The 222423-nt window shown below is 53.1% G+C and overlaps 17 protein-coding genes, 2 long non-coding RNA genes and 2 other non-coding genes across 48 annotated transcripts; 13 read left to right on the top strand and 8 right to left on the bottom strand.

The window, feature by feature from the left end:
- The first annotated feature begins 6523 nt into the window (after positions 1-6523).
- Positions 6524-14773, top strand: AP1M2 (adaptor related protein complex 1 subunit mu 2). Of its 3 annotated transcripts, XM_072947686.1 has the most exons (13): positions 6524-6674; positions 7989-8145; positions 8334-8401; positions 9830-9960; positions 10067-10214; positions 10309-10435; positions 10941-11083; positions 11162-11233; positions 12610-12768; positions 13332-13457; positions 13889-13964; positions 14389-14449; positions 14557-14773. In XM_072947686.1, exons 1-12 carry the CDS (start codon positions 6633-6635, stop codon positions 14409-14411), a joined length of 1272 nt encoding a protein of 423 aa, XP_072803787.1. In that variant the 5' UTR covers positions 6524-6632; the 3' UTR covers positions 14412-14449; positions 14557-14773. The 3 variants fall into 3 exon arrangements, with proteins under 3 accessions (XP_072803787.1, XP_072803786.1, XP_072803788.1); XM_072947685.1 differs by having other exon boundaries at positions 14389-14773; XM_072947687.1 differs by having other exon boundaries at positions 6577-6709; positions 14389-14773.
- A 1386-nt stretch (positions 14774-16159) lies between these two features.
- Positions 16160-18709, top strand: CDKN2D (cyclin dependent kinase inhibitor 2D). Of its 3 annotated transcripts, none has more exons than XM_072947682.1 (3): positions 16160-16296; positions 16571-16726; positions 17754-18709. In XM_072947682.1, exons 2-3 carry the CDS (start codon positions 16586-16588, stop codon positions 18111-18113), a joined length of 501 nt encoding a protein of 166 aa, XP_072803783.1. In that variant the 5' UTR covers positions 16160-16296; positions 16571-16585; the 3' UTR covers positions 18114-18709. The 3 variants fall into 3 exon arrangements, with proteins under 3 accessions (XP_072803783.1, XP_072803784.1, XP_072803782.1); XM_072947683.1 differs by lacking the exon at positions 16160-16296 and adding an exon at positions 16317-16362; XM_072947681.1 differs by lacking the exon at positions 16160-16296 and having other exon boundaries at positions 16369-16726.
- A 422-nt stretch (positions 18710-19131) lies between these two features.
- Positions 19132-26861, top strand: KRI1 (KRI1 homolog). Of its 3 annotated transcripts, none has more exons than XM_072947679.1 (19): positions 19132-19278; positions 19391-19464; positions 20125-20230; positions 20579-20687; positions 20902-20956; positions 21035-21081; positions 21377-21473; positions 21563-21640; positions 21929-22062; positions 22358-22484; positions 22561-22656; positions 22749-22919; positions 23719-23794; positions 23888-23976; positions 24067-24193; positions 24281-24411; positions 25097-25161; positions 25277-25372; positions 25969-26861. In XM_072947679.1, exons 1-19 carry the CDS (start codon positions 19185-19187, stop codon positions 26306-26308), a joined length of 2112 nt encoding a protein of 703 aa, XP_072803780.1. In that variant the 5' UTR covers positions 19132-19184; the 3' UTR covers positions 26309-26861. The 3 variants fall into 3 exon arrangements, with proteins under 3 accessions (XP_072803780.1, XP_006220255.3, XP_072803781.1); XM_006220193.4 differs by having other exon boundaries at positions 21032-21081; XM_072947680.1 differs by lacking the exons at positions 19132-19278; positions 19391-19464; positions 21035-21081.
- Positions 26538-32897, bottom strand: ATG4D (autophagy related 4D cysteine peptidase). The gene is made up of 10 exons (XM_006206279.4): positions 32316-32897; positions 31500-31583; positions 31245-31418; positions 30682-30958; positions 30544-30608; positions 29014-29144; positions 28013-28091; positions 27860-27936; positions 27660-27779; positions 26538-27072 (listed from the first exon to the last, which is right to left on the bottom strand). Exons 1-10 carry the CDS (start codon positions 32545-32547, stop codon positions 26890-26892), a joined length of 1422 nt encoding a protein of 473 aa, XP_006206341.3. The 5' UTR covers positions 32548-32897; the 3' UTR covers positions 26538-26889.
- LOC140688467 (uncharacterized) lies at positions 32826-34413 on the top strand. The gene is made up of 2 exons (XR_012063191.1): positions 32826-32913; positions 34153-34413. It is a non-coding gene; the product is annotated as an uncharacterized lncRNA (long non-coding RNA).
- An 11898-nt stretch (positions 34414-46311) lies between these two features.
- S1PR5 (sphingosine-1-phosphate receptor 5) lies at positions 46312-50135 on the top strand. 3 transcript variants are annotated; one of them, XM_072947674.1, is made up of 2 exons: positions 46312-47040; positions 48915-50135. In XM_072947674.1, the coding sequence occupies exon 2, from the start codon at positions 48933-48935 to the stop codon at positions 50133-50135; it is 1203 nt and encodes a 400-aa protein (XP_072803775.1). In that variant the 5' UTR covers positions 46312-47040; positions 48915-48932. The 3 variants fall into 3 exon arrangements, with proteins under 3 accessions (XP_072803775.1, XP_006220423.3, XP_072803776.1); XM_006220361.4 differs by having other exon boundaries at positions 46317-47471; XM_072947675.1 differs by lacking the exon at positions 46312-47040 and adding an exon at positions 47553-48068.
- Positions 50136-52852: 2717 nt separating this feature from the next.
- On the top strand, positions 52853-61322 carry KEAP1 (kelch like ECH associated protein 1). Of its 3 annotated transcripts, none has more exons than XM_072947678.1 (6): positions 52853-52978; positions 55587-56272; positions 57799-58484; positions 59767-59972; positions 60241-60417; positions 60577-61322. In XM_072947678.1, exons 2-6 carry the CDS (start codon positions 55634-55636, stop codon positions 60741-60743), a joined length of 1875 nt encoding a protein of 624 aa, XP_072803779.1. In that variant the 5' UTR covers positions 52853-52978; positions 55587-55633; the 3' UTR covers positions 60744-61322. The 3 variants fall into 3 exon arrangements, with proteins under 3 accessions (XP_072803779.1, XP_072803778.1, XP_072803777.1); XM_072947677.1 differs by lacking the exon at positions 52853-52978 and adding an exon at positions 53137-53526; XM_072947676.1 differs by lacking the exon at positions 52853-52978 and adding an exon at positions 53545-53938.
- A 13719-nt stretch (positions 61323-75041) lies between these two features.
- Positions 75042-117005, bottom strand: PDE4A (phosphodiesterase 4A). Of its 5 annotated transcripts, XM_072947669.1 has the most exons (18): positions 116929-117005; positions 116103-116254; positions 111161-111255; positions 110299-110498; positions 88655-88846; positions 87691-87727; positions 87499-87569; positions 86632-86681; positions 86363-86475; positions 82693-82786; positions 80942-81165; positions 79729-79827; positions 79470-79634; positions 79129-79228; positions 78854-79008; positions 78493-78615; positions 77930-78112; positions 75042-75849 (listed from the first exon to the last, which is right to left on the bottom strand). In XM_072947669.1, the coding sequence occupies exons 4-18, from the start codon at positions 110460-110462 to the stop codon at positions 75160-75162; spliced, it is 2460 nt and encodes an 819-aa protein (XP_072803770.1). In that variant the 5' UTR covers positions 110463-110498; positions 111161-111255; positions 116103-116254; positions 116929-117005; the 3' UTR covers positions 75042-75159. The 5 variants fall into 5 exon arrangements, with proteins under 5 accessions (XP_072803770.1, XP_072803773.1, XP_015096523.2 ...); XM_072947672.1 differs by lacking the exons at positions 111161-111255; positions 116103-116254; positions 116929-117005 and adding an exon at positions 89737-90055 and having other exon boundaries at positions 110299-110385; XM_015241037.3 differs by lacking the exons at positions 110299-110498; positions 111161-111255; positions 116103-116254; positions 116929-117005 and adding an exon at positions 99738-100089.
- A 1185-nt stretch (positions 117006-118190) lies between these two features.
- Positions 118191-127831, top strand: CDC37 (cell division cycle 37, HSP90 cochaperone). Its single transcript, XM_006206275.4, has 9 exons — positions 118191-118277; positions 118370-118612; positions 124004-124285; positions 124624-124732; positions 124843-124958; positions 125044-125166; positions 125802-125984; positions 126079-126150; positions 127265-127831. The coding sequence occupies exons 2-9, from the start codon at positions 118382-118384 to the stop codon at positions 127418-127420; spliced, it is 1272 nt and encodes a 423-aa protein (XP_006206337.2). The 5' UTR covers positions 118191-118277; positions 118370-118381; the 3' UTR covers positions 127421-127831.
- Positions 127832-130400: 2569 nt separating this feature from the next.
- On the bottom strand, positions 130401-130507 carry LOC116285124 (U6 spliceosomal RNA). The gene has a single exon (XR_004194807.1). It is a non-coding gene; the product is annotated as a U6 spliceosomal RNA (small nuclear RNA).
- Positions 130508-137748: 7241 nt separating this feature from the next.
- TYK2 (tyrosine kinase 2) lies at positions 137749-157115 on the top strand. Of its 12 annotated transcripts, none has more exons than XM_072947664.1 (27): positions 137749-137839; positions 138406-138540; positions 138960-139077; positions 139315-139421; positions 139699-139914; positions 142829-142952; positions 143061-143208; positions 143542-143705; positions 145313-145673; positions 146119-146328; positions 146410-146567; positions 148376-148484; positions 148567-148756; positions 148839-148942; positions 149040-149222; positions 149330-149417; positions 150251-150378; positions 151210-151345; positions 151433-151587; positions 152345-152495; positions 152963-153060; positions 153291-153486; positions 153848-153966; positions 154325-154497; positions 154717-154834; positions 155677-155787; positions 155871-157115. In XM_072947664.1, the coding sequence occupies exons 5-27, from the start codon at positions 139719-139721 to the stop codon at positions 156003-156005; spliced, it is 3555 nt and encodes a 1184-aa protein (XP_072803765.1). In that variant the 5' UTR covers positions 137749-137839; positions 138406-138540; positions 138960-139077; positions 139315-139421; positions 139699-139718; the 3' UTR covers positions 156006-157115. The 12 variants fall into 12 exon arrangements, with proteins under 12 accessions (XP_072803765.1, XP_072803764.1, XP_072803767.1 ...); XM_072947663.1 differs by having other exon boundaries at positions 137756-137839; positions 138382-138540; XM_072947666.1 differs by having other exon boundaries at positions 137762-137935; positions 138382-138540; positions 139315-139380; positions 139704-139914.
- A 4127-nt stretch (positions 157116-161242) lies between these two features.
- ICAM3 (intercellular adhesion molecule 3) lies at positions 161243-167107 on the top strand. Its single transcript, XM_015241031.3, has 8 exons — positions 161243-161364; positions 161449-161569; positions 162183-162449; positions 164943-165251; positions 165579-165860; positions 166118-166372; positions 166491-166739; positions 166827-167107. Exons 2-8 carry the CDS (start codon positions 161488-161490, stop codon positions 167018-167020), a joined length of 1638 nt encoding a protein of 545 aa, XP_015096517.1. The 5' UTR covers positions 161243-161364; positions 161449-161487; the 3' UTR covers positions 167021-167107.
- TRNAI-AAU (transfer RNA isoleucine (anticodon AAU)) lies at positions 163175-163247 on the top strand. Its single transcript has one exon. It is a non-coding gene; the product is annotated as a tRNA-Ile (tRNA).
- Positions 164807-167384, bottom strand: LOC140688466 (uncharacterized). Its single transcript, XR_012063188.1, has 2 exons — positions 167251-167384; positions 164807-165813 (listed from the first exon to the last, which is right to left on the bottom strand). It is a non-coding gene; the product is annotated as an uncharacterized lncRNA (long non-coding RNA).
- On the top strand, positions 167338-181289 carry RAVER1 (ribonucleoprotein, PTB binding 1). 2 transcript variants are annotated; one of them, XM_072947657.1, is made up of 14 exons: positions 167338-167596; positions 169148-169214; positions 171212-171681; positions 175168-175359; positions 175493-175622; positions 175974-176068; positions 176869-176956; positions 177299-177510; positions 177607-177700; positions 177776-177900; positions 178675-178749; positions 179211-179351; positions 179742-179825; positions 179918-181289. In XM_072947657.1, exons 1-14 carry the CDS (start codon positions 167378-167380, stop codon positions 180062-180064), a joined length of 2139 nt encoding a protein of 712 aa, XP_072803758.1. In that variant the 5' UTR covers positions 167338-167377; the 3' UTR covers positions 180065-181289. The 2 variants fall into 2 exon arrangements, with proteins under 2 accessions (XP_072803758.1, XP_072803757.1); XM_072947656.1 differs by having other exon boundaries at positions 177607-177900.
- Positions 181290-181512: 223 nt separating this feature from the next.
- On the top strand, positions 181513-185233 carry FDX2 (ferredoxin 2). Its single transcript, XM_006206272.3, has 5 exons — positions 181513-181672; positions 181759-181813; positions 182010-182116; positions 184507-184594; positions 184799-185233. The coding sequence occupies exons 1-5, from the start codon at positions 181519-181521 to the stop codon at positions 184953-184955; spliced, it is 561 nt and encodes a 186-aa protein (XP_006206334.1). The 5' UTR covers positions 181513-181518; the 3' UTR covers positions 184956-185233.
- A 275-nt stretch (positions 185234-185508) lies between these two features.
- On the top strand, positions 185509-188212 carry ZGLP1 (zinc finger GATA like protein 1). Its single transcript, XM_015240894.3, has 6 exons — positions 185509-185853; positions 186108-186473; positions 187117-187202; positions 187545-187638; positions 187796-187921; positions 188059-188212. Exons 1-6 carry the CDS (start codon positions 185720-185722, stop codon positions 188147-188149), a joined length of 897 nt encoding a protein of 298 aa, XP_015096380.2. The 5' UTR covers positions 185509-185719; the 3' UTR covers positions 188150-188212.
- Positions 188213-190808: 2596 nt separating this feature from the next.
- Positions 190809-197365, bottom strand: ICAM5 (intercellular adhesion molecule 5). Its single transcript, XM_072947655.1, has 11 exons — positions 197284-197365; positions 196096-196365; positions 195581-195901; positions 195096-195383; positions 194444-194698; positions 194049-194297; positions 193377-193622; positions 193011-193289; positions 192676-192915; positions 192005-192271; positions 190809-191241 (listed from the first exon to the last, which is right to left on the bottom strand). The coding sequence occupies exons 1-11, from the start codon at positions 197363-197365 to the stop codon at positions 190967-190969; spliced, it is 2772 nt and encodes a 923-aa protein (XP_072803756.1). The 3' UTR covers positions 190809-190966.
- Positions 197366-198908: 1543 nt separating this feature from the next.
- ICAM4 (intercellular adhesion molecule 4 (Landsteiner-Wiener blood group)) lies at positions 198909-200095 on the bottom strand. Its single transcript, XM_006206483.4, has 3 exons — positions 199702-200095; positions 199280-199585; positions 198909-199142 (listed from the first exon to the last, which is right to left on the bottom strand). Exons 1-3 carry the CDS (start codon positions 200093-200095, stop codon positions 199024-199026), a joined length of 819 nt encoding a protein of 272 aa, XP_006206545.1. The 3' UTR covers positions 198909-199023.
- Positions 200096-201012: 917 nt separating this feature from the next.
- Positions 201013-210885, bottom strand: ICAM1 (intercellular adhesion molecule 1). The gene is made up of 7 exons (XM_006206271.4): positions 209215-210885; positions 207386-207646; positions 203275-203583; positions 202623-202907; positions 202284-202538; positions 201872-202120; positions 201013-201789 (listed from the first exon to the last, which is right to left on the bottom strand). The coding sequence occupies exons 1-7, from the start codon at positions 209279-209281 to the stop codon at positions 201608-201610; spliced, it is 1608 nt and encodes a 535-aa protein (XP_006206333.1). The 5' UTR covers positions 209282-210885; the 3' UTR covers positions 201013-201607.
- A 3468-nt stretch (positions 210886-214353) lies between these two features.
- On the bottom strand, positions 214354-221599 carry MRPL4 (mitochondrial ribosomal protein L4). Of its 2 annotated transcripts, none has more exons than XM_072947653.1 (9): positions 221282-221599; positions 221124-221196; positions 220892-221042; positions 219244-219295; positions 218186-218303; positions 217231-217337; positions 217008-217117; positions 216854-216930; positions 214354-215908 (listed from the first exon to the last, which is right to left on the bottom strand). In XM_072947653.1, exons 1-9 carry the CDS (start codon positions 221336-221338, stop codon positions 215763-215765), a joined length of 891 nt encoding a protein of 296 aa, XP_072803754.1. In that variant the 5' UTR covers positions 221339-221599; the 3' UTR covers positions 214354-215762. The 2 variants fall into 2 exon arrangements, with proteins under 2 accessions (XP_072803754.1, XP_006206332.2); XM_006206270.4 differs by having other exon boundaries at positions 221130-221196.
- Between the last annotated feature and the right edge of the window lie 824 nt (positions 221600-222423).

Genomic DNA, 222423 nt, shown 5'->3' with positions numbered 1-222423 from the left:
TTAACCCCCCACCAAAATTTTAAAAATAATATTTTTTTAAAATGGGGAAGAACTTGTACATTCATCAATAGAGGGGTGTATGCAACACAATAGACACAATGGTATCATCACCATGCAACAGATAAAAAGAATGAAGTCATCGGGGGAATGCAAATTAAAACCTAATAATACACCACTACACACCTACTAGAATAGTTAAAACTCAAAAGATTGAGGTGTTGGTGACGATCTGGAGTAAATGGGGCTCTTCCACACTGCTGGTGGGAATGTGAAATGGCACAACCACTTGGAAAAAGATCTGGTAGTTTCTTATAAATGGGTACCTACCATATGACCCAGCCATTCTACTCCTGGGTATTTATGGGTATTTACCCAAGAAAAATAAAACCACAAAACCACTAAAAAAAAAAAAAGAGAGAGAGAAAAGAAAGAAACCTTGCAAATCTATGCAAATGTTCAAAGTAGCTTTATTCATAACGGCCCCAAACTGGAAGCAACTCAAATGTCCATCAGCTGGTGAATGGCTGGTTCATCAAACTACGATTCATCCATACCAAGGACCACTCCTCATCAATTAAAAGGAGAGGACTATTGGTACTGCTAAGCGCAATAGCTTGGATGAATCTCCAGAAAAAAGAAAGAAAGAAAGAAAGAAAGATAGAAAAGAAAAAAGAAAAGAGCATTATGCAAAAGGAAAAAGAGCATTATACCAAAGGAAACTTTGGTATCAAATTCTAGGACAGGCATAGTTAATCAGTCTATGGTAACAGAACATCGATCATCGGGGTAAAGGGGAGGTGTAGGGATAAATTGGGAGTTGGGAATTTGCAGATACTAACACTATGTATACAATAGATAAACAGCAAGGTCTTACTGATAGCATAGGGAATTCTAGTCAATACTTTGTAATAGCCTATAATAAAAAAGACTATGAAAAGGAATATATACATATATGTATAACTGAATCACTATGCTGTACACCAGAAATTAACACAACATTGTAAACCGACTACACTTAAATAAAACTAAAAATTAATAATAATAATAATAATAATAATAAACAACTTTGGAGGGAGGGTATAGCTCAAGTGGTAGAGTGCATGCTTAGCATGCACGAGGTCCTGGGTTCAATCTCCAGTACCTCCTTCAAAAAAACATAAATAAATAAGTAAACCTAATTACCTCCCCACCTAAAAATTTTAAAAATAATAAATTTCCATTGCAAAGCTAGAAAAAGAGAAAAGAACATAGATCAGAGGCAGCCTTTGTAGTTGGTTGGTAGTGACTGGCAGGGCCATAGGGTGGCTTCCGGAGGCGGTAGGGGCGGAAACAGATCTGTGGTTAAACAGGTGGGTTCGTTTTCTCACGCTTACTTGACATCTGCTCTTTCTTAATGTATGTTACATTTTAAAAGTGGGTACGTTTTTTAACAGTTTAAGAAAGGAGAAGGTGACCCTACAGGTTAGAACAAGAGTAAATGTTTATAGGAAGCTTAATCAGCATCAAATGAGGTGTTAAGTCCTTTACATTAAATCTTTCGAACAATTTTCCAATTTGGGAAAGAGAGGTTAAGCAATTTATTGTCTTTTGTATTACTTCTTGTAACCATTTTCTACTTGTGGAAAGTGACACAGAGAGGTTAAGTCATTTACCTAAAATCACACAGTTAATAAGCTTGGTGTTGTATAAGAAGTTGAACCCACAGAGCCTGACTTCACAACCCACACAGGCACCACACCCCTCAACCATAACCCTGCAAAGTAGCTCTGCTGGGCTCTCAGGTCCTATCAGTGAGTAAAAATAGCACGTTTTATCTAGTCAGTTATGCATGGCATGCACAGGAGAAACAGCTAGAGATATATCACATAGAAACATGCATCTGCAGGTAACAACAGATCTGAACACGTCAGCAAATGTCAGAGGGATCAGGGTTGGGGGAGGGGAGAAAGGGGAATTTTTTCTGATCTATAATGTTCTATCTTTCTCCTTGTCTCTTAAGTGGGAGAGAAAGTAGTCCTAAGGTTTTTGGGTGATTGAAACTCCATTTCAAACAATAGATTTAAGCAAGCCGGTCTCATAAGGAGGTCCCACTTATAGGGTGTCCCTAGAGGAGTCAAAATCATAGACAGAAACTAGAATGGTGGGTGCCAGGGCCTGGGGGAGGGTAAGTTATTGCTTATTGGGGATAGAGTTTCTGTTTCAGAAGAGGAAGAGTTCTTGAGACAGATGGTGGTGCTGGTTGTGCAACAATGTGGAGGTACTTTATGCCACTGGACTGGACACTTAAAATGGATAAAATGGAGTAAGGGTATAGCTCAGTGGTGCAGTGCATGCTTAGCATGAATGAGGTCCTGGGTTCAATCTCCTAGTACCTCCATATACATAAATAAATAAACCTAATTACCCTCCTCCCCCCCAAAAACAAAAATAAAGAATAAAAAAAAATGGATAAAATGGCCAATTTTTATGTGAGATATATATATATAACACCACAATAAACATTTAAAATAGATTTTTTAAAACACAGTGCAACATGGGGGAGGTGAGGAATAAATTAGGAGTATGGAATTAACAGATACACCCTACCATATATAAAAGAGCTAAAGAACTAGGATGTCCTGTATAGCACAGAGAACGATATACTCATTATCTTGCAATAACCTATAATTGGAAAGAATCAAGAAAAAGAATATATGTATACATATAACTGAATCACTTTGCTGTACATCTGAAACTAACGCAATATTGAAATCAACTACACTTCAATTAAATAAATAAACCAGAACATGCACACAAACAATTCCAACTAGCTTTGGCATTTACAGCTTGAGAAATAAAACATATGAATTGAAAAAAATATGGTGCAACACAGCTGTGTTGGGGGTCACGGAAGACTTAGGAAAGTCTAGAGGAGGGATCTGACCTAGATCCTTAGTGGGTGGGAGGTCAGAGGGTGCTTCAGAAGAGGAGACATGGGAACTAAGTAAGGAGGAGGCAGAGAAAGCAAAAGGGCAGACATCATGCACTGAGGGAGTCAAGCGGCAGAGGAAGGAGAGAAAGAGAGAGAGGAACTGAAATTAGGGATGTCATTGTGTCTGAGTCTATGGTTTCAAGCCACACATCGTGGGAGAGGTCAGCAGGGGTCAGACTGCTAAGCAGGGCAGCTTGAGGGTAATGGGGAGCCATGGGCGATGTGAGGGGGAGGGAGGGCTGTAGGAGCGGTGAGTTTCAGGGAGATCCTGTTAGTGATGTGAGAGAGGGTTGAAGGGGGTGCCTAGAGGCAGGGTCCCTGTAGGCATCTGGGAGGAACTGAGGCAGGGCCCCAGCTTCTGCGGATGGGGGAGGTTGCAGCTGCAGTGGGGCCACCGTGTACACAGAGCTGCTCTGTTCTCTGACCCCAAAGAAGATTTTGGGCTCATGAAATTTTCAGCCAAACAGGCTCTGAGTTTCAGATTCCAGGGCGCTCAGCCCAGGCTTTTGGGTCCTGTTTACTGCTTGAAAACTTCTGGGGCCCCAGGAGAAGGGCCCTTGCAAAGTTCAACAATGCTTCAGCTGGGGCAAGGGCCTGGCAGTGTCCGCAATCCATCTGGGTCACCTTCTGAGCAAGGGGCTGATAGGAGCATGGAGGACCTCCCTTTTTGGGCAGAGAAAGCATAAAACCTCAGGCTTTGTGGGGCTAGAATTCCAGGTCTACCTCTGCTGGCTCAGTGATTTTTGTATGAGTCATTCTCTCTTTCTCAGCCTCAGTTTTCTTATCTGTCAAATGGAAAGAACAGGGCCCCTAACTCAGAGAAACAATTGCTCCAGGAAGATTCCCACATGGGAGACTTTTAAGGCAGCACCTGAATATAGAGAGCACCAAATTGGGGTTAGCTATTGTTCTTAATAGTAATACTTGTATCCTGAAAGGTAACAGATAAGTTGGAAGAGGGCTGGGACCCAGTTCTCAGACTCCACAATTCAGGTTCAGGGGGAAGGGTATAGCTCAGTGTTAGAGTGTGTGCTTAGCATGCACAAGGTCCTGGGTTCAATCCCCAGTACCTCCATTATAAAAAAAAAAAAACCTAATTACCTCCCTCCTAAAAAAAAGAAAAGAAAAGAAAACAAACACAATTCAGTTTCAAATTCTGGCTCAACTGCTGTGTGGCCTTGGGCAAGTGGCTTCACCTCTTTGTGCCTCTGCTTCTTTCTCCATAAGACATGAAAGTAAGTGCTCAGAGAATGATGTTAGAAGCAACTGAGAGGTGAGTGGGTGGTTCTGATAGCTGCTGTCCTCTCTTCTCCCTCCCTTGAGTCTCCTGCCCATCTCACCGTCAGGGGCTGATAAAGGACTGGGGCTGAATTTGGGGAAAGAGAGAGGATGCCTGGAAGAGCTGAGTGCCTCCCCCCAACCCCAGGCCCTGCAGGACCCTCCCTCCCTCTGGAGCAGATCCTTCCCAGCCAGGCTGAGATTCATTTTCCGATTCCTTCACCCCACTACCAAACTTCCCGGCGAACAGTCCCGGGATGGAACCCAGGGTCTAACATAGCTTTTGAGTGGGGAGTGTAAGTCCTGTGCCAGGCATTGAGTTGTGCCCAGTAACTCAGTGATGCAGCCTGAGGAGACAGCACCATAGCTGTCATACCCATTTAACAGAAGGAGAGATTGAGGTACGAGCAGGGCCATCCCTAGCCCAATGCCTCACAGCCAATGGTGGAGTCAGGATTCAGACCCAGCTCCTGCACTCTTAACTGCCATACAGTAAATAACAATCATAGCAAATAATAGTAACATCACTGAGCACTGGCTCCATCCCAGGCACAGTTCCAAGCATCAGGTTGTGTATCATAACACAGACGAGTTGGGAGGGTAGAGCTCAGTGGTAGAGCACATGCCTAGCATGCCCAAGGTCCTGAGTTCAATCCCCAGTGCCTTCACTAAAATAAATAAATAAACCTAATTACTTCCCCCCAAACAACAAACAAACATAATGCAGTGGACCTGGACTAGAACCTAATTAGGAAAGTGCAGTATGAACCGTATTTCACAGATGTGCAAACCGAGAGCCAGGGAGGGGAGACCAGGTGCCTGAGGCCACCCAGCTGGCTGCTTGCAGACCCAGGACTTGAGCCCAGTCGGTAGGATTCAGAACCCTGGCACTCAACCAGCACACACATAAACACAACAAAAGCGATATTAGTACCAGTTTTGTGCCAGGCTCTGCACTGGGATTCTTTCTCTTGGATCATCTCTGCTCCTAAGGTTGTGGTGGAAATTTAGAAAGCCCTGATGCTCTCAACGCACTTAAAGGGCTGGGCAAATAGTCACTGGGATTAATGTGGTCTTATTGTGTGTCCATTTACAGGTACCCTCAGGCCTTTCTCAAATGTCAGCACCTTTTCTGATTTCCCTGCCTCACAGGCAGCCCCATTCATTCTCCAACTCTGGCACCCCAGCCTCCTGCCACCAAGTCAGCTGCCTTTGGGGCTCCCATTCACCAGGGATAACCATGTTTTTGGTTTTCTCTATTTGGGGGGAGAGGTAACTAGGTTTGTTTGTTTACTTATTTATTTAAATGGAGGTACTGGGGCTTGAACCCAGGACCTCGTGCGTACTAGGCATGTACTCTACCACTGAGCTATCCCCTCCCCCCGTTTTTTTGGTTCCCAGTTGTGTGCCTCTCACCCTCCCTAGGACAGCAGAGGAATGGCTTTTCTGTGTCTCCATCCACAGTGTCACAGTGGGGTGCTCAAAAAAATTCACTCCCTGAGAACAATCATCAAGTTTCATCACTGTCACCCTAATGAAAGCAGCTTCCATATGTCCAGTAGGTGCTCAATGAATGTTGGTTGATGAATAACACGATCACAATTATAGTCATCATAATAATGACCATTTATGTTTTCAACATTTTATCAGCATCTTCAATGTCACATAGTAGGCACATCCTTTGATAGCTCAGCTGGCGGAGCGGGGAACTGCAGAGATAATGTCATATAGTAGGAGCTTATAAATATTTTTGGAAGGAATGAGTGGCATTAGGAATAATCATAAAAGCAGCTGCATTTGTCCTACTCAGAGTGCAATCCACAATTCCTGTCACTGCGTGAAATTATTTGCTTAAGTAAATATTTGAGTGAAAGAATTAATTAATTCATAAATATGTATTGTATTAATTAGTTAATTAATTGGACAAATATTATTGAACACCCAGGGCTGGGCACTGGGGGACACAGTCATGAAAAGGACAAAGTCCCTGCTCTATTGGGGCTGACAAGCGTGTAGGAGTGACAGGAGAAACAAGATGAACGGAGGAGTGGATGGATGAATGGATGGATGGTTAGTTGGACGCGTGGATGGATGGATGGATGGATGGATGATGGATGGGTAGGTGATTGGTCTGGAGTCTCTGCCCATCAGCACTCCAGGGCTCAGAGGGAAAGTGAGGCAGGACAGCTGTCACATCCGAAGCTCCGCCCCTCCCAGCCGACGCAGCGTTGGCCGACTGCGCCACTCACCTGGTGGCCTCCCCTTTAAGACGGCTCACCTGGGTGCTCACCTGCGCGCGGGCGCTTCCGCAGGAAGAAGGAAGCGGCACCGCTGTCGCCTCCCGGCGCTCCCTCCCCACCGCCCAGGTCCGCCGGTCGCCACCATGTCTGCCTCGGCTGTCTTCATCCTCGACGTCAAGGGCAAGGTGAGGCCGGGCGCTGGGCAGCGGGGGACGCACAGGTGAGGCTGCGCGCTCCCGGACCCAGCGGCGGCCCCTCCCCGCGCGGCGCGCGGCCCCAGGGAGCTGCGGGGACGCGGGAGCGCCCCCTCCCCCAACCCCTGGGAGGCCCGCGTCCATTCCCTCCTCCACTGTTTACCGGCCGCGTGTCCGGGACAGTGAACTCCACCTTTCTGGGCCTCAGTCTCCCTGTCCGTACAAATGGGAATAACAGAAGGGCCCACTCAGGAAGAATTCACATAACCTTACGCGTGTACACGACCTAACACCGGAGCTCTGTTGTAAACATCAGGCATTCAATCAATTGAAAGTATTTCTATCACCACCATCATCCGCTGTATTAACATTTGGGAAATACTAATTCTGGGGCAGGGGCAGGAGATGCTAATTCCCCTTTGGGGCTGTCTTGTCCCCTTCGACTTGTCATTCAATAGCAATGATAATAGTGGTGATGAGAACAATATTCCTGATGGTAACAGTAGTGAGAGCTACAGGGTGTGAGGACCTGCGGGGTGCCGTCCTGGTTCTAAACACCGGACTAAACAACCTCGCCACGTAGGTATCATTGTTAGTGACTGCTTTCTGCCTGCCAGGCAGAGCTACGTGAGTTAGGAGAGTCGTGTGGATAGAATCATTTCAATTCTTTCCCTCTTTCATCCTCTCAGTTCTTTTTCTTCTTCTTTTTTTTTTCCCCTGGAGGGGAAAGGTAATTAGGTAAACAAACATAATTGTTTACCTAATTGCCTTATTTAAGGTTTTTTTTTTTTTAATAGAGGTACTGGGAATTGAACTCAGGCCTCATGCATGCTACGCACACGCTCTACCACGGACCTATACACCTGCCCCACTCTCATCATTTCTACCTCACTGATTCGGTGAATTTGAATTGAAGCCTTAGGAGGAGGAATCCTGGAGCAAGGGCACCTTGATTCAACTCCCAGCGTCCCCACTTCTTTGGACATGGTTCATAGCTCAGTTTCCCCATCTGTAAAATGGAGATGATGATACCACCTACCTTATGGGGTTGTGGTGACAACTGAACAAATCAGCAAGTATCCAGGCTTTAGTAGAACCCAACCTAGATGTCAGCCGGGGCTTGAATCACTCCAGCTGTTGTTTTCACGTGCCCATTTTGCAGAGGAGGAAACTGAGATGCGGAGAGGCAGAGCCTTATCCAAGCCCCTCAGCCAGCAAGTAGGGTCAGAGCCCTGCCCTCTGATGCCCCCAGGGAGAGGGTCCCTGGATCCCAGCGTTGACTGGACATTCTCTGCCCACCCTCAGCCCCTGATCAGCCGCAACTACAAGGGCGATGTGGCCATGAGCGAGATCGAACACTTCATGCCTCTGCTCATGCAGCGGGAGGAGGAGGGCGCCCTCACCCCGCTGCTGAGCCATGGCCGAGTCCACTTCCTGTGGATCAAATACAGCAACCTCTACTGTATCCAGCCACAGGCGGGTCCCTGCGAGCCTGGGGTGGTGGCCCAGAGATGGCGGGGTGGGAGAGGAAGTGCACAGCACATCAGTGGCGCAGGCTGGAAGGTAAAGGTGGACAGGGTGGGGGTTCCAGTTCTGTGCTCCATTCAAACCCTCCAAAATGACACCTTTTCCTTGACTCGCTGCCTGCAGTGGTGGCCACCACACTGAAGAATGCCAACGCCTCCCTCGTGTACTCCTTCCTCTACAAGACAGTGGAGGTAGGTCCTTGCCTTCCACTGGCCAGCTGGTCTGTCTACCTGTCTTGCCCCCCTCTTTCAGTATCCATCTCTCCTAGAAAGCTTTCCATGATCTCCCTGGGGGTGCCCCCAGTCAAACCCCCATCACTCCATGCTCTCTTTGGCTGCTGTAGGTTCATCTCTCCCTAGAGCAGAGACCAAGAAGGTCTCCAAGAGGGTGTACTGCTCAAATCTGAACTGGAGGGAACTGAGTTCCAAACCCAGCTCCCTCCCGGCCTGACTATATGACCTTGGACGAGTCATTTCTCTCTGTGCCTCTAAACTAGGGGTTACAATAAGTACTGCCTCAGGGCTGTTGTACAAATTAATGAGATCCGTACCTCTGAAGTGCCTAAAACAGTGCTCAGCATACAGTAAGTGCTCAATAAAGATTGAGTATTATTATTAACATTATGACTAATGTCACATCGCACAATCAAATAGGGATTGGGTGCTTAGTATAGGCCATCCTTGATGACTGAGAAAGTGCTCAGTAAATACTTTTCAACAAACAAGAGATCTGTATTTGATTTGTCTCCTCTGCGCCAGGCAGAGGAGGGACCCAGTGGTACATGAGACAGGCATGCTCCCTGCCTGTGCTGAGGAGTTAAAGGGCATGAAGGAGATTCATTGTGACAACCAGTGACTGGGTACTAGTCTCACTGTGATACTCACAGGGGTTGAGGGATAGCGGTGGCTTCACTGAGGAGGTAACATTGGAGCTGAGGACTGTAACAAGGAGCCTGCTATGAGGAGAGTGTCCTAGGCAGAGGGGATAGCATGTGCAAAGGCCCTGAGGTGGGAATAGAAAGAAGGCCGGAGAGGCCAGAGCAGATGTTCGATGGCTGACAGGTTCTCTGCTGTGGTCATGTGTACTAAGTCTCAGGGGCTCTTATCTTGGGTTCCCTCAAGCCCCAAGGGCCCCTGGATATAATTCAGGAAGTCCATGAACTTAGACATCTTTCTGTTTACTAGTTTTCCTTTGCCATCCTGTGTATTTTATTTTTTGCTTTTACAGGCCTTATTCTGAGGTGGGTCCATTAACATCACCAGATACACAGGGATCCATAGCCCATAAAACAAAAAACAAAAACATTCTGAGCTCTTCCAATCCCTCCTCCAGGAAATCTTCCTGGACCTCCCTGCCTCTGGGCTCCTACTTTGCTTGTATTTTTCTCATTATTGCACCCAACATGTTGGATGATATTGTTCTCACTACCAGTCCATTTACCCCACTAGACTGTACCATGAGGGCAGAGACCCTGTTGGCAGTGCCATTATTGTCCTGGCACTGGTATACAGCGGGCACTCAATAGTTACTTGTTGGATTGCTGGATCAGTGGGGACCCAGCCCTGGCCTGGGCTACACCAGCCACATCTCCATGGGTGTCGGTCTCCCCACACCCCCAGGTATTCACTGAATACTTCAAGGAGCTGGAGGAGGAGAGCATCCGAGACAACTTCGTCATCATCTACGAGCTGCTGGATGAGCTCATGGACTTCGGCTTCCCGCAGACCACCGACAGCAAGATCCTGCAGGAGTGAGTGGGCCTTGGGTTTAGCCGCAGAGTGGGCCACGGGTGGAAGTTGGAGAGGGCCGGTGAGTGTCCCTAGGCCCACCTGCTTGTTCCCCTGCCCTCCTGCCAGGTACATCACGCAGCAGGGCAACAAACTGGAGACAGGCAAGTCGCGGGTGCCACCCACCGTCACCAATGCTGTGTCCTGGCGCTCTGAGGGCATCAAGTACAAGAAGAACGAGGTCTTCATTGATGTCATAGAGTCGGTCAATCTGCTGGTGAGCCTTCACACCTCCGCCCCAGCCCCACTACGGTCTGGGGGCAAGAGAGGGGACCCTATACCTGTTGACCCCTCCATGTGTGCATCCTCAGGTCAATGCCAATGGCAGTGTCCTGCTGAGCGAGATCGTGGGCACCATCAAGCTCAAGGTGTTTCTGTCGGGAATGCCCGAGCTGCGGCTGGGCCTCAACGACCGCGTGCTCTTCGAGCTCACTGGCCGTAAGCTTATGGAAGAGGGCCCACAGGGGACCCCTCTCGCCCCATCTGGGAACCCACAGAATCGCAGTCAGTTCTGAAATAGCACTTGCGCGCCCTCTGCTGGTTATGATCAGTACTGCAACTTCTGGTTCCCTGGCAAACAACGCTGCTTCATTGAGAGCCAGGCCCAGGGACACCATAGTGAAACAAACAAACAATCAAACAAACAAACAAAACAAAACAAACCCCTGCCCTCATGGAGCTGACATTTCACTTGGAGGAGGAGACAGAATAGCATTATATGTAACAATTATGTGTATGGCAGCAAGAGCCAGATTCCTTGAATTGGCATCCTAGCTTTGCCCCTGGCCAGCTGGGTGACCCTGGAAAAGTTACTCAGCCACTCTGGGCCTCAGTTTCCTCATCTGTAAAGTGGGGGTGATAGTAACAGTAGACAGGAAAGGTAGGGGTAGGGACTCTGCCCCGGGTTTCAGGGTCACTCTGCTAACTCGGCTCTGAGTTTCAGGGAGCAAGAACAAGTCCGTGGAACTGGAGGATGTGAAATTCCACCAGTGTGTGCGGCTCTCCCGCTTCGACAACGACCGAACAATCTCCTTCATCCCACCTGACGGTGACTTCGAGCTCATGTCCTACCGCCTCAGCACCCAGGTGAGGCAGGGTCAAGCCCATAGCAAGGGGCAAGAGGTGGCCCCAGAGCCTCGGAGAAACTCCCTCTTCTGTCTATAGGTCAAGCCACTGATCTGGATTGAATCTGTCATTGAGAAATTCTCCCACAGCCGCGTGGAGATCATGGTCAAGGTGGGCCCTGGGGAATAACTACTCTCAATGCTTAATCTGCCCCTTCCATCACTGCCAACAATCTAACCTCATCTCCCACCTCCCTACTTCCTTCCAGCCACGCTGGTCTCCTGGCTGGTTCTGAGACATGTCAGACATGGTCCCCTGCTGTCCTCTCTCCCTGGATCACTCTGCCCCCAGCCACCCAGATATCTACATGGGGCTCCTTCCTTCACCTCCTTCAGTTATTTGCTTAAATGTCACCTCCTCAGAGGAGCCTCCCCTGATTTCCTCACCTCCCTTCTTTGTTCTATTTTTTTCCTTATCATTTACCATCATCTGACACATGATACGTTTTACTTACTTACTTTCATATATGTATACACACCGCATAGTGTATTTATATGATTTAAAGATTAATAATAAGCCACCCAGCTTATCTGACCATGCTTGGCTTGGCCAGAGCCTCTGAACCCCCACTTGTCTCTCCCTCATTTACACTCCTCCCTTACCCACAGGCAATTGCTATCTTGAATTTCACATAGATTATTTCTTTGCTTTTCTTTGTAATTTTGCCACCCGTATTTGTAACCATAAATATTTCATTCTGCCAGTTTCTGACCTTCATATCTACGGATTCTGGCCATATGACTTTTTGTGTAACTTGCTTTGCACATGTGATGTTAATTTTTAAGAGGAATCTCAGGAGCCATAGCTTAGAGCACCCATTTCTGTGGCTGTAGAATATTTCACCATGAGAATCTTTCATCCCTTCTCTTTCTCTCTCTCTCTCTTTTTTTATTGCATTTTTTTATTGAAGTATAGTCAATTTACAATGTTGTGTCAATTTCTGGTGCACAGCATAATGTTTCAGTCATACATATACAGACACATATGTGTTTTCATATTCTTTTCCATTATAGGTTATTACAAGATATTGAATATAGTTCCATGTGTTTCATCCTTTCCCTTGCCTGGGTTGTTTTCAGTTCTTGGCTATTTGGGGTCACATGGCCATGAACAGCTTTGTGCACATCTCCCAGTGCCCCCATTATGAGCTTCTCCAGACCATATAGTTAGTTCTCTTTTACAGGTGGGGATTCTGAGGCCCAGATGGATGGAGATGTCACTTATCTGCCTGCTCAGATGAGGGGTCCTTTTGAAGCAGGCAAAGGCGTTTCTCGTGGGTGTGGACCCCAGGTCTGCCACTTGTAGGCTGTGTGTCTCCAGGCAAATGCCTTAACTTCTCTGTGCCTTTGTTCCATCATCTGAAAATGGGAAGGATTATGATCCCCACTTCAGGCTGTGGATGCTTTTGATGAGATGGTGCATGGAAAGACATTGGTGAACATTTGCATGAGTGAATTCTGTGTGTCCTGTGCTGTCTCCACTGACAGGCCAAGGGGCAATTTAAGAAGCAGTCGGTGGCCAACAGCGTGGAGATATCTGTGCCTGTACCCAGTGACGCTGACTCCCCACGCTTCAAGACCAGCGTGGGCAGTGCCAAGTATGTGCCGGAAAAGAATGTTGTTATTTGGAGTATCAAGTCTTTCCCGGTGAGCACTGGAGATGGACGGGGGATTGGGGGACCTGCCCATGTAGCTTGAGGGCAAGGCAGAGAATAAATTGGAGAACCATGTTCACAGGCACATGGCTAGCTTTTGATAGGTGATAGAGGTGGAAACCAGGCCAGCATGGTGGTTAAACTCTCCATGTCCCAGGTCTTGAGGAGACCGACCCTGGGTTCAGATTCCTCTCCCTTGTCTCTGTGAGCTAGACAGCCTTGGGACACCCACTTCCCCTCATGGAGCCTTGGTTGCTCATCTGTGAAATGGGCAGGATCCTGTTCACCATGTCTTGGGCTGCTAGAGGATCTGGTCTGTCCCTGGGATCTGGGGTGGGGGTGTTCATAGGGGTCTGGAAAATGGGGGACGATCATTAGAAGGCCCCTGATCAGGTTTTGCAGTCAGAGGCTTCAGCAGTGAGTCTTGGCCAGGAGCCTTTACTTTCTTGTCCATGAAATGGGCTGAGAGCAGAGCCAGCCCTGGGGGGTGTTGTGAATATGTTCTGGGGTATATAGGGCCCCCTCAGTGTGTCTGATACCCCCATGTGCCCTCAGGGGGGCAAGGAGTACCTGATGCGAGCCCATTTTGGCCTCCCCAGCGTGGAGAAGGAGGAGGTAGAGGGCCGGCCCCCCATTGGGGTCAAGTTTGAGATTCCCTATTTCACTGTCTCCGGGATCCAGGTGAGGGAAGTGGGAAGGGTGACCCCTCTCCTTGACCTCAGTGTGTTCCCCTCTCTCTCATCTCTTGGCTGGGATCACTTACATTCCCTGGGCTGGGTCATCTCTCCTTTGCAATCATCCTTACCTTTTCCTGGAACAATGTTGATTTTTCTGCTCTCAGCCTGGGTCCCCTCTCCCTTCACCTCTCACTATGCCCTGTGCCCAAACTGTGCTGTGTCTATTCCCTTATACAGTGGCATCTTTCCCACTGTCCTGGACCACCTCCCCCCAACCCCCCACCATGGCCCTTACCACATCTCTGCCCTGAGCCATGTTACTTCATTACTCCCAGCTGTGCCACCTTATTCCCCCAAGTCATGGTGCATGTATTCCCCTGGCCCCAGCCAGCTCTCTCCCCCTAGCTTGGGCCACCTCCTTTCATCCCCTTCCAGGTCCGATACATGAAGATCATCGAGAAGAGTGGTTACCAGGCCCTGCCGTGGGTCCGCTATATCACTCAGAGTGGTGGTAAGGCAGCCTGGCTCCCTGGAACAATGGGGGCAAAAAGATGAGAGGGGTGGTCCTGGGGCTTTGATACATCCTGTCTCAGAGGGCTCCAAGACTCATCAGGCCTTGCCCCAGGCCTAATCCATCTTTGTCTGTATGCCACCCTGGGCCTCAGTTTCCTTATCTTTAAAATGGGGACAGTTGCCAGTTCCATGGTAGTGGTGGTGGGTTTGGATGAAGGGCTGAACATATAGTCCCCTCCGTCTACTGCCTGGAAACAGGCTTGTTGCTATGGTTACAGTCCCTGTGTTTGACCCCATCCTTCCCCTTGTTACATACTTGTGGGGTTGATGATGAGCCCTGGGGAAAGGGATGGATTTGGGGGAGGCACTGCCCTTCTGTCTCCCCAGTTCTGAGATTGTCCCTGCTCCTTGTTTCCCTGCAGATTATCAGCTTCGTACCAGCTAGAAGGAAGAAGAGGTGAACCCGGGCTGTCCTCTCCCCAGGTCTCCACTGCAGACTCTAGAGAGGGATGGAATATGGGGGCTGTGTGTGTGAGGGTAGACCCTGAGTTAGCAGAGTCTTGCTCCCTGAGTTTTTCCTTTACCCATAGGCTGGGAAGAATGTTTTCCAGGCTCCCGCCCTTCCCCTCCTCCTCCAATTTTATATGAAGAAATAGAAGAGGGGCTTGAAGTCCCCCTCATGAGTGCCTTCGTGCAGTGACCTGCCTTAGGAGGTGTGGAGGGGGTCCCTCCTCATCCACAGCTGCTGAGCCCAGAGGCCCCGCTGGCCCATTCTGTTTTAGTATGGCATTAAAAAGATTAATCATGCTGCTGTGTATGTGCTTTTTGGCTGGGGACTGGGGATGCCAGGGATGTCCCTAAAGTGCTGGGATAAGAGAGGGCAATGCATATTCGTTTCTCAGCCCTGGTCATCCCTCCTCTGGGCCCTCGCAGTTGCCTCCGCCTTTGTCCCCCTGGCTCCTGGCTTTCCTCCCCAACGACAGCCAGTTCCACTTATGGCCGCCAGGGGGCGCCTGTTAACGCCTAAGACCATGGCTTTTCTGCTCTGAACCCTCCCAGGGTTCCATTCTTTATAAAAAAGTGAAAGTCTAGTGCTCACCGCAGCCCACAAGCCTGATCTGCATTACCCCATCTCGCCTCACCTATCGATTCTCACCTCCCTCCTCTCCCTCTGTACCTCACTCTTCCTGGATTTATCAGACACGCTCTGGATTTACCAGGCACGCTCCCACCTCAGGGCCTTTGCATCTGTAGCGCCTCCACCTGGCATGCTTTCCCCCAAATATCCACATTGCTCCATCCCTCGCTTTCAGGTCTCAAATGAAATGTCACCTCCTCAGGGTGGCCCTCCCTGACCTCTCTATTTCAGAGGTCTTCCTTTCCCAAGAGACTATCACTTATCCCGTTTTATGAGCTCCTTAGTGTATACCGCTCTGAAGATACTTAATTATCTTCTCTAGCCCCAGTCAGCGCCCTGCAGCAAGAGGCACCCTGCTTGCTCTCCACGTGAGCGCCTAGTACACATAAGGTACTCCGGAATTGTTTGAAGTCCTCTGTTAAGAGCCGCCTCCGACCGCTACCTTCACCTCCCAGGCTCACCCATGTGGCAGCTGCAGCGTGGAACTTTCCTCCACGCCCTTGCACTTGCTGTGCCAGGGCTGGCTCAATCTGAGCCAGAACGTGATTCCTTCCGCACCCACCCCATTTCCACATTTTATTTTCTTCACGGTGCTTAACGCTATCTAAAATTATTTAGTTGTGCGCTCCAGCGCCGGGAACCGTTCCTGCACACAAAGATTGAATGAAATAAAGCGCTCAGCGAATAGTAAGAGTTAATAAATGCTTATCGCACGCCGGAACGGTAGAACCCCGAACTGGGCGTCCTCAGCCCTGCCTCCCTCTCCCCCAGCGGTGCCGAGGTGCCGGAGCAGCCCGCGCTACACTGCCCCTGCCCTTTATCCCCCGAGTCGGTTAAAACGGCCCTCTTTCCCGCCCGCCAGGCGCGTTTGAAAAACCGAAAACCCCGCCATTGCCGGCGGTCCACCGGTCGCCACTGTTAGTCCAATCAGCAACGGCCCCGCCCACGCCAGGGCGCAAAGCCTCCCTGGCGACGAGTGGCCATTGGCTGCGCTGGCCGCGTGGGCGCGGCACTACAAGGTCGCGAGCCGGGCAACGCGGCGGGGCTACAACGTAGCTAGTTCGTAAGAAAACAAATCCGTGGCGTTAGGGGGCGGGGCCTCGAGCGCGCTGGCTCCGCCCTCTGGCGGACGGCTCGGCTGCGGCGACTGAGTCTGCTCAGAATAGACCCCGCCCGTCGAGGAGGAGGGAGGGTGAGTTGAGGGGAGACCCGGCCCATAAGGGGCGGGCGCCGGGCAGGGCCCTGCGGGTGGCGGAGGGTAGGGCCCGACTCCCAGCCCCTGGCTACCCACCGGCTGACAGTGGGAGGAGCCACCCGGGAGGGCGGGGGTCGCGCCGGAGCCCGGGACTGGGGAGTCGGACCGGGAGCCTCGCGCAGGCCGGGGACGCCACGAGAGGGCTGTTCGGGCCACCGCTGGCAGGCTCCCCGGCACTGACCGCGCCGGGGTGGGGCGGGGGGCTTCACAGGTCACCAGTGTCGACATGCTGCTGGAGGAGGTCCGCGCCGGCGACCGGCTTAGTGGGGCCGCGGCCCGAGGCGACGTGTTGGAGGTGCGCCGCCTTCTGCACCGCGAGCTGGTGCACCCCGACGCCCTGAACCGCTTTGGCAAGACTGCGCTGCAGGTGAGGCCCGGCAGGCCAGTAGCGAGGGCAAGGCGAGGAGCGGGGCGGGGACTGGGACCCCAAACCCCTTCCCTCTCGTCTCCCGTCCAGGGTGGTGGCCGACTGGGGTCTATTCCTCCATCTCCGGGCTGACGTTCCTCCCTGATGTCCCCTTTCTTAGGTGGGTGGTTGGATGGGTTTAAGTTGGGGGAGGGGAGGGCTTTCCACCTTTGGAGGATTCCTTGTTCTCTGATTTCGGAGGATTCAGTTTCCCTGGAGAAGCTCTTATTCCGTAGGTGAGGGTTCAGCTTCTTTGGATCCCAGTTTCATGGGGATGGCTGTGGTTTCTTGGAGCTTCCACTGACGGATCCAATCCTGGAAGGATTCATGTTTCCAGGGCCCATTTTCTGGGGGTTCTCTGAGAGATGTAGTTTCTTGAGGATGAATCTCCATTCCGGGGGGATTTTCAGATTGCTATATCATGGAAGGTCCCAATAAGAGAATAGTTACAGATTGAATGGGCATCTTTATTGCCTTGGGAGTATTTACAACAGGGGAACCACATTTCTTGAGGGGGTCAGGTACTCTGGGGAGCATCTACATTATATGGGAGGAGGAATTTCCTTGGATAAGGGGTTTCAAATTCCCTACGCATCTCCTTTCCCTTGAGGGGGCTGTTTTCATTCTCTGAGGTCTATTTCCTGGTGGGGGTTTCATATTTCCTGATGATTTCCCGTATGTGGAAAGTGGTATCAACTGGTTCCTTGGGGGGAGGGTCTTAGATTTCTTGACAATTTCCTTTGGTGTTATTCTCTAGGGAGGTGTATTGTCCTTAGGGGTAACCAATTTTTTGAGGGTCCCTATTCCCAGGAGACCTTGTTCTCTGGTGTCTCAACAGCTGCCTGGGAGTTTATGTTCCCTGGGGTTTCTCATTCTCTAGAGGACCTCATCTCTTGTATTCTCTACTCTTGAATGACCCCTCTCTCCAATCACCCCTTTTCCTGGGCCTCCACTTTTGAGAACCCCCTGACCCTCTGCCCTCAAACAGGTCATGATGTTTGGCAGCCCCACCATCGCGCTGGAGCTCCTGAAGCAAGGTGCCAGCCCCAATGTCCAGGATGCCTCCGGCACCACTCCGGCCCATGATGCAGCCCGCACTGGATTTCTTGACACCCTGAAAGTGTTGGTAGAGCATGGAGCTGATGTCAACGTACCTGATGGCACCGGGGCACTCCCCATCCACCTGGCAGTGCGAGAGGGCCACACAGCTGTGGTCAGTTTCCTGGCTGCTGAGTCAGATCTCCATCACAGGGATGCCAGGGGACTCACACCCCTGGAGCTGGCTCGGGGGAGAGGTGCTCAGGATCTCATGGACATACTGCAGGGGCACCCAGTGGCACCGCTGTGACCTGGGGCCACCCACTCCAGCCACAGGACCCAGCTGGGTTCTGTGTCAGAAGAGGAGGAAAGAAACACTTTCTCCCCTTGCTCCTCCTGTGTACTGCCGAGGGGCACCAGTTTGTGGCTTGTTGGTGTTGATTTCTGGGGTGTGTGTGTTTGAGGTGCATTTCTCATTTGTTTTTCTCACCCCTTTTGGTGTGTTGGGCAGAAGAGGGCTCCGGCAGGCAACAGCCACCTAAACGGTTCAGTTTCCTCCACGCCCCAGACTGCTGGGGCTATAGACGAGTCCCAAGGGCAGAGCGTTTAAAGCCCCAGCCCCAGAGTGAGGTCATCACTTCCAAGGCTCCTGGAACTTGTCGACCTTGGCTGGCTGTACCCAGAGAGAGACCTCAACTGTACACACTGCTTTCGGGCATGGGGGAGGGGGGAGTGTTCCAAATCAATTTGAGGGTAGTATGAGTTCATTCATATTTTGTTGAAAGCTTGTTTTCCAATCCCTTGTACAGCGTTAAAAAAAAGATTCTATTTATTAAGCTTTATGGAAAAAATTGTTGTGTGTGATAATTTAATGTTTTTACCCATTAAATTAAGACTTGTGCATGATCACAGCGCCCGTAGCTTCTGATTTTTGTGGCTGCGATGGAGAGTCTAGAGTCCAGGATGTTTGTTGGGGTGGGCACCGGGGTCGAAGATCGTGGATATTTTGGGGGAGGGGAGTGGTAATTCCCAGGGCGCCAGGGATGAGTGAGCTGGGTGGGGCAGCGGTTTACGCTGTCGGAACGGAAGGGAGGCAGGAAACCGCGAGTGGAGAAAGGGCCCCCAGATGTCAGCTGGGTGCCGGGAGCCCCGGGGGTGGGGGAGTGGGGTGGGCGGTGGCTGCAGCCTTCCCCGCAGAGGCGTGGCCCATGGGCGGGGACTTGGTTCACAGGGCTAGAGATCCCGGAAGGACCGAGGGCGGGGTTAGGCGCGGCCCACAAGGCTCCGCCCCATTTAAAGCTAGCGGTCAGCAGGGCCGTGAGCAGCCCCGCCTCCTTAGGGGCTCTCTCCACACGCGTGCGCAGTGGGCTGCAGAGCCGCCATGCCTGAGCCGCGCGGGTCGTCACCCCTGCGGGTGAACGCCGCGTTTGCCGCGCGGTACGGCCGCTACCGGGAGCGCGAGGAGCTGCAGCGGTGTGAGTGCGGGGCGCATGCGCGCGGGGCACCGGGGCGTGCAAGGCAGTCAGGAAGTGGGGGTTGATCTGGTCCCCCAGGCTGACCTAGGGGACTCCCATCTATGCTCCACAGTGAAAGATCGCTACGGGGACCGGGACAGCGGCGGCGACTCCAGTTCCGAGTCTGACTCCAGCGAGGAGCGGGTGGTGAGCTTCCCTGCTCTCATCCTGGACCTGCGGGAGGCGACCAAGCCCCCCATCGCAGTCCAGACCTATAGTGGGCGGCTGACCCCCAACCCCATCGCGCCCCACGGGAGCGTCCAACTCCCGCCCCCCATTCTCACGAGGGACAGACACAGCGCCCTCCCCATCCCCAGGGGGTGGCCAAATCCTCCCTACTTCTCCTTCCCCACCTCAGTTCTATCTGCCCATCTTGATCTGTCTGGTGCGAATCCTTTGTTTACCTTTTCATCCCTGAGAGTCTAACCATTTCTCAGTGCCCGACTCTCCCCAAAGTGGGGCTTCTCTCTACCACATGGGGCACTCAGCTTCTCCCCACAACAGCCCTGATCTTCCCCGCCAGGAAGTTACCCTCCCCTTGCCTTCTACCTTCCTCTGTCTCATATCCGGTACTTATGTGGCCCACCCCCAAGAGGGCCCCTCCCCCCTCCACCTGTTTGACCTCCCCTCCCACTCAGACCCAGCCACCCACCTGCCTCTACTCAGCCGGATTCCCCCTGCTTCCTCCTAAAGACTACCCCTCCCTCCACCCTAATTCCCACACCTGGTCAGCCCACCTGCCCCTGTTCCTTACTGCTCCATCACAGCTCCTTTCTGAAGTCTGTCCCCACCCTTTTCCTGCTCTAGGAATTTGACCACCAGCAGGAGCGTGACTTTTACAGGACTCTCTCCTTGTTGAAGAAGAAGGATCCCCGCATTTATCAGAAAGATGCCACCTTCTATCAGAGAAAAGGTCTGGGGCTGCTCTTCCTGGGGCCCAGGTGCCTCCTTGTCTTATAGGCTGTTGTGACTATTTAATGAATATTTATGAGTCAAAACTAGTTAGCAGAGTATCTTAGGTTATTACCTGTGGTCATTAATAAGGGCTGTGTGCTGAACACTGTTCTGACTTACTAAATGGTTACTGGCAGGAACTACCAGCGAGTAGCAAGTGTGATACCTGTTTGATAGCTGGGATCTGGTGGCTCAGGGATTTGAAACTTTGGTCTGACTCTGGCCCAGCCCAGTATTGTTCTCTGCCTGGGGATGGAAGTGGGGTGTGGGTGTGAGTGATGGCTGATGTCTTCTGGTGGCCCCACAGCATCGTCCTCGGAGAGCGAGGAGGAGCTGTCAGCTGAGGAGAAACCAAAGAAGGTGCAGCCCATGTACCTGAAGGACTATGAGAGGAAGGTTATCTTGGAGAAAGAAGGGTGAGGAGAGAGCCTGGGTGACCCCTCCCCGCCCCTGCTTTCCCAGGGCAGGGGGACACATGGGGGACTTAGGGGCAGGGATGGGAAGGAGCCTTGGTGACCCACCTGCACCCCATCAGCCCCCTCCAGCTGTGGCTCCTAACAGCTCCCCACCCCATGGGGACCAACTGGCCACGGGGAGTCTGTTCTGAAGCCCTCATCCTTCCTTTCACAGCAAATATGTCGATGAGGAGAATTCCGATGGGGAGACCTCCAATCAGAGACTCCAGGTGGGTGGGGTGGAGGTTGAGTTGGGGTGGAGGGGCCCAGCACTGGGCCTGAGGCCCACGTCACTTTCTCTGCAGCAGATCTCGTCGAAAAGTTATGTGGAAGAACAGAAACAGCTGAAGGAAAGGTGAGCCCAGGCTGGCTGAGTGACCAAATGGAAAGGAGTTGAGGCCCAGAGGTTGGATGGGCTGGGGTTCCAGTCCAGCTCAGTCACTTCATGGCTGTGTGCTCCTGGGCACGTCACTTGCCCTCTCTGTGCCTCAGTTTCTGCATCTGTTACATAGAGTTGATCATGGCCTCTATGGCGCAGCACCACTTGGGGCTTGTCAGGAAGAGCTCAGGACTTAGTCACCAGGGTTCATCTTGGGGCAGCGGGCAGGGCCAGCCTGCCTGTCCTGAGGCTGGTTCTCTTGCGTGGGCAGCTTCCGGGAGTTCGTGGAGGATAGTGAGGATGAGGACAGCGCCGGGGAAGGTGGCTCTGGGTTGCTGCAGAAACGAGCTAAAAGCAGAGAGGAGAAGGTGGGTACTGGGGCCTAGCTGGCAGGGGGCTGGTGGTGGAGGCAGGGTGCTGGGGTCCCTGCAGACCCTCAGCGCTGGCCTTTCCCCAGGCCCAGGAGGATGCCGACTATGTCGAATGGCTAAAGGGGCAGAAGGAAATTGAGAACACTGACACCCTGAAAGAACTGGTGAGTTCCCACACAGTGTCGCTGAACTACCACCCTGCCTGGTCCGCCTCCATCTGACCTTTTCATGGAAATAGGCCCTTGAGAAGGTAGCCAGGAGCAGGTGCTCTGAAGATGGGGTGGGCGCCTTTCTGACCCTCAGCTTCTACATCTATGAAATGCGGGTTATCCTACCTACTGTATGGGGTGGCTGTGGAGCTGTAGTCACTTAAATCTACTTGGTGCCTACATCCGCCCTCCTCCCCTGTCCCCGAGTTCCTGACCAGGGTCCCTTCCCCTTTTCAACCCTAGACTCACCTCAAGGAATACTGGAACAACCCAGAGCTGGATGAGGGGGAGTGCTTCCTTCGGGATTACATCCTTAACAAACGCTACGAGGAGGATGGAGAGGAGGAGGAGGAGGAAGAGGAGGAGGAGGAAGAAGGGTGAGTAGCCAGGCCCCCAGGGGCCTGGAGCCAACGCTGGCCAGAATGGAAAAGACCCTGGGTGTTTACTTGTTCACACAGTGGTAGCAGAGTTAGCCTTTCGTGAGGAAGAGCCACAGAGGGTGGGCTCTGGAGCCAGGTGGCCCTGCCAATGGATTTCCATACCTCAGTTTCCCCATCTGTAAAATGGGGGGGAATGGTAGCCCTCACCAGACGGTTCTGGTGAGGATTGAGTGAGTTAGTGTGCTGGTGCACAGGAGTGCAGGGGCTCAGCTGACCCCCAGCCCATCCTCAGGGTCCCCGGTCCCCGGGTCCAGCTGGCCGTGGAAGACTCCTCTGACGAGGGGGAGCTGTTTCTGAAGAAACAGGAGGACTTTGAGCACAAGTACAACTTTCGCTTCGAAGAGCCGGACTCTGCCTTGGTGGGTGGCCCGGGGCAGGGCCGGGGCTGGGGAGGACCAGGCTGGGAGAGCCCGGAATCATCTCCGCTGCCCACAGGTCAAGACCTACCCCCGGAGCATTGCATCCTCTGTGCGCCGGAAGGACGATCGCAGAAAGGAGAGGAGGGAGGAGACGCGGGAGCGAAAGAGGAGGGTGCGTGTGGGGCGGTGTGGGTGGGGTTGGGGGGCTGACTGGCTTGCAGGGAGAGCCCACACCCTCCCTTGACCCTGGCCCGCTGCCCCCAGGAAAAAGCGAAGAAGCAGGAGGAGCTCAAGCAACTGAAGAACCTGAAGAGGAAGGAGATTCTGGCCAAGCTGGAGAAGCTGCGGCAGGTCACGGGCAACGAGACACTGGGCTTTGAGGAGCGGGACCTCGAGGACGACTTCGACCCCGCGCAGCATGACCAGCTCATGCAGGTGCGACCCCCAGGCCCCACCCTGGCCAGGCAGCCAGGTGCGTGGCTCAGGAATCAGCAGTCCTTTCATTGCTGTGTGGCCTCAGAGAGTGACTTGACCTCTCTGAGCTTGTTTTTGTCTGTGAAGGCAGCCCAACCAGCCATAGCATCTAGCTCAGGGCTGTTCTAAAGATAGCCTGAGAGGAATACTAAACGTTAAGTTGGTAAATGCTTAAGGAACAGTGGGTCGCTGTGTTTCCTTTAAGCCCATTTACTAAGAAGTCAGTGTTTATTGTCGTATTTGGGGGAACACTGCATCAGGCCCTGAAAACAGGCAGGGAGGGCTGGATGGGAAAAGCAGTGGGGGCCAGGGGCACTGCAGAGCTGCCCCAGAGTAAACCTGGGGGGTCAGGGTAGGAAACTAAGGATGCATAGGTGGGCAGGTGGAAACTGGAGTGGGTGGGTGCTATGTGGTCAGAGTTCAGCCTTCACTTTCTAGAAGCTTCTCAATCCTAAGCTTCAGTTTCTCAATAGAATGGAGGTAGTGTCTGTCTCTTGGGGTGCTTGTGAAAAATGCAGTGAGATGCAGACCAGAGTCGGGCACATAGTAGGTGCTTCACAAGTGACACGGTTAGCAGTAACTGCCTTTGCCAGCCAGTAACAAGGGGCAGAGAGCAGGAAGTAGAGGGGCCCAGACACACAGGGTTTCCCCCACATCAGGAGCTGGGTCCTGCGGGGGTGCCGGGGAGCCATGTATGGTGCGGGAGTAAGGCTGTCGGGGGGAGTGGGCCCTGCTGACCCTCCCCGCCCCAACCCTGCAGAAGTACTTTGGGGACGAATATTATGGCACCATGGAGGAGGAAAAGCCGCAATTTGAGGAAGAGGAAGGCCTTGAAGGTGAGGTCACCTGGGGCACTGGGCTGTGGGTGCGGGCACTTGGTCCAACCTGACCCCGCAGCCCATCCCTGCCTGTCTGTTCCCCGGCACCAGATGACTGGAATTGGGACACATGGGCTGGGCCGGAGCAGGGTGGAGCGTGGAGCCAGCAGGATCTGCACTGCGAGGACCCCGACTTCAATGTAGGTACCACAGGCACAGGGATCGGGGTGGGGGGTACTCAGAGGGTCCCGAGGATCCCAAGGGCAGGCCTGACCTACATGTCCTGGCAGATGGATGCCGACTATGACCCCAGCCAGCCTCAGAAGAAGCGGCGTGAGGCCCCCGCGATGGGCAAGAAGAAGCGAAAGTCTCCCTTTGCGGCGGCTGTGGGGCAGGAGAAGCCTGTGTTTGACCCCGGTGAGGCCCGGGCAGGCGGCCGTGGGCGGGCAGGGGCTGCGAGGGGCCCGGCACACCCTGGCAGCCTGGCTCTCTCCCCCCGCACAGGGGACAAGACGTTCGAGCAGTACCTGGACGAGTATTACCGGCTGGACTACGAGGACATCATCGATGACCTGCCCTGTCGCTTCAAGTACCGCACGGTGGTGCCCTGCGACTTTGGGCTCAGCACCGAGGAGGTGGGAGCCTGGAGCGAGCAAGTGCTGGGACACAGCTTGTTTCTTCGTCTTACAAACAATAGGAATGGAAGTGCTAATGACCGTACTAATAATAGCACCTGCCTCAAAGGATTTCTGTGAGGCGGGGGCTTCAGTCAGTGCTTTGCCCACAGCAGGCCCCAGAAATATTACTTCTGTTACTGTATATTGGCAGCAGGGTGGCTATTAAGAGTGGGCACAGGTTCAAACCCTGGCTCAGCTGCTCACCAGCTATGTAACCTTAGACATGTGACTTACGGCTCTGTGCCTCGGTTTCCCCATCTGTAAAATGGGCCTAATTACATCCCCACCTCGTGGGCCTCATCTGGAATTAGGAAACCCAGTCACTGGCATGGAGACCCCTGCCCTCAAGCTGCTGGTGCCATGGTGCATGGGTCAGGGCTCCAGGGCCCAAACCATAATCTGAAATTAGCTACTTCCCGTGCCATATGACTAGGGGCAAGTATCCCCTCTCTGAACCTTAGTTTCCCTATCTGATGCCCCCAACAAAAAACATCAGGCAGCCTCCACAGAGATCAGTTCTTTCTGGCCATGGTGACGTGGGTGGTACTAGCATTACCCTGCCTTGACTGATGAGGTGACTAAGGCTTAGAGTCAGGGCTCTCCAGGGCTCAGGTGCAGGATCCCACCCTCCCTTTCCTTGCAGATCCTCACTGCCGATGACAAGGAGCTCAACCGGTGGTGCTCCCTGAAGAAGACCTGCATGTACAGGTGATGGGGTGTGGCTGGGCCAGGTGCCCCAGGAGGAGGGGTGGGCTGGCTGGCAGGCAAGCATGGGCATCACCCAGAACACCCAGTGACAGGTGTGTCCGCCTGGCGCCCGCAGGTCGGAGCAGGAGGAGCTGCGGGACAAGAGGGCCTACAGCCAGAAGGCCCAGAACACATGGAAAAAGAGGCAGATCTTCAAATCACTCTGCCCAGAGTGAGTGTTACTGGTTTGGGGGTGGGATCACCAGGCCCCAGTTTGAGTCATTGTTGCATGACCCTGGGAGAGGGGCTTCCCTTCTCTGATACTTGGGTTCTAATCCTGGCTGGGCCATAGCTGTGTGACCTTGAGCAAGTCACTTTCCCTCTCTGGGCCTATTTCCTCATTTATAAATAGGGATAAAGATAGTCTATTTTTTGTCAGGTTTTTTTGAGGATTAAGTGAATTAATTCAGGTAGAGTGCTTAAAACAGTAAATGCCAGATAGATATAAGCTCTTGTTATAACATCAGAGGTGACAGCAGCTCACAGAATTGATGTAAAGCTAAAATGAGTTAATTTGTGTAAATAACTGAGTATAGGCCGAGGCTCAACTATCAAAATTATCAGTGACCCAGTCCTGCCTCAGGGTTCAGGAGAAAAATCCCCGTTTTGGCATCAGACCCACCTTTGAGTCCCAGGCAGGCCCCTGAATTGCTGTGTCGCCGCCTCTCTGAGCCTCTCCTTTCCTCATCTGTAAAAATGAGGGATGTGTGTCCTGGAACAGGCCTAATCATGATCAGCCTGGACTGAGCCACTACTTTCCTCCTCCAGGACAGAGATGCCCACGGAAGCCACAGGGAAGCCACAGAGAGACAAAGCCAGCCCACAGGGGCAGCTGCCAGCACCTGATGGGGCCTGCGGGAAGCGGCCCCAGCCTGAGAGCCCCCCGGCACAGGAAGAGGCGGCCCCTGTGACACCCACGGAGAAACCGGCCCCCCGGAGGCAGAGGAGGGGCAAGAAGGCTCGTCTCTTGGGCCCTACAGTAACACTCGGTGGACGTGAGTTCAGCCGCCAGAGACTGCAGGCCTTTGGCCTCAACCCCAAACGGCTGCACTTCCGCCAGCTGGGCCGGCAACGGAGGAAGCAGCAGGGGCCCAAGAGCGGCCCCTAGGCTGAGGGAGCCTACAGGGTTCCTGGGGCTCCTCTCCTTCAGTCAGGCCCCTGGGTGCCCCCACCCACCTCTTGTTGACACAACAGACTCTCACTTTGGGCAAGGGAGTTTTCCCCTCTTGTAGATGTGGAAGCTGAGGCCCACTTAAGCTTCCTGGATGACTTGGAACCTCACCTTGAGACACACCCTGAGCCCCATCCCTCAAATGCTGGGCCTAGCCATAGCCAAGTTCTAGTCAAACGGCTTTATTAGCCCCCAGCGGCCACAGCCCTCCCGCCAACTCCCACCAGCCACTGGCGCTCTGGGACCAGAGAGGGGCGTGGGCGGTCCAGTGCAAACTACAGTACGGAGTCAGGCCCTGAGTGGGTGCCCGGGGGCCCTCCCTCCCTCTCTGCCCTGCGACGAGGGCGCAGCTGGTGGGAGGCAGGTGTGCGGGCTGTTCCTGGCTGCATGGCCCCAGCCCGGAGGTCTCCTGGACTGGTCTCAGCTGCACTTGTCAAGGGGAGTTCAAGCTCCCACACCCAGCGTGACATAAATAAAAAAATAAATAGGGTCGCATCTTCTCCCCCACCCCCTCCCCTTTATAAAAACACAAAGTCCTCAGAGCTCGGGCGTTTGGCCTTGAGAAGCCGCCCCGTTCGAGGGAGCCGCAGTGTCGGCTGGGAGGGCTGGGAGCAGAGGTCGTCCAGGCTGTGGTCCTGAGCGTGGCCTTCGACCAGGGTGAACATGGGGTACCGCTCTGTGGCTGAGGAGGAGCTGAGGACCTGGTGGGAGGAGAGAGAGCAGCTCAGTCCCCAGACGGTGTTAATGATCCCAGTAGGTATAATTAACAGGTATATTTTATCAAGTGCTTGCTGAACTTAACTCCCATCCCTCCAGGGCAGTGATGCTGGCCAGCCAATCAGTGCCTTCCACACCCCCCCCCCCCCCCCCCCGGCCAGAGCAATTGGCTCAGTGATGAGCGTGTGGCCCTGTGCAGCCAATGAACAGCAGCCCTGGGGTTTTCTCTATCTGCTGGGAAGCTGGGGCTCCCTTTCCACTGAAAGTGCCCAGAGAGGCTGGTGGCCACTCTTGCCGCCATGAGGGTAAAGCTCTGATAGGACAACAGAGTCAAAGAACAGCATAAGGTCCTGCCACTTGAGCCTCTGGAAGCAGCTGTCCCCTTAAAATTTTCATTTCATGCCTTTTTTTGCTCTAATCACAGCTGGGCTTGTAGCTTGTGGGCAGGATAACAATCTTGACAACATAGCCTGGAAGTGGCCTCCCCAGGTCTGCTGGCCTCAAGGCCTTTGTCCCTCCGTCTACCCTAGCCCTGCCCTTTGCCTCCTGGCCTCCAGCATGCATTGCTCACCCTGGTCAGCTCTGAGCAGAGGGTCTCAAACTCCTTCCTGTCTCCAGCGTAGAACCCCACGGTACAGCTTGGGTCCATCTTGGTGAAGGCCATCTTGCGGGGTGAGGTGCAATGGAAGGACTGGGGCAGACAAACAAGGGAGGCTCAGGGAGCTCCTACATGTCTCCAACCTCCCCCTCTCCCCTCGGAGCCCAGCTCACCTCGAGGGGGAAGTCAGCCTGGCTGACATCCACAGCAGGCTGGCAGTAGTGAGGGTCCAGGTAGAGCAGGAAGTCATCTGCAGGGGAGGAGGCGTGAGCAGGGGTAGAAAAGGGTAAGGTGGGCTGGGAGGAAGCAGGATGGGGCAGGCCTACCCTGGTAGCCGATGAAGTACAGCGAGTGGCGTGGCTTGCCCCCCATGATGCCCAGGCACAGCTCGGAACGCAGGAGTTCCTGCAGGGAAGAAAGTGGGCAAAAGTGACGACTCAGGGCAGGTGCTGTCATGCACTCAGCAAACTCTTAGCAGAGGCTCAGAGTGTACAAACCCAGGCCTGTGCTGGGCTCTGGGGGGCAGCAGTGACCAAGACAGACAAAACCCTGCCCTTATGGAGCTAATGTTCTAATGTGGGAGAACAAGGAACACGATGAATGAGCTATGTCAGAAGGTGGTAACACCCTGGAGAAGAACAGAGGGGAAAAGGCTTTGCAATTTTAAATAGGGGTCAGGAAACGCCTCATTGAGAGATGAGGTTTCAGCAGGCAGGGAGTTGAGTACATCTTGGGAAAGAGCACTCTAAGCAGAGGAAACAGCAAGTGCAAAGGCCCTGTGGCAGGTGTCTTCTGAGAACAGTGAGGAGGCCTGTGTGAATGGAACAATGTGAAGTGAGGCAGAGAGGGGACAGATAAGGTTAAGGAAGAGACAGGGATGTGGTGTGAGGTCTTGTGGGAGAGATCTTTGGCCTTTATTCTGAGTGTAAACATACTAGGGTCTTTCCAGCCTTGCTGTTCCCTTTGCCTGAAGCACCCTCTGGCTTCTCATTTGGTTCTGACTGGAGAGGGGCTTTCCTAGGCTGTGTAGCCACCCCCATTTGCCCTTCATCGTGTTAGTTTTGGTTCCTTTAGAGCCTGAGTTATAATGCCACATCTGTCAAATTGGTTCCACATCCACTGTCATTCCCCCATTGGAATGTCCACTGTCAGAGGGCACGGGTTGTAGCCTGTTCACCTCTGAATCCCCAGCAGTTGGGACAGTTCTTGGCACATAAGGTGTTCCATAACTACTGGAAAAACTGATGCAGGAAGCATAAACACATAACCCAAGATGAAGTGTGGAGGGATCCTGGGAGGAAGTGTGATGGAATCTGGCTGAACCTACCTTCACACAGGGCACGTACACAGGGTTGAGAGTCTCGCCACCCAGCCGCACGGGCACCAGGATGACCACAGACTTCCACTCAGCTGTGGGGTCTGACCTGGCCACCAGGCGGGCCACATCTGCCTTGTACACTGGAAAGACAGGGCAGCAGGTCACATTCATGCCCACCCTTCAAGCCTCAGAGTGTGGCCCTCCATCCCCAGCGGCCCAGCCTTGCCTGAGCAACCTCTTGGGATGACACTCCTGTCATCGATGGAAAAGGAGGTCTTTCCAGTGCTCTCCCGATCAACTCCCCCAGACAATCCCAGGGCCTCCAGGCAGGTGTGGACATCCCCACTTTATACAGATAGGGCAAGAGAGGCCTGAGATTTTGACAAAGAACATAAACCAGGAAGAGGTGGAGAGTCTTCCCGCAGCCTGGAGAGCCTCTCCAGTCCCAGGCCTGACACTCAGCACCTAGGTTTGCCCAGGTGGTAATGGGAGCATGGAGCAGTCTGCCAGTCAGCCAAATGTCCCCGTGTCCCTCCTCAAGTCCTGTCTGCTGGCCTCCACCCGCCCGCCTTCCCCTTGTGGCCACATAAGCCCCTTCCTGGCTCCCAGAAGAGTAAATTCAACCTTTTCTGGAAACACAGCTGCTGTGGTCTGAATGCTTGTGTCCCTCTCAAATTCATGCACTGAAATCCTAACCCCCAAGGTGATGGAATTTGGCAGTGGGGCCTTTGGGAGGTGATGAGGTCATGAGAGTGGGAACCTCATGAATGAAATCACTGCCCTTATAAAAGAAACCCCAGAGAGCTCACCTGCCCTTTCACTACCTGAGGACACAGCAAAATGAACCAGGAAGTGGGCGGGCCCCCACTAGACACCGAAACTGCCATTGCCTTGATCTTGGACTTTCTAGCCTCCAGAATTGTGAAAAATAAATTCTTGTTGCTTACAAGTCACCCAGTCTATGATATTTTTGTTACAGCAGTCCTGACAGACTAAAACAACGGTTCTCTAATCAAACCTTGCCCCAAACTCCTATATTTTTTCATGAAAATGTACAGGTTTTGTAGATTTCCTGACACCAATCCACGGAGGCTCCTTTTAAGACCCTTTCTAAACTGATTTGGGGGGTGACAGGGAATAATGACAATCATAGCTAATATTTAGTGAATACTTACTATATGACAAGCACTGTTTTAAGGGTTTTACTGTATTATTGACTCACTTAATCCTCACGACAGCCCTATGAGGCAGAGGAGGCCTGACTTTCATACATGTTAAAATTGTTCACAGAGTAAGAGTGAGTTGAGAGGAACTCCCTGAGAGGGGGGTTCCTTATGTTCTTTACTCTGTTACTCAGGGAGAAGCCTCTGAATTCTCTCCTGGTTCCAGAGGGAGCAAGGGGTCCTGAGCACCTCCCAGTGTGGGTCCCTCTGCCGCAGAACTTGTTTTAGCCTCTGAGGAAGGTGGGTCACAAGAGGCAGCTGAGGTAGTGGCTGGTTCAGGGTGAGAACCCTGTGATCTTGGCTCCCAGCCCCTTACCTGTGCAGTCCTGAGAAACATACACCACCAGGCGGGTGACCTCTGAGCAGCTCTCCACAGCTTTCCTGGGGATGGGAGGAGAGGCCTGAGTTCCTGGGGGTACCCAGTGGCTCCCATGTCTTCAGCAGCGGCCCTCACCTGAGTATGTGTGCCACCAGTGATGGCCCATACCAGTCACCCGCCTTCTTGCCTGAGCTCTGCCCAAGCTCCACCAGCCGGTGTAGGCCGAAGGGGGCCCGGGGATGGTCAGCGAACCAGGACACGATCTGCCGGTGCCGACGTTCCTGCTCCAGCTCAGGGGCAGCCTGGGCCCAGCGCGGAGGCATCCAGTGGGCAGGCCCACGGTACCGGTTGGGAGAGGCCAACCCTGACGGCTCAGGGGGGCCCAGGCCCACACCCTGGGACCATGTCCAGTCTGGTAGGGATGGAGTCAATAGTCATACAGTGCCAGTGTGTGTGGGGACACAATTCCCATTATTCATGATGTACACATGACTGTAACGCTCCAGAGACCCCACATTTAACTACAACTTTCACATTCCTTAAACTTATTTTATAAACAATTTTCACTTCCCCCCAAACTTACTTTATACTCAATTCTAACACGACTTTAAACACTTAGTTGACAAACTGTTCTAACACGGCTGGTCCGCGTGGCTGGTGCTATACTCCTCCTGTGCCCTTCCCCCTTCACTGCTCACCTCTGGGCAGGAAATGCAGCAGCAGGCCCTGGGCCAGCATCATCTGTCCACTTCGTAACATGCATCCCCAGCCACAGTCTGAGGTTAGGCAGCCTCCAGCCAGGGGTGGGAAGTCCCGGCGGTAGGTGAGCCATAGGCGCGACACGAAGTCCCGCTGGAAACGCTGGATGTCACCTACAAGAGGGGGCTTGTCAGGTGCCACCAGGAACACCCCTGGGGGCCTCTTCCAACCCTAGCCACGGGCCACCAGCTCACCCTCGCCCTCAAAGCGGTAGCGGCGGCCGCAGAGGTGGACGCTGGAAATCTTGCTAAAGCTGGTCCGGCTTTTAACCACCCAACCTGGGGAGACAAGGGGCAGCGCTCAGCAAGATGAAGCACTTGCTTGACAGACAGGCTACATAAGAGTTAGGAAGGGGGGGGAAGGTTATGGCAAGAGGGGAGGATATAGCTTAGTGATAGAGCGTGTGCTTAACATGCAAGAAGTCCTGGGTTCAAATCCCAATACCTCCATATAAAAAATTTGATTGACGGTAAATAAACAAATAAACCTAATTACCTCCCTCGCAAGAAAAAAAATTTTTTTTAATGAAAAAAAGAGAGAGACGACAGCGACAGCGCTTCCATTCCCCGATGTGCGAGATGGGGACATCCCGGCCCCTTATCTCAGGGAAGGTTCTGGGGAATCCGCTAGTCCTCTTAGACGGAGGCGGGGCCCCTAATAACAGCCACATGAGTGTCTGCAATTAATTCAGGATGTATTGAAGCTGTTCTGATGACTGTACCCATTTGACAGAAGGGAAAATTGGAGACACAGGGAAGCAAAAAACCTTGCCCAGGGTCACATGGGGAATTGCCTGAGACTTGAAAATACATTCTCCTTTGGACCCGCCAGCCAGCGGCCCGCCCTGGGCAGGGCAGGGCGAGGGACCGACCCACAGGTGACTCACAGGAGAACAAACAGTGGAACTTGGCAGGGGCAGGGTCTGGTTCTCCTAGACTCCCACCGACCTCGAGGCCCCCTGCCCGCCTGAACACCTGGCTCGCTCCCACCTCAGAACCCCACCTCCTCACCGTACTTGACGTTGTTCCAGGCGGTCAGGAACTTCGCCTTAAACTTGTCCACTTCGTCCGGCTCCCCGGGGGCGGCCCCGGGCGACGCAAGAGCGGGGCCGCTGGCTCCCGAGGGCCCCAGGCCGTTGGGGTCCGGGGTTCGGGGGCCCCGCGGCCTGCGGCCCTCGGGGCGGCGCGCGTCCTCCGGGCTCCCGCTCCGGTACTGCGCGGCGGCCGGCGACACGGAGTTCATGGGCGCGCCGGGAGGGCGGACCCAGGGCCCGGGGGGCCGCGCGCGAGCGCCCCAGGGGGCCAGGACGCGGCCAGGAAGCGGGCGCCCAGGAAGGCGCTAGTGGGCCCCCGGCGCGGCGGCCAGGCCCCCAGACCCGGCGCGGGACGCTGTCACCGCCGCCGCCATTTTAGCGGCCCTGGCCCCGGGAGGGAGGCGGGCGTGACACGGCCGGACTCCCCGCCCCGGCCCGGCCCCCAGCCTGGGTCCCCGGCCGCGGTCTCGGGTGGCCGCGCTAGGGCCTCCGGACGCGGGCCTCCCCGCGGCGCGCCGTGACCCGCACCCCCACCCGCCTTATCGCATCGCCCAGGCGCTCCCGAGCCCCTCCAGGTCCTTATCGGAGGCCCCAGAGCCGGGAAGCCCCGCCCCGGCCCCGCCCCCGGCCGCGCCCCCTCTTGGGCGCTGGGAACTGACCGCCAGGCGGGGCCCCTGCGCGGTTTGCACCTGCCCGCTTCGGATCGGGGATCAGAGCGCCCCTCTGCGGGCTGCGCACCCAGACCCAGCCTCAGCCTGGGGCGGGGAGGGGGCCGAAACGTGTGTGGTGACACCCACTCCCCTAAACTCCCCCTTCAAGCCACACCTCTATGTGCTTCAGTTTCCCCTTGAGCAAAAAGGGGCTCAAATACACGTAATAATATAAATGAAGGGGTAGCAGGAGTATAAGTCAGCGGTAGAGTCCGTGCTTAGCATGCACGAGATGCTGGGTTCAACCCCCAGTACCTCCATTAAAAAAATAATAAACGAACCTAGTTAAAAAATTAAATAAAACTAATTACCACCCCTCCAAAAAAAAAGCCAAAAATATTTTTTTAAACATAAACGAATCTTCATAATTTTGCTGAGGGAAAGAAGTCAGACCAAAAAAGAAGAGTATACACTTTCTGGTCTCATTTATTTAAACTCTAGAAAATGCAACCTCATCTTTAGTAATAGAAAGCACATCAGAGGTTACCTGGGGGTGGAGTAGGGAGAGGTGGGAGGAAGGGATAAAAGGGGCTCGGATGTGTTTAGTACCTTGACTCTGGTGATGGTTTCCAGCTTTTGAAAACTCATCACATGGTACACGTTAAATGTGTGCGGTTTGTTTTACGTCAATCACACCTCAATAAAACTGAAAAAAATTTCAGTGCACCTAACTCAGAGGACTATTAGGAGGACGAGCTGAATTCATCCTGGTAAAGCGCTTAGCATGGCATTTGAGGCAGGGCTCAGTGAAAGCCAACCATGACCTCAAAGGCAGGATGAGTATAGTGACCCTGGGAACCGCAGAGAGAGTGGCCTCTAGTGGCTGGCCCAAGGGCTCTGTCCTCAGCTGGCAGAAGGAAGTTGGATGACGATTTGGAGGAGGGAGTGCCACCTGCAGAAGGCAAGAAAGTGAGAGAGGTGATTAGGCAAGTTTACTGACTCTGGCTAATTAACAGCGAGGGAAAGGAAGTGCCTGATGAAAAGCTGATGAAAAGGCAGGACATTTCTCTTATCCCACAGCTGGCTCCCTAAAATCCAAGAAAACACCTCAGTATTGCTTCCTTTGTTCCCACCGAAGTTTCTGCTAATTGCTTTTTGTTTCAGGGCTGCACTCTGGAGGTGGAAGGAGCCAGTAGCCGAAAATAATTACCACCACCACTGGAATGAAGACAATGATGGCTGAGCCTTCTAATAAAAGACCCCGCGGCCCGATGGGGAGCTGGAGCTGTCTCTACCGGCCACCTTGGCTGATAGCTCCCGGCTCGAGTGCTTCCTTTCCCCAGTTGAGTGTTTTTCTTTCCTTTTCCCTGTTTAAACACTATCCTTCAAGTTCCCTTTCTGAGCAATAAATCAACTGTTCACTAGGTCCCTCTGCCTCTGCTGCAAGAATTCTTTGACAGCCAGCAACAAGGACCCACACTTTAGTGGGCTTCCTAATTTAGGGGTCCCTCTATCTGCTAACAAAAGCACAGTCACCTCCCTGACTTTCCCTTCTTCAGCTCTCCCCTCATGCACTTCCCTTCAGCCACTCCTGCCTCCTTTCTCAAATTCAACAGGTACCCTCCCACCTCAGGACCTTTGCACTAGCTGTTCCCTCTGCCTAGACCTCTCTTCCCTGAGATATCTGCATGGCTCTCCCTCAGCCTCCTTCAGGACTTTGTTCAAATGTCATTCCTGCAGTGTGACTGCCTTCAAAATTCTACCCTTCCCTGCTCTATTTTTTTTTTCCAGAGAAGTTTTCGCAACTTGATTGTCTAAGTCAGCTTGGCCTCCTATAACTAATACCTCACGTGGAGTGGCTTCCACAACAGACATTAATCCTTATCCTTCTGGAGGGTGGAAGTCCAAGATCAGGGTGCTAGCATGGCTGGGATCTTGGGGAGGCCCCTGTTCTTGGCTATGTCCTCACAGGGCCTTTCCTTGGTGCATTGTACATGGAAATATCTTGTGTCTCTTCATTTTTATAAGGGCATTAATCCCATTAGAGGCTCCACCCTCGTGACCTCATTTCACCCTAATCACCTCCCAAAGGCCCCACCTCCTAATACCGTCACCTTAGGGAGTTGGATTTCAACAAATGAATTCTGGGAAAGGTTCAGACCATAGTGCTGATCTTACATTTATATATAAATTTTATGTTGTCTTTCTTATTTAAAAAAAAATCTGGAGGGGGGGTAGGTAACTAGGTTCATTTATTTATTTCCTTTTTTAACGGAGGTACTGAGGATTGGACCCAGGACCTTTTGCATGCCAAGTACGTGCTCTACTACTGAGCTATATCCTCCCCCGTATAATTTTTTGTTTGTTTTTATGAGGGGGAAGTAATTGGGTTTATTTATTTATAGTTGGAGGAGGTACTGGGGATTGAACCCATGACCTCGTACATGCTAAGTATGTGCTCTACCATGGAGCTATACCCTCCCTACCCTATAATTTTTATGTTGATCACCTCTGTCTCCACCACATCATGAGGGCAGGCATCTCTGTCCGTCTTGGTCACTGTTGGCTCCTCAACACTCAATATGGCATACAGTAGGTGCTCAGACAACTTGCGGAAAAGGAGAGCTTACAGCCTCACAGGGGACAGGTGGGCTGGGGTGGCCATAGGTGATCCTTTCTGTTTGGCTTGATGGCTGAAGCTCCCCGCCCCCCACCATGACCACAGCTGGTTCCTCCCTAGAGGAGGAGGATGATTCACAGTGTGACCCTCAGTTCCTTCCCTTCACCCCTCTTCCTTACAAGTAAAGCCACAACATCTGCATCCCCCATCTCTGTCCCCACCCAGGGTCCAGCTGCCACCTGTCCCCCCCCAGAGATGTCCCTCAGGCTCCTCAGGTTCAGGCACCCCACTTGATCCTGCATTTCAGCCCACTGGCATTTCGTCCCATGCCCTTGGCTCCCCCAGCCCAGCCTTCATTGCCACCCTTCCCGGGATCTGTCAGTCCACTTACTGTCTGTCTCTGGTTGTCGTCATGCCCCTAAAGCAGCATTAACAGTCATGGACAGACACTGGCAGCCAGGCGGCTCTGTCTCGGTTTCCTCATCTGCCAAATGGGGTAGTAATAGTAGTACCCGTCAAGCTAACAGACATCCTTCAAAGTCCAACGACCCCCATTTCTGGGTTCTCAGATGTCTGCCTGTGATCCCTCAACAGATAAAGTATATTCTTTACTGAGCGTGTTTCCCCTAACAAACTAATAGCCCCAGGTAGTGCCTAATATCACAGTAGCCCAGGCTAGTTCATTTCCGCCTACCTTATCAGAGTCAAACCCCACCACCCTTCACCGACCCCAAACCTCTTACCTCACCTACAACCAATTAGAGACTTGCACACAAGCCGATCAGCACCTTGTGACCCTGCCTTATAAAAGACCCCACAACTGGCCCTTGGGGCTCACACAGGCACCTCTTGTCTGTGTGACCTGCTGTTGTCTATGACAGTGAAACCTAATAAACTCCTTTTCTATTCTCACACTTTATCTCTGGTAAATTCCTTTACCAACCCATGTATCACCATGCCATTGTGTCCCACAAGAATACCTACTTCCTAGGATTTGGGAGAAGTAAGAAATGAATATGCAAAATGCTTAAAACACTGTCTGGCACACAGCAACCACAACTTTACTGGGAATTGTTACTGTCAAAGTCTTTTTGTTACCTGAAAACTGAGTTTGCCTTTTGGTGGGTGTCCAGCCAAAAGACACAGCCAAGCCAAAGATTGGAAGCACAGAAACTATTTGTTAAATGACTAAATGAATGATTATGGAGCTTAGCTATCCTAAAAGCTTCCTCCCAGCTCTTTCTGAGTCTCCACAGCTGGCTTCTCCAGGGATCCGAATTGATTCCCTCAAGCCTGGTCCCACTGGCTTTCTCTGTCTTAAGTCATTTAACCCTCAGCGTAACCCTATAAGTTAGGTATAATTATTATACCCATCTTACTTGTGAAGTAAAGGATCACAAATAGAGTTCATACAGCAGGAGAGCTACTGTTATTCTCAGGGGTAATCTTCTTAGCTATCATGCATTTAAAACTCAAAAAGTAACCCAATAGAAACACAGGCAAAAGATTTGAACAGACTGTTCACAAGAGATAAATAAATGCCAAATAAGCCCATGAAAAGATTCTCATCACCAGCCATCTAGAACATGCAAAACAGCAGGACAATCAGATACAACCACCAACCCACCAGAACAGCTCAGATGAAAAACCTGACCAAGTGCTGGTGAAGATGCAGAGAAACTGGAACATTTGAAGCGTGTGCAGTTGGTTGTATGTCAAGGATGCCCCCAATAAAGTTGAAAACATAAATCAGTACGATAACACCAGGGTGCAGACACAAAATTGCACTTGAGTGGAATCCAACAGGATTGTCTTCTGGTGGTTGTATCTTGGCATCAGTGCATGAATTTTACTGTGGGTCTCTCAGGCATTCCAGGAATGTTTCTGTGCCTCTCCACCTGGTTCTCAAGCCCCTGAGTGAAATAATCTCCCCCAGGCTGAGCAGTTGCTAGAATAAATTACACTCTCTTGAAGGAAACATATAGATGTGTAAAGATGTTTTCCACTTTCCTAATCAAACTTCCTTGCTCCCTTGGACCCATCTATCTTGTCCTGCCTCTCATGTCACTATCACACCAATAGTTGTGTGAGAGAATGCTCTAGAAACGAGCTGTGCTCGTGGCTGCCTGTTTGGCTGAAAGGATGGCAAACTCTTTTTTCATTCAACAAATGTATCCTGAGCACCTACTATGTGCCATGCTCTGTGCTGGGCACTGAGCTACAGCAAGAACACAAACACTGTTGTCTCCTCTTGGGGTCTTGGAGGTGGGATACAGGAGACAGATGTTGAACTCATCACACAAATAATTACATAGTTATGATGGGGACAAGGGTCATATAGGAAAATTCATGCTTACAATAGTGGGAAGTAATCTAGTTTGGGAGCTGTGATCCAGGACTTCTCAGGAAGTCCATATTTAAGTTGGGCTCTGTATTAGTTAGAATAGGTCAAGTTTCCCTGCAATAACAAACAAGTTCAAAGTTCAGGAGTTTAACACAAGCAAAGTTTACTTCTCTCTTGAGTTACTCATCCTACATGGGCTGAGCTCAGCTCCACACAGTCATGCAGGGGTCCAGGCTGAAGAGGCACCCTCCATCTTGTGGCTGCATCATCTTGGAACTCAGTGCCTCAGTCACCACAGTAGGACAAGAGAGACTGGAGAAGTATGCGTGGGCTTTTTGATGCCTCCTCAGAAGTAACTGACATACAGAAGTGATGTATGTCATCTCCACTCACATTTCAATGGCCAGAATTAGTCAAGGGAGTCACCTAATTGAATGTAGTTTTTCATTCAATAGGTATTGGTCTGCCCTAGAAATATCTATCATGGGAGCTAAAGGATGAGTAGCAATTAGCCAGAAAAAAAAAAAGGAAGAATGTTCAATCCCAGTAGAATAAAGAGTACATTTAAAGACACTAGAAGGAAAGAGGTAAAGGGTTTAAGGACTCGAAATTCTGTCAGAAAAGGATTTTCAATCCAGACCACTATTTCCAGCTAAAATACTGATCAAGTGTGAGGAGCAAGTAAAGACATTTCAAAACATGAAATGAAGGGCTCAAAAATGTTATATTGCATGCTCCTGTATTCTCAGAAAGTTATTGCAGGATGCACTCCACAAAAGCAGAGGGCTAAATAAAGAAAAAAAGAAGACATGAGATTGAGAAAACAGGGGTCCCAACATAGGAAAGAGATGAAGAGAATTCCTGGGAGGGTGGCAGGAGGAATTCCTCAGCAAAAAAGAACCCAGGAGGAAAACAGAATGCTACCTACAGATTATCTGGCGGATTTTATCACTTGGAAAGTTGAATTGAGATGAATTGCCAGAACTTCTAAGAAAGACACCTAAAGAAAAAAAAGAAGGAAATTAACTCCAGGTGGAGAAACTATACATCATAATAATTACACTTCTCCATAGCATCCTTCAAAAGGAAATGAAATTATATTTCCATAAAATCAATAAAAAAGAATGTGAGCCACCGAGACACCAAGCAAACACGTCTCATATCCAGTTGATGACTCAGTGGCACCACTTGATGACTGGCAGGCATTTCAAACTCAACTGACCCTAAACTGAACCTCCCAAATTTAATTTCTGAGCTTTCTGTTGTCCCGTGGCCTTCCCATCTCAGGTACCTGAAATGAAACTTAACAGGATTTGGGGACTCCTAATGGCCCATGTGAAGATGTTCAGGTCATTTTGGGTTGACTCCTCCCACATTCTCCAACTTGGCCAATCAGAGCAGTCCACGCCCCCAAGCCAAGAGACTGGGTTGGTTATGCATGATCCTAGCTGGGCCAATGAAATTCAGTAGTGGGACTTCTGGTGAAACCCTGGTGTGGTTGGGTAGCTTTCCAAGTTGCTACTGAGTGGGAATAATAGATCCATAGCGCCAGGAAGAGTTTCTGCCACCCAAAAGAGAGCTTGATGAGATGAAAACCTAGCTGAGCCAAGAGAGAGAGTTAGATTCTTGGCGACATTGGAGCTTCTTGATCCAGCTATGCCCAAAGTTAACCCAACTCCTAGATCCCTAGATTTTCAGTTGCATGAGACAATTCATTTCTAACCACCGCCTCCATGCCAGTTTGAGGTGTTTTTCAGTTGAACTTAATTTTTTTTTCTGGAACTTTCAACTAAACAAACCCTGATGAATACAGCCCCTGCTCAATGCGAGGCATTGCACGAAAGAGTTCACGTCACTTGTCTCAGTGAACCCTATGACAGGGGGAATAATTATGATTTCCATTTAACTGATGAGGAAACTGAGGCTCACAGAAGTGAATCTACCTGCCTGAGATCATCAGAGCCAGGATTCCAACCCACATCTGTCTGACCCCAAAGCCTGCCTCTCTCTGACCATGAGGAGCAGATGCTAGATTTGGAGATTCAGAGAAGAGGTATGATAGGGGGTGGAGGGGGCATTGCAAGAGCCAGATGCCAATGTCCTGGGCTGCTTAAACTTTCTTCAGAGGGCACCAAGGAGTTCTGGGAGGATCATGAGGAGGGGACGGACAAGAGGAAGGATGAACTGCAGTGTGGGCATTGGGATCAATAAAAATGGTAACAGAAAGTAATCACTATCAAAGCCACAATGAGATGCCTCTTCACTTCCAAAAGGATGGCTGTAAAAAAAAAGAAAGGATGAGAAATAATAAGTATGAGCAAGGATGTGAGGAAATTGGAACCCCTGTATATTGCTGGTGGGAATGTAAAATAGTGCAATGACTTTGGAAAAGTCTGGCAGTTCAGTCTGGCAATTCCTTGAGATGTTAAATGTAAGTTACCACATGACCCACAGTTCCAGTCCTAGGTACATTCCTAACAGAAATGAACATATATGATATCGTGTATATGTGAAATCTAAAAAAAAAAAGATAAAAATTCTGTTTACAGACCAAAAACAGACTGATGGACATAGAAAACAAACTATGGTTACCAAAGGGAAAAGGCTAGGAGGTACAACTTAGGGGTTGGGGATTAACAGATACACACTACTATATATAAAATAGATAAACAACAAAGACCTACTGTGTAGCACAGGGAACTATATTCAATTTCTTGTAATAACCTATAATGGAAAAGAAACTGAAAAGAAAAAAATATATGTAGGTATATGTTTAACTGAATCATTTTACACCTGAAATTAACATTATAAACCAACTACACTTCAATTAAAATTTTTTTAAAAAAGACAATATGTGTATACACACACACACACACACAAACCTATACACAAAATTTCCTAGCAGCAATTTTTAAGGTAGCCAAAAAAAGGAGAAACAACTCAAGTGTCCATCAGCTGATAAATGGATAAACACAATGAAATATTATTCAGCCATAAAAAAGAATGACATACTGAGTGAAAGAAGCCCAGACACACACAAAAACCACATAGTGTAAAATTCCAATCACATGAAATACCCAAAATAGGCAAATCTATAGGGGCAGAAAATAGATTAATGGTTTCTAGAGGTTGGAGGGAAGGAAGAAATGTGAGTGACTGCTAATGGGTACAGAATTTCTTTTTAGAGTGATGAAATGTTCTAAAATTGATTGTGGTGGTGGTTACACAACTTTGCGAACACACTAAGAATCATAGAATTGCATACTTTAAATGAGCAAGGTGTGTGCTATGTGAATTGTATCTCAATAAAGCTGTTAAAAAATAATGCCAGAAATTTATCAAGTGGTTAGCTCTGGGCCAGACAATGTGTTAGCTCTTTCTACCGATGATTGCATTCATACTCACGAGATCACCGGGAGAACAAAAAAGATTTTCATGACTCCATTTTACAGATGAGGAGACTGCAGTCAGAGAGGTTAAGCGAGATGGTGGTTAGACTTCAGAGGCTTGGCATTTGAGGTCCATCAGACTTGACTCTTACCCTACCCACACTCAATGTTACCTCCCACCCCTGCTTGTTCCTCCCCCTCAGCCACACTCCTGCCCAACTGACTTGATTTCCGTTCCTTTTACTCATGCATTCTTTCCATTCTCCAGGCTTCTGCATTTTGCTGATTCAACACCTCTGCCCAGCTGTTCTTTCTACTTCACTCCCTATCAAGTCTGTGAAATTAATGTCTAAGTGTGAGGGAGAGAGAGAAAGAGAGAAGGTTCTGACTCCAAGTTTCCAAGCCTCACTTGGAAGTGAAGGGTGCAGGGAGGGGCACCAACAGGGCTTCTTGTGGAAAAGATCAGGGCTTGCCTCCTCTGTCTCCTGAGGACTTGGCCCTCTACACATGTCTACAGCTTTAGGAGCCCTTGGCCTGGGTTTAACCCAAGCTATAACTCAGGACATGTGTGCTGGAGAATGAGGTCAGATTTTCCCCTGGCAGTTCGCCAGGCCTGGGGTGAGCAGGTGAGAAGAGCAGGGCTCTGTCCAGTTTCTGACCCACCACCAGTTGCCTTCTCCTCCCCTCCACCTCCCAATTCAGAGCCTTTTCCCAGAGCCTTTTAGAATCTTTAATAAGTATACTAATACAATAGAACACTATTCAACCTTAAAAAGAAACAAAATTCTGGGTGAGGATACAGCTTAGCGGTGTTACAGAAATGACAGGCCAGTCAAGAAACAAGCACCACTCGGAGGGTTGGAGTACTCAGATGTATTACGCCGTCGGGCTCAGAGGGGCTTCTGCTCCAAAGCTCTGAGCACCTCCAAGACGTGCGCATGAGGTTTTATAGGGTAAAGTACAAGCTTGGGGTATTCGGCCAATAGGCATGGAACAGCTTTAGCAGCATTATCATCACATAAGTGGAGGCGGGGAGGCAGCAAACCAACATTCCAAAGCCAGATATGTATCTTTGAAAATCCAGCTGGCTAGCAAAAAAACATAAACAGCAAACCAACACTAATTAACTTAGATTTACAAGTTAGTCCAGCAGAACTCAGATCAGTATTCCAATACTTAGAATTGTGAGTTATCTTGTTAGCCCAGCCCAGCCTCTCCTTCACATCCCTAGACCTGCGAGTTATCTTGTTAGACCAGCCCAGCTTTTCCTTCACAGTGGTAGAGTGTGTGCTTAGCATGCAGGAAGTCCTGAGTTCAATCCCCAGCACCTCCATTAAGATAATAATAATAATAAGTAAATGAATCTATATAGCACAGAGAACTGTACTCAATATCTTGTAATAACCTTTAATGAAAAAGAATGTGAAAACAAATATATGTATATATATGCATGAGTGGGACATAATGTTATACACCAGAAATTGACACATTGTAACTGACTATACTTCAATTAAAATAAATAAATAAATAAATTTAGTTCCCCCCAGCAAAAAGAAGTCCTGATGCCTTCCCCCAACCTCTCCCACTACGGCCGCCCCCTACCACAGGGGTATACTTGGTACACTGATGAACCTACATGAACACATCACTATCACTTGAAGTCCATAGTTTTTCACTTTAGGGTTCATGGTGGTGTAGTCTATGGATTTGGCAAATGGAAGATGCCATGTATCCATCACTACTGTATTGTGCATAATAGTTTCATTGCCCTAAATATTCCCTGTACTCTGTCTATTTATCCTCCCTACCCCCTATCCCCTGTCAACCATTGATCTTTTTACTAGCCCCATAGTTTTGCCTTTTCCAGAATGTCACATGGTTGAAACTCTACATCATGTAGCCTTTTCACATTGGCTTCTTCCACTTAGTCACATGCATTTAAGTTTTCTCTATGTCTTTCATGGATTTTTAGAGCTGACTAATATTCAATTGTCTGAACGTACCACAGTTTATTTATCCATTCACCTGCGGAAGGACACCTTGGTTGCTTCCAAGTTTTGGCAATTTTGAACAAAGTTGCTAGTAACGTCCATGTTCAGGGTTTTGAGTGGACCATACTCTATTCTTTAGAAGTAAGGTACCAAGTCCAGCGCCACTTCAAGGGGAGGGGAACTTAGCTTCCCCACTGAGGGAGAAGAGTTACCAATAAACTTTGGACAAAGATTAAGACCACCAAGGTGATTACTAAACACTCAGCAGGGGAGTGTATAGCTCAGTGGTAGAGTGTGTGCCTAGCATGCAGGAGGTCCTGGGTTTGATCCTCAGTACCTCCATTAAATAAATAAATAAATAAATAAATAAATAAATAAATAAATAAATAAATAAACAAACCTAATTACCTAAACCCAGGAGAAAAAAAATATTCAGAGGGAGAAACTTTGAGGCTTAAAGTTTTGCCCAGTAATTTTCTCATCAATCAGTGGATTCTACCTGCACCAGTTGTCATAGTGGTATTCTAATGGTGACCTTCTCTTTTCATCATTGTTTCACTTTTGTTAATTGGAATTCTTCTGTGAAGGTTTGTTCCTTCTCCCTCATTTTAAAATTGATTTAATTATGCATTTAAATCAGTATGGACTTGTGGACCTTTATTTTATTCTTTTGGCTATAATGCCAATGCTACTGCTATTTATCTTGTTCAAATTGTTCCAGCTTTGGCCAGTGGGAGTTCTTTCGGGCTGGCTCCTGTGTCCTTTTGCCGTTATTTTGGGGTTTTTTTGCCCTTCCTGGTGCTGGAAGATGCTCCAGGATCATTGTGCGTTTTTCTCTGTCCCAGCCCTAGAAGCAGCCATTTCTCCAAGGAACCCTGGCTTCTTGTACTGGAAAATGGTATTTAGAAACCAAGATCTGGGTGCTGAGTGTTCTCTGGGTACTGGGGTGTTAGAGCAGACAGAGCTAGGAAATATGTGTGTGTACCCTCATATCTCTATTTATTTTCTTATCTATTAAAATAAACATTCCCTAGTGATAACCCCATTCCAGCACAAAATTCCTTATTTGTAACTTCCTTCTCTGACAGCATAGAAACTGGCTGTCAGTATCTACAACATACGTACTTACTTGTTCAATGCTAGTACATAGCAGAATTAACCTGTACCCCTGTGAGAAACAAATGTACCGACTGGAGTACAGAGTGTCTGTAGAGTTCAGACTGATGTTTGAATGAGAAACCTCTGAGCCAAGCAAACAAACCCTGTGGCTGTGAGCCAGAGTTGGCCCTGGGACTTCCAGTTTGAGACCCTCCAAACCATGACTGCTCTGGTCTCTGGCCATGGGAAAGTCATCAGTTTGCACCTCCCAGCAGTCTTATTCATGCCTCAGGACTGGTCTGAGGGAGACAGACAGCAGAGAATGGGAAGTCCTGCTGCACTCTTCTGGTTCTCTGGATTGGTGGGGGTCTGAGGGAGACATTTTGCAATTTCAGAGGCAAGGACATGGCTCAGTGAGAGTGGGTGCAGGTTGGGTGGGGCGGCCCCTGTGGGTGAGGGTTCTGGCAGCAGAACCTGCCAGGCAGGTGTGCCGGCCCAGGCATGCATCAGGCAGACAGGCTGTGGCAGGAGCATGGAGGCCAGGAGTGCCCTTCCCCTGGAAAGAGACCGGGCTTGGCTGGGAGGGGTGGGGGCGGGAGGGCAGGGGCTCATGGGGCCTGAGCTGCACCCTCTCCTAATTCCTCCTCAGGGATACAGCGGTGACCAACAGCACCTGAGCAAACACGTATTGACCTCTCATCTCTGTGTTCCAGCTCTGTCCCATTCATTCCTCCTCAACAACATCCCTCAGAGTGGGAACTGTCATTATCCAGTTTATAAATGGGGGCACCAAGGCCCAGGGCAGGGTGTCAGTTGCCAGAATCCATGATTACAAAAGACTGACTCCAGACTCCAAGCCCTTAACATTTATTTACTCAATGACTGTACAGACAGACAGATAGACAAGGTCCTTGCCTTCCTGAAGCTGGGAGTCCAGGACAGAGACACACAATAAGCCAGATGAATAAATTATCAAGGTAATTTCAGATGCTGCCATGTGAGACTGGCAAGGATGGGGGACACATCATGGAAGACCTCTCGGCAGAGGTGACCAACTGGCAAGGGCTGATGGAAGGGTGTTCTAGGCAGGCTGATTCCCAAGTGCCAAGGTCTTGAAGTATGTGAGGAACTGGGGAGAGGCCAGTGGGGCTAGAAGGGAGCAAAGCAGAGGGAGAGCAGAGAAATAAGAAGGAGAGACTGTGCAGGGCCTTGTGGACCTTCTGGTTAGAATTTGGGCCACATATAGAGCCATGGAGGTTCTGGAGCAGGAGAGGGACATGATCTTGGGATATCTGGTGCATGCGGTGGCATGAGTTGAGGGTGCTGGGACCCATGGCCGGAAGAGTCACCCTCAGCCTTGTAGGGCCCGTGGGAGGTGAGACTGCTGCCTGGGAGGTGTGAAGCAGCCACTTTCCCACTGTGGGGTGCGGCTTCCCCTTTGCAAAAGGAGGTCATTTATCCAACGCACGCTATGTGCCAGTCATGGCTCTGCCACCTTCGGGAAATCTTCAGGGCTCATCCCAGTGGGCTTGGTGGGTGAAGGGGTCGAGCCCCGAGCCCCAGCACCTAACCCTTAATGAGCCCCCCACCTGGCCTATGCTGACCCCACTGACTGTGCTGTTTCTGCGTGTAAGCCGTCAAATAGACAGGAGCAGTTCTGTCTGGAGCCACAGGAATCCCCAAATCGCTACATGAGAATGCGACCCAGCCAGGGTGCCCCACACAGTCCCTCTCCCAGGGGCACCCCTCCATGCAACCCCATCCCCAGCCTCCGGCTCATCCTGGGACGCCCTCACTTGCCCTGTGGCCTGCAGAGCCTGAGACTGGCGGCTGGTGCAGAGGGCACAGTCCTGGTGAAGGATGCAGCAGCCAGGCCCAGCCCCACTTCCTGGCTGTGGCAAGCAGTCTGAGGAGGTTCCCAGCCTGGAAGCTCCTGGGAACTAGGGGCACAGGGTGCGGGACCAGCTGGGACTGGCCCGTAGGAGGAGTACAGGCCTGGGAGAGGCGTGGGAGAGAGAATAGACAGAGAAAGACAAAGAGCGACTGAGAGAGGCATACACTCAGAGACCGGGAGAAACAGAGATGGAGAGACCCCGAGAAACCAGAGGAGAGATGCACACAGAAAATGATGGAGCTATTCATTCATTCATTCATTCACTCACTTAGCGGCTACTTATTGGGCACCAGCTGTGTCCTGGCAGTGCCCACAACAGACGCAAATCCCTGCTCCCATGGGGCTGACAGTCTGGTGGGGGACACAGTCCAGAAACATGATAAAAGAGTAAATGACATTGTTGGGAGCGATAAGGGTAAGAGAGATGAGGTGGGGGAAGCGGGAGAACAAGGAGGACTTACGAGCAGGATTCTTCTTATCTGGGGAGGGGAAGGTTCCCACCAGAATCTTGCCTGCGCCTGCCCCTCCCCTACTAGCCCCGAAAGAGGGTTGGGAGCGGGGAAATGGGGTGGGACCTGCGCCCGGAAGCCGCCAGGACCAATCTGCTAGGGGTAGGGGATTGAGGCTTGCCGAAGACCCCCTCCTAATCCGGGGTGCTGGAGTCCATCCACCGACGGGGCGTCCAGGGGGTGCAGCCCAGGACGTTCAGTTGGAAGGTAGGCTGAAAATGGGGAAGCACCAGTGCCCAGGGCAGGAGGACAGACCGGACTCCTCTACTCGAGGAGATGGGGGGAAGTGGCTCAGGTTGTGGCTGCCCCAGCAGAAGAACCCTCCCCTTCTCGTGTCTTTGGGTCCTCCTACCGAGACGGAGCGTCCCTGGGAGGCCAGCCTGGAGGGGGGAGTCCAGGGCTCGCCGGTGCCAGTCGCCGCCGGGGCGCGCTCCGGTACCGCTGTGGGTGGCACAGGCTGGCAGACACGGGCTGGGTGCCCAGGCCCTAAGGGGAGGGGGCAACTGCTTGCGACCGCCAGGGCCGGCGTTGCGGGTCCGCACCCCAGCCTGTTAGCTCCAGCCCCGCCCCCCGAACAGCAGCCGATCACTCCGCTCCGGTCAGCGCGACTGCTGAGGGAGCACCACCTGGGCGCAGAGGTGAGTGTACAGCACTGGGACCTTTCGGGCGCGGGGCTTGGCCTGGCCCGGAGGGGTTGCCCTAGCCACTACCCTTGTCCCCTTGCTTGGGTTTCCCGGGCCTTTACCGAAGGCCTCTCAGGAGGGGAAAACCGGCGACTCCGGAACTCGATGCGGGACCTGGGATGGGGGTGGGGGACACCCGGAATCCCCCGGCCTCGCCCTCTCCCAACCACGCCACTGCAAGTTTCGCTACCTCACTCCTGCCTCCAGGCAAGCCACGGCGAGGCGGCCGGTGCACAGGCTGTGAGCCTCTGCGCAGTGTCCCCAACCGAGAAGGAGCGCGTGTAACATGTATCTGGGTGTATCTGATGCCCCCTCTCCCCAGCATGGCTGAGTCTGTGACTCCCTGTGGATCTGTATTTGCGCCTGGCTCCCAGTGTGCAGCTGACGCCATCTGGGATGCATTTGTTTCTGCCATGTCCAAATAAGTCCGTTCCCCTCCCCAGGCCTCGGTTTTCTCATCTGTTAACTGGGACTCCAGCAACTGTGTAACTGTTTCTGTGTGGATGTGCTTGTGTGGGAGCATGAAAACCTTTGTGCCTGCTGCTATGTGAGGTACTTCTTCTGAGCCTCAGCTTCCTAGCCTGTAAATTGGGGCCAAGGGGGGAATTGTGGAGGGGATTAAAGGGCACATTCGTAGGTGGGAGGTATTATTATACTTTAAAGACATGTCTGACCCGCAAGAGTCTGTCTCTGAGACAGACAGTCTGTGGATCCTGTCTGCTGCCCTCAGGCTCTGCCTCTGCAAAATGGCTGGATGGGTTCAGCTTTCTCACTGGGGGTTTTGCGGTGGTTGAAGGGGGTTTCACAGGAAAACGCCCTGGGTGCAGTGAGGCCTGCAGATTGTGGGACTCTGGGTCCCAGGCTGGGTGTGGGTGGAGGCTGTGAAATTCTGGCCTGTGAAACTAGGCACTAGGTCCCGTTTGTGCGTGGTGGAATTTGTATATCTCTGCCTGTGGCACTCTGTCCACGTGTAAATGTATTTTCTTATTTCCATAATGGGGTGTAACTGAGCATTTTGCTCTAGTTTGTGACTATGTGTGTCCATGTCCTTGTCCGTTTGTCGCTGTCTTTGTGTGTACATTTCTGTGTGTGGCTGTTTCTGGCTGTGATTAATGTGTCTCTGGATATCCCTGCTTATGTGTGAATTATTGGTGTCCCTTTCCCTATGGGACTGTGTGTTATCTTGTCCCCTCGTGGTATTATTTGTGTGTCTTTGTATCGGTCTGTCTCCATGGACATCCCCTTCCACCCCGAATTCCCTACGGGTCAGGGCGTGCGTGTTGGGTGGGGAGTAGAGGGTTAGGATCCCCTTCCCAGGTGAGGCCCCGCGGGTGTCCGCCTCCGCAGCCGCGGGGATGGCGCGCGCCAGGCCTGACATTGCCCCCAATCTCTCCTCAGCTTTGGGGCTGGCGGCCCATGGAGCCGGGGCTGCTCCGGCCAGCACCGGTGAGCGAGGTCATCGTCTTGCATTACAACTACACTGGCAAGCTCCGCGGTGCGCGCTACCAGCCTGGCGCTGGGCTGCGCGCCGACGCTGTCGTGTGCCTGGCCGTGTGCGCGTTCATCGTGCTCGAGAACTTGGCCGTGCTGGTTGTGCTCGGACGCCACCCGCGATTCCACGCGCCTATGTTCCTACTCCTGGGCAGCCTCACGCTGTCTGACCTGCTGGCGGGCGCCGCCTATGCGGCCAACATCCTGCTATCGGGACCGCTCACGCTGCGCCTGTCGCCCGCGCTCTGGTTCGCGCGAGAGGGCGGCGTCTTCGTGGCGCTGGCCGCATCGGTGCTGAGTCTCCTGGCCATCGCGCTCGAGCGCCTCCTCACCATGGAGCGCCGGGGACCCGCGCCCGCCACGCGTCGAGGGCGCACGCTGGCGCTGGCGGCCGCCGCCTGGGGCGTGTCGCTGCTCCTCGGGCTACTGCCTGCTCTCGGCTGGAATTGTCTGGGCCGTCTGGACGCCTGCTCCACTGTCCTGCCGCTCTACGCCAAGGCCTACGTCCTCTTCTGCGTACTCGCCTTCGTTGGCATCCTGGCTGCCATCTGTGCACTCTACGGACGCATCTACTGCCTAGTCCGCTCTAAAGCGCCGCGCCTACGCGCGCGTCCCGGGGCTGGCGAGGGCGCCTCGACCCCCGCACGCCGCACACCGCGCTCCTTGGCGCTGTTGCGCACGCTCAGCGTGGTGCTCCTGGCCTTCGTGGCGTGTTGGGGCCCCCTCTTCCTGCTACTCTTGCTGGATGTGGCGTGCCCGGCGCGGGCCTGCCCCGTGCTCCTGCAGGCGGACCCCTTCCTGGGCCTGGCCATGGCGAACTCGCTTCTGAACCCCATCATCTACACGTTCACCAACCGCGACCTGCGTCAGGCGCTCCTGAACCTCATCTGTTGCAGCTGCCTCCCCTGCGGCCGAGGCTCAGTCTCGGGTGCCTCTCAGCGGTCGGGGAGCGGCCCTGAGGCTTCGGGCGGCCTGCACCGCTGGCTGCCTCCTGGCCTGGGCGGCAGCTCCAGCCACTCCGAACGCTCGTCCCCCCAGCAGGATGGGCTGGACACCAGCGGCTCCACTGGCAGCCCTGGCGCTCCCATAGCAGCCGGGACTCTTGTACCCCCGCCCGCCGCAGACTGATGCCTTTTGGCCTGCTATTGCCTTCCCTAAGAGTTCTTTTGCAGACTTTCTTTTTAAATAAATGAATTTGTAGGAAAAGCAGCCGAAGGTGGTGAAGGTAGAAAAGACGCAGAAAAATGTATTTTCTTGACGCTAAACCCCGCAGGAATGGACAAAATAGACAAAAATTCCTGCCCTTGTGGAATTGATGTTCTGGTGGCAGACATGGACAATAACGGAGTAAAGAGGTATGGAGATAATTCCAATGACAATACAGTGATGTGATGGTGGTCAGGTGATGCCTCTCTGCCGAGGTGGTGACGTGTGATGTGAGCTGAGACGGTCACTGTCCTGGGAAATTCTGAAAGAAGAGCATTTCAGGGTGGAGGGAACAGCAGGTGCAAAGGCCCTGAGGCTAGAATAAGCCTGTGTATTCTCTGAAAAGCAAGGATTTCAGTGTGGCTGGAGCAGCGATGGAGAGGGAGAGTGGAAGGAAACAAAGGCAGGGAAATAATGGGGCAGGTGGTGCAGGGCCCTGTGGGCCCAGGAGAGGACTTTGCTTTTGCTCTGAGTAAGGCGGGATTCATGGAGGGTTTTAGGCAGAGGAGGGACTTAATCTGGTTTAGATGTTTCCAGGTGCCTCTGGTTTTGTTGGGGGCAAACCTAGGAGAATAAGATGACGGTGACTGCACTGGCCTAAGGAAGCGATGATAAGGACTCAGACCACATGGACTTATTGTGCCTGGTTAGTTACCCCCACAGTGCTAGGCGCAGGACACACCTTTTTCTCACCCGGACTGCAACCTTGCAAAGTAGGTTTCCTCACCTCCATTTGACAGGTGAGGAAACTCCAAGAACTGAGTACCTTGTCACAATGTCCGCTAAGGCAGGATACTAGCCTAGGCTGTCAGGCTGTGAGGCCCAAGGAGGTACAGGCCTAATGTCCTGCTTCTCCTGGGGGGCGGGGGGTCTGTCAAGGCCAGGCTGACAATCCCTCCTTCAAGGGTCTGCATTCTTGGCCGGGGGCGGTACCAGGGCCACGTTTGTGCCCATAAAAGCCTCCAGGCGCGCTGGCCACAGCCCCAGCTGTCCTCTGGCGCATTCCTAACCCTTGCGGAGGGGCCGGCGGGAGAGGGGCGGGGCGAAAGTGGGGAAAGGACCGGGGGTCCCGGTCTCAGACTGCAGCGGGCCACCTGCCGGGAGACAGCGGAACTGCAGGCAGTCGTGAGCCAGGTGGTGTTTTGGGGGAGGCTCTGACCCAGCCTAGGGGACTGAGTCTCCGTGGGCCGTCCCTGCAGACCTCATGCACAGGAAACCAACGAATTTCCTGGAACACAAACACACCCAAGCTTGGAGTTATATCCCAGGCCACTTCCAGAACTGGGCCCAATTTCCCACCTGGCCTGGCTCCCCTACACCAGGCTCCGGTAATCTTCCAGGGCAACCTGAGATATCCCACCCCACTGTTCAGTTGTTTGATGGTGTGATGATAGATTTCACTTGCTCACATTTTACAAAATTCAAAAAGCACCGGTTTCCCTTCCTGGATGCATACACTGTTCAGAAACTTCCAGAGCTATCCTGTGAATACCTGAGCTAAAATGTAAATACATTTCCTCTCTTTTTACACAACTTGAGCATTGCTCTCCACCTTGCTTTGTTAACTTAATAGTGTATCTTGGAAATTGTTGCACATTTAGATTCTCTACTGTGTTAATCAGCTCTGGGTCTCTGGTGTCTCTTCTTATAAGGGCACTAATGCCATTATGAAGGCCCCACCTTCATGACCTCATCTAAACCTAATTACCTCCCCAAATCCCCATCTCCAAATACCATCAAACTGGGGGTTAGGGCTTCAATATATGATGTGGGTGCGGTGGGGGGTGATGGTGTCACCATTCAGTCCATAACACATCTTTTTTTTTTTTCATGTTAAGAAAAATCGAGGTAAACATTCATACAGCAACTGTCTTTGCTTCGTTTCACTGGCTGCATGGTATTTCACAGCATAGACATATCATCACTTATTACACCAGGGCCCTAGGGAGGGACAAGTGTGTAGAGTCCAACACTTTGCATTTACACAGTGTTGCAATAAACATCTGATGTACACACATCCTCCTGCAGGTTTGCAAGTGTAAAACTTGGATAAATTTCTACACGTGGCACCGCTGGGTCACAGGGCTTGTAGATACTATTTTGAGAGATATGGGAGGTTTCCTTCGGCGGGTCGAGGAGGGTGAGCGTTTCCCCACAGCCCTGGCCACTCCGTGTACGGTATTAGACGGCTATGCTATGGCGCCCCCTCTGGAGAGATCCAGAACCACAGTTTCACGCAACAGGAATGGGCGTAGGGGCGAGGAACCCTCCATCCAGCCTCGCGCGCGGAATTAATCCCAGGCCCTGAGCAAGGACTCTTAAATCTTCCAAGTTTACCTCGGAGGCGGGCGGAGTCTTTTCTTTGACCAACATCTAAGAAACGTTTCCTTCTATTCACTTAGTTTTCATATAAATGGACTCTCAAAAAAACCCCACAAAACACCCTTAAATATATTTATTTAAAAGTTAACTTTAACTTTATAACACAAACAGCATAAATGGCAAATAAATATCACTTACCATGAAAAATAATCATCCTTCATATTTATTAGGCGCTAGCATTTACATTTAGTCCTTTCCGTAACCTAGCAGGTAGGTGCCTTTATTATTAACATTTTACAGGGAGAAAACCGAAGCCTGGAGAGGTTAAGTTACCGGCCCACTGGTACAGAGCTAGAGTGGCAGAGCCAGAGTTCGAATCCCGCGAGCTCCACCCGCCTTCCAGATGGGAGATAACTAAAAAAATGAAGACAACGAAACTCCAAGTAGGTAGACAATTCTAGCTGGATCCTGCGCCCGCCTTATTGTGAGGCCTGCGCTGTTTGGAGTTAAAGGGAAAAGAGCAGCTCGTGGAGAGCAGGCTCGCGCTGAGACGACGAAACCCTGCAGACCGAAGGGACTGCTAAGGGGGAACGGGCCGGGTCGACTTGGCCGTGCGCCCTCGCCCGACGCCTCGGTCCTCGCCCATGGGCTCCGGGCACCTGCGGGAAGGGCGGGGAATCGCGGCTCCTTCCCCGCCGCGCCCTCTCCGCCCTCTCCCCGCCTCCTTCCCGGGCGTCCCGAAGCTGCCCCCCACCCGACGGCCTCGACCCCACAGGCCGCGCCACCCCAGGGCCGAGGTTCCCCGACGGGGGAAAGGCCCGCAGGTCCGCGACAACGAAAGTTAGGCGGGAGACGCCTCCGGCCGGGCCGTGGCCCCTCGGGCTTCCGGGAAGCTCGGCGCGCGGGTGGCACCACCGTGCCCTGAGCCGCCGCCGCGCCCCGGGCATCCCCAACCCGTGGCGAGAGCAGCGGAGGCTACGCGGGGACCCAGGTGAGCACGGCGGCGGCGGCAGCGGCGGAGAGGGGTGTCCACTGATCCCTGGAGCGGGGGAGCGCAGGGCCTCGAACCTAGGGCGCTTACTCTCCGCGCCTCTGACCACGCGGCTGGCTGCGCCGAGGGCTGCGGTGCTTGGCCCCGCCGCAAAGACCCATGCTGCGGTCGCCGCGCAGGGGTTGCGCAGCTGGGCGACTGCGAGCGTGGGCGGGGGAGTGGGGAGCGGCCCCTCTGTCGTCCCGGCTGCCGGAGGCCTGCGGCCGCGGGGACTTTTATTCTGATACGGCCGGCGCCCGGCTCTGCTTAGTCATGGTGACCTGCGCGCGTTCCGCGCCTCCCCCCGGCGCGCTGCGATGGAGGCGCCCGGGCCTGGGCGACGGAGGCGGAGCCCGAGCGCGGCCATGGCGGGGTGAGTGAGGCGGCCTGGGCCCGGGCTGCGGGCACTGCGGGCGGTGAGCGCCCCTGCGGCGGTGCCCGGGGGTCGGAGAACTGGGCGCCTCGGGCCGGGTCTCTTCGGGGTTCCTGCGTCTCCGCGGAGGACCAGGAGGGCGCGGCTCGAATCCTATCCTTTTGTTGGACGGCGCGACTCGCGGGGTGGCCCGAGAGCGACGCAAACCGAGCGAGAGGCCCAGGGAGCGCCGCTTGGACGGAGGCCCGGGGACCCCGGGGCGTTGGGGGGTTTGGTCTTCGCCCTGGGGCTGACAGTGGAGAGGCCGCGGCGGGGTCACTTCCTCCCTTCTCCAGGCCTTGGCCGCTCAGGCGGGACATGCGCAGTCCCCCACTTACCGCTTCGTTGGGGGAAGTGCCCAATGCCCAGGGGGTACCGTTGACCGATTGGCCAAAGACCAAGAGGCAGGCCCGGGCCTCAGCTGGGGAGAGGCGGCCAAGCGGCGCCCAGGGCCCGGGGAGGAGGGTGCTCTGGCAGACACAGTGGAGTGGGCAGTCAGCCAGCCACAGCTTGCTGACCCCAGCGCAGTGCCAGGCCCCGGACAGGACGTGGGGGAGGTACATGAGAGGGTGGGCACAACCCTGACCTACACAGGGCTACCTGTCCTCTAAAGCCTGGGGCTCAGGGCCAGAGAGACAGCTCATCCCTCAACAAGCAAGCAAAGGAGCTCATTTCAATTCCTGATGAGTGCTGTGATGGAAATAAAACAGGGAGGAGGTGACTCTGAGCTGAGCCCAGGGAAAGTAAGATGAAGAACCTGGGGAGCCTCTTGCCCCCTTCTCCCTGCAGGATTTTTAAAAACATAAGTTATGCTCTGGCACTCCAGACTCCACAGATTTCATGGAAGCCCTCCCTTCAGTAATCGTAATCTCTCATTACACTCCTCCCTGATTCTCCAGATTGTCTCATTCTGCCTCTGAGCCTTTGCACTGTTCCTTCTGCCTGGAAAACTAAGTCCTACCCACACCTCCTTCATATGTTCCTCCTTCTTGTCTCAGCTCTAACAGAGGCCTGGACTACCTGATTTAAAGTAACTGCCCCCAAGTCACACTGTCACAATGCTGTTGTCATTTTCTTCATAACACCCATTTCTGCTCAAGTCTTGCTTATTTTACTTATGGCCCTTCCCTCCCCAGTGTCCACTCCAGAGACAGAGTGTATGTCTGTCTTGCTCACTGCTGTGTCCCCAGTGCCCAGAACTGTGCCTGGCACACAGTAGATGCCCCATAAATGTTGGTGAGGTGAATGGAAGAATGAGCTGGACATGATCTAAGAAGGGAAGGGCCACCAGGCAGCTGAAACAGAATGAACAAAGGTATGAGGTGGACAGGAGCTGACTGTGAAGGACTTTGCAGGCCATTAAAGAGTTCAGTTTTACTCTTTCTGCCACTGGGAGTTGTGGGTGATTATGAGCAGGGGAGGGACATCATGTGACCTGTGATTTAAGATGGACCCTTGGGCTGGTGAGGCTATGGGGTGGCTGGTGGGCACAAATGGACACTGCTTTGCCTGGGCTTGGGAGGGAAAACTGATCTCGGAGTTGCTTTATTTTAGAAAAGAAGGCCTGGCCCCAGGCCCTGCCCCCAGCCCTATGCTCTCCCTCCTCCAGGCCTCTGAGTGCCAGTGGTGGTGTTGTCCCTTGTCATCTGGAACCCTATGCAGCCGGAACCCAGGCCTAGCGGGGCTGGGGCCCACACTCATTTCCTGCCCCTGAGTTCACAGCGCCCTGAGGGGGCAGGGGACACGGTGATGTACGCCTCCACCGAGTGCAAGGCTGAGGTGACGCCCTCCCAGCATGGCAACCGCACCTTTAGCTACACGCTGGAGGACCACACAAAGCAGGCCTTTGGCATCATGAACGAACTGCGACTCAGCCAGCAGCTATGCGATGTCACGCTGCAAGTCAAGTACGAGGATGCACCAGCTGCCCAGTTCATGGCCCACAAGGTGGTGCTGGCCTCATCCAGCCCCGTCTTCAAGGCCATGTTCACCAACGGGCTGCGGGAGCAAGGCATGGAGGTGGTGTCCATTGAGGGCATCCACCCCAAGGTCATGGAGCGCCTCATTGAGTTTGCCTACACAGCCTCCATCTCCATGGGTGAGAAGTGTGTGCTCCACGTCATGAATGGCGCCGTCATGTACCAGATCGACAGTGTCGTCCGTGCCTGCAGCGACTTCCTGGTGCAGCAGCTGGACCCCAGCAACGCCATTGGCATTGCCAACTTCGCCGAGCAGATTGGCTGTGCTGAGCTGCACCAGCGTGCCCGGGAGTACATCTACATGCACTTTGGGGAGGTGAGCGAGGGGAGGGGACATGGAGTTAGGACTTGGGAGCAGTATTAGAAGAACCAGGGACAGACGGGTGGCCATCTCCATCTCCCCTTGAGATGTGAAGGGTCAAGGCAAAGAACTGGAGAAAAAGGGGGTTCTGAGTTCCTACTCTACACGTCTGGGGCAACTCTGGGAAACAGCTGAGGAAAGAGAGGCCTTCATGGGTCTCTGGGTTCCCTGGTTTCTCTGAGGTTAAAGGTAGGGCCAGGGTGTGGTGAATACGACAGCAATGTGCTGAGCAGGGCCTGACATCTAGGCAGCAAATATTTATTGAACACCCATGACGTGCTGCCTGCTGCAAGTATGACCGTCACACGTGTTTTCTTTGGTCCACGCAGTGTTGTCCTTACACTGTTCTTTGTTTCATTTTCGTTTTTAAGCAGAGGAAATGGTGAGCAGAAAAAATAAGTGCTTGGTGAGCACTGGCTGTGGGCCAGCCCTTGTTCTAAGTGGTTTCCATCCTTTATGTCACTGAATCTTCCCAGCTATCCTAGGAGGAGGTATGCTTTGGAGTGCCTTCCTGAAAATTTTCAGTCTTCCTTCAGTGGCTGGAACCAGCTGGGGTGGACACTCCCCTGGTCTCTGTTTCTCTCCTTCCCTCTACACCACCTTTGGGGTTGACCAGATGCCCCAAGGAGCTCTGGCGTTAGTCCTGGGGCCTATTAACTTCCAGGAAAGTGGGCCAAGAGCAGGGCTCCCCCACTGGCCTGCACAACATTGGTTTGAAGGGATTGCATGGGTTTGGGGGTACCAGAAAGGCGGGGACCTGTTGATGTGGGGTGACTGAAATTATTTACACAGATCGGTGCCTGAGAGGTATTCTAGGAGGCATCCTGCTGTGTGAGAGCTGCTAATATAATCCCCTTTCACAGAGGAAAACCGAGGCATGAAGTGTTCCAGTTTGCACAGTTAGAAACTGGGGAACCAAACCCAGCAACTCAGGCTGCTTTCTTGGAGCCTGAACTTTTTTTCCCCTAGAATATTCTATTGCTATTTCCTTTCTGGTCAGTCTGTTCTTCTTCTTTTTTTTTTTTTTTTTTTTTAACGAGGGGGAGGTAATTAGGTTTCTTCATTGATTTCCGCTTGGAGGAGGTACTGGGGATTGAACCCAGGACCTCATGGGTGCCAAGCATATGCCCTACCACTTGAGCTATACCTTTCCCCCCAAGTCTGCTCTTTTGAAAAAAAAAATCATTAAAAAAAAAAAGTAACATTCTTATTGTTCAAACATGAAGTGATAACAAAAATGTACATGGTACACATTGTGTCTTTTCCCATTAACCTGAGTGCTTAAGTACTACATACCTGGCATGTAGTATTAATTCATTTAATCCCCACAAACTGTGAGGTTCACACTATTCAAATTCCCTTTGTACACATGAGGAAACAGATTGTCAGAGGAAACAGATTGGCCAAGGTCACAGCACTGTTGAGGGGCTGGCGGGGAGAGGGACTCATAAGTCAGTCCGTCACACGAATGCCTTCTGCAGGTGGCCAAGCAAGAGGAGTTCTTCAACCTGTCCCACTGCCAGCTGGTGACCCTCATCAGCCGGGACGATCTGAATGTGCGCTGCGAGTCCGAGGTCTTCCATGCCTGTATCAACTGGGTCAAGTACGACTGCGAGCAGCGGCGCTTCTACGTGCAGGCGCTGCTGCGGGCTGTGCGCTGCCACTCGCTCACGCCCCACTTCCTGCAGATGCAGCTGCAGAAGTGCGAGATCCTGCAGTCAGACTCCCGCTGCAAGGACTACCTGGCCAAGATCTTCCAGGAGCTCACCCTGCACAAGCCCACGCAGATGATGCCCTGCCGGGCCCCCAAGGTGGGCCGGCTTATCTACACTGCTGGCGGCTACTTCCGCCAGTCACTCAGCTACCTGGAGGCCTACAACCCCAGTGATGGCACCTGGCTCCGGCTGGCGGACCTGCAGGTGCCGCGCAGCGGCCTGGCGGGCTGTGTGGTGGGCGGGCTGCTGTATGCCGTGGGTGGCCGGAACAACTCACCAGACGGCAACACTGACTCCAACGCCCTGGACTGCTACAACCCCATGACCAACCAGTGGTCGCCCTGCGCTTCCATGAGCGTACCACGAAACCGAATCGGGGTCGGCGTCATTGATGGGCACATCTATGCCGTGGGCGGCTCCCACGGCTGCATCCACCACAACAGTGTGGAGAGGTGAGTGGCAGGGTCAGGAGGGGTGGGCTACCAGGATTCTGACCCTGAGGATCCCAAGTCCCTGGGATCGGGGGATCCTGCCTGTTGTTGAGTGCTTTTCCCTGTGCCTTTGCCTTCAGGGAGTGGAAGCCTCAAGGGTGAAGCTAAACTCCTGGGAGATTTATGGTCATGACCTTGGATGATGCGTCTGGGCCTGGGAACCGTTTATAGGGCTATCACAAACACAAATGGCAACTTTGTGCAGATTTGGGAAAAGTTCCATCAGTTTGAAATTGTTGCAATATGTTAATTTTGTTAAAACATGACACCTCCTGCTATCTGTTCAAAAATTGTGGTAATAAACACGCATGAGGCGTCTCATGTGGAAGGTGTCCCCTTAGATGTGGTGCTCTTGTGCAGTGCACAGTCTGCACAACTGTGCATGGTGACACTCTGTTTAGAGGCTGAGCATTTGGGGCTTTTGACTCTTGTGTAGCCTAGTCCTCTGCCTTCTTTTCCAGAAGTGTGAGCCAAGGTATAGTTCTCACCTAGAACTTGTTAAAACAAACTCCCCAGCCCACCACAGGAGGTGCTGGAGATCTGGCATTGGTGCGTTTGGAGTGAGGCTGGGAAGTGGGAATTTTAAATACGCACCCCAGAGGCTTCTGATATATATGGTCTGTGAACAAGACAATGGGCTATGCATCACCCTCAGCAGACCACTTTCGAGGGAAAAAAGGGCCCTATGAATTATTCCAGGAGCACAGGCCCAAACTGGAAGTGCCCAGGCCAACTGGGACGTCTGGTCACTGCATCTTCGAGCATCATAGTTCGAGAAGAACCATGCCAGGCTGTAGCCTCGTTGTTAGAACTGGGGTTCTGGTGTCTGAGAGGGCTGGATCAGACCCCAACTCAGCCACTTCCTTGTAACCCTGGATCTACCACTTCATCTCTCTGTGCCTCCATCTTGTCATCTGCAAAGAGGGGTTAGTAACGAGGACTGCCTTTCCCACCAGGCTGGGTGGGGCTTTGCTGAGATAACACATAACACTCAGTGCAGGGCCTGGCAGAGGTATGATGGAGCCCTTGGGGTCCAAGAGATGTGCATGTGATCTTGAGCAGATGACGCTGTGAACCTCAGTTTCCTCATCTGGTAAATGGACCTACTGATAACTTTGCACCTTACTGAATTCTTGTGAGGATTGAAGAGTTCCAGTGCAAAAAGACCTAGCAGAGTGTGGGTGGGGGTAAGTGTTCCAGGCCAGCTCTGGTTGCTGTTGTCATTATTATTATGCCTTTGCAGATATGAGCCGGAGCGGGATGAGTGGCACTTGGTGGCCCCAATGCTGACTCGAAGGATCGGGGTGGGAGTGGCTGTCCTCAACCGTCTGCTCTATGCGGTTGGTGGCTTCGACGGGACGAACCGCCTCAACTCAGCCGAGTGTTACTACCCAGAGAGAAACGAGTGGCGAATGATCACACCCATGAATACCATCCGAAGTGGGGCAGGTGGGTGGGGAGCGAAGCAGAACACCCTACCACCCCTGGGAGTGAAACACGCGGCTAGGCCTCCTGTTTCAACCTTGAACCCTGTGGTACACACAGGAGAATGGGATTCTGACAGAGTCCCAGCTCCTCTCTGCCAGTTTTGTTTCTGAAGGGTCCCTTGGGAGAAGGGGAAGGGGAAGGCTCCCCACCTCTACCCCGGCAAGAAGGTGGTGGCTGGGGCCCCCGAGGCCAGGCCCCGGAGTCACCCTCTCTGCATGGTACGGTTTAGGAGTCTGTGTCCTGCACAACTGCATCTATGCTGCGGGGGGCTACGATGGCCAGGACCAGCTGAACAGTGTGGAACGCTACGACGTGGAGACAGAAACGTGGACTTTCGTAGCCCCTATGAAGCATCGGCGAAGTGCCCTGGGAATTACTGTGCACCAGGGAAAAATCTACGTGCTCGGTGAGGCCCTGGGGGTGGGGGCCTGGGTGGAGAAGCCTGCTTAGCCCTACCGTTTCAGGACAGGCACAGATCCTGGTAGGAAGGCTTCTTGTGGTTTCCTCCTCTGATTTCTCCCCCTGTCCTCGGAGGGCGTGACCGGCCCTTCTGCTCTCCCTGCAGGAGGCTATGACGGTCACACATTCTTGGACAGCGTGGAGAGTTACGACCCAGACACAGACACCTGGAATGAGGTGACCCGCATGACATCTGGCCGGAGCGGGGTCGGCGTCGCCGTCACCATGGAACCCTGCCGGAAGCAGATCGACCAGCAGAACTGTACCTGCTGAGCCACTTCTGTTTCTTGGGTGAAAAAAAAAAAGAGAGATCCGATCAAGAATATTGTCACTTTTGTACAAAAACAGGGACAAAAGAAAAGGCTACAGAGCAAATGCTTGTTCTCCACGACGGGAGGCTATGATGCCTCAGTGTTAAAATGACAACTCGAAAGAAAAGGAGGCCAGAGTTGGGAACCCATGAGCCCGTCAGAGTAGTCCCAGGAATGTCCAAGAGGGCCTTCCTGGGAGGTGGGTGCGGGAAGGGGTACTCCTGGGAGAGAGGCCCCCGCACCTGCTACCCTGAGGCTGGGCCTGGGCCCCACACCAGCAACCACCACCTCCCTTTGGGATGAAAGCAGGAGCTGAGAACAGGCTGGTTTTTGTTCCCTGCCTCTTTGTGATTGGTTCCTGGAGGCCTGGGAAGGAGCCAACTGAGGCCTTAGGGGCTGAGGCCCCTCCAGAGGTGTGGACCCGGGGATGGGCCTGTACATAGAAACCACTCGCTATCGCTGCCCTGGACAGTCACTTTGTTGATAAGTAACTCTGTAACTTTCCAATGAAAATAAAGAACAAACTAACTAGCATCTTCCACCCAGGCTCTCAGCTGGAGGTGTTGAACTGCCGCCCAGGACAGAAAGGACTCTTCTCCTGAAATGCACCCAAGTCGTGGATTGAGGGCTTGTATTTGAAACCAGTTTGTTATCTCTGCCCATTGAATTTTAATAAGTAGGGCATCTTTCTCCCCACAGGCAAGCCACAAAAGATTCGCTTTGTCCATCACTTTCAGCTGCTTTGAAGACAATGCCCTAACTCCTCGAAGCATCTCCTAGGGCTCCCTGAAGTTAATTTCACACGTGCATGGTTTATATTTTCACAGTAAACTGTGAAATAGGTGCCTTAAAATATAAATTTTAAGGCAAACCATCCCCAGCATGCCTTCCAAATTTGGTGGAAGTCTATCTGGCATCTTTATTTACTTCAGTAACATAGACTGAGCCTTTTATTTTATTTAGGTGCCTGGATATTAAAAGGACAAAGGAGTTCTTGAGAATTTTCTTAGGCAAAGGACTCAATAGCCTGATTCCTTCTGAACAATTTGTGTGAAGGCAGTACGTGGCCTGGATCTTTTCGTCTGCCAGTCAACCCTGTTGATACTGGGGGAGTGGAGAAAAAGTGAAGAATGGTCTCAACTGTGGGGCATTTCACAGGTTCTTCCAAATAGCTTAGAAAGGAAACATTGTATTCCTTCCCTGCCAGGGAAAACCCATCTCTGCAGCTTCACTCAGTTCACCTGAAGGCTGTCCTCACTGTGCCCAGTTCTCTGGTCCTCACTCTAAAGTTTTTATGGAACAAGAAATCGATGTCGGCTGCATTGAATGGCTGGGAGAGGACTTGGGATTGTAAAGATAGCTAGATAGCCTTTCAGAATTTGCAGTGTTCTACATGTTATTTGGTCTTCAACAGCGCTGTGAGCTAGGAAGGGCAAGCTTAAATTTTTTTACAGATGAGAAGGAGAGGTTCAGAGAGGTGACTTGCCCAAGGTCACATGACCACTAAGTGGTGGCGTGCAAATCTGCCCTTTGGTGGAGTACACCAAAGCAGCCCCTCTCAGCCACGACACACTCCACCTCTGTGTTTGTGAGAAGGGATACTAAAGAGGTCCCGTGGGGCCAGTGTGTATAGCCAGAAAGAATGATCTAATCTAGAGTAGGGATTTACACATAATGCAGTTGCCAAAAGCCATACAACCTGCCCCAGAGTGGTGTTTCCTTTCAGAGAGATTAGAGCCCTGGTCTTGATATTAGGTTTAGCTGATTCAGTAAAGCAGTTTGGACATCAACATTCAGGTAAACAGTTTCTACAGAAATGGTACTTGGACAGCTAGTGGGCACTTGGCCCTGTGTGAGCTGCTTGACCAACAAAAGTGAGTTATTTACGTTCACTTTCTAGCTCTGAAAAAAAACAACTTTATTTTAGGAGTTACTCTGCTAGGCAGTGGGGCTCCAGCAGTGTTCAAGCCTCAAATGATCCCTGCCCTCATGGAAACTACAGCCTGGCAGGGGAGTATGATGACCAACTCGTCCCAGTTTGCCTGGGACTTTTCCAGTTTGAACACTGAAAGGCTGGTATCCCAGGAACCACTCAGTCCCAGTAAACTAGGACCATTGGTCACTCTTCAGATAAGCCAGATGCTGAAGCAATAATAATACTGTGCTGACAGGCAGATGATGGTCACAATTAAATCTGCATTTGATGGCTCTGGGAGCCAAGTGGAAATGGTGTGGCTAGGGATAGGAGTGCACTGGGGAAACCTAAACAGCTGTTGCAGTAGCCAGGTAAGAGAGGAAGGCAGTTTGGAAAAGGCAAATGGCTGTAGGAGTGAAATAGAATCCACAGGTGAAGAGATTAATCAGATATGGAGGGTGAAGAATTAGGAACGATCCGGGGTAGTTTCAAAGCTTAAACAACCAAGCATAGGGACCCTTGGAGGAATCTGCTATTATAGAAGGGAAGTGACGAAGGTTTGGAGTGTGTTAGGTTTAAAGACTCAAGATACAATTGTTTTTGGAAAGTACAGATTTTCCAAGCCCCTAGTCTTTAATGCTTCCAATAAATCGTTCTTGAACGGCTGTTCTGTGCCAGGCATAAAGCAAGGTGTTCAGACACAATGAGGGGCAAGCCTGACACCATCCCTTTCTCATAGAGCTGGAGTTAATAAAATAATCACACCAAGCTGATGTAATTAAGCTCCAAGCTAAACTTTCTGAAGGACAGGAGTTTGACCTAGGTCAGAAGCCCTGAGAAAACACTCCTGAGGAGGTGGTTTTCTCACAGAAATCCGAAGGCACTGATAAGTGTAAATTAGGTGAGGAAAGGAGGGGCAATATTCTGGACAGAGGAAGCCTCACATGCAAAAGTCCTGTGGCACTGAAGCAAGTCTAGATGAAGCTTTGAGAGGGTGTCAGAAGAGAGAGGCTAAACAAAGAGACGGTCAGGAGACCAGACCATGCAAGCCCTGTGGGCCACACTCTTTTCACTTCACTTGTTAAATGCCTACAGTCTCCCTTTTTTTCCTTCCCTAAATGCTATCTTTAAAAAAAGTTAGAACATTACAGATAAAGCTGAAATCTTACTATCTCTCCATTCTATTCCCTCTAAATCTTAATTTAAAAAATAATCTTCAGTATTCTATGTTCTATGTAGTTCCTTACAGAAGTGGCAACATGTTGCCTGTATCATTCTGCAACCTACTTTTCCTCCTGCAGGAAGATCTAGCTATCTGTGATGTCACATTCTTTCACCAGCTACCGGATGTTGTTTTATCTTGTGCACTATTGACAGACGTTGGGTTGTTTCCAGTTTCTCAGAATTACAGATAAGGCTGCAACACCTACTCTTAATTGTGTCTCCTTGGACACAAGTGTGTATATTTCCCCACATGGATGCTAAGCGGTGGAACTCACTAGATCCAGGGTAAGCACAGTTTCCCTAGATGCTGCCAGATCACTCTCCCAAGTAGTTGCAACAAATCATATTCCTGCTATTTGTAGATGTTCTTTATAAAAATACACACAATCAAGTTGATCACTCTTTTTCTTGATGGTTCTTCCCTTCCCAGTCATATTTAAGACGGACTTTGGTTCTTGTCATTTTCTGCAGCTTCCTACCCATGTGTTAAGTTATGGTCTCCTGTTTCTGCGTATGTTAGCCAGAGTTAGTTTTTGTTGATTCTGTTAGAACCAAGAATGCTAACAGAGACATCAAGACATATATATATATATTTTTTTAAATAGAAATTTTGGTTTTGCACTGTTTTAAAAATCCATCTGGAATTTGTTGGTATGTATGGTATAAAGAAGGAATTTAATATTTTATATGGATAGCCCAATGCTCCCCAACCATTTACTTTTCAAACCATTTCTTGGCTAATTCATTCTTTACCGATTGTTTTGAGATGCTTTCCCATTCATACAAAATTCCCATTTGTGCATGGACACTCTTCTGTTTTGACTTTTTACTATTTTATTGACCTAAATATCCATGTTTGCATCAATTTCATTGTTTTAATTATTATAGTTTTATTTTTTATTGTTTGCTATTATTTTTAAATGTTATTTTATTTTATTTTTTGTTTCTTTTTGGGGGGGGAGGTAATTAGGTTTATTTATTATTATTATTTGGAGGCACTGGGGATTGAACCCAGGATCTTATGCATGCTAAGCACGCACTCTACCTCTGAGCTATAGTCTCCCCCACCTTTTTTTTCTTACTACAGTTTTATAACATCTTAATAGCAGATAGAATAAGTTTCTCCCCCCTTTTTCTTTTTTTTGAAAAAAAGTCTGAGTTATCATTGCATATTTACTCCTTCCTGTAAAGGATGAAATTCCAAGAAAAATCAGAATTTTGATTCAGTTGCATTAAAATTATCCAGTTGGGGAGAAAAACATTTTTAGATTTTGTCTCTTTGTTCATGAACTTGATACATCTGTCAATTTAGTGAAGATATTGCTGTACTCAGGAAAGCTTTATGAGTTCTCCACAAAGGACTTGCAGTGGGTTTTGTAGGAGTTTTATAAGTCTTGTTGCTATTGTCAGCGAGATCTTTACTCACTGATCCTTTTAAATTGGTATTTCTGGTATCCAGGAAAGTTGTTGATATTGATATATTGCTCTTCCACCAGCCTCTTTGTAAGTATCTTTTTTTCAAACAGATAGTCAAATCACCTGCAAGTAATGATAGTGTAATGGCATCTTTCCACCACTCATTAGTTCCCCACTCCTTTTTCTTGTCCCACAGCATTAGCTAAGGCCTTCTGTACAATGTTAACTAGTAGCAGCAACAGTGGGCGTCGTTGTCTGATTTCTAACTATAAGGTGACTGCTTCTGATGTTCCACCATTGAATCTGATGTTTGTCAGAAGATTTTCTGTAATCTATGCCTTGAGTGTCGCTGGAAAACTTACCAAGTTCAGAAAGCTCCCTCCTATACCTAGTTTGCTATATCTAGATAGATAGAGAGAGAGAGAGAGAGAGAGAGAGAGAGAGATAAAATTATAAATGGATGTTGAATTTTCCAGAGGTCTCTCTTTTCAGTCCGTGGGTGCCAAGAAATTGTATTTCTAACAAGTTCCCAATTGATACTGATGCTGCTTGTCCAGGGACCACATTTCAAGACACGAACAAGAACAAATGGGTTAAAGGCAAATTCTGAGACATGATGTTTAAGGAGTAGATGGGAGTAAGAGGAGCTCCAGTAGAAACATAGCAGAAGCAGAAAATTATGAGAAAAACTAAGAAAAGTATAGTGTCACAGAAGCCAAGAAGTGAAAACTTTGAGCACAAAAAGTTTTAAAGAATCACACTATTAAATACAAAAAAGTTCAAAAAAAATACAGAGAGATTCAGAAAGATAGAGACCTTCAAATGCTCTTTGGATTTAGCGATTGGAAAATAACCTTACTGAGAACCATTTCAGTAGCACTGTGAGGGTAAAGGAATAGACTATGTCTAGAAATGTTTACTGAGTGCCTCATTAGAATAGGCACTGTTGCCAAGGAGACAACACTGAATCAGTGAAGGATGCCGAGAATGAGAACATCTCTTTTGAGACATTTGGGTGAGAAGAGGCAGAGAATGTACACATGATCGCTAGAGAGGAACGAAGGGTTCAGGGAGGATTTGAGGTTTTACTTTGAAGATTCAGAAGACAAAGCGTGTTTATAGACTGAGGGGAAGTTCCAGTATAGAAAGAGAAAAGATGAAGGATGGACTTACAGTGATGATGAGGGAGTAACTTCCTGTTAACAGGACAGTATCTAAGGTAAATTTCAGCTCTGTGAAGGGCACTGTAATTCTAGATGCTAGAGCATCTTGCTTTCAATTCAATGAATATCTTCTCCCTTGGGAGTGTATTCTGGTTTTTGTTTGTTTGTTTTTTGATCGGGTGATGGAAGAACTTATTACTTGCAGCAAGTAGGGAGAACACTGGGGATCCTGGTTTTAAAATATAAATGTTAGTAGGAATGTATAGTATTGCAGAAGATAGAATTTAAGGAAATTAAATTTTAAAAATACCATACAGGAAACAGACTACGTTTGAGATCCATATCTGTCACATACTAGGTGCAAATCCTCTCTGTGCCTCATTTTTCTCCTCTGTAAAATGGGTAACAGTAACAGTACCTAGCACCGGGCACACAGTAAGAATACAATAAATGTAGTATTATTGACTAGGAACAAGGTTAGTACTTGAAACCTGAAATGCTAATATTAATCTGAATTTTTAAGGTTGTTAAAGTTAGAATGATAATGATAACCTAAGAGCACTATACCTGCATTACTTAAAGATTCCTCACTCCTCACTGGCTCTCATTAACTGTGAAAAATCAGTGCTTCCACCAACCCATCTGTCTTATTTTATGATGGTTTTGTAGCTTCCCAAGACCCTCAGGGCTGATACAGGAAGTGTAGTCTAAAAGGAGGGCAGCACCCTCTTGTGGGCCTCTGGGTGAAAAAAGGAACTATTTCCAGAGAAGGAAAGAAAAAAAGCAAGATTGGAGGGGCCCCAGGGTGTAGAATGCCCTGATCTTGGCTTGTTCCTATTTCTTTTTTAATTAGCATTCTTCAAAACTTCTGGGGAAATTACGTTTTTCATAAATAAAAAAACAACTTCAGATCTGTCCAGGAAGCTCCCTGTTTAAAAGGCATTTGACGTAGAAAACAATCTAATGGTTCTCAAAGGGGAAAGGTGGTGGGAGGGATAAAATAGGAGTTTGAGATTAACAGATACGTACTACTGCATATAAAATAGATAAACAACAAGGTACTGTTAAACAACAAATATCTACTGTGTAGCCCAGGGAACTATAGTCAATATCTTGTAATAACCCATAATGGAAAAGAATCTGAAAAAGAATATGTATATATATAGTTGAATCACTTTGCTTTTCACCAGAAACACAACACTGTAAATCAGCTATACTTCAATAAACTTTTTTTTTAAGTAAAGGACTCAAGCACCTACTGTATAACACAGGGAACTATATTCAATTTCTTGTAATAACATATAATGGAAAAGAATCTGAAAAAAGTATGTATATGTGTAACTGAATCACTTTGCTGTACACAAGAAACTAACATTATAAATCAACTTGAAAGAAAGAAAGAAAGAAAGAGAGAAAGAAAGGGAGAAAGAGAGAAAGAAAGAAAGAAAGAAAGAAAGAAAGAAAGAAAGAAAGAAAGAAAGAAAGAAAGGAAAAAAGAAAGAAAGAAAGAATCGCTCCTGTGAGCCCCAGCACCAGATCCACACCTCAGGGTTGTAACTTTGATTTTGTGACACCACATTTTAAGCCGGACACCCAGGAAAACTTTTCAGACTACGTATCTCAGGATCCTCTGGGATATATTCAGCTGATTTAGATAACTTTTGTGGGAAATTTGAAACCGAGCAGCCTGATGCTGACGTCAGCTGACTCTTTGCCTTCCCCCGCTCTCAGCTTCAGGGTCAGGAAAGATTAATATCATTAGCCAAGGAGTTGGTGTCTCTTAAGTCTCAGCTGTCACAGGTGGATTCTTTTTCATTTCTAGCCCATGTCTTCCCCTTACAGATCATATTTCACCCTCCCTGACCATCTTTCAGTTTCTCTAAGGATTCACCAAGTGAGGAGAGGAGGCAGGGACAACAAATATTTCAGTGCCTACCATCTTCCAGGCACTGTGTAGTTACAACTGGAAGCAGAAGACATGGTTTCTGCCCTCCTGTAGCCCATAGTCAACAGGGTAGGTGGACAGAAATGTGCATGACTGTTCATTAATGTACACCCAGAAACTCTTGAGAAGTTCTCTAGGAAAAAGTAGTTTGCAGAAGTCATCAACAATGTATGTTTGGCCTTGTATTCATAATTATTCTATTCTTCATCTTGTTCACCATTTACCGGCACACAAAAGGAGCCTCACCCATATTTGAATGTTGAGTAGATGAATTCTTGGTCACAATGGATATATGATAAACATTTGTGGGATTGAATGGAATTGGCCAGGTCTTCTAGATGCTTCTCCAAGGGTGTGGATTTTGCTAGCTCTGTGCAAGAGTAGAGCTTCTCTGGCTGTTAGGATTTTAGTTCAACCCAAGAAGCCCTTTTGACTTCACTTTAACTGGTACCATCAGATTTCTTGGAACTTCATGAAACAGAGTAACTCCTCTTTCAGGTAACAACCTGCACATATCCAGTCACTTAATAAGCACCTGCTAATGATGTCAGGAATTGTGAGAAGCATTTGATAAATATTTTAAGGCAGTTTTAAATTTGTCTTGTGGCTCCCATTTTAGGAGAAACAGCCCTAGTTCCTTAAATGATTTCTCATGTGACATGGTGAGTTCCTTTAACAGCTAGTTTCACCACCCCCCAAACATTTTGAGGGTGATTTGCATCTTGCCTTCCCCCCTCCCCAACTGGGGGCAGGAAAGCACGGGGGGGCGCTTTGGGATGTCTCATGTATGGGGACCACTGAAGCCCTTGCAAGGGTCTGCCTCGAACTGCAAGGGAGGAAGAGATTACCCTCAGGGAGAAGGGGGATAATGGGTCCCCTCAGGGTGAGGGATGGCAATGATGGCAAGCCCTCAGGAAGGGAGGGGACAGTGCCAGGCCCCTTCTCAGGAAGGAGGAACAATACTGGGGACCATTGAGGAAGGGAGGATGACCCTGGGGGAAAGGATGACATGGGATGGGACGCCCCCCAGGAAGAGGGGGCGACGCCAGTGTCATTCTCCCTCAGGAGGGACAATGCTGGGCCTTCATCAGGCATCAGGAATGGGACTGACATCAGGGTCTCCTAAGTAAGTGGGAACAACGGTGGCGTCACTTTACGAAAGAAGAGACAATGCTAGGGTTCACTTCAGGAGGATGTCCAGGTCCTCCTCAGGAAAGAGGAGTTGACGCCAGGGCCCCCCTAAGAAAATGTGAACGGCGCTGGGGTCACCCTTAGGAAGGGACTGACGCCAGGTCCCCTCACCCGCCTCAGGATTCGTCGCACCTGACGCGGTTCAAGCTCCTCGGCTCCTGCAGTCCTCGGGTTCTAAACGCGAAGCGGTCGCACTTCTCATTGGCTCTTTCTTGGCTAAAACCCACCACGACAGCCAATCGTAGCGCAGGGGAAAATCTCCCGCGCCCCTTGCAACGCCTCCTACTCGTCTGCGCGTGCGCGCCTTCCTCAGCCCCACTCTGGGGGGCGCACGTGGGTCAAGCGCCCAGTCGTACCTCCTTCCTGGCCTGTGACCCATTTTATAATTATAGGACTTACTTTGTAGGACTGTTGCTAGAATTAAGTGCAATAATTTATGTAAAACAAACAGTGCCTGGCACTTAGTAATCGGCTGACAAACCTGAGCTATTATTATTTTAATTTTACAGTGAGGAAAACTGAGGCTCAGAATGAGGAAATAATCTGCTCAAATTCAGTTATTAACTGGCAGAGTCGCAACCAGAATCCAGAGTCTGTGTGCTTATCTACCATACATTTGTGGCTCCCAGATAACAAATACCGGCTATCTATTTCCTCAGATTATGAAGTAACTTCCCCTTGATTATAAAAGTAATACATGCTTATTGCAAAAACTCAGAAAATATCGAAGACGGAACAGCAAACACAGATGTCTTTTAATCCCACCACTGGAGACACTTAGTATTTTGACAGACAACCTGCCTTTTCTATGCACATATGTAGGGTCATATAATGCAGAAAGTTTTCAAACCCGCTCTTACTGTGAACCTCTTGTTTCAGTAAATATAGATCCACCTCATTGTTTTTAATAAGTGAATCATACAGGAAGCATAATTTAATGACTCCCTAATGTTGGACACCTGGATTCTTATTAATTCTTCACTATTCTGACCAATACTAGAATGGGTATTTGGTACCTGTAAATTTAGGTTTTCATCCAATTGCTTAAGATAAATGTTTTTAAAAGTGCAATACCTGTGTCAAAATGCACGCACAGTCGTTACGCTTTTGATAAATATTGTCAGACCACTCCAGGAAAGCTGTATGTGCTGACTTCTACCAACACTAAAGAGCTATGAAAGTGCTTTGCCCAACCCAGGATGGTCCATCTTTTCATTATTTGCCAATAGTTGAAAAAAGAAAACTGTCTTCTTTTAATTTTACTCCCTTGTATTTTTAATGCCGTGAAAGAAGGGAAAATATGATCCACATCTCAGGATTTTGTGCATGTGAAATAAAATAGGGATAATGAAAGTACCTGGCAGCTATCACTGTCAAACCGGCCTTGGATGAAGTGAGATCCTTGCCTTATTTCCCTGAAATTTCTCAGCACTGTGAGATCAATTCTCCGCCTCAGTTTCCTCATCTGCAAAGTGACAGTATGCATCTCAAGGACAGCTGGAAAGTCGATAAAATAATCTGACTAATGAGTTTAGCAGAGGGCAGAGCCCTCTAAAGGCTGGGTGAGGTAGAGCCATTTGCCCCAGACCACTGTAGCCTGCAAGCAGTTGATGTCAATTTCAGAGAATGAGCCGACTCCACCCCTTCCCTAGGCTCCCCTGTCCTGTTCAGATTATAAGGCCTCTCTGCCCTTGGTCACCTTTCCCAGAGTAAAGATGAACTCCCCAACGGGAGAATTTTAAAGAGTCAGCTGATGGTCATATGCCACCTCTGCCCTTTGACCCACAATGTCAGACTGTCACCAAATCTCAACTCAGGAGGTATTTGGGACATCACACCTACCCTTGTACACTTGAGGAAATAGGCCCAAGGCAAGAAGGCTCACCCAGAGCCACCCAGCTAACCCCTACAGGCTGAGATTGATACTGTCGCCTCCTGACCCCCAGCCTGACACCCTTTCCCCGACTCTGCTTCCCTTTGAAACACCCTTGGGAAAATGTCTGTGTCTCCTCATCACTTCTTGCGCAAAATTCAGATTCCCTGGAAACTTCTACCTACTTTTCCAGCTTTGCTCCTCTCCTCTGGATCCAGGCTGGCCCCTGCTTCTCTGAGCCAGGATATCTACTAGGAACCTTTAAGCCAAGGTCAAGCAGGCGAAACTTGATAGGCATTAAATCCTCTGCATTAACTCTCCTGCTCAAGTGTCAATATGGTGCAGTCTGATATGCTAGTCGTGGCTACACGTGGCTACTTAATGTAAAGGAAAATGAAAACTCCCCTTCCTCTAGAGGGGAGGGATAGCTCAGTGGTAGAGCTCATGCTTAGCGTGTACGAGATCCTGGGTTCAATCCCCAGTACCTCCATTAAAAAAATAAATAAACCTAATTACCTCCTCCCCCCTAAAAAACCAAAACCAAAATATGTAAGTGAGACTATTGAAGGTCAGGGAAGTTACGCCCAAGTTACACAGTCACAGCTGGGATCCAAACGAGTCCTTGGCTGCTAAGGATAATTAGCAGAAAAGGTGGGTAGATCTTTCTTCAGATCCAGCTGAAAGCTGTCTTCATTCTGTTTTGGAAGACACCTGCTACAAATACATACATTTACTCATCCCGCTGTGCTTAACCACTTAAGCTGTGTGTGTGTGTGTGTGTGTTAGTTACACTCCAGAGGCAGCCAGTTAAGCAGTGTGTGTGTGTGTGTGTGTGTGTGTGTGTGTGTTACACTCCAGAGGCAGCCAGTATTCTAATCCAAAAGCCTGCATCCACAAACACTTCTATGTTTATCTTTATCCACAGGGGAAATTTTGCTCATTAGTAAATGAATGCTATATGAGCATAATGAATGTCAGAAACATTTTATTGGTGACATCAGGGCTTGTTCATTAGCCTGATAAAGGTTGGAAAAATGGGCTCCCATGGGTGGAATTAACAGTATTCAAATATGTAGATTGGTTAAAATATCTGAGACTCATTTGCTCCCCAACCTTGCATGAACACAGAAAAACAGAGCTAAAATCACAAACTGGTTCTGTGTGAACTTGGAGGATTCAGCTTGCCTGATACCCATCCTAAGATTCACAGGCTTTAACATGTTCAAGTATTTTCCCCCCCTTAGTTTTGTTTTACTGCAACATGAAGGTTGCAACACCAAAATGGCCAGATGCTGGGACTTCATGGAATTTACAGATGTAAGTTCTCTCGCGCCTGTGAATCAAGTTTAATGTCCGCAAGGCAGAATTTGACCCAAGAGCTTTTATCTTGAGCTGGTAACCAGATGGTGGAGGCGTGGTCAATCAAGTGCACTTGGTTTCCAGGAATGACTTCGAGGTACCCTAAGAACCTGAGTTGCGTCAGATATGCGCCACGTGAGAGAAACAAGGCTTACCTGGGTCTGCTGGCCTCCAAAGACTGCGTGGTCTAAACCTCCACTTTACCACCTGGAGCCCCTGTGTCAGGACCTGGCCCAGGTCCAAGCACTCCCTCCAGCCAAACTCTCTGCCCCCCTTCAAGTTCTATCTGCTTGGGGAGGGGTAGGGACAGAGCCCGCTGCTTGTCATCCCCAGCTCCATCCCCCCAGACAGTAAGCACAGGAGGGAGGCACCTTGAGAAACAGGATGGGAAAGGAAGCCACATCAGCCAAGAAGATTGGTGAAAGCCTCGGTTTAATTGGAGACAACATCAAAGGATTGATTATTGATCAGCAGACCGACTGATCGTCAAAGTGGACAACACTCAAGCAGCTCACAGGGGTCCTGCAACCTCACCTGGTCCCCTATCCCCAGTTGCCAATCAGGCCCAGCCCTGGGGCAGGGGGAGGGGTAGGCTCTGCCCAGCCCTCACCCACTATGATGACAAGACTCCTCATTAAACAACAGTGCTGAGTCCACACTTCCAGGGTCTATGGTACAGTTTGTATAATACAGCCGGAATGGAGACTCCCTCCAGGAGACCCCCACCCCGCCTTCCCCTGACTGAGTCAGTGGAGGAAGGGTAAGTTTATTTTCCCTTTTTGCCTCTGTAGAATAATTTACAAACCAACCTTACAGTATGTACAAAAAAAAAAAAAAGAAAGAAAAAGAAGGAAGAAAAATTAAAAAAAAGGCCCACTCCGGTCACCGGCTGGGACTGAAACTACTTTCGCTACAAAAATGAACCCTGTTACAGCGTCATGGGGGTGGGAGCAGGTGGAACTCCCCACTAGGACAGACAGACAAATGGAAGGCTGGGGGAAGCTGGGGGCTACAGTACCGTGTGCTCAGAATTGGAGGGGACAGAAATGAGAGAGAGAGGGGCCTGGCCTGCCCAGCTGCAGAACCAGGTCCAGGGGCAGAGCAGAGCGGGAAGAGGGGGCCTTTCCTTCCAAACAGTCCCCCATGGCTTGGAGAAAAATGGCCTTGCCTCTGTCTGTTGTATTGCTCAGGGAACATCTAGGGGAAGAGGGAGAGGCTTGGCAAGGTCGGTGCAAAGGAGAAATGACTTTGGCGTCAGGGTGGGAAGGGCTGCCCAGAAAGGGGATGTGGGTGTACGCTGTTATTGCTTCCTCCTAGGGCAAAGGGTTGGGGAGAGGGCAGGAAGATGCTGAGGAGGAGGGCGCCCAGGTTGAGGACTCTGGGCCTGGCCCCACCTCACCCAAGGTGCAGGGGGGAGCCACTGCAACCCCCTCTCCTATGGCCATGGGAATCGTTAAGGCAGAAACAAGAGGAGAAGCAGCTGAAACGAGGGGCGAGGCTCCAAGCCAATCCCCCAAAACAGAGAAAATTCAAACGGAAACTAAGGTGGAAGGGGAAGCGGGTGGCAAGTGGAGGGAGGATCAGGCCCTCCTCAGACCTCAGCTCCCAAGTTGGTGGTGTGAATGTCCCTTGCACACCCAACCCCTGCATCCTAAAGCCCACAGCTCCCCACTGCCTGACCCCAAGTCAATATTGCCAGGTTTGTGCAAAATGAGGCGGAAGACTTCTGGGGTGAGGGCGACGAGCCAGAGAGGGGCTGGAGCAGGGGCCCCCACAGTGCGCCCCCCTCCCCGCCCCTGGGGCCCCACCCTGAATGGCTATTTCTGGCTGGGTTCTAGAGACCCTCCAAAATTCAGAAGAAAAGCCTGGAGCGAGACCCTACACCAGGCAAAGAGCCTGAAGAGGCCGGAAGACTGAGCCGGGAACCTGGGGGACAGACTAGGGGGTTGGAGATGGACCAGGGGAGCCGGGAACAGGAGCATCTACAGTTGCTGTGTTTCATCCTGGTTTTTTTTTCTTTTTTTTTTCTTTTTCTAAAAATGTAACAATTAAAATTCCAAAAATAAAATCCCTTCCGGGACCTCAGCCCCCTGTTCCCCAGCCCCCACCTCCAAAAAGAAGCCCCGTGGGTGGGGGTGGGGAGAAAGGGGAAAAAAAGAAAAGAGAAAAAAACCCACTTTTCTGTTTTCTTTTTTCTCAGGAGGCCCAAGAGTCTTTGAGGCAGTGGACAAGGTCGGGGGGTGATGGTGGTGGTGGGAGGCAGGGAGGGCAACAGGGTGCAGGGGCTGAGGCTCAGGTAAGGTCTCCAGCTGACCCCCACCCTCCAGGAGTTGGGAGTGTGGGTGGGTCCTCGCTGGATGTCCCTGTGCAGGCACAGCATGCCCTCTTGGCAGCCTGATGCTCTTTTTGGGCCCCCACCTCGGCCGCCATGGAGGGGAGGCCCAGAAGGCCCGGGTCCTCCTCTGCAGGGGGCAGGGTCCTCAAGGCAGGCAGAGGGAGGCCCTCAGGAGACAGGGCAGGGGGAAGGCTGCAGCCTACAGCATCCACAGATGCATCTGGGGACGCGGACTCGTCCTGGCCTGGAGCCACACTATCTGCCGAGTCTTTTTGCTGTGTCAAGTACATTTCCTCTACCTCCACCTCTGTAGACTGGTACTGGCCATCCACCTCCAACGGGTCCTCAGCGGGGGATGCATCCTGGGCTGTGGACAATTCCTGCACTCCAATTTTACCCGGGGCCGTGGACAGCTCCTCCTCCTCTTCCTCCTCCAGCGTCAGTTCAAATTGGAACTTATCTGGTGGAGGAGGGTGGCCTGGTCCCCCGGGCTCCTCCTCGGGTGGTGGCGATGGGCTCTGTCGGATGGCGCTGTAGTACCAGTCCCGGTTGTCCTCCAGTGTGTCCAGGATATCTTGGGCATCTGGGTGGACCAAGTCAGCCCACGTCTCCCACAGCGGGTGTACAATATAGTCAATGAAACCCACCTGAGGGAGGGCGAAAGAAGGAATAAACCAATGGGGGTGGTCTGTGGTGCAGATGGCACCACCATGCTGTGGGAGCTAATAAAATTTAAAAGATGCTGATCTCATTTGACCTAGCAATCTTGCTTCTCCAGATCCACCGAGGAAAAACTCTTGCACAAGTAAGAAAAAAACCCCCACATATGTGATGTAAACAAAAACTGGAAACACCTCCATGTATACATCAGTTGGGGATTCGTTTTTAAAAAATCGTGGTACATCACAGATTTCATTATGGCATTTACAAACTTTTTTTAAAATTTTACTTTAATGGAGGTACTGCGGATTGAACCCAGGACCTCATGCATGTTAAGCATGTGTTCTACCACTGAGCTATACCCTCCTCCTCCCATTATGGCATTTTTTTTTTTGCAACAGAGAGAAACTAGAAACAACTTCATGGCAGACTACTGGCTAACACCATGATATCATCTTCTCCTTATTGACAGAATCTTGATTTTTTTTTCTTATGGGAAGCAATGCTTCCACCTGAAAAGTACATTTTCCAGCCCCTCCCTAGCAAAGAGGAGGTGGCCATGTGGCCACCTGTTGGTGGAAGATGCTGGGGACTGCCTCAGCTGGCAAGACCTTTCCTCTCTGGAATGGAGCTGGAATGACTGCAGCTTCACCAGCCTCAATGATCACAAGAGACACCTCTGAGGAGAGAATGCCCATGCTTCAGATGATAGAAGAGAAATGCTGGAAGTTCTGGGGTGCCTGCTAACTTTGTGAAGCCAAAGAGAGCCAAATTCCCTTTCTCTAGACCTTTCTTACATAAGCAGAAAAAAAAGATGAATAAAGCTTTATCTTGTTTAAGTCACTGTGAATTCCTAACTAGTAAACACTTAAATGTCTGTCAGCAGGGCAATGACTACACAAACCATTATCTATTTCTGTCTGTGGGAATACTACACAGTAGTCAAAAATGACAAACGTAATCTATTGGTAAAAATGTAACCAGATCTCCAAGTCACTGTTGGGAAGAAAAGGCAAGCTGTACGTATGAAAATAGGTATATATTAGAGGGGAGGGTATAGCTCAGTGGTAGAGGGTGTGCTTAGCATGCATGAGGTCCTGGGTTCAACCCCCAGGACCTTCAGTAAAATAAATAAGTAAAATAAAATAAACCTAATTACCCCCCCAAAACAAATAAAAGAAACAAAAAATAAATAAAATATTTAAAAAATAGGTATATATTGATATAATTTATATATATTTTTTAAAAAGCTAAACCCACAAACTATTGCTATTAAGTTGTCTGTGAACCTAAATACATAACACAACAAATAAAACTGGCTTTCATCAGGGGTTGGGGGTGATGTGTGTGCCCAGGGGACATTTGGAGTGTCTGGAGACATGTTTGGTTGTTACCACAAGAAGGGGAGGGTGTTGCTGGCATCTAATGGGTGGAGCTCAGGGATGCTGTCCTGTTGGACAATGCACAGGACAGCCCCATCACAGAGTATGATCTGGCCCCAAAAGTCAGTAGTGCTGAGGCTGGATAACCCTGGACTGGAAGGGCGAACACACCGAACTGGGAAGAGGAGGGCTTACCAGGGAGAAGATTGGAAGCTGGGAGGGTGAGAAACTCTCACATTCACACTCTGGTGTTGTCTTTTATGAGACTGTGTTTCTGCCCCCCTTATTAAATTAAGTAGGCACACAATGAAGACAAGTCATTTTATCTCATTTCAAAATCCACCAAAACTCAGGCACAGTATCAGTGGCCAGGTTACAGGGAAGCTGAGAGGCTGAATGGACATGAGGTCTGTAACCAAGGGCCAGGTAAGTGTTACTATCGATGCTATGGTGGTTGCTACAAATGAGTTAGAACTGTCTGGGTGCAGGTCTACAACTTAGCCCAGAGGCTCAGTTCAGTTGTTCTGAGGAGGAGAAAGTGTTAACTATTTCCCACCAAGATAGAGAAGGAAAAAACAAACAAAGAAAAACCTAACATTGTGGATGGGCAGGTTAGAACCTCCTGGGCCTGGGAGCTCCAGGTCAAGATGCCCTGCCCTCTTATAGCGGGACCCTGAGACTGTACCTGAGACTTCTCCACCGAGGCCGTGTGCTTGTCGCACATGGGGCTGATCTCCATGCCACGCTCGCGTTCACGGTCGCCCTGCTGGAAGAATTCAGCCATGATGCGATCGGTCCACTGGCGGTACAGCTCCAGCGGCTTGGTGGGGTTGCTGAGGTCTGCGCAGTGCACCATGTTCCTCAGGACCTGCAAGGGGTGGGGGACCTTCAGAGGCCATGCTCGCGTCCCAGTTTGAGGATTCAGACTTCCTTACCTCCCACCTTGGAAGGAGAGTGGGGAGAAGGGGTAGTGGGAAGATGGAGAGAGGCAGAGTTATAGGAAAGAGAAATAGGTGGAGAAAGGGGTTGCTGAAAAAAGGGAGAGGGAAGTAGAGGAGATGGGGGAGATGGGATGGAGAGGTAGGAGTTAGAAAGGGTTAGATGGGAGAGGAGAGAAAAAGAGACAGGACGATGGGTAACCTGAAAAACCTGGAAGCTGGCAGCAGAGGGAGGGGCAGTAACCCAGACCTAAGCAGGGAGGGGAGGGAAACGGTCCAGTCTCCTAATACGGTGTGTGTGTGAGGGCACCTGGATGCGGTCGGAATAGTTATCCAACAAGAGGACCCCCGAGCTGGTCACTTTCTTGGTCTCCACCATGGTCTTCAGGTCAGCCAGGAGGGTCATGTGCTTTGACATGTCCGTGGCCAGCACCTGTGGGCAATGAGTTGTCACAGGGGCCACTGAAGCCTGGCGGCCCGCTGTAACGACATGACCCAGGCATCTGAAGTTTTTGCTCAGCACAACCAGCAGCCTGCACAACCCTTCCCAATGGACGCCTCCCCACCCAGGGACTTTTCCAGCCCACCCTCAGACCTGGCCCTCCCCAAAATCCCTCCCCCTCCCCAAAGGCGACCATTCCCGCTCTGGCCCCACCCCTCGCCCAGCCCACCATGTCGATGACCATCTTGCGCAGGCTCTGCCGCTGGCGCTTGCTGAGGTTCTGGAAGATGTCACAGTTGTCTTCCTGCAGCAGCTTGAAGCCCACGGCCAGGTGGTGGTTCTCCAGCACCGATTCGTCATTGTACATGAGCGCCAGCTCTGAATCTGTGGCCCAGGCCAGTCAGGGAGTCAGAGGAAGGGAGGACCCACCAGGGGCGCCCGCAAGGAGGGGCACTGCAGGCCCCGCCTCCAGCCCAGCAGCCCCGCCCCTGGAGGGCCACTCACTGGTGTTGATGAGGAACTGGTTGGAGACCCCAGGGTGGTCCACGTCATGGATGGCAGCCGCAAAGAGAGCAGCAAGAATCTCCAGGTCCGTGAACACGGCCTTGGGGGGAGAAGTGAGGGGGGTCAGAGAGAGGCAGGGGTTAGAAAGATGGCAGGTCAGAAAGACAGGTTAAGAGAGGGATGGGAGGGGGTCAAGAAAGATGGGGGTCAGGAGAGAGAGAAGCAGGGTCAGAGAGATGGACGTCAGACACCCAGGACCGGAGAGAGAAACAGGAGATTGGAGATGGGAAGTCACAGAGAGAGATGGGGCTGGGCAGTCATGGGGGCCGGGCAGTGCTCACGTCCAGCGCAGGTGTGGCCAGCAGCACGTGGGTGGACTGCAGCACGTCCGCCGCGTGCAGGCTGTTGTGGTAGGCCACATCAGGGTGGTAATGGTCCTCCAGGGTAAGCATATATGTTACCATCGTGTCCACCGGGATGCGGAACTTCTTCAGCAGGTCCCGCTCCTGGGGGTGGGTGTGGGAGGCGGTGACTCCCTGTGGCCCCTCAGCTCCCTGCCCCTCCCTCCTCACTCATCCTGCCCCACTCAGCCCACCCTACCTGGAATATCGTGTACATGATGCAGCTGAGGGAACGGCCCCTGGCGTAATCTGACACGCAAAAGATGTTCAGGCCCCACTTGTTCAGGTTCTCTAGTTCCTGGTGGAGATGGAGGCCAGAGGTCAGGAGCCGCCAAGGCCCAGGGCCCTCTAGACTCTTTCATAGGAGTTCAGAACCCTGGTCTGAAAGTGGCACCATTATTGCTCACCCAGTGGGTGGTGTGCTCAGGAGCACAGAATTTACTGCCCAGGTTCTACTGGGTCAGAAAATAACAAAGCAACTCCACTGACTGTCTACTGAATGTGTATTATCCACCAAGAATTGCATTAAGCAGTTGATTTCACATGGCAGATGAGGGAACCAAAACTCGGCAGATGACAGGACTTCCCTAAGACCCTGCATCTCACAAGGGTCAAAGCTGGGATGTGAACCCAGGCTGGCCAACCCCACAGCACAGCTCCGCCTCTAAGCTCAACTGCTCATGAGTGCTGGGAAGAAAGGAAAGTAGGCTACTTTTCCATGTCTCCCCAGAATCCAGAACAGCACCAGCACCGAATAGGTGCTCAATGAACACTGCGTGACTGAATGGAACGCTGGCCAGCGCTGGCACACAGAGGGTTCCGATAAATGCCAGCTGAGTGAGTCACTGAGCGTGTACTGAGTCAGCTGTACAAATCAATGTGGGAGCCCCTTGGCGTAACGTTTCATGGAAAAGCCAGGAGACGAGGTGAATCCAGGTCTGGCCTGTAGTGGACGCTATTTGGGTTGGGCCCAGATTCCCTTCACTGGTCAATGCCCCCATCCCTCCTAGCAGCTGGGACAGTTGCTTACAAAGACTCAAAGCTGTCCATTCTCAAAGATGTGCTCTTCCCCACAGGAGCTATATGGAGGGGGTAACACCATTCACCCTGGGGACAGCTCCCAGCCAATGACTGACACAAGGGTATAAAAGGCCAGCGTGCTTGCCTCAAGGTGGGGTCAACTCGGTGGTTCTGTTCACTCTCCAGGGCTCCCTGTGGGGTCAGGCTGAGGCCAGACTCCCGCTGAGACCACCTCCTTCCTATCCTGCTCTCTTTACTATCTCTCTCCAGAGAGTCTCATAAAGCAGGTACACCCGAATCCTCATCCCAGGCTGACTCGAAGCCCAGTCCTTCTTTGGGCTGCAGGAGAACCCTGCCCCTCTCCAGCCAGCCCCCACTGGGCCCCCACCCACTTGGGCCAGGAGTTCCTCTTGGTCGGTCTTCACGCCAAAGCGAGGGATGTTGGAATCATTCAGGCTGCTGCTATGCATCAGTTTCTTCACACCAGTGATCTGAGACATGGGCTGGAACTGTGGCCCCAGGGGCGGGGGCTGCTGGGAGGGTCTCTGTCGTGGTGCTTGATGTTTTTCTCTATCCTTCATAGTGGGTGATGGGATTTCCACTTCATTCTGCTTGTCTGCAGAAGACAGAGGAGGGGCAAGCATGAGTACCCCACAGAGGCTCCCTCATCTGGTCCTCAGGCTTCCCCCACACCCCCCACCCTCATGCCCTGAAAAGTCTCACCCAGGAGGGCAGACCTCTTCTGGGTGTCACACTGTTGGTTATTCATGGAATGGAAACCAGAAGGAAGGTAGGAATTCTGGGAGGTGGTGGGCTGGAGTGGGGACCGGGGGGCCAGCCCGCAGCTGTGGGGTAGCCCTAGTCCAGTCACCAGGTTTGACAGGGGGGTGGCGTGGGAAGTCAGGAAGCAGGTTGGGGCTGCTAGAGAGAGCCGCTGCCTGCCCTGGATAGGCAGGGAAACTTTTCCAGCAGGGAAGACACCCCCATGGTGACTGAGAGTGCTGGTAGGGGTGGACAGCGCTGGGAGGTGGGAGGGAAGGGTGCTCTCTGGCTCCATGGACCCCCACCCCCACCCCCTGGACACCAGCCTGCCTGGGGGCCAGCCCCAGGAGCCCTTTTCCTGAGCTCTTATGGGCTTCCAGAGCCCAGCCAGGGCCACCCATTGTGACCTGGGGACCACCAGTCAAAGACAGGGCCTAACAGGGGTCATTTGCATGCTGTGCTCTTATTGGCTGGATCTCAGAACTCCAGAACACCACACCCCCGTGGGCGGGAGCATTTGAAACTCTGAAACCTTTCCAGCCTGGTTGGAGGGTATCCTGAATTTGGGGACCCACCTTTGGTGATAAATTACCCTGAGTTTGTGGGGGATATCCTCAGCTAGGGCTCTTGGGTTCAGAGGTTAAAATGAGTTGGAGGTCTCCATGAGCTTGAGAGTTCTAATGAATTCGTCTTCAGGGTTCTACTAAGTTAGGAAATTCTCCTAAGTTTGGGGAATCACTTATAGGTTCTCAAGCTTGAGGATCCCATTAAGTTTGGGTATCTAAAGTTTAGGGGGGGTCTACTGAATTTGGGGGATCACATTAAGTTTGGCGATTCTATTGAATTTGGGAGACTTTTCAGCTCAAGGTATTTTTAAAGGCTTGGGGGTCTTTTATGGGCTCTTAAGGGCAGGGGTTTCCTTAAGTTTGTTAACTCTACTGCATTTGGGCAGCTCTCTTGAGTTTGGGGGATCTTCTGAGTTTGGGGGAGCAAATCCAAATTTGGAGATTCTATTCAGTTTGAGGAGGCTTTTCAACCTGGAGGCATTTTAAAGTTACAGATTTCCATTTGAGTTTGGAGGTTTCCTGAGGTCTTGAGTTTCAGAGTTCCGATGGGATTCCACTGAGTTTGGAGCCTGGAGTTGGAGCTTTTCAGCTTGGAGAGATTTTTAAATGTGAGGGTTCTATAGAAGTTGAGGTCCCACTGAATTTGGGGGCACTAGGCATGTGGGAACTCTTGAGCACAGTGACTTTGACCTTTGGGAGTTGAGAGTCAGGGTCCCTCCAGCGAATGTGAGCAACAGGACCCAGTATTTGGGGTGGACCCCTGCAGTCCAGGTATGCACCCCTCAACACAGACAGAAGTGCTGCCCTTCACTCACCTAGGAATGTGGTGGAGATGTACTCAGAGACCTGGTTTCCTGACCTGCTCATCTCTGACAGGTGTGTGAGTTCACGGTTTAGCATCCTCTTGAACTAAAGTGAAGGAGGCAAGAAGGAAGGAAAAATGGGGTCATGGCAGGGGTGTGGGTGGGAAGTCAGTCCCTTCCAAGAAACTTCTGAAGACCCCGTGAATCTCTCCTCCATCTCTACTCAGCCAACAGAGCCCTCAGAAGGCTGCTAGAGGGGAGGGTCACCTCTTCCTCTCCTCCCGGCTCTGGATGGGGGTCCCCAGGCTTGGGGAGTCAGAAACTCAGCATATCCTTCCCTGTCTGAGGAAGAGGGGCTCCTCTCACCATATTCCCCACTTCTCCACCCAAGGAGGAGCCAGAGGGGCACCTGTGGAAGGGAGGGGCTCCTGCCTAACAGGGAGCCAATGGGGAGTCAGGAGAATCCTGTCACCATGGTGATGGGAGTCTCCTTAGCAACTCTCCCTCCAACCAGCTGCTGAGCTGGGGAAAGGGGGGCAGGTCGCAGGCCCCTTAACCCCTGCCTTCCCAGAGCTACCCCTGGCCCAGGTCTTCCCAGACAGGGACCCCACTTCCTGGGGTCCTGGCACCCATCCCCCAGAGTGATTTGGAAGGAGGGAATGCAGTCTGGAAGTTCTGGGTGGAGAGGTCTGTCCGGAGCAGGAAGAATAGTGAGCTGAGGAAACCCTAGTTCAGTCACCCAGGGGAGGGGGGTTCCCATCATAGCCCCCACTCCCCCAACCTCAGAGGGGTGGAAAGATGCACAGATGAATGGAGTATACCCAGAACCAGGCTTAGGGGCTCCTCCCGGTCTCCCTATATCACTTCACACAAGCGTCTGCTGTGACATTGTACATGAGAAAGGGCATCAGCTCCCCGCCCCCAAGCTCCACCAAAGCACCCCCAAGGCAGGAGCAGACCCTGCCCAGAGAGGCAGGAGGGATGCTCAGCAGGAACGGTGAGCCCGAGTGCCTGGGGACCAGCACTCACTCCTCCCAGTGCTGCCAGAGGCCCTGGGTGCACATAAAGAGACACCCATACACACACAAGATGGACCCACAAAGTCACGCAATTGCACAGAGTCACAGACTCCCATGTAACACAGTTCTACACAGCCCAAGACACACAAATCAGGGAGCATACACAATAAGGCAGTCAGTGACACTCGGGGTCACATGCCCCAGAAAAATCACACAGCTCTGGGCTCATAAACATGGCCCAAAACAATCAGAGCCACATGATCTCAGCCAGAGCCACCAGGGCCACGCCACGACCCAGGCAAACAAGCATATGGTCAAGGCAGCCCCACACCACGGCAGACACACACGCATGTCCACTGACAATCACACTTGGGGAGAGACCCACACCCCCAGCCACCCGCCATCCACGCCCAGTCCTGGGCCACACACATAGACACAATCACAAGGCTTCATCTCCAGGCCACACACGTGCACAGCTACACACACAAGCTCAGACTGGGGGCTGGAGGGTCCGGGGTGGGAGAGCCAGGGCCAGGTCACCTGCCCATCCTCCACCCTGAGTTCCCCTACCTGGTCCCACCAGCCCACCAGCCACGGCTTGGAGCAGGTCTCGCAGAAGAAATCCACCAAGGGCATCTTGGAGTCTTAGCCCCGCTCAGGGCTGCCGCACACAGAAGCTGGGCTTGGGGAGTCCGGGGGTTAGCAGCTACCGTGGGGGCGGGTGCTGGGCAGTGGAAAGGGGAGCCGCGGAGGGGCCTGGGCCAGCCCAGCAGGGCTGGGGGCTCCCTTCCCCTCCGCGCTCCCAGCAGCAGCCCTGGTTACATGATCCGCCAGCCCCTGGCCCTGATGGGCCTCCCCGCAGCTGCGGTGGTGGCTGGAGGCGGCCGGGGACCCCTGCCCATGGAGGGGGCAGGGCGAGGGTCCCTGGAGGAGGCTTCCGAGGCTCTGGGCTCTGTGTGTTCGCCTGTGTGCGTGCGTGTGCGCGCTCACTGCAGCACTGGCAGGCTGCATGCGATGTCAGGTGGTGCCGGGCGTTGGGGGGGGCGTTAAAGGGGCATTGGAGCCCACGGGCCTCAGGCAGGACCCAGGTGGGGTTGCCGGGGATGGGCAGGGAGGCACACACACACACCCCCTAGAGAGGATGTTCCCTCTCCATAGACACACCCAGAAACAAAGACACACACCCACATGGTCCACACACACTCAGACACACCTTCCACACCAATATAGCCAGACACTTGACACATTCACAGCCTTGAACACACACAGACACCAAAATGCTTTCAGTCCTACACTGACCACACACACACAGAGTTACAACTCTGATGGCAACATGTTTATAGGTATACAGTTGAGAACACAGAGATACAAATGCCTTCTGACACACCCCTTCCAAGAACACAGACTCATACCCAGATATGGAGACACACACTAAGGGCCAAATACTCATCCTGGACACACAGACACACTCAACATATTCACAGACACACTTGCAAACAAACACAAATACCCATGTGGCCTTAGACACAAATGTGCCCTGACAAATCCATAAGGGAGGAGGGAGGGTCTAGCTCAGCATGCATGAAGTCCTGGGTTCAATCCCCAGTACCTTCATTAAAATAAGTAAGTAAGTGAATAAACCTAATTACCTCCCCCTGAAAGCAAAATCAATCAATCAATCAATCAAATATTTAAACAAAATCCATAAGGGATTATGCACAAACCCACAGACACACACACACACACACACACACACATCATCCCAGAAATACACCTGCAGACCTACATTCAGAGAAACAGTCACATTCTCAGATGCTCAACACACCCTGAGGGACACAATCGCCCTCAGACTCGAATGTTCCCAGACTCCCAGACAAACCTCCACCCACAGGCGTATGCACCCCCCACAACACAGACACTCCCACCTGCACATTCATTTCCTGATAGGCATCCTCCCACAAGGGCTGGTGTAACGCTGCACAACTCCAGGAAGCGTCGTTCACATTGTCTGCTTTCTGAACGGTACCCCCTGGAGTTGTTCAGTGCACAGCCTGCACAGCTGTACTTAGAAGCTTTGCACCCTCCCCTGAAACCCTGCAAGCACACACACACACTCACAAACACATGGAGATACATACCCAGATTCACACCTAGACCAATTCACACCTCTAGACATACCCAGCCCTCCAGCACAGCCCCATACACTTACAGCCCCGCATAATTGCCTGTACACACCCATATACTCTCCACAGATACACATGTACATGCTGCTCCTAACGGCTCTTCCCAGAACCCGACCCGTGCTGCAAATGTGTAGCCAACAAATCAACAGTCACACAAACCCATAGCCACAGATACACACTTATAGACCATACAAACATACAACCACGCCCTCCAAGAGAGATGGTCGCCTGCGAAAAAATGTACAACCAGACAGACACACACACACACACACAAACACACAAACTAGGCTCCTCCAGCCCTGGGAGAAGTCATAATCTATAGGAGCTACAAGTCCTCAAACTGCCACCCAGGGAATGGCCCCATCGCATATGCTCTATGCCCAGGTTGACCCCGCCCACCAGCCACGCCCCACAGTCAACCCTGTCCCCAGAACCCCTCCGCCCCCAAGCCGTTGGCCCCACCCCGCAGGCCTTGCACACCTTGTGGGACGCCATCTCGCTGACGGAGCGGTAAGTCTGCATGGTCTCCAGCTGCTCCAAACACCAGTCCAGTTCCTCCAACGTCTCTCGGGCCAACTGCTGACACGTCTCCTCTGGAAAAGGGGCAGCGGGACAGTGATTGGGAGGGTTCACCTGCAGACCCCCAGAGGTGATGGGGCCCGCCAGGGGAGTAGGGTGCTTGGAAAGGGGATGGGACCCCCACTGGGGCAGCAAGAGGGCCCTTTTCCAACCCCCCTGGGCTTGGTTACCTGACAGTGTGGCCTTGCAGACGGGGGTTGGGCCACCCAGCGGGGACCGCCTGTAAAGAAAGGGGCTCCAACATCAGCCTGAGCCCCCCCATCTCCATCCCTACCTTCCTCTCTCCATGAAAAGTGCTCGTTTTCCTTTTTCGGAGCACTCACTGTGACCCAGGCATGTTGCCATGTATGCTGCCCATAGCCTCTCACAGAGCCCCACAGCCCATTTTACGGATGAGGAAACTGAGGCCCAAGGACTTCAAGGCTTCCTCAAGACTATGCGGCTGGTCAGCGGTAGGGTCAGGTCCTATGTCTCCAAATTCTCTGCTTCCCCGACCGTCCCTCCTCCCAGCTCCTTGAACCTGAGGATGGCTCAGCCCCCCACTCCCAGAGGGACCAGCAGTGCTCAGCTGCACCCCTGCCTGCAAATAATAAGAACTACTTCTATTTAGTGACCTCTTACACGTGCTGCGCAGTGTTCTAGCACTTTCTATAGCTCATCTTTTGAACTCCTTACGGCAGCTATCCCATGGAGAAACTATTAAATTCCCACATTACGGAAGGGGAATAGAGGCACCACAGGAAGCTATTTGTCCCAGCAAGTTGGCATCAGGGCCAAGAGTGGCCCAGAGGCTGGGGTGCCTGGCTACCCATGGCCTGACCACTACGTGTCCAGACCCCTCTATCTGTATGTATAAAAGTTTTCACGTCACAGGTATTTGAATCGCAAGGGTTTACTGGCTCAGAGCGAGCTGTCGCTTGAACAGAGACTCAGAGAGGTCAAGTGGCTGCCTGCCTGAGGTCACCTGGCAGCGCAGAGTTGGGCCCAGGTGTGCTGAGCCTCATGATCACAGACACTGGGGCCCAGCCTCCACTCACTTGTTGGTGGGAATGGGCACATTGGTCAGGAGCGAGAAGTTGCTGCGAACGCTCCGGAGACTCGCCAGCACCTGGGTCGGGGAGCAGCAGTGAGGAGAGGGGTCCACGCAGAGGGACAGCTGGGGCTGGGCCCCTGTCCCCAAGCATGGGGGAGGGTTGGAGACCCATCCCTCCTTAAGGTTGGGGTCTTACCTGGGCAAACGGCGTCACAATGAGGTCCTCTGCATGCCTGCAAGGACAGGGGCAGGTCAGGGGTCCTCACAGTGGGACCCCCGAGGGTCTGGGCTGGAGAGGGGCTAGGGTGTCAGCTAAACAAGTTTCTAGGGTGGTCACTCTGCAGAGGCTGGGCCCTGGGTGGCTGATGGGCAGGAAGGGGGCTCTGTGGGGAGGGGAGAGGGCACTTACACCTCACAAGGGTGGCCACGCTGCAGGGGCCGGTCCTGAAGGAAATGGTGGTTAGGGAGGGGAGCTCAGGGGGGTAGGTGGGGTGGGGAGGATGGGTACAGAGACAAAAGGAGGGCAGTGAACACACTACAGGGCTCGGTTGGTGGGGGCAGTGGGTAGGGAGGGGGGAGGAGGGCTGGAAGGAGCTGGGGGAAGGTGAGATGGATGCCTCCAGGGCTCACAGCTAAGTCTGGGCTGGAGGAGTCAGTAAGAGGGAAGGGGGCACAACAGGTCTTGGGGGTGCTCATACCTCAACAGGTGGTCATGCTAAGAGGGGGACTGGCTTAGGGAAGCCTGGAGTGGGGAAGTGGGAGGGGGCTCAGCCATGGTGGACACTCTGGGGGTGAAACAGTGGCAGGGAGGGGCTCAAGTTGGGTTCCCTCTTTGCTGGAGGGACAGGCTGAGGTGAGGCCAGGCCCCCAACACCACTGGGTAGGAGTGGGCTTGGGCAGGTTGGGTAGGGGCTGGGCCTGAGGGAGAGGCTCAGTGCAGCCAAGTAGGGGCAGAGATAGGGTGGGCACTTGTACCTCACTGGGTGGATCTGCTATAAAGGGACCAAGTCCTTGACTGGGAATTAGGGTCTATTTACTTTTCACTGGGGAGGGCAGGTGGCAGGGGAACTCAGGCAGTGCACCCACTCCTTGCTGGGAAGGGCAGCTTGTGCTGGGGCCAGGCCTGGAAGAGCTGGCAGGTAGGGACAGGGGGTGCTCACGCCTCGCTGGTGACCGACGAGTTCCGGGACATGGTCTTGGGTGACATGTCATAGTCGCTGTCTGAGCGGTAGAGGAAGGACTCTCGGCGCTGGCTGGTGGCCACCCCGGCATGCAGCACGAGGCCCGGGCTCGCCTGCGAGTCCAGGGGGCTGCGGCCTGGAGATGGCGTCGGCCCATTCTCCGCCTCGAAGCTGAAAGGGGTGGGTGGGAAGAGGGGTCAGGGGGGCTGAGATAACGCTGGGGGGCAGGTCGAGAGGAATAAGGGGACCAAGGAAATTCCTAGCAGAGATAGAGAACATTAAAGACTGACAGACAGCCCCAAAGAGACAGCAGACAGGGAGTTTACAGAGATCAGTTACTGAGCACCTCTGTGTACCAGGCCCTGCTGCAGAAGCTGGGGACACAGCAGTGACAAATCTGCCCCTCACAGAGATGACATGGGGAGGACTGGACATAAACAGGTTAACCTAGCAGCAATGCACACCCCAAAAGTTGTGGGGTCTTCCTTGGCTCTACCCTTTCCTTTGAACCTCAAGTCAACCTCGTTGCCCAAATCGATTCAGAATCTGCCCACCTCTCACCACTTCCTTGGCCAGTGCCCCCTCATCACTTGCCTGGGCCAATGTATTTGCCCCTGTTCTGGTCCCCAGCTCCAGTCTTTGCCCCTCAGTCTGCTCCCCAACAGTGGCCAGAGGAAGCCTGTGAACACCTGAGTCAGGTCACATCCCTTCTCTGCTCAGAACCTTCTATGACTCCTAGCTCGCTCAGAGCAAAAGCCAAAGTCCTCACTGTGGCCCACAAGGTCCTGCCCCATGACCTCCCACTCTACCCTTTACTCACTCTGCTCCAACCATAATGGCCACCTTGCTGTTCCCTAAACAGTCCAGATATATTCCTGCCTCAGGGCCTTTGCACGGGCTATTTCCCTTGCCCAGATCTCCAATGGCTCCTCTTTCATCTCCTTCAGGACTCCTCTCAAATGTTGCCTCCTCAGGAAGGCCTCCCCTGACCAACTCATCTAAAATTTCTGTCTCTCACCTAGTATTTCTCATTTCCCTTCCTTAAAATAAATACTACTTACCTGACACGTTCTATATTTTACTTCTTCACTATTTGTCTTCCTTTCTAGAAGTAAGCTCTGCAGAGTACAGATTTTTGTCTGCTGTGTTCACTGCTGTATCCTTTGGGCCAAGAATATGGCCTGGCATGCAGTGGATGCCCAATAAATGTTTATGGCATGAATCAATGTATGAATGAATAAATGAATCAATCAATATATGGTCTGGATTGTGCCATGCAGAGAATTAAAAGTAGGTGGGTGAGAGCAAGTTATTGGAGAGGTGATTGTAGCTGTTGTAGTTAGGGCAGGCCTCTCTGAGGAGGTGACATCTGAGCAGGGCCTGAAAGAGAAGGAGCAGGCCACAGATCAGGAGGAGTGAGAAAGCACTCCAGGGTAAGAGAACAGCAAGTGCAAAGGCCCTGTGGCAGGATTTGGTTTTTGTTTGAGGACCAGCAAGGAAACTGGTGGGGCTGGAGAGGACATACAGATGACAGAGACACAGCCACACAGTGGATACAGCAGGACCCTAGGCTGTTGGCACTGGCAAGACAGACTCTCAGGATTGAGGCAGGGAGAAGCTGGCTGCACCACTTTCCAGTTGTGTGGCTTCGGGGAAAGACCGAATTTCAGTTTCCTCATCTACAAAATGGGGATAATCACCACCTGCCTCAGGTCATCCAGGTGACCAGCGTCCACACAGATAAAATAAAATGCTCAGAATGGTGCCTAAAAACATTGAAGAAGCAAACAGTGAAGAAGTAAAATATAGAATGTGTCAGGTAAGTTGTATTTATTTTAATGAAGCTCAAAAAACATTGGCAATTGTAAGTCTATCAGGCTCATATACGCCACTTGGGGAGTGAACTCAGCAGGGCAATTGATATGGAGAATTGAGGATGAGAGTGGAGAGCTGTGTGCCTGCCACCTGCTGTGTGGCCTAGGGAGAGCCACTGCCTTCTCTGGTCTGTTACTCTGTTAAAGTAAGGGGGTTAGACTGGCCAGCAGACTTCAGGCTATGCTCTGGTGGGTGCAAGGGACTAGGGGAAGAAGCAGAATCCTGCCCCCCTTTCTGGTCCTACATGCTGAATGTCAGCATAAGATTTTATTTGAACGTTCCCTCTGCTGAGAAATAAGTTTGAACTCTCCTAGACCAGGATAGAGATACCAGCTTCCATATATTGAGCCTTATTTCTGGGCCAGTCCTGGGGTTGGGGAATGGGGAAGGATTTCATTGACTCCATCTTACAGATGAAGAAACTAAGGTTCAGAGAGGAGAATGATTAGCTCTGGGTCACACAGCCAGGTCATGGTGGGGTCAGAATTTGAACCCAAGTCCTGTGATTCCTCAGACCAAAATGTTAACTGCTGCCCTCTGCTGACCTGACCACTCTCAGAGCACATTTCTCCCATTAGAGCAAATGTTCCCAGGGGCTGGGGACCCTGAGCAACCAGATACTCCAATTTTAGGAAGGAAACCAGATATCTTAAGTAGTCAAAAATTCAAACTTCTTCTAAAAACAAACTTAAAAAAAATTTAAAAACACTGAAAAACTTTGCTCTGCACAAGACACTGTCAAGAGAATAAGGGCTCCTTCCCCAAAAATAGAAAGAAAAAGAAAAAGAAAACAACAACAACAACAACAAATAGAATAAAAAGCCAAGCTACAGACTGGAAGAAAATATATTACAAAAACTTGCATCCAGAATATATAATGAATGCTGAAAACTCAACAATAAAAAGGCAAACAACTCAATTAAAAAATGAGCGAAAAGTATGAACAGTTCACCAAACAAGATATATAGATGGCAAATAAGCACAAGAAACATCAACCTTAGGGAAATGCAAATTAAAATCATGAACTATCACTTCATACCTACTAGGATGCTTCACAAACAAACAAAAATTGACAATAAAACCAAATGGGGACAGATTCCGAGCTACTGGAACTCCCATTCATTGCTGATGGGAATGCCAAATAGTGCAGTCACTCTCGAAGACAGTTGTTCCGTTTCTTATGAAATTAAATGTACACTTATTGGACGATCCAACAAATCCACTCCTATGTATTTATCCAAGAAAAATGAAAATATATGTCCACTCAAAAACCTGCCTACTAACGTTTAAAGCAGTTCTGTTCATATTTACCAAAAATTAGAAACAACCAAACCAAATGTGCATCAACTGGAGAATGGATAAATAAATAAATTGTAGCAGATCCCTGCCATGGAATACTATTAAGCAATTAAAAAAAACCCAAACGAACTACAGATCTTCCTTGACTTATGATAGGGTTATGTCCTGAAAAATACATCGTAAATTGAAACTATCAACAGCGAAATGCATTTAATACACCTAACCTACTGACCATCATAGCTTAGCCTCGCCTACCTTAAACGTGCTCAGAACCCTTACATTAGCCTACAGCTGGGCAAATCACCTCACACAAAGCCTTTTTATAATCAACTGCTGAATATGTCATGTAATTTATTGGATACTGTACTGAAACGGAAAAACAGAATGGTTGTCTGGGTCCAGAATGGTTGTAAGTGTCTGTCAATTGTTTACCATCCTGATTGCTGGCTGACTGGGAGCTGCAGTTCACTGCCGCGGCCCAGCATCTCGAGAGAGAATCAGACCACGTGCTACTAACCTGGGAAAATATCAAAACTGGAAGCATGATTTCTACTGAATGGGTATCGCTTCCACATCACTGTAAAGTTGAAAAATCCTAAGTCGAACTATTGTAAGTCAGGGACCACAAGTGCTGTGTAATGATAAACATACGTATTTGGTCTCAGCTCTGGTCTCCTGGCACACAGTTCCTAAATTCCTGGGAATCTTCTCCACAGTAAAAAGTATCTTTTTTGTATGCTAATGAAGTGATGCCCCCTAGGATCTCCTGGACAGCCGCTGGATGGGGGCTGGATGCCAGGGGAGCCAACCACTTGATTAGAGGGGTTGGAATTTTCAGGGACAGGGACTGCAGGTTGAGTTAATCACCAATGGAATGGCCAATGATTTAGTCATTTGAGGCTGCATAATGAAACCTCCATCAAAATTCCTGAATGACAGGGTTTGGAGAACTTCCAGGTTGCTGGACACATCTAGGTGCTGGGAGGGTGGTGCACCTGGGGAAGCGCCATGTCCCTCTCCTTAGATTTTTTCTACCTATCCCTTCCATCTGGCTGTTCCTGAGCTTTATCTTTTAAAACAAACCGAGGGGAGGGTATAGCTCAAGTGGTAGAGTGCAAGGTTAGCATGCATGAGGTCCTGGGTTCAATTCCCTGTATCTTCTCTAAAAATAAATAAACAAACAAACCTAATTAACCCTCCCCCCCCAAAAAAATCCCTAAAAATAAATAAAATAAACCAGCAATCTAGTAAGTAGTAACTGGTTTCCTAAGTCCTGTGAACCATTCTAGCAAATTATCGGACTCAAGGAGTAGGGGGTCTTGGGTACCTCTGATTTATAGCTGGTTACTTAGAAGCACAGGTGACAACCTGAACTTGATATTGACACCTAAAGTGGGAGAAGTCTTGTGGGACTGAGCCCTTAACCTGTGGGATCTGCGCTAATTCTGGTTAGTGTCAGAATTAAATTGTAGTTCACCCAATTGATCTTTGTAGAGAACTGGAGAATTGGTTGGTGTGGGGAAAAAAATGCATATTTGGTGTCAGAAGTTTTCTGCAAGAGTAGAAAGAAATGGTCTCCTTTTTAACTACTGATACACAAAACAATTTGGATGAGTCTCAAATAAATTTTGCTAAGAGAAAGAAACCAGTGGTGGGGATTACATGTGTCAAAACTCAGAACTGACTAATAAATGAATTTAGCAAAGTTACAAGATATGAAATCAACACACAAAAAATCAGTTGCTTTTCCATACTCTAATAATGAACAATCCAACAAGGATATTATGCAAACAATGTCATTTATAATAGCATCAAAATGAATGATACTTAGGAATAAATTTAACCAAGGAGGCAAAAGCTTTGTACACTGAAAACCACAAAATTTTGCTGAAAGCAATTAGAGAAACAAATAAATGGAAAGACATCCATATTCATAGATTGAAAGATTTAATAATGTCAAGATGTCCATACTACCCAAAGTGATCTACAGATTCAAAGTAATTTCTATAAAAATCCCAATGATGTTCTTTGTAGAAAAAAACAGTCCATTCTAGAATTCATATGGAATGTCAAGGAACTTAAAGAACCAAAGTAATCTCAAAAAAGAAGAACAAAGTTGAGGGACTCACAATTCCTGATTTCAAAAGTTATTACAAAGCTACAGTAATCAAAACAGTGTGGAACTATATAAAGACAGATGTATAGACCATTGGGTTAGAATAGAGAGTCCAGAAATAAACCCTCATTACATATGGGGTCAAATGATTTTCAGCATGGGAGCCAAGACCATTCAATAAAACTGGTGACCCACGTACAAAAGAATGAAGTTGGATCTCTACCTTATTCATATACAAAAATTAACCCAAAATGGATCAAAGACCTAAAAATAAAGAGGTAAAACCATAAAACTCTTAGAAGCTTCATGACATTGGATTTAGCGATGATTTCTTGGATATGATACCAAAAGCACAGGCAGCAAAAGAAAAATAAGTTAGACTTCACCCAAGTTTAAAACCTTTGTGTAGCAAAGGACATTGTTCAGAGAGTGAAAAGGCAATTCACAGAATGGGAGAACAGTTTTGCAAATCACATTTTTCATAAGGGATTAATATCTAGAATCTATAAAGAACTCCTAAAACTTAACAACAACAAAACAACCCAATTAAAAAGTGGGAAAAGCACTTTAATAAACATTTCTCCAAAGAAGATATGCAGATGGACAATAAACACATGAGAAGATGCTCGACACCATGAGTCATGAGGAAAATGCAAATCAAAACCCCAATGAGACACCACTACATACCTATTAGGATGGCTATTATTAAAAAAACAAAAAAGGAAAATAACAAGTGTTGGCAAGCATGTGGAGAAACTGGAATATCTGTGCATTGCTGGTGGGAATATAAAGCCACTGTAGAAAACAGTTTGGCAGCCCCCCAAAAACTTAAGTACAGAATTACCATGTAATCCAGCAATCCTACTCCTAGGTACATACACCCCCAAAGAATTTAAAGTTAGGACACAAACAGATGTTTGTACATCAGTGTCCAGAGCAGCATTATTCACAATAGCCAAAAGGTAGAAATAACTCAAATGACCATCAGTGTGCCCATAAAGAGAATGTGGTGTATGTGTACAATGGAATATTACTCAGTCTTAAAAAAGAAGTAAATTCTGACGTAGGCTACAAAGTGAATGAACCCTGAAAACATGCTAAATGAAATAAGCCAGACACAAAAAGGCATATATTGTACCATTCCACTCACATGAGGTCCCTAGATCAGTCAAATTCATAGAGAAAGCAGAATGGTGGGTGCCAGGGGCTGGGGGAGGGAGAATGGGGAGTCAGTGTTTAAAGGGACAGAGTTTCAGTATAGGAAAACGAAAACATAATGGAGATGGATGGTGGGGATGGTTGCACCACAAATTGAATGTACTTAATGACACTGAATTTCACATTCAAGTTAAAATGGTAAATTTTATGTTGCATATATTTCATCATAATAAAAAAATCTCATTCAATGTGTACTAAAAAGGGTGAAATTTACTATATGTTAATTTTTTTAAGTTTTAAAAAAAATTTTTCACGTAGTTAAACAGTGCATCTTTATCTTTGTCACATTTGCTTATTTACTTACCTATCTACCTATCTATCTATCTATCTGTCTATCTAATGGAGGTACTGGGGATTGAATCCAGGACTCCGAGCATGCTAAGCACGCACTCTACCAGTTAGCTATATACCTACCCCTCTGTATGTTAATTTTTCAAAGTAAATTAAAAAAAATAAAAACACTCTTAGGAAAAAATATGGTTAGCTCATGAGCTTGGGTCTTTGATGATAATGCCCATTTATTGAGTACCTACTGTGTACCAGGTGCCAGGTTAGATTCTTTGAGGTATATAATTATAAGATACTTTTTCCATATTTACCGTGTCCCTGGCACTATCAAAGAGCTTTGGACACATGAACTCAGTTAGGTCTCCCACCAACCCTGTGAGTCGAGTTCTGTTAACATCCTGGTTCCATGAGGAGACTGAGGCACAGAGGGGCAGCAAGGGGTTGGTGGCCTTGCTGTCTGAGAACCATGTCCCACCTCCCAAGGCCCAGCCTGGATTATGTGGCTCCGCGGAGTGCCACTGGGGAGGGGAGAGTCCTCCATACTGAGGACCTCACCTCTGCCCCTAGAACTGGAGCCACAGTTCAGGGAAGGTGAGACCCAAGCCCTGAGGATGCCCAACTAGCATTGTAGGCAGATCCTGCAGCCCATGGGGACTCAGCTCACGTAAGCAGGAGCCCAGAGGCCGGGATGGGAAGAGGAGGTTCCCTGGGGTCCTGCTGTTTGTGCTTCCTGGAGCTAATGTCCCCTGGGCTGTGGAAGGGGAGAGGGGAGAGGGTTTGGTTTGTTGAACTGCAGTCTGAGAAGGGGGTGGGTGGGTCTCAGCAGCCCCTCAGAGTCAGACCCTGGAGCTGTGGGGACTCATCCCTCCCTGACCTGCCACTGCTCATAGTGACTAGTTAGGCTGGAAGCTGTTCCAGCAATGTCTCAATGAGACCCAAAGCCACAAATTGCAGCCGGGACAGCCAACAGGCCCTGACATCACAGCCGCACGCCCAGATACTTCACCAGAAAGGAAATGACTTCTCCAAGACACCCCTTTGGACAGGCTGACCACTTGATGAAGTTTTTACCTGCCTTCACTCCTCTGGGGCCCCTAGGCCTGCCCACCTGGGCTCCCAAAGCATCAAACTGGGCCTCCTGAGGACTGTGCAGCCCAGGGGCAGATCCAGTCTTCAGAGAGTTCTGCCACAGGGGCCGATGGGAAACAAACAAGCAGCGGCGGGTGGGGAGAGTAGGGAAAGAGGACATGTCCCAGTTGATAAAAATCATCACAATGAATGTAGTCAAATGTTCTTGAATGTCACATGCTAGGCACAGTGCTATGCCCAAACAAGCCCTAATGCCCCATTTCTCAGAGAAAGAAACTGAGGCACAAACAGGATGAGTAACTCGGCTAGTGGTAAAGCAAGGATTTGAACCTGGTAGTAAATCACCGGTGTCTGTCTTCCCCAGGCAGGCCTGGCATGTCCGGGCTCCCTGCCCCACTCCACCTGACTCCCTCGTAGGAGGTGCCGGGCAGCCTTTATGGAAAGGCCTGGCATTTGCTTTGTGAAGGTCACACGGAGGCTGGGGGCGGGTGCTGGTGTGTGTCTGCCAGGCGGGCGCGTGGTGCCAGGTGACATGGCTGTTTGTGGGGCTGGGTGTGCAAGGAGGGTCTGTGTGTGTGTGAGTCAGGGTGTGTGTGTGTTCAGGAGTATTCAGTGCAGACAGTTGTCTGTGTGGATCTGCACGTCTGTATTTGTGAGAGGAGTCTGGGTGTTGGTGGTGCCTGTGTGGATCTGTGTGAACATATCTGTGTGTGTGTCTGTGGTCTGTGTGACCTTGGGACAGTGTACCTATGTGCCACACACGTGCTGTGACTGTCCCCGACTCTTCAGTGGCTATGAGGTATGAATGGTCCTATGTATGGCCATGTGCAGGTGAGACTCAGGCCTGGGTATCTGTTGTGATGAGAGTGTGTGTTCCTGCAGTCACTGTAGTGTGAGACTAGGGTTTCTACGGTATGTTTGTCACCATGATGCTGGGTCAACTGCGGGGTTCTCTTTTTGGTCCCAGCAGCCAGAAGCCCCATGCCTAGCATGGTAAACACCAGGTGACCCCGATTACCCTGTGAGAGTGTCCATGTTTGTGTGTTGTGTGACTGTGTCTGCGGAGCGTGTGTCCCCCTGTTGGAGAGCGTGTGTGTCCAGGTGTCTGAAGAGGTTGGTGCAGGGAGCAAGAATAAGGCTGGAGTACCCTGAGAATTCTGAGACCCTAAAGATCGTGTCTCTGCCCCAGCACTGCCCAGCTGATTCTAAATACCCCTCCCAAGTTCCAGCAGGAACCTCTTCCCCACCCCCACCCCAGCTTGGTTTTCAGCCTGGCTGCCCCAGCAAGGAAGGAGGGAGGGTAAGGCTGGAGGCACTGAGCAGAGCAGGGCTGGAGGGACCTGGCTTGAGGCCAGTGGCCCGGGAGTGGAGCCCAGGTGACGCTGGACACCCATATTTGCCGCCAGAATGAATGCCAGAAGCCCAGGTTTAGGGGCACAAAGATCCTACCCTGGGTAGGTAGGAAGAGGGCAGGATCCAGCACTGCTTCTGGGGGGCACCACCTGCAGGAAGCCCTCAGCAGCACCCAGACAGTTTAGGGACAGGGAAAGGCGTGGCAGGCAGACCCTGGAAGCCACTTTGGGGGCTCCTCCAAGACAGAATGCCCCTACCCACCCAGCAGCCAGAGCCTCTGGTGGCAAAGGAAAGGACAGGCCGAGGGCCACCCACCTGACAGATCTGCCTGGAGGGTACCAACAGGTGTCCTCGTCGCTGAAGGAGAAGTGGATCAGGGACTCAGGGCCCGCGGGGGGCAGTGCCAGGGCAGGGGGCCGGGGCCGGGGCCGGGCCCGGGGCGCTGCACTGGAGCGCATGAGTGCCAGGCGCCGTCGGCGCGCGCATGAGGACGGCTGCACCCTGGTGTGGCGTGCGCCGCTCGCCAGGCCCGAGGTGTCTGCGGCAGCCGCCGCCGGCGCCGCCTCTACACCCGCCCTCCCGGTGACCCCCCCAAGGGGCGGCCCCGGGCATTCAGGCGTCCCCTCGTCCGCAGCGCCTGAGCTGGCTCCCCTGCCTGCCTCCTCCTGCGGGGGCCCTGCAGAACTCTGCTCACACCTCCCGCCTGCCTCTCTTCCCCCGGGCCTCGGAGGGTGCCCCGGGCTCCGGTTTCCCGGGCTCCGAGCCCGCCTCTGGCCCCGCCTTCTCCCCCCTCCCCCTGACGTCGAGCTGGGCCAGCTGGAGGTCTCTGAACGCGGTGCGTGCCGCGGGGAACCACTTGCCCGAGGACGGAGTGCGGGGTCCAGTGAAAAAAAACCCCAGGGGAGGGACGATGGATGCTGGGAGGTGGAACTGGGGGCTTGGCGGGCGGCGGAAGAGAGACAGGAGAGAGAGAGAGAAGTGAAGACAGAGACACAGACAGAAACCGGAGACAGCAAACGATTCCCCCCACCACACCCTCCCCAACCCCCTGCCGGGCTTCCAGAGGCCTCGATCGCTCCTCCTTATCTCTCCCGTCCCGGATCTCTTCCCCGAGTCCAGATGCAGGGCTCGCGTCCTGTCCCTACAGTGCCCTCTTCTCAGCCTGTGTCCCTGGACTCAGATTCTAAACAAGAGCATGAGGGGAGTAGGGGAGAGTGGGGCAACCAAAGAAGCTTCCAGAGAAGCCCCCAGAGCCAGAAGCCCCCAGAGCCAGCCCGTGCCTACCTCTGGGCTATGAACCTCAGTTTCCAAGATAAACGGACACTGGAAAGCCAGGCCGGATGTGGCCTCCAGGCTCCTCACCCCCAGGCTTCCCGCTCCCGCGGCCCACCCCGGGTCTGGCCAGGAAGGGAACTTCCATTTGCCCTCCTTGCCTGGTGCGGGCGGTGACATCCCCAAGCCTCCTAGCAAGGCATCCTCTAGAGGGCGGAGCTGGCCCCATTTCCCGGGCCGTTAGACTGAGGATAACAACTGAATACACGTCCTCAGATCACCCTGGATGGCAGGTTGGCCTCGCTCCCTCAAAGCGTGACCGCAGCTTCAGGTCTGCACAGGAAGTGGGAGGAACATAGCGTTTATTGAGCGCCTACTGCATGCCTTATCAGATGTCTCCACAGCAACCCTGGCGAGCAGAGATGATTTTTATCGTTGCCCTGTGACGAAGAGGAAGAGTGAGGCTGGAAGGGCCAGCTATGGATCAGAGACCCCGTCGCGAGCCAGACGTCCAGCGGATACTCTAACCCACAGCCACCAGTGCGCACTTACCCGGCCCAAGCCTGGCGGCCGAAATCCTGAAAGCTGCGGAGAAGCCGAAGGCGCCTGCGGAAAGTTGGGGACGGGCTGGCAAAGAAGACCGGCGAAGAAGGCGGCGAACGTGGGCGGCGGGGCGAGCGCGGGGCCGGGGGCTCGGGCAGGAACGCCTCGTCCTCGGTGGCCGCCGCTGCCGCCGCCGGGAAGGCCACCAGCTGCAGTTCGGGGATGCGGCCCAGGCCGCGCGGCCGCGCCATGGCCGCGGGGGGCGCGGGGCGGCCCCGCCTTGGCGGGCGCTGGGGAGCAGCGCCGCCCGCCCCGCGCGGCCCACGCAGGCCGGCGGCCCTTCTCTGGGGCCCACGCGCCCCACCCCGCCCGCCCGCCCGCCCGCCTTGGCCCTTCCGGCTACGCGCTGGGGCCGCCCCCGGGGCGGGGCGGGTCTGGGGCGCCCACTTGGCCTCGGGGCAGGGACACCCCACAGACCCTAGGCACTCCCTGCAGTCCTTCTGACGTCTTCACAATCACCGGAAGAGTCTCTACAAACACCCGGGCTGTCCCCCAAATCTCTGGGGCACTCACACACATACACACGTTGGTGATGTTGTGAGCTTCCACAGACCTTAGGGGCATCCCCAAAGCCCCTCAGACAGCCCGCCCCACAATCCCAGGTAGTGCACCCACTATCCCTGAGATGTCCCCACACAACCCAGAAGTGCCCACCAAATCCCTGTGTTCCCCCACAAAACCCAGAGGTGCTCTGAGAGGCTCCCATAGACCCTGGACACTCTCATAGCTCCCCAGGTGCCCCCCTCTAGTATCCTCACCGTTACTGAGACATCCCCACAAACCCCAAGGGCACCCCAAGAACACCAGGAGGTACCCACAAATGCCAGGGGTACTCTGAGAGCCCATGAGAAGTCTCTTCAGATGCCAGGACAACCACCACAGTTCCTCAGAATTCCCCCAAACCCTCAGGAGCACTCTCAGCATCCCTGAGTCATGCAGAGACCCTCCAAACACCCCAAGAATCTCCCACAGCCACAGAGCATCCCCACAGACCTCATGAAAGGCCCCCCAATCCTAGGGTCCCTCCTTAGTCTGAGGCATCTCTTAGAATTGGGGCCCCCACAGCTCATAAGGTAGCTCCAAGAATCTGACATCCCCTCAGTACTGACTTCTGTGGGGCCCAGCAGTGGTGGCTCTGAATGCCCAACCACTGTGACTCTGTGGGAGGTATATTATCCCCTTGCACAAAAAGGGAAACTGAGCTCAGAATGGTGAAGATTCCTGAATAAAGTCAGCTAGCTACTTATTCCAGCGGCCACCCCACCTATCTGTGGCTCTTGGGGGTTAGGGAAGTGGGAGAGACAATGTTTAAAATAAGACAATGGGACAAATCTTTATTTTAAATCTAAATCGCCTCAGTGAATATCTTTCCCTGTCTACCTGTTGGCTCTGATGTCAAGGGGTCCAAAGTTGGATGGCCTAGGCTTGAGTCTGGCCTCTGGCACTTCTTATTCATTTGACCTTGAGCCAGTCACTTCATTTCACTGAGCCTCAGTTTTCCCACCTGTAAAATGGGTAGAATAACACTACACACCTCATATCTGGACATGTAAAAGGCTCAGAAAAGCGTCTGGACATACTAAGTACTCAGTATTAGCTACAACTATTGTTATTGGAAAAAACATTTATGGAGAGCTTATAATGTGCAAGCCACATACTGGCCAGAGGATACAGACGATGCTGCTGCTGCTGCTGCTGATTACCACAGTTAACCTTCAGAATGCTTCCTGTGCGTTCAGTGCCTGCAACTATGATTTCATTTAATCCTCACAAAATGCCCACCAAGAGATACTATGGTCCCATTTTAATGGATGGGAAAACTGAGCCTTAGAAAGAAACAACATAGGTCAAGGTCACATAGCCAATGAGTGGCTGAGCTAAGCTCTAGACCAGTGGTTGTCTCCTTTTATTTCACACTTGCCTCCCTAAGTGGCTTTTTAGACCTCTCCCCTCATTGCCTCCTCCATAAATGTAATGCCATGGATATACTGTTTATCTATTTATGTACTAGGTGTATATCTGGATTTTATACATAAAAGTAAGATTTTTTTTTCACACGTCCAGTCCAAGAATCAAATTTCACCCCCTTGGAGGTGATGTCACCTGGGAATGCAGGGTTTCCCAACCTTGGCAAAACCAACCTTTGGCACCCGGTAATCCTTTGTCCTGGGGGGGGGGACGGTCCTGTGTGGTAATAGCAGTAGCAGAATCCCTGGCTCCTCCCCACTAGATGCCAGCAGCACCTAGTCATGACAACTAAAAATGTCTCCAGTCATTGCCACATGTCCCCTGGGGGGCAGAATTGCCCCTGTTGCCGGCTGAGAACTGTTGTTCTAAACCCATTAAGACCTATGCCCTGGCTACCAGGACCCCTAAGTCCATTCATTCACGCTTACCTGCCCTCAGGTTCCCCATATTGTTTGGCTGATTCTTCAGATCAGACTTTGGGAATAGACCCATTTCAGAAATGGGGAAGGCCAAGGCCCAGAGAGGGAAGTGATTTGGCTAGGGTCACCCAGCCTAGAAGGAGCACAGATGGATTATGAGTTGAGCTGTCTGACTCCAGAGACTGGGATTCTGGCCACTTGGCTACACAGGCCCTTCACATTTCAGTTTCCTTTCAGCCCAGTGACTTTTGACCCTTCCTAGGAAGTCAGATGTAAATTGAGGTCTAAAGCCAACACTGACCATGGCCTACAAGGCCCTACATTAGCTGCCCCATCACCTCCCTGCTTCATTTCCTTTCAGCATCACTTGCTCACTCTGCCCCAGACACACTTGCTGTCCTGCTTTTCTTCCAACGTATCAGACAGGCTTCTACCTCAGGATCTTTGCACTGGCTGTTCCCTCTGCTTGTCACCGTCATTCTTCAGACACCTACATGACATCCTTTCTCACTTCATTTAGGTCTCTGCTCAAATGTCACCTCCTCAGAGACATTTCCTGACCTCAAGGTCCTTCTTTTCTTCTTGTCCCATGTGTCACCAACTGGAATTTGCTATTTCTTCCTCACCCACTACCCCGAGAATGTCAGGACGGCAGGGACTGGGTCCATTTCATTCTTTACCACAGCCTGAGGATGCTCAATCAATGTTTGTGGAATGAATGGCAGCATTGCAGATGAGGAAACTGAGGCTTTGACCGGTGAAATCCTTTCCCAAGGCCACATAGCAAGTCAAGGGCAAAGGCTGGATTTGGTATCCCACTCAGGAGTGAAATCGGTGGGCTCAGATGCCACCAAAACTCTGTACTCACGCTGCCAGTCTGTAGCTCCCCTAGTCCCAAAGTCCTAATTTCCTGCAATTCCAAGGAGCTGGCAGTCAATCTGTTAGTGGTGAAGGAGTGGGCACCCTGGCAGCCAGGGCTCGGGTTTGTGGTTTGGGGGATGCCCCCCTTTCTCTCTGCGGAGGAAGTGCGTTTTGAGGAAGTGCAGTTCTCAAAACACCAGATTCAACGTCAGCCATTTCAGCCTTACCACAGCCCTAGGGGTGGGCAGATCTTATTCAGCCCCCTTTGCTGAGAAGGAAACAGGGCAGGGGGTATGATGCTGGCCTCGCGTCACGCAGTGAGTCAGCGGGCAGGGCTACAATCTGAATCTCACCCACTGGTCTGGAGCCTAGGAGACCTGGCTTTTAACCCTGATTCTGCCCTTCCTTGCTTGGGTGACCTTGGGCAAATAACTCTCCGTTTCCTCGGCAGGAATGGAAAGCCAAAGATGCCGTGAGTTAAAACGCAGCTTGGTGTTGGGAAGCCCTGGCATGGGCATCATTGGCATGGGCAAACGCGCCTGGAGGCGAGACGGGAACTCCGCGTCCTCAACTTTTCCGCCAAGTTCCTCTCCACCCGCCAGGCGGCCGTCTCTACCACGCTCGGCTTGGAGTGGAGGATGGAGGGAGCGGCCTGGTCCCGACGCGGGGAGGGCGAGGACCTCACCCGCAGCCTGCGGTCCGCTGGCCTGGCGCTCGCTCTCCGGGGCGCTCAATAAGCATGAAATTATAATACGGGGCGCCGCGGCAGTGGCGGCGGCGGCGATTTTGCTCTGCTCGGGGACCAGAGTCCCGGAGGCAGGTCCGGACTCTGAGCGCACACTCAGCCTGAGCCTTTCCTGTCACCCAGCAGAGGGCGCGCGGAGGGAGGGCGCGAGGAGAGCTCTGCTCCCGATACACATGCAGGGATATGGGAGCGCCAGGGACTGGGGGGAGGCGAAGACCCAAGTGGAGCCATGGGCCAGAGAGACACCCCAGTCCGACTGCGTCCACCCACTCCTGGGGCCAAGCAGCGTACCCTCCTCGGTGGGGAGAATCTAGGGGGTCCAAAAGGAGTCATACGTTGGCCCCGCTCCCAATTCAGGCAAGTCCCCCCCACCTCACCACCAGAGTCCTTCTCTTCCTCCCTCTCCATCTGCCTCTTGACTGATCGCAGCGGTGCGGTGACTCAGCCCCATGGGGCGCCGGGAGCGCAGGCTCTTACATCCCCAGGTCTGGAGGGGGGCTGTGGATGCCATCTCAGATATGGGGCAGTGCCCTCTCTTTAGAGGTGCCTGTGATTCAAGTCTGGAGGGCTCTCTGGATCCCCTTTTTGGTGGCTGCATGAGTTCCAACGTGGGTAGCGCAGGAGCCCCCTGAGTGTGCACCCTTTCTGAAGAACTGGGCTGGCAGAATACCCATTCTAAGGAGTGAGGTTCCCATTGGAGGCCTCTCAGTTTCCCCTTCCTCCTTCTGCCTGGGAGTGGGAGGAAGATGCTGGCACTAATGCCCTCCCTCCAGCCACAGCCACTGGAGTCTACACAGGCCCACAGTGAAACAGAAAACTGAGCCCCTGTGGGGATGTGGTTGAGGTTCCCGTTTTTCCTTCCCACCCTAGAGGAGCAGGGGAGCAGGGTCTACCACGGCCTCGCCTCCTCTCCCAAATCTGGGTCTGTGAGTGACTACCGAACATTCACTGTGTTAAGTCCTTTACTCACATCCCCAGTCTCACAGACCTGACCCCCACAAGGCAGTGCCAACAACAGCACCACTTTAGGTGGGGAAACTGGGGCTCAGAGACGGTAAGACATTTGTGCCAGGACACACAGGCATCAGACAGACCTGTGTTAGAATCTCAGCTCTGCCATTTTCTGGTTGTGTGAACTTGGGAAAGAAGGAGAAAGCACTTTGTCCCTCTGGGCCTCAGTTTCTCTATCTGCCCAACAGGAATACCTCACCGGGCACTGGGGATGAAGATGTGTGGAAAAGTCCCTGGCATGGAGCCCAAGAGTGAGCCATCACGAGCTAGATCCCACTGAGGCAATGATGATTATTACCACTCAGCTACTGTCACCAGAGAGTCAGCACCCCAGAGACCAGGGTCGGGGGGTCCCTGGGGCTTTAAAAGGGAAGAGTGCCCTGTTCCTCTTGTACCCTGCCCCTTCCTGGGTCTCTTAAACAGTGACCTGAGCCAGTTTGGTGTGCTGTCCCTGGTCCTGGCATTTCCTGTTGATTCCAGCTTTGTTTTCCTTCAGCTTCTTTTCAGTTCCCTCTGGGAACTAGCAGGCTGTGTGTGCTGGACCTATAACACAACTTCCTGGTCGGGGCAGGAATGCTGGGGCTGGGTGAGCCCTGAATGGAGACAAGTGGGTGACATGGAGGCTGTGGTGCCTGCTGGAAGTCCCCAGAGATAGCTAGAATAGTAGGGTCCCAGCCTAGAGGGACCTCGGACAGGAACTCCAGGAGTGAGAGACCTGAATGTGACTGTCTTACTGATGCTCCAGGCAGAGGGGTGCCCATGGGAGTCAGGCAAAGCACAGTCAAAGCCATCAGTCATCCATTTCACCAGAGCACAAAGTCAGAACCCAGAGCACCATCAGAACATGAGGTGGTTAAAGGACAGAACAGCAGGCAGATGGGAGAACACCCCAAAAATCAGAGCACCGACTCCCAGACACTGGACACACAAGTAGCCAAGAGCACGCCACAGTGTCTCAATCACAGTGTCCCAGGGAGCATGGACAGTCCTGCTGACACAATCACTTTGTCCCCAGGAGTATACATATCACAGTGCCACCATCACTGCATCCCAGAAACACACACTGTCACAATCACTGTCCTAGGAACACACACAGCCACCCTGTTATCACTGTCCCAGAAGTACACACAGTCACTCTGTCACAATCACTGTCCTGGGAGCATAGTGATTGTGTTACAATCACTACATCCTACAGTCACTCTGTTACAATCACAGCATCCTAGGGGCACACACAGTGACACAATCACAATGTCCTGGGAGCACATACAGCCACACTGTCACAATCACAGCACTCCAGTAGCACAGTCAGCCTGTCACAATCACAGCACTCCAGGGGCACACACAGTCACCCTGCAAAATCACTGTGTCCCAGGACCACACAAAGTCACTGTCACAATCACTGTCCCAGAAGCATGCGGTCACATAATCATAGTCCTGGGAGCACACAGTCAACATGTCACAAACTACACTATCCTGGAAGCACACACAGTCCCACTGCCACAATCACAGGACCCCAGAAGCCAGGCAGAGCATGCAGCCGAGGCAGCCACAGCTGGTCATCCCCAACAGCTGGAGCAAACACAGGTCAGTGAGAGGATACACAGCACACACCCCAACACTAACACCATCAGCTGGGGAGGCCGGCACTCCCTCACCCTGTGCTGGGACTGTGTGACCCCTGGCACTGTTCCCTCTCTCTGGGAAGCTACTGAACCCTAACACTCTTGCCCTGAAAGGAGGCTCCAACACAGCACACAGGCCCCCAAACACAGTGCTCCCCCAAGAGGCCCCTTTCAGATTACTGACCCCAGCAGCAGGGCAAGTCTACGAATTCTGCCTCCAATACAGTCCTCCCCACTCTAGAAGGAAACTAAGAGCCCCCCAGCCTGCAGAAAACATTGTGGTCCCAGCAGGCAGCTCCCCCCTCCACTACAGATTGACCCCTAGGACATCCCCACAGTGAATCTAACCCTTAGTACAGTGACCGCAGGAAAGCCCTGTCGGGTGGTATCCAGCTTAGCCACTGTCCTGCACTGTCACCAATGAAGGATATAGACCCTGAAAGCTGCAGCCCTCAAACAAGACCCTGTTAATGCCACACGCAGCATGGCACCCCTCACTCAACCCCAGGATCAGCTTCAGTCAGAAGCCTCGGGTAGAGTGCACCACCAGGGGCCAGGTCCCGGACGCCCCCGCAGTAGAACTCCCCCCTCCGCCCCCCCCCGTCCCCCCCGTCAGTCACACTAACCCCACCCGCATCACAGCGCCCCCTGCGGTCAGCGGGCCGAGTTGCGTCCTCTCTGCGCGCCTATCCTCTCCGCGCGCGTCCGCCTCCCGGAGTCTTACCGCCTGCAGCTGCCTCCGCCCGCGCTGCCGCTGCCGGTGCCGTGAAAGGACGAGGGCCAGGACATGCGCGACGTGCGCAGGCCGGGCCGGTCGCTGGTGTCCACAGCGTCGGCGCGTTCTATGGGCCGGTGTGGCGACCGCTCGGGCTCGGCGCGCTCCGCGCTGTCCGAGTAGCCGCGCTGCTGGATACGGATCGGGGTCCGCGGCTGCCGCCACAGGTGCTGGGGGGGCGGCTTCAGGGTGGCCTGGCCATCCCGGGGCCCGGGCAAAGATAGAGACAGGCTTCTCTCCGAGGGGGCGGCCTGGGGCTCCATGGCCCTGGCCCCCACCTGCACCCCAGGGGGCCCCGGCCTCTCCAAGCTGCACCTGGTTCAGCTGCGCGAGAGCATACGCTCCCGGGGCCCCGTGGGTGCGCCTGGCCTCGGTGGGGCCATGGCGCCCCGGGGACAGACCCGGGGGCGCTACGGGCTGATCGCCCCCGGGCCGGTGCGAAGGCCTCCTGCAGGCGCCTGGCGCTCCGCTTGGTGCCCGGCAGCGCTCTCCGCACTCGGCGTCCCGCTCGGCGCCAGCCCCGGCTCCCCCGCCCCGTCCCGCCTCTCCCCGCCCCCTGCCCGCCGCGGCTGTCAGCGCCGCCCCCCTCCTCCTCGGTCCCGGCCAGTGGGGGGCAGCCACCCAAGGAGGGGGGCCCTCCCCGCCCACGCAGAGCACCGCTCCCGGCGGGGAGGGGGCGCCGGAACTCGGCTCTCTCCAGAGCGCCTTGCCTAGCCGCAGCGCGCACGGGCACAAACGAGTTAAACGGTTAATCCGATCGTGAAGGAGACACCCGACTGGTTGCCGGTGTGTCAGTCAGTCCGTCCATCATGGTGGGGGCGGAGCCCAGTGCTGGCTTGTCCTCGCTGCTACCCCTGCCAGAGGGAGCTTGTGGGAAGTGGTCTCGGTGACACGGGACCCGCTGCGGCGGGCAGCGACGGTGTTCGGGGACTCTCCTGTTGGCGGGTTGGAGGATGGTGATGGTGTGTGCCCAGGGCAGGATGTGCGCGCACGTGGCCTCTTCCGAGGGCTGTCTGTGTTTTCGGTGTCTGCTCGAAGTGTGTGTGCGCACGTGGTTAGCTGCTGAGGTCTGCCTGTTTCTCTGGATTTCGCTGTGTGTGTATCTGTGGGTGACGAATACACGTGTGCTGTCTGTTTGGAAGGTGTGCGCTTCTACAGGGTCTGTCCTGGTGGCCTGGGGGCTGTGCATGTGTTCCCACGCGATTGGGTGTGTACAGTGGTCTGTCCGCGCTTGCGGAGTTGTGCACTCGATTCAGCCGCTGTTGTGTGCTGTGGTGGCTGAGAGAAATCAATATGTGTTAATGTGTGTGTGTGTATGTGTGTGTATGGGAGGGTCGGCCTGGAGCCGGTTTGGGGTATTTCTGGGGTGTGTCCCTTTGGTTCCTGTGTGGCTCCAGGAGGACACCCGGTGGCTGATACCCCGACTGCCCGCCCACCGCTCTGTGTATCGCTGCCTCTTCGAAAGCGCTTCTGCAGGAAGTAAACTGAGGCAGGTCCTGAGCAACCGCGGGATGCACCCATGCCCTTTTCAGGCGAGTAAACAGCCGCGCCTCCTCTCCGCTGCCCCCGCCGACAAAGCCCCCCTTCCGGCACCTAAATCGGGAGTCGCCGTGACTCACGCTCCCGCCTCCCCCAGCGCCGCGCCGAGCGAGCGAACAGAGAGCTAGCGGGATCCGAGCGCCTCCCCTTTCTCCCCGCCCCGGCCCGGACTGAGCCCTGGTGGCGGTGGCGGTGGCGGTGGCGGCGGCGGCCGGGCAGGGGGAGCGCACGCACCCCTGCGCCGCATGCCCGGGTCCCATGAGCTCTGGGATTAATCAGCTCGCGTGCGCGTTGGCGGCGTCGGCGGAACTAGGCCCCGCCCCAGTGCGCCCCCCTCAAGGACTCCCGCGGGCAGGTCGTGCTGTCTGCCACCGCCCTCCCTCCGCACTATTCTTATTTAAAAAAAAAAAAAAAAAAAGCCCGTCTCCAACCGCCTCAGCCGCTTTTCTCCCCGCCAGAGGGGGCTCCCTGCGTGGGCGAACGCGGAGAAAGAACCGCCCTGCCATTGGCAGCCGCTGGATGTCCCAGAGGCCAGAACTGTGTTCCTCACTTCTCTCAGGGACCCTCCCCACAAGTGTGCACTCAAAAAGACTACTAAGGAGATTGGCAAGTCCTCCCCAGATCACTTGAGGGTCTTGGGCTGGACCAAATTCTTGGGGGATGGACATGGGTAACACTGGATGCGCGGGCTGGGGGTGGGGGTCAGGTCACAGCGGAGCTTGCAGAAAAAGGAAGGCTCAAGGCAGTGGGCCAGAGCTGGAGCTGTGGCCTGAACCAGGCAGAAGATAGGGGAATTTCTTTTTTGGTGGTGGTGGGGTTACATTAGATTCCTGGAAAGGGAATGACAGTCACTTCCTCCCCCATCTGGAAATGAACCATTGTACCATGACCCAGGCAGACTCGGAAGTCCTCCAATTGGGTATATAAAGGGCTGGATCGGGAGACTGAAGCTGCAGAGAACAGTAGCCCTAGAAGGGAGGGCAGTGAGGTCAGGGGCCCCGCCAGCAGCCAGGACCAGCTCAGCTGTCCGGCCTTCAAATTCATCCTTGGGCCAAGGCGGGGGTTGAAGTGCCCTCTGAGGACCCCAAATGAGAAAGGGCAAGGAAGTTCAGTGTGAAGCTGGACTCAGGAGGAAAAAGCCAGTCCAGACCTCCTCCAGGGTCCCACCATCCTCTTTTAAGGCCTACAAGAAATTGTATCTTCCCAAAAAGGGAAATAGAGGTGCACAGCGGCCTGCTTAGGGGGGCTCACTCCCTAGCCTGTCCTGGTTCTCTGATTATGGGAGCATCGTTGGGCGCTAGAGGGTTGAAACCCTTTCTGAAATCCTGCCCCTTGCTGACTCAGCCAGCTCCAAAATGGAAGAAGGGGTTCCTAGAGGCTGCAAGAGGGGCCTCTTGGGGGATGGATGTCATAACCTGACCTGCCAGGCTCCCGGAGAAATTTCAGCTGGTTTTGCAAAATGCAGGGAAGCCAGGAGCCTGGAGCATGGGATAGGGCTGGTGGCTGGACTTAGCCCAAGCTGGCCCTGTTCCTCCACCCCACCTCCCAGCCTGATCCACCCCCTGCCTACCTGTCAGCTTTGGTGATGGAAATCCGTGGAGGGATCAGCAGTGGCAGCGTGGTGGGCCGTGGTGGCAGAGGGACCCTAGGGTCCAAGGGCTCAGGTTCAGCCCAGCCCAGGCCTGGGCCCGTGGAGAGGCGGCGTCGAGGGCGTCGGAGGTCAGCCCCCAGCATGTTGGTGCGGCCAGGCTCAAGGGTCTCTCACGGCCTCTGAAGTGGGACAAGGAGGGGATAGGTGTGCAGCCTGGTCAGGCAGCTCTGAGCCTCTCCCTGCAGTAATGTCCCTCCCTAGCCATCTGAGGGGGTGGCTGATGGGGATATAGGCTTCTGTGTCCCCTTCACGTCTTAGCTACTCAATAAACCCCTCCCACAGAGAGTACCTTCCCAGCTCTGACATCTGAAGGGTGCCCATTCTCAGCCATAATTTTGTGGGGCTCCATTTTGATGTCCCAGCCCTAGGGCTCTGGGCCTTCATGCCTTTACACTGTCCCTCACTGTGAAACCCTTCTAACATATCACCACCCTCCACATATACAAGGCCCATTCTTGGCCTAAATGTCTGTGTCCCCCTCCCATCCCTCACTTCTGAGACCCTCCAGAGCTCACCCCCAGCACGTGCCCCTTCACCCTACAATCCTCTCCCTATTTGGAAAGCCCCTTGGAAGACCCTGCCTTCTGCCCCTGGGCTGAGAGCCTCAATCTGGGCAGCAGGAGAATAATGAAGTCAAGGGAGTAAACTGAGGCACGAGGGGACAAGACTCCTTGCTGTCACGAGGAAGTGAAGCCAGGCTTAGTGAACAGCTGTGGCCACTAGGCGTCTGATTACCCAGCAGTCCAAGCCCTGCCCCCAGCCCAGGCCCCGCCCCTCTCACCTCTTCCCCGGCCCTGGCCACTGTGACTCCTCTTCATCCCACCAACTAGCGCGCCTTGAGGGCTTCAGGTGCCATGTCGGCCAGGCCAGCGCCTCCTGCAGGACCAAGCCAAAGGCATCTGCTGTTAGCGCTCTGGGGCTCCCCCTGCCGGCTGAGCATGGAATCCGCCCTCGCCCCTCGCCAATTGCCTCTCCCGGGGCGTGACGTCAGCAGGTGGCTGACGAACTGCCTGTCGGTGACGTCGCCCTCCAGTTGCCAGAGCGACGGCTGACGCACGGCTGGGTTCTAGACAGCGTCAATGCGCGGATTGGCCACTGGGGGGCCGGGAGCCACGGGCCCGGGTCGCCCCAGCCCCCACCTCTCCGCCCGCGGGGGCTTCCCCAGCCTGGGGATCCCTTAGAGAAGACCGGGAGCTCCCAGAGCCGGCCACGTGTGGCGCGTGGTCCGAGTCGGGGGCCGGAGGAAGCGTCTCCTCCGAGCTGTTGGGCTTTTATGCCTAAACCCGAAATAGCTCCGATGTGCGGGGGCCGGGCGCAGCGAGACAGCGGCTTGGGCACAGATGGGGGACGCGCAGGCAGAGGCGCGCGGAGACAGACAGGGACGCGTGGAAATAGAAACAGACAGACAGGGACACAGACGCAACTCCCGATGATGAGTGCGCTCTGCTGCCGGCGATCCCTGTCTAAAAGCTTGGGGGAGGGGAAAACTGGCTCACTGTGCCTTCACACCCAGGCGCTTCAGATTATTGCTGTGTGACCATAGGTCGGTGACTTAAACTCTCTGAGCCTCAGTTTCACCTCTGTGAAATGGAGTGATAATCTTTACAGGATCTATATGAGAATTATACGAGATCAGACTATTGAATTCTCGTAGAACAGCGTCTGGCACTGAGTAAGTGCTTAATAAATGCTATTAACATCTGAGCCTGTGGGAGCCTGTTAGAACCCAAGTCAGATCATATCCCTTCTCTGTTCAGAGCCCTCCATGGCTTTCACCTCACTCAGAGGAAAAGTCAAAGTTCTGAACAAGAGGCCCACGTGGTCCTACATGATATGCCCAGTCACCTCCCTGTTCTCATCTTCTCCCTCTCTTCCCTCAGTTCAGTCTGCTCCCTCTACACTGGCCTTTTGGCTGTTTCTGGACACACCAGGCACACTCCAGCCTCAGAACCTCTGCTTTTGCTTTTCCCTCTGCCTGGAACTCCCTTACCTTAAATATCCACAGGTCCCTCCTACAGGTCTTTGCTCACATCTCACCTTTTCAGGCATTTCTCCTGGCATTTTTCTCCACCCTACCCCCTGTTTAAAGTTGCTAACCCCTCAGAATTCCTGAAACCCCTTGTCCTGCTCTATTTTTCCAATAGCATTTATCACCTAGTAACACATTATGTAATTTACTTATTACATATATTTTGTGTCTTGTCTCATACTAGAATATCAGCTGCAGGACAAAATTAGTGTATCTATTTTATTAATTACTATATCCTCAGTGCCTAGAACTGAATCTGGAATATAGTAGGCTCTTAATAAGTATTTGTTCAATGTCTGGTTATTATTTTGAGGACTCAAGAGCATACTTGTAAAGTTCCTAGCAGGTCTCCTATGGAATACCTACTTTACCCCCTAATTTGGCTCTTATTTCTTTTTCTTGCCTTATAGCACTAGCTAGCACTTCAGTTGTGTCAACTAGTAGAAGTGAATGTAAACACCATCTCACTCCCTAATGCTTAGCACCAGGCAAGCCCATGACAGACAGTAGTTGAACAAATGGATGAATGTATAAAGATAGCTTAAAGGTCAGCTCTACTGCTCAGCCAGAGGGAGACAGTCCATGTTCTGGGCTCCCATTGCTGCTTATTCTGTCCCCATTAAAGCACTCATCATTAGGGGTTGTAATTTTTGTATTCCCCACTAGAGCTCTGTGAGGGCAAGAAACTGTACCCATTCATCATTGTCCCCACACATAGTTTCAGTGAATGCTGAATGAATAAATGAAGGAATGACTTAGAGACATAGAGAAAGAGGCACCCTCTCCTCTGTGTGCAGACAGACACAGGTGCTCAGATATGGCCATGCAGAGAAAGGGCCATGTAGTAAGGGCCCATGCTTATGCTCTAGTGTTACATTAACAGACCTGCATTCAAATCTTGGCTCTTTCACTTACTAGCTGTGTACTTTTGGGCAAATTGCCCAGTCTTTTTGAGCTTCAATTTTCTTATTTGTAAAATGGGGATAATACTCATACCTACCTGAGGAGGTTGTTGTGAGGATGAAGTGAAGCAATACATATAAGGTTCTGAGCACAGTGCCTGGTTCCTAGTAGGTGCGTACAAAACAGTAGCCACTATCCTAATAATACTAACAATTATCACTGTTGTCTACTTACCTGGAGCTATAGACAGACATGGGAGACAGCACACATACACAGAGACCTCAGTTCCTCCCATCCTCCCTCTCATCCCACCAGCCTCCTCACTGTTCTCAAGTACTTTGAGGATATTTAGACCTCAGGGCCTTTGCACTTGCTTTTCCTTCTACCTAGGAAGCCAGCCTCAGAGATCCTGTGTTCTTCCCACACCCTGATCTCCCTGACTCTGCTTTCATTTTGGTTTATAACATTCTAACAAGATATATAATTTACCTACTATTTGATGAGCTACTGCTTGTCCTTTGATTAGGACATGAGGTCAGGAAGTTGGTCTGTGTTGCTGCTGGATCTCCAGGACCTAGGACAATGCTGGTATACAGTAGGTGCTCAACAAATATCTCTTGAGTGAATGAACAAATCTGCTTAACTCTCTCACCTCCTTTAAGTCTCTGCTCAGTCGTCTCCCTCCAGAGGCCTCCCCTGACAGATGCGTCCCCCCACCCCATCACTCTCTGCCTCTTACTCAGTTTTTTTCTTCTTCCTAGCACTCATCGCCCCTGATGTATCATGTTTTTGTTTCTGCTTGTCCCAACCCCTTAGTTCCATGAAAGCAGGGGATTTTTCTGTCTTGTTCCAGCTGTATGGTGGGCCAACTTCTTGGCATATGACCTATTGCACAGGGCCCCATGCTTAGAAGGTTTAATGTGCTGCTGTCATTTTGAAATTCTTCATAATTTTGAACAAGGGTCCTGCACTTTCACCTGACCCTATGCTGTGCAAAATTCTGTAGTCCATGCTGGCTCCAGTTCCCCAGTGCCTGGAACAGCCCTTGGTAAGTGCTCAAGGATTTGTAGAGTGAGGGAAGGATTGGAGGAGGCCAGGGGAGAGAGGAGACACATGTGCCACCAATGTCTGGACACGTGTGCACATTTGCAGAAATCAGCCCTGGAAGAAATCTGGGCACAGGACGCTGGGCCTCAGGACCCGGCCTGAATACCCAGGTGGAGGGGTGCCACTAAGCCTGCTTTCCCCTCCCCTGGGCAGCAGCCAGCTGGGGAGGGGGAGGTCCAGATGGCAGAGCAGGTTGCTCTGGGCAGCTGGCATCAGGCTCAGGCTGAGGAGAGTTCTGTTCCCCCACCCAGCTTGTCAGCATTCCTAGCCTGGCCTGACAGAGCAGCAGGGCTTCATCCAGCTCCTGCCTCCTTCAACAGTATGTGGGGATGGGTGGCCAACAAGAGGGATGGAAGTGAGGATAAATGCCCTTTTCCACACCTTGCCCCAGAGCATTCAGGCCTGAGGAAGGAGAGTTATTCCCCAAGCTCCATGCCTGGGAGCTGGGAAGAACTGTCAGGGGCCTCTGGCATGCATGTGTGTGTTGTGTGCACGTGTGTAAACATGAGACTTTGTACATAGCTGTCCATGTGCACTGGACGGGTAGAACTCTCTGGGAGTCTGAGTGTTGTGTAGTTGAGACCAGACCATACCTGCAGGAGTGTGTGTATGTGACAAAGTGACGCTTACATCAGTCTATGTAAGCATGAGGCTGGATGTGTCTCTGTGTGACTGTGATGTTGTGTGTGTGTGTGTGTGTGTGTGTGTGTGTGTGTGTGTAGGAGGGGAGGGTACATGCTTGTGGATGCAGCAGGAAGCAGCATTTGACAGTGGGTAGAAATGCAGATTCTGGGTTCACATCTCTGCACAGCCACTTAATAGCTTTGGGGCCTCAGGCACATTATTAAAGTTCTCCATCCTGTATATGGTGTTTGTGTGATGTTTGTCTGGATCAAAGTGTGTGTGTGTGTGTGTGTGTGTGTGTGTGTATGTGTTTGAAAAGTAATGCAACTTCTCTGGGAGGTCTTCCTGGATACCCAACCCAAAGTGGACCCCCATTTTTCTCTCTTGTCACAAGCTGTTTCTATCACAATCCTAATCACAATTTGTTGTTATATATTTATTTGTTTTTTATGTTGTTTCTTTGTTTCCTCCACTAAACGTCAGCTCTATGAGGGCAAGGAGTTCTCTTCACGGCTGTATTCTTAGCACCTGGCACATGGTAGGCACTGAGTAAATACTTGTTGAATGGGTGAGCACAGGGCTGTGTCGGTGTGGTCGGGGGGGAGGTGGGTGTCAGCTGGCTGTCATGGGTTCCTGGAGGGACCTGTGCTCAACTCTGTTCTCTACTCTCTTCCATTCCTAGCTGTTCACAATACTTCCTTCAGCCATCCTCCCTTGTATGGGAATGATGACACCTTTGACAACATCTTCCCCCTTTTATGGGTCTTAAGGATTCACCTTATCTATAAAATGGGAGGGAGGATGAATTGGTTCATGATAAACCTCCTACCTGATCTAACTGCTATGAAAATAGTCAATCTGATCCTCTCTTTAGTTCATTCAATATTTATTGAGCACCTACTATGAACCAGGCACTGTCTAGACCCAGCCCTGCCCCCTTGGAGCTGAAGGTCAATGAGGAAGGCACATACAAACCATTAATCTCATCTATCCTGAATACGCCCCCCCCCAGTCACTCTCTATGCCTCATGGAATTTTTGTCTTCACAATCTGAAATCACCTTATTTCTCTGTTTATCCACTGTTTTTGCTCCCTCACCCGCCTCCAGAGTCAGCAGAGCAGGGATTTGGCTGGTCTTGTTGCTGTAGCCCGACAGCCTGGCCACAGTGTCCTGGCACATAGTAAGCACTTGGGATATATGTGTAAAATGAGCTATAAAATAAAAGACGAAGTAACGGCAGACTCACAAGCATGACCTCCTCGAATCCTGAAAGTATCATTACCCACTTTGCAGATGAGGAAATTGAGGTTCGGAAAGGCAAAGCCGTTTGCCCACTCCCACCACTGCAGCTAAGCAGTGTGTGGCTGTGGGATGCAGCAGAGGAAGCTTGGGCAGCCCAGAGGAGCACTCCCAGCCCCCCACCCCCACCTCGCAGGTACATAGACTCACAGCAAGGGATGCGCTGATGGGGGAGGGGGGTTGGGAGACCGAGAGACAGTGCAAAGCAACTTAGGGGTCTCTGTCTCAGTTCCCAGGACTGAAGATGCTGTGTTGGCAGGAGATTAGGAAATGCTTGGCGCTGATGGGGGAGCTTCCGGCGCCCTGTCCCCAATTCTGGCAGCTGGGGCTCCTGGGACCCTGTTTTGATGAGGCGAGGAAGCCAGTCTCTGAAGCCAGGTAGAGACCCCCGCGCCTACCTGGGAGTCCTCGGCATCTGGGGTCCTCCCCACACATCCTCAGCCCGGAGGCGGGCCTGAAGCCCTCAGAGGGCGTACGGGGGGGGCCCTGGCTTTCTTGGGGGTCGGAGGAAGCCCCTACCGTCCTGGTCCCTCCCTCCCGGGCGCCAGGTCCCCCTTCCCACCGCAGCTCGTAGCCCAAAGCTTACCTTGCATGGGGGCTGGGGAGGGGATGCCCCGCCCTCTCCGGCCTGGGGGACGGGGAGGGGAAAGGGATGTCCAGACCCTTTGTTTGCTGGTGTGTGTGTATGTATGTGTGTGGGTGGGTGGGTGATTGGGTATGCGCGATTGTGAGACCCGCTAGGGTGTGGGAACGTGCGCGCTCGTGCCCGGGCCGTGACGGCCGCTGAGATGCTGGACTGCCAGGGCTGGAGGGGGAGGAGGATGAGAGGGGGACTCCCCCGCCCCCGCCCGCCTACTCACGGGCTGAATGGAGCACGAGAGGGAGGGGCGGCAGCGAGCCACAGCTTTGTATGGATGGCCCCTCCCCTTTCCCGGGCAGGGGAATTCCCCCTCCCCCAATCCATTTAGAGACCTTTACTCCTTTCGTTTCAGCCCATTCCCTCCAAACGCCCGCTCTGAGGGAGTCTAGGAAGAGGCGCCCTTCACTCGAATGGTTGAAGCTCCTCTTATCCCAGCCGCCCCCCACCCCCACCCCCGGAGAGCCCTTTAATCTGAGATAATCCCAGCCCTAGGCTGCAACACGGCCTTTTATCCCTATATCAAAGCGTGGGTAGGGATCTATGAAAGTGTGTGGCTGGGGTTGCCCGAATTCAGGGTAATGGATTCCTTAGAGCCCGGGCTGAGGAAGAGGGCCCCAGACAAGAAAGAAGGGGCTGCGAGCGGTCTTAGGGCACCTCGCGCGGGAAAGACCCTCTTGGTGCGCAATTCCACGATCTCCTCCTCCGTTTCCTCCCCCTCCCCCTCGCGAGGCCAGGAGCACTGGCAGTTAGTTAGACATTAGCGACACTTAGCGGCCGCATCAGAAGACGCAGTCAGGCTCCTGAGACCCGTTAGTGTGGTCCGGGTGATTCCAGAAGGGGCGTGTACGCGCGAATCCCTGTTTAGGACTGACAGAAAATGAGGACGCGAGGGGGAGACTATGATCTGAGCCCGGAAAATGCCAGCCCCCAAGACGGGGCCACATCACTCTCACCTCCGACACTGCAAGAGCAGGGCCATATCCTTCCTCCACTTATACCCTCCCCCTCGGACTGGGAAAGTGCTTTCATACCAAACACCCTCCCCAGCACAGGGTTAAGTCCTTCTTCACAAAGGACGGGGGCGCAGTTTTCTCGCCGAGGCCCGGCCCCAGCAGAAGGCTCGGGCTGACGTCACTGCGGTGTGGCTAAGAGGACAATCCTCTCACTGTGTCTCACTGACTGTCCCCTCCCTCGCCATGGTCGACACAAGTCATGCGGCAGCGGGAGATGAAGAGGGCTCGAGGTTGGAGGATCCATTTATACTGGTGTCTAGAGAGAGCCCAGAGCTGCAAGAGGTGAGATATCGGCGTAGACTCCTGGGGCCGGAACACGTGCGCAGGGCTCTTTAAGAGAACTCGGTCGCCAGTGCCGCTGCCCCGGTTACTAGGGATATGACGTCATGCGCGGGCGGGGACGTGAGCTCCCTGGCGGAAGCGGAAGGGGTGGGGCTCTGCGGGCCGAATCTCCGTGCCGCCGCCGCCGCCGCCGCCGTCGTCAGAGCCGGAGCGGGCTGGGCCGCCGAGGCAAGATGGTGGACTACAGCGTGTGGGACCACATCGAGGTGTCTGACGATGAAGACGAAACGCACCCCAACATCGACACGGCCAGCCTCTTCCGCTGGCGGCACCAGGTAGAGTGCGCGCGCCCAGCCCCTTCCCCCACTCCCAGGACTCCGCTTCAGAGTTCTGACCCCTGATATTGCCAGGAACCCAACCATTGACACCTGAGATACCCACCCTACAGTGTGGACTTTTAGTATCGCTCGGCGTTCTTCAACTCCGGGACCCCAGAACTGCCAGGACCCTTTAGTCCCTGCCCACGATCCCGCCCCGTCCTCCGATTTCTTCTTGGAACTCCCAGCTGACCCCTAGGGCACCTTTTTCAGAGTCTGGACTCGCAAGACGATCTTTGGGCTTGCCCCTCAGTCCAGTTTGGGACCTTCCATTTACACCCAGAATACTGACTCAGAATTTGGACCTTGATCCTATTCGGATACCCACTTGGGACGTTGGATATCCCACCAACCCCTCCAACCCCTAAAGTCCCCAATACTCTAAGTCCATTCTGCGTCTTGCCTCTCTGGGTCTTTGACAGAAATTCCCATTTAGGTCCAGAGCTCTTACTTCTCCAGATAGACCAAGGAACTCTGCCCTTTCCTGAGATTTCTGTTCCTGGCCCAGGACTCCTTCCCTGGAATGTAGACCGGTGCCCCAGGAGGACCCTCAGTCCCATCTAGGACAGGAATTTTGAAACATAGCTCCCCTTCAGACTGAACCACCAGCTCCACCCTGATGGAGCCTCCAATTCCGTCCGTTCTTTGGCCTCACATACCGTAGACCCAGTTTCCCATTACATCAGGAAGCCCTACCCACATGGCTTCCTGCCCAGCCAGAACCCCTGCCCCTACTTGGTACTGCAGACCTGGTCACCACCCACCCCAAGATGGGCTTCCTATAGGAACCTCTGCCAACATTGGAATCCCTCATTCAGACCCATGTCCGGGACCCAAACCCACCCCACCTTCCTTCCCACCCAGTTTAAGTCTGCTGTTCTCGAGATACCCAGATTAATCCTGCTCTTACCAGTAACCCTCCCAGTGTGATTTCACATTCACTGGCCTTTCTTTTATTTGTTTTCTCCCTCATCCAGACCCCAGAATCCCAAGTCTGTGTGTTCTCTCACCCGTCTCCCTGCCCGGCAGTGCTCACAGGCCAACAGAATGACTCTCATGAGACCTAATTGTCTAACCTCCTGCTCCACTGAATGAGAGCTTCTGCACCCACATACCTGCATCTGTTATACTCTCTAAATGAGAGCTTGTATCTCTCAGAACCTTCCAGTTGGGAACTCCTGACCCCACCTTCTCATCTATCAGCTCCCATTCATTTATCCAGAAACTCCTAGAAGGGCCCATTCTGCTGACACAGTCTTAGTCCCTACATCTGATTCCCAGTCCCAGTCCCAACCCATCTCTTAAAGCAGCAGTCTCCTGGGTAGCATACCTGCCAGGCAAGCCACTAGACTGTAAGAAGAAAGTTCTAGCACTTCTCTTTCTGGTTATGTGTAACATTTTATAATGAAATATTTAAGGTCCTTGCAAAGCTTTAAAGACTATTCTTGAGAACACCTATTTCTGTCACATAGTTAATCGGTATAACTGTGTGGAGGCCAGTTTGGTCCTGCTGGATGGGAGGCCAGTGCCCCCTCTCCTGCAATGTACTCCTGCCACCATGTCCTTCTCCCTCTCGGCACAAAGCTTTTTCCTGTCCTGCCACCCAGAGTCCCACAGCTGTAGTGGAGGCAGGGAGCCACTGAACCAGCACCAGGTTCAGTGGCCAGCAAGCCTGGCCTCTAATCCAAGCCCTGCCACAAGACCGTGGCTGCTTTACTCCAGGGGAAGCAAGACCCCCACCTCCATGAGACCATCATAAGAATGATGTGAGATTAGAACTGAAAAGCACTTGACTCAGGGCCTGGGAAGAAGTAAGTGTACCAGAGGGGAAGGTGGGATTAGAGAAGAAGTAGTCCGGATCCTTCCTGAGTATAGGCCTGCCCACCTAGGTTCAGATCCTGTCTCCTTCTGAATCACTGACTTGCTGCATGGCCACCAGTGAGTTTTTAATCTCCCTGTGCCTCAGTTTCCCCAGCTGGGAATCTTAGTGGTATCCACCCCATTGGATTGTTGTGAGGGTCAGCTTATTTCTTTAATGTGTGTAATGCTCTCAGGACAGTACCTGGCATGTAATAAGTTCTGTGGAAACTTCAGTCACTATCATTGTCATTACTCAGGTAACTCATGATAAAAAAATAATCCAAGGTTTCCAGAAGGGGACAAGTGAGTCGTCCCAGCTCCCACTCCCTTGCCTGGAGACAACTACCAGTACTCGTTTCTTGTGGCTCCTTCCAGTGAGCTGTGGGACATTGAGGTTCTGTGAGTCTCGGTTTCCTGATCTGTAAGGCAGGAGGGCAGTGACACCTGTGGCCCTTTCGCGCTGCTGAGGCTTCTGCCCTGCCCAACCTGCTACAGCCCTTCCTGGAGGCGTAAAGCCCAGGCCGGGCGCACTGCCACCCCCACCAGCTCCAGGAGGCCTTTATTTAGCTTTGACCTCCCTGATGGCTGCTCAGAGAATGCCGGGAAGGTTTTGATGACCGCCCAGCAGAAACCAGCAGGGTGGTAGATTCCTGCTGCCACCCAAGACCAGCTATGATGTTGACCATATAGAGCCCCTCACAAGGCAGCAGGAAGGCTCCAGGGTGACACAGGCCCATCATGGAGGAGAGGTGGCAGAGACCACAAGGCATCCTCCACAAGACGATGGCCTTCTCCACCCCTTATCCTCAGGTGAAAAGGGAGGCTCAGCATTGGCTGGGTCTGTCCTCAGGGGCATCAGAGAGGGGCTCAGGTCTGCTGATCCTCACCCACATGTGCCTGTCCCTGTGCTAGAACCTGGAGATCCGACCTCGAATAAAGCACAGAAGCAAATTAGCAGACCATCTGCTGGCCACGACAACGGTGACGCCAGCGGGACACGTACACCGAGTGCTGTGTTGCACGCAGTTTCTTTGGAGTAATTCATTTAGTCCTCACAACACACCTGTGAGGCCCCACTTCCTAGAGGGGGACGCCAAGGCAGGGAGAGGTGCAAGCGACTGGGCTAAGGTCTAGTTACTGTAAGTGGAGGAGCTGGGTGCTCTGATGGTGCAGTAACAACCCCTCCCAGTTACCAGGCATTTACTCCAGGCTAGAAATGGAACTGAGCACTTGAAGTAAATTTCCCTTTTTTTAGACTTTTTTTTTTTTTAATGAAAGTACTGTGCTTGAACCCAGGACCCCAGGACCTCATGCATGCTGAGCACTCATTCTACCACTGAGCTATACTCTTCCCGCCGGAAGTACATTTTCTTGTTTGAATCCCATACAGCCCCCAGAGAGAGGGAGAGTGCCCCTCGGATAGACAGCATGGGAATGGCGCTCACTGAGGGTCTACTGGACCGTCTGCTTAATAACTTCTTTTGCTTCTCCTGGTGCCACCCTGCGAGGTCGGCACTGATGTCTGCATGTGACAGATGAGGAATCTGAGGTTAGGGAGTTGACCCAGGGACACGCAGCCATTAAGTAGAGACTGTGGGCTATGACCCCAGGTCTGGGGTCCCAAGGCCATCCACCAGCATCTCGTCAGATCAACTGATGATCACAGAGGGGCCTTTGGGGCTCAGTGACTCGGGGGGTTGGGCAGGCTCTGTCGAAGCTGGGACTTGGGGGCGAAGCAAATGGAGTCAGGGGAAGAGAGTTCCAGGTGGAAGGAACAGCATAGGCAGAGGCTAAGAGAGAGCTGGTCCATTCAGGGAACCACAAGGGCCAGCATCGACCTGGGACCCAGAGTTGGGAGAGGAGAGTGGGACCCAGCCCCCTGAGGAGCCTTGGTGCCATCTGGGCAGCTTGGGGCAGGGGTCTGGGGTCCCATCTAAACCCAGATACTCCAGGTCGGGGTGGCAGGGAAGGCTGCAGTCAGAGGTGCATGTTTCAAGGACTCCTCTGGCAGCTTCTGAGCCTGGATTGAGGGGATGGCCATCAAAGGTGGTGGCACCCCTCACGGCTCAGCTAGTGGCTCTGGATTGAGGAGGCACTGTTGGGAGCTGGGAGAGATGCTGGGGGAGCCAAGCAGGGGTGGAGAGTGGACAGGCCCCAGTAATCTAACAGGGGCCTGGTGAGGGGACTGAGTGGGATGAAGAGTGAAGAGATGAGGTGCCATCACCAAGTTTGGAGTGCAAGGGAAGAAGAGGTCTGGGGAGCGGCATCTGGCGGGGAGGACAGGGCACCAAGCCCAGGAGGGCTTGCTGGCATGGAGAGAGAGCTGCATGGACCTTTTGAGATCCAGGTGCAACTCTTGGGATGGAGCAAACTGGAGAAACAACTAGAAAAGAAAACTTTCAGGATTTGGTGGCAGAGAGGAAGGGAGGGGTAGAGCTCATGAGCAGTCCTAACAGGCTGAAGAGGTGGGGAGGGTCTTCACTGAGGCCAGACATAGCAGAAAACCAGATTTGGGGGATCCAGGTGGTGAGTTCAGTTAGGGGCACAGAGTGGAGGTGCCTGTGGGACACCCAGGCAGAAACGGCTTGAGGGGGTTAATGGGCAGAGGAGGGTACCCCAGTGTTGCCAAGGGCAGCTCCAGGGAGAAGGCGGATCCTGAGGCCTTGGGAAGGGGTGAGGCCTCCATTCAGTGTCTCATTGCTTTATTACATCCAGCAAGCCTATCTTGAGTCCTTACTGTGCACCAGATCCAGACACAACAGTGACCAGATCCCCACCTTCTTGAAGCCAGTATCCTTGGAGGAAGACAATGTCCAAAATACCGTAATTGTCACAGGATGTTGTCAGGTGTCAAGGGCTAATCAGAGTAAGGGGAGGTTGTGACCTTCAACAGGGAGGTCAGGGAAGGCCTCAACTGTAAGGGACATTCGAAGATGATAAGGATGCGGTGGGGTGGGGGTTCTAGGGAGAGAGTGTTCCAGGCCAAGGGAACAGCCAGTGCAAAGGCCCTGAGGTTTGAAGTGAGTTCAAGAAAAGGGGAGGGGAGGAAAGGTATAGCTTGGTGGTAGAGTGCATGCTTAACATGCACAAGGCCCTGGATTCCATTCCTGGTACCTCCATTAAAAAACAACAGCAACAAAAAACAAACAGTGAGGCAGCCTGTGTGGCTGGAGGGAGGGGGCAATCAGGAGGAGGTGAGGGCATGGAGGTGACAGGGCAGGTTGTGCATGGCCTTGTGGGCCGTGGGAAGGACTTGGGCTTTTGCTCAGAGTGAGGTGGGAGCCATATAGGGTTCTGAGCAGAGGAGGGACCTGCCCTGGCTCACGTGTGCCCAGGTGAGAGTGGAAGCTGGGAGTCCAGCACACGAGGTTCACTTGGACATTCTCTGGGGCCATCCCAGGTGCAGCTGTCAGGAGCCCGGGGCGAGGGTGGGGCTGGGGTCAAAGGACAGGCCATTCCTCAGAGCCATGGACCATTCCTGTCCGGCAGGCCCGGGTGGAGCGCATGGAGCAGTTCCAGAAAGAGAAGGAGGAGCTGGACAGGGGCTGCCGCGAGTGCAAACGCAAGGTGGCCGAGTGCCAGAGGAAGCTGAAGGAGCTGGAGGTGGCCGAGGGCGAGGGAGGCAAGGCCGAGCTGGAGCGGCTGCAGGCCGAGGCGCAGCAGCTGCGCAAGGAGGAGCGGAGCTGGGAGCAGAAGCTGGAGGAGATGCGCAAGAAGGAGAAGAGCATGCCCTGGAACGTGGACACGCTCAGCAAGGACGGCTTCAGCAAGGTGTGTGGGGCGGGGCGTGCCGGCAGCCTGCGGCAGGCTGGGGGTTGGGCGCAGTGGATTGTGCAGGTTGGGGGTTGGCTGGATAGGGGCATGGGTGGGAGGCACAGGTGTAGGCGCCCTGGGTGGGTGAAGTACCCCACCAGTACCCTCCTCTGATCTGCCCAAAGGCCCCAGTCCGAGGCCACGCCTGCCACGCCCACGCTCCCGCCACACTGATGTTCACGCCGTCACCACCTCCACTCTGGACGGGATGGGCACTGAGGCCGCGGCCCACCCAGCCACGTTTGAGGCGCTCCACAGCCTCTCCCCAGCCCACTCCCCTTCTCACCCCACCACAGAGCATGGTCAATACCAAGCCTGAGCAGGCAGAGGAGGACTCGGAGGAGGCGAGGGAACAGAAACACAAAACCTTCGTGGAAAAGTACGAGAAACAGATCAAACACTTTGGTGAGTTGGGTGCGGGGGGCCACCAGTGGGGGCGGGCGATGGTGCACGTGACAGAGGACGGTCCTCTGCTTCCAGGGCCCTGCTGACACTTTGCAAACACCTTCTCACAGGCATGCTCCGCCGCTGGGACGACAGCCAGAAGTACCTGTCAGACAACGTCCACCTGGTGTGTGAGGAGACCGCCAACTACCTGGTCATCTGGTGCATCGATCTAGAGGTGGAGGAGGTGAGTGGGGCTGTTCCCGGGGCTACGGAGCGGCTCTGCCCTGAGTCCGCCACCTGGTGACGCTGTGCCTATTCTCCCTTGGCAGAAATGTGCACTCATGGAGCAGGTGGCCCACCAGACCATCGTCATGCAGTTCATCCTGGAGCTGGCCAAGAGCCTGAAAGTGGACCCCCGCGCCTGCTTCCGGCAGTTCTTCACCAAGATCAAGGTAGGAGCCTGAGTGGCTGGGGCAGATTTGGGGGTGATCATTCTCAGGGAACCAGCCAGCAGTCCACTGGGGGCAGTGGACACGGGTCTACTTGGACTCGAGGCCCTGTGATCAGAACCTCACACATCAGGAGACGGAGGAGCTGAGAAGTGATTGGCAGATTTTGAAAGCAGAGCTGACAGGATGTGCTGAGAGTCCCAGCCTGGGGTAAGGCCCGGAGTCGGATGCCTGCGGGCTTCTTACCTGAGCACTTGGAAGAGCAGAGCTACCCCTGCTGAGCTGGAGGAGGCCAGCAGCAGGGTGGACTGGGTGTGGGGGTGGTGATCCAGAGCTCAGGGGTAACTATGTTGAGTTTGAGGTGCCAGCGAAACTCCCCACAGGAGGAGGCGGTGGGTGTCACGAGTCTGCGGTTCAGGGGACCATGCAGGCAGATGGTCGTGAGCACGTGGGTGTAAACCCGAGCGCAGAGGAGGTGGAGGAGGATAAATGGAGCAGAGGAGAAGCCTGAGCCCCAGGGCACCCATCCTATAGTTGGGGACCAGACATAGGAGGTCCTTGGGCGTCTCTGAGGACCTGCAGCGGGAGGATCTGGGGACCCCAGTCCCACTCTGTGAACGCCCCCGCCCCCTCCACAGACTGCTGACCGCCAGTACATGGAGGGCTTCAACGACGAGCTGGAGGCCTTCAAAGACCGCGTGCGGGGCCGCGCCAAGCTGCGCATCGAGAAGGCCATGAAGGAGTACGAGGAGGAGGAGCGCAAGAAGCGGCTGGGCCCCGGTGGCCTGGACCCTGTCGAGGTCTACGAGTCCCTCCCTGAGGTGCGGCTCCCTACTCCTCCCAGCTGGCAGGCGGTGGGCGTGGGCAGGCAGCCGGCAGGACCCTGGCCCTGACCCTGCCCCTCTGCACCCACAGGATCTCCAGAGATGTTTTGATGTGAAGGACGTGCAGATGCTCCAGGATGCCATCAGCAAGATGGACCCCGCCGTGAGTAACCACCTGCCAGGTCCCCCACCACTCCTCTCTCCCCACCCGGCTCCCCAGCGATGTGTCTCCCCGCCCCCTCCAGCCCTGCCGCCCACGTGACTGGTAGAAGTGCCTCTCCTGGGCTTCTCAAAGGAGTAAGGGAGGTTTTGTTACCCTGTGACCGGCACACCAGGCAGCCAGGCTTCATGCCATGTGCTCAACTTTAATTTATTGAGCACTACTGTGTGCGCAGCATCCAGATTGACTGCCACTGTCGCTGTGGGCTGTTAATAAGCACACCTAGCTGACCCCACCTTTGTCAGCCAGTCAGAGTAGCCCAAGGAGGGGGCTCCCCCTCAACCACTGTGACCCCATCAAACCAGTTTCTCTCTGGGTATTAACTCACAAAATTCATAGGGAGGGCTGAGCACGTAGTAGGCACTGGTAAACACTGGCTGTTAGGAGCAGTAAGAGTGGTGGTAAGTGAAGACTTTGAGTCTTTAGAGACCTCGGTGTGACTCCATTCCTGCCGCTTGGCTCACTGGTTGACCCTCTGGTTTCCTCATCTGCAAAATGGGTCTAGTCGCCACACAGGCCCAGGGTTTGTAGAGACTTCTATGGGAATGAGCATCTAGACCAAGGGTCTTCAGACTCTGGCTTGCAGGCTCACTGCCTGTCTATAAAGTTTTATGGGACTGCAGTGGCCACACTCATTTATTTTCATCTTGTCTGTGGCTAATTTGGGGCTGCAACCGTAAAGTTGAGGAGTGATGAGTTGAGAGGTTTTGACAAAGACCATAGGCCCGTAAGCCAAAAACATTTACTGCCTGGCACTTTACTAAAAAACCACTTGCTGACCCTTGTGCGAGACCCTACACTGTTTAAATTTGAATTAAAGTTAAGTGAAATTTCAAGTTCTATTCCTCCCCTGCACTAGGCACATTTGAAATACTCGGTAGCTAGTGGCACCCATGTTGAATGGCGCAGATTACAGACCATTTTCATCATCGCAAACAGTTCTCTTGGACAACTGTGATCTAGAATAATTGGGAAGCAGGCTTGAGAACGTGCAGGGGACAGGCAGGCCACCAGGAGATGGCAGCCCAGCCTCACCTGCCCACTCTTCTCCCTACAGGATGCGAAGTACCACATGCAGCGCTGCATCGACTCCGGCCTCTGGGTCCCCAACTCCAAGTCCAGTGAGGCCAAGGAAGGGGAGGAGGCAGGTCCTGGGGACCCCTTGCTGGAAGCCACCCCAAAGCTGGGTGATGAGAAAGATGTCAGCGCCTGATCCGCTCCAGCTGCCGCCAGCCTGCCTGCAGGCCCCTGTGCACCCCTTTTCAGAAAACAAAAATAGATGCCATCTCCCCAGTTCCTGGCTTCCTCCACTTTTGCTGCTCCCCCACCTAGCCCGGAGGGGCTGCCCACCCCCTCCACTGCCCCCACCCCCCAGCACTCATCGAGTCTCTGCTTCGAGTCAAGGGGTTTCACTGCCTGCAGCCCCCCATCAGCATTCTGCCAAAGGCTGGGGGGTCCAGGGAGGGGCAGAGGTTGCCAGGCTGGTCCACAGGGTGGGGGTGGGGGCCCCAGCTCAGGGGCCGCTCCAGTCACCGTGGACTCTTGTTTTCACTGTTGGTCTGCTGTCGAATCTTCTATATAGTAAACAGCAATGATCTTCCAATAAAGGATTTCAGATGCTCCACAGGGCGTCACAAGGGCTGTTGGCACAGCTCTTCTCTCGGGGGTGGGAGGGGACCCTAGTGAGTGTTGGCCGTGGGGCCCATTGCCCTCCAGCTATGGGGCAACTTCCTCCATCCTCACTCCAGGCTCTTCCACATGCTGTTCCACTGCCTCAGGACACCTTTATGTCAGAGCTCTCACTCGCCATCCCCACCCCTCTCTGCAAGTCTGGCTTTTCTCATCCCTCCAACCCCCCCGCCCCCCCATCCACTGAGACGCATCCTCACAGTGTCTAACCTTCCACGTGGCCCACTCGGCCTACAAAATATTTCTTGAGTCTAGCCACTGCCCTTCGTCCTCCACCCTGGTCCAGGTCCCTCATCATCTCTGGCCTGGACATCTGCCCCAGCCTCCGTGTCTCCCCCTTCCTTGCTAGACCCCACCGGGCAGCCACCAGCAGGCGCCTATGAACACATGAGTCAAGGCACACCCTTTCCCCCACAGAAACCTAAGTCCTCCCTGCATTTCACCCAGCCATGCGACATCAGCCAGGTCATGTCCCTGCCCTCGTATCATTACCACCACTCCTCACCAACTAACTCCCTCGTTGCTGATCCTTGAGCCCTTGAAGTTTTACTGTCAGTGTGACCTTGGGCGACTTAGCCTCAGTGACCCCCTGTGTACAATGAGTAATGTTAGTGCCTTCTTCCCAGGGTGGTGGTGAGTGAGATAATGTCCGGGCAGGCATAGCACCTGGCACTCAGATGCTCCAAGTGTGGGCCTTGGTACCTCCTGTCCCTCTACCTGGACACCCTTCCCTGCAGTCAGTCCTTTGAAAAGTTGAAATAGTTGGGCTACAGGAAAGCCTTAAAGAATACTGTAATAAACAAGGACACGTCAGCTTTTAAGATGTGAAATACCAAGGATCCAGTGAAGCTGACTGCCCGCCTCTGCTGAGGGACACCAACCCCTGACAGCTGCTTGTCACTCTGACCAGAGCTCTGCCACCTCCTCCCAGAGGCCCGCCTTCTGCGTCACACCTCACATCCAGCCACAAATCTTCCTCACCTGCCCAGCTATGCCAACCTGTGTATTGTCTCCTTTATGCTGTGAGCACCACCTAGGTACAAACTGATCTTTCCTGGTCCTGAGACATTTGCAGAGCTCCTAAGGGGTCCTGGCCATCAGTCAAAGCCAAGGACCTCAGAATGCTCTTGTGCCCAAGCTGATCACCACCAGGGGGCAGTAGTGAGCTGCAAATTCAGGTGGCATTGCCTAATGCTTTTTATTCGGAGGGAAATGGCAGGTAGGGGATCTAGGGGGATTGGAGGGGCCTCCTGAGGCCCTGGATAGACCTCACCCACCCAGCGTCCCTCCAGGACCCATTCATGGTGGTCAACTTACTAATTCTTAACTGCAAAAACTGATAGGTAGATTCCATATTACTGAGAATTTCCTTTCCCCTCAGGCTTCAATATAATGCAGCACTGTTACTGATGCTTTACATTAAATTTCAATATTTTGTTCATCATAGATTTTTCCCCCATTGTGTGTTTTTTTTAAATATTGCATTAAAATATTTATCTTGGTTACCGAGTTGGCGCCCTCTTTGCTTTCATGCCTCAACTGCCTCGCCCTAGCGCAGCCTAGGATTTAAAACATCGAATGATATTAAGAGATACACCGTAGAGTAAGCTCCCTCTCTACCACCCTCCACTGAGCTGGTTCCCTGCCCCCAACCTTGGGAACCCACTGTCTACGGTTTCCCGTGACTCCTTCCGGGGTTTCTTTCTGTAAGATCAAATATAACCTTACCCCTTCCCTTCCCTTTTACAAAGTACGTAGCACACTGTGCACTCTGTGACGCGTCTTGCTTTTTTTCACTGAACCGTGTGGGCCTGCAAATCTTTCCTTATCAGTACATCAGCACTTCCTCATTCTTTTGACTCTGGTATGTGCACATCTCAGCATTTATTTCATCAGCATTTTTTTGATTAACACTTGAGGTTCCTTCCCATCCCTACTTTTACAGACAATGCTGTGAGAAATACCTTTCTGCACCATTTCCCACCAGTATAGTCATCCTACCTGGAGAGTAAGCTTCCCAAAGCAGGATTGCTGAGTCTTAGGGGCAAACAGAATTCCACTCAGAAGGGTTTCACTGAACAAAATGTAATGCAGAGCCAGGTTTCAGTCCTGCAAACCAGACAGGAGAACCGACAAATGTTGAGTGTATTCCTTTTCTATGGCTGGCTGCTGTAACAAATCACCACTTAGTGGTTTCAACACAATGTATTACCTTACAGTTTTGCAGGTCAGAAGTCTGCATGGGTCTTGCTGTGCTAAATTCAAGGTTTTGGTGGGGCCATGAGTCCTCTGGAGGCTCTGGATCCATTTCCTTCTGGTTTCCAGCTTCTAGGGGCTGCCTGCATTCCTGGTCGCATGGTCGCCTTCCTCCATCTCCAAAGATGGGAAAGATGAATCAAGTTCTCCTATCACATCCCTCTGACCTCTTTTCCTACCTCCCCCTTCCACTTTTGAGGACCTTTGTGATTACCTTCAGCCCACCAGCACTATATATATATATATATATATATAAGGAACAAATCACAAATTTGCATGTCATCCTTGCACAAGGGTCATGCTAATCTTCCTTACCGTTCCAGTTTTAGTATATGTGCTGCTAAAGTGAGTGCACTCATCTCCCTGTCTTAAAGGAAGCTAATCATCCTTAATTTCTAATTCTCCCTTGCCACACCATAGAACATATTCACAGATGCTGGCAATTAGGACATGGGCATCTTTGGGGCGTTGTTATTCGGTAAGGTGTCCAGAGCTAGCAGCAGCAGGGAGCTGTTAATGGGGCTCAAGGGGATGAACCTGCTGACATCTGGAGCCATGAAGACGCTTCTCCCTTGCAGGTTATGTGGCCAAAGAGAAACAGCCGCTGCCCAACTGTGGTCGGGCAGGGAGAGAGCAGGCGAACAGATATCCTTCATCCATCTCCCACCTCCCGTCTCCTGCCAGCCTTCCCCACTGGCAGAACCCACCAGAAGCCAAGGACATGAAAACTAGGTGAAGCAATTTGCTGTCATCGTGGCTATAGAAGGAAACCCTGAATACACAGCTGCTCAGAGAGAGCAAATATCCTGCCGGGGACCTGAAATTGCTAGGGGTGTGGAGGACAGAGCCTAAAACCAGTTATTCCAGCACCCGATACCCTTTATCTGCTCCACTCCCTTCTCCCTGACACTTCAACCTTCTACCAAAACCCACAAAACCTACTTGTTAATATTTATCTGGTTTATGTCAGCTCCCTGAATGCCAGGATTCCTGTGTTTTGTTCACGGCTAAATCCCCAGGGCTCAGAACACAGCATATAGTAGGCACTCCATAAGTGTTTTTTTTTAATGGAGGTAAAATTTACATACGGAAAATTGATCTTTTAACCATTTCAAGGGGTACAATTCAGTGTCGTAAGTACAAGAAACTCTGTACTCAATAAATACTTAACTCCCTGTTCATAAAACATCTGTAATTTTGTGCCTGGCTGATTTCACCCAGCAGAATGCTTTCCAGCCTCCTTTATGGTGTAGCCTGTGTCAGAATGTCCTTCTTTTTTAAGGCTGATTAATATTCCATTATAGGATACCCCACATTTTGTTTACTTGCTCATTCACCGATAGACACTTGTGTTGCCTCTACCTCTCGGCTATCATGAATAAAGCTGCTATGAATACAGCTGTGCAAATCTCTCTTTGAGTCCCTGCTTTCTTTGTGTATACACGAAGAAGTGCAATTGGATTATATGGTGATTCTTTTTGAGGAATCACTAACCGATAAGCATGTTTTGATCTCAGAAATGAGTTGGATGTCAGGGGCCCGGAAGTGGAGTGGAGACTTGTCCTCAAAACCATTTTGTGCCTTTTCGATTTGGAACCACATGATTGAATGACTTATTTAAAAATAAATCATCAAAACAAACATTAAAAAGAAAAGAATGGTGGGATAAGGTTGTTTCTTAGAGCCACTGAAACTGCAAAATTAGAAATCACGTGATTGTCCAGCCTTGGGAGATAAGACAAAGAAATTCTAGCCTATTAATGTGTACAATGCTGCACAATAGAGTAGTGAAAACAAGTGGAGTGACTCACATCCGTAGAGATGAAATTCATAAACACGTGCTCGTTTGTGAATTGGAAATTCATAAACACAAGCACAGATAAAGTAAGCAAGTCATAGGGGCCAGCAGATGGATAGGAATTACAAGTTCAAGGACAGCCTTCCCTTCCAAGACTTTACCTGGCTGTTCCCCCTGCCTGGTCCATCTTTCCCCTGACATCCATGTGGCTCCACCTCGGCTCCCACAAGGTCAGATAGGTGGTCCCAGGCCACGCAATCTCCAATGACATCAGCTCCCTGCTTTGCTTCTATATCGTGTCACCATCTGCTACACCATGTATTTGTCCTTGTTTATCCTTGGTCTTGGCTGTCTTCCCATCTAGACTGTCACGCCGTAAGTGCAGGGAATTTTATCTGTTCTCTTCCCTCCTGTGTCTCCCTGGTGGGTGGAGGTGGGGGCCTAGAACAGGGCCGAGCACATAGTAGGTGCTCAAGAGATGTGTATCCTCATTGCTGTAGGGACTGAAAGGGACAACAGCCACTTTCCTCTGAGGATGAAAATGGGGAATGGATCTCTGAGATCCTCCACGGTACTTATTTTTACTTAAAAAAATTTTTTTTCACAATTCTTTTTGCACTTTGTTTGTTTTGGGCGGGGGGAGCGAATTAGATTTGTTTGTTTCTTTATTTTTAATGGAAGTCCTGGGGACTGAACCCAGGATCTCGTGCACGCTAAGCACACGCTCTACCACTGAGCCATACCCATCCCTCTCTCTGATATTTATGCTGTTTTATTTTTCTACCTGAATGGATGACACACAGACAATTTCCTTTTTTTTAGATTTTTAAAAAACTGAGAAATAACTGACATATAGCAATATATTAGTTTCAGGTACAACATACCGATTTGCTAGTGCATACATCGTGAAATGATCACCACGTTAAGTCCAGTTACCATCCATCACCCTCTAGAGTTACAGACATTTTTTTTCTCGTTATGAGAACTTTTAAGATCTCTCGTTTTAGCAACTTTCAAACATACAATACGATATTGTTAGTCACCATGCTGTCCACCTCATCCCTGGGACTTATTTATTTTATAACTGGAAGTTTGTACCTTCTGACCACCTTCATCCATTTCACCAACCTCTCTTCCCCCTGATTTTTCAAAAATCATGGTAAAATATAGATAAGGTAAAATGTCACATTTTAACCTTTTTTTTTAAAGAGTAAAAGCAGATTTATTCAGGGAGATACACACTCCTAGACAGAGCGTGGGCCATCTCAGGCGGCAAGAGAGCCCATTTTAACAATTTCTAAATTTAAAGTTTATAGGATTAAGTACATTCACATTGTTCTGCAATCATCACACCACCCATCTCCAGAACTTCTCATCTTCCTAAACAGAAACTCTGTCCCTGTTCAACACCAGCTCCCCATTCCCCCTCCCCGAGCCCCTGGCACCCACCATTCCACTTTCTATCTCCAAGAATTTGACTCCTCTAGGGACCACCTATAAAGTGAAATCATAAAATATTTGTCTTGTGTCTGGCTTCTTGCACTTAACAAAATGTTTTCTAGGTACGTTTTGTTTGTTCATTCACCAACTTGAGTTGTTTCCCATGACTACTTATGAGAATTTTTTAAGGGCCATATGTTCACACACAAAGGTGTGGAACTTCCTTGGAAGGATTCCCAGCGGACCTCATGGCTGCTTTGGGGAAGGGGCTGACAGTTCCCTGAACTCTCCTATTCAAAAGGACACAAAAGGATTTTGTTTTTTTTCATTTTTCAGCCCTTGGCTTTTCCCTGGTCTGGTGGGAGCTCTGGGGAGGCTGGTTCCTGCAGGCCTCTCAGAGACTGGGGATTTCCCCAATTCTCACTTCCTCCTGAAAACCCACTGGGGCAGGATGGCCTGTTGTTCCAATTTGCCCAGGACTATTCCAATTTTAACCTGGAAAGTCCCTTGTCTGGGAACCCCCACTCAGTCCTAGGCAAACCCCTGTGGTTGGTGGGGTAACCTGGAGCCATCCTTCTGGGACTGGACCCCATCTGTGATGTAGGCATTCAGGGTGGAGGCCTCAGCCGGCATCCAGGCTGGGAAAATGACAGCTATTATTAGAATTTATTATGATGACTGGGTTTATTACCACTATTGTTGTTATTTATCACCCCACCTGACATTTCCTATTGGTTCCTCCTGGGTCACAGGCCCACCCCACCCCCGGTGGTCCAGCCTCCAGGCCCAGCAGAGGCCACCCCACCTCACCCGGGCTGGCTGTTGAAGAATCTGACACACTTGGTTTCCTGCTGCTACAGATCTAGTGGCAAAGAGGAAGCTGAGGCCGGAAGACTGTGGCCAGCCCTTCTGCAGTGGGGCAGGACAGTAGCCCAGGCCCAGACGTCTCCCCAGATCATTCCCTCCATTCTTGGCACCAGTTCCAGGCACTAGAGACACAGTGGAATTGTGTCTCTGCCCTTGAGGAGCTGACATTCTAGAATAGATGTCAAACATTAAAATCAGTGCTCAAAGAAACTTCCAGGAAAATGTTAGATGATCATAACAGCTGTTAAGAAAAATACAGCGGGCAAAGGGGGCAGAGAGAGGGATTTGCTGATTCAGAGCAAGGAGTTTCTGGGGAGTGGTGAGGCTTTTTTTCTTGGCCTGGGTATTTGGTTTCTTTTATTATTGTTCTTTCTTTAAAACTGGGCCCACAGGGCAGGGTAATAGCTCAGTGGTGGAGCGCATGATAAGCATGCACGAGGTCCTGGGTTCAATCCCAGTAACTCCCCTAAAAAAAGAAAAGAAAAAACTGGGCCCACAGGTAAAGCTTGTGAAAGTTTTCTTTAAGGTATGGTAAAGGAAATATTTCTCTACTCAACACTTGTGACATTCAATGTATGAGTTTTCCACACCAAGAAATTCTCTCTTTTTCAGTGGACACCAACTGGGAATCTTATGGTTCAATTCAGTTTTGACACTACCTGGAGTTGGCGCAAGACCCCACGGGTTAAGGGCTCAGTCCCACAAGACTGCCTCCCACTTCAGGCATCAATCTTCACCTGTACTTCAGATCAAATAACTATAATAAGGGGATTTCCACTACCCTCTTCTCAGGTTCAATAATTTGCCATAAAGGCTCATAAAACCTAGAGAAAACTTTACATAGGTTTACTGGTTTTTTATAAAGGAGACAGATGAACAGCCAGATGAAGAGGTACATAGGGCGAGGTCTGAAGGATCTGAGTGCAGGAGTTCTGACTCCATGAAATGGGAGTGCGCCACCCTCCCAGCACAGAGATGTATTTACCAATTCAAAAGCTCTCCAAATCCCGTTGTTTGGGGATTCTATGCAGGCACAGTGGCACAATTGATTAAATCATTAACCACTGGCGATTGAACTCAATCTCTTGCCCATCTCCCCTCCCCAGATATCAGGGATGGAGGATGAAATATCTAACCAACCACTCTAATCACATGGTTGGTTCCTCAGACAACCAGCTTCCAGCTTTCAACAGTCACCTCATGTGCCTAAACTCAGGTACAGTTGAACAGGCTTATGATGGAAAAACCAAAGATGTTCCTTTCACCTTCATTACTGTGGAAATTCTAGGGGTTTTAGGAGTTCTGAGCCAGGAACTGGGGACTAAAGACAAATATGGTAACATGCCGACATCATCTCTTTCATGCAGGAAGTTTCAGGAGTCTTCAAAGCTCTGTGCCAGCAATTGGGGGTGAAGATCAAATCTCTATTTCTTGTTGTAGCACAATATCGCACATGGGAGTATTCAGGAGTATTTAGATAAGAGTATTTATGGGTTCAAAATTCTCAGGCTCGTCTGTGTCTGCTCAATATCCCCATTCCAAACTTCAGGGACCCACTCCTCCCCCAATCAGTGCCCTTATAACATAAGAGACCCTTAGGACTGTGCATTTAAGTGCTTTTTATAATTCTATAACCCATATAATCGGGCTCCGGGTCTGAACACTAATATCTATAAAAGAGAAGAGATTGTGTTCAGATAGCAGGGTGGGGGTGGGCGCAGGCAAGGGCAGGAGCCTTGGACCAGGATAAGAGCAACTTGGTTCCAGCAAGTGATGATGAGGATTTGTCCAGGAAGCTGAGAAGCAGTTATGCTTCATGAACCAGAGGTGGGTGTAAGAGAAATGGGGGTATCAAGATTTCTTTCCTGAGATTTTCTGAAATTTCTCTCCCTTGAGCTAACCAATATTTCCTTATTTCTCTTGAGTCCTTCCATAGGTGGGCTGAGCAGGCACAAGGAAATATAATACATTCTTTTAATTCCTCTCTCTTATGAAATATAGAGATACTCTGAAGATGTCTTCATAGCAGTACAGAGCCTCTCTCTCTTTTATTTCCCCCAGTTGCAAATTATTCCCTTGTCAGGATGAATCACCGTTCATTCCCCAATCCCCAAGCTCCCAGCACTCACTACCCTTTAGGTGCCAAGCTAAATCTCAATCTACAACCTTAAGTTGAATCTCCACAGCTTTCCTGTGAATAAGAGTCTGGTTTTCCCCACATTTTCTCAGACTCAGAGATGAATAGCCACCGTGCCCTTGACCCTGGCAGTTACAGCTCCAACTCCAGAAATAGACTTGGCTCTGCCCTTTTGTGTTTTGTGACCTGGGAAAGTTACTCAACGTCTGTTAAAGAAAAAAAAAATTATTCTGGCACTTGTCAAAATGGTATATGGAAGACTTTATGCAGGACTATAGCAGTAGGGGGGCTTGCAAAAGGGGAGAGAGTTGGGCTCAACCCTGGATACAACAAAGACAGCTGGGGATAGCTGGCCAAATCACAAGAGTCAGGGCGTCCATGGAGATATATCAAGGGGAGGGAGATTCTTGCTAAACTGACTTAACAGGATTCTTGCTAAAGAGAGGCCAAGGATTTATATATTAATGTTATCCATCAGATAACAAGAGTTGGGGGATGACTCAGGATTCTTTGCTCAGACTGGACTGTGCAGACCAAAGACAGGACTGGGGCGAGGGTTAAGGGGTAGTTGAGAATAGGGCTCAGAGGACTAAAGTTTGGTTAAGGAGAGTCTTTGTCATCTCTCTGTGCTTCAGTTTCTTTCTCTGGGAATTGAGAATAGGAGCCCCGGCGGGTGGGGGTGGGAACAGTTCAGTGACAGAGTGAATGGTTAGCATGCACGAGGTCCTGGGTTCAATCTCCAGTACCCCCATTAAAAACAAACAAACAAACAAACAAAAACCAAACAAAAAACCAAGAGAACTATTGTTGGAATCAAATGAGATAATTCCTGCAATACGCTCAGCGCATAGCCTTCTCAGTAAATCGCTACGACTTGCTGTGTAGGGATCAGAACTCGGATCAGGTGGGACGTCCAAGCTGCTACCTTGAGAGCAAGGGGGCCTGATAGGACAGGGCTACAGGTGATCAGGAGAGGGATGTGAGCAAGTGGGCTGGAAATGCCTCCCGGAGGAAAACGGGGTCTCAACAAGCGAAGCAGGGCTGGCCAGGCAGACAGGGAAGACAGGCAGGAAGGAATGTAGAGCCATATGGCAGGAGAGTTGGAGGACTGAATGACGGCCGGCTGCAGTCTTGATCGCCGAGATGAGTACCCTGGGCTTGCACGAGGTCGGGAAACCTGACTTGGGTCCTCCGACCGCATGGGTTATTAAAGTCGCTGCGCGGCAGGAAGACCACACTCTCCCGCCCCTGGGCTGAGCGAAAACTGAAGCTGGAACCAATAGGAGAGCCGCCGCTGCAGCGAAAGGGCGGAGCAGGACAGCAGCCAATGAGTGTGCTCTTTTCAGGCGGCCAATAGGAGACGGTGTCCCAGCGGCGAACAGGCGGCGGCAGCTGCAGGGTGGTGGGGCGGGGTCCCGGGTTCCGGCCAGAGTTCCTGCGAAAGGGTGAGTCTGGAGGGGATCGCGAGGGGCCGCGCCTGGAAGGACGCCAGGGAGGATGCGGCCGGCGGGAGGCTCGGGACAGGCTGCTGGTGGCAGGAGGTGGGTAGAAGCGCCCACACTGCCTTGGGACTAGTTGATGCCCGGTGGGTGCACGTCGCGGTTCCTTCCCCTGCCAGAGGGGCTTGCCAGAGGGGTTTGGAGGTTTCAGTGTGTGGGATGCGGACCTCACTCAGACCCCATCTTCCAACCTGGGTCTGGACCCAGGGGGAACTAGGAAGAAGGAGATGGGCACCCCAAAAGCCCCAACCCCACGATCTTATCTAGAGCTTTAGTAAGATAATAATAGTGATTTTAGCTTACTGCATGCCAGGGCCGGGCCCTTTCCCTGCCTCACCTCATTGAATCCTCCCAGCAACCCTTTGAGATAGTGACTATTACGTGCCCATTTTCCAAATGAGGAAACAGGCTGAGAGGCGTTGCTTCCTGACGAATCCGACATTGCGCTATTATAACATTCTCTTTTCTGCGTCACTGTTTTAAATCAGTAATATCCGTGGAATCGTTGACAGACCCTCCCGGAAGATACTGGGGACCTCAGGAAGCCTGGCCCTTTGAAAGAGAAAAATCATTGTGATGATAAAGCCAGTAATAAGGACTTCATTCTTGCTCTTCTCCGATGTTATTTTTTCATTCCTGTTATCAAGGTGCTGACCGTATAACATGCAAAACTGTGTTGAACCATCACAACCTAATTCACTCTAGTTTAAAAAAAAAGAATGTAGGGAGAGGGAAATGGTTGGGTGGGTGGTAGAGTTTATGCTTAGCATGTACAAGGTCCTGGTTCAATCCCAAAGAACCTCTGTTTAAAAAAAAAAAAGAATGTAGAAAAAAACTCATAACTACAATAATCTGTTTTAGTTACACGATATAAAAAACATGTAAATTATAATAACAGCAGTAATCAAAATGTGAAATGGAGGAAAATTAAAAAGTGTAAAGTTTCCAAATTCCTTTGAAGTGAAGCTGTTATCAGTTTAAAATAGGGTGTTATAAGTGTAAGGTATTTTATGAGAATGTATGTAATTTCTCATAAAATACCTTACACTTATAATATTAAACTTAGGGTAACCACGAGGGGAAAATCCTGTAGTAATTACATCAAAACACAAAGCCAGACAGCAGAATAGGAAACGAGGAACAACGGATCTGCAAAACAACCAGAAAACAACAAAATGGCAATGGTAAGTCCTTACCTGTATGCAATATGGTAACAGTGGTGCATAATTCACTCACAGCTTTAGTTTAAAAGTTAAAAAAAGGTGGAGGGGGGGGTTATAGCTCACTGGTAGAGCATGCACTTAGCATGCGGGAGGTCCTTGGTTCAATTCCTAGTACCTCCATTTAAAAAAAAAAGTAGAAACTTCACAATCATCTCTTCAGGGCAACACTCTCAGCATCTCCATATCTCCATTTTCCAGATGGGGAAACTGAGGCCCAGCATGGCTAAGTGACTTGCCTGAGTTGACACAGGATTCACCTTCCAGGTCTGTCTGACCACACCTGTCTGCCTGGTTATTTTGGAAAGGTGGGTTCAGAGCAGATTTTTGTATCGGTGAATTTGTCCAGGAAAGAGGTTTGGGAATATTATTGTTCATGACAGCTCTAATAGGTGGGGACACACCCCATCTCCAACAAGCAGATGTGGAAACTGAGGCTCAGGGAGGGGAATTGGGTGCCTAAGTTTGCACAGCAAAGGGGGTCCAGAATCTTCAGGCCTCAAGTCTGGATGGTTGGAAGGTTGAGATGCTAAAAGAGGGGCCTCTAGGCTGAGACCTAGGGGCTGATAAAATGTTTCTTCCCAGCCCAGCCAGCTGTCAAGAGCATGCCTCTGTGCCATTGCGGGGCCACCACCAGGAGCAGAAAGCCCGATGGGGACGAAGCTCAGCCCATGGCCACCAGAGGAGGCTTGAAGGTTCTTCTACACTGGGCTGGCCCCGGTGGCGGGGAGCCCTGGGTCACCTTCAGCGAGGCTACACTGACGGCAGAGGAGGTCTGCATCCACATCGCACACAAAGTCGGTAAGTCCGAGGCATTGGCCCCATGGCAGGGTGGAGGTGCTGGCAGCATCTGGGCCCCATCCACCCAATCGTCTGCCCATTCACACTCAGCAGACACTGAGCAAGCACCTACTGTGTGCCAGCCCCAAATTACTGCCTTTGGAGAGCTGATATTCTAATAGGAATCAACAGGAAACACAATAAAGAAAACTGCATAGGATGCCAGAGCTGATGGCAAAAAAATGAAAAAGTTGAAGAGATAAGGGAGGGAGCCACAGGGATATCTGGGGGAAGATGGTGCTAGGCAGAGGGAACAGCAAGTACAAAGGCCCTGAAGTGGGAAATTTGCCAACAACAGTGACAAGGCCAGTGTGGCTGTAGCTGAGTGAGTGAAGGGGAGACAGGAGTAGGGGAGGGCAAGGAGGTGAAGGCACAGGTCGTGCAGGGCCTTCTGGGCCTTAGGGAGGACTTTGGATTTTACTCCAAGAGAGGTGGGAGCCATGAAAGACTGTGAGCAAAGGAGGAACATGACTGCCTCAGGGGTCACAGATGCTCTCTGGCTGCTGTGGGGGGAGCAGACTGTGACAGGTGAGAGCAGGAGCAGAGAGACCAGGGCGGAGGTGACCTCTAGATAGGAGATGATGGGAAGCGGTCAGGCAGGGTCAGATCTTACAGTGCCTTAACCACCAGAGGACTGGGGAAGCTATAGCTCAGTGGTAAAGTGCATGCTTAACAAACATGAGGTCCTGGGTTCAATCCCCAGTAACTCCATTAAAAAAAAACAATGGAAAAATTAATTTAAAAAAAAAACACCAGGGGGAGTAGTTTAGAGTTTAGACTTTTTCCTAGGAGCAGTCGAGAACCATGGAATTATCCAGAGAGCCTGCAGTAGATGTACTCAAAAGTGTAATTTCTGCCAGAGGAGAAGGTCTCTCCAAGGGGACTTCGCTTACATGCCACGTCCTCCAGGACATCCTCTCAAACCCCCTTCGCCACAACTGGATGAGGGCCTTCTGGTAGATTTCTGTAACACCTCGGACTTTCCCATTGATGACTGATTCTTAAAGAAGTTAGACAGGTTTGCTGGGTGATATGAAACATGCTTGGCTGAGGGCCCAGAAAGCCTGATCTGTTAGAGAAAGCAAAGGACTTTAAGAGTAACTGGAGGATCAGTTTCAAGAATTTGGAAGGGAAAGAGGAATTGGAACCAGAGCTTAATTGGTTGGGCCCAGCTGATGGATGGCTGACTAAGAGAGTTGGGCTGCCTCAGGGCACAAAGGGGAACCATGGAAAGTTTAAGCCAGAGAGTGAAACAGTTGGGTTCTTTAGGAAGTTGTCTCACAGGGAGGCATGTTCCTTCTTTGAGGGACAGTACACTTAGATGTGATGACTTTGGAGAGCAATTTGCCATCATGTAACTTGGTTGAAATGTACATCCTCTGAGGGCACACAGTACTACTCCTAGGTATGCAGACACTCAGCTCATGTGTTCCAGATGCACACAGGAATGTTCAGAGCTGCCTAGTTTATCCTAGTGAAAAACAGGAGACCATTTCAAACTCTGTGTACAAGAGAACTCACACATTAATTGCAGTATGGTTGAGCTCTGGAACACTATACAGCCAAGAAAAGTAATTTGACCAAAGTTACGTATGTCATGTGTGAAGCTTAAAACCTACTGTAGCATGAAAAAGCAAATTGCAGAAGGACACCTATAGTGTAATATCACATTCAAGTTTATAATATTCAAGACTCGATCATAGGGTAGAGGGGAGGATATAGCTCAGTGGTAGAGTGCAAGCCTAGCATGCACAAAGTCCTGGGTTCAATCCCCAGCACCTCCATTAAAAATAAATAAGTAAATAAAAACTGAATTACCCCCCTCCCAAAAAAATCCCCAAGCAAACTAAAATTAAGAAAAGAAGGAAAACAAGACTAGATCATAGGGAATATGAAAATGATAAATTCTAGTTCAGGAGTATGGTTACTTTGTTGGAGGGAAAAGGAGGTGGATGTAGCTGGGGGCTTCAGTTATACTTGCCAAATTTTATTTCTTTATCAGGTGGCTGGTACTTAGGTGATTATAGATTATTCTGGAAGGACTGTTTTGGATATAACATTTAAGTGATGTGTATAAAAAAGATGCTTGGGTTGTGGGCATGGGGAATGACAGTAAGCCTGGAGGCTGGGCTAGGGCTGGGCTTCGGATTGGAAGGAAGTAGGTGGGTCCCAGAGAGATGGAGAATGCAGAAAGAGCAGGATTTGTGACCAGTCTGATGTGGAGGGGCCGTGGGAGGAGTTGAAAATGAGGATCAAATCCTGACTTAAAGAACCAAGTGGTGGGGAGGCAGGTTTGGGGACCTCAGGTGAGATCTGTTTGGCATGTCCAAGGGGGCCTGAAATGTCCAGAGAGAGAAAGTCAAGTGGTAGTTGGCTATTTCTCTGAGGCTGGAGTTCAGAGAGAGACCAGGAAAAGTACCAGCAGTTTGTAGAGCTGTGTTAGTCAGTCTATGATAGGTTTTGCTATAGTAACAAGCAGCAATTCTCTTGGGTTAAGACAATGAAGGTTTACCTGAAATCTAATGCAGCTCAGATGATTCACCTCTATCTTGTAGCTTCACCACCAGGCACAAGGGGTCTCCAACATCCCTGGGGCAGGGAAAAGGGCAGGAGAGTTAATTTTGGAACTTGGAAACATGCATACCCCATCTGCCCACCTCCCATTGGCCAGAAACCAGCCCCATGACGCCATCCTAGCTGCAAGGGAGGCTGGGAATTGTAGTCTTTCTGTGAGGCCACAGCACAGTCAACATATTGCATTGCCTTGTGTTGGCAGGGGAGGAGGCCCAGGGAGGGATTGTGAAGGGAGGGTCTGGGGGTCCACAGGGGTAATGGCAGCAGACACCGACTCCTGACTTGTTTCTCCCCTCTCTAGGCATCACTCCACCCTGCTTCAATCTCTTCGCCCTCTTTGATGCCCAGGCCCAGGTCTGGCTACCTCCAAACCACATCCTAGATATCTCTGGAGACACGAGCCTGACGTTGCACTACCGCATGAGGCGGGTGATGTCCCCTTGGAAGGCTTGTCCCCTTTTTTCTGTCCCCACCTTCCTGGAGCTGGTCTGAATCCACGCTAAGTCCCAGCTGCGCCCCCTCCCTTCCTGCAGGTTTTATTTCCGGAACTGGCATGGCATGAATCCTCAGGAGCCGGCTGTGTACCGCTGCGGGCCCCCAGGGGCTGAGGCTTCCTCAGAACAGGCAGAGAAGGGGATACAACTCCTGGACCCAGCCTCCTTTGAGTACCTCTTTGAGCAGGTGTGAGCAGGGCTGGGGGGGGCAGGACTGTTTGTAGGGGACAGGGCAATTAAAGAGTCCCTATTTCCCTCCCAATTTACCATAGCTGATAGATTTCAATACATTCTTCTGGGATTCTTTGGCTGCCTGAACCAAAGGGTTTTGAGACTCTTAGAATGCTGTGATCAGTTAATGATGTCTGCCACAGGCATAGGGTTGGACAGAGGAAGCATACATGCTGTATATTTGGCCATCACAAAAAATGGGGGCTCAATCCCTTTCCTAGAGTGGCCAGAAGCTTGGGAGTGAACAGGTTCCCATGTCACCCTTACTGTTTGACTCCCCCATCCCCAGGGCAAGCATGAATTTGTCAATGACGTGGCATCGCTGTGGGAGCTGTCAAGTGAGGAGGAGATCCACCACTTTCAGAACGAGAGCCTGGGCATGGCCTTCCTGCACCTCTGCCACCTTGCTCTCCGCGATGGTGTCCCCCTTGAGAAGGTGGCCAAGAAGATCAGGTGTCTGGAAATGGGGTGGGGATGCTGCATAGGTGGGTAGAATGCCTGGGCATCTGGGGGCCAGGATAGACCTTGCATACTGCCATGCCTTCAACAAACATTTATCGAGCACCTACTGTATGCTGGTACTCATTTTGGGTGTTGGGAACACATCAATGAACAAGGCAGACAAAAATCTCTGCCTTCCTGGAGCTCACATCTGATGGAGACAGTCAATAAACAAAACACAGAAGTATAAGGTATAGCATTTTAGATGGTGTTAAGGACAATTAGGAAAAATTAAGAGGAGAAGAGAAGAAGGGAGGAGTGTCAGAGTGAGGGGTGTACAGTTTAAAACGGTTGTCAGGGAATTCCTCACTGAGAAGGTGGCATTCCAATTCAAAGATTCTAAGGAAATGAAGGAGGGAGCCAGGTGGGTATCTATCTGGGAGAAGACAATTCTCCACAGAGGGTTAGCCAGTGCAAAGGCCCTGAGATTGGACTGTACCTGATATGTTGGAGGCTAGAGCAGGGTGGGCTTGGAGGACTCCCTAGAGTTCAAGGGAAGGAAGGAGACAGGGGTCCAGGGAGCTGCTCGCCTCCACTGCAGTGCAGGCTGGGGCAATCACAGCTTACTGTCTGGAGGAGGCAGCAGGAGAAATGGGTCTTTCAGGACCTGTGGTTCTTAAAGCACATATTTTTCAGTCCCTGTCCTCTTATCACTCTAGAGGACTAGGGCTGTGAAGCTCAGGGCACTGGCAAGCCCAGAGGAGGCACCCTACCCAAGAGATCAGAGAATACTCCTGGGGGGAGGCAACGTTTTTGCTGAGACCTGAAGGTTGTGTTGGCTTTATCCATTTGTGGATTGCATTGGCAAAGCATTCAAGGCAGAGGGAATAGCATGTACAAAGGCCCAGGGCAGGAGGCAGCAAAGACCTGTTTCCAGGGGAACTGAACTGGGAATGGGATTGCCCAGGTTCAGGAGTCGGCCAGGCACTAGTCAGGGGGCCTTTTTCCCCTGAGGGCACTCGGGAGCCCTGGAAAGCTTGGAACTGGGGGCAGAGGCAGCTAGAACCTTGAGCTTTAGGATCCCTCTGTTCAAGGGGTGGAAGAGGCAGCTTGGAACATAGAGGGTGAGGCTTGGAAATCTGTGATCTAAGCGGACTATACTGGTGGGCAGGTGCAGGGTAGGGGAAGGGGTGATGGGTAGGACTTTGTGAAGAGCAGAGGGGCTTCCCAGAGTGGTACCTTTTATTGATAATTATATATACATATGTATTTTAACAGAGATACTGGGGATTGAACCCAGGACCTTGTGCATGCTGAACATGCGCTCTACCACTGTCCCCACCTGCCCCCAAGGCAGAGCCCTTTAGAGCTTAAGGAAGTTGCCCAAGAGCTGGGATTTTAGCCACCAGTCTCCTCTGGAGTCCAGGCCCTGGGCATGGATGCCACCCAGCTTCCCCACGCTGGCCCTCTATCACATTCTCTCCTTCCAACTCCAGAATAGCTTGCCTTTTTCTAGACAAGACATCTGAGGTTCAGAGAGGTTAAGCCACTTGCCCCGTGTCACCCAGCCAGGCCTGCAACCCAGGCCCCTGACCTGACCCTCCTGGTGGTCCCCACAGCTTTAAGGACTGCATCCCACGCTCCTTCCGACGGCAGATCCAGCAGCACAACGCGTTGACACGGCTGCGCCTGCGCAGCATCTTCCGCAGGTTCCTGAGGGCCTTCCAGCCGGGATGCCTTTCCCAGCAGGTCGTCATGGTTAAATACCTGGCCACGCTGGAGCAGCTGGCACCCCGCTTTGGCACAGAGCGCGTGCCCGTGTGCCATCTCGAGCTGCTGGCCCAGGCCGAGGGGGAGCCCTGCTACATCCGGGATGGCGGGCAGGCCTCTCTGGACCCCGAGTCTGCCCCCGGACCCCCCACCCACGAGGTGCTGGTGTCGGGCACTGACGGCATCCAGTGGCGGCTAATACAGGCAGAGGTGAGCAGGATGCCTGTTTCACCTGGTGGTCCAGGGCAGCTGGGCGATGGCATTCCTGCTCAGCCTTGGCCCTGGCCTCTGAAGTGACTCTGGTGTAGGTGTTTTTTTTCCCCACGTGGCTCTGAGATGTGTCTGTCTGTGCTTTGGGGTCTGTTTCTTGGGGAATGTCCTCTGTCTGCCTGCCCCCTAGGGACCCGATTTCTGGAGTCTGTCCTATAGAGACCGCTTTGTCTGGCATGTGTGGCTGAGAGGGCTAGGAGCCTCCTTTCTGCCCTCTCTGAGTTCCAGCTTCTCTTTGGGTGGGTGCCCTGTCCAGCCTGTGACACTGGGACTCATGGGGGGATTCCTGAAAAGGCTGCTGCTCCCTCCAGCTCCCACCTCTCTGCCGGGGCACTAAAGAGGCACAGCCCTGCTCCATTCATCTGCCCCACGTGCTGGTTTCCAGGGTCCCTGTGGTGGTGCTGATGGTGACAGCAGCAGGAATCCCCGTGCTGGCCCATCTGGGAAGAAAGCCAAGATCCAAGAAGAGGGCAACCAGCCAGCGGACAGGCCTCGGGAGGCACTGTGGGCCTACTTCTGTGACTTCCAGGACATCACTCACATGGTGCTGAAAGAACGCCGTGTCAGCATTCATTGTCAGGACAACAAGTGCCTGGTGGGGCCCGGGACTGGGGGCCGGGCTGGCGAAGGGCGCCTCTGACCTGCAACACCTGCCTGACGTCCCCCTGGCCTACAGGAGCTGACCCTGCCTTCCCGGGCTGCGGCCCTGTCCTTGGTGTCATTGGTGGATGGCTACTTCCGCCTGACCGCCGACTCGAGCCACTACCTATGCCACGAGGTGGCTCCTCCACGGCTGGTGTTGAGTATCCAGGATGGTATCCATGGACCCCTGCTGTGAGTGTGGGGTCAGGGGGAGGGCAAGTGGGTGGTGTGGGCCGAGGTGGTGGCAGCTGCCCACGGGACTGTGAGCTCCAGGGACCATGGGGTTTGAATGAGGTGTGTGCACGGTTGTGTCTCAGTGCATGCCTGTGTGTCTTAGGGTGTGAGGGCACGTGTGTGAATGCACATGTGTGGGTAGGCATTCGTGTCTTCATGTGTGTGTTTGCTTGTGTGTGCGTACGTGTATGTGTACAAGGATTCACTCGTACCACACGGAGCATGCATTCACATCAGTACGTGGATAGGGGTGAGTGCACCTGTTCACCCATGTGTGTCCGTGTGTAGAAGTGCATGTGAGCCTGCCCATGTGTGTGCGTGCAGACATGTGTGTGCAGATAGGGGGGAGAGAGGGCGCTGGCAGTGGCGTGGGTGGTGTGTCGTGCTGAGAGTGCCTGGGTCTGGGACTGTCACTGTGCACTTATGGGTGTTTAACAGCCCATTTGGCATACAGCTGTGTCAGTGCTCTGGTGACTGCGTTTAAAATCATCATGGCTTGTTTCGCACGTGACAGGACTAGTGACTTTTGCGGGGCTGTGTGTTGCCCCACACGCTGGTGGCCATTCAGATATGTGTGTGAACACCTGTGCAGGGTCCTGGTAATTGTGATCACTGTCTGAGTGCCCTGCTTGGACATGTGGGGCTGAGGATGTCAAGTGTCAGGGCTTATATGGTCATCAGGGGTGTGGGTGGCCATACTGTTGGGTTAGGGTTTGTGACTGTCAGCTTGTCTGGTCCTTGGCCCTGTGCTTGGGTGTCCCCCATTCTACCTGTGACTCTGGGGCTGGCCCCTGGCGGTGTTTAGGTCTGACCCCTCCGAGCCTAGTCTCTAGGCCAGAGGAGGGTGAAGGGGTCGTTTCTCTGAAGTGTGTGCCACCCGTCAGGGGTCTGTGGGCCACATCAGCATGTGGCTTAGTCTGTTCAGGCAGCTCTAACAGAATACCATTGACTCGGTGGCTTAGAAGCCACAGACACTTATTTCTCACAGTTCTGGAGGCTAGAAGTCCAAGTTCAAGGTGCTGGCAGATCTGGTGTCTGGCGAGAGCCCCACTTCCAGGATCACAGCCAGAAGTTCAGTCTTCTGTCTTTGTCATATGGTGAACTGGACGAGAGAGATCTCTGATGTCCCTTTCATAAGACACTGATCACATTCGTGAGGGCCCCACCCTCATGACATAATCATCTCCCAAAGGCACACCTCCTAATGCCATCACCTTGGGTTTAGGGCTTCAACACAGGAATTTTAGGGAGAACACATTCAGTCCATAGCAGTGTGTGAGCCAACATGTGTGTAGTTGTCAGGGCCCGTGTGGCTGTGACACCTTGTAGTACCTGTTTGTGCTCATGACACTTGTCACCTCTGGGTCTGGGTGCCGATACCCGTGCTGCTGTGTTATGCTGGGTCAGCACTGTGTCTGCGATCACCAGCCTTTGGGTGTGTGACAGGCTGTGCATTGTGTGCCACCCCGCAAGTGGCTGTGTCTGTGGCTGGGTGTGTGCCCATCTGGAATCTGACGGCGGTTTCCTGTCTGTGTGTGTGTCACCTTGTCAGCCATGGTGTTTGACAGTTATTATGCACGAGCGTGTGCCTCTTCAGGTACCTGTGTCTGTGTGTGTTTTTGTGTGTGTGACAGTGTTACATCCGTGTGTGTGTGTATTCAGACACAGTGTCATCACATAAGTTGTGTCTGACATTTATCTCAGCTGGGAGGGTGCCCCCAGGTGCCCTGATGGTGCCCCCTTGTCATCCTCCCTCCCCTGCCCAGGGAGCCATTCGTGCTGGCCAAGCTTCAGCCCGAGGATGGCCTCTACCTCATTCACTGGAGCACCAGCCACCTCAACCGCCTCATCCTCACGGTGGCCCAGCGTGACCAGGTGGGCCTGGGGTGGGGGTCCTGGGCTGGGGCTCCCTGCCTGGACCCCTGCTTACTGCCCCCACCCCCACCCCCCACCTTAGGCATCTGGCCCGAAGGGCTTGCGCCTGCGGAAGTTCCCCATAGAGGTACAGGCTGGGACCATCACGCTGGAGGGCTGGGACCGGCCCTTCCCCAGTGTGCGGGAGCTGCGGGCTGCCCTGCAGGGATGCTCCCTGCGGGCCGGCAACGACTGTTTTTCCCTGCGCCGCTGCTGCCTGCCCCGGCCAGGAGGTATGGAGATGGTTGGGGGGCCACGGGGTCCGGGAGGCCTTTCCCCTCCGTGCCAGTCCTCAGTGACAGCTTCCACCCCCAGAGATCTCCAACCTCATCATCATGCGGGGGTCTCAGGCCAGCACCAGGCCACTCAACCTCAGCCACCTCAGCTTCCACCGCGTCCGCCAGGAAGACATCACCCAGGTAGTGCAGCGGAGGCGCCCCTGCGGGTGTGGGGCACTGGGAGGCAGGCAGCCCTGAGCCATTGTCATGGAGGTGTTCCATGCCATGTCCCCCCCAGCTGTCCCACTTGGGCCAGGGCACAAGGACCAACGTGTATGAGGGCCTCTTGCGAGTGGAGGGCGGAGGCCCCAAGGAGGACAAGGCAGGAGGCAGGGACCCTGCAACGCCTGACGAGGGCTGTGGGCAGGACCTGCGAGTGGTTCTCAAGGTGCTAGACCCCGGTCACCATGACATCGCCCTGGTAAGTGAGCGCGGCTAGGGGACGGGGTGGGGGCAGGAGGGGAGTGGCGGTGGTTGGGGCAAGATGAAGGGGACAGGGTGTGCACCTGCCCTGCCCTGTCCCCACAGGCCTTCTATGAGACAGCCAGCCTCATGAGCCAGGTCTCCCACGTGCACCTGGTCTTCGTGCACGGCGTCTATGTGCACGGCTCCGAGAGTAAGTGGGCCCCGCCCCCCCACCCCGCGCCCCTCCATTTACAGCTCGATCCGACTTATACCCTCAACCTGCGTCCTTATCCCTGACTACACACTGACCCTGGCCTATACCCCAACCCCAGTCTGTGCCCATCTGACTCTCACCTATACCCTGAACCCTGTCTACAACTTGACCCTTACCTGCACCCTGATCCCAGCTACACCCTCACCCTCCACCTACACCCTGACTCCGTACTGCACCCCAAGTTCCATCTGTCACCCAAACACCTCCACAGCCCAGCTCCATCTGCCCTCCTACCCCATCAACACTGTGACACCACACAGACCCAGCCTTGTTGGCCACCATGATCCTCCCAGACCTCGGCCCCTCTCCCTCTCCCCTCACTCTGCGTGCACCTTGTAGCTCCTTGTTCAGGGTGACCACAGCCAGCCCACAGGCCCACTGACCTCAACCGCACGTGTCCCTCTTTCCTGCTTTCCCGTCAACGCTGGCCTCCACGCCAGCCCTGCACACCTCCCACTCCACCAGCACCCCTACCAGGAAGACACCTATGGGATCCCAACTTCACTCATGCCCCAACCTGGAGCTCCACACCTCCATTTGTCTGCACCTGCCCCCACTTCCCCAACCCCATCCTGGACCCACATGCCACCACTCACCTCAGCCTACCCTCCATCCCGCATTTCTCCTCTCCCCAGAGTCCCTCCCAAGCCTCCCCTACCGCACCCCTGCCTGACCCCTTCCCCACCTGCAGTCCCAGCCCCCATGTCCTGCCCCTGGTGTCTTGGAGGGTGAGCAGGTGGGCAGCACCTGCAGTGGCCGGGCCTTTGCAGACATCATGGTGACGGAGTATGTGGAGCATGGGCCCTTGGACGTGTGGCTGCGGCGGGAGAGGGGCCACGTGCCTCTGGCCTGGAAGTTGACAGTGGCCCAGCAGCTGGCCAGCGCCCTCAGCTACCTGGTGCGTAGCCTACAGGCAAGGCCTGGGTCCGTGAGGTGGGCCAGGGCAGCCTCTGCATTGGATGTGGAGGCCTCGACACATCCTCCAATTCACACACTGACCTGGGGAGATCTTCCCTGAACCTCCTCTGCTCATACACCCCTGTGGCTCCCACCTCCCCTGAGAGAGCATCTAACTCCTCCATTTGGTGTCCAAGACCCTGTCACTCTCTCTTGCCATTCATCCCAGCCCCTCCTGGTCCAGTCACCCCCTGTGTGCCAGGCTCTGTCCTAGGCCCTGGGGGACACAACAGAGAACAAAACAGATGGAAGTCTCTGTCCTTAGGGAGCTGGCATTTGAGTTGGGAAGGACAAACGAGAAATAATAATAAAGTACATTACATAATATATCAGAAAGTGGTAAGAACTATGGGGGAAAAGTAGAGGTGGAGAGAAAGACTTGCTACAGTTTGGGGAACAGGTGAAGTTTTAAATAGGTGGGTTGGGGAGGTCTCACTGTGCATCTGGGGGAAGTGTGTTCCAGGCAGAGGGAGCACCCAGTACAAAGGTCCTGGGGAAGGAGCTTTCCTCACATGGGCTTGAGGACAGCAGAGGGGTCCTCTGGCCTCTTGTCCCTGACCAAAAGCCTTGGCCCCAGTGCTGGGAAAACAGGAAGGACTCACTGGGCACCCAGGACTGGCCTGTTACTATGACAATGTACTGGAATCTGCGTAATGACCCTGATTGTCTTTTTTTCACATGGGCTGTCCCTGTGGGGACCACATGGGATGGGATGGGGGTGAGACCTACACCCCCAGTGGCCATGCCCTCTTTCCACCCCATCCCACCCCAGGAAGACAAGAGTCTGGTTCATGGCAACGTTTGTGGCCGGAACATCCTGCTGGCACGGCTGGGGCAGGCGGAGGGCACCAGCCCCTTCATTAAGCTGAGTGACCCGGGCGTGGGCCTGAGCGCCCTCTCCAGGGAGGGTGAGGACCTGGGCGGGGCTGGGTACAGGGACGGGCTTTCCCCACTTATTTTACCTTGCTGACTGACCTCTGACCCTGGCCCCCCAGAGCGAGTAGAGCGGATCCCTTGGACAGCCCCAGAGTGCCTGTCTGGTGGAGCCAACAGCTTAAGCACCGCGGCAGACAAGTGGGGCTTTGGAGCCACCCTCCTGGAGATTTGCTTTGATGGGGAGGCCCCTCTGCAGGGCCGTAGCCCCTCCGAGGTATGTCCCGGGGACCCCTGGGCCCTCTCCACAAAGAGGGCAGGCATCTCCAAGGAGTCTAGAGGATATATTTAGTGTCCAGAGCTGCCTCCCCTCTGGCTGAGCGGCCTCACACATGTTCCCTCATCTCTCTGGGGCTCCATCAGGTCATCTATCTGTTGCGGTTAACTGTAGTCCCAACTTCATAATGTCGTTGTGGCACACAGCAGATAGGCCACGGGCTTCAGTTTTCAGCAGTGACTGGGGTCAGTCATGACTGGGTCAGTGATGGGGGAAGCATGGGCTGTCAGGAGGAAGGGGCCCCAAAGGATGCACCTGACCCAGCTGAGGTGTCGGGCAAGGCTTCCCAAAGGAGGTTTTAATCCAAGTGCAGAAGTGTCACAGTGTCCCAACCTAGGAAGGGCAGCCTAGACAGAGGGCACAGCCTGTGCAAAGGCCCGGGGGCTTTGGTGCTTTCAGGGAACTGCAGTATGCAGGACCTCCCTGGAACCAGAGGTGGGTAGAAGCCAGGGCAGGAAGGGCCAAGTGTGAAATGCTCCAGCACAACAGTCTGCTGGACTTGGGTTCAAGTCCTGGCTCTGCAGCAGTGGACAAATCTGCGTCCCTTTGCCGAGGCTCACTTGCCTCATCTGTAAAATGGGAATGGCAAGAACGAAGACCTGGCTGGTCCAGCCCTGCTACTCCAGGGACTAGATTCTGCCTCGAGGGAAAAGGACTGAGAGGGTGCACTGACTCCTTCCCATCCCCTCCCCAACAGAAAGAGCGCTTCTACCAAAAGCAGCACAAGCTGCCGGAGCCCTCGTGCCCAGAGCTGGCCACACTCACCAGCCAGTGCCTGACTTACGAGCCAGCCCAGCGGCCATCCTTCCGCACCATCCTGCGTGACCTCACTCAGCTGCAGCCCCAAAGTAAGCACTGCTCCAGGGCCAGGACCCTGGGTGAAGGGGAGAGGCTGGGATCCCTGCTGACCCAGGCCTGGTGCACCCAGAGTCTCTGTAGAGTGGCCTACGGTGTGTGCAGTTTCTAATTCACTCGAGTAGGGGGAGAGGATGCTTCGAGCTCTCCTTAATGTTTTGCTTGGGGAAAACCACAACTTCTTTGGATGAATTAGACCATGGCAACTTTTTTGGTTTTTAATGAAAAGTTTGTGCCCTTTACCCAACCTCAGAACATCCCAGGTATCCATTTTGGTGTGGCCAATTCCACATTTTGGACAAGAAGTGGAATTTTCCAGCTCTTGCAAAAAAAAAGAAAAAGTGTCCTTATCTCTAGGATCAGATGCTGAGGGTAGTAGTTGCCAGCTTTCTGTTTCCCCAAGTGTGAGCCTGTTGGGGAAACGGCGGGGATCAGGACTCACCCACTGTGGCTTTTCCAGATCTCTTTGATGTCTTGTCTGTGAACCCGGACTTGCCTGTGTCAGATCCCACGGTTTTCCACAAGCGTTATTTGAAAAAGATCCGGGATCTGGGCGAGGTGAGGGCAGAGCCTGGAGGACCGGGGTGGGGGTGGGGGCGGGGGGCGGGGCTGTTAGAAAGCCCTGGCCTTAGAAAACCCTTAGCTTCAAGGGAGGCTCTGGGGAGGGAGGCCTAGGCCCCAAGGGCACCCTTCAATGTGGAGTGGGTGGGGCCTAGGATTTTCCAAACGGACAAGGTGGGGCCTGGGGAGCTATGGGTGGGGCTAATGCTCCTGGACGCTCCGGCCAGGGTCACTTCGGGAAGGTCAGCCTATATTGCTATGACCCGACCAACGATGGCACTGGTGAGATGGTGGCGGTGAAGGCCCTTAAGGCAGGCAGCGGTCCTCAGCTCCGCACGGGTTGGAGGCGAGAGATCGACATCCTGCGCACGCTCTACCACGAGCACATTGTCAAGTACAAGGGCTGCTGCGAGGACCAAGGTGGTCAGAGCCTAAATATGTGATGGGCGGAGCCAGAGCTTGGGTGTGGTTTGGTGGGCGGGGCCAGCAATACCTGGCCAGTTACAGCCTCTCAGCCCCAGGCTGGAGGATGTACTTGGCCCAGGTGCCTCCTTTTCATCTGGTGGGCGCTCTGCCAAGACTAGGGTGGGTGGGAGCCACCGTCAGCTCCCTTACCTGGAGACGGGTTGGTTCAGGACGGTTCTGTCCCACCTGAGGGGTGGGCCTAATGCGGACACGTCTTGACTTTCCCACCTAACTTAGGATGGGGGCTGCAGGCCTCAGGGTGGGTGGCCCGTGGCCCCTGCCTCTACCGCCCTTACAGGCTGCCCCTTTCCTGTGTCAGGTGAGAAGTCGGTGCAGCTCGTCATGGAGTACGTGCCCCTGGGCAGCCTCCGAGACTACTTGCCCCGGCACAGCGTCGGGCTAGCCCAGCTGCTGCTCTTCGCCCAGCAGATCTGCGAGGTGGGCCTGACCATCCTTGCTTGGAGAACCTGCCGCCCTCCTGGTTGTCCTGGCCTGACCCTCCTATCCCCTCTGCTCGCCTGGCCCTGTCCCTGGGCCAGCTCTCCTCCATCCCTATCCATTCAGCAGATCACTTGGCCACACCTCCGCCGGCCCGGCCCCCAACCCATCTAGTTTCCACTGATGATTTGACCCTGGCCCGGGAGCACCTGTGTGGCCCCACCTCTGCTCTCTGGCTCCAGCTTACTTTTGCTTGGCCCTACCTAACATCCTGCCCACTCTGTTGCCCTTTCCCTGCAAGCTTGACTGACACTGGCGGGGCAGGTGTCACCCTGATCCTGACTCACCCTGCCCCCAGGGTATGGCCTACCTGCACGCGCAGCACTATGTGCACCGAGACCTGGCTGCGCGCAACGTGCTGCTGGACAACAACAGGCTGGTCAAGATCGGGGACTTCGGCCTAGCCAAGGCCGTGCCCGACGGCCACGAGTACTACTGCGTGCGCGAGGATGGGGACAGCCCAGTGTTCTGGTGACCAGGCGGGACCCAACTGGAGGGGGGTGCCCAGGTGACCTGGAACAGACAGGGTGGAGGAGACGGATGCTGGGGCCTCAGACAAAAGGTCCTGGTTCCAGTGACACTACCCTGTCTCTTAAGGGTGGGCCCTTAACTGGGGCCAGATGGCTCCTAAGCCCCAGGTAAGGACTCCAGCCTGGTCTGGCCCAAGGCCCGAGTGCCCTTTCTCTCCAGGTATGCCCCAGAGTGCCTGAAGGAGTGTAAGTTCTACTATGCATCCGACGTCTGGTCCTTTGGGGTCACCATGTATGAGCTGCTGACCTATTGTGACTCCAGCCAGAGTCCCCCTTCGGTGAGAGCCAGGCTGGTGCCCCTGGGGAGGAGTTAGTGAGGCCTGCATTCAGTTCCCAGCTCCCCCACCTGAGCCTCATAGTCCCAGTCTGTAAAGTGGGCCATTTACACTGCAGCATGCTTTGATTGTGACAGAAAGCAGCTCAAATAGGAATAGCTTATTCCACTATTTGCAAACTCCAGGAGGACACTGAGGACACAGCTTGATCTTGACCTTCAAATGTCATCAGGAACCCCATTTTCTCCATCTTTTGGCTCTACAGTTCTCTGTGGTAGCATTTCTCAAGCACGCCTTCCCTCTATTGTGGCAACAGTGGACCCCCACCCCTCTAGGGACCGTCCCCACCCCCCAGTTGAGGAGAAGAGGGTTCTTCTCTTTCCAGCATAATTCAGGACCCTCTGATTGGCCCAGCTTGGCTCACGTGCCCTCCAGGGAGCCAGTGATTGTGTAGTCCTTGGCTAGGGAGAGGAGCCTAGAGTATATTAGGGATTTATTCCCAAAACCAATCAGAGTGCCTTTATAGGAGAGAGAAAAAAAAAAAGATTTGGAACTGGCAAAAACAACTTGCTTGGAGGCTTAGTAATAACAGCAGACACCTAATTCAGAATTATTATATGAATATTAGTTCATCTAACTTTCACAGTAACCCCAGGTAGTAGGTGTTATTACCCATTTTACAGATGAGAGAACTGAGGCCTAGAAGGTGAAGTCCTAAGTCCAAAATTACACAGCTGAGAAGTGGTAAAGGTGGGATGAGAACCCCTGCTGTCCAGCTTCAAACTCCTAACCTCTACCTAGGCAGCCCTGCCTCTTAAAAAGTGCTTGTCTTATTTCTTCTGTAGAAATTCATTGAGCTCATAGGCCACACCCAGGGACAGATGATGGTGCTGAGGCTCACTGAGCTGCTGGAACGAGGGGAGAGGCTGCCGCAGCCAGAGAAATGTCCCTGTGAGGTGAGACTCTCCCCTCCTCCCTTGCCCCCACCATCAGCCCAGAGAGAGAGAAGAGATCACAGCCTCAATTTTTCCTTCTCCAGATCTATCTGCTCATGAAGAACTGCTGGGGAACAGAGGCCTCATCCCGGCCGACCTTCCAGAACCTCATACCCATCCTCAAAACGGTCCATGAGAAATACCGAAGCCAGGCCCCCTCAGTATTCAGTGTCTGCTGAAGCCCACCAGCAGCTCTGCTTAGGGGGGACTGGAGCAGGCAGGACCCACAGAGAGGGCCTCCCACTCGCTCCCTGCCCCAAGGAGAGCTCACAAGTGGGAGGTCAGCTTCACCGACTTCCTGTGCTGTGCTCCTGTCCGGAGACCCCATCTCTGTGAACTGACTTCCCTTGCCTTAGTCTCTTTGGGCTGCTAGAACGAAATACCACAGACTGTGTGGCTTATAAATGACAAAAATATATTTCTCACAGTTCCAGAGTCTGGGAAGTCCAAGATCAAGGCATCAGCCTAGTCAGGTCTTGGCGAAGGCCCTCTTCCTGGCTCATAGCCTGTGCCTTCTCACTATGTCCTCCCAAGGTGGAAGAGGACAAAGGATCTTTCTGGAGCCTCTTTTATAAGGGCACTAATTGCTTTAGTGAGGGCCCCATCCTCATGACCTATGCAGCTCCTAATACCATCACATTGGGCATTAGGATTCCAACATATGACTCTTGAGGGGACACAGACATTCAAACCATAAAACCTTCCAAGGTAATGAGCCTGACCCAGGCTCCTGAGGGACCCAGAACAACAGGGAGCTAACCAGGCCCTTGAATCTGATCTTTCTGCCGTCCCCCAGCACCCACCCTTGGAGCCCACTATCTCCCCTAGCTAGTAATAAACTCATATTTCCTCTGCTAGAGGCATGGTCCCTGGGCTCTTCTTCAGCAGAGTCTGCTCTCCTGGGGACTGCAGCTAGGGCAAGACACTCACTGCAGAAGCCAGATTCAGCTATTCAACCTTTGCTCACCTATGAATCACCAGCCAGCAATTAAACCAGTGCCTGGAACACAGAAGGCCCTCCATATGTATGTTAAATATGTCAGCAAAGGTCCCCTAAGGGGGACCACATGCCACGTAGATAAGATTGCCAGTTTCACCCTTTTCTCACTGTGTGACCTCAGGCAAGTGGCTTCCCTTCTCTGGGCCTTAGCTCTCAACTGTGAACTGGGGATGGGCATGCTTGCTACCTTGTAGGACTAATGTAAAGGGCTAATGAGGTCATGTTTGTCAAATGCTTATCAGAAAGATATACAAACAAGTGCTTAATAAACATTTGATAGTATTGTTAATCTAGTGTTTGCCAACATGTTTCTATGGAACAGGTAAATTTGAGACGGGTCAGCCACGTTGTGAAAGGCATTTAAATTTCTTCCCCATTTCTCAAGACCCTGTGCATCTCAGCTCTCTTGACTGGACAGTTGCACACTCTTCTAGTGATATTTGCTTTTTATAGCAGTTTTCAAAATTAAATATTCATTATAGCTATAAATCTTTTTGGTTTTGGATAGGTAATATTGACATAGACAGTGAAATGTTTCCCTCCTGTGTCCCTCAGCCACCACTTGTCCCCTCCCTGGGAGACACCCAGCGTCGTCTGGTTTCCTGTTTTGACTTCCAGAGACGTTTTTATCCAGATACGAGGAAATCTATACACATATTATATTTTCTCATTTTCCCCCTATTTTTTCTTTATATATATTTCATATTTTCCCATCTTTGTTTTCTATTTTTTTCTTTTTTGTGTATTTTTAATTTTGAATTCTATTTTGTATTTTCCCATCTTTTGCAAAAATAATAGTCTGGGCTACTATAGAGAGCTCTAGACTATATCCTTGCTATTTTTTTTCCCCATGTAATAGGTCTTGGAGGTGGTCCCATATAGCCAGGCCAACTGTGTTTCCTCTTCTTACGGTCATGTTTTAGCCCATTATTCAGATGTCATCAGTGTTTGCTCCCTGCTGGGGTTCATGCAGTCATTGCTCATCCTTTGCCAAGCCCATGCTGCTTCCGCCATGAATAACCGTATGTGCACGTCATTTCACCCATGTTCAAGGGCATCAGTAGGACAGATACCCAATGGGAATAGCTGCTTGCACCATCTAACCTGGTAATTTAAGAAAGTCCTTGCCACTAGAATATATTTTGATAGTTGATAGGGCAGGTCTTTCCTTATTCTTTTTGCAAAATTATCTTGGCTTGTTCTTGGGCAACCACTTTTGAAAAACCTTTATTATGGACAATTTCAAACATATTCAAAACTAGGGAGAATAACGTAATGAACCTACACTGAACCAACAGTCAGCATCAACAGTTTCCAGCACCCATGGCCAAACTCGTTTCAACTTGACCCCCACCACAGGATCACTTTGAAGCAAATCCCAGACAGCATAGCATTTCGTCTGTAAAAACTTTGATAGGTATCTTGAAAGATACCACCACAAACAATAACTACAATGTCATGATCACAACTGAAAAGTTTAACAATAATTCTTCAATATCGTTGTATAGCTTGTGTTTAGAAATTTCTCCAATGGTCTCTTCTAGATTTGGTGTTTGTTTGTTTACAGTTTCTTCAAATAAAAATCTTAGCAAGATGCATGCACTGCATTTGGTTGGGGACAGGCTCCTTTAAGTTCTGGGTTCCTCTTCTCCTTTTTCCCCTTTGCAACATATTTGTTGAAGAAAATAGGCTGTGTGTCCTTCTGACTTGACCAGTCTGATGCCATCCTTGTGGTGAAGTTTAACCCATTCCTCTGTCCTCAAGTTGGCCAATCGAGGGTCAGAGTCCATGTCCGGTTTTTGGCAAGTCTATTTCACAAAAGGCATTGGGTCCTCTCAGCAGGAGGCACTCAGGGTCTGCTTATCCCTCCTTTGGTGGCACAAGCCACCACCCAGATCCATCAAGGATGCACTTTTCATTTTCTAAATTTTTATTCCAAAAAAATTGCAAACAGAAAAGTTGGAGGAAGAGTACAGTGTATAGATTCCACAATCACCATGTTGCTAAATTTATTTATCACACTGTATCTCCCCATCTATCTATCCATTCCTCCGCCTATCCATTAATCCATCTCACATTTTGGATACAAATCAAAATACGTGGGTGTCACTTTATTTTGTTATGGTGAAATATACATAAAATAAATTTTTACCATTTTAACCCTTTTAAAATGGTTTAAGTATACAATTCAGTGGCTTTAAATACATTCACAATGTCCTATAATCAACATCATTATCTATTTACAGAACTTTTTCATCTTCCCAAAAAAGAAACTGTCCCCATTAAATATTAACTCCCCGTTCCCCACTTCCCCTAGCCTCTGGTCCCCATCCTTCTACGAATTTGTCTTTCTAGGGACCTCACGTAAGTGGAATATTTGTCCTTTTGTGTCTGGCTTATTTCACTTAACATAATGTTTTCAAGATTCAAGGCTGCATAATTTTCCATTGTATGGCTACACCACATTCTGTTTATCCAATCTTCTGTTGATGGACAGAATTTGGCTGGCTTCCACCTTTCGGCTAGTGTGAACCATGCTGCTATGAACATTAGTGTGCAAATATCTATTTGAGTCCCTGCTTTCAATTCTTTTGGATATATATTTAGGAGTGGAATTGCTATGTGAAGGAAAAGCCCAGCTGGGCTAACGAGCTAAGTCACAAATCTAAGTGCAACAAGTGTCGGATTACTGATCTGAGTTCTGCTGGGCTAACTCATAAATCTGAAGTTTAGTGTCAGTCTATTGGGCTAACGAGCTCAGTCACAAATCTAAGTGTGATAAGTGTCGGTTTACTGATATAAGTTCTGCCGGGCTAACTTGTAAATCTAAAGTTTAGTGTCAGTTTACTGGGCTAACAAGCTAACTCGTAAATCCAAGCTCAACAAGTGTCAGTAACGTGATCTGTTCCAAATTGATAAGCTCCAGTGTACTGATTCCTTGCTTTTTGTTGTTTGAACCTTATTGGCTAATAGCCCCATACTTGTAATTAACCCTATAAAACCTCATGTGCACGTCTGGGAGGTGCTCAGAGCTTCGGAGCAGAAGCCCCTCTGAGCCCGCCGGCGTAATAAATCTGAGTACTCCAACCCTCCGAGTGGTGCTTGTTTCTTGGCTGGCCTGTCATTTCCATAACAGCTAATCAAATGATTTTATGTTTAACTTGTTGAGGAACCACCAAACTGTTTTCCATGTGGCTGTGCCATTTTATATTCCCGCCAGCAGAGTACCAGGGTCCTGTTTCACCACATTCTCGCCAGCACTTGCTACCTTCTGTTTTGTTTTGTGTTTTTGTTAGTAGCCATCCTAATAGTGTGAAGTGCTATCTCATTGTGGTGTTGATTTGCATTTCCCTAATGGCCTGTGATGTTGAGCATCTTCTTGTGAGTTTATTGGCCATTTGTACAGCTTCTTTGGCAAAATATTTACTCGAGTCCTTTGCCTATTTTTGAATTGGGCTTGTTGTTGAGTTGTAGGAGTTCTTTATAATCTGGACATTAATTTCTTGTCAGATATACTATTTATAAATAATTTTGATTCGAGTCTTAGTTGCTCTCTCTCGGCGGCATCGCATGGGAAATGGATTTTGGGGGGGGCAGGGCAGGCGAGGAGAGATGTGATTGGAGAGAGGGTGCTCCAGGTGAGAAAGGAGAGACGTGGCCTTGGGGATGGGGAGAGTGGATGAATGCTGGGTGCTTCAACAAGGTCCCTCTCTGGAGCTCAGGTCAGAGGCACAGGAAGCAGGTCAGAGGCCTGAGAAATGGAGCTGATGGAGGTGGGAGTGCCCACCTGACTCCCTAGTCCTTTCTCTTGGGATGAAGAGACTAGTTACATGGAGGGGAGGGCAAGGGGGATGGGGGTGGGGGTAAGGGCCGGTTACAAGTAGCATCCTTGGCAGACAGTAGCTCACAATTTTGCTGTCCCCTAAACACCCCACCTCAGCCCTGCACACAGGCAATGTGTAGAACTCACAAGGTCTTCAAAGATGAGGGGCCCTGTAGGAGTCACCCTAGCAGCCAACACAGAGCCTGCCACAGTCCTCAATAAATGCAGGCTCTGTCATTTTCCCGGCTTCACTCATCTTAGGGTAGGGGGTCCCTCATGATCACCCCCAAATCTCTTACATGCCCCCAAGGCACGTTGAGATCTCATTTTAATCCCTTGAGGCCCTGCCTAGAAGTCCGCCCACCATTGTTTACTCGCAAAGTTGCCTTGAAATCCCACCCTATCTCTTCAAGGACAGCGTCTGGATGTCCCCCATTAACTTCCTCTCTGAGAACAAAACGTCCCACCTTCACCGAAGTTCAAAAGGAAGGAGGTGTCTCACCACCTCCACCCCCTTTACCCCTAACCCCACCAGGCTTTTCAGTGCTGCGAACAAAGGAAGATCTGTTAGCACTTCCTGTTTCCGGGCCAGGGGTTGGCCCTCGGAAAGTCCTCAGAGACTCGCCAGCAGCCCCCACCTCCCTAGGCCCCACCTGGACCCCCCAGTTCTGGACTCCTGGGACTACAGAGTATCCCCCTGCCCCTTCAGGCCTAGGTAAGGTGCGGCCACTTCTGCATTCTTAACTGCGGTGGTTGGGCTTCCTTCCTCTCCGTGACCTGCCTGCTCCTTGGTGCCCAGCGTCTCTTTAAGGCAACTTCCTCCTGCATCCTGGCCACCATGGTGCTTTCTGGGTTACTGTCCAGGGCCTGCTGGACTTCGCTCAACTACCTGCTTCTGATCGGCTGTCTGCCACCCCCAGGTGAGGACTGTCAAGCTTGGGAGGGCTGGAGTTGGCAGATGGATGGGTGGGGAGGCAGCCTCCCACCCTGCTGCCCTTCCTGGCTGTGCAACACTTCTTACAATCAGATCTGCCAGAGCGCCCACCAGTGTCCTCAGGAGAAAGTTGTGGCTCCTTAACTCAGCCTTCAAAACAGAAGGTAGCCACTGCATTTGATTTGTTCCCGTCCCCACCCCTCCAACATACACACACAAACACACACTCTCTCTCTGTCTCTTTCTCTCTCTCTCTCTCTCTGCTCCATCTGGATCCTTGATCTCTGCCCATGATCCTCCATCTGCCAGATCATCACCCTTCCTTTTTACTTGGATAACTCCTACTTAATCCTTTAAGACTGGCCATAGTGGTCCCCTCTTCCAGGAAGGCTTCCCTGACTCACTAGAGGCTGGATCAGGGCCTCCTCTGGCTTCCCCTGACAGCTCTCCTTGATTTCTGATCCATCCCCTGTCTTCCTTACTATGAAGGCAGGGACGATCTAGATCTTGGCAAAAAGAGGTGTCAAATGGTGGTATCTGCAGATGAGTGGGTTGTGGGGCACTGGAACAACCAGCAGAGCCTCCCTTTGTTCCCATAGGTACCCAGGGGCAGGAGTTCCTGATGCGAGTGGAGCCGAAGGACCCAGTGTTGCCTGCTGGAGTGTCCTTCTCAGTAAATTGCAGTGTAGATTGCCCCCACCCTGAACGCATCTCCCTGGAGACGAACCTACTCAAGGAGACAGTGGGCCGTGGCTTGGGCTGGGCAGCCTTCCAACTCAGCAATGTGACTGGTGATACCATGGTCCTCTGCTCTGGCTTCTGCAGTGGCTCCCAGATAGTAGGATCCTCTAAAGTCAAAGTGTACCGTGAGTGGCTGTGCCTGGAGGTGGGACTGGCCTTGGGCAGTGGTGGGGGTAGATGACCAATGGTGCAGGGGAGCGGGGAGCCCTGAGTTTGCAGGAATGGACCAGGGCTCTGACCCAGAACTTGGACCTGGGTGTGTGTGTGTGTGTGTGTGTGTGTGTGAGAGAGAGAGACAGAGACAGACAGAGAGATAGAGAGACAGAGAGATACATCTCAAACACATGCCAGGGCAACAGCTATGAAATCAATTTATTTGGGTCCCAACAAGCATTTTTATTTATTTTTACTTAATTTTATTTTTTTTAACAGGCATTTAATTTAAATAGCTCATGTCTTTTTACTTACTACTTTTAGTTTTATGGCAGATAACAGATTCATGTGGTTCCAAAATCAAAAAGTATAAAAAGGTGCAAATGTCAAATCTCCATTTACCTAGTGTTGGCTGAGAGTGGCTGCTGTTTGAAGTGTTGACACGTGAGTGCTCATTCAAAAGCCCTGGGATGGGGAGGTGTGCTTATGAGCCTCACTGCACACACAAGGAAACTGAGGCTCAGTGGGGTAAAGTCAGGGTCCACAGCTCGTGAGCAGAGAAGCCGGGAGTCCAGCTCCCAAGTCCCTGTTCTTAACAAGCTACATCCTCCTCCCCAGATCCTAAGTCCACTGCCCCTTTACCAGTTTGAGTCTTTCCACGTTTAAAATTTGAAAATTTAAAATAACACAATAGAGGGGAGGGTATAGCTCAGTGGTAGAGTGCATGCTTAATATGCACAAGGGCCTGGGTTCAATCCCCAGTACCTCCATTAAAAAAAATTAAATAAACCTAATTCCCTCCCCGTCCCCAAAAATAAAATAGCACAATAGACTAGAAAATAGCAGAGTACATCACTCATGGTGCCTACTGCTTTGTGAAGCCTTCATAGAGATGTCATGTATGTGAGTAACTGAGTGTATGCTCCTCCCGTGTGTGCACCAGTATCTATATTTGTCTGTGTACCTATGTGTGTGTCTATGAGCATATGTATGTGTGTCCTTATCTCTGTGACTGTGTGCGTATACCTGCGTGTCTGTGCATGCATCTGTGTGTCTGTGTGTGCCTGTGTGTGCACATGTGTATCTCCATGAGTGAATGTCTGTAAATATCTGTGTGTCAGGATCTGTGCCTGTGTGCATATCTGTATGAGGGTGGATGGCTGTGTGTGAGCATACGTGGATGTCTGTATCAGTACATGTCCCTCTGTGTCCGTGTGAATTTCTGTGTAACATGTACATCTGCATATGTGTGTCTGTTTGCCTATGTGTGTATCTGGGTGTCCCTGTCAGTGTGACTGCCAGATGCGTCTGTCTAGCATCGTGTAGGAGCCTGTGAGTCCTGGCTCATAAGAGCCCACTGCACTCATGTCTTCCCAACTCTATGTGTCACACAGCTTGAAATCAGCCAAAGTGGGAGTATTTACACCAGAGAAACTGGCAAATGCTGGCAAATGCTCCGTGTCGGGGCTCCCCGACCCGACTCCACCCCACCCCGAGAGCCCAAGCATTATTAGCATTTGCCAGCATACCATTAGCCCTTAACCAGGAGTTAGATGGGGGCCTCCTTGTTAAATATTCTAAAAGATGTTAAATATTTCCATAGCAGCCAGTCTGCAGGCCCTGGTATGACAGCTTAAGATCCAGCCTTGAGAGATGCTCCCCAGAGGCCCAGGGCTTGGTATGTGTGCCTGCAGGGGGTGCTGCAGCTGCAGCTGGGAGAAGACCCAGCCTAGGGCTGCTGAGTCCCCCCAGACAATGCAGAGTGCCCTGAGAGGCTGCCCCAGGCAGGTGTACCGTGAGAGCCTTGGGCACCTGGGACTGATTGGGGCAGGCTGGACCAAGCTGTGGGAGAGGCCAAGACCAGAATCCAGGACAGAAACTGCGAGGGGTCAGGGGAGTTCCCAGTCCTGAGATCAAGGAGACAAGTGGACACATAGGTCTGGAGTTTAGGAAACCCACCGTCTAACCCCTGCTCTACCCTTCCCTGGCTGTGTGTTCTTGGGCAGATCACCTCCCCCTCACATCTTTGGGCCTCAGTTTCTCTAGCCATAAAAGGTATGAATCGTAGAAGAGATTTCACTGGGTTGCTGTGTGAATGGAGGTGGATGACATCTGGAAAGTCTAAGGAAAACTCAAACAGGAAATGTTATGATTTCTATTAACATCATAAGTGGCCATAAACTTTAGTCCCCTTCCTTCCTTTTTTTCCCCCCTTAACTGTGAGGTCCTTGGGAACAATGACTTTTATTTCAATGCCTGGCAAGGTGTCCGACAAAACAGGAAATAATAATCACGATGCTAATGACAATAGCATTTATACTAGCACATGTCTAAGCCCTGTAGGTTTATTAACACAAAGTTCACAGTTCTGACTGGGCCACCCTGGGCTCCTCTCCACTCCCTCGGGTGGGGTTTGTGGGGCTGGCTGGTAAGTTCTTCTCTCTCTTTCACACCCCCCAACCCAGGGTTCCCTGAGCGCGTGGAGCTGGCCCCCCTCCCCCGCTGGCAATCGGTGGGCAGGCACTTCAACCTGAGCTGCCTGGTGTCCGGAGGGGCGCCCCGGTCCCACCTAGTGGTGGTGCTGCTCCGCGGGGAGGAGGAGCTGGGCCGGCAGCCAGTAGCAAACGGGGAGCCCGTCGAGGTCATGGTCACGGTGCTGGCAAGCAGAGATGACCACGGCGCCAATTTTTCTTGCCGCACGGAACTGGACCTGCGGTCCCAAGGGCTGGGACTGTTCCAGAACCATTCGGCCCCCAGGAAGCTCCGAACCTTCGGTGAGGGAAGGGACTGCAGACGGTGGGTAATGAGCTGTGCCAGAGTAAGGGTGCCCTGGTCGCGGGATTCCTGAGAATGGGGTGGCCTGGACCTCAGGAGCTTCTGGGAAAAGATGCCCTTGGCTATTGAGAGGGGTAGCCTCAGATGGGAGGCTCGAGGCTGTAGGAACTTTTGAGAAGGCTGTGAGTGTGTGTCCTGGGAAGGGGGCGATGCGGGATGCAGAGTCCTGGGAAAGATGGACTCCTGTTTGGGGGATGAGTGTCATGGGAAAAAGGGTGTCCAAGGCTGTGACACCGCCTCCTGCTCTCTCCTACCCTTCTTTCAAGCCATGCCCATGATCCCCCCGCGCCTCGCTGTCCCCCGATTCTCGGAGGTGGAAACGTCGTGGCCGGTGAACTGCACCTTGGATGGGTTGTTTCCAGTCTCGGAGGCCCAGGTCCAACTGGCGCTGGGGGACCAGATGCTGAATACCACAGTCATGAGCCACGGGGACACGCTCACGGCCACAGCGACAGCAAAAGCAGAGCAGGAGGGCGTCCAGAAGATTGTCTGTAACGTGACCTTGGGGGACGAGAGCCGGGAGACCAGGGAGAACGTGACCGTCTATAGTAAGAGGAGGCGGAGCCAAAACGGCTCCAAGGCGAGGGGCGGGGCTTCTGTAGCCCGAGAGGGCGTGGCATAGGGAGCAGACTAAGCGAGAGAGGGGCGGGGCCTAAGTAACACGTGACGTAGAGCCTGAGCGATCCAAATTGGGCGGGGGCTGCAGAGTAGCCTAAATATCCCGAGGGGAAGGAGGCGGGAGGCGGCGGGGCTTGACTCAAGAGGTGTGTGGTCAGTCAACTCCAGGGCAATGCCCCGCCTTTAGACTTACAGGGGCCCATCCTGACCCTGAGCGAGCCTAACGCCACTGAGGGGACCACAATGACCGTGACTTGCAAGGCTGGACCCAGAGTCCAGGTCACGCTGGACGGAATTCCAGCCGCAGCACCGGGACAGCCCTCCCAGCTTCAGCTAAACGTCACAGAGAGGGATGACAGGCGCACCTTCTTCTGCTATGCCACCCTCAAGGTGCATGGGGAGATCTTGCACAGTAACAGGAGTGTCCAGTTGCGTGTCCTGTGTAAGTAGGTCACTCTGATCTTTAATAGCGTGCTTCCTTGATTTGGGAAGACGACTCGCCCTTGCCCCACTGTACCTCGGGTGTGTTGGGTATGTCTGATCATTTGGCAATCCCACAGACGGCCCCAAGATCGACCGAGCTCAATGTCCCCAGCGCTTGACGTGGAAAGATAAGACTATGCATATCCTGCAGTGCCCGGTCCGGGGCAACCCGAACCCCCAGCTACAGTGTTTGCAGGAAGGCTCCAAGTTCAAGGTGCCCATCGGGATCCCATTCCTCGTCAGGTTAAACTATAGTGGTACCTACTACTGCCAGGCGGTCAGCTCACAGGGCACAGACAGTCTGACAGTGATGATGTACGTTCAAGGTAAGCCTAGGCGGGGCTTATTTATTCCAGTCGGGCAAGCTCAGGAGGGGCCGAGACGCGCGTATTTATCCTTGCTTTTTTACACAGATCAGAACCCCATTGCCGTTACCATCACCTTGGGGGTGTTAACTATCCTGGGCCTTGTGATTGCCACCGCGGCCTTATTGTACGTCTTCCGGGTGCAGAAGCGGAGTGACATCTACCATTTGAAAAAAAAGAGCTCCTGGCTGCCCCTCACGTCTAAACAGCCCGACGAGGCTGTGGCAGAGGAGTCATCCTGAGGCCTCGGGCTGCCGTGATACTGGGCAAAAACGACGGGAGTTTGGCTGTATCCCCGAATTCCGCACTAATAAAGACTTTAAAACCCATACTCTGTGGCCTGACTTCATCTGCACTGAAGGGCTCTCCCACTGCCTTGCGTATCTATTGAGTGACAGCTCGATGGCGGAAAGGGGCGGAGCCTGTAGCGCCCAGACGCGGCTTGAACTCTGAGAGGCGGGCTGGGCCTTACCCAATAGGCTGAGGAAGTAGAGAAGGAGGCGGGGTTTCTCTCGGCCAATCGGCGGACGCGCCCTCGTTGCCGCTCTATGCCGCTCCGCCCCAGCTCTCTGGTCCCAGAAGGCGCCGGGTTTCCCAAGATGGCGGCCGACGTGTCCGTTACTCACCGGCCCCCGCTGAGCCCGGAGGCTGGGGCCGAGGTTGAAGCTGACGTTGCCGCGGAGCGCCGGGCGCCTGAAGAAGAACTGCCGCCGCTAGATCCAGAGGAGATCCGGAAACGCCTGGAACACACCGAGCGCCAGTTCCGTAACCGCCGCAAGATACTGATCCGGGGCCTCCCGGGGGACGTGACCAACCAGGTATTGGGGGGGGGCCCGTGTGGGAGCGTGGCGGGAAATACCACCGTGCGCGTGCGCGGGGGTACCGGGCGACACCAACGCTGGCCTGCGGTGGGGGGCGTCGGTGGGTGACTCCAAGCGCGGGATCCACGCGGGGTAGGGAGAGACCAAGGAGCGGGATGTGGGGGGTCGGAGATGGAGGGAGAAACCAACTTTGACCTGAGGGAAGACGTTGCTAGGGGCGACCACAGGCTTGGACGAAACCAAGTGATTGAAGGGGGCGGGGAATGGAAGGGGGCGGACAGCTTTGGCCATGTTGGGGGATTGTGAATGGGCAGCCAGATTGGAGCTGTGAGAACAGGGACGCTGTTTGCTCCCTTCTCTACCATGAGGTGGTGGGACTTCATATCCATAAGTTTCAGGATTGACTATAGAGTATGCCTTTCCATAGCAAGCATTTATTAACTCCTTGTAGAGGTAGATCCGGAAGTTGTAGCAGCTCCTGGGGTCTTTTTTCCCCAAAGCCCCAGGCTTAATTTGAAAAAATGGAATCTCTTGTTCCCATGCAGAAAAGGGGAAGGGCATTGTTCCGTGGAGCCCCCCCTTGGCTGATCTGACCAGGGGTTCCCTTCTCTTGGGGCCACATGGGCAGGGCTTCCCAGTGCTCTTTGGACCCAGGAAGATGGCATCTAATCTGCCCTGCCCTTCAGCAGTAGAATGGGTTCTTTCTCCCTGCTGCTGAGAATCTCTGCTCTCTGGCCCACCAGCACACCTGCCGCTGGTTCTCCCTGCCCTTGGGTGGTGGGCACATGGTTGGTGGGGCACTAAGAGTGTGGGGAGGGGTGTGACTTGGGGACAGACCTGGGGCAGGCAACACTAAGCATGATCTGATTTGTTCCTAGAGCCAGCCATCCTAGGGCCCACCATCTCTCAGCTGGGAACACGCTGTCTCTCCTGCAGGGTGCACAGTGTGTCTGGCACAGACAGGCCCCAGAGCCTCACCCCCACAGCTGGCTTGCAAGAAGGCAGCCCTGTCAGTAGGAGGGAATTGGGAATCACGTGAAGCCACACAATGTGGGCTTATTAAGTACACAGGGTCTCCAGTCAGGTACCCGCAGGTGGCATTCTCATTGCTTCCCTGACCAACTACATGACCTTTGACAGTTTCCTTCACCTCTCTGAGCCTCAGTTTCCTCATCTACAAAATGGGTTTGTTAATACTTAATTTGCAGGGTTGTTGGAAAGAGTCAGTCTTGCAAACCAAGGTTTTGATGGGTGAAACAACTTCACTGTGGGCGTACAGCAGAACCAAGACTTGAACTCAGTCCCACCTGACTCTCTAATAAGAGTATAAGAGTATATTGTGTTGCTTAAAAGCATGGGATCTGCTGCTAAGCTCTAAATCACAGCTCTGCCAGGTGTGGCCTCAATGGCCTTGGGCAAGTAACTGCTGAGTTTGTAAAATGGGAATGGTAATTGACCTGCCTTCATAACTGGTCCGTGTGAAAATAGCAGTGGGTTGCTCCCTTCAGCCCTTAGTGATTCCCTGTCCCTTGGCTTCTGTCTCCACAGGAAGTGCATGATCTGCTCAGCGACTATGAGCTCAAATACTGCTTTGTGGACAAATACAAAGGGACAGGTTTGTGGGACCATGGGGTGGGCTAGCGGCAGGGGATGACAGTCCTTGAAGCTGGGAGAGTCCTGGCCCAGTGTCTCCTGAACTTCAGGCCCAACATGCAGCAGAGATGAAGGGGGCACGGACCAGATGGAAGCCAAGAGGTTGAGGGGGCACCAGTTGTTCTGGAGGACTTATAGGAGAAGACCAGACAGGCCTGGGTGACTGGCCAGCTAGGGGGATGTCTTGTAAAAGGATGCCCAGTGCCCAGGTATCTACGGGGTAGTCTGGAAGAGGAGCATCAAGGATGCCCCATGACAGGCACCCAAGATGAGGGACAAACTGGGGCAATAGTCTGTCCTGCACTGGGCCTAGGGGACGTCTCTGCTGAAATGGCAGCTTCCCTACAGCCTCTCTGCCTCCATGATTTCACTCCCCAGACTGCCTTCCCCTAGGCAACCAGCTCTGATCTGACTGCAAATCTGATCAATCCTGGTCCTAACTCTGATGATTCTTCTCTCTCCTCAAAACCTGTCTGAGGCTCCTCCTGATACTACCTTGGAAGGATGTGCCATCTCCTCAGGGGCCATAAGATTCCAGGCTGTTCCCTCTGCAACTATTCTTAGCCATGTCCTCTTCCATCCAGGTGGCATCAGGGAGCTCTTCACAGTGCCCTGAGTGCACCCCTCACCTCATAGCACTGACCACCCTAGGCTATCGCCGTGGGCTCAGTCACCTGCCTCCTGCACAGGGTGGTCAGCTCCTCGAGAACCGGGACAGCGCTCATCAGCCTCGGCCCCCACATGGGAGGCTCGGGTAGTGGTTAAGATCTTGGGCCCTGGAGGCAAATGGACCTGGGTTTTTGTCGTGGTCTGTCCTCTCTGTGGCCATAGGCAGAGATTTCCCCTCCTGAGCTTCAGTTTTTTCGCCAGAAAATTGGACATGGCCTGCTTAAGTTGACCATTTAGTAAATATGGGAAGGGCAGCAAGTCAGAGCTCCTTCCTGAGCACCAAGTATGTATATGTGCCAGGCACTGAGGATCCAGGGCTTAAGTGATACTTTTGTTCATATACAAATATTTATCATTCAAAAACAAATGTTTGTTGAGCACTTACTGTGTGCTGGGCACTGGGAACAGAGCTGTGAACCAAATGGATATGGTCTAGTCTGAGGAGGAGGTTATTCCAACAGCTGCAAACATGAAGGTGAGATGGCCATGAGACTAGAAGCTACAGGGCACTGTGGGAGCACAGAGCTGGGATCTGCAACAGAGCAGTTAGGGTAGGCTTTGTGGGGGAAGTGATGTTTGTGGTCAGATTGGAGAGTGGGTTAGGATTAACCAAGTGAAGAGGTGGGAGTCAGTATTCCACATTCAGGGAAAAGCAGGTGCAAAGGCCCCAGGCCAAGTGTGTCTTCATAGTCCAGTAAGTGGCAAGAGATGAGAGAGGAGGTCAGCAAACCCACGAGGCCAGGCCACAGAGGTGCCACAGTAGATGGGGGCGTGGCACCATATGGGCTGAGACAAGGGATTGGATATGAGAGGTGTTGGTGGCCTGGAAAGGCGGTGGTGGGGAGCTTCAGAGCAGGGTTCTGGGCCCATTTCCTTGCTGGAAAAATAGTGGAGTAAGTTATTGTGAGGAGTAAGTTATTCCCATTTGACAAATGAGGAAACAGACCTCAAAGCCACTCGGGCTGGAGTTGAAACCCAGGCTCCAGTGGCGACATGCTTCACCACTACCCTGTGTGTCATCTGAATTACACATGTAGTTCTTAGGACAGGGCAAGGTGCACAGTAGGGGAGTGTTGTAGTGGGTTGCAAGGAGCAAGCCCCACGGAGGCAGAAGGCACTGGCTCTTGTCGCTCTAGGCTGGCAGCTGTTCCAGCTGACTGCTGCCTGAGATGTCCCAGTTCGGTGTTGTGAGGTCACATGTGGTTTAGAGAGGGGTGGGAGCGGGTGGTTATGGGGTGGGAGGGCCGGCCCTCAGGACCCCAGCTGACCACCTGCTCTGCCCCGTCGCAGCCTTCGTGACCCTGCTGAACGGGGAGCAGGCCGAGGCCGCCATCAGCGCCTTCCACCAGAGCCGCCTGCGGGAGCGCGAGCTGTCGGTGCAGCTGCAACCCACAGATGCCCTGCTGTGTGTGGCCAACCTGCCCCCCAGCCTCACACAGCAGCAGTTCGAGGAGCTGGTGCGGCCCTTCGGTAGCCTGGAGCGCTGCTTCCTGGTCTACAGCGAGAGCACTGGCCACTCCAAGGGCTACGGCTTTGCTGAGTACATGAAGAAGGACTCGGCCGCCCGCGCCAAGTCGGACCTGCTGGGCAAGCCGCTGGGCCCGCGCACCCTCTACGTGCACTGGACAGACGCCGGGCAGCTGACGCCCGCCCTGCTCCACTCACGCTGCCTCTGTGTGGACCGCCTGCCGCCCGGCTTCAGCGATGTGGACACCCTGCGCCGGGCGCTGTCGACCGTCCACACGCCCACCTTCTGCCAGGTGAGCCCTGTGCCCGGTGCAGAGACCTGGGGGAGCAGATACGAAGCCCAAAGCACCTCAGAGGGGCCCATTAGCTTCACCTGCCCTCTCTAATCTCCTGGGTCCCCTTTCAGGAAAGCAGCCACGGTGCCACTTTGAATGGGATTCTTGTTAGAAAGGCCACATAGTGTGGTGGGTGACAGCCCAGCCAGGAGCCAGATGGCTGGGTTTCAGATCCTTGCACTCCCTCTAGCGACTTGCTTAGCCTCACTGGCCTTAGTCTCCCCCCTGTAAAATGCAGGCGAAGCTGCCTTTGTGAAAATGGCTGTGAGGCTCGCTCACCCCCTGTTTGCATCCACCCAGGCCCTCATCAGGTATTTGTTGAGCCCCTCCTGGGCCCCAGGCCCCAGGCCTGGCATCAAGGAGGCTACTCCAGAGGAGCCCACAGTCCATTTAAGCCGTGAGGTGAGGAAGTTGGACTTGGCTGGATCCCAGCCCTGCTTTGTGGCCCTGGGCCAGACACTCACTCTCTGAGTCTTGGGTTCCCTTCTCTGGAAGAAGGGATTCCATACTCGTGCATTAGTTTGGGAAAACGATCCCTGGTTCATTCCAGTCACGCTTTTCAGATGCTTCTGTGAGTGTACCTAGCTCAGTGACGGGCACAGTGGGGCGAGAATGGGCCAGGTCAGCTCTCAGGGAGCTCCCATGTGGTCTTGCCCCCAGACCCCAGGTGGACAATTCCTTCAGGACTCACTGGGCTTACCTGCAGTCCAGCCATCGTGTAACGGCCTGGAGAGGCAGGTTTCAGCCCTGTTTTCAGGTAAAGACACTGAGGCACGTAGAGGTCAGTTGACATGGCCTGGGACATACAGCCAGGGTGTGATAGAGCCAGCAGTGAAACACCGCAGCCTGGCCCCAGAGCCTGGAGGAGGCCGGTACCTGGGCTCAGACCCCAGCTCTGCGGCCTCTGTGGGTGTTGGTGTTGGTGAGTTGGACATCAGTAGGAATCCATCTCCTTGCTCACTACTGCCTCCACCGCGCGCCTACTGTGTGCCAGGCACCGGGCGGGGCTCAGGAAACAGATGAGGTGGCTCCACAGCTTCATCCTCTCGAGTGGAGTTGGAGGACTGCGGGGCCACAGCCAGCGCCGAGGTCCCTCTCTGCGCCTCAGTTGCCCCATCTCAGCATGGGTCTGGCAATGCTTTGTGATCATGTTCTGGAGAACAGCTGCTCACTCATTCCTCCACTTAACATATTCTTCAGACATCTGTTGAGCACCTGCGGAGTCCCAGGCATTGAGGTTAACCTCCTCCAAGGAGCCCAGTCACGCTGGGATCCTGGTTGAATGGAGGCAGGGCTCAGGAGTCAGGTGGGTAGAAGTTTGAGCCTTGGTCCCCATATTTGGGAGCCGCGTGGCCTTGGTTGCCCTTTGACCCCTTTCTCTGTTCATCTGGAGGATGAGCATGGTTGTGAGAAGAAGTACATCCAGACTTGGCATGGGGCCAGAGGTGAAGGTGACGTGCTTGCTAGAAGTTGGCTGACGGCCTGAGCTGACCCACCTGGGCGCTCAGAGCAGGTGCTGGGCCAGGCCCATGGCCTCCCTCACCACTGCACCGGGAGCACGAGCCTCCCTGCCCCTGTTGAGCTCACTGTTGAATCCCCACAACCTCCCTGCCAGGGGCTCCCGTTGCTAGTCCCATCTTATAGATGAGGAAACTGAGGGTCACGGATGGGCACGTGCAGTGACCTGCTCAGGCCAGCTAGCCCATAGCAACCTAGTCTGGTTCACTTTGCCATTTATTCACAGGCCAGTTTACATATAGTAAGTGCTTCGTTTTATTGCAGAGTTACTTTAAAATATTTGAATGCTACAGACATGTCTAAAGCAGATGACCCAAGGTGTGAGGTATTATAAAAGGCTTTTTCAACTTTATTCATTTTTATGAATGGGCAGTCTAGGCCTGTTTCGAAATTTAGCACGTCCACAAGGGTCAGCAGTGAAGGCTTCTGTGGTGAAGGCTCTGTGGTGCTTCTTTCAGTTTGTGTGTGTCCTTCCAGCGAAATTTGATCACCCATTTCGAACAAACATGTATATATGTTCCCGCGTCCCTCTTTCTTTGACCCAAATGTGGCCATGCCTGCGTTGGTTTAGTTTTTCCATTTTACTTTGTCTTGGGCATCTTTATGTGTTTAGAAATGAGAGCTTCTCATTCCTTTTGCGGCTGCGCCATATTCTATTTTATGGACTCTATGTTACACCCTACTGGCGGGCATTGCGTTGGTCTACCCCACACTGCAGCCGTCCATGTGACACTCAGGACCCAGGAGGAACAGCATTGGTTCTCAGGACAGCCATTGTCACGCTGAGGTGGACAGCCCTGTTCAGCTTCAGCTCTGTGGCCTTGGCAAGGGACTACCCCTCTCTGAGTCTCAGTTTCCTCATCTGGAAAGTGGGTGTGCTGACACCTGCCTCCAAGATTCAGTGAAACAACGCCTGTGGCGACCCGGCCGGGGGGCGTGCAGGACCCAGCGGGTGATCTCACAGTATCTGCTCACCCTGGGACAGCCCCTGCCGACCATTCCAGTACTTGCAGACACCCTGCAAACTAAGGTTTGTTCCCTGAGTGGGTGGCAGGCTCACTTGGCAGCAGAGCCTGAGCTGAACTGATGTGAGGTCATCTGTGGCCTTTGTCTTTGCATCTGGCTGCAGAGCTATTCATGTGCTTGACTTACAGGGAGCCCCGATCCCACTGGGGATGACTGATACGTAATGAATGTGCGACATCCTCCCTTTCTCATCTCCACACAGTCCCAGTCCTGGACTACATCCAGCCCCGGGGTCTGGATAAGGGGCTGTAAGGTCTGAAGTACCAAATTTGACTCCTGTCAAGGAGGGGTGAAGGGGCTTCCTTGGCCTGCCTGAGACTACACCTCTGTTCCTGCCACTCACTGGCTCTGTGACCCCGCCCTCCAGCCCAGCACCACCAGCCTCGAACCCAAGCTCAGTGGCCACTTGCCGCACCACCAGGCTGTGTGCCCTTCCCAGTCCCGGCTGTGGCATCCTCGGCCCAAGGTTGGCAGCCAGGCCAAACTCCAGAGCCACCTGCTGCTTCTCCCGCCAACCCCTCCTCTTTGAGCCCTGCAGCCTGTGCTTGGGAATCCCAGGCAAAGTCCCAAAGTGGCGTTGGCATGAGGCCTGGGGAAGCTGACCCGTGTGAAGCAGGTCTCAGCTCTGCCCTCCCACCAACAGTGTACCCTTGGGCATGCTGACTTCTCTGAGTCTCAGTTGCCCCCTCTTGAAATTGGGATGCAGCCTCCCAGGGCCATTCAGAAGATTAGATGAGCTAACACAGGAACCAGGCTTGGGACAGTGCAGAGCCCAGAATCTGTCCTCTCTAGGGGGACGCTTACATGATTGGGATCCTCATCTGGTCACAGCTGTCACTTCCTATGATGGTGGTCACTGTCCCCCAGGTGCTCATGACTGCCTCTCCCCCTGCCCCACAGTTGGCATACGGCCAGGATGGGCAGCTGAAGGGCTTCGCTGTACTGGAGTATGAGACGGCAGAGATGGCAGAGGAGGCGCAGCAGCGGGCGGACGGCCTGGCCCTGGGGGGCAGCCACCTGCGCGTCTCCTTCTGTGCCCCGGGGCCCCCTGGCCGCAGCATGCTGGCTGCACTCATTGCTGCCCAGGCCACGGTGAGTGTGTGCTGGAGGGAGGGGGCCCCAGCCGGTGGAGATGGGCCCTCCTCCCTGGAGAAATTGGGGCCCCTGTCTGGCACCCTCTGTGGCTAGGCCAGGTGCTAAGCTGCCCCTCTGTTCCTCTCCTCAGGCCCTGAATCGGGGCAAAGGGCTGCTGCCTGAGCCCAACATCCTGCAGCTGCTCAACAACCTGGGGCCCTCCGCCTCCCTCCAGCTGCTTCTCAACCCCCTGCTCCACAGCAGCGCTGGTGGCAAGCAGGGTAAGGCGAGCCGGGGCCAAGCGCTCTCTGAACAGGGCACCTCCCGGGACTTCCCATCTGGGTGATGAGTCAAGAACCAGGGCTGGGATGAGAGTGGTGCTCCTGGAGGAAGCTGGTGCCCTGAGCCCCTGGCATGGGGAGCAGAGCCGCCTGCAGCGAGGCAGGGTGGTGGCAGGAGGGACCGCCCCTCCCCAGAGGCTCATCTTCCATCTCCTGAGCCCTTTCTTTGGATACATCAGTTGCCCGCTCCGAGCTTCAATTTCCTGTTCTCAGCAGGCCCGGGGCTGTATTTAATGGGTGTGGGGTGTCTCCATCCAGGGACCACCTCCCATCTTCTGGGTCTTCCCCTAGGCCTGCTGGGTGCCCCCCCGACCATGCCGCTGCTCAATGGGCCCGCTCTGTCCACGGCGCTGCTGCAGCTCGCCCTGCAGACCCAGAGTCAGAAGGTAACTGCAGGCCCAGAGGCCCCCGGTTCCCTCCCCACTCACACATGTCCCACAGCCCCTCTGTTTCCTCTTTTGAACCTGCAGTGGGTGGCTAACCATTAGCAGGCTTGTGGGGCTTCGGGCTGGATCCCTGGGCCTGGCCTGTGGCAGGTGCTCAGGACTTAGGAAGTGAATCAGTCAAAGTCCAGGCTCCACAGTGGAGTAGAGTGGCCTCTTGCCCCCACCCCCTCGACATACACCGAGACACACACACACAGTTCATTATACCACACACAGACCCACGCAGACACACACACTACCCCATCTGGTTTGATTCACTGGAGCCAGGTCAGTGGTGTGGATGTGACTGACAGTAACTGACAGAAGGTGAGGTTGTGGGCTTGGGCCCTTGTGTGGCTGAGAGTGATTCAGCCCATGTGTGGTGTCACCACTGGGTGTCTGCAATCAACACGGTGTTGTGAGGGTTAGACACTGTGCTTCTTTGATAACAAGGGGGCTCGGGGTGGGTTGGTGGGTGCCAAAGAAGGACTGTCACTGTGTGTCTTCTGACAATGTGGGGTGACATGCTCCAACACTCTCTGCATTCATAATCTGCGTTCCCTGGGTCTTCCCAGCACCTCAAGCAGGCCCTGGGGTGTAGGAGGCCCTTCGTCACCACTGGCCAGGCGGGTGATGGCTGGTGTGTTGCAGACATTGACACCCTTCATGTCTGCCTGTGGTTGGTTGTGGGCTGGAGTCTGGGTGTGCTGGGCATTGTGACCCACTGCCCTCATCTCCAGCTGATTGGGCTCTGTCCCTAGAAACCCGGGATCCTGGGAGACTCTCCTCTGGGCACCCTCCAGCCTGGGGCCCAGCCGGCCAACCCCCTCCTTGGGGAACTGTCTGCAGGTAATGCCTACCCCACTCTTCCCCCACCTCTGGGCCCTGTCCCACTTCCCTTTCCTGAGCCCCTTTCCTCACTGGGTGTGGTAAACTCCCAGCTGTGCAGCCTTGGGCAGGTGACCTAATCTCTCTGAGTCTCAGCATCCTCACCTGTCTGTTGAGTGCCTCGGTGCCCACCTCCCGGAGAAGCCATGAGCATCCTGGGAGCTGATGCACTTAGAGGGCTCTGCTCTGTGTTCAGCGTGTACTTGCCCTTTAGCTGCTGGCCCTGGTCCACGTAGAGGCTCTAGGGCCCTGGGAGGATGTTCCTGTGTGGCTGGGCCACTGACACCTTCCCTCTCTCTGTAGGAGGGGGCCTGCCCCCAGAGCTGCCGCCCCGGCGAGGGAAGCCACCACCCCTGCTGCCGCCACTACTTGGCCCCTCTGGGGGTGACCGGGAAACCATGGGCCTAGGTCCCCCAGCACCCCAGCTCACTCCACCCCCTGCCCCTATGGGGCTTCGAGGTACTGGCCTCAGAGGCCTCCAGAAGGACAGTGGGCCGCTGCCAACGCCCCCTGGGGTAAGGCCCTACACTGCACCCAGCACCATTCCAGTCTTCTGCCCTGCGAGGTACCCCCTACCTGGGGCCCTCGTGAGTCTGGCCCTCTCACCACAGGTCTCACTGCTGGGGGAACCCCCCAAGGACTTCCGGATCCCCCTGAATCCCTACCTGAACCTACACAGCCTGCTCCCAGCCAGCAACCTGGCGGGTAAGGAGGCCCGGGGCTGGGGAGGCGCTGGGAGAAGCCGCCGCCCAGCTGAGGGCCCCCTGCCTAACCCCCCAGCCCCCGGAAGTGGTGGCAGCAGCAAAGCCTTCCCGCTCAAGTCCCGCCTGCTCAGCCCCCTCACCAGCACCCGCCTGCCACCTGAACCAGGGCTGCCCGACAGCTATGGCTTTGACTACCCCTCGGTGAGTAACTGACCGCCCTGTGGGGAGCCCTCCCAGGGACTAGCTGCTGTGGCCCTTTGTCCCCTGGGAGCAAGTCGTTGTCCAGACCGATATTTCTCTAGTACTGGCTGCCAGGCGGGGCGCTAGGGAGACAGCGGGGAATGTGTCAGACACGGTCGCTGCCCTTAAGTCTCTGTTCATCTCTCTGTCTCTGTGCATCAGACCCTGCTTCCTGTCAGTTGTCTTTCTCCTGAGAGGCCTTAGGCCACACTTCTGCTTCCCCTTAGAGACAGGGTTCAGCCTCCTCTCTGTCTCTCTGTCTTCCTCCCTGCTCTCCCCTCTGCGATTCCTGTCCCTGTCCCTGCAGAGCTGCTCCTTCTGTGATTCCAGCTTCCTCTAGGTCAGAGATTGCAGCCTTGCCACCTGTATTATGTTTGGCCCAAACTAGATTAAGGAAAAAAAAAACTGGAATAGAAGCCAGTGCCAACATACAGAACCTGCAAGAGTTTGCACAACCTAGATGCCCAGCTTGCCTCGAAAACTCCAAACCTTTGGCCCCATCGGGGCCACACACCTTCACAGCAGTCATCTCTGGGGCTGAGGTGCAGCCACCCCCTGGGATGGGGCACCTATTCTGTCTCATTGCCCAACCCTGCAGGCTGAGTGGGCTTTTATGCACTGTGTCTATTGGAGGGGGCTGACTTCCCTGATGACAGCTGTGCTGTGGAATTGAGTCAGGGGTGAAGTTGGTTACCGACCCCAACCCAACATGCTGCTTCTCCCACTTTCATTCAGGATGTGGGACCTCGACGGCTCTTCTCCCACCCACGGGAGCCAACCCTAGGGCCTCACGGACCCAGCCGACACAAAGTAATTGCTGCCCTGTCCATCCCACCACCTGAGTGTTAGCTTTTGCTGCATAACAAGCAGTCCCACTACTTCATGGCTTGGAACAGCAAACATTGGATTATTTCTCATCATTCTGTGGGGTGGTGGGTGGGTGGTTGTCTGCAGTCACCTGGCAGTTCAGCTGCAGCTCAGTGGTCCATGGTGGCTTCTTTCATTTGTCTGGTGGTCAGTAGGCTGGTGAAGGGGCCTCGACTGCAAGGACTTACCTGCTCCATATGGGGCTTATCCTCCAGCAGGCCAACCTGTGCTCGTGCATGTGGCGGTGGTTCCAGAGGTCCCTGGAGGATGAAGGGAGGGTGGACCCCTTTGCTGGCCTTGTCATACTCCTATCCCATTGGTCAAAGCCTGGAATTGTTTGGGGATCTATGAAAGGGGATAGTACTGCAGTGATCCATCTTACTCAGCCAGCCCCCTCTCTGCAGATGTCCCCCCCACCCAGTGGCTTTGGTGAACGGGGTGGCGGAGGTGGCGGCGGGCCCCTCTCCCACTTCTATTCGGGCTCACCCACCTCCTACTTCACCAGCGGCCTGCAGGCTGGCCTCAAGCAGAGCCACCTTAACAAGGTGAGGAGCCTCCCCAGCTCAGTGCAGGTCCCCAGGGACAGCCAAGATGTAAGGGGCCCCTGTGACCCTTAGTGCCTAGGTCAAGGCTGGGGTGGTGGCAGGGGTCAGTTTGCTCAGGGCTGGGCTGAAACTAGCCATCCTCCCCTCCCCAAGCCTGTGTGTCTCACACCTTGTATTGCCCAGCCTTCCTGGCCTCCTCTTACATCCTCCCCTAATAGTCCTGGGTGTGGATGGAATTAGCCCAGTCCACAGATGAAGAAACTGAGGCCCAGAGAGATGAATTAATCTCATAGCTAGTAAGTGGCAGAGGCAAGGTTTGAACCTGAAACCCTTGCCTCTCCTCTGGGGACTGCTTCCTCTCCCATCCCATGTCTCTCCCATTTCTCCCAGGTGATTGGCTCCTCCCCACTGGGTTCTGGAGAAGGGCTCCTGGGTCTTGGCCCTGGGCCCAATGGCCACAGCCACTTGCTGAAGGTACGGGCAGTGGGTGGGGACATGCAAGGCTGGGGAGCCATGGCCCCTGGGTGGCCCCTGACCCATTGCCACTCCTTCCCCTTTGTCTCCAGACCCCGCTGGGTGGCCAGAAACGCAGCTTCGCCCACCTGTTGCCCTCACCTGAGCCAAGCCCAGAAGGCAGCTACGTGGGCCAGCACTCCCAGGGCCTTGGCGGCCACTACGCAGATTCCTACCTGAAGCGCAAGAGGATTTTCTAAGGGGCCAGTGCCAGAGATGCTCAAGGGCCTGAACCAAATCGCTTTTGGGTTTTCTGGTGTTTTGTTTTGTGTTTTTTTTTTTTCCTTTCGGTAATAGAAAAATCTCTGAAAGACTTTGCTGACCAACCAGCAGGAGCCCAAGGAATGTGGGGGAGTCCAGGGGCCACTCTGCACCTCTGGCCTGCTCCTGGCGTGGAAACCCTGCAGCCTTAAGAGGGAGGGGCCCGGCCCCCTCTCTCTCCCCACCCCTGTGTCCGCCTGTGTCCACCTGTGTCTGTCTCTCTGGGAGTCCTCTCCTGCCTCATTGCTCCTGTACCTTGGCCTCTTGAGTGCCTTGGAGGTTTCCCTCACCTCCCGTGAGGATCAGAGACTGTTCCCTTTTTTAACTTTGACAATTGACTTTGGTTTCCTTTTCTAATTTTTATTATTTTTTAAAACAATCCAGACAGCCCCCAGCTCTGATTCCTTTAAGGCCCAGCATGTCTGGGCCTCCATTCCACACTTTCAGTTTGAAATGGCTCACTCTTTTTTCTTTCTCCCATATCTGCTGCAGGCTTGGCTCTCTGCTGCCCCTGCCTGCCCTTTCTAGCCTGTACTCCAGTTCTGGGTCCCCTACACCCTACCACAGTCCCCTCACCTTCTGATGCCTTAAAGCCAGGCCCCAGGCCCCACTGGCCAGAGCCTCTCAGATGCTGAGCTCTGGAAGCTTGACTCAGGACCAAATGGCTCTGGCCTGGGGATTGGGCTCCTCTACGCCGGGTCCCCCATCATGGGGACAGTAGAAGGCCAAAGCCTTGGTCTTGGCAAACCAGTCCCACCAGCCCTCCTGCCCAGGCCTAGATGCAGAGATGGACTTTCTCTGCCAGCTTAAACCTCTTCTGTCCGTCTGTGGGGCATTGTGCATCTCACTGAGCCTCTGCTGTCTCCATGTTGAAGATGAGCTCCACCTCTTCGTCCCAGGCCAGATCACCTGGAGCTGGCCTCCCTTTGGCCCAGTGCTGGAAAATCCAACAACGTGCAGATAAGCTCTGCCCCTGCCCACCAGCAGGACCTGTCAGTCTGAGGTGACCCTGGGCCCTGACCCTGGCCGGCTGGGCCACCAGCTTCCCTCCCCTGACTCTGGGGGGTTCACATCCACTCCAGGGGAGGGGGGTGTCCTCTCCCCAATCTCCTCACACAGACCTTTGCTGAATTAAAGTTTGTTAAGTAAATGGTTTTAAAGAAAGCAGAGCTGGCTGGTTCTTGGGACAAACAGTGGGCCTGGGTGGGAGGTCTGGGATAGCCCTACAGGTTTTGGTGCTCCCAAGCCTGTCCAGTGCCCTCCCACTCTGGCAGTTTCCCCTGGAGGCCCCTCCCTCGCAGGCCCCCAAGCAAAAGCCGACTCACATTCGGGTGATTATGGGCCCTTTGCTCGCGTGTCTGTTACTGCGCATGCCTAGTCTGCGGGTCACGTGATGCCTGTCATGGCCGCCTCCGTGACCTGGGGAGGCGTGAATGCTGGATTCCTGCTGCGGGCGGCCAGGGGTACCTGGTGTAGCCGATCTGGGGGCTTTTGGGGGTCCGGGGAGGCGGCGGCGCCAGCGATAGCCAGGAAATTCTGGGCGACAGGTATCTGGGGCACCTCGGGCGGCAGCGTTAACCCACTGGACGCCGGTCGGGCGCGGCATGGCAGCTCACCCAACCGTGTTTTCCAGGCTCGCGCCAGGCGGGGGAGGAAGAAACCGGCGGCCCCGAACGGCCCGGGGACGTGTGAGTGTGGGAGCCGACTCCTCCATTGCTAATTTCATGAGGCCCCCACCTTGCTCTGCAGCCTCATCCCTGGGTCCTCTTTCTGTATACGCCCCCTTCCCCTGTCCATCACGCCCCAAACCCGACTTCCTAACCCTAGAATCTGGCCCCTGGGCCCATCATCCATTTTGGCATCTGCACCCCAATCTGTCCCTAGGGTGAACGTGGTGTTCATAGACCGGTCAGGCCAGCGGATTCCCGTGAGCGGCAGAGTCGGGGACAATGTTCTCCACCTGGCCCAGCGCCATGGGGTGGACCTGGAAGGTGGGAGCCGGGCACTGGGAAGTGGGGAGGCCCTATTCATTCGTTTAAAAAATCCCACAAATCAGATAAGACTCTCCACTCCTTTACCCTGCATGACTTCCCACCAACATGGTTGAACTTAAGACTCCTCACCACAGTCTCATCGCCTGCCCTCTTAACCTTCATTCAACAGATATTTATTGAGCATTTACTAGAGGTAACTAAAACTCCTGCCCTCCAGGAGCTTCTGTTCTCGTCCTTCTTTCCCCCTCTAGTCAAGCCACACTGGCTTTCTATTCCTCAGCCAAGTTCATGCCTGCCTCAGGGTCTTCGAATTTGCTGCTCCTGCCTTCTGAAGTGCTTTCCCACCAAATCTTCTGGCTCCTTCTCATCCTTCAGGTCTTGATGTAAATGTCATCCTCCTGATAGTCTTTTCCCTATAAGCAAGTCCCCATGCCCCAGTCTATCAAATATATCTGTGTGTTTTATTGCCTTCATAGCACTTCTCATTGTTTCATTTCCTTGTCATCTCTCCCCAGAATGAGATCAGAAACCCTGTTTACCTTGTTCACACTTATCTGTTGCCTGTCATAGTAGTTAGATGTAACAGGTATTAAATTAGTACTTGTGAAAGTGAAGATAATAGCAGACATTATTTTAAATGTGTTAACACATATTAACTGATTGAGTCTGTTTCATGACAACTTTATGCAATAGGGGAGAATGTTATCCTGTTTTATAGGGGAGAAAACTGAGCCCCAGGTTAAGTAGACCTGGTCCAAAGTCAAGTAAGTGGCAAAACTAGATTCAAACCCAGCCTGTCTGAGCCACTAATCTGTGCTGCTCTTCTGTGGATATTGAACACCTGTGTGCCAGGTAGCACTATACAAAACAAATAAGGCCCCTGTCATTTCACACCAGTTTCAACCTAATTGGGACAATAATCCCATGCCTAAACATGTATTTATATCATGAGCAACTGGGAAGAGTGGTCTTTAAAAAAAAAAAGTGTACTGGGTTATTTGTTGGATGTATGTAATAGGGAGCTGGTTTAATCACTAAAAGGGGAGAGTGCGGGGATAGGGAGGGGGGCGGGTCATGGCAGACCTACCTCAAGTTCTGTTCCAGAATCCAGTGGCTGGCAGTTCATGACAGAGATTAGATCATGGCCTTCAAAGAGGCAAGTGGCCTGTGTTCAGATTTGCTGTTGCCAGTTATGACTCTGAGCAGGTACTTAGCATCTCTTGGCCTCCTTATCTATAAAATAGGATAATTGAGTTCCTATCTCAGTGGGTTGCTGTGAGGATTATACAGATACCATGTGTAGTACCTGGCATGTGATTAGGGTACAGTGAGTAGTTGGAATGATCATGTTAGAATCTCCAGCTCATGGGGTAAGGATGCTAATGAGTTGGGAAAGAGGGCTCAGGAAGAGACACCTGGGGACTGCTTGGAGTTTCAAGGCCCAGTTTCTTCCCAAGAGACAGGGAGGGTGGGCAAGTTGGTCACCACATCCCACAGGGAGGGTCTGCTGGATCAGGAGGTTGCCTTGCACCTCCACTCTCACTGTCCAACCTGTCTGGAAGAGAAAAGGGAATTCTGTCCCATTCACTTATAACAAATATCTTTTAGACAGAAAAAGGACCCAGCCATGAAAAGAGTGGAGAAAAAAGCTTTCCAGGTCAAGAGTACAACAAGTGCAAAGGTCCTGTGGTGGGGAAAGCTTGGTGTGTTGGAGTTGAGTGAGGGGGCCGGTGAGGCTGAAGTGGGTGAGTGTGGGGGTGGGAGGATCTCAAGGACTAAGTGGAGGAGGTTGGATTTTATTGTAGCTATGAAAACCCTTTGGAAGGCTTTAGGCCAGGAGGGACATTATCCCCAGGCACAGTTCTCAGTGATCAGTCAGGTTGGGAATGTGTCTGGGGGCAAGCAGAAAACCCCAGATTCTGTATCTTTCAATCTTGACTCCCTGACCCCTTCCCCTGCTGCAGCCCTAGATGCTGTGTGAGCCTGTGCCTCCTTCAGGAGCAGCAGGGAAGCCCAGCACAGTGACAGGGTCGCAGCAAGGGCTCACAGGCTACAGGGACCCCACCTGGCCTGTCCTCTCTCAGCTACACTGAAGTCGAGTCCACGCTCATTAATGGTTCCAGGTACCCAGCCTGGTCCTCAGCCTGCTGGGGAGTTTTGAGGGAAGTGGGACACCCCAGATGTCCCTTTGCAAAACCTCTATGCAGGTTGGGAACAGTCAGCTAAGTAAATGACAGAGTGGAGGTTGCACACAGGGGGTGTGCAGGCCTGGGAGGGAGAGATGAAGGGCATGTGGTGAAACAAAGGGCTTCTCCTTTTTGTCCTTCACTGAATGTCACCTGCCTGCCCCTGCCCCTCACCGATGCTCCCTCACTTGCTGCCCCCAGGGGCCTGCGAAGCCTCCCTGGCGTGCTCCACCTGCCATGTGTATGTGAGCGAGGACCACCTGGACCTTCTGCCCCCTCCTGACGAGAGGTGAGCAGGGCGGCCCCTCCCAGCTCTGAGCTGCACGGCTTGGCCACTGAGCTCTTGCATTCCCGGTGTCCAGAGATCCACCCGGGCAGCAGCGGAGGGCAGCCCCAGCCTTTCTCCCCTCCCCGCTCCATCTCCTGGCAGGAGAGCTTCCCCTCTGACCACTCCCCCCAGACCCGCTAATCACCGCTGCCCCCCTCGCCCCAGGGAGGATGACATGCTGGACATGGCCCCCCTCCTCCAAGAGAACTCCCGGCTGGGCTGCCAGATCCTGCTGACGCCTGAGCTGGAAGGGGCTGAATTCACCCTGCCCAAGATCACCAGGAACTTCTACGTTGACGGCCATGTCCCCAAGCCCCACTGATAAAGACAGCTGGATCGTCCTAGACACTCACGGCCCCAGCGCCGGGACTGGAGAAATAGCCAAGTTGCCAGCCCAGCCTAGAGGAGGGACAGGCCTGAGAGAGAGATGTTGGAAGCAGCCAGAAGGCTAAAACCCCTGCATCAGAGAGAGCCCATGTCCAGGCTGTGGTGGGGACAGCGCCCCTACTGGGGCAGCCTCCCTCAAGCCCCCTGAGAATGGGGATGTGGATGGGGTGGAATCTAATTGGAGCAACAATAAAACTGTCTCACAAACCTCCAGCATCTTGAATGTCCTTGTGAGGAAGGTGGGGACAGAGGGGCGGGCCCTGGGGTCTACAGCTGCATCTTCCATACCCCCAGCCTTCCTCTTCCACAACGGTTTTGGGCCAGCGGGAAACTGAGGCAGAGGCCTTAAGGTGAAGGCCCGAGAGCCTGAAGATCAGCGTGGCAAGGCTCCGCCCCGCAGCGCGGAGGGATTTGGAGGGCTCCAGGACGCCCTTGGCCGCAAGGGGTATGCAAGCCCCCTGAGCAGAGTCAGGGGAGGGGGAAAGGGACAGAGGCTGGCCCAAGAGTGGGGGCTTGGAAGCCGGTGCCCAACATCGTCCACCAGAGGCGCCCGATCCCACAGGCGGCGCCCCACTCAGGTGGCGCTCCTTGCACCCTCCGCCAAAAGCGCCCCCGCCCCACGCAGGTGAAGCTCATCCGGTGGGACTGGCGTGGGCGGAGCAGGGCGAGATTTGGGAAGGGGGCCTGGGCTGGGGTGCAATGGAGGCTGAGCCAGTCCCGGACTTCATGCTGCGAGAGCTGCTGGCGCCACGCTGTCTAGACCCCGAGCTGCCCCCGGAACCCCGGGCCCAGCGGGCACCGAGGACTCCTGGATGCCTCAGACCCAGTGGCAGGTACGTTAAGGAGCGGCCCTTCCCCCAACCTGGCCCAGTGGTCAAGGGATCATGACCTCTGGCTCCTGGGGTTATCCAGGGGTCAAAATGTTAGTTACTGGTACTGACAAGGAAGAGGGCCTCATCCCCAGGGATACTTGGGGGTCATGTGGGGGTCAGAGGCTATGCCATTCTCCTTGCCTTGTTCCATATCTCTGAGACCCAAGTAGGTGCTGCTCGGGGAAAGGGCTGACCACACTGCCCCTTGTCCCCAGGTCCTTCTGGCCTGCACACCAGGATTCAGTCACTGCACTGCGCTTCCTCCAAGAGACAGCAGAGGGGCTGGCCCAGCCTCCCACGTGGGACACCCAGGCCCTGGGGCCCTGCTGGGAGCTGAAGGCCCTGGGGACCCTGGGACCCCCTCCTCTGGCCAGGGATGCCAAGAACATGCTGACCCCAATCAGCCAGCAGTGCCACAGCCCAGGGACTCCCCCGGCCTCTTCAGCTCAGCCTCAGAGGAGGCCCCGGAAGCAGTTGAACCCCCAGCGGGGTGCGGAGAAAGTGGACCCCCAGTTCGAAGGGGTGACCCTGAAGTTTCAGATAAAGCCAGATGCCAGCCTCCAGATCATACCCAGCTACAGGTAGGAGCCAGCCTGGGCAAGGGCACCCTTTATGCAAGTAATGATAAAAGCACAGAGGCCTGGGAACAGGTGCTCCCAGCATCTGCTCAAGGACTCCTATGCCAGCCCTGCATTACAGACAGCCCCGACTCTAAGCAAGACATCAGGCTGGTGCCAGTCCCTGTCCCTGCTGCTGGAGACCAGTCACATCCAGGTCCAAGTGCAGGTCTCCTCCTAATGAAATAGTCTGACAGTACCCAGGGCTGCTGCTGTGGTAGATTTTTCCAGTAATGATAATAGCTCCCATTTGTCAGACAGGACAACGACAATACGAGATACCGGAGCACTTGACGTCTATGGGCTCTCTGAAGCCTGGGGAAGCCCACTTTACAGGTGCAGAAACTGAGGTGTAGAGGGTGAGATCACTTGTCCAGGGTCACAAAGTGAGGACTTGGGAGAACTGAGCTTTCAACCTGACAGGTTGGCTCCAGACTTATTACCTCTTCACATGATTATGACTGTGATTACCAATGAGGGGCCAGGCCTTTCAGATGTCAGATGCCTCCTCGGGGACTGCCCGATACCCTGGCAGGAAATACTCATTTGCGGGCTGTCTGGGGCAGGGTACAGACCTCCTGATGCTAACGCCTGTCTACTCCCCCAGCCTGGCCTGCAGCAGCCGCTCTCAGGGTGCCCCGACAGGCCCTGCCGGGGGCCCAGAGGCCAACCTGCGAGGCAGCGAGGCCCTGGGTAAGTCCTGGAGACTTGAGAGCTATAAATATTTGGGGGAGGGTATGGTTTCCTTTCCTCCTTATCTTTCTTCCCAACCTGCTTCCCTATTTAGACCCATCCAGGAGGAGTCACAGCGCCCCCCTCCACTCAGGCTGAGTCACCCCCACCCCCAGCTTCCTCCTCTGCCGAGCTTTGCCATCTGTCTCCCTTCCTGGCTTTCCCTATGTCTTAGATCTGGCCTAGGGCTGGGTGGGGCCTTAACAGAGGACCCCCCCGAAAATGCCCACCGTACCCGACACAGGCCTCCTGAGCTTGGACTCTTGGCCTCTGACCCCTGCCCTTTGGCTTATGCCCTTTCAGGGCCCCGACGCTGTGCTTCCTGTAGGACCCAAAGGACCCCACTCTGGAGAGATGCTGAAGATGGGACCCCTCTCTGCAATGCCTGTGGAATCAGGTCCTCAAAAGGGAGGAGGGAATTGGGGTGGGGTGACATCAGTCCCTGCTTAGCCAGTGAGGGGTAGTGGGAAGAGAAAACACCCACCTCTTGGGGAAAGTGGCTCCCTGGTGGTGATTTCCAGGCTGAATGTGGGTTTCTTGCATCCCCACCGCAGGTACAAGAAATACGGCACTCGGTGCTCTAGCTGCTGGCTGGTGCCCCGGAAAAGTGTCCAGCCCAAGAGGCTATGTGGCCGATGTGGAGTGTCGCTGGGCCCCCACCCAGTCCCAACTCAGGAAGGGTAAGCCCTTCCTCACCCAGCCGAGCCTGTCCTGCCTCAGTTTCTCCCTGGGGAGAACGGGCAGAAGCCCTCGGAGGGGAAAGAGCTTGGGTCTTGAGGGATCCAGTCAGCCTCCTCTCTGCCCCCTCCCCTTTCAGAGACGCCAGTGGAGGATGCAGGCCCCAGACCTTTTGGCTCAGGGGGTCACTGGCCCCCTCCTTGGTCCCTGCTCCAATCAGGCTTGGCTGAGCTCCCCCCACCCCCCCAGAAATGCTGTCAACAGCGATACTCATATTGTTAATAGCAATAACAATAAAGAATAGAAATACTCCTAGAAGAGGCAGCATGACCCGGACCCCACCTTGCTTGATCTCCCTCCCCCGCCTCTCCCCAGGCCCAGGAATGCGGGGAAGGGGTCTTCTCATTGGGGTTCAAGGGACACACACAGTCACAGATACTGGTACCAGCTCCCCCAAGGGAATTAGCCACATTCGTGACAACAGCCCATACAGGGCAACAGCCACCGAGTGTGGAGACAGACAACACATTCAGAAAGACAGACACGTCCACATAGACACACACACTGACAGACACATGTAGACACACATGCGAGACACATCAGCAGATGCAAATGTGCTGACACTCGTAAGACATGTACACCCAGAGACAGACCACACACAAAACAGAAGGACACACACATTGACGGACACACACCTACCTATAGACACGTGTTGATAGACACACACAGGATGCATATACACACACAAAACGGACACAGAGTTGGCGCATAGTGGTACACACATAGGTGGGTCCTTTGTCAGCTCCACCCCTGCCCTCAGGATGTCACCTTCCTGCAAATTTAAGTGCACCAGTCCTTGCTCCGTGTCCCTCCCCCCATTTCAAGATCTTCCTGGCCCCACCAAAGAGTGTCCCCAACCTGAAGCCAGGAGCCATGTGCAAGACGCTGGGTCCTACCCTTGTTGGCAGGACACACAGGCCACCAGTCCTCCCTGGGAGGGAGGGAGGAGGGAGCATCAGGGATGGGTGGGATTCAGCAAAGGCAGAGGTGGTCCCTGCTGTGGGGGGTGAGTGAGGCCTGCCTGGCTGCATGCCCTGGGGAGGCAAGCCCGTGCGAAACCCACTCTGTGTCTCCCGAGTGAGCCTGCGGGGAAGGCCTGGGCCTGGATCCCTCGGCCCTGAGATCCCTGGCTCATTCAGCGCCACCCTTCATCAGCTCAGAACACCCTCATCCACATCCCCCATCGCTCCTGCCTTCTCATCACCTGGGGCAGGGCTCTCAGCCCCAACACTACATCTTCAGAGAAGCCTTCCTTGACCACCCAGCCTAAAATGGCTCCCCCACTCCCACCCCCTGTCAGGCTCTAGGGCAGCAGCTGGCTCATCTCCCTTTTAGAACCTACCAGAAGTTTCAAGCTCTCTGCTGGTCCAGGGTTATTTCATTCACATTCATCTCCCCTGCTAGACCATGACTTCAGAGGTCCAAAGTCATCACATCTGGGTTTCTGACCATGATAGCCCACCCCCGCCCAGTGCCCAACATGGAGAAGCTCTCCGGGGATAGACTCTGAATACACGAGGGTCTCAAGACAGTGTGTCTGCAAACCCCTGGCTGTTGTTAGCCACTTATTCAGTATTTACTGAGCAACTACTGTGTGCCCAGGCCCCCATGGGGACACTCAGCAGTGAATCAAACACAGACCCCTGCTCTAGCAAAGCCAATATTCTAGAGTGACAGTAAACTAATACTCAGTTATATGCTAGAATGTCAAGTAGTGATTGTGCTACAGAGAAAATAAAGTCCGTGAGGAGATAAGGAGTTGGGCTGCTACCTTAGCCATGTTCTCAGGGAAGGCCTCTCTGAGCAGGTGACATCTGTGTAGAGACCTGAAGATAAGGAACTAACTATGGGGCCATCTAAGGTGAGGGGAAATGGCAAGAGCAAAGGCCCTGTGGCAGGCAGAACTTTGTGGGGTTCCAGGAACCTCGAAGTTGCGGGAGGGCGTGGAGAGGTGATTAAGGGAGGGCGGGGTAGCAGTGGCACCTCACTTGTGCCCTTCCCTCTTCTGTGCCTGGCACCCAGCTGTGGCTCGGCCTCTAGTGCCTCAGTTTCCTGCTCTCACCTTGGCTCCTGAACTGTGTGCACAGAAATGCTGGTGGAGCTGGAACTGTCCAGGCCTGCTTCCTTCTGGCAGCTCTGTGTTCCTGCTTTTGAGGGAGGAGGAAACTAGGGGTGGGGGGAGGGGAGGCCCAGCTGTTCTCTCCTGCTGTGTGTGTGTGTGTGTTGGGGGAGTGCGGCTGATACCCTGTGTGTCTCTCCTGAATCACAATGGGCCAGGTCGAAAGGCAGGTGGTGAGTAGACTGAGGCAGAGTGAGTGGACATAGAATGGAGGAGGCTGGGGCAGGGGGCAGGGGCACACCTTGTAATAGCAGGGACATTACAGGAGCTGACAATCAGAGGATGCAGCATCCTGTGCCCATCCTTGCAAGGCCTCAGGGCAGGGGCTGGGCCAGACCCCTGGGAAAGGGGCTCCACCCATCCAGGGAAGGCAGTGTCAGTTCTGCCAGGAACACAACCAGGCCTGGGGGAAGCACCTAGCTCCCACCCTCAACCATTAGCCGGATTAGGTGGCAGCGCTGGGCACAAGAGATAAGCAGCAGAAAGGGAGAAGCCCGGTCCCCGCCCCAGCCTAAGCGTCCAGTGAGAGCCGGAAACACTGGGTAGGGAGAGCACAAGCTCCAGGCCACATCGTGAAAAGGCAGCTTGGACTGTGCTTGACACATGGTAAGCCCTTAAAAACAAAAAGGGTTTTGAATAAATAACCCGTAGGGTTGGGATTGGAACCCTGGGTTGCTTCCACTTAGCAGGCTGAAGCAGATGGAGCTGGAGTCCTTTATAAAAACTTTATTGGGGGTGGGGGTAGAAAATGGGGGTGACGCCCCTGGAAGCGAATAAATAAATAAATGAATAAATAAATAGAACAATAAATAAGCCCCCGCGTGCGTCTGGGGGGCGTCCCCCGGCCGGCGGGGAGAGGGGAGCTGGCTCATGCTGACGTCAGCTGGATGGCGAAGACCTCGCCCCCCGCCGGCGCCTCCGCAGTGCCCGCAGCCTCTGTTCCACCTTCCGCGCCGGTGCCCGCGCTGGCGCCGCCGCCAGCGCCGTTGAGACACACGGCCTCCCCGGAGCTCTCCGCCTCCTGCACGTTATACTCGCCCTTCTTGCAGGCGGTGGACTGCACGTAGAAGGCCAGCCCGGCCCCCGCGGCCAACAGCGCCGCGCCCCCCGCCGCGCCGCCCACAGCGACCCACAGCCACGGACCTGCGGGATGGAGATGCTCAAAGAGGGGGGACGAGCTCGGGGCTCGCCCCACCCGTCGGCATGCCAGGCTGGGCCACTCCTGTCCCCTCCCCGAAGGCACAAGTTCAGTCCTCACGAGCCTGGCAGGGAGCCCCAGGGAACTCAGCCTTGGAGGAAAGGAGAGACCCCAGTAAGACCACTCATAACACTGCTGTGACCCTGACCCGTTTGACCAGCTACCCCATCACGGAGGGGGAGGGGGCAGATATAAACCCCTAGCCATGGAAATACCTACAAGTAAACCAACTCATCCTCAAATGGATCAGGGTGGAGGGGACCCGCTGATTCCTCCACCTTAGAAAGTCTCCAGCCCCAGAGATACACGAAATGGGAGAGGGGATATTGTTGGGGTCCCCCGCCCCCATCCTCTGCCCCTGGTCCCTCTCCAACACCCCTTCTCTGCAGCAACACAGTGGAGGGGAATTGGATCAAGTCTCCACCAAGCAGAACCCACCAAAAGTTAATGAAGTCCCTCCCCGTAGCAGTCACAGCCCCGGAGGATCCCTTTCCTTGGGCTCTGGTCAGCTCCCTCTCCATCCGCTTCCCACCCCCAACCAGCCCTCAAAGCCCCACCGTCTGGGAGCCCCTAACTTCTACTCTGGCTCACTTCAGTCCCATCTGTGGGAACGGAGAGCGAGGTAGGGACGGGGTCAAGAATTCCAAGGCGCAGGTCACACCTCCCTGGAGATCCCTCGCCTCACCCCCACACCCAGTCGCCACTTACCAGCCACGCGCACGGTGATGCGCCGTGTGTGGCGCCCATGCGCGTTGGTGGCTGCGCACTCGTACTCGCCGCCGTGGCTGCCCATGGCGCCCGCCACGCTCAACGTGCTGTTGTTGCTGGACAGGCCGATGTTGAGCGCCCCCGGGGGCGCGCGCCAGCTGATCTGGGCCGGGGGCCATGCCTCGGCCCTGCAGGTCAATGTGAAGTTCCCGCCCGGCCGCACGCCTCCCGGAGGTGAAGCAGCCAGCTCGGCCACCACCGGGCGGTCTGTAGGGGACAGGAGGTTGAGGGTGTCTCACCGCTGACCAAGTGCCCCCTTCTGCCCAACACAATCTGAGACCATCCCTCCTGAAATGGGCAGGCAAGGGTCCTGCCTCCTATCAGAGGCCCCTCCCCCTACAAGTGGACTATTGTCAGGACTAAAATCCTTAGACCTGCTTCACTGAGTGGAAGGAGATGGGGAACCAGGCCAATGCACTTCAGACCCAGAATTTGAAGGTGCCATGATCTTGTTCTGCAGAGTTTTCATTACTCTGAGGTTTAGGCCAGGATTCCTTGTCCCCAGAAATGCGACTCGGGGAGATGCCCTTGAACTCCACTGGGCCATCCTACCTCTTCTAGTCACTGTTCTGGAGACTGAATGCCCTCTATCTGGTGCTTCCCCCACTCACATTCCACGCCCACGGTGACAATCCGGGCATCCGTGCCGTGCGGGTTGGTGGCCAAGCAGCGGTAGCTGCCTGCATCCTCTCGGGACACGCGCAGCCGCTGTGGCCGGGGCGCGCCCTCCCTGGAGCAGCGCACTTGTGGCGAGGGGCGACCCCGGGCGGAGCAGGCCAGCGCAGCAGCCTCAGCCCCTTCCAACCACGTCTGGTGACTTGGGCAGGTAGATTCATCCATTTCCGGTGGTGCTGCAAAACAGCCATAGCAGGAGAGGGGGTGGTCAGGAGGGGCTCGGACCCAGGACACCCCCTATTCCCCGCCCGCCCACTTGGGCCTGGCTCACATTCCGCGCTCACGGAGACCGTCTTGACCATGGATCCATGCCGGTTGGTGGCATTACAGATGTAGGTACCAGGTGCCAGTTCACTAGGGATTCGGGGGGTTCTGGCACTAGGGCCTGGGGGTGCCAGTGGCAGCAGCACCCCCTCACTGGTGCCGCCAGAGCCAATGCACTCCACACTTGGCTCTGGCTTTCCATCAACCTCACAGGAAAATAGTCGCCCAGAACCTTCCACCCATGTCCAATTGCTGGGGCAGCTCAGCTCCTCAAAACTGGGGCCATCTGAGGAGAAGAGGTCGTACAGGGACTGGAGGTCAGAAGAGGGTTATTCTGACATCCCTCATCTTGCCCCATGTTGTCCCCACTCACATTCCACCGTGACAGCCACATTTTTGGCTGCAGAGCCTCGAGCATTGGTGGCTTCGCAGCGGTAGGTGCCCGCGTGCTCCCGGGCCACACGCAGCAGGCCCTCGATGATGACCCCAGCCTCCCCAGAGCGCATGCAGCTCACGTTGGGAGGTGGGACCCCATGGGCCACACAGCTCAGGGAGGCCTCTGTTCCTTCCAGCCAGGTAATGCGTTCAGGGCAGCCCACACTGTCCAGCGCTGGTGCATCTAGAGGGGAGTGTTGTTGATTTGGGGGGTTTAGGGACCGGTGTAATGTCTCTAGACCCCTTTTCCCATCCCAGGGCAGCCAGGAAGCATTGGACAGTCTATGCTCCACAGAGGGACACTGAACCAAAGGAGTTTTGCACCAGTCGAGTCATGCACTGTTTTGGGGCTTCCTGAGCCCTACCTAAGGTGTGCTTTTATCTGATTCCTACAAAGTGCCCACAGGACCCTCCCACCTCTTTGGCCTAAAAATTGTTAGCCCGTTTGAAACACCCACCTTTCCAAGACAGCCCAAACGCTGTGCGCCAGACCCCCGTGGACACGCCGACCCCTTCCCCTAGGTCCTTCTCCGAGGTCCTTCCCTTATCCCGCTCACCAGCCTCTTCCCTTTCCCAAAATCCCGCCCAAAGGCTGCGCACCCCCACTCACACTCCACCGTCAGAGTCACGTCTTTGACTGCCTCGCCCTGGGCATTGGTCGCGGTGCAGCGGTAAGTGCCGGCGAGCGCGCGAGTTACCGGACCGAGCAGGCCCAGTGCCAGCACCGCCCCCCCGTCGGGCCGCGCGCAGTGCACCGAGGGCTCTGGGTTTCCACGGGCCTCGCAGCGCAGCGTCTGCTCTGGGCCCTCCGGCCACGTCCAGCTCCTGGGACAGTCCGAATCGTCCAGCCGGGGAGCGTCTGCGGGAAGAGACATGGGATGCTGCGAGGCTAGACGCGGACCGTGAGGTAAGCCTCCACTTCCTTCACTACAGCGCCAGGGACCGGAACCGGGCAAGCCCTTTGAGCTCAAGATGAGGGAGGCGAGAGGTTAAAGGCCAACTCACATAGGACGCGCAGCTCGGCGCTCTCGTTCTTACTCAGGGTCTCCCCGTCCACCTCGAGGGCGGCGTCGCAGAAGAAGCCACGCCTGTCGTCGTTCTCGGTGGCGTTTAGCTGGAGTTGGGCGGGCTGTCCCGGGACCGCGGCTGGAATTCCGTCTAGTGTGACCAGGGCTCGGGGCCCAGCTGTGCAGGTTACTGTCACCGTTTTCCCCTCGGGGGCGTTGGGCTCGCTCAGGGTCAGGAGGGGCTCCGGGAAGCCTGGGGGAGGAGCATTGGTCGGGAGTCCACTGACCACGCCCCTCCTGCGGTTCAAGGCTGCCCCTTTTCAGCCCGAACCTTCCACGCTGCAGCCAAACCTAGGATACTGTGCCTTGCCTCTTGAGATGTTCAGGCTCCGCCCTTTCTCGCCCCGCCCCCTTTTGGTGGTCAGGCCCTCTCTCTACGGATCCTCCTGGGGTCTGCAACCTTCCCCTTTGGGGGCGCTCAGACTCCGCCTCTCAAGCTACTATTCAGTCTGTCTTCCACCTGCCCCGCCCCTTCGGGACTCTCGGGCCACGCCTATTCCGATACCAAGCCCCACCCACTATTGGCCCCGCCTTCACGTTCCTCTGGCTCCACCCCCGAGCCGCGGAAGTACCGCTTCACTCCCTCTTACTGTAGACTGTCACGTTCTCCCGGCTCTCACGGCTTTCGCCCCCCAGGGTCACGTTGCAGACCAGCTGCCTGGCGCCCTCCTGCTCTGTGCTAGCTGTGGTTGTGGCAGTGGCCATGAAAGCGTCCCCCTCGAGGGTGATATCGGGACTCAGCCTCTGATCCCCCAGCGCCAGGTAGACCCCAGCCTCCGAGGCTGGAAACAGCCCATCCATGGCGCAGCTCACAGGTCTTTCTGAGCCCACTTCCAAGAGCCGAGGGGCAGCGAGGCGCGGGGAGTCCGGAGGCAGGGCTGGGAGTAGAAGAACAGAGCTTGAACTTATGTATTGAACGCTCAATATGTTCTAAGCGCTTTACATGCTCAAAGAGGAAAATAACTTTCAGCTGGTGAGTGTTGGGGTAAGAATTAGAATTCAGGTTTCTCTGCCTCCAAACTTCTTAAATACCCGCCCGACCCCTTGTGATCCCCTTCTCCTCACACCCACTCACCGAAGGTTCGGAGCTCTCTGGGGGCCGAGCTGTTTTCAAACAGCCCTAGGCCGTGAGGCCGCAGGTCCAGCTCCGCACGGCACGAGAAATTGGCCCCATGGTCCTCCCTCCGCGCCAGTACCGTGGCTGTGAGCACCGCGCCCCGCGCTCGGGGTGGCTCCCCGAAGAAGCTGCGACGGATCAGCTCTTGGGCGCCCCGCAGCAGGGTCAATGTGAGACTCCCACGAGGCCCAGCGCCGGGGACCCTACAGCTCAGGGTGAAGTTCTCGCCCACTGGCTGCCAGGCAGGCAGCGGCACCAGCTCTACACGATCTGGCCGTTCTACAAGGGGACAGATCACGGCTGTTGGAAACGCCAGGGCTCAGCAGGACGTGGCGTGGAACGCAGGGATTAAGACGGGGAGGACATGGGGATCCAGAGGGTGGGGCCTGAAGGAGAGGACCCCGTGACCCAGGGGGCGGGGCCTGGGAGGGAGGGAAAATAGTGGAGTAAGAGCGTGGCTGCTGAGAACTCACGAAAAGTGCGAATGAGCCCACGCGCTTGCAGTGTGCGCCGCGCGCAGCGGAAGAAGCAGACGGGCTGGGTCTCCGGTTCGCGGATGTCCACCAGCTGCCGCGCCAGCCAGCGCAAACCCCTCTGGGTCCCATTCCGGCGCAGTGAGGTCTCCAGGCCACCGCGTTCGGGCCGTGGGCAGTTGGTGCTGCAATTCAGCCACAGCGATCCTCCGCGTTCCACGAGCGCCACGCGGGGCTGCAGGTCCGCCCAGAAAGGCTCCTGTGCGATTGCTGCCCGGAGAAATGCGAGCTTAGCCTGGGAGCCATCTCCCTGGGATCTCAGCGCCCCTATACCGAGACAGGGATTCCCAGGGAATGAACGGAGGCCAGAAAAAAACTCAAGAGTCTTTACTGCCCAGACCTCAGGTTTACAAGCCCATTCCCACGGTCCAAACCTCGGGGGTGTTTCTGCAACATGGCAGTGGAGAGCCCTGCTCTCCAAGGTGTCGATGGAGTGATGGGAAAGCATAGGGGGAGGGGAAAGATGGGGTCTTCAACGCACATACCAAAGCTAGAAGGAGGGGACCCCAGGTGGGGGGAGGGAAATGAACGGGTTCTCAGGGTTCTTGCCCGCAGAGGGGGAGACCCTTGTTGAAGCGAGGGCAAAAGAGAGATGAGGCTGAGTCAAAGATAAAGGAGGATTCCAAACCCAGGTGAAGAGTATGGAAAAGAGGACGCGGGGTTGGGCTCATGCAAGGACCTCGGGAACAGCGGATGGACGTTGTTGCCAGGGCTCCAGGTGGAGCGGGAACAGCGCCTCTGAGTCACAGCAGTTGGTGAGATCGAGTCTTCGCAGATTAGGAGTGGGGAAGATGCCAGTCCGTGGACCATGGTGCATAGCAAAGCGTGGGGAGGTACCCCGGGAGGAGACAAGGGAGACATGCAGTCTCCAGAGCCTGATGCTGGGTGCAGAAGGACACCCAGGATCTCGAAGAGGGTAGGGTAGAGACCTGGGCGAGCCAGAAGTCAGGAAGCTAGGTCTCCAGTGTGTGTTGGGGGCAAGAGGGTTAGAGAAGAAAGCCCGGGCTCAAGGTGGGGGCAGAAGCGTGGGAGCGAGGCGAGAGTGAAGCCGGGAGGGGCTTGTGGCCTCTTCTCAGGTCTGGGAACTCCACCCCCGCCCTGTCCACCCTGAGCCAGACCGGCTCTTACCTGAGAAGCCGAGGAGCCCCAGGCCCAGGGCAGCCCAGAGGCCGAGCAGCGCCCGGTGCAGCCCTGGCGAGGGCGCTGGCATCGCCGCCGCGGGGGAAGCACAGGAGGCGAGGGGAGCGCGAGCGCTGAGCTGGGCTAGAGGACGGCGCGGCGCGGCGCGGCGGGTGGGGTGTGGAGGAGGCTGAGTTGCGCTCGGGGATTGGTTTAACGTTGGTAACTTGGTTTCCAAGGAGGGGGCGGCAGCAGAGGCGGCGGGGTGAGGGGGGTGCGGGAGGGCGATCTTGCACCAGCCTCCCGGCCTTGATGAAGGTGTGCTGGCTGGAGCGAGCGACCCCCGGGGTCTACGTGGAGGCCGGCCCCATCTCCCGGGGCCTTCTGGGGGCGGCTGCGGGCTCCCGCGTCATCCCCAGCGGCGACGCGGAGGTGGGGGGATGCAGGGTTGCCCTTCTCAAATCTCCACCCCACCCCTAGCTTAGATTCTATGATAATAAGCTGGACTCAGAGCTCCGCCTCCATATTTGGCCCTTCCCACCAGCGCTCCTTGGGGCGGAGATTGATTTGGGGGCTAGGAGAGATTTGAGAAGTGCAAGCTGGGGAAGAGATGGTTCTAGGAGAGGATGTGGGGATGCCTCCCTCACTGATCCTTCCCCTGTTGAACCGGGGAGCTGAGGGTCACAGCCACGCCCCCAGTCTTTCTCTGACTCCGCCCCCGCACGCGACAGAAGGGGCGGGGACCAAAGTGACAGCGAGTCGGGAACACGTGTGCCTGCGCGCAGCGTTCCCGGGCATCTAAATTAGGGTCGGCTCGGCTCTGGGTCTGTATTTACCCAGCGTGCAGCGGGCACGTGTCTACGCGGCGTGTGTGAGTGGGAACAGCCAAAGAGCACCCCGGAATCCGCTTTCTGTGCAGCAGCCGGGGCGCTGGACCGCTTCGGCCTTGCCAGGCATCCAGTGCGGGTCCAGATTCTGTGTCCACGCGAGACCAAGAAACCAACTATGACACTTTTGACCCCGCATCGGGCCCCAGGCTTTGACACCCTCCTATGCACTCACCAGGCCCGGGGACTATCAGGACGTTGCCAGGACGCGAGTCTGTGACATCCTCCCCCCAACCCCGGACCATCTGGTTGCTCCTTCCCCGTAGTTACCACATGGGTATCTTTTCTGCATATCCACGTCCCTTAAAATGTACACATGACCCCGCCCATTTGTGCTCTCACTCCCAGCGCTAATGGTGAACTATAGGGATTAGTTCTCGCCCCACCCCTGTGCTCCAGGAAACTGCAGGTTCTGAAGTGGAGGAGGGAACGAAACTTAACGTCCAATCACAGCTGCTGCGCGGTAGCGGTGGAACCAATCAGGAGAAGCCATACCATGAACCAGCCTTCCCACAGCCCAAAGCCCCCAGGGCCCATGCTTTGCCCACCTGCACTGCACTGATAATGCCCACGGGAGAGGTTTTTACTACACCGGCGGGGAATGCAGAGAGATTGGGGCTCCCATGCGGAAGACCAGAGTGAAGAAACCTCAGGTGCCTTCAGGGAGACAAGGAACTTGGAGAAAACGATAGAGGCAAGGCCAAAAAAAGACGACTACTTCGTCAGAAGAGGAGCACTAATGGGGGACCTTTATGTCCAGGGACAGAAGCTGGCTGAGGAAGGCTTTTTTGAGACAGGCAGGGTTCTCCAAATAGTTCCAGATTCCTTTTTCCTCCAGTTCAGCCAGCATGGACCAGTGCCTCTAGGCCCGGGACTGCATCAATAGGCACTTTCGCAGGTAGAGGGCCCCCACGACGAGATGGATCACCACAAAGACTGCGATGGAGGTGGAGGCCAAGGCTTTGGATGCGGGACTCCAAGCTGGAGACAGGAGGCGAGAATTAGGAACTGAGCACTTGGAGGTGTGATGACCCGCATGGACAAGCTCTCTTGGCCTGCGCACCTTCTTGAGGTCACGACCCTTCCCCACTCCTCCCAGGATTATAAGAATTCCTCACCGAAAGCTGTCAGCGTCATGGGTGCCGAGCTACTGAGGACCACCAGGCCATCAAGATTGAGGTGGGCGTGGCAGGTCACTGGCTGCCCGAAGTCACTGGGCCTGGCATGAAGGGTGTGAGTCATCGTCACATTGGCCAGATCCACGCTAGTGTAGCGCTCCAGGCTTTCTGAGTAGATGACTTGACCACCGCGCCTCAGAGTCACCACCAGGAAGCCCACGGGGAACACGTGCGTCACGTGGCAGCGAAGAGTGTACTCATCGCCCACTAAGACCGGAGGCTCCAGGATCACGCTGCGTGGCTGTTCTAAAGCAAGAGGGGACTGCTGGGCAAAATCCGAGGGCTCCCCCTAGAGCGGCTGTCAGCTACCCCAGCAGTCCCCCTTCCCTCACCCCAGCCCGGCCTGAGCCCCTGTCCCTCACTGTAGGCGGTAATCCTGGCGGTGGCCTCCCGCGTTTCTCCTGCGCAGGTGACGAAGCATTGCACATCGGAGCTCCAGGCCCTCACATCCAGCAGCTGGTAGGATACCCAACGGGGCCCACTGAGCGTCTCGCCCCGCGGCAGCACGGTGCGGAGGCTGAAACCCTCCGGTAGGGGGCAGCTGCTGCTACAGTTGAGCCACAGTGAGTCCCCCGGCCGCACGGCCTTGAACTCGGGGCTTATGCGCACCCAGAACGGTGCTGAGGTCTCCGAGGGTGCGGGAGATCTACCTCCCGTTCCTTGCGTCCGGGTACCCCAGCGCCTCCGCCTGCTCCCAGTTGGCTGGTAGGAGGCTGCCAGCAAAAGCAGCAGAAAGAGGGGGAGCAGAGACCCCATGGCAGAAAGCCTGGACTGAGGGGCCCCGAGCCAGGGAGCCAAGGCTGGCTCTGGCGATAAGGAGGATCGCAGCAGCGCCTTATCAGCCCCACCCGGAAAGAGGCTCCCAGGGGCCCAGAAGCCCTGCAGGAAACAACCCCCTCCCACGGCCTAAGAATGGGATTTCAGACCCCATTATAAATCAAACGTCATCCTGTTTTTCTGGAGAGAGATCTTTAATTTTCACTAGCTTCTCAGAAGGCCCTCCGGGTTGGATTAGAGCCTGAGGGTTAGGCCTTGAACCAGCTTTTTCTTGGGGCAGGAAGTGGGAGGACCGGGTTGTGGTGCCGAGGCTAGAAAGGGCTCCAGCTGGACATGACACCTCCCCTCTCAACTCTTACAATGCTGGGAGGATGGAAAAGGTTTATTAGCACAAGGGAGTGGCTTCCACAGTAGGGAGCAGTTTCTCCCAGGCCTCCCCTCCCCACTGCCTGCTGGATCCTTATTGCTGAAGGAGCTTGGAGCTGCAGTGTTCTGCTCTTGCATGGTCCCACTGAGATGGAAACAGGTAAGACAAGGCAGGGGCACGCAGGGGTTGGGCATAGTTTCATGGGACTCCATGGTTTGGCTATTAAGGAGTGAGCACCCATGTTTAGGCATGCCATCAAGTGTCACTGTGAGCACCAGCAGAGATAGTTATGGGTGGAGAAGTGGCTAGCAGAGGTCAGTACCAGTGCTGAGGCATCAGGGCTCAGTGGGTCACCCCTGGGCATGACACCAGCTAAACCATGTCACCACTAGTTCTGGGAGGAAGGAGCTTGGCCAATGGAATGGGAAAGCCTAGCCCCACTTAATCGCTTTGCCAGGTACTCATGTGCAGTGCACAGCCAGCACAACTGTGCCTTGCAATCCTGAATGAGGTTAGACTGAGAGCTCCCTGAGGGCAGAAACCTACATTCTTGCTTACCGTTCTAGACCACATAAAAGGCACTCAGTAAATAGCGGGTAGACAACAAATGAATAAATATGTCATCATCAAGGGCTGGGGACAGTCAGTGGACAGATAGCAGTACCCGAGCAGACATTTGTCAGAGAAAGTGAGGGGATTTGTGTTTCAACGCTGCATGTGTCTGTGCAGGGCCACTTCCCTCTTAGGATTGTAGGGCCTCAGCACATGCAGAATGGGGTGAGTTTCAACGTTTCCCAGTTGGATATCCCCATGTTGAAGGTATAGCTCTACATCATACACCCTCCAGCCAGGTCAGACTTCAACGTCTCTCACAGTCATGCCCTGAGTCTTGCCCCTTCCTCTTGGCTCAGTCCCATGGCTACAGGTCAGGTGTGAGGCCTGGGGTTCGTAAGTGCACAGGTGCCATGAACCCGGATGCTGTCTGTATCCTGACTGAGGCCTCGAGCCTGTCCTCCGGCATCCTGGGAAGGTGGCTGTAGCTGAATAGCATGTGTCCACCATTGTTTGATGCAGCCTCGCTTGTCAGGTGTCGGGGGCTGAGGAGGTCCTGTCCTGGAGCAGCCTCAGGGCGGCGTGGCTGGTGTGTTCAGTTTCTTGACAGATTCTTCCCAGGCCTTCTGGGCCTTCTGCAGCTCGTACTTCTGCTTCTTCAGCTTACGGTAATAGATGTAAGCGGCAGTACCTACAGCACCCAAGGTGATAACAGCTACCACTGGAACGATGATGGCTGGGATATTCTGGTGGTCTATGGGGAGGACACAAGGGGGCGGTGAGGCTCGAGCTGGGTTCACTGCCCCCACCCCACAGCCCCAAACTCTGGCACTCACAGATCACGTTCACGACCACTTCCCGCTTGGCGACACCGCGAGAGCTGTTGGCCTCACACAGGTAGGTGCCTGCAACCTCCCGCTTGACAGGTCTTAGGTCCCCAATGGGCAGCGAAGCCCCGTCCCCTTTCCGGCTACATTTCAGCTTGGGGAATGGGTTCCCCCGGGCCTGGCACCTCAGGGTCTGCTGGGACCCTTCCTGCCATGTCCAGTTTCCCGGGCAATCTCTCTCGTCTAGTCGGGGGCCATCTGAAAAAACACAGCAAGATGACGGATGGGGTCAGGGACTAAGACATCACTCGCCATCTAGGACTGAAAGACTTAGGTAGGAATCTGGGGAGGGGGCTCAGCAGGGTGGAGGTGAGGGTTGGGCCTTGGAGGTTAGGGGTCATTGTCCAGAGGCCCCACTTACACAGGACACTGAGCTTCAAGGTCCGGTTCTTGTATAACCACTGCCCAGCCACCTCTAGGGCAGCAGAACAGGAGAAGCTGCGCCCATTGTCCTCGGCACTGGCGTTCAGCTGGAGTTGGGCCCTCGGGGCACCAAGCCTGGCTGGGGCATCCTCCAGCGTCACCACGGCTCCTGCGTGGGCCTTGCACTCCACAGTCACTGTTGTCCATTCTGGGACCTGGGGCCTGCTCAGGGTCAGGTCAGGAGCTGGGAAGCCTGGAGGTGGGGCAGGCACACAGTGAGACCCACCGTGGGTTCTAGCCCTGCCCCCTCAGAAGCCCCGTCCAGGTTTCTACTTACTGTAGATGGTCACATTCTCCAGTCTACTCCGCGTCTGGTCTCCCAGCGTCACCTGGCATACCAGATGCTGGGTGCCCTCCTCCTCGTTGCTCTTGACCCAGGCTGTGGCCAAGAGGGAGTCACCATGGTTCATGATTTTGGGTTCCAATTTCTGGTCCCCCAGCGCCATGTGGACCTCAGCCTCTGCGGCTGGGAACAGCCCATCCAGAGTGCAGTTCACAAGCCACTGTGTGCCCACTTCCACAATCCGGAGGGTATCAAGGTGCAGGCCGGTCATTGGCAGGACTGGTAAGGGTGGTGGTGTAAACAGAGAGGAGACAGACATCTTGAAGCCTTTTCCTGGGGCATTTCCATTCCCCAACGTGGAACACCCTCTTCCTGGGAAACTGTGGCCTGGGTTACCCTTGTCCCAGGATACACACACCACCTGCCCCAGGTCACAGCCTTCTCAGAAGATCCTGCAGTCCAGGCACCCATTCCAGAACACTCCACCCCAGTGGCCAAGAACATGCTCTTCCCCAAAGCCTTTGCAATCTAGGGCACCACCTTCTCAGCACCCCCATGGCCACAGGCCTCTCCTTCCCAGGAACCCTGCACCCCAAGAAGGAAATCTCCCTATCCCATCCTCTCTGCTGGCTCCCCAGTGCCTCACCAAAGGTTTGGAGCTTCCTGGGGGCCGAGCTGTTCTGGAATAGTCCCAGTCCTTCGGATCGCAGGTCCAGCTCCGTGCGGCAAGAGAAATTGACACCGTGGTCTTCTCTCTTCGCCAGCACCGTGAACATGACCTCGGTGGACTCCCCCTTTGCCACTGGCTGCCGCTCCAGCACCTCCTCCCCACGGAGCAGCATCACACTGAGGTGGGCCCGCGGTGCCCCGCCAGACACCTGGCAGGTCAGAATGAAATGCTCGTCCACGGGCTGCCAGGTGGGCAGGGGGGCCAGCTTCACGTGTTCCGGGAACCCTAGAGGGGCAAGTGTTGTGTGAACTGGACGGGCTGGCTGCCCGCCCACAGCGGGGTGCTGGGGCGCCTCTGGCCACACCTGCTTAAGGAACCTCACCACTCTCTCCCCAAAACACACCCAAAACCACCTAAGCCAGATAGGAATGTTAAGAGCTTCAGGATAAACTGGTAAGAAGTCCGCAAGTGGTTGTGAAGGGGGCAAAACAATTCTTTATTCACTGCAGCATCTGAAAGCGGGAGGTGAGAAAAAACGTCAAAGTCTCTCATTGGGATTTGGGGCATATAAACAAAGTACATTTAAGCTGCCCACCCTCTAGACACTTATGAAAAGACTCGTGTTCTCCCTTCTCCTCTTTTTGACCTTATTTTTGTTCATAGCACTCATCACCTTTCACATACAAAATTGTCTACTCAGTTAACTTGTTTCTCCTCTTCCCCCACCATGGAATGTCAGCCCAGGAGGGCAGGGATCTTTGCTTTGACCCCTGTTGGGTCCTTGACACCCAGTAGGTACTCTATGTTTGCAGAAAGAATAAGGTTGAACCACCCACTCTGATTTGAGGCCATTTGGGAGTTTCCTTTTAAGGGAAAAAAGTTCCCAAAGGAGCTGTGGGATCCCCTGAAATATTCAAAATGTAAGACCAACCCACAGACATGCAAAACGAGACTCTGAGTATCCCCTGAAAAACAACAGGCAGGCTTGGGTGCCGTACGCTGAGGTCTCCAATCTATATGAGGAAACAGAATTCTAAGCCTGGAAAGCTGGTGAAAATCACTAGCAAGAAAAAAAAATCACCAGCAGGGCCCTGGTGACCTGTGGCTTAACACTGAGACCACCCCGCCAGGCTCCTCAGGGAGGGGTCTTAAGGCCTCCCACTTCCTATTCCCACCTCAGGAGACCCTAAAATGTCACTTGGCAGTGCTGTTAAAGTGTTAGGAGTCTGGTTTGGATTCCTAGCTTTGCTGGTTTTTTGTGATGGGCTGAGGGGGATTGACTTTGCCACTGGAACCTTCCCACCCCTCCGGGCTATGGAAGCGAAGCCTCGGTTCTCTCAGCTGTGAACTGGGGCTAGTGGAGTTAGGACTATTCTTTTTTTTTTTTTTAACTTTTTTTGAGTTATAGTCATTTTACAATGTTGTGAAGGTAGGCCTATTCTTAATCCACTTCAGAAGTTGAGAGAGTGACTGTAAATAGGCATGAAATTACTTTTTAAGGTGATGGACGTGTTCTTAATCCACATTGTGGTTGCACAACTCTATAAATACAAATTCATTGCACTGTATTCGAAAAGCTGTTAAATATAAAAGGCTGAGAAACCCCTTAGAGATTCAAGTTTTACGTCTAACCACCTGTTACAAACCCCCACTTGCAGAGCTGGAGGCCCCCCTCAAACCACAGCCCCAGATCGAACTCACATCTCCAAGCCCAGCTCCTTGTCTTTAAGGCCAGACTTGGGGAGGAGGTCTGTCTTGCCTGCATCTCTCCTTGGTTCCACAATTTTAGTCCCTTGCAAAGTCCTGGTCACTCCACCCTTCAAGTATTTGTCTGTCCCTCCCTTCTTGCATGCAGCCACAGTTGTGACATGTGTGACGTGGACTGGGTCCATGGCCAGCTGCTCTCTGGCTTCCTGTAAGGCCAGCCTTCTGCTATCTAGATTCCTGGCCTGTTCATACACCCTCCAGGGCTCCTGATCACCCTAAGGAAAAGGCCTCAACTCCTTGGCCTGGCATTTGAGGTCCCGCCAGACTCAGCTCCAGCCACACCAGTCTGTTGATATTCAGTCCCCCTTGCCTCCTCAACCCCAGATCACCATGTTTCCCCTCTCCAAACCTTCACCCAGACTGTTCCTTCTGTCTAGAATGCCTGTCTTTACCAATTCCTACGCATCCTTCAAAGCCCAGTTGGGGGTCACCTTCTGCAGGAATTACAACTCTTTCTAGAGAAAGCTCAGGCACCTAGAGATGCAATTTCATCTTTACCCTGGGTGGGGGCAGGACTAAGCTAGAATCTCTCCTAGGTGACCCCTTGCTACTACGTGCGGCCATCTGCTCCATTTCACAGAGGTGAAAACTAAGGCAAAGTCTGGCACCCAAAGTCCCAAAGGGAGAACTGGGGCAGAGACTCAAACCAGAAGGGTTGGGCTTTCAACTCTCAGACTGAGAGGGGTAAGGTCCCGCGAGGAGGTTTCCTGGGGGTTTTCAGAGGCAACTGGGAATGTTTGGGGACTTCCCTCACCTGGCCGACATTTGCTCAGACATCCTTCACTTCAGAAGCAAAGCCAATATTTGCCCAAAAGCTTCCTTTGGCAGGTACCGTGAAGGTGGAATGTCCTTCAGGTCTCTCTGCATCATTAAACTTATGCAAGGAGGTCTCATGGGAGTCAATCAGGAAGTTATGTGTACCCCTTCCCCAACACTCCAGGGTCACCTGGTTAGTGACAGTCCTGCTGGGACTAGAACACAAGGCTGTCTAATTCCAAAGCCAGTTGGCCAGCTCTCTGTTTTTCTTCCTTACTTTTTTGCTTTGTTTTGAATTTCATTGATCTATTGCTTGCTTATGGTAATGCTAACTCATTCTAAGCTGGGGGGCTCTGGGAGAGGGCAGGGGGCGAGTTTTCTCTGTGTCTTTTTTTTACTTTGGGCATTTTGAAGTGTGAGAATGAGTTAGCATAAATAGAATAGATATATATATATATAATATATATAGAATAGATAAGCAAGGTTATATTGTATAGCACAGGGAAATATATACAAGATCTTGTGGTAGCTCACAGGGAAAAAGAATATGAAAATGAATATATGTATATTCATGTATGGCTAAAAAATTGTGCTGTATGCCAGAAATTGACACAGCATTGTAAACTGACTATAACTCAGTAAAAACAAAAATGAAAATAAACAAACAAACATAATTTCCTTCCCCCAAATAACAAATCAAAAACAATTGTCATTTCTTGCATTTCCTTTCCAGGCTGTTTAATACAGAAACACAGCCTCCCTCACCCCTGTCATTCCTTAGCACCGAGGCTGGCATGCCACTCATTTTGGGCATACCATATTTCTTTTGAACTTGACTGTACACCTTGGAATTCATTCTATTTCAGGACACAAGGAGCCTTTGTCTATTTCTTTTACACAGTTGCATACTATCCATGGGATGGCTGAGTCAGGTCTGCTCTTCCCAGCCCCCTGTATTTGGGTGGCCTGCAAACTTTTGCCTTCCCAGAGAAAGCCACAGTGAATAACCCCACACTCCCTCAGTTCTCTCATGGGCAGGGACACCCACAAGTCCACTTCCCATGAGTGCAGTTTCTGTGTCAAACAACACACGCTATTTGAGGACTGATGCCCACTTCCCCACCGGGGTTTGAGTTCTTTTCACCCCCATACTGTCAGAAACATCCTGGGACTGCTGGCTTCCCCTCACCCTTGCCAGCACATCTGTTATCAATTCTTTGGATTGTTGCCAATATGTGAAAAATGCCATCTCAAGGCTAGTTTTAATTTGCACTTTTTTTTTAAGAGTTAGATCTAGAACCTTGTCATGTGTTTAAAGAGGCCTAGGAAGCCACAATTCTTGAATGTACTGAATCCCTGTCAATGTTCTAAATGCACGCCCAAGGAAGTTCAAGGAAGGGTTCCAGATGTCCATGAGGCTTTCCTAAGATGGGCCCATCTGCCCTCCAGTGAGACCGTGGCCCCATCATCAAGTAACAAAGGCTGCCCCAGTCTGCTGGGGACTCCCCGGTCCACCTCCCACCGCCCAAGCATGCCTTGTCCAGCCCTGGGCCCAGCCACTCACGGTATACAATGATGCTCACTGAAGTTGACGACTGATTTTCGGAACAGGTTGAGAAGCATTTTGGAGTGCTGTCACTCAGCACATTGGTCAGTTCAAAAGTCTTCCAGTTTTCCCCATGGTCCACTTCCTTCTTAGTTAGCTCGGTCTCTAAGCCCAAAATGCTCGGGTGGTCACAGGAGGCACTGCAGGTCACTCTCACAGAACCTCCTTGGGGTATGATGGCTTTTGGGGGCTGCACTGATGTTTCAGCACCTCCTGGCCCTGGAACAAAAAGGTGAGGAGGGGAAAGGCATGACAAAAAAGGGTCATCAACATTACTGCACCCAGCCTTGAACAAGACAGAACTCTGCCTTCCGTGTGGGAGACAAAAAATTCATGAGCAAACAACATAATTAATAACTGATGCTAAAGAGAGCTTTGGCAAAAACAAAGCGGGGTGATAGAACAGACAGTGCCTTGGTGACAGGCTAATGTGCGAGCAGAGATCTGATGATGATGAGCAGGGGCTGGCTATCCAGAGGAAAGGGAAATGAATTTCAGGCAAAAGGAATAGCAAATGCAAAGGTCCTGAGGCAGAGTGGCTGGAGCAGAGTAAGGGAGCATGAGTTGGGGAAAGAAATGAGGCCAGGAAGATCATGCAAGCAGTGGAAGCCATGCTAAGGATGTGTTCTTTATTCTGAAGGCAATAGGGAGCCATGGAGGATTTCAGCAAAAGAGGGGCATGAAGTCAGTGTCCTTCTCCCTCCTAAGAGGTCAGGTGGAGGGAGTCAGCCCTCCAGGGATGAAAGGGTTTCACTCAGGCTGGAGCCAGCTAACTTCTAGCACAGGACAGGTAGTGAGCGGCTACAGGTAGGAAGGAAGGGGGGGTTGTTGGGATTAGTTCCCTCAGACTGTGGTGCTTCCAAAGTGGAAAAAATGTTTGTCTGAGATTCCCGATCCTACCGCCCCCTCACAGAGATCTCTGCCCTCAGCTTTGGGTCTACTCTATCTGAGGTGGAGGTGGTGTTGGTGGAGGTGTGGGAACAGCAGCTCTGTGAATTCTCCAAGGGTGAGTCTGGAATCATTCCCATTTCACAGAGGGAAATGGTGAGGCCTGAAAAAGGAAGGTTACTCAGCTAGAAAGTGGTAGACTCCAGACTGGAGTCTGGATTAGAAGCTAGAAAGTGGTAGACTCCAGACTGGAGTCCGGATTAGAAGCCTTTGAGAAGCTGGTAACTGCGGAACTGATTTCTAACTCTCCCACTTCCTGACACGGACCACCACTTGAGACCCACTGCCCCCATTCCCTTCTCCCTCCTGGCTGGAGTTGATGGAGGGCTGCTGGGGCGTCCCACTTCTCTGCTTCTGCTCCCTGGCCAAGTCAGCCCTGGAATTCCCCTGGGCAGAGAGTTCTGGACTTCCCCCAGGGGCAGGAGATGAGGAACAGAATGTGCATGTGTGCGTGGGGGGGGGGGTCCCCAGTCTACTTCAGCTTCATGCCGCGCCACATCTCCACAGCGTCAGACCACCACCTGGGGCCAGGATACAACCACTGCCAGGTGGCCGCTATCAATTTCTCCATTTTACAGCCGAAAACCTGAGGTTCCTCTGGGAGAGGCGGCCCATAGTCCGAAGCCACACATCGAGTCATGATGCTGGCCTGGATTCGAACCTATGGCTGTTGACTTTCAATCAGTGGCTCTCGCCTCAACTTCCCATAAACAGTTATCCGAGCGCAAGTGGCCCTGTGTCCATCTGGCTGGGAGCCAGTTCTCTGACCGCTCCCGGGGCGCAGCCGGGATTCTAGATTCCGAGAGCCGGCCCGACGGCAGCCCCCACCCTTGACTCACCTGGGAGCAGAGCCCCGAGCAGGGCCAGGAGCGCAAGCGACGCGGGATGGGCGGCGCCGGGAGCCATCACGGGCGGAGGTAGGGCGGACGAGGTGACACAGACGCGCGGAGGCGTGTGGCTGGCGGACTGTGGCGCCGACGACCGCGCGGGTCCTTATATGCCCGCCGGCCACCGGGGGCCGAGGGGCGGTGCTGCTTTCCCGGAAACCTCGCGCTTTCCCCTCCGGAACGAAGACTCAGGCGTTTCCGGATTGAGAGGGTGCCGGGCCTGAGCCAGGTTGGGCCCCCTCGCTGGCCGCTCAAGCACCGGAATTTCCGAATTGAAGTAATGAAGGCCGCCTGGCAGCGGCGCCCGACAACAACCCTGGAGCTGCTCCAGGCGCTAGGGGTCACGTCCCTGGGCCGGGCTAACCTTGATTCTGCGTTTACACTGCGCTAAGCCCTTTACGGAATACCGCCAACCAGCCTGGACAGTGGGGATTATTATTGTGCCCGTTCCCCAGACGGGTAAACTGAGGCTCCAGCCTGGAGGGTATTCGAACACAAGGCTGATTCCCTAGCGCACGCAGGCATCTTTAACCGAGTGAATGGTCCCTCGCTTGGGTGGGAGCCCAGGAATCCTCCTAGGGCCCTCTCAATCAAGGGTGCCCCTCCTCCACGGGGCATGTCCCCGCCCAGCTGACACAGATTTCTCGAGAAGCGACCGCAGCAGGCCCAGGCTTCTCCAGGCGCCCGTGAACCCTGGGGGGTGAGGACGCGCAGTGCATCACGTCCGGGGCTCCGTATCCCACTCGGATGGGCGCTCCCACCCCCCAGCCCCCAATCTCCGCGGCCTCGCTTCTCCTTTTGGGCCTCAGGGGCGTGTTTACAGCTTCCAGAAAAAGGAAGGAAGCCGCGTGGTCCTGACGCGTGGAGCCCCTCGGCTACCGTTCCCAGGCTCCGCGGGGAAACTGAGGCAGCCGACCTTGACGGGAGAGGGGACAGGGGGCACTCGAATCTTTGCCTTCTGCAGGGAAACTGAGGCAGCTCCGAGGCCCCGAAGTTGGGGGGAGGCATTCAAACCCCCGCCCTCTCCGCGCAGCTGCCGAAACTCGAACCCTTAGCGCCTGCACCAAGGCTCTGCGGGTGCATGCCCGGGCTAGTTCCATTAAGGCCTCGCGGAGGCATAGTGCCGCGGTCATAGGCCGCCCCCACCCCGCACACAGGCCACGCCTGCGCGTGTGACCCCAAGACACGGCAACCACCGCATCAAGGCCGGGGACCCTGGAATCTCCGAGCGGGCAGCGAGGCTTCCTGTTGTGGGGCGCGCGCCGCGTCGCCATGGAGACCTCAGAGGGGCCAAGGAGGTCGCGCAGCAGAAGGGGAAGGGAGGGGGGCCTCAGGGACGCTCGGGCCCTTCCTCTCGGGGAAGGAGCTGCGAGTCACTCTTTAGTCAGAAAACCGTCCGTCGCTCCACCCCGATTGATTATTCCTAAGGATTTTACACGGGGATCTTTCCTCTTGGAGGGTGGAGGGTGCTGAAATCCAGCCCTAAACCGCCTGGGCAAAGGCGCAGAGTCGGAACCGGGGATATCCCTGGGAGGGTCTGGGAAAATCCTCTGCCGGGGGTCATTTTCCGGCGTATTTTTATTAGACTGGCGTCACCTCATCCTTTGGCCTCTGTCCGACGTGCGCGGGCGGAGAGCTCCCCCGCGCGGCCCAGGTCCCCCTTTCAGCCATAAAAGCATGGTTTTTCCCTTCTGTCTCTCAATACGCTGTTCAGTGTTGATTGAGAGCCCACTGTTTGCCAGGCATCCTTCCAGGTGCTGAGGACACAGCAATGAATAGACAAAAATGTCTGCCATTGTGCTGAGATCCTCTTAGTGAGGACGACAGAAAGAAAGGAAAATAAAATATGTGGAGACTTAGCTTGTGATTAGTGCCAAGAGAAAAGTAAAGCAGAGAAGGGAATAGGAAATGTGAGGGTTAATGAACTTTTAAATAGAGTATTCTGGGAAAGACTGAGTGAAGACCAGAGGGAGGTGAGGAGAGAGTCCTGACAACATCAGGGAAGGAGTGTCCCAGGCAGAGAGCACTGAATGTGCAAAGGCCCTGAGGTAGGAACTGCCTTAAGGAACGTCCAAGAGGCTAGTGTTGCTGGAGTGCTGTAAGGGAGGGAGAGAATTGGAGAAGAGAGGAGGGCAGGGAGGGGATGAGGCAGAGCATGGCCTGGGAGGACTTTGGTCTTTTGTCTGAGTGAGGCGGGAGCCCTGGAGGGCTCTGAGTAGAGGCGGGACACCTGGCTCAGGTGTTTACAGGCACCCTCCTGAGATGGCAGGAGCTACAGTTAGATGGTGGGGAGGAAGGGGTGGGAGAGGGAGGAAGCCAGGAGACCAGAGAAGAGGTGACTGCTCCTATGCAGGGGAGCAGTGATGGAGCTTGGGGTGGGCCCTGGCGAAGTGGTCAAATTTGGCATCCATTTTGGGAGCAGGGCCAGCTAGTACTTGCTGGGACTTGGGGGCAGGGCAGAATCAAGTTCAACTAATTGGTCCTGGTCTGAGGTCCAGAAAGAGTGGAGGGCCATTTCCTGAGATAAGGATGGGCTGAAAATGGGGAGTCATTTGGCAGAGGAAGCATGCACCTCCCACTAGTACACAGCCTTTGTACTTCTTTTAAAGAGAGGAAGGTAGACGCACCCCAATCCTGGGCTGCAACCACCAGGAAGGGCAGGGCTTCCTCCAGGGTGCCAACGAGTCTCGGGAAGGTCAGGAAATGGACCCGCTGCAGACCAGAGGCTGTGGACCCAGGAGAACTACCCTAACCCCACTCCATGGCATCATGTCTGCTCGCCGCTCATTCTGAGCTCTGACGTGGCCATCCCGCAGTTCCTTGACCTGGAACACTCTTTCCCTCATCCCTGATGTGGCCAGCCCTTCTTTTCTTGTAGCCTGAGCCTCCTCCTCTCCCTGGCCCCTTCCATCTTGGGCCACACCCTGGTCATTCCCTGTCACTTGCCCTAATGGTTTCATTCCTAAAACTTCATTCACTTGCTGAAATACTTTTGACTTGATTGCCTGTCACCTGCTTTTGTGTGAGCTCTGGAAGGCCAGGGACCCTGTCAGTTCCAGCACCTGCATCAGTGTCTAGTCATTACAGGCAGATGGTTAAGACATATGTGCCAAATACGTGGACTTCTTTTGTTCTCTGGGCATTCTGCATGTGCTGTTCCCCCAACCCAGAATTCCCTTCCTATCGCTTTTACAAAAGGTTACCAGAGGATTTCACCCACAAGTTTGGAACAGGGCTGGGAGCACAAGGTGCTTTTCAAGATAGCAATTTGTTCTCTTTTGGACAAATACTCAGAGTGGAATTGCTGGATTATATGGTAGTTCTATTTTTAATTTTTTTTTGAGGAAATTCCGTCATGTTCAGGCCACAGTCTGAATAATATTCCATCGAAAAGATATATCACGTTTTGTTTATCCATCCATCAACTGATAGACATTTGGGTTGTTTCTACATTTCCGCTGTTATGAATCATGCTATGACCTTACATGCACAAGGTTTTGTATAGACATGTTTTCAGTTCTTTTGGGTCCATACCTAGCTGAACTGTTGAGTCACAGGGTAGTTCCATGTCTATCTTTTTGAGGGACTAACAGCCGCACCACTCCACACTCCCATCAGCAGTATACAAAGCTTGCAGGGTTCCAATTTTGTCACATCCTTGCCAATATTTGTTTTGTTTTATCATTATTATTCTTGCCCTCCCAATTGGTGGCAGGTGGTATGTTATTGTGGTTCCACAGCCTTTCTGACCCATCCAGTGGACAAACCCAGCACAGTCCTGCAGCAGAGGCTGCCAGGGGTGTGCGTGGACCAGCAAGTGCCGAGGGGATGTGGCCACGGTGCCAAGAGCACCTGCCACAAGCTGTGACCTTGAGCAAGCCACTTCCCCTGTTGGTTCCTTGGTGGCCTCAGCTGTAACATACACCTCAGAGGGTGGATGTGAGATTTCAGTAAGACCATTCGTGGGCAGGGGGAGCAGATAGTAAGTAGTTACTGTTTGTGTTTCCTTAGGACTCAGCTCTGAGAAGCTCTCCTCAAACGTCCTCAGCAGATATACCTACTTCCTCCTCTGTTCTCACAGATTTGTTCCATCAAGCAGCACAGTTCCTCTAGGGTATGAAGCTGAAATTCATGATGTTTGGATGTTGATCAAAACATAACTTGGCTTCTTCCTCTACTCTTTGAAAATTTATTCTGTGGTGGATTTGGCCTTGACCCTGGCTGAGAATTCAGCCCGGGACTTGGGCCCAGATCAGCATCTTGTTCAAATCTCTGAACTTGACTTGGTGTTGGATGGGAGCCCCGGGTCAGGCCTTTCCAGGCTGGAGGCCTTGGTAGAGACAAAGGGCCTGGTTCCCCCGCTGTTGACCCTCTTTCTGTCCCCCTTGACTCCTGTCACCAGCCTTTGGGTCCCTCCTGCCTAGGTGCAGGGAGGAGGGGACAGGGCGGTCCCTCCTTGGCTGGTGGCATTACTTTTTGATGCCCTGGCAATATGGTAAAGTGTTTGAGGGTGAAGGGCTCTTTTGAAGCTTCCTCTTCCCTGGAGAACCCTTCGCTGGGGTGCGGGCATCTTTGATGTAGGTTGTGGCTCTTCTGTCGGCCCCTGGGGTCTGGTCCTACCCTCTCATCCCTCCCAGTGGGGCTCCAATGCCAACCACCAATCAGCAGACACCCCTGACTCCACTGCCAGCGCTGCCTGCCTCTCACCCTCTGGGTCTCCTGGGGGTCAGATCTCAGCCGCAAGGGCTCCCTTGAGCTTTTTTAAACCAGAGTCAGCCTGAGTCCTGGGTGTCCTGCCTTCAGGGATGCTTTTCAAAGGCTGTGAAGTCCCCTCCCTCTCCAGCCACTGGGTTACCGCATGTCCCAAGAGGGTGAGATGGAGATTTGCAGGTAGCAACAGCTCCCCTTAAGAAATATCTTCACTCATTTCTCTTTTTTAGAAAAAGCTTTTTTATTAGAATTTCAAAATAGCCAATAGCAAAGAGGACATGTGATGAAGTCACATGTGCCAACTTCCAGTCCCCACCACTGATCGTGTTCCATCCTTCCCCTTACACCCTGCCACGGGTTCAACTACTCCTCCCTGCCCACCCCCACCCCCCAACCCCCTTCAAAAGAAGCAAAGCTAACCCCTGGATGGTGGTGATCTTATTTAGAAACACTTTGCACATGATCAAGTTTAGATGAGGTCATTAGGGTGGGCCCTGACCCAACATGACTGGTGCCCTTACAAAAAGGGGAAATTTGGGCACAGACACTCACAGAGACGCCATTTGAAGATGAGGACAGAGATCAGGGTAATGGGTCTACAAGCCAAGAAATGCCAGGGAATGCCAGCAAGGCTCTCTAGACTAGGCTGGGTGCTGTCAGGACAACAGCTGGCTCTTACTCTGGGCCTCGGTGTCACCACAGGGCTGGTGAGAGGCACAGGGAGAGGCAGTTAGGGTTCAGCCCAGCAGCATTTCCCTCCTGGCCTCTGCACCCCCTTCCTGCTGGCTCCAGATAGCTTTTCCTTTTTCACTTAAGTCAAATCTGACGTATTAAGGGTCAAAATTTATGTCCATTGAGGACTTTCAAAGAATATGTTGTGAGCTCTTAAGGCATTCCCAAGAGAGGCATTCCAGACATGTTTTCAGTAAGAGGCAGCCTGGGAGATGGGTCATTGTGGCCTGCACATGAGATGGCACTTTTGACCAACTTTAAAGAAATAGACCACATTTTTAGTCTGTTTTGTAACTGTTAAAAAAATAACAACTTGGGTCAGGGGGCAAATAACATCAGCAGGCTGAAGAATGAGGATACTGGCTTGGTGTTTTTGAAAAAATGTTTGTTTGCTTGCTTACTGACCACACGGATCCTGACCCCGCGTGTAGGGAAAATCACTGGGGCGAAAGCTCAAGCTTCCACATCACACCCATTCGTGGAATCGGGCCCATACCCAGACGGAAGCACCGCAGTGTTTGGGGACCACAGGCCCCGTCAGTGGTGCGAGCGCTCAGGGAGGGTGCTGGAGACCAGGAGGCGCCACTAGTGGGCTCCCAGCGATGGCTGGTGCTCCTCTGGGAGCCCCAGGAGACTGGCTCACCTGGGAAACTTGACGGTGGGTCATTTCTACAAACAGTGCCGACGCCCCTTGAGGAGTGAGGTACCTAGTGGTGCCCAGCAATGGGGAAAGAGCCCAACTTGCCAAATGGAATTATTCACAAAACGGCAACGGGATGTTGATTCTCCTCTTTGAAAAATAAAATCTATCTTACACAAAAGGGAGACTTGGGGCGGGAGCTCGGACAGGCTCTTGAGCTGGCTGTCCTTTCCCGTGGTGACTCCTGCTCGGCTACTCTGTGTGGCCTCAGCTTCCTACCAGGATGAGGGGGTCTGGGCAGGGCCGGTCGCCCTCGCAGGCTGCGCGGGAGGCTCCCAAGCCTGCCAGGGGCTCGGCCTGGCTCAGAGAGTGAGCAGGAAGGCCGGCAGCCGGGGGCGTGGGGGTGCGTGGTCCGGGCTCAGGGGAAGTCACGGTAGGGCAGGCGGAAGGGGTAGAGGGGTGTGTAGCGCGAGTCATGCCAGAGCAGCTTCTCCTCCAGGAAGGCGACGGTCGGCAGGGTCAGGACCAGGGTCTGGTGCTTCAGCATGCTGTGCACATTCAGGCCTGGGGGCGGGGCAGGGGGCAGTCAGGGCGGGCTGCCCTCCACGTCTGGAGCCCCTTCCCCTCCTCAGGGGAGCATCCCCCTTACAGAGACACCTTGGTCTGGTGTGGGGTCTGGAGCCCCACAGCCTGGGTTCAATCCCCATCTCAGCCACTCGCCACCAGAGACCTTGGGCAAGGGACTGTCCTCAGCTCATCAACTTCCGACGGGCCTCCCGAGAGCCCACTCTGTCTCGGGGTCAGGAGTGATTCCACCCCTCACTCCAGTGGGAGAGACATGATAAACAGAGCAGAGGAATAAGCACGACATACTGAGGGAGGCCCGTGGGGCTGCAGTTGTGAGCAAGGCGGGGGTGAAGGGACGGGAGGGCAGGTCCTGCAGGATCTGGGGGCCTTGGGGAGGACTTGGGCTTTTACCCGGAGCAGGAGAGCCCTGGAGGGTTACGGGCAGAGGGACAGGACCTGATTCAGGTGCCCACAGGCGCCCTCTGGTGGCCAAAAGGCACTGGTGGGGACCAGGGCAGAGGCAACTCCTGGTCTGGGCAGGAGATGGAGTGGAAGGTGAGTGACAGTGTGGTTTGGGGCCTCAGCCACAGGGAGGAAGGAGTCCTTGTGAGCCAGAAGGACTATGAGACCTCAGAAGCAGCTTCCCAGAAGGCAGCCAGACATGCCATCCAGAGGCCAGGAGAGAGCTCTGGGGGTTCATCAATGCAGTGATGGGTGTGACGTGCTCAGGACAGCCCTGACCCCGTGTCTCTGAGTGAGGAGCTGGGTGAGGACAGCCAGTGGGCCTCTGCTCCACGCCCAGCACTGCGTGGACATCATTCTCCCAATGCTCCATCTGGGTAAGCTGAGGACTGGGTGGGGGATGGTGAGTCACAGACAGGACCTGAACTGGCCTGTGCACTCTCTGGGGGCCTGGAAGGTGGCCCGGGGCCCTCTGCTCACCCACAGCAGGGATCAGGTTGAAGGTCTTGAGTCTGGAGGTGGCTGCCACAATGTTCTGAGGCATGTCCTCGTGTTCTCTGAAACAGAGGCCAGAAGGTGAGTCCTGCAGGGGACAGAGCCCAGCCCCCGCCCCTGCTCTACCCTGCACCCTTACAAGTCCACAAGGAGCACGGAGTCCCCCCAGCGGCGGTAGTGGGCCAGTTCCATCAGGTACTGGGGGTCTGTGGTCGGCAGCTCCAGGGAGTCCACTATGTGCAGGTCATCCTGGTGGAAGGAAAGGAGTCTGAGCCCCTCCCCCGGCCCCCAACCTGCAGGTCCCGGCTGCATCCTGGGCTCCCCAGCCCCAACAGCCCACACCCCAGGGCCCCAGGCTGTACCTGGGCCAGCTTGACGGTCAGTGCCACCTTGAGGCCCTGCACCCGCACTTTCATGGGCAGCATGTAGTAGTAGCTTGTGGGGCCCCGGGGGCCGTGGGCAATGCCTCCTGCGAGGGGAGAGGTACGTGAATAGGTGAAGGCCCCAGCTGGGCTTGGAGGTCAGCAATTTGCCCCAGCGTCTGGCACAGGGCTGGTGGTAGGGATGCTGCCACTAGCCAGGCTGAATTCCAGCAAAAAGGGCAGGGCCTCAGGTAGGGATGGAGAGGGGAGGTTGGATCGGGCATCACCTAGGACAGGTAACTGTGCCTCACTGGGTCTTGGTTTCCTCAGCCATCGACCCTGAGTGACAATGGTCTACCCACGTGTCCTCCCTCTGCTGGGGCCACCCTGGGAGTGTGCAGGGAACAAGATGTACAAGATCCCTGTCCTCACTCTGTTCATATTCAGAAACTTGACCGTGGTGGGAACCAGGACTGTGTGGGGCAGCACAAGGGGTTGTGGCAGGTGGGGGGACCCAAAGAGGGTTGGGGAGGGCTTCCTGGAGGAGGCATGGCCCAAACACATCAGAAGGATGAGAGGAATTGACTAGGTAAGTGGGACAAGACTCTGACTCAGCTGTGTGGTCAGAGAGGGCCTGGAATGCCAAGGTAAGAGGCTCAGACTTCACACAAAGGCCACAGGGGCTGGAAGGTCTGGGAAGATCTGTCTGGGTGCTGTGTGAAGTGTGGGCCAGGAGAGGAGAGATGGGAGGTGGGGCAAAAAGAGGGTGTGGCCAGAGTCTGGTGAGAGGCCAAGGCCAGAACTGTGGGGAAATGGGAGGAAGTGGATAATGCTCTGATCTGACTGCTCGTGGCCGGTGAGGTGGAGGGAATGGGGATAACCATCTCGCAAGATGCTTGTGAAGAAACACCTGACCCTGCGCCATAGAGCCCCCTCCTCGACCTGCCCTGCTTACCTCCTCGCCAGACTGGGGAGCGGATGCTGCCATGCCTGGAACGCCCACTGCCTTTCTGTACCCAGGGCTTCCGGCCACCACCCCGCACTTCTGCCCTAGTCTTGGTCTTGGCATAGCTCTGTGGGTGCAGAGTGAGGAGAGTCAGGTTCATAAGGTGGGTGCCACTGCAGCCCAGAGGCGCCGGGCCCAGGAATACAGCAGTGAGCCAGGTAGACAGGCTTGGCACCGGGGAGCCAGACAGGAGGCACAGAGACTAGGGCTTCATTAGGACAAGCACAGAGCACTTTGGGAGGGAGGGAAGGATAAAGAAATCAAAGCCTCCTTCCTCCAGTCCAGAATGTCAGCCTCAGAAAGGCAGGGGCTCTGCTGCCTGGCACACAGTAGGTGCTTAGTATTTTTTGAATGATTTTCATGTGGTTGTAACTAAAAGGAAGGTGAGGCATGGGGACAGATGTGGCTAGAGAGAATCGGGGAGAGGTCAGGGGTGTGGGTTCATATGGGGCTTCCAATGCCAGGCTGATGAATTCATTCCCAGGGCAATGGAGAGCCAGGGAGGACTTGCCGGACTTCTGAGATAGGCAGGTGGAAGGCAGACTCTGACTGGTAGCGGCATCTTCAATGCTCTTGGCATGAGATCCAAACACCGCACATCACTCCTGCTGAGCTCCATGGCCACACTGGACTCCTTCTGATCCCTGCCACAGGGACTCTGCTCCCACTCCCTCCACCCCAGCCCCACTGCCCCCTTTACCTGACACACCTGAGGTTAAATGCTCCTTCCTCTGGGACAGCTTCCCTAATGATACACTTACAGGTATGACTTCTTGATTCACATTCACCTCTCCAACTAGACTGTGAACTAGCTTCATAAGAGCAGGGATCTTGCCTGTCATGTCTACCAGAAGAATGCCCAGTGCATGGTGGGTGTTCAGAAAATGCCTGACAAATGTCCCAGAGTGGTTAAGGAGAGAGATGAGGCCAGAGCCCAGCAATCCAGAGAAGACACGCCAGGGGCGTCCTCGACCTCCTCCCGCCTCCCCCCAACTCGGGGCACTCACAATTCTCTTGAAGTTCTTCTGCCAGATGGCAACCTGGTGCAGGAAATCCAACCTGTGGAGGAAGGAGACATGAGAGGCCTGTGTTCACTTAAAACCCTCCCTGCACCACTAGATGAAAACCTCAGCTCCTCCCACCCACTTCCAGGGCCCTGTGTGATCTGCCCCTACCCTTCTCTGACCCCATCTTGCACCACCTCCAGCCCCACTCCATTTCGTGGAGTTCTGTGGAGTCCAGCCTCCAAGCCTTCGCACGTGCTGTTTCCACTGCCTGAAACGCCTTTCCCCTGGCGAGTTCCTTCTCAGCCCATAGGTCTTAGCTGGAAAGGTATCTCCAAAAGGAACCCCTTTGCTGGAGAGCCACCCCTTATTCTTTTCTCACCATTACAACTTACTCATTGCCACTTCTTTATGGACTGGTTTACCTCTACTGAACACCTCAAATGTGGCCAGTGCCACATGTCGAAATAACAATTTCTTAGACTTCTCAGGTTAAACAAAATATATTATTGAAGTCAGTCTCACTTGTTTCTCACTACTTGAAAGAAAATGTAGCAACCAGAAGAACTTAAATGACACATGTGGCTCACAATGGCCAGGACAGCAGGGTGGTTTGCCAGAGGCTGGCAAACCATGGCTAGTGGGCCAAAGCTGGCTGGCTGCCTGTTTTTGTAAATATGTTTTACTGGAACACAGCCGCACTCATTCACTTACATGTTGTCTAAGGTTGCTTTTGCACTACATTGGCAATGATAAACAGTTGCCATGGAGACGTTATAGCCTGCAGAGCCTTAAACACTTACTCTCTGGCTCTTTATAGAAAAAGTTTGCTGACCCCTGTTCTAGACTGTGAGCAACATCAGCAACCTCGGAGCTCATTCCCAACACCTAGAATGGAATCTGGCACATAGTAGGTGCTTCTTAAGTATTTACTGAATAAACAAAACCCAGTATGTATTTCATTTTTGTTGTTGTTGCCCTCTACCAGACTGAGACTCTGTAAAGATGGGGGCAACCCATACACATAGCAGAAATAGTAAATTAACTGCAGTACTTATTATGTGCCAGACACATAAGTACACATAAGAGACATCATACACCTTGGCAACAAAAACCTGGTCCTGGGAGTTGGCCGACATAATGTTGAGATCCTGGCTCTAAAGTTTACAAGCTGTGTGACCGTGGACAAATTTCTTAACTTGTCTGTGCTCAATTTCCTTAACTATAAAATAAGATCTAGTGAACTAGAATGCAAATAGGCTGTGCCAAGCACTTGGTTAAGGACTTAGCCATTGTTAGTGCTCATATTTTCAAAGAAACAAAAAAAAACCCCAAAAAACCCCAATAACAGCAACGATAACCAACATTTCTATAGCATGTATTATGAGCCAGAATTATCTCTAATCGCTTGAAGTTTGACAGAATGGAGACACTGAAGCACAAGGGGGAAGGTAGGATGTGAAAAGTGTCACTCAGGTTCCAGAGCTTTGCGTCCTTAACTCTCAGCCCTCAACCTCACACCAACTCTTCAGCAGGAAAGATCACCTGCTTCTGACAGGTGGAGACATCGAGGCTCCTGCCCAGGTCATTCTGATTCCCAAACTCGCGCTCCCTTTCTGTCACTCAGTTCACCATTTCAGCTCCCACTCACCTCGGCGTCGTGGAGAAAACGTCCGGGTGCAGCTCGGTCAGACCCACGCGCTCCTGCTGGTAGCCCTGCAGGGACTCGACCCAGGCCTGCATCGGACGCCGGTGCGCGGGAACCGGGAGCTCGCACCTGCGCAGCACGGGCGTCTGGGGATCTGGAGCGATTAGGAGGTCAGGGGTTAGGGGCAAGGGTCAGAGTTCCCCATCACCGCCTTTCCTAGGGCGACCCCAGCAACCTTCACCCGAGCTCGCCACCAGCTCTGGCTTTTCCACTGGCTGCACTGCCTCTTCTGTCAGCGCGTTCAAGCCCTGTAAGCGGTGGGCGAGAGTGAGAGAGGTACCCCAGACCCTCCAGACTTTGTCCTCCGACCCTGCCCTCAGTCCCCGGCCTCACCCGGCAGCCCGTGGGCCGAAGCCAGCCCCGCACGCCGGCCCGGACCAGCTGCAGCATTGCAGCGCAGCTCGGTACGCTTAGAGAGGTCAAGGCTTCCTCCGGACTCTCGCGACGCCTCGCGATGACGTCACATCCGCAACGCCGCCCGCTCCATTTGTATTCGGCATTGGGAAGCAAGGTGTACAAGAGCGAGGACGGCGGGGCCCGCACCAGCGTACCCTCACCTCCGCCATAAGACTAACCCCCAGACCCCAGTTTTCACTGCTGGCCTAAAAGACCCTCTGCGACACCCGGCAGCTAGACCCCAAAGCCAGAAGCCCCGCCCCCTCTTGGATCCCGCCCCTAAAGAACCGGTGTAGGAATCCAGCCAATGAGACCTCCCTGCTCAAAGGAAACGTTCATGATTCACCCAATGAGCGTTTAGTCTTGGAAAGTGGCCCCTCCCCGTCATGGTTAGGCAGTTGTGGGGTGGGCACCTAAGGGAATATGACCAATAACTGTTAGGCTTTTATGTCGGCCACGCCCTCCGGGTCCCGCCCCCACTGGGCCTCCAGGATTCTAGGTGGTGGTTCGTACTCAATAACGGTGGTGGTTTTGTTTTTTTGTTCTTTTATTTAAATACAGGGCGTTATCTCACACACAAAGCTCTCAGGATTGGGCCTGTCGGACCGTGCCTCTTCTCTTAGATCACCCAGGGCAAGGCCATGTCCCTCTCAAACGCCTCAGGTTGGGAGATGTGTCTCCTCCATCTCCTAGGCCAAGGTCATGTCGCGTCTCAGACTTCCAGGGCTCTCCGAGAACACAGCAAAATGGGGAGTCCACAGATCCTGGATTGCCTCCCTCGTCTACCCTCACCAACAGAAATCCAAACGCTCATTTATAAGTTCTTTGCCATGTTCCCCGTCGGGCCTCCAGGCGGCGCCACGAACCCATAGCAGCCGGGCTAAACCTGAGCCCTTGGCCGCCGGTGAGATCTGCACAGAGTTCAGCGCCCAAGAACGTGGTCTCGGAGCAAACCTCAGTGTCCTCATCTGGAAAATGGGGGAGATTGTGAACATCGATGTGATGATGGAGGCAAAACATGCCAAGCGTAGAACATGTTACCATTTTTACTACTACTACAACTACTACTAGTAGTAGTA

The sequence above is a fragment of the Vicugna pacos genome, chromosome 22, assembly GCF_048564905.1.
Source record: "Vicugna pacos chromosome 22, VicPac4, whole genome shotgun sequence".
Classification (NCBI taxonomy): Eukaryota; Metazoa; Chordata; class Mammalia; order Artiodactyla; family Camelidae; genus Vicugna; species Vicugna pacos.
Note: the sequence above shows the minus strand (reverse complement) of the source record. Positions and strands in the feature narration are given on the sequence as shown.

What these genes read in the sequence shown, in the direction of transcription:
- ICAM5 (XM_072947655.1), bottom strand. Translation starts at nt 197,365, where the DNA reads ATGCCAGCGCCCTCGCCAGGGCTGCACCGGGCGCTGCTCGGCCTCTGG. An exon ending in CAGAGAGCTCCGAACCTTCG is followed by an intron (nt 195,384 to 195,580) that starts GTGAGTGGGTGT and finishes TTCTACTCCCAG; the next exon opens with CCCTGCCTCCGGACTCCCCG. An exon ending in CGCCGAGCTGCGCGTCCTAT is followed by an intron (nt 194,298 to 194,443) that starts GTGAGTTGGCCT and finishes CTCTTCCCGCAG; the next exon opens with ACGCTCCCCGGCTGGACGAT.
- KRI1 (XM_006220193.4), top strand. Translation starts at nt 19,185, where the DNA reads ATGCCTGAGCCGCGCGGGTCGTCACCCCTGCGGGTGAACGCCGCGTTT. An exon ending in AGCATGACCAGCTCATGCAG is followed by an intron (nt 22,920 to 23,718) that starts GTGCGACCCCCA and finishes CCAACCCTGCAG; the next exon opens with AAGTACTTTGGGGACGAATA. An exon ending in GCGAGGACCCCGACTTCAAT is followed by an intron (nt 23,977 to 24,066) that starts GTAGGTACCACA and finishes ATGTCCTGGCAG; the next exon opens with ATGGATGCCGACTATGACCC.
- AP1M2 (XM_072947686.1), top strand. Translation starts at nt 6,633, where the DNA reads ATGTCTGCCTCGGCTGTCTTCATCCTCGACGTCAAGGGCAAG. An exon ending in GCTCTTCGAGCTCACTGGCC is followed by an intron (nt 10,436 to 10,940) that starts GTAAGCTTATGG and finishes TCTGAGTTTCAG; the next exon opens with GGAGCAAGAACAAGTCCGTG. An exon ending in CTATATCACTCAGAGTGGTG is followed by an intron (nt 13,965 to 14,388) that starts GTAAGGCAGCCT and finishes GTTTCCCTGCAG; the next exon opens with ATTATCAGCTTCGTACCAGC.
- ZGLP1 (XM_015240894.3), top strand. Translation starts at nt 185,720, where the DNA reads ATGGAGGCTGAGCCAGTCCCGGACTTCATGCTGCGAGAGCTGCTGGCG. An exon ending in TGCCTCAGACCCAGTGGCAG is followed by an intron (nt 185,854 to 186,107) that starts GTACGTTAAGGA and finishes CCTTGTCCCCAG; the next exon opens with GTCCTTCTGGCCTGCACACC. An exon ending in CCAGTCCCAACTCAGGAAGG is followed by an intron (nt 187,922 to 188,058) that starts GTAAGCCCTTCC and finishes CTCCCCTTTCAG; the next exon opens with AGACGCCAGTGGAGGATGCA.
- RAVER1 (XM_072947656.1), top strand. Translation starts at nt 167,378, where the DNA reads ATGGCGGCCGACGTGTCCGTTACTCACCGGCCCCCGCTGAGCCCGGAG. An exon ending in TCATTGCTGCCCAGGCCACG is followed by an intron (nt 175,360 to 175,492) that starts GTGAGTGTGTGC and finishes TCCTCTCCTCAG; the next exon opens with GCCCTGAATCGGGGCAAAGG. An exon ending in CAGCGCTGGTGGCAAGCAGG is followed by an intron (nt 175,623 to 175,973) that starts GTAAGGCGAGCC and finishes GTCTTCCCCTAG; the next exon opens with GCCTGCTGGGTGCCCCCCCG.
- CDKN2D (XM_072947682.1), top strand. Translation starts at nt 16,586, where the DNA reads ATGCTGCTGGAGGAGGTCCGCGCCGGCGACCGGCTTAGTGGGGCCGCG. An exon ending in TTGGCAAGACTGCGCTGCAG is followed by an intron (nt 16,727 to 17,753) that starts GTGAGGCCCGGC and finishes GCCCTCAAACAG; the next exon opens with GTCATGATGTTTGGCAGCCC.
- CDC37 (XM_006206275.4), top strand. Translation starts at nt 118,382, where the DNA reads ATGCGCGGGCGGGGACGTGAGCTCCCTGGCGGAAGCGGAAGGGGTGGG. An exon ending in GCAAGGACGGCTTCAGCAAG is followed by an intron (nt 124,286 to 124,623) that starts GTGTGTGGGGCG and finishes ACCCCACCACAG; the next exon opens with AGCATGGTCAATACCAAGCC. An exon ending in TCGATCTAGAGGTGGAGGAG is followed by an intron (nt 124,959 to 125,043) that starts GTGAGTGGGGCT and finishes CTCCCTTGGCAG; the next exon opens with AAATGTGCACTCATGGAGCA.
- PDE4A (XM_015241037.3), bottom strand. Translation starts at nt 99,979, where the DNA reads ATGGCGCGGCCGCGCGGCCTGGGCCGCATCCCCGAACTGCAGCTGGTG. An exon ending in TCGTCGGTCACCAGCGAGGC is followed by an intron (nt 87,728 to 88,654) that starts GTGAGCACCCCC and finishes CTGTCCTTGCAG; the next exon opens with GCATGCAGAGGACCTCATTG. An exon ending in GTGCCCATTCCCACCAACAA is followed by an intron (nt 86,682 to 87,498) that starts GTGAGTGGAGGC and finishes CTTTCTTTACAG; the next exon opens with GCGGTCCCCGCTGGGTGGCC.
- MRPL4 (XM_072947653.1), bottom strand. Translation starts at nt 221,338, where the DNA reads ATGCTGCAGCTGGTCCGGGCCGGCGTGCGGGGCTGGCTTCGGCCCACG. An exon ending in TTCGGCCCACGGGCTGCCGG is followed by an intron (nt 221,197 to 221,281) that starts GTGAGGCCGGGG and finishes CACCGCTTACAG; the next exon opens with GGCTTGAACGCGCTGACAGA. An exon ending in TCCGTGCTCCTTGTGGACTT is followed by an intron (nt 216,931 to 217,007) that starts GTAAGGGTGCAG and finishes CCTCTGTTTCAG; the next exon opens with AGAACACGAGGACATGCCTC.
- S1PR5 (XM_006220361.4), top strand. Translation starts at nt 46,716, where the DNA reads ATGACATTGTTGGGAGCGATAAGGGTAAGAGAGATGAGGTGGGGGAAG. An exon ending in AGCACCACCTGGGCGCAGAG is followed by an intron (nt 47,472 to 48,914) that starts GTGAGTGTACAG and finishes ATCTCTCCTCAG; the next exon opens with CTTTGGGGCTGGCGGCCCAT.
- ATG4D (XM_006206279.4), bottom strand. Translation starts at nt 32,547, where the DNA reads ATGAACTCCGTGTCGCCGGCCGCCGCGCAGTACCGGAGCGGGAGCCCG. An exon ending in CTGGAACAACGTCAAGTACG is followed by an intron (nt 31,584 to 32,315) that starts GTGAGGAGGTGG and finishes TTGTCTCCCCAG; the next exon opens with GTTGGGTGGTTAAAAGCCGG. An exon ending in AGGCTGACTTCCCCCTCGAG is followed by an intron (nt 27,780 to 27,859) that starts GTGAGCTGGGCT and finishes TGTCTGCCCCAG; the next exon opens with TCCTTCCATTGCACCTCACC.
- ICAM3 (XM_015241031.3), top strand. Translation starts at nt 161,488, where the DNA reads ATGGTGCTTTCTGGGTTACTGTCCAGGGCCTGCTGGACTTCGCTCAAC. An exon ending in CTCTAAAGTCAAAGTGTACC is followed by an intron (nt 162,450 to 164,942) that starts GTGAGTGGCTGT and finishes CCCCCAACCCAG; the next exon opens with GGTTCCCTGAGCGCGTGGAG. An exon ending in CAGGAAGCTCCGAACCTTCG is followed by an intron (nt 165,252 to 165,578) that starts GTGAGGGAAGGG and finishes CCTTCTTTCAAG; the next exon opens with CCATGCCCATGATCCCCCCG.
- KEAP1 (XM_072947678.1), top strand. Translation starts at nt 55,634, where the DNA reads ATGCAGCCGGAACCCAGGCCTAGCGGGGCTGGGGCCCACACTCATTTC. An exon ending in TCTACATGCACTTTGGGGAG is followed by an intron (nt 56,273 to 57,798) that starts GTGAGCGAGGGG and finishes TGCCTTCTGCAG; the next exon opens with GTGGCCAAGCAAGAGGAGTT. An exon ending in TACCATCCGAAGTGGGGCAG is followed by an intron (nt 59,973 to 60,240) that starts GTGGGTGGGGAG and finishes GGTACGGTTTAG; the next exon opens with GAGTCTGTGTCCTGCACAAC.
- ICAM4 (XM_006206483.4), bottom strand. Translation starts at nt 200,095, where the DNA reads ATGGGGTCTCTGCTCCCCCTCTTTCTGCTGCTTTTGCTGGCAGCCTCC. An exon ending in CGCCAGGATTACCGCCTACA is followed by an intron (nt 199,586 to 199,701) that starts GTGAGGGACAGG and finishes CTCTTGCTTTAG; the next exon opens with AACAGCCACGCAGCGTGATC. An exon ending in CATGACGCTGACAGCTTTCG is followed by an intron (nt 199,143 to 199,279) that starts GTGAGGAATTCT and finishes TCCTGTCTCCAG; the next exon opens with CTTGGAGTCCCGCATCCAAA.
- ICAM1 (XM_006206271.4), bottom strand. Translation starts at nt 209,281, where the DNA reads ATGGCTCCCGGCGCCGCCCATCCCGCGTCGCTTGCGCTCCTGGCCCTG. An exon ending in GCTCGGGGCTCTGCTCCCAG is followed by an intron (nt 207,647 to 209,214) that starts GTGAGTCAAGGG and finishes TTTTTGTTCCAG; the next exon opens with GGCCAGGAGGTGCTGAAACA. An exon ending in CAGGAAGCTCCAAACCTTTG is followed by an intron (nt 202,908 to 203,274) that starts GTGAGGCACTGG and finishes CACCCTTACCAG; the next exon opens with TCCTGCCAATGACCGGCCTG.
- TYK2 (XM_072947664.1), top strand. Translation starts at nt 139,719, where the DNA reads ATGCCTCTGTGCCATTGCGGGGCCACCACCAGGAGCAGAAAGCCCGAT. An exon ending in CCACATCGCACACAAAGTCG is followed by an intron (nt 139,915 to 142,828) that starts GTAAGTCCGAGG and finishes TCCCCTCTCTAG; the next exon opens with GCATCACTCCACCCTGCTTC. An exon ending in CCAGCCAGAGTCCCCCTTCG is followed by an intron (nt 154,835 to 155,676) that starts GTGAGAGCCAGG and finishes TTTCTTCTGTAG; the next exon opens with AAATTCATTGAGCTCATAGG.
- FDX2 (XM_006206272.3), top strand. Translation starts at nt 181,519, where the DNA reads ATGCCTGTCATGGCCGCCTCCGTGACCTGGGGAGGCGTGAATGCTGGA. An exon ending in CAGGAAATTCTGGGCGACAG is followed by an intron (nt 181,673 to 181,758) that starts GTATCTGGGGCA and finishes CGTGTTTTCCAG; the next exon opens with GCTCGCGCCAGGCGGGGGAG. An exon ending in CTGCCCCCTCCTGACGAGAG is followed by an intron (nt 184,595 to 184,798) that starts GTGAGCAGGGCG and finishes CCCTCGCCCCAG; the next exon opens with GGAGGATGACATGCTGGACA.